This window comes from Anopheles merus, chromosome 2R (genome assembly GCF_017562075.2).
Source record: "Anopheles merus strain MAF chromosome 2R, AmerM5.1, whole genome shotgun sequence".
NCBI lineage: Eukaryota > Metazoa > Arthropoda > Insecta > Diptera > Culicidae > Anopheles > Anopheles merus.
Genome location: NC_054082.1, coordinates 27,963,081 through 28,243,001, shown reverse-complemented (window position 1 = coordinate 28,243,001; position 279,921 = coordinate 27,963,081). Strand labels below are relative to the sequence as shown.

General features: G+C 46.5%; 27 protein-coding genes and 1 long non-coding RNA gene across 63 annotated transcripts; 13 read left to right on the top strand and 15 right to left on the bottom strand.

Annotated features, from left to right (window-relative positions):
* Window positions 1-570: 570 nt before the first annotated feature.
* On the bottom strand, window positions 571-5,532 carry LOC121603504 (major facilitator superfamily domain-containing protein 6). The gene is made up of 10 exons (XM_041932321.1): window positions 4,586-5,532; window positions 4,250-4,513; window positions 3,947-4,183; window positions 3,740-3,875; window positions 3,327-3,662; window positions 3,094-3,255; window positions 2,662-3,028; window positions 2,513-2,596; window positions 2,247-2,455; window positions 571-2,170 (listed from the first exon to the last, which is right to left on the bottom strand). Exons 1-10 carry the CDS (start codon window positions 4,735-4,737, stop codon window positions 1,949-1,951), a joined length of 2,169 nt encoding a protein of 722 aa, XP_041788255.1. The 5' UTR covers window positions 4,738-5,532; the 3' UTR covers window positions 571-1,948.
* A 410-nt stretch (window positions 5,533-5,942) lies between these two features.
* LOC121603505 (monocarboxylate transporter 3) lies at window positions 5,943-15,593 on the bottom strand. 3 transcript variants are annotated; one of them, XM_041932323.1, is made up of 6 exons: window positions 15,358-15,590; window positions 14,148-14,416; window positions 8,390-9,995; window positions 8,144-8,323; window positions 7,940-8,065; window positions 5,943-7,853 (listed from the first exon to the last, which is right to left on the bottom strand). In XM_041932323.1, the coding sequence occupies exons 3-6, from the start codon at window positions 9,993-9,995 to the stop codon at window positions 7,702-7,704; spliced, it is 2,064 nt and encodes a 687-aa protein (XP_041788257.1). In that variant the 5' UTR covers window positions 14,148-14,416; window positions 15,358-15,590; the 3' UTR covers window positions 5,943-7,701. The 3 variants fall into 3 exon arrangements, with proteins under 3 accessions (XP_041788257.1, XP_041788256.1, XP_041788258.1); XM_041932322.1 differs by having other exon boundaries at window positions 15,389-15,590; XM_041932324.1 differs by lacking the exon at window positions 14,148-14,416 and having other exon boundaries at window positions 15,389-15,593.
* A 9,922-nt stretch (window positions 15,594-25,515) lies between these two features.
* On the bottom strand, window positions 25,516-59,576 carry LOC121602163 (monocarboxylate transporter 14-like). Of its 15 annotated transcripts, none has more exons than XM_041930924.1 (10): window positions 59,255-59,576; window positions 57,235-58,014; window positions 33,825-33,949; window positions 32,773-33,743; window positions 32,485-32,687; window positions 30,130-30,361; window positions 29,847-30,025; window positions 29,539-29,761; window positions 29,205-29,436; window positions 25,516-29,123 (listed from the first exon to the last, which is right to left on the bottom strand). In XM_041930924.1, the coding sequence occupies exons 2-10, from the start codon at window positions 57,352-57,354 to the stop codon at window positions 28,856-28,858; spliced, it is 2,553 nt and encodes an 850-aa protein (XP_041786858.1). In that variant the 5' UTR covers window positions 57,355-58,014; window positions 59,255-59,576; the 3' UTR covers window positions 25,516-28,855. The 15 variants fall into 15 exon arrangements, with proteins under 15 accessions (XP_041786858.1, XP_041786862.1, XP_041786872.1 ...); XM_041930928.1 differs by lacking the exon at window positions 59,255-59,576 and adding an exon at window positions 59,004-59,076; XM_041930938.1 differs by lacking the exon at window positions 59,255-59,576 and adding an exon at window positions 58,922-58,988.
* A 2,256-nt stretch (window positions 59,577-61,832) lies between these two features.
* Window positions 61,833-88,126, bottom strand: LOC121587692 (signal peptide peptidase-like 3). 7 transcript variants are annotated; one of them, XM_041904717.1, is made up of 7 exons: window positions 88,021-88,126; window positions 85,110-85,778; window positions 63,147-63,860; window positions 62,953-63,075; window positions 62,220-62,868; window positions 62,014-62,134; window positions 61,833-61,924 (listed from the first exon to the last, which is right to left on the bottom strand). In XM_041904717.1, exons 3-7 carry the CDS (start codon window positions 63,502-63,504, stop codon window positions 61,856-61,858), a joined length of 1,320 nt encoding a protein of 439 aa, XP_041760651.1. In that variant the 5' UTR covers window positions 63,505-63,860; window positions 85,110-85,778; window positions 88,021-88,126; the 3' UTR covers window positions 61,833-61,855. The 7 variants fall into 7 exon arrangements, with proteins under 7 accessions (XP_041760651.1, XP_041760654.1, XP_041760652.1 ...); XM_041904720.1 differs by having other exon boundaries at window positions 87,950-88,046; XM_041904718.1 differs by lacking the exon at window positions 88,021-88,126 and adding an exon at window positions 86,916-87,194.
* Window positions 64,660-66,900, top strand: LOC121587693 (solute carrier family 25 member 44). The gene is made up of 2 exons (XM_041904725.1): window positions 64,660-64,977; window positions 65,309-66,900. Exon 2 carries the CDS (start codon window positions 65,782-65,784, stop codon window positions 66,745-66,747), a length of 966 nt encoding a protein of 321 aa, XP_041760659.1. The 5' UTR covers window positions 64,660-64,977; window positions 65,309-65,781; the 3' UTR covers window positions 66,748-66,900.
* Window positions 80,772-82,162, top strand: LOC121587694 (fatty acid hydroxylase domain-containing protein 2-like). The gene is made up of 4 exons (XM_041904726.1): window positions 80,772-80,987; window positions 81,180-81,355; window positions 81,415-81,872; window positions 81,951-82,162. Exons 1-4 carry the CDS (start codon window positions 80,921-80,923, stop codon window positions 82,108-82,110), a joined length of 861 nt encoding a protein of 286 aa, XP_041760660.1. The 5' UTR covers window positions 80,772-80,920; the 3' UTR covers window positions 82,111-82,162.
* Window positions 88,127-92,686: 4,560 nt separating the features above from the next.
* LOC121589774 lies at window positions 92,687-139,470 on the bottom strand. Of its 2 annotated transcripts, none has more exons than XM_041908897.1 (5): window positions 139,014-139,470; window positions 107,188-107,443; window positions 96,770-97,279; window positions 95,429-96,707; window positions 92,687-95,150 (listed from the first exon to the last, which is right to left on the bottom strand). In XM_041908897.1, the coding sequence occupies exons 2-5, from the start codon at window positions 107,245-107,247 to the stop codon at window positions 95,128-95,130; spliced, it is 1,872 nt and encodes a 623-aa protein (XP_041764831.1). In that variant the 5' UTR covers window positions 107,248-107,443; window positions 139,014-139,470; the 3' UTR covers window positions 92,687-95,127. The 2 variants fall into 2 exon arrangements, with proteins under 2 accessions (XP_041764831.1, XP_041764830.1); XM_041908896.1 differs by lacking the exon at window positions 139,014-139,470 and adding an exon at window positions 110,061-110,396.
* On the top strand, window positions 134,539-135,889 carry LOC121589775. Of its 2 annotated transcripts, none has more exons than XR_006004342.1 (3): window positions 134,539-134,935; window positions 135,191-135,403; window positions 135,517-135,889. It is a non-coding gene; the product is annotated as an uncharacterized LOC121589775 (long non-coding RNA). The 2 variants fall into 2 exon arrangements; XR_006004343.1 differs by having other exon boundaries at window positions 135,191-135,407.
* Window positions 139,471-162,489: 23,019 nt separating the features above from the next.
* LOC121589591 (adrenodoxin-like protein 2, mitochondrial) lies at window positions 162,490-164,838 on the bottom strand. The gene is made up of 2 exons (XM_041908650.1): window positions 164,330-164,838; window positions 162,490-163,590 (listed from the first exon to the last, which is right to left on the bottom strand). Exons 1-2 carry the CDS (start codon window positions 164,527-164,529, stop codon window positions 163,254-163,256), a joined length of 537 nt encoding a protein of 178 aa, XP_041764584.1. The 5' UTR covers window positions 164,530-164,838; the 3' UTR covers window positions 162,490-163,253.
* Window positions 164,839-165,137: 299 nt separating this feature from the next.
* Window positions 165,138-167,883, top strand: LOC121587967 (nibrin). Its single transcript, XM_041905380.1, has 3 exons — window positions 165,138-165,263; window positions 165,331-167,564; window positions 167,639-167,883. Exons 1-3 carry the CDS (start codon window positions 165,236-165,238, stop codon window positions 167,714-167,716), a joined length of 2,340 nt encoding a protein of 779 aa, XP_041761314.1. The 5' UTR covers window positions 165,138-165,235; the 3' UTR covers window positions 167,717-167,883.
* Window positions 167,882-169,314, bottom strand: LOC121587971. The gene is made up of 2 exons (XM_041905383.1): window positions 169,119-169,314; window positions 167,882-169,045 (listed from the first exon to the last, which is right to left on the bottom strand). The coding sequence occupies exons 1-2, from the start codon at window positions 169,195-169,197 to the stop codon at window positions 167,946-167,948; spliced, it is 1,179 nt and encodes a 392-aa protein (XP_041761317.1). The 5' UTR covers window positions 169,198-169,314; the 3' UTR covers window positions 167,882-167,945.
* Window positions 169,315-169,414: 100 nt separating this feature from the next.
* LOC121587970 (26S proteasome regulatory subunit 4) lies at window positions 169,415-170,918 on the top strand. The gene has a single exon (XM_041905382.1). It carries the CDS (start codon window positions 169,506-169,508, stop codon window positions 170,820-170,822), a length of 1,317 nt encoding a protein of 438 aa, XP_041761316.1. The 5' UTR covers window positions 169,415-169,505; the 3' UTR covers window positions 170,823-170,918.
* A 283-nt stretch (window positions 170,919-171,201) lies between these two features.
* LOC121587968 (26S proteasome regulatory subunit 4) lies at window positions 171,202-172,676 on the bottom strand. Its single transcript, XM_041905381.1, has one exon. The coding sequence runs from the start codon at window positions 172,577-172,579 to the stop codon at window positions 171,263-171,265; it is 1,317 nt and encodes a 438-aa protein (XP_041761315.1). The 5' UTR covers window positions 172,580-172,676; the 3' UTR covers window positions 171,202-171,262.
* A 1,518-nt stretch (window positions 172,677-174,194) lies between these two features.
* Window positions 174,195-174,929, top strand: LOC121588410 (probable 28S ribosomal protein S6, mitochondrial). The gene is made up of 2 exons (XM_041906287.1): window positions 174,195-174,330; window positions 174,411-174,929. Exons 1-2 carry the CDS (start codon window positions 174,286-174,288, stop codon window positions 174,816-174,818), a joined length of 453 nt encoding a protein of 150 aa, XP_041762221.1. The 5' UTR covers window positions 174,195-174,285; the 3' UTR covers window positions 174,819-174,929.
* A 66-nt stretch (window positions 174,930-174,995) lies between these two features.
* Window positions 174,996-179,927, bottom strand: LOC121588409 (myb-binding protein 1A). Its single transcript, XM_041906286.1, has 2 exons — window positions 179,492-179,927; window positions 174,996-179,421 (listed from the first exon to the last, which is right to left on the bottom strand). Exons 1-2 carry the CDS (start codon window positions 179,684-179,686, stop codon window positions 175,450-175,452), a joined length of 4,167 nt encoding a protein of 1,388 aa, XP_041762220.1. The 5' UTR covers window positions 179,687-179,927; the 3' UTR covers window positions 174,996-175,449.
* Window positions 179,928-180,806: 879 nt separating this feature from the next.
* On the top strand, window positions 180,807-185,995 carry LOC121588905 (eukaryotic translation initiation factor 4H-like). 2 transcript variants are annotated; one of them, XM_041907350.1, is made up of 4 exons: window positions 180,807-180,911; window positions 181,898-182,194; window positions 182,539-182,723; window positions 183,451-185,995. In XM_041907350.1, exons 1-4 carry the CDS (start codon window positions 180,880-180,882, stop codon window positions 183,972-183,974), a joined length of 1,038 nt encoding a protein of 345 aa, XP_041763284.1. In that variant the 5' UTR covers window positions 180,807-180,879; the 3' UTR covers window positions 183,975-185,995. The 2 variants fall into 2 exon arrangements, with proteins under 2 accessions (XP_041763284.1, XP_041763283.1); XM_041907349.1 differs by having other exon boundaries at window positions 182,539-182,804.
* Window positions 185,996-187,512: 1,517 nt separating this feature from the next.
* Window positions 187,513-188,784, bottom strand: LOC121589140. The gene is made up of 2 exons (XM_041907811.1): window positions 188,719-188,784; window positions 187,513-188,655 (listed from the first exon to the last, which is right to left on the bottom strand). Exon 2 carries the CDS (start codon window positions 188,607-188,609, stop codon window positions 187,845-187,847), a length of 765 nt encoding a protein of 254 aa, XP_041763745.1. The 5' UTR covers window positions 188,610-188,655; window positions 188,719-188,784; the 3' UTR covers window positions 187,513-187,844.
* Window positions 188,765-191,000, bottom strand: LOC121589139. The gene is made up of 3 exons (XM_041907810.1): window positions 190,002-191,000; window positions 189,835-189,918; window positions 188,765-189,684 (listed from the first exon to the last, which is right to left on the bottom strand). The coding sequence occupies exons 1-3, from the start codon at window positions 190,385-190,387 to the stop codon at window positions 188,880-188,882; spliced, it is 1,275 nt and encodes a 424-aa protein (XP_041763744.1). The 5' UTR covers window positions 190,388-191,000; the 3' UTR covers window positions 188,765-188,879.
* A 1,262-nt stretch (window positions 191,001-192,262) lies between these two features.
* LOC121603703 (ATP-binding cassette subfamily C member 4) lies at window positions 192,263-202,472 on the top strand. 8 transcript variants are annotated; one of them, XM_041932827.1, is made up of 10 exons: window positions 192,263-192,358; window positions 194,749-195,322; window positions 197,248-197,379; window positions 197,472-197,764; window positions 198,025-198,416; window positions 198,482-199,939; window positions 200,019-200,661; window positions 200,725-200,955; window positions 201,020-201,713; window positions 201,783-202,472. In XM_041932827.1, exons 2-10 carry the CDS (start codon window positions 195,138-195,140, stop codon window positions 202,105-202,107), a joined length of 4,353 nt encoding a protein of 1,450 aa, XP_041788761.1. In that variant the 5' UTR covers window positions 192,263-192,358; window positions 194,749-195,137; the 3' UTR covers window positions 202,108-202,472. The 8 variants fall into 8 exon arrangements, with proteins under 8 accessions (XP_041788761.1, XP_041788763.1, XP_041788759.1 ...); XM_041932829.1 differs by having other exon boundaries at window positions 192,287-192,416; XM_041932825.1 differs by having other exon boundaries at window positions 192,287-192,477.
* Window positions 202,473-202,673: 201 nt separating this feature from the next.
* Window positions 202,674-206,501, top strand: LOC121603704 (GPI ethanolamine phosphate transferase 1). The gene is made up of 14 exons (XM_041932832.1): window positions 202,674-202,945; window positions 203,009-203,175; window positions 203,244-203,604; window positions 203,675-203,908; window positions 203,971-204,118; window positions 204,184-204,375; window positions 204,441-204,669; window positions 204,742-204,893; window positions 204,959-205,161; window positions 205,229-205,422; window positions 205,486-205,676; window positions 205,749-205,829; window positions 205,900-206,091; window positions 206,204-206,501. The coding sequence occupies exons 1-14, from the start codon at window positions 202,815-202,817 to the stop codon at window positions 206,489-206,491; spliced, it is 2,763 nt and encodes a 920-aa protein (XP_041788766.1). The 5' UTR covers window positions 202,674-202,814; the 3' UTR covers window positions 206,492-206,501.
* An 11-nt stretch (window positions 206,502-206,512) lies between these two features.
* LOC121603705 (zinc finger protein 569-like) lies at window positions 206,513-208,354 on the bottom strand. Of its 2 annotated transcripts, XM_041932835.1 has the most exons (4): window positions 208,080-208,354; window positions 207,707-208,018; window positions 207,261-207,649; window positions 206,513-207,188 (listed from the first exon to the last, which is right to left on the bottom strand). In XM_041932835.1, the coding sequence occupies exons 1-4, from the start codon at window positions 208,215-208,217 to the stop codon at window positions 206,513-206,515; spliced, it is 1,515 nt and encodes a 504-aa protein (XP_041788769.1). In that variant the 5' UTR covers window positions 208,218-208,354. The 2 variants fall into 2 exon arrangements, with proteins under 2 accessions (XP_041788769.1, XP_041788768.1); XM_041932834.1 differs by having other exon boundaries at window positions 207,261-208,018.
* A 228-nt stretch (window positions 208,355-208,582) lies between these two features.
* Window positions 208,583-209,573, top strand: LOC121589345. Its single transcript, XM_041908177.1, has 3 exons — window positions 208,583-208,901; window positions 208,979-209,321; window positions 209,398-209,573. Exons 1-3 carry the CDS (start codon window positions 208,709-208,711, stop codon window positions 209,507-209,509), a joined length of 648 nt encoding a protein of 215 aa, XP_041764111.1. The 5' UTR covers window positions 208,583-208,708; the 3' UTR covers window positions 209,510-209,573.
* Window positions 209,506-224,338, bottom strand: LOC121589344 (dynein heavy chain 6, axonemal). Of its 2 annotated transcripts, XM_041908176.1 has the most exons (16): window positions 224,230-224,338; window positions 223,864-224,132; window positions 223,483-223,788; window positions 222,058-222,228; window positions 221,536-221,987; window positions 221,011-221,452; window positions 220,304-220,938; window positions 218,383-220,228; window positions 217,045-218,321; window positions 216,386-216,983; window positions 213,934-216,297; window positions 213,730-213,871; window positions 212,916-213,652; window positions 212,566-212,832; window positions 210,016-212,491; window positions 209,506-209,945 (listed from the first exon to the last, which is right to left on the bottom strand). In XM_041908176.1, exons 1-16 carry the CDS (start codon window positions 224,230-224,232, stop codon window positions 209,598-209,600), a joined length of 12,333 nt encoding a protein of 4,110 aa, XP_041764110.1. In that variant the 5' UTR covers window positions 224,233-224,338; the 3' UTR covers window positions 209,506-209,597. The 2 variants fall into 2 exon arrangements, with proteins under 2 accessions (XP_041764110.1, XP_041764109.1); XM_041908175.1 differs by lacking the exons at window positions 223,483-223,788; window positions 223,864-224,132; window positions 224,230-224,338 and adding an exon at window positions 222,300-222,416.
* Window positions 224,339-224,656: 318 nt separating this feature from the next.
* LOC121590922 (chromatin assembly factor 1 p55 subunit) lies at window positions 224,657-226,853 on the top strand. The gene is made up of 2 exons (XM_041911110.1): window positions 224,657-225,168; window positions 225,290-226,853. Exons 1-2 carry the CDS (start codon window positions 225,147-225,149, stop codon window positions 226,555-226,557), a joined length of 1,290 nt encoding a protein of 429 aa, XP_041767044.1. The 5' UTR covers window positions 224,657-225,146; the 3' UTR covers window positions 226,558-226,853.
* A 289-nt stretch (window positions 226,854-227,142) lies between these two features.
* LOC121590923 (SAP domain-containing ribonucleoprotein) lies at window positions 227,143-228,741 on the bottom strand. The gene is made up of 3 exons (XM_041911111.1): window positions 228,517-228,741; window positions 228,308-228,401; window positions 227,143-228,221 (listed from the first exon to the last, which is right to left on the bottom strand). The coding sequence occupies exons 1-3, from the start codon at window positions 228,544-228,546 to the stop codon at window positions 227,344-227,346; spliced, it is 1,002 nt and encodes a 333-aa protein (XP_041767045.1). The 5' UTR covers window positions 228,547-228,741; the 3' UTR covers window positions 227,143-227,343.
* Window positions 228,742-229,013: 272 nt separating this feature from the next.
* LOC121590921 (poly [ADP-ribose] polymerase) lies at window positions 229,014-233,274 on the top strand. The gene is made up of 4 exons (XM_041911109.1): window positions 229,014-229,444; window positions 229,516-229,861; window positions 229,931-231,028; window positions 231,095-233,274. The coding sequence occupies exons 1-4, from the start codon at window positions 229,186-229,188 to the stop codon at window positions 232,392-232,394; spliced, it is 3,003 nt and encodes a 1,000-aa protein (XP_041767043.1). The 5' UTR covers window positions 229,014-229,185; the 3' UTR covers window positions 232,395-233,274.
* Window positions 233,275-233,298: 24 nt separating this feature from the next.
* LOC121590924 (NADH-quinone oxidoreductase subunit B-like) lies at window positions 233,299-234,177 on the bottom strand. Its single transcript, XM_041911112.1, has one exon. It carries the CDS (start codon window positions 233,946-233,948, stop codon window positions 233,316-233,318), a length of 633 nt encoding a protein of 210 aa, XP_041767046.1. The 5' UTR covers window positions 233,949-234,177; the 3' UTR covers window positions 233,299-233,315.
* A 293-nt stretch (window positions 234,178-234,470) lies between these two features.
* Window positions 234,471-239,622, top strand: LOC121590920. Of its 2 annotated transcripts, none has more exons than XM_041911108.1 (7): window positions 234,471-235,035; window positions 235,194-235,400; window positions 235,472-235,698; window positions 235,916-236,030; window positions 236,861-239,125; window positions 239,205-239,334; window positions 239,422-239,622. In XM_041911108.1, the coding sequence occupies exons 1-7, from the start codon at window positions 234,881-234,883 to the stop codon at window positions 239,446-239,448; spliced, it is 3,126 nt and encodes a 1,041-aa protein (XP_041767042.1). In that variant the 5' UTR covers window positions 234,471-234,880; the 3' UTR covers window positions 239,449-239,622. The 2 variants fall into 2 exon arrangements, with proteins under 2 accessions (XP_041767042.1, XP_041767041.1); XM_041911107.1 differs by having other exon boundaries at window positions 234,472-235,035; window positions 235,907-236,030.
* Window positions 239,623-279,921: the final 40,299 nt, after the last annotated feature.

Below are 279,921 nucleotides of genomic sequence, written 5' to 3'. Positions count from 1 at the left end.
AAAACAAAACCATCCATAGTGCCATCCCGTCCGGCGTAAGTTAATATGCTGCTGGTTTAAATATACTTCTCTCAATAAAAATACCATCCACGTGTAAGGTTTTTGGAAACTGATATGCGCACTGATGTCTCGCTAGAGATAATAAAGCTTTTGCGTGTGTTGTTTACGTTCGTCGTAAAAATTGCCACTTTGATACCATCTTGTTGTTTTATACTACATATATCAGATTGTTCCTGTGCCTTATCCTGTTTCTCGTCTGTACCGTTTGCAGAGGGCTGGGGTAGAATTTGCTTTGCAAACTTATGAGCTACTCGCCAAAATTAAAAGTCCCTAAACCGAGTACACAGTTAAGCTTCCGCGAGGGTATGCAAATGAGATTCGAACATTCGTTGTGCCATGGTATGGTTTTGGTAGTATTTCGTAATTTTTGTTTTCGATTCTTTTGGATTCGTTTCATGTTGTAGTTAAGGTGTGTGCATATCTATTTTTTTCGTTTGAAAAAAAAGAAGAAAATTATCTGCTAAAGAACTGCTCCAAACTGGTGTATCGAGTCTGTAGATTATTTGATACTATGTGTCCTCATTGCTCCTGTTGATCGTTTAATGACTGTTATTTTTTCCCACTCCATTCGTACACTTACGTCTCTCACCCATTACAGAGATGCAACGGACAGCTTAGTCAGTACACTTACACAAAAAACACACCAACAGACGTGACGGGAAACGTGATTCCCCTGTGAGGGAGACAGAGAGCGCAATACAACCACATCTAATAGTTAAGTTTGTAGCACATTTCCTGCTATCGTTACTATTCCGACATGTGAACTCTAGAATTTGATTTGTTCCTAAACTCAGGAACACACTAGACTACACTAGACTAGACCTTGTTCAACAGTTGTTTCAGGGTGTTCGAGGGCTTCCCTAGAGATTTTAACACGTGATTTTACCTGTCATTTGCTGCCATGAGTAACGCGTTACTTAACACGTTTTCCACCGGTAGATGTCGCTTCACTCACTCACATCAATGCTAGGATACTACGTATGTCCCGCTTACTTAAGGTATAATTAAACAGACTCACCATGTCCACCTGCACGAACTCCTCAACCAGAGATGTGCGGTGAAAGATAGATTGATAGATAGATAGTATTAATAGCATTCCTAAAGTTTGCTCCAATTTGCTATTTGAATACAATCGAATGTTGCTTTTTGAGGGGGGAGGAGGCGATGCTGCACGTAGAAAGCAACAGATCAACAGCAGTAGCTCGGATGTACTAATAAATTGAGTGCTATAGCACTACAAGAATTGCCCGCTACGTAGTGGCGGGAAAACGATCCAGGAAAATGGAAAGCTTGCGGTAGGATGTCTTTTCTTTTCGCTTATCGGGTGGGATCTTAAACAGAGTGTTACTTGTAACGGGTACAGTGACATTAACTGATTCTTTTGCATTTGCTGACGTATAAGAATAGGTTACTAACAACCACAGTCCCGAGACAATGGTTGTGTAGCTTATCATGTCACTCATCCACTTACACCGTGCACACGTCTTACCATCATAGCACATCAAAGTAATAGTTTAGTTGTAGTTAGTAGCTAGCCGCCGTCGTCGTCCTTGTCGCCGTCGGCGGTTTTTGGGCCGGAATGGCTGAATGGCGCTTCGCTTGAGCACATGTACATGGGTTCCGAGACTCTGGATCGCTCAATATCTTAAGAGAGAGATAGGGAGAGACCGATAGGGGAATACACATTCGCTTCACATTCGCAGAGTGTTGCTGTTGTAGACATCCATTTGTGTTTTTTTAATCATCACCCTCAAGTACTTGTATCTACTACCGGATTCAGTCGTTCGAACGTTCTGTCGCGTTTTACGGTGTAGTAATTCAATCATATCGACCACATCAGCCACGCAGCCGGTGTGCGGTCTCTGTCGTGTGTAAAGCGTTACACTTTTTAGTACTGATTTCCACCGTACACATTACCCTGTGGAGCACCGAACGGATTCTTGGGGGCACCGCCGGGCACATCCAGTGCACCACCAGTCGTCTGATAGGTGCCATAGCCATTGTCAACGTTCTGCTGACCAATCTCGTTGAGCCGCGTGCTCGAGAGGGCCCGCGGTATGGGATTGCTCGGGACACCGTGCGGAGCCAGATGAGCCGTCTCTTCTGCCACCTTTAGTTTAAGGAGGGAAAGGTAACAGTGAGTTAAATCACACCATTTACTATCGAACTACGGTGTGCTATCTAACCTGATGAGGATCCTCCGTGGTAGGAATTTCCGAGATGAAACCTTCATCCTTGCGGTAGAAGTTGATGAACACAAAGGCGGCCAGTACGAGAATGCAGATCACACCGTAACCACGGAAGGTGGCCGTTGTGCCGAAGTAGGTGACAAACATACCGCCAATAACGGCACCGCAGCCTCTACCCAGCCCATGATGCAGTCCCTGCAGTACTCCTGAAACGATGCACGGTTAGTGTCCTGCCCGCTTCCCGTACACTGCCACCGACTTACCTTGTGCCGAAGATCGTAGGTGTTGTGGGGTGTTGTGCGCGATGTAGGAACAGCAGGCAGCCCATACGGCAGCATGAGTGATGCCTTAAATATCAAAGAAGTTTCATCGTTATCTCTTTTAGTAAAAAATACTGTACAGTTCTACATACCTTGCATAAACTCGAATGGCAGCACCCACCACGGGTTCTTCAGGTAGGAGATGTACAGGAAGCGAAGAATGTTACCGACCAGCCCAAGGCACAGCACCTTCACGTGTCCGATCTGGGTGATCAGTCGGAAGCTGAAAAAGTAGGCAAAGATTTCCGAGATGTGGTTGATGACAGACGCAACGCCGAACAGCGTCGGTGAGCCACCGTAGTCCTGCAGATGCCAGAACAGGAACGTAAAGATGAGCCCGATGCCGAAGCCCATGAACCACGCCACGAACAGGAACGAGGCACACTTGAGATTCTTGAACTGTTTCAGCACCGTGACCCATTCCGGCATTTCGCGTGTAGTTTGGGCGAACATTTTCGTCTGGCAATGAGAGAAGAGGGAAGTCGTTAGACAAGGAGTTTGCTCTACAGACGACCACGACATACCTGCGCTCCAAGTGCTGCTGGTGGCGGCGCAGCACTGGCCATCCCTGTACCGGTGGCTGCCAGTGAAGGCAACTGCAATTGCTGTGCCAACTGTGCCTGCATTTGCTCTTCGTGTGTTAACTCTTGGGGTACCTTCTCCACCTGGACGGGTTCCTGTGGTTCCTGGAAAATGAAGGAAAGCAATGGGATGAGTAATGCTCCCACAGGCACTTGCACCACCTGCATCGACGTACCGAGTAGTCATACTTGAACTGGATCTGTGTAGCGGAAATCAGTGCCGCACCCATCAGCACGGAGAACGTCGCGAAGCAGATGGTGTAGTTCTTTTCCTGCTTTTCCGGCCCACAAGGATGGTCGGGGAAGGCGGTCGAGTGATCTAGCGCAATGCCGACGAAAAACATCGCCAAACCCCAGCCGAGCGAACCGAACATTCGCTGATGCCCGTACCGGTCGGCGTCTTCGCCGAGGATCGTGATGACAGCCGAATCTGCCAGCGTGATTGCCGGTGCGCTAAAGAACTCACCAATGATGACGAGCAGCAGCAGCAGAAAGAAGGCTTTTTGAATGTCCTGAAAGAAGGAAAGGCGTTAAGTAATGGCCAGCTAGTTTGCTGTTCACTATCTGCTGATGGCAGATCTTGGCGTACCGCTGTACGATAAACGATCGAGGAAAACAATGGCGAGACCCAATCGCGGTGCAGCTTCTCGTTGAAGTTGTTCGCGTAGCTTACGTCGAGTGGTGATACACCGGCCGCTGCCACGGGACGTGCCGCACGTTCCACCCTAAAGATATGAAAAGGATATAGTGTAAGGGGCTACGTTCCACATGGCAGACGTCACTGGTTGAAACGCACCTGGTAAAGGAACTGCCACTATCGGTCGCATACTTGCCGAAGCTCAGCTCCTCCAGCATGCTCTCGTCGATGGAGCGCTTCAGGATGCGCGGAACCTGCGGCGTGCGGAGCTCGAAATCGGTGGCATTCTTGCGCTCGATACAGCTCGTGGCCGGTGGTTGAATGAAGCCGAGGGGCAGCGTAAAGATGATCCACGCGGCAAGCGAGGCCAGCAGCAACATTTTGCCCTTTTTACAGCTGCAGAAAGAGGGAACTTTTCAGTCGCAAACATGCTCCTCTCCTCGCTGTGCACCGTGTGCTTACCGATCCGCGTAACTGCCCCAGAACGGTGCCGACAGGAACTCGACGAACGGACGCGTACCGATCAGCAGCCCACACTGACCCGGGTTCATGCCCATCTGCTTGAAGTACACTCCCATCAGCGGAAACAGTGAGCCAAACGCGGAGTAGAAGAAGAAGTAGAACGTCTTCACGGGCAGCAGCTCCTGGTCGACGGAACCGAACAGCATCTCCAGTATGTCCGACTTGCCCCGGATCTTGTGTGTCGATTCCTTCGCCTGCGGGTAGCTATAGTAACGAGAAATACGGGATGCACCTGCTTAGATCGTTGTACTACGAAAGGACTTAGGGCAGACGTACAGTGTTGGGTCCACCTCGCCCATGGCCTCCGGGTCAACCATCGGCCGGGCGACACCCTGCGTACGCATCGGGATCTCTTGCTGGGGCTGCTGCTCCTCGTACCCATTACCACCGCCATACCCTCCACCGTAGTCGTTCGAAAAGGGTTGCATGGTTGCGTTTTGTCACTCGCTGAGGGCAATCAATAATTTATTCCACGTTGGAAATCAACCTTGGATCACCACCAAATTCAGCACGAACCGTTTCACGGGATTTGGTTGTTTTTGTTTGTTCGCTTCGTGAGAGAGAGAGAGGGGGCACACTGGCTCCTGCTGCTGTGCCCACAACGGATTAAAGCCCACACCTACCGGACCGAACTTTCCACAAGGGCATCGATTTCTTTTCCCGTTCCGAACCGTTCATTCATTTACATGAATGACATAACGTAAGTGAAAACTGACACCGAGTTTCGTCCGTCCGACCTGAGACCTGGTTCAAGTGGGGTTTTACTTTGCTGTGCTACCCCTCTCGCTAGAGCTAGTTTTGCTATAAGCAGGACCGCGTAGGGAACGGTGAAGTATCCAGCTTTGCACTTTCGATCCTGATGAATGGCCTCGTAAAAGCTGGTTTTGGCGAGAGCACACACTACCAGTAAGATTACTCACACATACACACACAGACTCACACGTACACGCTATACCCGATATGCAATCGAGAATACGGGAAATCTTACACTATGCTTCAAAGGATATGCTCCTTTTTTGAAGTGAAAAACAACCACTGAAAAGATCAGACGCACGCACGAGCCCTTAAAATCCAGCCCACAATACGGCGGAGGCACGCCAATTTTTCCGCAACGCTCACGACAGCAACCACCACGACGACGAAGGCGACGGGACCACAGCTCTATGGTTGGCGAGAGATGCCAGAGATAATCGATATCTTGCAAGAAAACAGTACGAGCAAAGCTTGCTCTGTACCGAGGACCAAAGAGACGGTGGCTCCGTTACGCGGCGAGCCTGCGCACAATGGTGCGGGTCCGTGCTGTGCGTGAAATTCCGTCACACGCGGAAGCTTTTGGGCTTACGCGCTCGTGTGTGTGTGTGTGTGTGTGTGTGTGTGAGTGACAAACGTCTGCTAGGATGGGGGTTTGTATCGACCGTTACATTCTGTGGAGCGTTAATCGACGAACAGAAAGTAGATTTTGAAACTCCCGATGTCCCATTAATATGGTGCAATCCGAACGAAATGGTTACGGTCGTGGAGGAAATCGTGTTGATAACGGGATCGTGGTTGCGTCATTTGTTTCGTTGGTTCATTTCGTCACAGGGTTCTTTCATGTCGTAGACGAAAAAGGCTTACACAGAAGGCAGGAACGTAAAATGTACAAATTCCAGACAATTCTTATTTATTTCAATCTTAACGGTACGCGTTGTCTTGCTTAAAAGCTACAGCTATGTGTGTGGTGGTTGGATGTAAGAATGGATGTTACTGATGTTGGCTTTAATAATCTTCCTAGGCTTGGTGGGACGGGAAGAGCTAACAGTCGTCCCCACTGCACGCCGTACAGGAGGAGGCGACTGTACCTTAGAGAAATGGAAAACGTAAGAACGGTGCAGATGTGTTTTGTTGTGGGGCTGCGGATCGCACACGATCGTACCCCACCCCGTCCGTCCGTGTGATGTCTGCGGATTATATCAACAACATATTATAAAGATAGCTCATATGTATATGCTGATATCACAGATAATTTATTCACGTATTGGGGTTCTATTGACTTCCAACTTGCTGTTGGGGGATTGGCTTGGCTTTGCTGTACACGTGTGTACGCACACACACACACACACACACACACACACACACATACACACACCCTGGCTTTCACGGTCGGAAGACGGAGAAGGGCAGACACTTTATTGCACAGGGAATTCCGAAACACAAGAAGGAGGTGTGAAGAAGTCCGTTAATGAGGAGTGTAAAATTACAAATCTAAATAATAATTAATGGGTTCCGTATTCTCGAGACGGCGTCTGCAGTGAATCAGCATCTCGGCATCGGGGCTTGACAGTGCTTTTCAGTGTATGGCAAAGGTAGGAACTACGGCTGCTATTTGTCTAACGTTTTCTTTTTGCTCTATTGTAGTGTGACACCGTGTGGTTCCCTTTATGTTTGTGTGTGTGTGTACTATAGCATTTTTAGGATCGGTTGCTGGAGCCAATTTGTTTGTGTTTGTTCCTATTGTATGTGTGTTTAGCAAATGGTTTTAGTGAACTTTTTAACACCCTTTCGCTCTCTCTGTCTCTCTCTCTCTCTCTGTATTTGCGGTCACACTTAATGCTGACCGTTGGTCAGTCTCTGTAAACATATAAAATTGTGGAACAGCATTTAATTACTATAACAAAAAGCGTTACATCCATAAAGGCCTGTGTGTATGTGTGAATTTTGCAATGGAAAATGGCTTATGATTTGACTTAACCATAAAAAATAGCCTTAAATATGCAAACAAAAACGAATTGCATCGTTGTGTTCGTAGCTGTTAATGTTATCATGTTTAAAACCCTTAAAAAATGACAAGTAAATGGGGATGAATGTTGGTACACGAAACTCGTTAACTAAAGCTATTAATATCGTTAAGCTTATTTGCTTGGAAGCACGTACAGTATTGCAAATTTAGTTCCTGCTTATTCCACTAGCTGGCGTTTGATGATGTGTTCTAGCGTAAGCTTTAAGCTCCAGTGCGGAAACGATCCTTTCCATCGTTCGCAGCATCGCTTTAGAACCGCACCGGGTGTAAGCAAATGATCATCGGCAACTTCCGGGCCTAGATTTAGCAATATGCTATTGGATGAGCAAATCATTCAAACACTACCTTACTACTACTACTACTACTAGCTTACTTAATTCAGTTGCTTCCGACCCGGGGTGGCCATGATTGTTGACTGTGTCAACAGTAAGAGCCGTATGTGAGAGCCTATCAATGATAAATAGCACCGAATCGCGTTCCTTGCAGAGCCCTACCATCGGCGTGTACGGATGGCGATATATTGCTTCCTCGATATCGTTCATTAAACCAACACCGGCTCCTTCATTAAAACCCTCCGGCTCGGAAGTGTTCACTGCCCAGTTGCCAGCAGTGTTTACACCTTCTGTGAGTCTTTTTTAGCAGCGCGTTGCTTTTCCCATCGATTGACAAAGGCTAGCGGGTAGCAGAGAACGGCCGAGAGCGTAATAAGTGCACCGGAAATGTAGAACGACGCGTCATAGGTACCGGTCAGCTCGGTAAAGTATCCTGCAAGAGGGAGTATAGAGAGCATCGTGTTTAGTGGCCGGGACGTATCATAGGAACCGTGTATGTACTGAAGGGCCAATACTAACCAGCGATCGGTGCACCAAGGAAAGCGGCGATACCCTGGAACAGACACAGTATACCGAAGGCGTTGGTCAGTTTTTCCAGTCCCATCAGGTCGACGACCAAAATTGAACGGAGTGCCGAGAAGCATGCTGCAAGATAGCAAGTGTAGTGTAGGTAATGTTAGTTCGTTAGTTGAGGGAGTTCAATGCTGGGATATCAATACGTACCGATGGCAAGTCCGAAAATGGCTGCATACGTAAACTGATAAACCTCGGTAATATACATGCCACTCATCATGGTGGCTATTCCTCCAAGCGTGATCGCTACGTTGTTCAGGTGCAGTGCGTTAATGTTCTTGAACGACGTCAACACTCCACAAACCACCCTAGCAATGGTGTTGGAAATGCCTGTACAATGGAAGCGGGTCATTAATGTCTGGAAAGGTTGGTAACAGGAAGGCATCCAATACTCACCAATAGCCGATACAATGAACGTCGACACTTCATCCGCCATACCACCGGCCACCGCCCGTTGCTTGACGTACAGGAACGGCACGAAGAAGCCCATCATCGTGAGGAACCCGCTGAACGCTAGCATCATGAATGAGATGGACTTCAGCAGCGACATGCCCAGCATAGTGACAAGCGTGCGGCGGACTGCCTCTGGGCACACCATGCACTGTTCCGTCTCTGTCTCCTCCACGTCGGCCTGGGTAGGCAACCGGGTGACGGACATGTGGTAACCGAGCGATGTCTGCGACTTGTATTGGGGAATGCGTGCCAGCGATCCGGTGAAGAAGATATCATCACGATACATTGGACGTGCGCCATCGTTCAGGGTGCGTCTAGATCCATGTCTTGAGCTGGCCGGCTCGTTGGGCCGTCTGCCCGACACGGTGTGCCGGCGACCGGCCGCCGTCGTAATGGTGACAGACTGTTGCTCTGGCGCGGCCAGCAGCGTGCCATTCTCCGTCTCCTCCTCGTCCGCCTCACCGACCGGATTGAGCTCGTGGTGTGCCGTCGGGTAGCCGTGCGCATGGATCGTATCGTCCGGAGTCATCTGTCCGGCGAGCCGCTTCTGGATCTTTTCCAACTTCTTCGTAGTGCTCTGAAGGTTGTGGCTCACCAGCTGTCCCGAGGTGTGCGACGGACGACGATCGAGGTTGTGCCCACTGCCCTGGCGGAAGATCTCCGCCGCCGTCGGGTACTGGTAGTTCGGGTTCGCTCCCATCCACGTGTTGTGCGAGCTGTTCGGCATCGAGTACGCGTACCGGCCCTCGGGCAGCGGGCGCGTGTAGACGACCGGCAGGCCCTCGCCCAGCAGAATGCCCTTGTCGGCCGGTGTGTCTGCCGCCTTGGTGGCCGTCACCTCGGTCGGTTGAATCGGGCGGAAGATGGCACCGCAAGCAATGCACAGCAGTATGATGGCGGCCTGTGCTACCAGCGCACTGCGCCAGCCGAGCGACTCGATCAGCATCGCGTTGACGGGCGAGAAGATGAACGTACCGACGCCCGAACCGCACAGCGCAATGCCCGTCGCCACGGCACGCCACTTCTCGAAGTAGTACCCGACGGTAATGACCGACGGGACGTAGATGAAGCAAAAGCCCACCCCGCCAATGAAACCGAACGTCACGTACAGGAACACGATGCTCGTCGCGTACTGGGAAACGAAGAAGCCGACGGCGGCCACCACCGCACCGATGATGGTGACGATCCGGAATCCCCAACGGTTAGCAAGCGCACTGACGAACGGTCCAGTCAGCAGGTAGAACCCGCTCAGCAGCGAGCTAACCAGTGCTACTTCCGCCTCGCTTACGCCAAACTCGTCGCGGATTGGGCCCAGGAAGCTGCCGACGTTCATCACAATACCGTCGACGATCACGTTGCAGAAGAAGGATGCAACCATCACCAGCCAGCCCCAGCCACCGTCCGGCGGTACGATCAGCGTCGTGGTGGGTGGATCCTCCTTTGCTTTCTCCGTGTCGCCGTTACCGTTACCGTTGGCGAGCAGCTTGCCCGTGGCGCCATTCTCCGCCTCCGGTTTGGTCGTCAGCTCGATCGAGTTCTGGGGCGGCATCTGTAGAGAGGGAAGAAAGTGGGGCACAATTAGTAGGGAATAGTAGTTAATTAGCATGTTTCACCGTTTGTTTCACTTAAATCTTGTATAAAACGATGAAACTGCGTAAAAATAATGTTTAGTACAATTTTAGTACAAGTCAGTGTTTCTCAACCAAAATACCATTTATAGTTAGTCGAATGTGACAGAATCGCCGTATGACATCTTGTTATGCTTTTCAATCAGTTTTGTAATGATTTCACTCCCTCCTAAAGATCTACCCCCTTATCTCGCCAGATGTCTTTGATGAATCATATCAGATCAGTTCCAAAATTTAGAACCCAAACGTCACGTGTGCAAAACCCCAACCAACCATCGAACATCGACTTCCTCGAAATTTGGTTGCTCGTTCATGACTAATCGAAACCTGCTGGCACCGGTGTGGTGGGTTTGTCCGCCCTATTGCGTTCCAGTCCTCTTAAATCACCCCGCAAAACTCGTGATCGTTCGGCTAGCCCACACAATTCCGGTACGCCATAAATTCGACCGTTTCACGTGACGGTGTTATTTCGCGTGAGACAAACAACATTGATTGGTATCTGAAGATGGGGTTGCTTTTACGTAGTCCGTACGATATAACCCATACACGAACCGTGCAAGCGCGCAGAGTATCGAAGTACCGGGAAAGGCTGGAACGTAACCAACCAACCAGGCCATCGACTGCTCGTGTGCATATGTTTGTGTTCAATCGCTCAAATTCGGCAACGTTTCGGCAAACACGTTTTTGGTCATCCCCTTTCCCCATTCCACCAGCACCAAACCGTAGAAGGTGGTACACAGCATGGCTGTACATACATTTTTTTTTTATCTTATCGTCCAATGCGGCGCTGCTCTAGCCAAAGAAACGTACATGCTACATGCGGTAGCCATGTCTGGAGAAGGCGCGAGGATGGGATGAAAGGTAGAAGTTCCTTAATATATATAATTTTAAAGATAAAAAACCTCGAACCCCACCTGGCCGGTGTTCGGCGAAGGGGTTGCAGCAGTGAACTTTATTTGCCCCGGTGTGTAGCAGCGCGGTCGTGGCGCGCTAGCAGTGGCGGTTTTGCGCCGTTAAATGGCGTCACACGGAAGTCGTGCGTAACCGATATGCCAAGCGGCTACCGGTATCGTTTTGTCCTCTGTTTCGGTGGAAGACGCCACCAATGAGTAACCATCTAAGACGAAGCAGTTGGATCTTGAGATGATCTTCCACGTGACTGTTGGGCGATCATCAAACATTCTGCTAATGAATGCCATTTAGGAGCCGCTGAGCGAAGAATGGAAATGGTGAATTTTGAAATGCGCGAATATTGGTTGGTATTGGATGGTCGAGGTGGATGAATATGCAAATCCAGCCGCAACCAGACTGTTCAGTTTTTTTTTTTTGATCAACCGAGTCGACAGTTGCATTGCAGGTCACCCGCTGCGACCATGAAGATCTTGTTGCTCTTGAGGCAGCGACCGTAGCAAAATTTCTAAAGAAATAAGGTCGAAGCTGCAACTTTCAACCACTGAAAAGCAATTCGTCATCGTACCAAAAAGTATATACAACTTTTTACACTGTCGGTGTACGCTTTTGAAGGTAGCAAACAATGAAATGAAAGAGTTACAAGAGTTGCAGCACTTAAACAAAAAATGGCGCTCGGCTGACTCCGTAGCCGGACATTCGGGTTTGCCAAATATGGTTAACACATGTTCAGTTTTTGGTCCACGCCTTTTCCCTTAAAAAAGCAGACAAACACGTACATGCCGGTCTGCCGTTCGGCAGACACTGTGTGGGTGCGATCGTTGAGGCCAGCAAAGCTGAAACTGTGGAAGAAACGAACTGTGCAGGTTCGACGTTCTGGGTCGATAGATTCGCGCGTAGCAAAGATTTTGGTTGCCGCTCGAGAAGAACACGATCGTATGGTGCACACCCACGAGAAGCTTACCGGTCGAAAAAGCACCAAACAAGCACCAGTAAACACCGCCCGAAGGGAGCATGAACAGTTTGGGGAGCGTACCGTTTTCACCGTACCATTAGCAGCACAGTTTGATACGATTTTTTAACGAACCTTCCGGTCGCTTTTAATTCGACACGATCACTAACGATCAACCGTGGGCAGCCAAGTATGGCAGCGTGCCAGGGTGGTGGCAATGTGGGTAACGAGGCTTGTTTTGGCTGGCGTTGGTGAAGTGGAACCGAGCGAGATGGAGAAGAACGAGAAAGCACAGTGCCACAGTGTTTGCCACTAGCCAAGCCCTTTTCCCAAAAATGCTGCAAACATGGTATGCACGTAGAGCGCCGAAGTAAAGCAGCGTTCGATCGACGCTGGATGACGATCGTTCCGGACCCAACCAACACCATCCAGCAAACGGTTACCGAACGATTGTGCGAATTACACACGTTTGGAGCAGTGGAGGACTTGTTCGACCACTTTTCCACCACGCCGCGCAACAAACCTCTTCAGACGGTTGTTATTTCGTGCGGCATAGACGGGCGTCTCAAAGTCAAGGTCATACCTTTGGAGGCCATGCACGGGCGCCGTGTGTACAACATAAGAAAGCTTTGCAGCAGGTGGAATGTGGTTGTACTACACCGTACATAGTAGCGATGGAGCTCAGCTAGGCGCAGTGTAGGTCATCGGCACTCCGCACTCCGGCCGACTGCACGAGGAATTAGACGAGAAGGATAAGATCGGCACAACGATTGTGCCGAGTTTAGCAACGGACCGGTTCAGAAGGTTGCTAGTCCGACGAAGTTATTAATGAGGAACGCTTAACCAGTGGACGCATCCCAGCGGTTGCTGGCGTGCTGAAAAGTGGAGCGTGGAGCGACGAACTCCGATGGGAGACCTGTTTCGGGTTAAAGTAGGGAAGTGGCAAACCCACCCCACGAGGGTCGACATTTTCTAATCCATTCAGTCATGGCCTATGCGAAGGATTGCAGGTGAGCTTTCTGGAATGTGTCAGACATTCCCGTGCGTAGATTAATCATCAAAGTACAAATATCAATATCCAAGCGTTAGCGTTGTTGTACTAAATGTAGCAAAATTTCGATCGCGCTCATGATTACTGCAGCCAAAAAGAAGGGGGAATGCGGAATACGCGTGCAGGGCCAAACACATCATTATCTGGGACCGTTTTTTAAAACATCATTTCATGCCGCTAATCCGTAGCGCTTATCTTCCCAATATATATATCGATGCCGAGACGGAAAACGTGCCTGGTAGCACTGCTGCTCGCACTGGCCCGTGGCCTCCTGACCCCTGGTGAGATACGGGCAGCACAGATATAATCGTCAGCACCGCCAGTGAAGGGAAAGTGAACTTCACGGTCTAGGTCTCGCGTGTGCCGGAGGTAGGCGCCAGCCACTCGGTGTCCCAGAAGGCCAACCGAAGGTGTAGTGTGTGCTACACGCGAGGGAACTATTATTCAAGACCGTTTCGCCAATTGTGGCGCGGGTGGCGATTTTCCGCCGCTTCTACCTCTCATCGATCAAGAAAGAGAAGCATCGTGGGAGCCGGAGGAGTTCGTACAGCGGTCATCCCGATTGTAAAAAGCTCGTCTATGATTTCAACCCATTTAGCTGGCACGAGCTGGGTAAGGCAGCGTGCAGTTCGCATGCGCAAAGATTTAACTAGAATATGACAAAACCCGTTCAAAGGCGTTCAAAAATGTCTTAGACGGTTTCCAAGTACACGGCACTTTGTACAGCTGCTTACGCTCTACAAATTTTGAGCGTTTTGCGTCATCCAATGTGGCTTCGTTGTTCTTTTCTCTCTTTGCTTTTGTGGCAAGCAAGAACGCGAGCTCAAACAGAACCAGATGACACTTTTTGGATGATAAAGAGCGCTCAAGTTGGGTTATGCTACCACCAATCTACCGCTCACAATGCGCCCCATTGTACACAGTGACTAGTGACTGTTTGATTCACAATTTTGAGTTTTTTTACATTAAAACTCTGCACTCTCTTTCATGGTTGTTCAAAGGTCCATGTCTCGACACAGCACAATGCGAATTCAGCACGAGATCGATCGAACGCACGTGGTTCGACAAATCGTGCACTATGCGCGCGCCGTTGGTCCAACTTGTAAAATCTACAACCCCCCTTCTTGGTCGAACAACAACATATGGCATCCCGAAACTTACCACGCTGCTGTATCAGCGGAATCCAGCTCCAGGTCGTCGCGCAGTTCGTACGCGAAGAGCGTGTGGGGCGCGTACGCGCGTTTTTGTTTTTTGGTATCGTTTCTTTTCGTCGTATTGATCGGACTCGCCGAAGTCGTCGAACTTTCTGGAGGTTGAACTTTCGCTTTAAAAAAAATCGACACTGTCACCAGAAACCGAAAAGGTGATTGCGTAGGCTTTCCGATCAATCGACGCGGCACTGTAATTAGCGCGGATTGGTGGTCAGATCACTGTGGGATAGGAAAATACGTACAACGTTGAAATACATTGAAGTGCTGAAGATCGTTCAAGATGTTTTTTTTAGAACAAAACTAAAGAAACAATCCCTAAAAAATAGTCACTAACGATCGTTGTCTGAACTATCAACATTGCTGGTTGGCTCGTTAGCGCCAGCAAGTTGTTGTTCAAGGGGAAGTTGATGTACTGTAAACCTCCTCAAAACACGTTCTGAGCCGTCGTTTCTTTGCTCAATTTTGTTTTCGATATGTTTACGCTGCACGAATCGTGGTGACGATTTATGTGCTCTGTACTATACTGATGACACCAACACTAATACCATTTCAAATTATTTTTTCAACTCAAATTAATTTTATACACGCGGGCAAATGGTATAAATTGAACTTTTTTTTAACAAACTAAGAAAGAACGGTAAACTAAATATTAAATAAACTAAAACGCACTGCACTGGTGTTCTCCCTTTCTTTTGACAAAAAAAGATTGATTTGTCTAACTGATAAGCCCTCGGCCACAAACCGGAAGACCACGAAACGCGCCGTTCAAGTACGATAAGTTGAAAGTAAATTTGTTCTTTAAATTTTAAATTTATACACAACCAAAACCAGACATTTGAGAAAGAGAGAGAGAGAGAGGGAGAGAGAGAGAGAGAGAGAGAGAGAGAGAGAGAGAGCCCGCCCAAAACCACTTCCACTTCATCACATCAAACCGCGCCCCGAACGTTCGGAATTTTAATGTTCGTTCACTCTCTTTGCCCCAAAATAAAAGGGGCTCACACGATCACGCACACGAGGCACAGAATACAGTTTTAAATGTTGCCACAGGGGCTCGCGTGGTGGATGAAACTCATTCACAACAACTCTCGCTTTGATGTTCATTGGCACACTACTTAATGGTTTATTTTTGTATAAAATTTTGGAAAAACAATAACACGCACAGAAACAAGAGCACTATAAACATATTATTACCGCAGGGTGACTGTGAAACCGTGATCACGATCGCGACGTGCCGACGACCCAAAACTACCGAAAGCTCTGAAACAGTTGCGTGACGCGCGCGCGCGTGGCAAAAGCGGCGTTAGACGATGTGTGTTGCCTCGCTGGCGGCCAAAACCGAAGTGTGGACTCGGCGTGATCGGCCAGTTCTAAACTGCCACAGATTAACTGAATTCCACGGACATTCGTTCGGGCAGCGAGAGCATACGTACGCACACACATGCACGCCAGCGCAGAAGTCGTTGTTGATTGGGTGCCGTTGCGGTTGAGCATATCCATCCACCACCGTGCGGTTTGATAGTAAGCGTGTTGCCCCGATGGGGAGGCTTCTTGCGAATGTGCGATATGTATGTTTAATTAATGTGCAATTTTACATGCTGTTTTCGTTTTCGTTTCGACGGATTTACTTCTTTTTCTTCTTCGTCTTCTTCTTCTGTGGTTTAGCGATGATTACGATCCGTGTTTATTTGAGAGTCGGTTTTTTTTTCTTCTGTTGTTGCTGATCCTTTTTGTTGTGCATCTTTGGAACGGTTGGAGGAAGGGAGGACATTGAAAAGTAACATTGTATTGAATTTATAAAATATTGGTTCGCTCGTTAAAGATTCGTTCGAAACTCTTAAACGTATCGTTACAGGGTTTCCCGCTTCATTGGAAACAGTTGGTAAATTTTATCGAGCAGCTCTTCTTTTTTTCTTCTTCTTTGCCACAACAACCGTTGTCGGTCATGGCCTGCCTGACTGTACCACTAATTGGATTGATTTTTAGTGACAGTTACTATAGGCAAATTATGACTCTGGATAGTCGACGTCTTAAAATGAGAAATTAACCCTATGAATATGGGAGTTGCAAACATCGGTTTGAACGAACATAGGAGGTTACTCCCTTTCTCGCCAAAATAGAAAAAGAAACTGTCACATACAAAAATACCTACAATAGGATTACAACCCCTGTAATATATATGAAGGACTTGTTATTAAACATAATTTCTTTTGGCTTATTTACTAACGAGTGTAAAAAATTAATAACAATTGCATAGCCATAAATTAATCATCATAAAACCGACTAATCTACCCTTCTTTCCCCACACGCACAATTATTCCCCAACCCCCAATAAACTCCCGAAATTATGTACCATCAACATATAAACCATTTAAGTAAAGGTGCAAATTGTGGGTTGCAAAACTGTTTACATCGTGGGCAGTAGTGGCACGTCTTTTTGGTGCCAAATTTTAGAGGCAGGCACCCAAGAACGCTGGTCCGAACGTGCCACACGGCGGGCAACGGCGTCTCCGCTTGCAGCACGGACCCGGCGACCTTAGAGAAATGCGAACCGGTCGCGGAGCCGTTTGTAAACTGCAACCCAAGTAAACAAGAAGCGGGCAAACAGAGGAAAGCGGGGTGGAAAATAAATGAACGAATAGGACGCGTTTCGATGGCAAAAGTGAGGAACAGATTGGTAGAACGGCAAAAGATCGCACGGATGTGTGCGAAACGACAGCGTGTGTGTGTGTGTGTGTGCGAATGGCAAGCAAAGTAAAGCGAGAATGTTACAAGACCTGTTGTCAATATGCCCATGCTTCGACTTCCTCCATAGGGAATGCCGGAGGATGTTTGTAAGAAGATGCGTGCTTTGAATGGAATAAATTGAGCGCCACAGTTCCTGGAAAAAGGGAAAAGGGCACAGAGCTTGTGGTGGTGGTGGTGAAATAGAACGATGAAAAGAAAACTGCAAAAGAATGCAAACGAAAAGCGAAACGAACGTAGGAGAGACGACCACAACAACAACAAAAAATAACAAGTAACTCAAGAAGATATAAGCGATAACAAAAAGCTTTAGCGAAAACGCATTCCCGCACCAACACGGATGATCATATCACAGAGAAGAGATGAGCGGAGAGAAATCGGCACGAACAAAATGATACATCCATAGGTTCGGTTGCGGTTGCGACTCTTTCGTTCTTTGCACTGTTGAGCGACTAACCAACTTGTTGCGTTCATTCAATATTCTTGTTGCGTAAGGCTCCGCGCATTCGATTGTTGCGTGTTTTGTATTTCATGTTTCACACATTATAAACGCATTTTTTGCATAATGTTTTATCTCTTTTCTTCTAGATTAATTATAGTAAATTCGTTTCGTTTTCATTTCTTTTGCTACGTTCTATTCTTTTCTTTCTATTGATTTTTTAACTGTGTTATCTTCTTATCTATTAGTATGTTTTCTTGTTTCTTTTGTTCTCTTCTATAAATGTTTAACAAATGTTATGTTTTTTTGTATTACCAAAATGTTTTACTTTTTTTGTTTGCTGATGCTGATTGATCATTCTTTTACCCGATAAGCATGACTAAAATTTGTCAAAAAAGCAAATTAAAATGAAAATGTCTGTAAAGAAAGTTAAATATGTGTATGAAATTCTCCAATATCAACAAAACCTGTGACGAAAACCCCTGCACAACTTGTCGGAATGTGTCATCGTTTTTTGCTTCTTTTTAATAGCTTAAAAGAACACATTTATCCTTCCGGAAAGCGTGGCGAACAAAGCAAAACCAAAACCCTCTCATATAATCTTGCCCAGCAGGAGATCTCCGGGGCGCCTAGATCCGTCATTCATACGTATCTTGTGCAAATTGTGTTGTATTTTTCGCCCTCTTTGCTCTTGCACGCTTGTCTTGTGCTCTTGCCTGTTCCCGAAAAAAGGCATGATCCCTTTTTTTTTTTTGTTACGACGATGCTAGATCCGCCACCCCGAATACAATACCCGGAATCGGAACTCATCTATTTTGGGCAAGTGTTCCCTTTTTAGGTTTATTTTTTCATTCTCCGCTTCTTTCTCACTCACCACCATTGCTTTGTGCTAGCGTTCTTATGGAGAAGTACTCGGATACATTCCGATACGGCAGGATCGTCCGATCGTCCGCTGGCGGTGGTAAACGAAGTCTTAAACAAAAAATGATCCCATCTCCTCGCAGACCCTTCCGTAGCGTTTGCAGTTGTTTTTTTGTTTTGTTTTTTTTTTTGTTACATGTTGCTTTTTTGTGCCATTTCATTGCTGTCCTTTGCGTCGGCTTTGCGTTCCGCCACATGTGCCCTGTTTGCCGCACACGGTTTCCTGCAAACCACTGTCGTCGATCAGTGCGGAGGTGCAGGATGTACGCCGAAAACCGGTCAAAGTGCGAGAAGATTCTGCCAGACCAGAGAGACAGAACGACAGAGAGAGTGAGAGAGATATAGAGAGATAGAGAGAGAGAGAGAGAGAGAGAGAGACGAAGAGAACGGATGGACGGTGCAAGTGCAACTGCAGCGCTGCAGACGGTTTGTTTTCCGCGTGGTCTCCGCGTGCGGCTGTCGACGCAGCAATGCTATTTTCGTTTGCATCGTTGGAAGCTGCGAAGGGGAATGCGTTTGTGATGCATTTGATGTTTGCACTATATTTAGAAAAATGTGCCTCGGGGAAGAATCTTATGCGCACGAAAAAGGGAAAGTAAAAGTGCAGTGCGTGTTACCGTGGGCGCCGAATCCGTGGGTTGATTTGATAAGCGCCTCAACGGGTTTGGTAGTATAATTATAGAAGATTTCACCAATGCGTATGGTACTTTGTTAAACACTCATTAAACAGCCTTTAAAAGGGCAACCTACAACTCAATCTAAACATAAAGTTTGACTCCTCTGCTGACGGTGGTGGCACCAACCTGGTACCTGGTAGTTAGCAGTCAGGGTTGATGCTGGAGCTGAAATGAGCGTATGTTTATGGGGTGTTTGTAAGTACCTATTGATACGCCCAAAAAAGGACTTTGAACAGCATTACTTTTACCACCTGAGATGGGTTTTTGTATTGCAAACCGATGTCATTAAATTCCTGCCATTAATCCTCTTTTGTACATATGTTCTCTGTAAACTAATTGACCATGAAAGTGCTCTCAGCTTTTAGTTGGACAGTTTTGGAAGGCTTCAAGCTACCTGCTTGTTTAACTGCACAATTAATCAATAAACCTGCAGCATACGGGACACTCGACAACTCAAACCCTGAGCCTATTAAACCTGAACTAAAGCTCTCGATTGGGTATTTTTAAATGGTGCTAGTTTTTCACTTCCCTTTAGTCTTAATCCCAAACCTTGACCACAAAGCACAATTCGTCACATTGCTACATTGCATACGTTAATATATTGCTACACGCATGTGGCAAGCATGGTCGAAACCGACGGCAGCGGAAGCACACATTCCTTCCACAATTAACCGGAAGCTGTGAGACACGCCGCGGAGCCATTTTTGTGCGAATGCAAATGGTAAAACAAATGTAGCCAAGTCGTCGTTACCACCGGTCGCGTCTAGCATGGAAAGAGGGGTGATGGTGTTGTTGGTGTTTTTTGTGCTGATTTGCGCGTACTAATTTGACAACCAAACATACGTGTCGTACATGTGTAACCGCGCGGTAGCACGGTGCGACGGCGTTGGGCTTCGCTTGCACCGCCATGTGCAAACGATAAAGAAATGTGGCTGAGAGTGTTGTTGTACTAAAGTCTGACACCATGCGTAGTTCTAAAAAGATAATTGTATTGCGTATTATCGTGTGAACAATCCGCTGGGGAGTGCCGCTTTGGACCATTGAGGTAGTACAAAACTCAATTAATTCTGATTGTAATTTCATTAAAAATACTCCTGATAAAGGTTATTGTATTGTAAAATATACTATCTGATCGATCGCGTGCTCCATGAGCGTCATGCTAAGAGCTACAGCACGAAATCTAGTCAAATAATTATTTGGCAAAAACAACATCGCAGTAATTCCATAATTCATACGTTGAAAAAGGAATTACTATTGCATCATACAGGGCTTCCCCACGATTTATTGGTCAGTTCCCATTATTTTTTGGTGCGTTCCCACGATTTTTTATCGTATCCCATAGATTTTTGGTTCGATCCCATAATTTATTGGTATTTTCCGATTGCATAGAAATACAATTGGACCAAAAAAAATTTGGGAAACGACCAAAAATATGGGAACCTGCCAATTATTGATGGTAACCAACCAATAAATCGTGGGCAACCCTGTAAAGTTTGAAAGACATCACATGCTTTAATCGAGATAACAAAACTGTGCTAAACACATTAATTTCAGAGATTTTATACATGTATTCCTGACATGATATTTGTCCAACGTTTTTCTGTTACTTTGGTCAAAGATTCATTAATTGAGTTAGAAGCATTTCTGCTCTGACTAATAAGTATAATATTATTGAATAAATATAGCGATTTTTATATTCTATAGTATTATAGGATCGCATGATCGTATATTGCACTCGAAGTATTATTTTGTTTTGTCTTACTCTTAATTTATAATTCCTCACAGCATGCCCGTCTTGGGTCATTGAAATAGATCGAGCATCCTGTTGCGTAGAACCGACTGCCCTACTATGGGTTTACCAATTAATCGCAGATCGTTCTCATCACTAGCTAAGACTGGCCTTGGCCGACTACATCGTTATAGCTCAGTCTTCGCTCGTAACAAAGGAATGGGAGGAAAAACGAAGAAAATGATTCCGCACTACTAACAGACGTAGTACTGAAAGCTTTTTTATACAATCGCACACCCTGCCAATGGCGTGTGACAACGTGTCGCGCCAGTTAAACTGCAACTAATTAGCGGACGAGATTGCGGGACACAAAGATCTTGATCTCCACATCATTGCCAACCGTCTATGTCAAGTTCATAAAAGCAGCCTGCTGATAGCACGGACGGGCCCGTACGTCACTAGCGCCGTCCTGTGGCCGTCCTGTATCTCCTGCACCACCTGTGTTATGATTTATGGGCAGGGAAAGCAAACAAAAATGAAAGTAAAATACCTAGCGACCGGCCAAGGAAATACACCCCGCTTGTAAACTCCATCGTCCGCTCAGGGGGAGGTCTCACCATCATCAACATCAGCTCAGTTGCACAAACAAACGGAACGGACAACGCTGCCAGTGCGCGGTTACTGTGGCGCACACGCTAGATCATCCACCCATTGCATTGTCAAACGGACAAAACGGACCACACTACTCCTTTGGGGCGATAACGGGCACCTTGCCTAACGCCGTCCGATTCGGAACTATCTGCCCATTATCACTAACCGGGGCGATCTTTCCGCATCGACGAATCGGGTCAGCTGACCAGCACCACCAGCCTTTCTTATGCGTTCTGTGCTGGCATCCTGGCGGCATTATCTCCCCTCCGGCGAGATGCCGCAATGTGCACGATCGTTCTAATGAATTCGGTCGAAGCTTCCCGTTCGAATCGGACCGTGGCGGAAGTGAACCGGTGAAGACCGAGTGAGTCCAAAAATGAAGCGCTGAGGCGCTTAAACGTTGGATGGAATCATTCCGCGCGGTCTAATAACGAGTGGACACGAGTAGGTTAGCCGTCTCTGCCAGCAATCTTATCACCAGTCCGGGGATGCTCGGTGATGGAAGGAAATCATAAATAAACAACACCGATCGGCACCATACAAACACAGGCACGGGATGATCATGGTACGGTGTATTAGAACGGACAGATAAGAAGCCGCACGAACGGCAAAATATGTTTACCACGCTGATCGTACGTCGATTACTAATCTGTGGCGATGTCAGCTCAAAGCACACGGACAGAGCGAGATGATTCTGTTGGGTGGAATTGAGACTTCCTTGAAGAAACTTGTAATTTGTGGGAGGCTTGTTCGTGTTACAATCGCTTTGGTTCGGATTTGCGGCTCTGTGTTATATTCGGTCTCTGATTTCACTTATCAAGCACTGCTAAATTGCTTGGAGTGGTCTTCGTTTGCCAATTGATTATGCGAGCATTGTTATTTAGTCTGCCAATATGAGCTATCTTCTGGCAAACAGTCTAGATTTACTATCTGCAAGTTTTTTTTTGCCAAATTAAGCTAGCTTTTCCTGTTGCCTTTTGCTCAAACAAACACAAACATGCAAATATGCACTAAAATTGATTTGTGATTCTTTGATTCTACAGAAAATTTAACTGGAGGTTTATTTCAATAGTATAAATGGCAATTGTTTTGATTTTTGTAGTATGTACTAAAACAAGACCCTTTTTCAACATTTCTCATTAGCTGATAATACTTGTTCTAAAAACTAAAATATTATAAATGTAAAGTAGAAATGAAGATATTTAAAAATTACACTGCTTCTAAACGATCCACAAAATCTTCAGCGAAGAATTTTGGTGACACTTTTCATCTGTGAAACCGTTTAAATTTTAGCACAAAAGTATGGCTAACTTCAATAGTTTCATCGCAAATCGCGAGCCCTAAGCATCTGTGAAAAACTCACAAATCCGCGACAATCACGGTTGCCCCTAATTTTGGCCTAAAACTACATTACTTTAGAATAAAGAGCTCCCAGAACATTTTTCACGGTACAAAATTTGGTCGTCTAGAAGTAGTTTTACGATAAAAAAGTTTAAAAAAAGTGGTTTTAAACATAAGTTAAACCATTTTCTAGTCCTCGAGTGAAGATCGCAAAACTTTCAGTTTAATCTACGATTTTCTTTGGAAGAGTATATAAAATATATCTAGTTGTTGTTAGTACAAATTATTTGAATATTCTACCTTGAGTATTTGGAAACCTTGTAATAAATAAATAGCTGAAAACAAAAAGCAGTTTAACACATAAACGTCTAAACAAAAAAAAATAGTACGAATAAAGTTGTCCCTGCACTTCTAATTGTACTGGAATGTACTAAATATTATGATTAATTTCATTTGGTCAGATTCTGTTTTGTAGTACTAACTGACTTTTTATTATTCGAAACCTGAATCGATTTGCAATCAAGTGCAAAGAAAAAAGACCTGCTGGAATATGCTCCTATAAATGATTTAACACAATTGAACTGCATTGACTTATTGACATGTCATGATCACGCTCAACGATACTCTCTACGATCACTTTACTTCTTCTAATTAACCTGCACGTTCGTTACACGCCCAACGCGGCCCGAAAAAGCAAAAGTCGTGCCCGGTCGTAGGCTAGCTCAACGTCATCGCTTAAATTTGGTGAAGGTGTGCCAAAATGTGTACGTCCTCGTCAAGATAATGCGCCTCAGTTTGCAACAGTTATTAGCGGTTATCCTCGTTTGCTTGCACGCAGCGTGCACCTCCAATCAATGGGGCGCAGCAGATCGGCACCACCATCATCGATCAGGTTGGGAACGAGCGCGGCGGAAAAGGCTGAACCAATTCGCCAATTCGCCCCAATCCACCACCGGTCATTAGGTTTGCGATGTTCGTTCCGGCCCATTCCAAAAACCTGTGCAAGGTTGGTGGTATTTTTTTATAGCAAAAGTAAATCAATAGTAAAACAATCTCTACCTCCAGAGCGTGTGTGTGTGGCTGTGTGTAGTGAACTCCCAAAGCCTGAATTGGCCCGGTTGGTGTTACGTAACGCCGCCATGACAGTGTCCGTTCATGACCGGCCATGACTTGGGACCGGTACGCGAAAAGCGGTTTATTTTTTGCAAACCGTTTTGATCTACGAGTGTGGTGAAGCAGTTCCGTCGTGTAATGGAAGGCGAAGAGGAAGGCGATAGTTTTTTTTTGTTGTTGTTGCCTGTTCACTTTTATCTCCTGTTTTGAAGCAACTTCATCTCACGCGAAGGAAACGCTCGCTAAGATAGGGAGGTAGGGCGATGTGTTGAGGGCTGGCAGGGTTCAGCAGGAGTCAGATTTTAAAGGATTTTTTTGTTGGTTGGTTTCGTTTCTGCTTTCAACAAACAACTTACCTAGGTCGTAAGAAGGGTTGGTTTAGCCGCCTGTGATGGAGCCATAAAAATTCGACGCAATAAATTTCGACACGTTCACTTTGCGCTTCTCAGTCCGTTACGTTTTTGTGGTTGTTACGGTTGTGTTCGTGTTGTTATTTGTCTGCTTTGCCATCGCTGGTGTGGCTTTCGGCCAGCCGTAGCTACACTAGAGAACGTTTGAGTTGTTCCTTTTTTGCTCCCCCCGGCCGATTCAATCCTGGAAAGTCCGTACGTCACCTACGCTACCTGAGGCCGATGCGTTCGATGCGCGACCTGCAAATGTGCGATCGTCATCATCTCCGGCCACAGTTTCGTGGCCGGCTTCGATCTGCTTGGTGCTGCACTTTCACGCTCAGCTAGAGCAGCGAGCCGTTCCAGCGGCAACAAGTTGGCCATGAGTGGAGTGGAGTGGATTCAAGGGAAAAGAAAAATAGCAAATAGCAAAAACAACGCATGTGCGCATAATCGAATCGAAGTGTTGGGAGGAAAAGGTCAAAGCCCTCCAGTTCCCGGGCTACAGTAAATAAAAAAATGCATCAACAAAGTTCGGAAACTGTCGACGCCGGGGACATTTTGCACAACGGTTCGTTTCAATTCTGTTCCCAGCGAGAACTAGGTTAATTCTACCGTACGGCTCGCCGGCGGGTGGCAAAACATGATCATAAAACACTTTGCACGTCCGAAGCAGAACGCAAAATACCTCGAACCTGCACCAACTGCCAACAGCTTGTACACTAGTGATGGGTAAAATGGGGTAGTCTGCGGGAATCGAAACGATTCGAGACTTTCTTTTCAATTGGAGTCAGTGTCGGAGTCCCTGTGGGTGGTATAATCGTGTAGGAGGGGGTTATGGGGGTTGAGTTTAAGAAAATCCATGCTCGTACCCATGTCTCACGACACCGCTCCGGATTACCACCCATCACTAACGCACACAACAATAAAATATCTTGTGTGGCGCATTATCTTATCGCGAAAGGTTAAAAGATCCTGTCGTGCCTTAAATACAGCCACGATCAGCTGTGTGTTGTGGGGTGTGTAAACATTGCACCCAAAAGTGCTCGCGCCCTATTTACTGACCTTCCGAGCAGGTCTATCGCCGGGGCAAACGAACGAAATGATCACAGCAATCATTTTACTCAAACATCACAGGTTTTCATTTCTTCAACCGTTCTTCAAACTTTCCGTTAACCCTTGTGATGAAATTCAACAGACAAGAGTTTATAATAATGTTGCGGTTTTTATTGTATACTATCAGTGTTTATTTGTTATTATTTAAATTTTCTTTTCTTTCACATCGTTTAACACAACACACCAAACACGAGCGATTATTTTGACCGCTTGGCATTTGCATTTATAATCAACTTTATTTCAAATAACATTGTTTGTCTGTTCTCCTGCGTTCGTCATGGCATACCATAACACCTGGCAGACACAGTAATGTGTCCTCCTTCCTTTATATCCTTTTAGTTAACACTGTTTTGTTTGTTTTGTTGTGTTACTTCCCCGCCCCCATACTTCTACTGGCTTCCCCGGTAAAGCCTCGGCGAGGAAAATAGGCTTGTAATTTACTATCGAACGACAGAGAATAAGTCGACTGATCTCATGCTTCAGGCTGTTCGGTATGTTCGGTTTGAGCATCAATCTTTTGCGACGGCGAGAAAATGGAAAAGTCTTTTTGCTTATTTTTGAAACAATTTGATAAAACATACAAAACCGAATCGAAACAGTATGCTTACTGTCGCTGCTACCACACGCCAAGCGGGTAAAAGTGATCTGGGGAGTAGGATCACTTTAACGTTACATACTTATCAATTGTAAAAAATGGCTAGAGAAAACCCATTACTAGGGCGTACAAAAATGACATCCTCACTGTTTGGTGTAAACACCCCTTCCAAAATGATGTGTGAGCATTTTACCAACCATGTTATTACTCTGATATGTTTCAAGTTTTGAAGTGTTAACGATTTTTGTTTGAAACGTTGAAAACCATTTAATCGTGGGAATTGTTACAAGATTTAAAGATGAATCGAAGCCCTCAATACCACAGTTTGAACGATTTGCAGTGAAGATTATGTTAAAATATGTAACTCTAGCTTAAACAGTGGCACACCCACACTGTTGTTTCGTTATTTTCAACAGGAGAAAGCTCCCAATAAAAGAAGATATTGACGCACATATGATCGCACGTTTCATTCAGTGCTAGCGTGCCCGCGAAAGAGTTTTTTCCTTAACCATAGGTCTTAGTTCTAGTGGTGATAAGTAAAAAAAAGAAATAGTCAAAAAAGTTTAAAACGCTCCCGCTGATTTGATTTCCACGATCACGATCACTCAAAAGATTGCTGCTCAAACCCCATTTAACCATCGGGATCTTTCCTTCGGCTCTAAGCGCACCACAATAAACAAAACATATCCCTTCCTCATTCTAGCCGTGCCACGCTGGTTAGCGTTCGGGGGGTTTTCCCTTTGTGTTTGTGTATATATAGAATGCAACTGCTCGATTTGTTGGTGAAGCAAAAGCTCGTTTTTTTATGTATCGGCCGGCGGTTACGTGTGATGGAGTGTTGCAGTACATAATAGTATAGTGTGTGTGTGTGTGTGTGTGTATGTTTGAGAGAGAGAGAAAGAGAGAAAAGAAACCGGCTTTATTGAGGAAAGGATGCATGCCTTCCTTTTTGTTAGCAGCTAAGCAACCATTGGTTCTACTAGATGTGTATATCAGCCTACAACAACTGGTTCGGTTGGCCCACTCTTTCCATTTTCACCACTAGTGCGTACATTCACCTTCGATTTGTAAGTCTCCTTGTTATTGATTCCTAGAGTACACAATGCGTATGTATAGTTTGTTTGCTCTTTTGTTTTTTTTTCCTCTCCTTCTTTCGTCTAATATATGCTAGCGTGCTAGCCTTCTTCCCCCTTTTCCCTTCTCCCTGCAGCCTTGTGTAAGCTAATATGGCCACCGTATCGTACGCAACAACAGGCAGGACTCAGCATTGCGCCCTGTTACGACTAGACTTAAACGTAAAACACCCGGGCGGCACACCACCACTGAGCGCGAGATGCTACGATTCTTTCCACCATTTCCGTTCATCCCTATGTATGTACAACTCATAAGAAGCTAATACTCTTTCGTATATGTGTGAGGGTTGTTTTTTTTGTATGCTTTTTGTTTTATTACACATTTTGCAACGCTACACCTCATTAGGACTTTGTTAGGAGTTGTGGCTGGCTGGCTGGCGTTTCCATTTTACTTGCATTTTCCTCATCCTAGTACAATCTCTTAGTTTACTCTCCATCTTTTTCCCTTTCCATTGTGCCTGTGCCCACACTCCTGTCATCTACAACATATCTCTTTCTCTCTCTGCATGTTTGTATGGTGTATGATGTATGGTGAGCTTCATTAGTAAATAGAGGTTGGCTGGCGTTCGTCTTCCTTAAACTTCCCCTAAGCGTACACTACCTACCGGCGTACCTGCTGCTAACGGTTTTAGCGGGCTTTCCACTAACTGGGAAAAGCAAAGTGTGGTAGTGGATTTGTTCAACATCGGCTTGCGTGTGTGGGTGTGTATATATGAGCTATTACCATTTATCTACGCTTCTTCAAGCGTACGTACAAACGCCTAAGTACTGAGTACCGGATGGTTTGTTTACAGCATTAAGCAAAATGGCTTGGATATGACTTTGAAATCTTAAAAGAACAGATCCTAACTGAGAACTAAGTACGACGATCGCGCAAACACTCACACGCACGCACTGATCGTAGTGGCTTGCGCGCGTAACAAAAACAACCATGCTGTCTACCGAATGTTTAACTAATAAAGTGAAGAGTGGGGTGGGGTAAGTTTGTAGGGGGAGGGAGGGAAGGGAATAATAAAACAAACGTTTAAACAACGGGAAAATAAAATAGTCATACGGCCGTCCTACTGGCGTCATACCACTAACACATGTGGCTCTTTGTCGCGTTTTTTCCTCTTTTGTTTTTGTTACACCTATATATGCTTTGCACACGACGCACACATTCTAACACATTCATTCGCTTCTTTCGTTCTCTACTTACTATGACACTAAAGGTTTCATCTTTGTTTTTTGTATGTTTTCTTTTTCTTGCTTTGTTCTCGATTATGTTCCTATCATACCTAGTATTTCACGTTTCTCTCTCTCTCTCTCGCTTTTTCTTGTCGTGTTTTTACACCATGCTTTTCTTTGCACTGCAAATTCCGTTCTGTTGCGTTCTAACTCTGCCTTCTTTTTTTTTTTGTTTTTTTGCTTCACACTTCCACGTTGCGATAAAAACTCGTTTTGTTTCAATTAAAAATAACATAATCAAAACAAATCTTTCCACGATACGATATAACTAGATAAGCCTAACACACTAGCTAGTTGAAACATTGGAGCTGATAACGGTTACACTCTTCGCCTAAAACACTCGCTCTTTCCCGTCCCACCGTCATCTGCACGACGCTCGATGCCCACGGTTGCTTTTGGTGTAAGCAGGTGAAGCAACTGGCTGAGGGTGAGTCAGCGTACCGACTACCGACGAATGGTAAATATGATCCTTATCGGGGATACTATCGTCGCCCAACCACTGGCAGTCTTCATCGCGCGCTCTGTTTGTTCCAACCTGCAACATTCGCCCCTTTCGCTGTGTCCTTTGCCGGAAACCGGTCCAGGTTACAGAACGGACTCCATCTGGCTCACTTCCTTGTCCGTGTCCTTTGCGCTACCGTTCGACTGCGGCTGCTTGCGATCGTCATTGATGGTGGTCGTGGAGGTGATATTCGACGTGACGGGCTGCTCCGTGGACGGGCTGGGGGCGGTTTGAATGATCTTTGGTACCATCGTGATCGGTTGATCATCGTCCGCCAAATCTTCGGACGGTTCCTCGTCGATCGGCGTCAGCACCTCGACGTGCACGGGTGCTTCCGAAGGCTTGCGGAATCTAAAACATTCCGAAAAAAAAAAAACGGGGTCAATTAATGTGATGCTCTTGCTCCTTCTGCTACACTATCGCTGCACTTACCTCTTCATGGCGGGTGCCGCAAAGCTGGTTATGGCCGACAGGGCAAACAGACCGCCGGCAACGAAGAACGGTATGGAGTAGGACTGGGTGGCATCGTACAGGGCTCCGGCCAGCGGTGAGCCGACGATCGTGGCGGCACCACGGAACAGAATCAGCAAACCGAACGCATTCGTAAGCTTGTCCAGCCCGAGCAGATCGACCAGAATAATTGACGTCAGTGAAATGTAGCCAGCTGAAGCGAGATAAACAAACACAAGGGTCAATGCAAGTGCGCTTTTTTTTTGCATTGCTGGGGCCCATCGTCGAGCAAAAACCGCTCCACGACGATACCTACCGATAGCAATGCCGAACGCGATCGCCATCGCCACGTACGCGGCGTAAGTGTGGCAGAAAGGCGTCAGTGCGACCGCTACGGTGGAGATGACTAGACAGATGTTGTTCAGAAACAGGGCGTCCACTTGCGGGAAGTCAGCAACGTAACCGCACACGATACGGCCCACCGTGTTCGTAATACCAATGATCGAGATAAGGAAGGAGGCAGAGTTTTGTTCAATTCCCTAAACACAGAAAGAGAGAGAGAGAGAGGGTAGGCTGTTAGTTTGCTGAAGATCATTGCAACCGATCCGCGAAGAACCAGCTTACATCCAGAACAGCCGCATCGACCAGGTACACGAAGGGGACGTACAGACCGGCCATGCCGAAGATGTTCGATACGCCAATCATCATAAAGACGGGATCGCGCAGCAAGCTCACATCCATCATGGCACCGATCGCATTCTTGAACGATTCCGGCAGCGCCAGGCACGGGCAAAGATCGTACTCTGTACCGCGTGATGGGTTGTGGGTTGTCGGAAAGCAGAGAGAAGTTAAGTTAGACATGTAACACCGCACCCATCCACTCACGCACTGCAATTGTACAACTTACGCTCTTCCCGCCCCTTCTCCACATCGTCCCGCACATCGTTCCGGTGCTCCTTCTCGAACTTGGTCAGCGAAACGACGGAATTGCGATAGTTCGTTAGCGACTTTTGCGACTGGAACTCTTTCAGGTTCGTGACGGAGCCGGAGTAGAAGATGTCCTTACGTGACAGCGGACGCACCATTACTGGCCGGTCCGCCTTCAGTGAGGCTTTTGAGGTAAACATGCTGCCATCATCCTGTATGTGTGTGCAATCGGATGTGTGAGCAATGTGTGAGTGGTGGCAAAAAGGATCGTTAGAATATTTCACTTTAAACGTAATGATATGTGAAGGGGAAATGTGTACGAAATGTGTGTGTGTGTGTAGATGCAAGGCAGGAGCAGGACTAAGGCGATAATCGAAAAATGAGCAACTGCTAACTAGTGAAGCTTCTAATGTAGCAAAGCTACAACCAACAACTATTGCAAAAAGATAAATGTGCCAAAAAAATTAAGCCAATAAGCTACTTGCTTGCCAAAACGATGCAAATTTTGTGTGTACTACCCGAATAATTTACCGACAAGTTACTAAAAAAATGAGCTAAAAGCAACAAATAACAGCGATCTCATACAAAGTGTTCCAGGAGTTCTCATGGCTGCGGGACTCTTTCTTATTGACTCTTTTCTAAGTAAAATGAACTTATTGCAATGGGAATTGGAGTCTATAGCACCCTTCTTGGACAAATCCAATAGGAATTTCCAAGGAGTCTGGTCAAAAGTGGTGCAATAGAGTTCAATTTCCAACATACAGGGTTTGGAAACATATAAAAGTATAGTTTAATCACTTAGGGGAATGTTGCAAATCGGTAAGGTAATGTTGCAAGCATGCTATGGAAGTTTGCAATCATGCGTTGCAGTCGACTAGGGATCTTTTGCAAGCATACTGTGGAGCTGTCATCAGACTGTGGGTGCCGCTGTAAAAAGCTTCGAATTGATATCGATGATGTTTTCTTCAAAACATCATTTGAAGTTGTTTTCGTGTGGCATTCCGATGTACATATGATAAACTAAATAAATCCTGCTGCGGAGCCACCTTTATACATGATAAAGTAGTAAAATTAACGAAATTATTTCTGATGTATTTACAGCGGCACCCACAGTCTGATGAAAGCTCCATAGCTCCATATGCTTGCAAAATTCCCCTAGTCGATTGCAGTCGGGAATCCCTATATGATTGCAAACTTCTACAGCATGCGTGCAACATTCCCATAAAGATTTGAAATAATTCCCCGTAAGTGATTGAACTATTCCTTTATATGGTTCGAAACCCTGTGCGAAGCTCACTTCCCATAAGAAAGAGTCTAGGAAGTGTCCCTCAACTATGAGAACCCATGGAAACCCTGTAAATGAATGGAAGTCCCATCGAAATGCTCTACGCTATGGACCGGCTATTCCCTCTGCGCAATGCGTGCAAAATGATGTGCAGTTCAGGTAATGCAATGCGAGGAAATGAATGACGATAGCTCTTCCCACGTGGTCAAGTTAATGTGAGCTCTGATAATAGCGCTGAATGCCTTTTTTTTGTTTTCTCTACTTGCTACACCTTTGGTCCGCAAATCGCTCTGTATACGTTTGGGTTTTGTTTTTAACATCCAGAGCCCCAGACAGCGCCGCTAGCTAGCCAAACACAGAGTGAGAACCATTTCACACACGTACGCGAGAAAGCTTAGGCGGCATCCTTTCTAGCAGCCCTGTTAGTCTTTTGGTTGCCGTCCAAGAGCGGTTCTAAATTTACCGTCGTCCATTCTCCAAGGAGCATACACAGAACGGGTTATTAGCGAGTGGTGTTAAAAAAAACTTAATACACCCTACCGTCTTTTTTCCATGCTATCGTTAATTTTAGGCAATTACTTCACACACACGCGCACGCGCCGCCAATTTGCACATACATTGTAGAGCAACGGTTGGTTTTTAGTGGGAGGACGGGTTACGGGTTTTGGTTGTTTGCAAGAAATATCGCTACTGGGTGTTAATGGGGTGGGGTATTAATATGGGAAAATAGAAATAGATCGCCTAATAGGAAACAGATTAAAAGTGTTACAGCTCTCTATATACATAATACATAGTAGGATAAGGGTTTTAGAAGAGATAGTCCACACCGTGTTAAGTAGATTAAAACCAAAAACTAAAACCGCGCCGTGTACGGCAGCATCATACCGAACCTAGTTTACACAACTGCTAACCAGTAAGAAATAGAGAGAAAGGGCACACAAAACCAAATGGAGAACTTATAGGGGTTCCGGACCCCAATCGTGGTGTTTTTTTGTAGTTGGGAAAGAGTAAAGAGCAAAAAAGAAACGGACAGAAAAATTGGCTACTAACGAATTCTTCAGCGTTATTATTTTTGCTGCCATTGACTGAGCCGCGCGAGAGTCTGAGATGCATGGATTTACGTACGTCACCGTTGCTACCAACATCGCCCCGCGAGCTAGCCTTGATGGCGGCGAGCGACGGTTTGAACCGCTCCCCGGTCGAGTGTTTGCGGACGCGATCGAACGTCGGTACGGAACCATTCTTCGGCATGCCTACACAAAAACAAATAAACCAAAAAAACGAAAATTCATCCCATTAGTGTTTCTTGCTGTCCGGGCGGCGAAAGGAAGGACTCACCCGACTGATGGCTGGTAAAGGCAGGCTGTGAGGCGTTGCGGGGCATATTGTCCGCCCCGTAGTCGGCGGCATCGGACTCCGAGTTGGTGTTGCGCTTCTTGTTCAGCGGTTTCTTCATCTCGATCTGGCTCGACTCGGACGACGAGCCGCTGCTACCGTTCTGCTCCTGCGCCTTAAACTCGGAAATGGTGGGCAGGGTCGCCACCGGATGCATGCCGCCCTGCTGGGCGGCCAGCTGGTCCAGCGCCAGGCTCGAGTGTACGCCCGGGTCCGCGTTCAGCGGCGCCTTCAGTCTTTTCTCCATCGTGCCGTCCGGCAGCTGAACCATAAAGTACGACCCACCGATCGAGCCGCGCTCCATCTGCAGCCGCTTTTCCTCGTACATGCGCTGCATCAGCGGTTTCACCTTGTCCTCCTTCGGGTAGGTGAGCGGCCGCATCATCGCCCCAAACACGGCACAGTTCAGTATCAGCCCGGCCAGGATGAGGTTGGAGTTTTTCCAGTCAAAGTTTTCCAGCAGCATGTTTGCGAGCGGTGCGAACGCGAACGTGCCGAACCCGGACCCGCACACGGCGATGCCGGTCGCGAGCGAGCGCTTCGTTTCGAAGTAGTACCCGACGGCCACGACCGCGGGCAGATAGATCAGCCCGAACCCGATGCCACCCATCACGCCGTACGTGAGCATCAGCATCGTCACGGAGGTGCTGAGCGTGCTGAGCGCAAACGCCGCGCAGGAGATGATGCTGCCCGCGATACACACCGCCCGGCAGCCGTACTTGTTGGCCAGCGCGGACACAACCGGACCGGCGCTCAGGTACATACCGCTGAGCAAGCTGCCCACCCAGGCCACCGTACCCTTGCCCTCGCCGAAGTACACCACGAACTCGTTCAGGAACACGCCGAACGTGTACGCGATGCCGTCCACGATCATGTTGCACATAAACGAGGCGAATACGATCACCCAGCCGTATCTGGAAAAGGAAGCAATTTCGAGCGATTAGCGGGAGGATTTTCGGTCGAAGTTTAAAGCAATCGCGAACTGCGACACTTACCCGCCGTCCGGTGGGGGCGGCATGTCGTGGTACTCGCACCCTCCATCGTCATCGTCCGGCGATGTATATTCCTGTGTGTCGGCCGTCAATCGTGCCGCCTCCTCGCACGCAATTTCACTGTCCGTCTGGAATGGGGGGAAGATGGAAAAATGTGGTTAGCACACACCGTATTGGACGACACAAAAACGGCTCATTATGTTAATGCATTTTCGATTGCCCACCCAACCATACGACCCATATTTCGACAGCGCAAACTTAAGTTTTGGGAGAGGTAGAGAGGCTATTACTGTTTGCTCTAACTCCCGATGATTAAAAAAAAACTACATTCAACAGAAAAAGACACCCAAAAAACGTATCGATCGAAATAGCGTATCGAGTAACGTTTGTTTTAAAAATCCATCCATCATCCAACACTGACACAAGGCGGCGGCGGGAGGATCCAAAGCTCACACCAACCGCGTGCCTAGTAACGCAAGAACCTCGAACAACACAGCAGGCGCTTTTCTTTCGCTATTAATCAACCACTTGCCGCCGCCATCCAAATCGATGACAAAATAGCATCGCTTCCACCTCCCCACAACTGCAATGAAATTCTTTCGTTCTGATGCGAGTTGAGTTACTTCGGCAAGGAACACGAGGCCGTAAACAATCGCTCGAAGTCGGTCCAAGCTTTGTCGGTCCTCTCCTCTTCGCGTTGGTAGATTTAGAAGCCACACAAATTAGAGAAGTGGTATACATGTTAACTTGTGCGTTCCATATTTCGGTCGACCGGAGGGCAATCTCCAGGCGGAGGGTGAACCCAGTACGACCCCCCCCCCCTCCGCTTTCGTGCATCATCGTTCTGGGCCGACGTGACCGACATGCTGCTGGTGAACCGTTCCGTTGCGTTGCGTAACTGGATGGCGCGCATTTTATCGTGTTGCATCGTTAGCGCGTTAAACGGTTTCGTCACCAGGCACAGTTTAATTAAGGGAATAATATTGTTTACGGACGCGAAATGTGCAGCGCTCTGAGATGGCGCGTTCGTTTAGCACGATTCGGATTCGGAGTAGCTGGTGTGGCGCCTTTTGTGGCGCTTTTAAATGGAAGTTAAATGCTATATTGGGACAACTATTATTTACCACTTAAGAGGAGATTATATGATTTCAATTTGTACCCATATTATACAGGCCATTTCTCCCATCCGAGAGGTCAAGGAGACATCAAAACTTCGTTGGAGGATGTGGTTTGTTCAGCACAATCCACCCCAAACCGTACGGATGTAGACTGAAACTACCCAATTGGGTATTGTTTAACAGCCTCTTACTTCTAAAGCAAGACAAACACATCAGATTGAAACTTAGTTCTATCTAGATAGCGTAGTTTGGGAGTCTTAATGCAGTAGCTTACGAGAAAGTACAAGAAAAAGGAAGTCGCATCTTGAACATGGAGACAAAAAGCAACACGCCAAGTAATGAATTAATGCTCAAATATGATGGCTATTGTTATAAAAAAGCATCTATTGACTGGTCGTGGCTTTGAAAAAAAGCAAAAACTTTTTTTTTACTCAGCTGATGATACTAATGTGATAAGAAAAGCTCTTTTCGCCAAAGCGTAATGCTATGCTTGCAACGGAGATTGCAGGATTTCTTTAGTTGGTTTAAAATTGTTTCCTCCATCCCTTACAATCTATTATCTATCTATTTTCCATCCAATGATATATAATTCGCAGTACAATGGATATTGTTGAAATGTATTTGAGAAGTATGAAACCCTTGCTTATGACAAGGGTCTTTGATCTTCTCAGAATGCGGGTCTCAGAACGTGGGATCAGTGATTTAAGATTACATTATTGAACATCATTTTTACATTTTTTTTTTATCAGTGAATGTAGAAATCATGGATTGAATAGAAAGCACAAAACTAGAAATGTAAAATTTTTACATCAATTTTCTAATATTGAAATATAAAACCCTTCTGAAAAGTTTTTTTATATAAATTTTGAGACTCCTTGCCTGGCACCCCTGACTTGGCTCGAAGTTTTCGGAGATTTTTTAAACACGTCATGGCTAATTTCCATGCTACACTCACATTGTTTATGCCATTTGATAGACAATTTGGCTAAGCGTCTAAGTTTTAAAACTGAGTTAAGTTTTAAAACTGACAGATTATCATACTTTGCCTGCCATATTTTAGCCTAAATGTACAAAAGCACCATCATTCGATATCAAACAGTTGAAGGTACATCTATGATTATGTGGACGAATGTTATTATTATTATTATAATTATTTATATTAAGACTTAAAGTCAATAGGAATTCGTGATAAATGTTGCCATCAATTTAGTGACCCACCGTATTACATTGCGCACCAAAAGCTTCCCAACAACTGTCACCGATTTCGAATTTCGTCACTATCTCATCATCTTTTTCGATCAAATGATTTTCCACCCATGACAACGCCGCACTGATGTGTGAGACAAGAGCTATAACAAACTCTCATCTCTCGTTTGGTTCTGCAAACCTATCCATTTCAAAAACCTAAGCCATATTAGTCTATTTTCCTATTACCTTTCCAGCTCCGCCGTCCCAAACCGATAAGCGCCTACCGTAAACAACACCTGCATAAAATAACCATCCCGTATAGCACAGGTTCCCAATTCCCATTCCTTTTTTTTATCCTTTCCCTACATTCTAGATGAGGATCCATTGAAGCGTAATGTCAATTTGTCAATCGCTTCACAGAGAGAGAAAAAATCAATGCCTCAGGATAAAAAGCTGACCCGGGAGCGGGCACGAAACGGAAACAAACCACCCCGTTGCCACATTGTCTACCGTGTGTGTGCGCCGGTGGAAGTCAAGGCCGTACACTACCAGACAACGAACAAGGGAGGGAGGGCAGGAGGGGGAGGACAGTAGACCCTTCCGCTGTGTACCGCACAGCCATTGACGACCGTTTGCAGGAAGCCGGCACGCGACACTCACTGTCCCTGCGGGTGACGGACAGACGACAGGGTATGACGCGCGCGGGCGGTTTTGTGTGTGCTCGTTCTTTCTTTCTTTCACTCCCGTACGACGGCACAACTTTATTTTTAGACACAAAAAACCCATCCTCGAAACCAGAAAGACTGGCGACTGCAATAACACAGTAACACAGTACAACGGGGGAGGAGTTGGGCTGTCCTAGGGATAAGGAAGCTCGGGTGGAGAAAGACGTCAGTTGAAAGAAACGAACCCCTGTCGTTACTAGCAAATGCGGGGTGGTTTGTGCACTGGCAAATATTGCTACCATTCCACCACACTACCTTTGGTCACACTTTCCGCAGCCTCTTGCCCACCACTTCGCTTGCCAAAAACAGTCAACAGGTGGGTTTTTTGGGGACAGAGGATGAGAACGCTGGGTTCCCACAGTACAGATATCTGAAGTATTGAGACACACTCAAACAGCTATAGAAACGACAATCGCAGTAGGACGGAAATATGCCCACCACACTTCAATGGCACGTCTAGTGCAGACGGCCAGGCCAGGGAGGTGTAGCTCTGGTGGAGCACGCGAAGGTAGATGAAGGTGATCGACCACTAACAAGCAGTCGTCGCAGTCTGCACTCTACCAGCTTTCGAGTGTATCGCCAGTGACAAATCGTTCCGTTTTTATGTGACAGATCGATAGCAATATCTGCACATTCAAAATAGACGCAACTCTATCCGGGGGTTATTGGTTTGAAGGAGTAAATGACGATCCTCCGTTACTATTAGACTATTGCATTGGCTTGCGCACTTGCACTGGGGTACACGTATGGTTGCGTTTTGTACATTCAACTCAAACCAGACGCTTGGCTGGAAACATAAAGCGCGATTTATCGCTATTACAGTATCATTCGCTACAGCTCCACAGCCAAAGCGAGTTGGCAAACGACTGTAAACAGCTATAGCCAACAGCTACCCACCATTCGCTTTGTTAGGGGGATGGAGTTTCGCTCCAAAAAGACTCGCTGTCGCTAGGAGGGAAATAAACTGTGGATGTCTCTTCCGGCGTATAGCAAGCATGCCATAGGCGCTTTTTTATACTACTTTTACTAGACCTCTTTCTTCCTAAGAGACTAAGAACGAACGACGAAACAACAAGAACGCCCCACAACCGCTAGGAAAGAGCAGTTGCACAAATAACAGCAAACGCGCATGCAGTTGTTAGTGCCGGTTGTGCCGGTTGTGACGGTTGTGTCGTAGGGTACTGAGTGACGCCCTTTCTTCGCAAGACTTCGCAACAACAAAAGGAGGTCAGCTGATAGCTGGGCGGTGCGTTCTGTTTGGTGAGTCATCGGGACGGCCACATTCGCCGTCTACTAAATGGTTGAATGATTAAACTTACATGCCAGCGCTGCATGCATGGAGTCATCTGCGACACAAACACACCGGCGGCCGTATTTTAATTATTCAATCTTGTAATTCCACATCAAAATATAAACCGAGAAGAAGGGCCTCTGGGGTCGTGCAACAATGTTGCAGCCATCGCGGGACAATATTCCCCCGTGGTACCCCTCGGGAAGCAGCAATCTCCATCACCAATGACACCCAAGCAGCAGCGGCCCGCACAAACATCGTGTTTTTTTCTAGTTTCCCAACTGTCCACTAGAATGCGCACGTCCGAAGGGATTTACCACTACCGGACATGCGACGTTCTCTCTCTCTCTCTCCCCTGCCACACGTCACTCATCATGGTGATCGTGATGAAAAATGGAACGTAATCAAACGTCAGATCATATCGTGGCTGAGGGGTTCGGTACATTATTGTTCACTGGGGAGGAAAATATTGAAAACTCCCGGGCACAAAATAAATTGTCATTCCGCCTGGGCACGCATTGCTACAGGTATTCCTCGGTCAGTGCTGTGTGTGTGTGTGTGTGTGTGTGTGTGTGTGATCCCCTTTGGTGAGGGTAAGGGCATATGTCACGTGTTAGCAATTATTATCGTTCGCAAGAGTGCGGCAGCGCACCACTCGTCCGTTAGATTCCTCCCGCCAGTGGTCAATCATAAGGATGGCTCGAGAGTTAAGCTTCAATGACACTCATCAGGGGGAATGGAATTCCCGAGACACACTCCAAAATACATCCCTTCCTTCTACCCCTCTTGGCAACACACAGATACCCCGCTCCCTTCACGATCAGTGCCCCATTACGGTAACAGATTATCGTGGGAGCAAGGGGGGTTAGTAGTAAAGGAGTGAACGACACACGCAACACGGTCCACCACTGCGATAAGATACTCAAGCAGCGAGATGAATGGTCGAATAATGTCCGATCCATTTTACTCCACCATTGCTGTCATGGCAGGTATTGGTTAGCCGGGGCGACCCAGCAACCCGCCAGCAGTTTGAAGGGTAGTACTCATGTACTCCGGCTATTATTGCCATTATCGAGTTATCATTATCAATCCCTGTGCATTACAAAGCAATGAGGGAGAAGGGGGATCGATGCGATCTGAAGTGCTCCTATTATTACGTATCTCTGCTTGTCAAGCCCCACGCGGTCATCCATCTAAGCGAAGGGCAGCCCAGGGCACTCCAGCGACACACGGTAGATTTATTGGCCATTGCATTGTATTGAATTGGGACGTATTTATTGGGGGCCTGGGGGTATTGTTATGATGAACGAAACCTTCATCACCAGCCATCACTGTAGCCCACGTTGTTACTAGCGATGTTGCATTCTTGAGAGGTTCCAACAAGTGCGTTTCTGAACTCCTGAATGGACTACATTTGAACATACACACAAACACACATACACACGCATCTTCGACCGACTTATAGAACATCTCTAAATTGCTGAGATATTGTCGATTATTCCAACAAAACAACATCCCCACATTGTCACTCCACTGATCTTACATAATCGAAAAGCGAATGCGGTTCTACTGGGTCCAGACGACCCGTTCGTCACTCCGCCTGGACAACACATACCCGTGGTTTTCCAATTTCAGTTTGGATGCATCAAAACAGCTCAATTAATGCCAATTAAAGAATGTACGATTGACGATCACTTTCGCCCAGCAACTGGTACGATTCGTTCCCCCCCCCCCCCAGAGATCGTGGTGACTACATGGTTTTGGTACTGGTCGGATTGTCAGCTCACCGTGGTTTTGCTCGCTTTACTGGTCATGGTTGGCACTGGACACACTGTTGCACGCTGCTACACGAACTTATAATCCAAGGTATGTGAAGACGAAACGGAACTCTAGCACCACTATTTCAATTTCACACCTTATTGAACCTCACGCATCACTAAGAGCAACCTCGAATGCCCAGAATCGCTTGATCTATATTTCCCAAAACCCCAATCCACACCACACTGATCACACATGCGAAAGTGAACTTGGAAGTCACCCACACTGCCCGGCCGAACGCACAGTATGCGGATGCGTTCGCAGGGCGGTTACACCGTATTACTAGCAGAGCAGAGACCGGGAGACACCAAACCCGACTCCTCGCGTATTGTTGTACAGTACGGTGTATCGGTACGCAACTAACACCGAGCGCGGAATGACGCGATTTGGGTGCGGGAAATTGTTTAAAAGCCAATTAAACGAACGGCTGGCCCTCTATCTCGGTGGAGAAGTGTGCAGCAGATCGTGTGTCTCTATCCCTCTATCTCGACGCACGTCAGTGTTGGTGGCTGAACCGGGTGCTCGAACCGATACCACCAACACCCCCAACGGCGGAGCACATAGGCGAGCATCATGCATATAGCGACGGTCGGCCAATGCACACGACCACCAATGTGTGGCCGCCGGCAGGGGTAGACTCATTCGGTGTGGAGATATCGTACCAGACGGCGGATTGCCAACGACCTCCGACCGACTACCAGGCGCTCTGTCTAACGTATCTTCACACTGTCGGGCATCCAAGTAGCCAAGGAGTGTTTATTGTCCAGCGTATATTGAGAAACATCACATTGCGAGTCATCAAAACAGAGTGTGGTTGGGTTGTCTATCACGATCTTGCTGTTTTCCACTGCCTGCTGTTTGCGTTGGACGCGTGGACCCGTTACAATCTTTGTATGAACAGTGATATTGGAATCAGGCATGCAAGTATGACGACTTGAAGCGTTGACCATCGAGGGCTTTAGGAAGCGTGCTGGTACTGAGTGACTTGGTGATTCTTTTGCTTTGTCCTCTAACATTGAAACTCCATTAGATGGATTCGCAAACAGGGTACGTTACGCCACCAAGCTGTCCTTAAAATAAGATTCATTGCTCATTTTAAATGCTTATCGATTCATCCCATGTTCCCCACACTTTCCGGACCGGACATCCGGAACCATTCGATCCTTTACACACGCACACAGACCCATAAACATCTTATTGGTGTTTGTTTTCAATCCCGTCATCTCCCGACTGGCGCCATCAAAGTATCCCTTCGGACGGCGAAACTCGGTCCACTGAGTCCGCCGTAGACGAAACATAAAAAAAAACTGTCCTGCTTCCACCACGGACGAGTTGGGATGATGATATGGACGGTTCAACATTACCAAGGTTGCTGTAGCAACATGCACATGCACACCCATGCGACGGTCAGCGGATGCAACGAACGAATTCCGACTCCGATCGTCGTCCCCGTCGAGAGGCGTGACATTGGCGCACCAACGCAATTTACCGCGCTGCGCTGTTGGAACGGTTTGTTAAAGCAGAGTTGAAACGGCAAAACTGGCGGTCCGAAAATCCAGGTCAATGTTAGCAACGTTGCCCCCTACGCAGGCACACTCTCCTCCAGACGGTTTGGTTGGTACCGACGCCGTTTGCAGTAGGGAGACAGCCAGACTCGATTGCACCGAACGTCAGGGAAGTGGGGGAGAGAAAAAAAGAAAGGATCCTACGTATGATGGTAATGTAAGAACAAAATACAGCAAAAGTTATATTTCCCAGTGCACTGGAAGCTCTTTTCACAACCTTCCACAGTGCATTCTTAGCAGACATTATTCATACTGATAAATATGCAACACGGTGCGTACATTATACTGTAACAACAGTCGATGATGATGATGAGGAGGAGGAGGATGGCCGAATGGTTGCAATCAATTAATGATACAATTTATGACGGCTCACGTGGCTCAGCTATTTTACCGACAGGAGGAAGAGAAGAAGAAACACCTACCCGGCGGGCCTTTTTACTGGCCATGTTGCACTACTGTCTTGCAGCTGCAGCTGGTAAACTCCGTGGGGGTTGGGAAGGAGGATAGGAACCGTTGCAATGCTTCCACAGCGATGGGAACTGTTCTCAACAACCTTCGGCAGGTGAAGAGTGAACGTTTTTATGCAAGCTTTTCACACCTCGTACTACAGTGTGCACGGTTGCTCCGATCATTCGGTTATGGACGGAAAGAACAGGACCAGAACTTAACGGAATCACTACAGGCACACGCACGCACACGCACACTGACTTAATGGATGTACAAATCGCGCAATAATGGAAATGTAACGCTTTTAAGAACACTTTAGTTTTAATTTTAGAGCCTTTTTTATGCACTTTTTTTTACATCACGCAAGCTCCAACATACTTTGGGAAAGTGCTTCTTGGAAGATTCTCGTTAAGTACACCTTTTACTTGGATACTGACACGATCGCCCGAACTCTACTGCAAGATAGGTATAATGAACACCATACACATTTGAATATTGAACCGTGCTTTCCTTAATCACTCGCCAAATCAAATGCAGCCTTTATCCCTTTTTCGGAAGCTAGCTAAGGACTGCCCATCGGATGCACGATCGTCGTGCAACGGAACGCTAAATAAGTACCACAAGGCTCATCTGCATACTACGTTGCTCGATTTGCAACACTGGAGCTGCCTTTCTTGTCGAATCTACAAAAGGAAGCGTTTGCGAGGCAGTTTTCCTTCCCTTGAAATCAAACTCCCCACCCCTTAAATTTTGACCCCCAACTCGCGGGAGATTAATCCGGGCGCAAACGCTGGTTCCTCCTGTTGGGCCTTTCACGGCAAATCACGATTACATCACGATTGTCGTCATCAGCTGGCTGGCTGTGTCTTGGTGTTCAAGTTAGCAGTTTCCAGTAACGGGGCGTATCGGGGTACGCACATTTTGGACAGCGCCTTTACAAGCCGCTTAATGACACAATGATTCGCTTCTATCTTATCATCTTCGACCCTCCTTTCCCGCGGGCAAACCCCATGGCCGCTGCACTGATAAACGGAACAGCGTGGTTCCAGCCAGGGAGGTTCTTACAAGTTCCATGTTACCAATTGCGGTAGTAACACACTTAAAGAGCGGGTTTATTTGGTTGCTTTCCCCTTCAGCACACCCTACACTCCACACCTGGTTGCACATACGCACTCCGATCGCTGTAGGAGATTAATCTACGATTCCAATCCATTCAACTGTCGCGCACCGTTGAATGATGATGAGCCTCTCTTCCCGCGGTTGGGGAAGTTGTACACAAACCACTCGAGGAGCAGAGAATTGGAATTCAGTGCCCGTGTCAGGTGACCAGTGAGACATCTTCAACACCACACCACACGAACGGGCAGCATGTCTCCATAATGAGCATCCTTTAGACGAGAAAAAGCCTTCGGAAGATACTGAGTATGAAGAGTTTCATATCCATGACACGAAGTTATCAAGAACAAGGTCAAGGTTTGCTTTGATTGCTCCAAAATATCTAACCCTCCCTCCCCAACTAAACTTCAGCAAAAATCGTACTTTTGTTCTTGGATGCCCGATTCGGATGCCAAACACCATCGGAAAGCACAACCGCACTCGACGATCGCGGAATACTGTTTACTATTTCGCTGCTCCGACTCGGCGATCACGCAAAGGCACGATCGCGTGCCCGCGTTGTGTGTTTGGTTGTTTGCTGTTTTTGCGCCCATTCATGAAAGCAACACAAACATGACCCTGTCCCTTCCGCTGCTCCACCGTTCGACAACACACACACACATACACACACACTCACTCGACACGCGGAAGGTTCACGAATGCCGTGTGGCGTCCCCATACCTAAACAGCCCCAGTGAGTTTTGTCCCCCGTTTGCTGCTGCCTCGCGCATATTTATTAGCATTGGTGCGCAGCACAAAAAAAAAACTCCCCTGGGCAAGTGAGTGGTGGGGCGACCGGTTTTGGCGCCATAACCTTCGACAGAGGCACAACACCACCACCGCCCCCAAAACGGGTTACAGCTCTCGGCCGATCGGTTCAAACGATCGTGCACATGGTGCATTTGTGTGTCACGGTATCATCGGTGGAAGGTACGGTGGAAATTCTTGCGACGCCGTGAGAGATGCTGCTGGTGGCCAGCGATCGATACTCAATGCCAATGCAACGGGCGAACGGGTGTTTTATGAAGCAAACGCCCTCAACAACGCCGGCCAAGGACGAGTGGTGTGCAGTAGGACACGGCCTGGAGAGCGTGTTGGCGTCTTGAACTCGAGAGCGAGAGAAAAGGAGAAACTGTCCCCCGTTGCATACCAGCAATTCCTTTCAACAGGCAGCAACTATTTCTCGATTTTGTTGCAAACCATGTGCCGTGCCACTCCACACAAATACCAAATCCCGATAACCGTGTGTCTAATTAGCGCGCGTTAGTCTGTAATAAAACAAACCTATTCGTGGAACACTCATTAATGCTTGGGACGATCGCAACCGATTCGATCGTGTGTACCACCGAACCCTCCAGTTCCAATCGACACACGGCACACAGATACAAACACGCTAATGCCAAAGGTATGTAATTTACCCCGCTGTTGCCGGCTGTTGATTTATGATGCCCAGGCGCGACAAACACTTCAAAGGGCCTTCCCCCTGCTCGGAACGGATTGGTGAAAGATAATCACGTTGCGATTGCGAGACCTTCAGCGGCAGCCCGCCGCATTGGGCTGATCGTCCTCTTTTGGCCTTGCTAGCTAAAACCGCACCAGCCCGCCCGCAGCATCCACACCAGCTGATTCTCTAACACACAAAAGCCAGCTAAACGATTGCCACCGATAGAATCGGAAGCAGCCGGGCACAAACAACAGCAGGCAGGCAGGCAGACCGTGCTGCTATCCAACTGTCACGTACTTTATCTGTCAAACAAGCGGCCGAAGTAAATAAATGGAACCGCAGACTACTATCGTCTGCGTTTGGCGCGCTGTTGACAAACGCCACACAAACACCAACATCACTCTGGCCCTTATCACTGCGGCGCTATTGTTCGCGCGTTAGATACTAACACCGTGGGCGAACAGTTTCGTTGTTCTTCTGCACACACCAACACACACTCACACACCCACACTTTGCAATCGATTACTTATCGATAAGGGGGCGGTAGCGGGTGATGGGGTTTCCACTTAGGTTTAAATGAGGCCTCAGGGCCTAGAAAGTGAAAACAAGGAACGAGAGCGCGTGCATCATTAGCATCAAACGCCACACACAAAGAACCGATCAGTCGATTCGTCGTAGGCCGCCACAGCACACCGACCGAAATAGGCTTGGGCAATTCGGTTCGTTTCCATGAACGTGAACGTACCAGTTCTTTCATTTAGATGAACTGAACGTGAATCGCAATTCATTCGTTCATTTCAATTGAAGAAAATAAGGTAAATTGTTTCATTTTGCAAGAAGAACATTATAAGTGTATTGCATCTTGAAAATTATTAGAGAGACCAGGAATATCGTTATTACGATTGGTAGGAAGTTCTTTACATTAACGTTCTGGTATTACGGTTCACGTTCATATTTGTATGGCGGGAATGAACGTCCTAGCGTACTAGGACGTTCTTTATTTCGACGGATAGTTCGTTCTTTTCGTGAATGTCCTGGTCATACGATTCACGTTCATATTTGTATGGAGGGAATGAACGACTTGGACGTTCTTTATTTCGACGGATAGGTCATTCTTTTCGTGAACGTCTTGGTATTACGGTTCACGTTCATATTTGTATGGGGGAAATGAACGACCTGACGTACTATAACGTTCGTTATTTCGGCGGGTAGGACGTTATTTTGATGACCAACTCAGTACATTATGATTTATAAAGAATCGATGAACGTTGATTAGATGAACGTAGGTCGTTCGTTCTTTAGGATGAATTGAATGAATCGTACAGTTCTGGTACTTGAGACACAACTCTAGACCGAAACGAGGTCAGTTAGCTCTCCGATGACTAACTCTCACACACACCCATACAAACAGATTCGGATCGATGCGACTCGATAAATGCATATTGAGCGCACAAGGTTAATACGGTTAATATACACAATGGGCGGGATGGGGTAAGCGTGTATCGATCGGACACACAGTGCCGCGCACAACAGCGCGGCATAGCGTCATACGGCCGAATACTAATGAGGGTTGTGGAGGAAAAAAACGCAATCATCCACAGACAAAGACGACACAATTGCGCCCAATTTTACGACTGCCACTACCACCACCACTACCACCAACGGCGAGAGCGACCCTCCGTTGCAGTGCCATCACAGAATCACAGCCGAAATCTCTTTTCGAGAGATCGAGCGACGTAATTTGGGCACAATCAGGGCGCGTTCTTAGTAGCGTGACGAAGACGGGTCACTACTACACCTGATTCTCGGCACACTAACATACACATAGCATCCACGATCACTGCGCGTAATTAGGCCACCCCGGTCTAACACGCCCGCGCCATCCAACGTCGGTGGCGCAGGAGATACACACCTTGACCATGCTTGTTTTGATGCCGTTTGCGCTTCTATCGCTGGTGTGCGGCGAGTACTACCACCACCACCACCACCACAGAGCCTGAGAAGCACCACTCAGAAACAGCTGTTTGCTATGGTGGTGTGAGCGACCGACCGACCGCACACCATCACAGTAGGCCGAAATGTTTCTGTGTGTGCAAACGCTGCTCCTCGCTTGGCACGTTTGTTTTGGCTTGATTTGTTTGTTTGATGACCCCCGCTAGCTGGCTGCTGCTGCTGCTGCTGCTGAGTTCTCGAGAGCCCTGATGTTTTCTTGTGTGCCGTCCCGTGTCTCTCGCATCCGGGGCAATAGAGCGACGATATATTGTGCGCACAAAGCCATTTACTGCGCGGCGTATAAATAATTCAAATTAAAGATTCATTCTTTTGGGGAGTGTAAAAAACAAAGAATGAAATTACAAGATCCTGTTTGTTTTTGTTCTTCTTCAGAATGATCAAGCAATTTTTGTACCGAAAATAAAGGGCTCCACCCTCCCCAGCGGAGGGATCTTTCGTGAGCGAATCACTCAAATCGCGCAAGCGACCGGCGCAGTAGCGAGCAGTGTCGATGCTGTCGATGATCGCGGTGGCCACAACACACATCGCACAAAACATCGCACCCTGAGCGTGTATATATAGTTAAGTCGATCGCCGACGATGGCACGCAACACACAAGGGCGGCTGCCGATCCCTTCGCGCGTGTCCCATGCCGTGCGCGCATACCTTCTACAAAACACGGGGAGGGAGAGTTTTTTTCGCTCCGCGTCCCATAGGTCGTGATAACCCGTGCACCGTCGTGTCATGCTCTTGTTTGATTTTGCCCTGCCTTCTCCACCGGAAAGGATTCTTTTTTTATCCGCTTTTTTATTAACGCGGCGCTGGTGGCGGTGGGGGTTTAGGGGTTACGCGCTCTTGTTTGAGGGTCGGGATGGGCCGCCGACCGTGATTCACTGGTCGGTCGTGCGCGCGCTCAGAACAAAATTTTGTGATTTCTCACACACTCACACATACAGACACGGTGATAGACTTTAGGGGTGAAAATCTCTCTGAGGAATTCACACAGTGTAATGGACCACCTACGTGGAGGATGGTGATCGTTTCGCTTAGTGAGAGAGAGCTTCCCAAGCATTTGTCTGGTTCACCATCTCTTCCCCTAGACAGCATAAAGAGTAACAACGCTGTAACAACGGGTGGACAGACATGACTCAAGCATAAAAAACCGCCGACTGCATTGCTGCGCGTAGCATTGCAACGAAGAATTCTACCTCACATTGTGACACACGGACGGTGGCTTCGTTACGGAACCGGACGGCAGTCGGACGGATTAAAACCACCCCCAACGACCCTCCCTCGCGTCGTAATTTGGAGCAAATTACGGTGCCACTCAGCAGCAAGTCGGACCGATACAGACACTGGAGCAAGGCGATCGATTTGAAGACCGTTTCGTACCGGACAGAGAGAGAGAGAGAGAGAGCTACAACTGGTCTGCTGGTGCTGCTGCGCAAAGCAAAAACACCTTCCGGATAGAAAATTGTCGAGGGCAGGAATAAAATGAACAGATGTCGACTCGCACGCTCTCCCACTCCCAGCTCCTCGCTCTTTCTATTAACCATATACGACCGGTCCCTAGTGCAGCATACCGTTAATGCACCTGACTAGCCAGAACAAAGTCCATTACAACAAGCACAAGCAGCACAAGCAGCACCGTCCTTTCTTCGGTGCTAACAGAACAACAGAACACGCGCGCGCATTTCTATGTCTTGACCGCACTGCTACCAACCGAGAGAAGCACAACACACACACACACACGCTGGCCCCCGGCTATGGTGGTTCACCTGAGGGCAGAAACGACTGTCCGACCGTTTTGGTTGGTCCCGAATAAAACCGCGCAAGGGAGATCCTTCGACACACGACGATCGGTGTGAACGGTGGGCGAAAAACTGATTTAGCGGAAAATGCGAACCACCAGCTCTACGCCACGGTACCGCGGATTCGGTCACGATCGGGGTTCGCTCGCGAACTACCACCACCACCGTCCCTTGGCGAGCGCGAGGTTAGAGGGTGCCGTCCACTACGGACAGGGTAGTAGTATGGGTGTTGCTATACGGTTGTGTGCCGCTGGGTGCCAGCTACGCGACAGCGGTAGTGGCCGTCTACTACTACTACTACTACTGCCGGTTTTAGGGTTACAGAAGACACACACACTAACAACAGTGGAGTAGGGCGACGAGAGCGTATGGTACCGCACTACAATATCTTCTTTTTCTTGTTTGTTCGTGCTCGGTCCTTTTCACACTTCACGCGCAGCAACCCCCTACTAGGAGGGTCGGGAGGGGGTTTTTAATGCGGCTTGTCGGGTCGGTCTTGGGTATAAATAACAAAACATCACACCCGCATACAAAACGCAAACATTCGGCGAGAGCGAGAGAGAACAACTGAGCAGCAACGCAATTCAACCCCTACCCTGCGCCTCTACTAGGGAAAGGTGATAATGCGAACGCACTCATACGCTTCGAGAGGGGGGGGGGGGGGTTGGGGTTGGGGAGGTAAGACGATGCGAAGGTTTTGTGAGTGGTCGCGCAGAACGCATTGCAACAGTGCGCGCCTTTAGGTCTCTCTCGCTCTAATTGTCTCTCCCTTCGATCTCAGTGGGGGAGTTGCTCTCCTTTTTGGCTCTCCACCCCCAAGCGCACTCTCTCTCTCTCTCTCTCTCTCTCTCTAGTTGATCATGACGTCGTAAACGTCGGATGTGTGGAGATCCGTGACAGATTTAGTACACCATGGATTGAAAAGTTAGTGGAATGATGAAGAAAGTGAATGTGGAAACTAAGTACCATCGGAAAGGGAAACGAACCATGTTAAGTTTTGTAGGAGCTTTCCAATTGTATCACAATACCACATAGCCACTCGCATCATGTTGTGATTTTTTCGAATAAAAGTAAACATGTTTTTTCCAATCATTATTTCTTTCATTGAAGGGAAAGAAATGACATGGTTCCTTCTCATGAAAGAAGAAATCAGAATATTTTATTTTTGTAATTGACATACAAATTCCCAAGTTTTCAGAAAAGAAATATAAACCATCAAACTAATTTACATTCATATTCTAACCGGGATAATTACTGTACACACCTTATAAATATTTACTATAAGATGTAATGATTTTTAGATAAGTTAGGAAAAGGAAAAAAGGGCAGCCATTACAATCATCATCATCATGTACGGCGATCTCAACCACCCAAATAGTCAGCTCGAACTCCATAGCTGATTTGAGGCTGTTTAAAGAAAAATCGTTCCGATGTCGAACTTTGTGGGTGATTAGCACTATGTGTAGGGTTCATAATAGAACTTTAAGGCTCGTTAAGAACGTGTACCGAACATGGTGGAACTTCATAGCTTTTTAATGTATGACATCGATACAAGGTGGCTCTTGTCAAAGTGTCAAAGACTGACGCCGTCAATCATCTCATTGTTGCTGCATAAGTTAGATTCGTTAATTGAAGATAGAATATTGAGTGAAGTGATTGTGATTGTACAGTAAATTGTGTGAAATTTTGTGTAATTCATCAATACAAAGGATTTCAAAATATACACATGTGCTTAAACGAAACAAATCTTGTTGTTTATTTCATCGATGACGCTTGCTTGAAAATAAAACACGAAGAAAAATAATCCCTGGCACCGTGGCATAAGGAGGCTGCTTAAGCTCTATTTGAAAGACCCACCTGGAACTTTGACGCTCTTTATCTGCTCCAAATGGCGAATTCAAGCAGCGATCTTTAGCATGCCAAAATTAGCAGCTTAAGCAAGTTTGGCTATTTGGGCACTGTCGTGCAGCTTATTAAGCTTATTAAGCCACCGAGACAAAGACATTGTGGACGTATTTTGTATTTTTAAAGTAAAAAAAAAGATAAAAGACGATTTTAAAAGGCTTGTGCTAAATCAATCTTGAGGATAAGCTCTTTGAGACATCTTAAAGGCGAGACTTTAATGGAATTAGCTCGAAATTTCGAGCGAAAATCAGAGGGAAGTTTCTAGGGAATATCCCAAATAGCCAGAATTGCTTAAGCAGCTCATTTTGGCACGCTAAAGATCGCTGCTCTAATTCGCCTTTTGCAGTAGATAAACAGCATCAAAGTTCTATGTGGGTCTTTCAAACAGCGCCTAAGCAGCTTCCTTATGCCACGATTCCAGGGATTATTTTTCTGTGTGTTTTATTTTCAAGCAAGCGTCATCGATGAAATAAACAACAAGATTTGTTTCGTTTAAACACATATGTATATTTTTAAAACTTTTGTATTGATGAATTACACAAAATTTTACACAATTTACTGATAATTCACAATCACTTCACTCAATATTCCTTCTTTAATTAACTTATCTAACTTGTACAGCAGCAATGAGATGATTGACGGCGTCTCTCTTTGACACTTTGACAAGATCCACCTTGTACCGATGTCATGCATTAAAAAGCTATAAAGTTCCACCAAGTTCGGTACACACTCTTAACAAGCCTTAAGGTTCTATCATGAACCCTACACATAGTGCTAATCAGCCGCAAAGTTCCAAAGAGTACCATGTGCCTGTTAAAAAGCTCCATAGTTCCGCAAAGTACCGTCTATCTCTTAATCAGCCACAAGGTACGACATCGGAACGATTTTTCGTTAAACAGCCCTAAATCAGCTATAAAGTACAAGCTGGCTATTTGGGATGCCACCTAGGAAGTGAAGGCAACAAGATGGCTAAGAAGCATCTTCTCTACACGACGAAATAAACGACTGGTATACGAAGGGTTGAGACTTTGTGTGGTTTTGAACACACCAGCAACATACCAAGAGCGTAAAGCCGGTTGTAGCGCCGGATAAGTAGATAAGTGAGACAGCTGTGTGAGGAACCTTGTTTGAAGTAAAAATGTAACAAATCCTCGAATACCTCGATACGTCGATTTTTTTTTCTCCAGCTTTATCTAGGTAGCTTATCAAGCAATGGATTTGGCCGATTGCGCTAACGATGACGACGCGCCCGTGTGACGCGTTCGAACCAGTGACGCGATGATCATTTGCCACTTAATACCAGTAGCGACATTGCGAGGCAGTCCGCCGGCCGTTTGTAACGCCTATAGTAACGCTTTGGTAACGTAAAACAAATCGCAACGATTTAGTCAAAACAAATGAAACCACTACCGATTTGATCGTGTACCGCATCAAAGTGATAAACTTGAATAAACAAATGCTTATATGATCATCAGCAGGCACCGGGATTTGATAAAAATAGACAATTTCAATTGAAATTACTTCGCAGGATCTTAGCTTACATCGTTATCCGAGGCATACGTGTTAAGTTCACAACGATAATCCACTTTTTTTATATTGACATAACATACATCCAGAGTACGCCATTTGCCTCGCACGATGGTAAAATATAAATCAATAAAAATTGCCAACGACCAACGTAACCGGGCTCTTAGTGAGTCCCATTCCAAACCGACGTAGGTTGGTCTGATGACAAAACAGAAACGTCACTGACAGCTAATGATATCAATAAACATCAGAAGAAAAGATGGACAGGCCAATGAAAATGAAGGCATGTTAGAAAATTCGCACATTCTGTTTGAAAATAAATGCGCTCAGTTACGGTGCTACTTTGTCCATTACGGAGCGGAGAGAGAGGAGTGATGAAACGTCTGAATAAAATGCTAACTACGCCATGCCCATGGCTGCAGATGTGATATTAGAAACAATAGATTAGAGACAGCTATAGTTAAGCTGCCTACTGTTCCCATGGAAATCTTTCCACCGTCAGCGGCTGCAAGGAAACGTTCCAATATAAGGCGTCGCCGAACCGAAGCTGCCCCGAAGGAACAAACGCGGCTGTGTCTTCGGACGGGCGCTCCACTCGTAGCAACAACGAAACAAGTTGATGCAACCATTTAGCACGCTAAATGGATTTTCGCTTCCTTTTATTCGTTTACCGATCGTCCCAGCTCGACAATCCAACCAGCGACCTGGCTCGAGGCAGTAACCGATCCCGATGGGCTATTAATTTGCACACTAAACAGCCACACGCTGGCGAGTTTCGGAGGCTTGATAGGGGAGGGAAAGGAGAAAAAGGATCGGTCTCCTCCCACAGGGCAGTTCGTTTCGTCAGTCGCGAATAAACAGGGCAAGAGCTTTATTGCTGCGGGCGGGAAATGGGGTATGATATGGTGCTAAACGCACCTCAAATGTTCATCAAGCAACATCCAATTCGTATGTAATCGTGATATGGGAAACGGACTGTCTTTTTTTTTTTGGCGCACAACAAAAAGGAAGTACAAATTGTAAATGTAAATTAACAGTTTAGCTATCCCCAGGTAATGAGCCAAACGCAATCAAAGATTCAGCATAAGGTGGTAACACGGGTGAAACTGGCTCAACAAAAGTGCTGCTGCTGCTGCTGCTGACGTACTGGACGTGTTCGTGCTGGAGGCTCGTTACGAAAGGATAAGGAAGATAAAGCACACGCCACTCCCACACCACCACTACCCCGTCATCACCACCGTCGCCGGCACAAAACGATGCAAATAGATAATTAGTTGAAAAAATAGAAACTTATCACGCTTGGCGCGTCATGATCGCCGCATCACAAATACGGTAAAAAGAGCCTTCTTGCTTGCCACCCAGTGGACACGTGGCGACACGTATTGGTTCTGGGAACTGTTTGATTGGGCCCGGGTCGTAGCAATAGTTACAATTTTTCAAAGCTACAGCCAGCCTCTGCAACAGTGGCACACATTAAAGCCACACAGTAGCGTGTTGTTGTTGTTGTTGTTGATTAGCTGGAGTGACCAGGGCCACACAGTCACACAGGCCACGTTTGTTTGGATGTGTAATTTAAGATGAACTTTTTGATAAAAATATTTGCCTTTTGCATTCTCACTGGATCGATACTGGTCACTCGTTTATAGGCAGATGGCCCCGAATCGGTATGTACCATTTGCGCGAGAGCATGTGTATTATTTGTGGACTTTGGTTTTGCATGTACAACCATTGAAATAGATAAAATGATACCTTTGCTAAGGCAAATTTTGCATACATTATAAATCCACTAGCAATCGTTTCAAAACGACTTTCAGGTGTTCTCTTTCCGCAAGGTAGATACTTATATTTGTTTTCCAATTAGAATTGTAATATGGAACGCAAAATAATTGGTAATCTCTTACTACTTGCTCCTCCTCAACTCATTTTGAAAGCAAATAAGATATTCAGATACCTCGGATGTTTGTACAATCGTACAACCTTTATCACACGCCACACTGCGTTTGTCAGATGTCTGACTAGCCCACAAGGACGAAAGAAAGGCGTCCAGCGACTACATCTGATTCTCGTTTAGCTGGAAATGGTTTGTTTTTAATAATTTAAGCTCGCTCGTAAAAATAAGTTAGTCAGCATGATGATGAAGCCGGACCCGACCCGATCCCGGCGAGCTGTCGTTTCCCTTGTCCAGAAGCTTTGAAGGCTATTAAATTTCCGCCCAGCCATGCCAAAGCCGCCATTGCAGGCAGGCAGACAGGCAATGACAAAGAGTCATAATGCCTTGACAAAGAGATGATTCGTTGAAAGCGGCAGTAGTAGTTGGTGTGCCGGTATGTGTATGCGATGCGACTACAGGCTGTTGTCTAGTCCTTTGTGTCCAGCGTACAGTGAAGGTCCAACATATTACCTCTTTGGTGAAATGTCTCAAAATAGTATAGGTCGTAAGTTTACCATTCCCGCTGCGTGCTCTTAATTATGACTTCAAGGGTGGCCCAACAGTTCAATACTCATTTAGACAGCCTCGGTGGTAAGAGCTGTAACATTTCCGTTGCGTAGTTGAAACATAGAAATCCTTAAGATGAAGTAAGTTGCATAATTGTTACACCAAGAAAAAGGATAGTCAATGTTGAGTTACTCTCTTTGTTTGATGTCACAACTAAGAGCGAATTGAGTGAAAAAATCGTATTGCAAAATATCTATAAGGAAATAAGTAAAACCTCTTCTTCTTTGATAACATGCAACGTGATAGACTTATATATGGACCTGGCTAGTTTATTTCAAATGGATGGCTTTCTTTAACTTCTAGTAGGGAATAACAATAATAATTACCAAGAATTCATGCTTTAACTAGGAGACTGACTTGTTGATGTTGGGACGTAAAGCTTCAAAGTATCAACGGATAGATAGACAAAACTAAAAAAGCACCAACTTTGAGCATTGATGGAGCTATCGTATTACTAAAAAAACACAACGCATTCCCTATTAGGCAGCCAGAAGTATTGAATTACTCTAAAGCTTATGTTTTTGTTTATTCCAGAAAAATAGTCCAATTATGTTCAAGGTAATCTTAATTAAAAATTCCATTTCTAACATGGAAAACATTTCATTCGTTGCTGTAACAATGAAATTTGAGATTGAGGTTAAATTAGGACGCAATTTCAACCACAACTCTGCCGCTACATACACTGGTTGAGATTTTGTGCACCATTATACAGGGCTTTTCGTATCAGTTTCGAATGTAAACATTGTTATTCACCGCGTGCAAGATGTTAATACACTTCAATTAGATATTTCTTTTCCATCATCAAATTTCCTTCATTAATTTCTTCAATATGATTTTCAACACGCCTCATGCTGGATTGAGTTTATTGAGTACATTTCAATACATGCTGGATTGAGTTTGACATTTATTTGTTGTGTTGAAAATCATGTGTAAAAATTGAAATTTCATTATCAAGTAAATATACCATTTGACAGTTGTTGAAAATCATCTTGAAGGCAGTGAATGATTATGTGCATAGATTTTGTTCCCAAGTTACGCGTTTTTTTTTGCGTTCCTGGGCAATCCGCGTAACTCGAATCGCGGTTTAAAGCCAAAATACAATTGATTACTCGGTATTTGAAATTCAATTTAATATTTTGATACACTTTACCCTTTATACGATTCGTTCTGATATTTTTTGGGTTTTAAATGAATAGAATTTATTGACAAAAAATGCAATTTATACCGGAATTGTCAATTACTGAACCAAATTGTACTTTTGGTACTTTTTGGTTTGACATTAGATGTGTCAAATTCAGAAAACCGCGTATCTCCGAATCCGCGTAAGTCGAGAACCGCGGTTCTCGGGAACAGACTGTATTCGAAAGTGTCTTCGAAACCCCTGTATTTGTGATGTGTTGAAAATCATGTGTAAAAATTGAAAATTAATATTGAATCAAATACACCGTTTGACAGCTGTTGAAAAACATCTTGGATGCGGTGAATAATTATGTACATATTCGAAGGTGATTTGAAAAACCGTGTAAATTAACATGATAAACAAACAAGCAAATAGCTTGATGAAAATAGATGACAAAAACATTACAAACAGGTGGCCATTTAAAATAACATGAATAACAAAACATATGAACCCAATGCTACATAAACTGCCAGCGTATATTGGCTCTATATATTGTTTCAATTCTTGTTGATATTATGTGCCATAAAACTCTCACCGAAATTAAATGCCGTACATCACTGTACATTAGTTCTCGCTAACAAACAGTTAACTGGACTGCTCCTCTCACCCCACTACCATCCCCCCGAAAGATAACACCCAGTGCGCACACGTGTTGCAACACCCCCTCTTGCCCTAGGATAGCCACCCCGTCACTCTATTCGCATAAACGGTGGGAAGCGGCGCTTTTTTAGGAACATAAAATCCACAGCTACATTGTACAAACCGAGAGAAAAAAGCACAGACGGAAGCGAAGAAAGCGAAGAAATGCTCCGCCAGCCAAAGCGAGCAGTAATGTAGTAGCGTCATCATCATCAGCTTCATTTAATATCTCACTCGATCATGGCGACAGCACACTGTTGCACGTGCGAGCGAGCCAGCGGAGAACCGCGTCCACGCGCGGCGGTGCTTGGGTGCTTGGGTGTTGGGTTCGTACTAGTGTTCACACCGCGTTACGGATGGGAGAAGAGAATGAATGGATGGAAATGAAAACTGCAAGCGTGATAGCGCAGCAGACCAGTTCCGGGAAAGACGGCAGCGATTCGTATGCTTATTATAATGGGAGAGCCGTAGACAGGCAATCGTGAGAAGGGCTGATGTTTGGAAAGGAAAACAAAAACAACAAAACACAGCCACACATACGCTCACATTCCACCACATTTGCATTCCGAAATCGTCCACGCGTCGGTTAACTTACTTCCCACCCTTCCCATCGCACACACTCCATATCCCTGTGTGAAACTGATATGTTGAGTAAGTCCCCTCTCCCCCCCTCCCCTTCCGTCCACCGCCAACTTCGCCCCATCGAAACTGTTGGCGCGTGGACCCTTTCCGCCAGTGCTTGCTACGCTTTTCGCAGGACATTCGACGCACATTCTTCTTTCTGCGCCGTTCTCTAATGCAAACTATAAACACCCTGACTCACACACACACAGAGCAGGCGATGGCGCATTTGTGAAGCGAAAATGCAAACAACAACAAGCCCCCGCTGACTCTTGCTGCGTACGTCCATACAGACACAACTGGGGTGGGGAAAGAAGGGAGGGGGGGGGGTGAACAAAACCGAGACAACGAAACTGCGCGACGCAACACGGCGAAGCGAATGCGCAAAGAGAGAACGCTAAACGCCTTTAACATTTATGAATGAATGAATGAAGCGAGGCCAAAGGATTTCGTCCCCGCCATGGCCTCCCTGCCCTGCTCCCCTACTTACCACTAGGAAGCGATCCGAGCGCATCGGGATGATGCCTCCATCGTCGTCCTCCTCCTCCTCGCCGCCGCCGGCCTGGCCGCCACCCTGTTCCGCATCCTCCTGGCTCGCAGCTTGACCCATTTTTCTTCCTACTCTCTCTCTCTCTCTCTCTCTCGCTCCCTCTCTCTCTCTCACACACACACTCACACTCGCACGAATGAAGCACTATCCCTCCCCGTTTCCCGCTCTGGAAAGACCGCTATGGATGGATGGGAGAACCGATGGGAGGCGGTCGGATGGATTGGATTGATTGGCGCTGGGTAGCGGAAACGAGGCCAACCTTCCACCGAACCCTCGCGCTTGGCCCTTTCTTGTTTTAGGCTGTAGGGTGCTTTTTCTACCACCACCTCGGCACGGCACTGCCACCGAAGGACATGGCTTGCCCGATACACACTCACTCTCACACGCACACACACACACTCTTCCAGCAAGGATGCACAACAACGACTTCTGCTCTGTTTGACACTTTGTATTATTGCGTAAATTACGCCACCTCTGCGTGCCACCGCCAAAACTAAAGGGGTTTTGGAGGAGCCACACACACACACACACACCACGCACAGCACACACTTTCAGAGCAACACAACGACACAACTGCTCGGTCAGCGACTGCTACGATATGGCACTGCACTTTCCCGTTATGCGCTCGTTATGCTACTACAGCCCCCACCCCGCACGTGGGCAGCCCGACGACGATGGTGAAAGAAACGGCGGCGACGACGACAGCAGTAGGGAGCTGAACTGTAAACCGGGAGAGCAGAAACGAAAAGATGGAACACAAAAAGAACGCAACATAATTACAATCTTTTTACTGGAGGGAAATGCTGGGTTTTTTTTTCGGAGGTTTCCGAGGTGTTCCTGTTGGGGGTTGAAGCAGAACCTGCACCGCGGCGCGCTGGGGTGTGTTTTCCGTGAAACAAACCCCCGGGGCCTGCGAGTGTGCACAGAGCACTGGTACAGTCGCACACACTCGTGCTAGTAGCACTGGCACCGAGCACTGAACAAGAAACGGGATAACGCGCACACACACGCTCGTGTCCTGCGATCCTGGAACGAGGGAGCAGCTTCTGGAGTTCGGGCGCACACCCAGACATGCACACTCATCCAATCAGACACCCTTCGAAAAGGACTCAAAAGTGCACACACACACACACACCTGCAATGGGGATATCCAAAACACGGCTCACAATCAATTAACCTCTCTCGCTCTCACTCTCGCTCGCTCTCTTCGCGAGTGGTACGGTAGTCTGGCGTGTGAATCCTGTTTATCGCAGCCAACTGTGATTTTTGCATTCAAGCCGCCGCCGCGTACCAACCGTACGATGTTCTTCCGGTGCGCCTTTTTACCACTGTGTGCCCAGCTGTGTGTGTGTGTGTGTGTGTGTGTGTGTGTGTGTGTGTGTGTGTGTGTGTGTGTGTGTGTGTGTGTGTGTTCACACAAATTTTTTTGAAAAAGGCGTTCGGTGGTGCGACCTCCGGCCACTGTCCCGGCCACCCAACTCAAGTCAATCGATTATCCTTCACGCTCGCGTGTATCCTTTTTCACACTGGCCGTTACCGTACAACGGTAGCGCAATACAGGAAGCAGCAGCACACACACACACAGACACACACACTTTTATGAACTGATTTGCACGGCTCAACGTACGCAACTACACCGCACACGGGTCGACTGCAACTGCTGCAATACCGCATGGTGGTGGCTGCACCTGAAGGGCAATAAAACAAACCCCTTGGACGACGTCCCCTTGCTTCCACCCTGCCTTTGCCGGAACCCCCGGAGCCCTCTTCTGGGACCTTCTGCTGGAAACCGAAAACCGACACACGATATAATCGAGTAGCACGATGAGCACGATATTTTGCTGCTGGTGCGCCCGTACTACACGCGGCAATGGGCTCGTTCAGTTGTGTTACTGTTTCTTCTTTTTCCTCTTCTTTTTCTCCAGCTCTTTGCGCTCTCCTGTGCGTTATCATCTGGTACCTGGGTTACAGGCCGCCGCGTTGCGATTTCCGTTCCCTTTCGATTTTGGGGGCCGTTCCCCACTTTATTGCGCCCGGCCGCCACTGCCCGATGATACGGCTCTCTGATATCGTGCCGTCGCTCGAACGGCGGGGGAAAGGGAAAGGGGTCGACCCCTCCAGAAAAAAACCCGCGACCCAAGTGTGCGCGCAGGTTGCACCAAAATTTATGAGCGTGGTACGACGGCCCGATTAAAGGATTAACACGACGGCTGGCAAGACACGGCCGCACACACACACGGTCCGAACGGTCGAAAACGTAGCGCCACCACTCGTGCCATTTTTGCCAAAAATTATTGTGGGCTCCGCTCCACAAACATAAACAAGAGAGCGCCGCTGGAGCGCGTGCAGGGAGCGAACGAGAAGGTGAGAGAAACCGTTGTTTCTGTTTCTTTCCCTCGCTGTTGCAATAATTATGGCAACAGGGCGCGGGTTGTGGGTACCTTGGGTTTGGAACTAAATCTACAGCTTGCATGTATGCACCTTGGGCGAATGTCAACGCGCGCGCTCGGTAGGGTTTCGTGCAGTTTGCTCACTTGTTCGAGCAGTGCGCGTGCAGCGCGTGCAGCGAGGTGTAAGTGGATTTTTGTGCTCTTTTGAACAGATTCGTTTGCATCATTTTAGTTGTGTTTCTTTCCATTTTTGCAACCACTTTTACACAATTGTGATGAGTGTAGTTGTATTTGTCATCATGAGTGAACAATAGCTTTCACTTCCCTAGCATTTCTCTTCAGAAGATTCTTTTCTGGAAAAATTAAAAGTTATATTTCTTTTTCACTATTATTAACAGTACTTTTGATTATAGAAAAAAAACGTATGTAAAGTATACATTCGAGACGGGGCAGAGATTTATATGAAATTATATGAAAAATAAAATAAAACAAAAAGGTAAAGAAAGAATTATCACATTATGTATATCGAAGTGTTCAGGTTCCGTGCAAACTCACGTGTGCTCAGCAGCACACGGTGAAAGCAGTTTCAACGGGTACAACATTTATCGGCTAAAAAGGTGTACGATGATCATGATCTGGATGAACGAAACGCTGAATCTGTTTGTAACGAATTGCCTTACCGGATGCCTTTGTTTAGCCTTCTCTGTCTCTCTCTCGCTCTCGTTCTCTTTACAATTCACTCACGAAAATAATAGTTGTCAATATGAGTCAACCCGGAACGGAACCGCAGTTAAAAGGTGATCTATGCTATATATGGTTTTTCCTTTTAGTATTCCCATTTTGTCTTACAGGCCAAAGATGAACCAGCATATGCAAATGTAAGCAGTGCTGGTGCGGTGCGTCGCATAGGTACGTTCAGTTTTTACATGATAGTTTTAACATTTGTTTTTTTTTGTATGAGAGCAATTGTATATCCTTTGCTAACCCGGGTATAATGTGATACATCTATACCAATTCGCACCTACTCAAGAATTCAGAGATGAGAGAAAAAATTTAAACATAATTAATATTGTAGTTGCATTACGCCAACCAGTACTACGCTGTAACGGTCCATAAAGTTATCCATCCGATTCGCTAACAATGCTAAGGTACGAAAAAAATGCGTTTTGCTTTAAATTTAAAATATTTACGGCCATACCATGTTCCTCCGGGAAGAGAAAAGAGAGACGGAAAGAGTGATAGAGAGAAAGCGAGAGATAGCGAGAGACAAAAGCTGCGCGATTTGAAAAAACACACAAATGTCTAACGCGCGCAAAAACAAAAGAACGCACCTTTGTCCGGTATAGCAGGTAGTAGGCGACAGGCAAGTCAACGGAAGCGTGCACTGCACGCTGCAACGTGACTCACCAGGCGTATATGAATCGTTCGTTGGTGTAATATGCATAGGAAAGTGGGTTGTGTACAGAGACGATGCAAAATGAGATGTAATCCTATAATAACCTAACTCGTACGTCCGCGCGCCCGAGGGTACACCTGTACCGACGACACTCTGTCTCTGCTCGTTTTGATTAGCGAACGTTTTGCGTTTTCTGCCACCGGCACACGGTTCTGAAAACATACACACACATACAAACACACAAACGGCTCTACTAATTCCCTAACGCCTAATCACATTCAAATATTGTTAAACTACCTTAAATGATTCATTCGTGCCATGTCGTCGTCCGCCCCTGTCGCTTGCATTCGATCCCTTCCCGTCACGTTAAACCTAACCACAATCTAAACCTACACTGCCGCTACCGTGCCCGGAAGGTATTTCCCGTGCTGGTCGAGTGCTTTCCAGGAAAGGGGGGTGTGTACTAGAAAAAGGGATCTTTGTTCAAGAGTTTTGTTCAATCTCGGCACATCCACACTGCCCACTTATTGACTTCCCCCTCCGGCCCGGTACCGTCAGTTGGGCGGTACCAGCATGAGATACGCTATGTACGGTTGCATATAATTGCAGTAGTAGTTATAGTAGTAATGCTTTTCCTAGTACACTACTACGATCGATCGTTCGCCCCGTGTACGTGTGTTTGTGTTAGTTAGTTGCACTTAATACTATTTTGCGTACAGAGTTGTGTGTTGCTGTATTGTATTCGCTTCCATGGAGAGCATGTGATCAGTGTGGTTTATACCTCTAGCTGCTTCGAAGCTTGTTGGATGATGAACGGTTCACTCCACATGCGTCGCAGATCACCCTGACGAAATGGGGAATAAAAATTTGAAAAAAAGAGAAAGGGATTAGCAAATCGATGACGCCCGCGGTAACGCGCCAGTCCAGATTTACCTTCAGATATGCCATCGTAAGCAGAGGTAGCAGTGTAAACGGTACGAGATACAGCAGCGCAGGCTGTGCCGCTTTGAATACTTCAGAACTGACAGTCGCGGTTAACAATCCAAGGAAGTAACTGTGGCGATGAAAAGAAGACCAATCATTAGAACGTAACGACCTGCGTGATTGATTACAAGCCCCACCCGGCCACCCGCACTCACCCTAATAAGGAACAATGAAAATAAGTAAGCTTCGAGCCAACTCCTTTCGGTGGTGGGACGCCGGCCTCTGCTGTCTGGGTGGACTGGGACTTTTTGTAAGCGTCGTAGCGCAGCACAAAGCACAGCAGCAGCCCCGGCATCACGATATCGCCCAGACCGAGCATCGAAAAGTGGCCGCTGTTGTGGATGCTCGGAAACACCAGCTTGCCGGGCAGGTTCAGCTTGGGCGGTTCCTTCACGATGCCGCCCAGGTTCAGCTTGCGCGCCACAATGCCGACCGGATTGTCGGCCGGCCGGGTCGCCACCTTGACCATCACGTTCGTGCTGAAGATGTACGAGGAAAAGAACACCCAAAACACGTCGTAGATGAGCAGCCCGGTCAGCAGTAGCGTCGACACCTTCAGGCTCGGCAGTCGCACAAATGCGATGAACGCGACGCACAGCCCCATGCCCATGGCGTCCATCAGCAGCCAGTGCCCGGTCAGCACCCAAATGCACACGATCGATACGGCGAGCGAAAAGCTAAACAGCTCCGCCGCCGTGAAGCGTCCACACACGCCGAACGATATCCGATTGCCGTCCGTGCACGGCCGGATAATGTACTGGCACATCGGGAGCAGCAGAAAGGCTAGGGCTACGGTGGCGATTACTGTGGCGATTGGAGGAGAGAAAAGAGAGCGTTAGAAGGGTAACTATACGGGTCCGGATATGGACGGGTTTGCTCCATACATACTTGCTGTGCAGACCGCAAACAGCATCTGCATTGAGTCGAAGAAGAAAAACATCACTAGCAGCGAGATCGATGCACCGAGAGGTAAGCACAGCGCGTGCATCGTGTCCAATGTGGCAAATTTGTCTGCAAACAAAAGGAAAACAGTTCATCAGGCGCCTGAAAGGGGGTGTCCACAACTCGTTCTGTTCTCTTACTCTGTTCCTGCTGGACCGGTTCACCGGTCAGTAGGTTGTTCATGCTTTCGCTCTGTCGTTTCTTTTCCTTTTCCCTCTGTTCCTGCTCCATGTTCAGGCTCCGGAAGCTGCCGTACACGATCAGCAGCATCGAGATGAGACAGGTCGAGACGCGGGACGAGTCCATGATCGTGCCGTACGCCCACTGGTATTCGTTACCGTCACCACCACCACCAGCACCACCAGCGCCACCGCCGTGTCCGAGAAGGTTGTCGTCCACCACTAGCTGTCCTGCTGCGGCAGCTGCTGCCGCTGCCGCTGCTGCTGCTGCTGCTGCTGCTGCTCCTTCCTGTTGGCCGTTGCCAAATCCTTCCGACATGGCGGTACGGCCGAGCCAGGTAAAGGAGCTGGTGATACGCGGCGGGGCGTCGTCCGTGTGTGCGTTCGCTTTTGAGGCAGCTGTCCAACTATTACCGACTTACCGACACACAAACACACACACACACGAAAATGAAACGAAAAAGCTGATTGTCGCACCGCACCCACACGCCCACCCCGTTCTGCTCGCTATGCTCGCCTTCCGGTGCTCGTCCCGGAGCCGGAGCAAAGTACCGGACAACGAGGAATTATAATGACAGCGTCATCGTGGGGCCCATTGGTGGTGGTTTCGGTGGACCTTTCGCTAACCTGATGGCAGATGTTTGACCGGCGCACCTTCTAATTCGGGGCTCTTATCTGTACCGAAAGGGTGAGGCAGGTAAAAGAAAGAAAAAAAAGATAAGTGAAGGCATAAATATATGCATGTTTGCATACAGGAATGGTACCACCAGCGGGAAGTTATGTCTGTCGTACCGAAACCCAGCTAAACCAAGTGGATGATCACAACATTGCCCTCAAATGTACACAAACACACACGGTACAGCCGATTGACTATATCGAACGCCTTTTATCATTATGCAAACAATATCAGCGTAAATAGAAGGGTGACCATCGGCACACTTCAGTGAGGAAAGCTTTTTTCCTCACACAAACAATCCAGCTGATGGATGAGAAAACATCAATTCTGCGCTGTCAACAAATGGTTACGAACATTGGTGCAATGTGTTGAAAGGTTGAGTTTAGATATTTAGATTTATTTGTTAAAATTGTGAAAAATCCAAGAATAAGAATACAAAGTACAACTAACAAAAAGTTGTAAAAATATAAGTATCTAAGAATTATGCAAATGCATCGAATTTTTCATAGTTTCTTCAAGGTTGCAATTGATTTTAAATTCAATGGAACAGTTTTTCATATACTTAAAACAAATTAATATTTTTTAAACAATCATAAAAAAGCGACAACCAGCATTGAAAAAACGGATGGAAAACAAATTATGCACTCGACCACAGTGCATTCAAAACATTTTTGCATAGCAATTGCTACAAAAATTATGGCAACCACATTGCCATAAAATTTTGACAGCTTCGCTCAGCGTGTAAGAGAGATGGCGCGGTATACCACCTGTTTTCTCTTTCTCTCGCGATGTCAGCTGTCACATTGATTGTTTTTTTCCTGCATCATTTGCAACACACAGAGTCACGAGAAGTTTTCTCCCTCGCCTCGAATGTAATTTCGAGAAAAAGACGGACTTTTTGGTGCAAATATCAGCAATACACTCCTTCGTCTACGCACAATGGATAACGTCAACCGGCGGTGGCACCACAAATCGACGGAACAGGCGACTTTCTAGCCGCTAAAACCGTGTGCCGTGTTGGTCCGATTGGTGGCTGGGCAGATAGCTTTCGATAGGACCGTCCCATGCCATGAAGGACACTGGAGAACGGGGAAGGCGTTGCAGTGCAATACGAAGGTGAGTGGGTTTTGGGATGTGACTTCCGGAAGGCACTTGTGGTCGAGCGTGCTGTGGAAATGCACTTTTGACCAGCGTAGTGAAGCGAGAGGGACTACGTGTGTGTGTGTGTGCTATCGGTTGCGACCGTGAGAAGGAGTGAAAGAGCAGCTACCGTATCGAAAGAACACCATCGCTACACAACATTACATAAACAGTGGCTAAGAGACGTTCCCATTGTGATGATGATGTTGATGATGATGACGGTGGTGATAGTGTGCCTGATAATATAACACGAAAAAGGGAAAACGCTCCTGATTGCACTAACTGACGTTCGCTTTCTTTCCGGCAGGATTATTGGCTCCGGTAGTAGTGGTCGACTAAAGCAACGGTGAACCACAAACGCACAACGAACCAAGGAAGGAAAGCTGCTAACACAACCAGTTGACCTGTGCTGACCCTAGGCACGGCCACACTGCCATACATCATCAAGGTCACAGCCACATCCGGCAGCAGGTTGCTTTTAGGTTCGTGATGAAGTACATGCAACATATTTCGCCAACTGTTCAGCAGCTTCTGGTCTGACGTCACTCTCGCCAAAAGGAATTTACATCATATATATCAGTGCAAACATCAGCACGCACAAAAACACATACACAGTGGCTGCCAAACCGGCGATTATCAGCAAGATAAGTCACTGAAGGCACCGTCGTGCCATCAGCTGTTGATAGCGTGCGCATTTGGTTATTTAACAACCAAAGGTAAAGAAGGTAGTTCCGCATAGAAAAAAAAAAACAAACACACTGTTACCCGCTAGTGAAAAAGATGGCAGACCCTGCAACGAACGGCAAGTTTCTGCGCACCATCGAGTGGGACATGATGGACAAGCGTAAATTTTTCCCACTCTCGATGCTGAGCTCGTTTTCAGTGCGCTGTGCGCTGTATCCGCTGACCGTGATCAAAACGCAGCTCCAGGTACAGTTCCGGAACGACATCTACAAGGGCATGATCGATGCCGGCGTTAAAATCTACCGCGCCGAGGGCGTGCCCGGCCTGTACCGGGGATTCTGGATCTCCTCGGTGCAAATCGTGAGCGGAGTGTTTTACATCAGTACGTACGAAGGGGTCCGGCACGTGCTCGGTCAGTACGGGGCAAACCAGCGGGTAAAATCGCTTGCCGCGGGCGGGTGCGCTTCCCTCGTCGGCCAAACCATCATCGTACCGTTCGATGTGATTTCGCAGCACGCGATGGTGCTCGGGATGGGTGCGCACGGTGGCAAACATGGGGCAGTGAACCCGCTCGGTATCAACTTCGACAAAGGCAGCAGCCGATTACGCATTACGCACGACATTGCGCGTGAAATTTTGCGCCGTGACGGTGTGCGTGGTTTCTACCGGGGGTACACCGCCAGCCTGATGGCGTACGTACCGAATTCGGCCATGTGGTGGGCGTTCTATCATCTGTACCAGGACGAGCTGTTAAAGATCGTACCGCCGTGGGTGTCGCACCTGTTCGTGCAGTGTGTGGCCGGTAGCTTTGGTGGGTTCACCACCACGATCATAACGAATCCGCTAGATATTGTACGGGCCCGGTTGCAGGTGCAGCGGCTCGATTCGATGAGTGTCGCGTTCCGGGAGCTGTGGCACGAGGAACACTTTCACATGTTCTTTAAGGGGCTGACGGCGCGGTTAGTGCAATCGGCCGCCTTCTCCTTCAGCATCATTCTCGGGTACGAAACGATCAAACGCGTGTCGGTGAACGAGCAGTACCGTCACATGATCAAATGGTAACGGTCGACGGTCATGCTTTGAGGTGAAATGTTTCTTTTTGTGTACAGGCAAGCAGGTGCGATCGTTGGTAGCGTGTATCATCGTCGTCATAATGTTCATTCGTTTTGTAGATTCGTTTACACCAGCGTGTATATCTCATCATGGAATGTAGAAGCTAAGGAAAACCAATGTTAAAATGCTAGAACGTGTTCCACAGTATCCGTTGAACAATAATAAGGAGAATAGAGAAAGTGGATAAAAAACATAGCAAATAAGCAGGTTACATTAACAACAAAAACACAGTTTATAACAATTCGATTGATGTGCAATAAGTAGGTATCGCAGCGAGTAAAAGGCACACAATGCACGTGCGAAACTTTAAGCTGCACTCAACAAAAAAAAGTTGCACATATGCATAACCAGAACGAACGATCAGACAATATCTATTGCATCTAGAACCAGTGCTCCGCACACACGCGGGAGAGCAAGTAGCAGATGGTGCAACTTTTTGTAAATCGCTTGTAAACCAACCCGTTCGGGTGCGCATAGACCATTATTTAAGTTGGACTTAGAAGAAATTATGTACATTGTTTTTACCTCGTAGGTTGCTCTCGCAAAAAAGCAAACACGACCGGTGGGGCCGATCGACTTCTTGATCACTTTGCCAACTTACACTTACAGTATCACATTTACTTTTATTCCCACACACCCGAAAACACGGAGCACGTTTTGTGTTGTCACCTAAACAGAGTTTAGTAACACTTCTGGGAGAAACAGAGAGAAGGAGAGCGAATGAAGAATAGAGAGGGTTGTCTTTATTTATATTGTCATTTGTAAAACAAAACAAAAGCTGACAATAGCAACACAGCACGATATTGAGAGATATACCGAGTGTCTGTAGCGGGTAAAATTAAACCAAAAACTATATACAGAAAACAGCTTTAATAAAGCATAACCAGTTTAAACTGTTACCAAAAAAAACTGGGTTGCAAATGGAGGTCGTGTCTGTTTTACATCCGAAGATATTTGATTAGTGTTTCTATTTGTAAACGGCAAAAAAGGGGAAGCTTTAATGTCTTTTAAAACAGCTGTTGAAACATGGTGTCAGCAACGGGTGGACGAGGCATATTCAAACTGGATGCTGGATAAGAGAATTCGTTTGTATACACAGTTGCTCATCCTAACGAGTCGGTCGGCTAGAGCCATTGAACACTTGCGTACAAAAGCGTCGCGATTTGTTGTAGCTATTTATGTTAAACTGCTGCTTGCGATGCATTTCTCCCACGATCCAGCAGCAGGATGGCGGTGCTGTTTAATTAAACAATGAAAAGCTGAGAAGAAGCTGAAAGAAGCAGCCTCTTGAAACAAAAGCGTGGAAACAACGGGTAAAGTGTGCCACCGGTGTCTAGGGCGCGTTGCGTTCGTGCCTACCGAATTGTTGGTGCAATCAATGGCGAAAGAGCTGTACAAACAATCTAAAAGAGATGTGCATTCTTCCCTCCCTTCGCCCATTCTCGGGAGAGTACCGCAAGCCCCCCTCCCCCCCGCCCTTCCCCCAGGTGCCCATTGTAATGCACGCCCGCCGTCCTCCACAGTGGTGTGGTAAGATTCTTAACCCAATATTTGAACGTTCTGCGCGGCCCTTCGCGCGATCGTGATGAAAACATTTGGACATGGATTGCGCTGCGCCCCGCTTTAGCATTTAATTGTCTGCTGCACCAACGTGAGGAAACCAACGGGAATAGCGAAGGCACTCGGAACTACAGATACTGGGGCGGATACTGCTGCTGCTGCTGGTGCTGCTGTTGATACTGCGCCCCTTGCTTAGTAGTATGAAGATACCATGGCGCGATCCCTCTTAGCCGAGGGATGGAATACCAGCAGTGTCGGTTGCATGCTCGTATCAAAATCATAAATGGGAGCACCCGGTACCTGCAACATAAAACATGGGGCGGCGAGAAAAATCATGACACTCACAATGCAATAAAGCCAAACCCGGCAGCAGGAACAACAACAACAACAAAAGCAACCAAATAGAAAGGCAAGAACGGCGGGGCTACACAACTACCCCATTGGATGAAAAACAGTAGATTAGCCGTAAATGGATCAACCCCGGAGCCTGGAGCCCGGCTTGCGATTGGAGACAAACTGAATTCTCACGATGATGATTTTCCTTCCTTGCCCCTGCCCGTGCGATCATCACGAAACGATCTTGGGTTTCTTGCGCTTCTTTGCAGCAATTTGGTTTGGGTTTGGGTCACGGGGCCACGCAGGGCGAATTGAATCTGGTGCGCGGGTACAACAGGGTGGAACAGGGGAACAATAAAAACTAGGTGTATATGTTTTTTTTTTTTTTTGCTTTGCCAGAAAGCTTGTCCCCAAAACAAGATCATACCATTGAAATGAAAGGGTCTACAGATAATGGGTCGCGGCTTATTCTCAGGAGGTGTGGAAATTGGATACAGGGGAAGAGTTTTCTCTCCACTTTTTAGGGAGACGAAGCTACAGCTTTCATAGGACAACGAGCTTTGCAAACTGATAAGATCATACTATCTCTTACTGAAAAGATCGAAAGGATTGACATTGTGATAGCTTTTTTGTGATTTATGATATGATTTTAATGATGATTTAGAAATTGTTTAGATCAACGTTTCAATGATAATGAAAGACGTGACCATCTAGCCTTTAATCGTATCGACAAATCGTAATAAAGTTATTACTAAATAAACCTTATTGTTATATTTTAATATCATTCCTGCCGGGAGACCCAAAACGACGAACCCCAGGGCTGAAAACCTAGCCGAAGCAACAAATTAGTAGATAATTTGACGATAATTCCTTGTAGTCTTGGGAACGTACACTTGCTTAATTAATTAAGATATCCTATAAAGTTATCCATAAATACAAACATAATTAAAAAAGTCCCTTATCATGTATTCCCATAGATTGGTCTCCTTTTTGTTGTATAACTACACACGAATATCATACCATCGGAAGATACCATTTTAAAACCAATAAAGCGCGAGAAAACCAACGCCACTGCACAGCGTTTCAGCCATACATTAATGCTGTGGTATATCACTTTTGCCACAATGCCGTTCGTACATTGGAACTAAAAGATTAACAAAAACCAAATCGTACAATTGCCAGGGGGGTTGGTGCAACCCCGTACTGGCAAATCGCTTGCGGGGCTCGTCTGTGCAAACTCATTCATCACCATTAAAGCAAATGTCTAGTGGCGTCACCTTTAAAGGCTGGAGCTTCCGAGAGACCGGGCGGGCCAGTTAGCGCTCCCAATGCACCCCCCTCCGCGCCTATGGCACCCAAGAGAGGTTATAGGTTGTGTGCAGAAGTTAAAAGGTTAGGAAAGATGTGGCTGCCACCAAAACTCACTGGACGTGCGCCCCCAGTTGTGTGTTTGTGTGCCGGCTAGCTCTGGCTGGCTGGCTCTGGCTGGCTGCCTGTTGCAACAATTACGCTCTCGCGTGCGACCCTGTTATAAAAAACAAACACAATTGTGGCTTCATTTTCGCCGCCATCGTGCCAGTTTCTTTCTTGCGCGCTCTTTGTCTCTCTATCGCGGACTCTTTTTTTTTTTGATTAGCTGGAAATCTATGCCACCTGACTACTATTGCTACCACTTTTCCGCCCGCCCGTTCGCCGGCGTGGTTTGAAACAATGGAGTCACATTCATAAATACATGTGTCCTGTCCTGGGCAAGCGCACGGATTGCATTCGTCAGTATCAACAACCGGCGCCATGGTTGTGCAGCATATAGCTGGGGCCGCCGACGTCGTCATCCTACTCAGCCACCCACAATCGGGCGAGAAATAAAATGGCCAACACAAACGCGCCCAGCACCAGGAGGAGCAATGAAACAATAGGCCAATGCCGCTCGCTGCCTGCACAAGCGAGCGTAGAAGAGGTATGGAAATGTTATGAAAGATTTGAAGTGCTTTGCTGCTTTGTTGGCTGGAAACACACAAAGCAATTGGCCAACGGGGGAAGAGGGAGCACAGTGTGTCTTTCTCCTTCCCATTCCCCAAACTTAAGGGTTCACGATCGTGCAATCTTCACAATTCGCTCACAACAGCAATCTAGAGAGAAAGAGAGAGAGAGAGGCACACTTACACTGCAAACGTACAAAAGGAAAGAAACACTAAAAAACAGCCGCCCTGGGGATGCCCGCGGATGAGGAAATAGTAATTCCCCACCGCTCATCGATCATCGGGCGAGAAGGAAAAGCGCGAAATGGCGACCCGACAGAGTATGACATAGTTTTTTGCTTAGTTTTCATGTTCCCCCCCCCCTCCCCCCCGTTCTTTCCGCTCACCACCTTCGCAGCAACTTCCGCCTCTTCCTTCCCGCGCGCCGGTCGGTATACACACCGGGGTGAAGGAAAAAGTTCCACCGGCCAGTGCTCGATGATGGCGGGGTGTATGGGAGAGCGAAGGAAAATTGCTCGCCAACGTGGAATGAGGAAAATGGAACGGTAGAGCGAAAACTCGCTCCACAGACGCGGGGTCTTGGGGCGGCTGGAGTGTGGCAGTGGAAATTGTCTGCGATTGCATTCGTTTCTATTGCTTCACATACCGACGACTCAGCGCCTGTGCACGACGGGACTGAGGGGGGGGGGAGATTAGAGTAGACATTATTAGCACACGCCTTTTGCAGCAATACGCCGTCGATGTTGAGGCCGTTCCTGCACGGAGCGGAATAAATGGTATAATAAATATTGATTGATTTTCTACCCTTCCTCGTGGGCGGCGATAATTTACGGTAAGTAATAAGTTGTACAAACTAGTGATGGATAAAGTTGGCATAAATCCGGAGTCGACTCCGAATCGACTCCGATAAATTCGGAATCGACTCCGGAAGGTAGGTCCGCCCTGCATCATCGGGAGTCGTTCGAAGTCTTCCGGAGTCGTTTGGAGTCGTTCGGAGTCTTCCGGAGTCGTTTGGAGTCGTTCGGAGTCTTTCGAAGTCGTTCGGCGTCGTCCGGAGTCGTCTGGATTCATCCGGAATCGGCTATAGACGAAGTCATCCGGAGTCGTCTGGAGTCGGCCGATGTCGGCCTTCGAAACAAAGGCCTGTATAAGAAGTGCAGGCGCGATAAGTGAAAGACAAAAAACACAACGAAAGGAAATGTCTGATCACAAGCACAAAGGCTGTTGACTCCGACCAACTCCGATTCCCGTCGACTCTGAACGACTCCGAATGACTCCGACTCCGAACGACTCCGACAACTCCGGACGACTCCGGACGACTCCGAACGACTCCGGAAGACTCCGGACGACTCCGACTCCAAACGACTCCGAACGACTCCGGTCGACTCCGAACGACTCCGGACGACTCCGGACGACTCTGAACGACTCCGGAAGGCTCCGAACGACTCCGGGCAACACTGACTTCGGGCGGATCTAGTGATTCCATTTTGCCGAAGTCGGAATCGGACTAACAATAGTTGGAGTCGGATCGGAGTCGTGGGTGCGCTCCAGAGCGCACATCACTAGTACAAACCATCGGAAAACTTGCCATTCCATTGCTAGGAAAGAGCTTTTTCCCCTTCTGCAAGGGTTGTTAAAATGACGCGTAAATAGACCGACAAATGCCAGCGAGCGATCAAGTTTACACTTCACGGTAAGCAAATCAGTAGAAAAATTTAAATTGAAATGCAAACAATTAGTTGCATTTCAGTTGTTGCGTTTTTTTCTTCTCTCTTCTGCGTGTTATGCACTCACAGGCCCACAAATTATGTCACACTTCTTCTTGTTATGCTGGTCGGCTAGGAGGCCTGTCTGGCGGGTGCGCTAACTTTTACGCTTCGCCAAGCGCGGTTCTACGGTTTCCGTTTGATTGTGCGATTGTTTTAAGCGCATGTTTGTGCGGGCAACGGTGTCCCCCGTTCGCGGTGCGACAAACCAACCCCACCGGCAGTGGAACAATAATTGTTACAGCGAGGCGAAGAAACCGAGTAGAAAATTTAATTTCACACTTGTGAGCATCAATTGAGCCGGTCTCATGGTACAGTCGTCAACTCGTACGACTTAACAACATGCCCGTCATGGGTTCAAGCCCCAAATAGACCGTGCCGCCATACGTAGGACTGACTATCCTGCTATGGGGGGAAATCAATAAGTCACTGAAAGCCAACCCCACAAGTGGGTTGGCAGGCCTTGACCGGCATCGGTTGTTGAGCCAAAGAAGAAGAAGAAGAAGAAGAGCATCAATTATAGCAGGAGGTTTAGAATTTAAGGTTTATTGACTTTACCACACGATGACGGTGGAAGCATCTCAACCCGGTGCCTATTATCGTACTGATTTGCGTTGTTGCTATTGTGATTCTTAATTGATCGCAAAATTGCAAGATGATTTTCTAAATTCAGAGTGATTGTTGTTTAAACTCATACCCACAGATATCGGGGATGTATATATTCCTTCCGTGTACTTGCTTCAGTGGCGGAGGGAACACAATTAACGCGTCCACAATTAACCAATTTTTAATGAACAACAATCCCAAAAACTCAATCACCTTCTTGAGTGCGCTCGTCGCTGCTGTGTCTGTTAATTGTGGTTTCCTCCTTTGGGTAAACGGGCAAGCCGCTATTACCCGTACCGCTGCTCTTCTTCGTTCGGTCTGGTTTTGAACGCGAGCCGCCACCAGACAGCCAGATATGCTGGCGGTGGTACACTTCCTGATGGTAGCCTGATGCAACGTAATACTACACACGCTACCAGTATGATGCACCACCGCACACACACACACACACGCGCGTTAAATGGCGTCCCAAAAAAGGGGCCAAACTAATGTTTCCTGGTGAGAGGGGCTTGCTTCCTGTCGATTGCTCGCTTATGTCATCAACACGCCGCCATGGAACGCCGCCGTTAGTGGTGGTAGAAATTGTGTTGAATGTTTCTGTTTTTGGTAGCGGCTTTTTAAAACCATTTCTCCAAATTTACCCTCTTGATGTACCTTAAACTGCAAAATACTTTCACAGCGAAACATTCAATGTAACTGGCTCATGTGGGGAGCGAACAGGATTTTTTCTCGCTTGTGACTGTACTTTATGTTTCATAAAAAAAAAACCCCTTCAAAAGCGTGAGATTCAAAATTACCTGGCGCAACCTTCAACACGCAGCCGAAAACGTCCGCAAACACACACACGCACTGGCTATTCAATTTGTTTAATGTGAAATTTAGATCCATATTCAGATTTCCGTCGCGGTCGGTAGCGCTTCCTGATGATTAAATTAGCCATTTCTATTCGCGTCACTTCCCACTACAAACACAGCCGCTAACAAAAGCCATCGCCATCATGTCCAACCTGGTGGGAAGCTTTATTCAATCAAGCTGCGCTTTAGCAGAGGTTATGTTTCGATGACCTAGAACCAATGGAAACAGTACGGGATCGCTGGTTTGTTCTTGTTTTGTTCTATACTATTATTTTCAATTTGTCAAACAACTTGTTTTGCCTCGAAATAAGAAGCAAACAATTAATTTCACCATTATTCTAATGTACCACCAGCATGCTCTCGCTATTATTAATACATGTGAACATCGCACTATGTGGCCAGCTGCCCGTCAGATACAATAAACATCCCCCCCCCCCCCCCCCCCAATCAACCCCAATGGAGGAAGTGAAAGAGCTTTAACGCTGGTCAGAAGTGCAAGCACCGGGCAAATGCTCATGTGAACTTTTTTCATTTCCCCACCGTTGTGCTGAGCGCTCTACAATTACTTAATCCCCCCTTCCCTGCCGTCATACCCACATCCTCCGATTTCTTTTCCCCTCCTACGAACCCTCGCCCTGCTCGTGGCCACCGCTAACCAGTTCGAAATGAAAACGGAACCGGGTTTTACTGCCCGACCGGGTTCGAGAGCGCGAGTATGGCCGCGTGCACTCGGTACGCCGGCAGCATACGCAGCATACAGTGCCCCGACGACGACGACGACGACGACGAACATGACTACTTTCTCTTTCAACTGCACTCTCACCACTTTGTGTGGTCAGTTTGCGCAGAAATGGGGTTTTACTGGCACCGGCACGGGGTTTACTTTCTGGGGCGAAAGCACTACCGAGCGCTGATGATCGTGTTTGTTTCGCATTTGACCCCGCGCGCGCGCAAACTCTGCGTCTGTGGTAACATTAACATATGCAAAGTGATCTGATTTAAGCGTCATTAGTGTGCTGTCCGAACAAAAAAAGAAACACTGTACAGCGAGGGGTTTCACTGTGGTTCGTTCCACATAAAGCATAACCGCTGGATAGCATCGTCCCTCGACGAATGTGTTATATTGCGAGCTTATTAAATCAATGTTTTGAAATACAATTATCTTAATTGCATGGACTTAAAGGTGCCTAAAACGCACATGTTTTACGGACTATTTAGCAGATTTCATACAGACCGATTATTAAAAAACAGTCGTTTTTTTTTAAATTTTCTGAGGTATATGAAAATACTTTTTTTTAACATAAAAATAAAATATGATACAATAGTATTTAAAAAAACGGGTCAAAAATATAGGCAATGTATATAAAATCCAAGTAAAATGTATGATTTTCTGAGCAAAGACAGCGATTTGTGTTTCTAAAGTTCATTTAAAACTATTTTCTACGAGTTTTTTTTTATGTTTACGTTATGAACATTCTATGCCAGCCAATACTGTCTTAAGGAGTTTGAATAGACCAACATTTTCCTCTACAAACAATTTGCTTCATTTCCGCGTATTCAACATGCGCTTCGTACTGTGAGGTGATCTCCACATACTATTGCAAACTGACTCTGCACCAACAAACTTAATTATTTCATTTTTCATCACACGTTTCCAATGCATTCAAAGCCCTAATTGGCAAATCCTAAACCAAGACATTTGTATTTTCGCACCAAACCATCACATGCATACAGATCAGCAGCCAGCAACCAGCAGGCCTTACAACATCCATAACACAACGCACAGTAACGTATTACTCAATAAGGATCTTAAATTCCTTCAAACTTTGCATTCATCTGAGCGTGCGAGTACGGGGAGTTCCACCACTTCGCTCGCATTCAACGCACAGCAAACGTTTGCGCGGGAACCGTTTAGCAGGCATGTGAGTGAGTGCGGTAGGAGGAAAAAACGTGATACGGTTTCCCCGTTCGCGGCGACGCTACCGATTACGTCGTCGTGCATGAGCTGCGGCGATGCCCTTCTCCTTGGAGGTGTGTTACTGGTGATCGAATTTCACCACCATCGCAGGATCACCGGCAAGGCGAGATACAGAGAGAGAGAGAGAGACAGAGCGGACTGAGGGCCGCGAGTGAATTTCCGTACAACTACTGAACGGCCCACGACACAGCGAAGTCGGCAGCGAAGCCGGAAAGGACCACCACCACCATCACACCCGGCGAAAGAAGGCGGTGCAAGAAGACGAAGAAGACAAAGGGTAGCCGATCCGCCAAACACACTCCACAGCACCCCCTCTGCCCACCCCTTCTGCCGCGCCCTTTTGCCGCTGGTAGCAATTTGACTCCGACGTTACAACAAAAAAAAAGAAGCTTTCCAATCCGTTGATGGGATTGTGTTTTGCTTTTTGCAGTGGAGAGACACATTCATGGCAGAAAAGAGCAATAGAAGGACGTGTGTTTACGTGCTGCCTGTTGGTTGGTTGGCGCTGGCAGACGGAAATGATGGTCTAAATATTTGGAGCATAGGTTGCATAATGGTACGCTCCAGCTGGTCATGGAAGTTGGGGCTGGCCGCACAAAAGCCTTGCGAAGCCGTGGCGCACTTTCATGGCTTGGAATTTAAGCGTGGTAGAAATTATGATTAATTTTGCAATAGTAAAATAGTGTCCCGTAGGCTGTTGTACATCGTCTAATTTTCTTAACAGTGTTCTTAACAAACAAACAGTTAATGTTGAAAAACTATGTTCAGCATTGGCTTGTTCCCATCACTTTTCATCTTACAACATCTTCTCTATGTCACTCCTGCATTAGTGACATTTCCCTCAGCTTAAACTACCTAAATGGCTTCCCTGCAATGGATTCCAATACTCTGGCGACCACTACTACCATCGCGAAAGAGGAAAGCCATGGCACAGGCCAAACTTATGGCCATTAGAAACTAGAAAAAAAACATCGCCACCTTCGTCGATTCCCACCGTTTCAACATCGTGTATCCCACACCATCCTAACGCGTGCAACAACCCGCTGGCTGGCCTCGCTTATCCCACCCCATTCTAGCCCCGGGTTTCCACTCTGCAAAGCACTGGAAAAGCCACCGGACTCGCACTGGCCAGCAATTTGACAGTGATTGATTGTGGAACGACAGAGAGCAGATTTGGCAGTTTCGTTTCGGCGACAAACTGGCCACACTCAAAACGCGACCGAACGAAAACGATTTGGGCTGAAAATGCAAATCGAAACTACGTTACTACACACACACACGCCACAGCAAGTGTGAGTGTGTCGTTGTTTTTTTCTCTTTTTGGGGTGTAAGTTACACTGGTTCACTTTCGCTGGTCGTTGTTTTTGGAGGGGGTAGGTGGATTTTGTTTGTTTTTGACGAACAATTAATGCTGCAGGGAAGGAAGGAACGCACACAAAACAGCTCCACCGAGGTATGGGAAATTAAAGCCAACCTATCCCGCTAATGGTCCCGCCTGCGTGCCTGCCTGCCTGCCTGGTATGAAATGTGAAACCAAAAAGGGGTAGAGAAAAGGGGAAGGCAACAAAAAAAAAACCACGGCGTTTGGAGACGGGAGGCATCGGGGGTCATGACATGTGGCCGTCGTTTGATGGCCTGATTGATATAATGCTGGCGCGCTGTGTGATGGCTAACCCACGCCTTGGGGAATGTTTACAATTACCATCATTAACATTAATTCTTCCACCGTTTTTGTGCTGAACTCGCGGTGGAGTTTGTTTTTTTTTTTGTTTTTGTTCCATCACGAATCAATCGATTTTTCCCGTTCCGTTTCGACGGACGAAGGGGAATCAATTTATGACACCGAACACCTCACGAAGACAACGAACAAATTGATAGTTAGTTTCATCGCCAGCGATCAAATGATAGGGAAAGTAAACTCTATCAAACAACGTAAAGCTCAATGCTGTTTTTTTTAAATATCGATTGGTTCTGGAAATAAACGGTTGATTAGAACAGCAATTAACGTTAGTGGTAAATAATTTTCAAAAATAATAGACAAACAATTTTTTTTATTTTACGTCACTAGATGCACTAGATGGACAAATCTTTCGTGGATTCGCAAACGGCAAATGTATTATCTTACACTTTGTCGAAATCCGTTGACATCCGTCATCTTCTTGGCCTTCACTTACCAAAAGCAGATGACTCTGGGTAGTCATGGAAAACATAGGACGATAAATACTTAATATAAATAAGAAGGATAAATAATTTAAATAAGAAGAAGAGGACGACGTTCTTGGCTTTCAATGGCCAGCAAGGCCCTAAAAAATCAATTTTGAATTCAGTTCATTCAGAGAATTCAGTTGGTTTTTACAATTAACATATAGGGTAAATGTACCAATAGTGGTGCAATTTGTGGTGGTACAGATGTATTTTAATGGATTTAAAGTGTCAGGAAGGACAATTTCTGAATATTTTAACACCTAACAGGTGGAATATGTTTTATCTTCGCAATCACAACCATTTTAACCATGAAACACATAAATTTTACGAAAAAAATACATATTTATGTGACTGCTTCGTTGTACCTATAATGGTGATATGGTTCCTATAGTCGTCGTATTGTGTTCATATAGTGGTGGTAAACAAAGATGCCTTAAAAACAGTGTATAATATCAATATAACTTAGTTTTGAAGCTGTTTTCGTGTGAATAGCAAGGATTACTGCGATAATAATGATATCTTTCGTAATTTGATCGTAAAAAATGTATGAATTTGGTTGATGACAATATTGACTAAAGTACTGAATAACACCTGTCGTCAACTCAAACCCAGAAGAGATTGCTTGATTTGAAGTGGATTTTTCACTCAGCCAAATAAGCGAATTTTAGCCTTTGTTTGGTAAATTACTTACAGAAAACTCATTTTTATTGCTTATTGTAATGAAAACAGTACGACATATAAAAAATGTCGTCGAAAAAAATCTAAAATTACCTGTTTTTATTGATTTTAGAACTAGGACCACTATAGGAACATGTCTGTTTGGTGTACCTATAATGGCACTATCGTAAAAAACAATTAAAAATACGTAAATATGGTCAAAAGCCAATGAATTAGAATAAAACAATATCATTTGATAATAATTATGTTAAAAAACTAATAACTGCGTTGTTATGTGGTCATTTAGAACGTTAACAAAAATATGAGTATCGTTATGAAATCCTAAGGATTTTGGAAAAATGTTGATACCTTTTATAAAATAATGGATTTTTCGGTCACTAAGAAACGGAATGACCCCATTTCATTTTTAAATCCTTTGTAAAAGGCTAGAGAACATTTCACACTATCGTAGATAACTTAACTACTGTTAATTTATCGTATGAGACGCATTTTAGTGAAATACCACCACTATTGGTACTAGCACCACTATAGGTACGTTTACCCTATACAATAACGTTTGCATTAAAAAATGTACTTTTTTCGCTTGGCTACAGACTAAACTTCTTTCCATGAACATCATTTGAAAAGTACTTGTTTAAGCTCACATGCAAGCAATTCTACGACTTTGAAAACTTCCTGTCGTGAGTTATCTATAATTTTCATCTTTTCGGACGAAAACATGCGTGAAGGCATGTTTTAGGGTCTACCTTGGATTTTAATGAATTCCTCTAAGGTATTCACATCAAAATAGTTGAAGTAGAGCTTCTGCATCATGTTTGCCAAGAAATTTTCGTTGGAACACAGCTAGGTGATGTTGGACCAGTTCGCGGACTAGGGTGTCATATCAAAATTCCCGAAATACGCCTAAAATGGTCACATTGAGTTTTCGCGTCATTGCTTGCCGCTGCGAAGCCAGTGGACGCAATTTCTGCTTCCTGATATGTTTGTTAATGTTCCCCAGGTACTAATTCACTGTTTGGCCGGTTGCATAGACCTCCCGGCCAAGCTAACGCAACAATGTAGCCACATGTCTCTCGGTCTTCATTTTCAGCTTCCTTTGGAACCTCTCAAGTCGGTCAGGGTCGTCGGCCATTCGGAATCGGGCTTTCTTTCGATGCTCTGACTGTTGTCTAATAGTGCCAAGATGATGTAGATACCGGAACAGGCTTATACGACGTCCACAAACTGCCGCACGGAGTCCGTGTTGGACGCTACAGGGTGTCGTTCTTTGTTCGCGCACGCTTCTAAACGAAGTGGCTTCACTTTTTTGGCAACTACGAGTTAAAGTTCGACTGATAGAGGTGTCAAATTTTGTCTACTGTCTAAGGGGTACTATACAAAAATATCATAAGAATGATTATAAAATGTTGCCTAGCCTTAAATATATGTTTAAAAAAAATTAAACAATTCAGCTAATGTTTGCCATCTAAACAATTTACATCTAATATACAAATTTAACCATCCGAACGCCGTCTGAACGAATGTTCTACATTCCGGGATAGCTTGAGCTGAACTGATTGCGGGCATAATACAATCCACAATAGAATAACATCACAACTTTCATCTAACTTGACCTACATATACTACCAACAAAAATGGCTCTATTTATGTACTCGAGTTTTTGTTACTCTCCTAAACCACTGTGTTCGCTGTCGCTAATCAGAATTTCATCACAAGCGCACGCGTCGCCTTAAAAACCTCAACTCTCAATTCCGTTTCGATGTTTTCCTTCGGCATTTACGAACCAATCTAATTCCATTGCCACCTCAATGCCCCTTTCACCTGATGCCGTCGTATCGTCACTTCCTTCCACTCACTCGGTGCACACGCGTTGTAGGGGGGCAAAGGTTTCTTATCTTATCATGGTCAAGCCAGTACCAAACAAGGATTAACGCGAGTTCGATTGTAACACAGCAAAGAAAAATGTGTAAAAAAGTGCGCACTCTAAACAACGACAAACGCTAAAGCGTCCATCACTTAATCGACGGCGTGCGGGACGTACGGTTGTGGACGTCTGTACACATTCGGAAAGTTAGTAAACATTCAGTGAAGGACGCGGAAGGTGTGCTCGACATTCCCTCTCTCTGTTTTGCTGCTGCTTGCAGTCGGCCAGCATTGAACATGGAGGTGAACGTTACTAACCCTGGCTATCTACAGCAACGGTGGGATGCATTCCTGGATGTGGTCGGTAAGGAAGAGTGTGCAGCATCTTCGTGCAAATCCGTTCTGCTACACGATGTGACAGACCGATGGTGATCGATTTGTTTGCAAGTGATTGTTGTCGCTGTTTCCCCACCGTACACTAATCAACGAACTTTCTGCTCTTTTCTCTCGCATCTCGCACACCAATCAATTGAATGATGCAAATTAACGACCCTAGGCGATGATCCGGAACGGTTGTACGTGTGGGGCCTGTCCTTGTACACACACACCCTTTACTGGGTGCTCGGATCGTTCTTCGTCTTTATGGACGTGTTCCAGTGGCCGCCGGCGCTCAGGAAGTTCAAAAACCAACCCGGACTTAACGAACCACTCAAGTGGTCCGACCTGCGAAAGGTATGCGTAACACCACGGGGAGACAGTGCTACACACACTAACCCAATCAATTCTTCCAGATCGTTCGCACCGTACTGATCAACCAGCTGTTGATCAGCGTTCCGATAACGTTCTTCGGGTTCCGGGCCCTGCTGGCCAGCGGTGTCGTAGTGAACGTGCGTACCCTCCCGTCACTGTACGAGGTGCTGCGTGATCTGCTCATCAGTGCCGCCGGCTGGGAGCTCGGGTTCTACTACAGCCACCGGCTGCTTCACTCGAAGCATCTGTACAAGCTGATCCACAAGCAGCACCACGAGTTTACCGCCCCGGTGGCCTGGGCCGCCATCTACGCGCATCCGATCGAGCACATCTTCAGCAATCTGCTGCCACCGCTGATCGGCATTCAGCTGATGCGCAGCCACGTACTGACGTCGGCGCTCTGGCTAACGTTTGTCATCCAGGACACGATCACCGGACATTCGGGGTACCACGTGCCGTTTCTGAGCAGCAACGAAGCGCACGACTACCACCACATGAAGTAAGTGCAGGCTGCATAGAACAGAGGGTATTATCGAATCATACGATCGTACATAATTCTGCCGCCTTTCTTCGACAGATTCAACCAATGCTACGGTGTGTTCGGTTGGCTCGACTGGCTGCACGGTTCCGATGCTCAGTTCCGGGCATCGCGATACTACAAGCGGCACCAGATGCTGCTCGGCACCAAATCGGCCCGGGAGCTGATACCGGATGACAAGAAACAGCACAAAAAGTGAAGTTTGTAGAGTATTTTGTATAATAAAACGAGGAGGCTGTATCAAAAGATGATTCCAATGGTGTTTGCTTCATCGTTCATTTTCTTAGAGTGGTCTTTGCTGACGCTTGGTATTAGGACTTGGAAGTTAAGTGTTCCTTATAGGCTTCTTACGAACACTTAACTTGGGAATCAATTGATGTTGGATGGAGTTAAAAGCTTATCTATGGCCTTCTATATCCTAAGTCGAAATGCTTGGACTTCGCATTAGTATTCCTCTGTTATTTCCTTAAATCTTGAGGCTTGATCGTTAGTACTTCTTTGCGATTTTGATGCATCGATCTTCTATTGGAAATGTATTTGGAAATTGTCTTTGGACGAAACCTATCATGGTACTTAAAATAAATTTATCTTTAAATAGTTTCTTGGTTTTAGTACATTAAATCAAATAAAAATCTGGTAAAACACACTACTGCACATGCAACGGTCTATCTTTATCCTAACAGAAACAGTGTGTCATTGTCTTAATCATTTCACTGTCTTATCATATCGTTGCCAGGTCGATAAGAATCATTCCACTTATAGCACAAATTCTGCTGGTTCATCGTCTTCAAAGGCTTTAAAAATAAACCCCACACGGCAGTAACATAACATTCAAAACAAATACCATACCACCACAATCCACTTAAATAACACTTGATTCAACGTTAACCGTGGAATTCAATAAGCAATCGGTTACGTGTCGAGTCCGAGCCTAGTAATGGAAATACAATATTTACAAAAACCACGCGCTGCCCTTTTCCATGCAAAGTAGGAAAGTAGGGGATGATAAAAATCCAAAAACCTTCAGTTGCACTCAGCAAACCGTATTGCCACCACACGAGCAACCACAACATTCAGCAAACTGCACGCACGAAACAATTGGCACGATGCAACGCAGCATAACCGTGCAATCGATAGGGTTGATCTGATTACCATACACCCGCATGGTTCCGCTAGCAAAGCGCCACCGGAATGAAGATGTAAATAAAGGAAAGCAACTGATAGCGAAGCAAATCTCGATCCACGATCGAAGTCACGCCAAATTTGTTCCATAAATTCACGCAACGAACTACATTGAACCGGGAAGTGTTTTCGTGCTGTTCTCTTTTTCCCCCTCCGATTCTTCCCAGCCCTAAGGGTAGTGGCGATTGAGCCCCGACGATACCATTTTCCATGCAGCCGGCCACTTTATCCGATGAAGAATGCCGCCTCGAATGAGTGTATGCAAATGGTTCGCCAACATCCGGTCCCCCGGCCTTTTTTCTTCGGGCGAGTGCGTGGTCGTACGTAATTCCAGCTTTAATGCACACACACACACTCATTATCGGTTATGTAGCCGGCACGGGACGGGAGAGGCAAGCGAGCGAAAGAAAGGTCGATCCTCGCTCGATCCTCGTCAAGGTGTATGTGTACTTTTCTTTTCCATCAGAAATTGATCTACATTTTAGTACACAGCCATTTCACCACGAGCGTACGTAGTACGTGCCAGGATGGCCGTATGCCTGGTGCGATGGCAACTTTCCAAATCCGTTCCGACCGCGCCGCGTATCGTTAAACGTTTTAGCTTCAAAGCGTAGGGACGACGCAAGAGTAGCTTCATTAAAACGTGCAGAAAAGTGAATTTGCAATGCAAACAAGTCGCAGGAAAGAGATGCAAAAATGCACGCTGGAGGGAGAATGCAACGCTACCTCCTCGCCCAATCTCTACTCAGGTATCTAGTGCCGGTTGAGCAAAGTGTGCGGCAAAGGCAAATGAGCGTGGCGGGCACAGCGAGACAGGGTACACTATTTCCCTGCTGTACACTTTCGATCACATTTCCCATCAATTCGCACCTAATTTAAGGGAACTTGCCAAGCTACAGTAGTCAGGGAGCTTTACGAAAGCGCTGGTGAATCTTTGATTGGGCGTAACGTAATGGCCCCCAGGATTGTTGAATCGATCCAAGCGATGGCCATATTTACATGCCGTTTTTTTCATCTCCAACGACCAGTTTGATGATGCGAGCAGCTAAATCGCATTCAATTTTGCTCGATGATTGAAATTTAGCACTTGCACTGCAAAAACGTGTGCGCAAAGTGGTTAAATGTGTGTGTAAATGTGTAAAGTGGCATTTTGTCTGCACAGGCGTCAATAGACGCATTATGATGATAATTAATCTGCGAGCATGATTAAGTTGTATTAAATTATCATTTCAAGCGCAGGAAAGCTCCTGCGAAGATGATTAGTTTTTCCCTAATAGGTGAAAAGTGAGGTCATTGTACATGTTTCGAAAGGGTTTCAGGTAAGGGTTTTTCAGAGCTCAATTAAACCGGCTTCATGTTCCCCATGAACCTGGCAAGAGGTTTAAAAGACCTTCTTGTGCTTTCATCTTCCATGCATGAATATGGACATAAACTGAAGATCATATAATTTAATTCACTTGAACCTTTTTTACGTATTATTAAAAACAGCAATTTAAACAAAATATAATTAAAATGAAGTGAAAATGGTGTGCGAATTTGATTGTAAACTGCTACTACCGGAACTACTACATTAAATTCGTTTTTAGACCGATCTGTGTTCTATCGTTCTGTTCTAAACTATTAACGATAACGACCCATTGAAGAAATTCTTGATTTGAAAATTACATGATTGACTTTTTCATTACTTTTGTTGGCATTGATAAAAAAAATGGGAAATAGGATTTACAAACTAAACACCAACACAATACTATAATAGTTTCCAGTACCAGGTTTTATCGTGTGTTTATTTCAGTGTTAATTCAAAGATCTTTTAAATTTGATAAGTTAGCATATGTATAAGACCTTAACAGCATCACGCAAGAGCATAATGTTAGTTTGTTGCACCATCGAAATGACCTTGGAAAATTAGCAAAAGGAGAAAATAAACATCCTTGCAAGTTTCGCCCCAAATACATCCTAAGCGAACCAAGCTGATTCGAACTAAATCGAGCATTAGCATAAACATTTAACGCTTACCATCCAAACCGCTAAACTGGTTCCAGCCCGATCCACTAGCGCCTGGGCTGTCCGGTGAATGTCGTCCACTTCGGATCGCCGCCGTTGTCGACGTCGAGGTCAAGCACAAGATTCAACGCGTACAATCATTTGATCATCGGCGAACGTAGCTGCAGCAACCCCACCAACAACGTCCGACAAGATCCTCGGGCCCGATGGATTATCGGCACCCACACAGCCACGCGCAAACGATGCGTTTGAAGCGATGTATTTGAAGCTTTATTTAAATTTTTGCATCCAGCACCAACAGCGGGGGACCGGCGGAGAAGGATGTTCCAGTGTTCCAACGAGCGCAAGAGCGTACGAGCTGGGCCCACTACAACCGATTCCGCAACGTGAATTGGGAACAGCCTGGCGGGACGGCTTCTCTTTCCACCCCCGCCGCTTCGATCAGGAAGACTGGTGCTGGATTTTGGTTTGGCGCAAAAGGTCAAACACGACGCAGCGCTACTGCGCTCAGCTCAAAACAAACGCACACGTACGCACACACCGAACACGGCTTGCTTCTATTGGGCAATCGCGCACGCTTTCTCACGCTCACGCACACACTCGCTCACGCACGACACAACACGACACAGGGAGAGAGCGGATGAATGGACGCCGTCTGCTGTCAATAGCGCGCTGACACAGCTGATTGGGTAATAATTGAAGCAAAATTAAATTTCTTCTACCATTAGAAACCTTTCCCCGTTCTTCCCACATGCACCTCTTTCGGGAAGGGTTTTGTGACGAACGTTTTGTAGTTATTAATGGAAGCTCTTGGGACAAGCGAAGGAATCCCTCCAATGTGTACCGTATGTTTGTTTATTCATAATGCTGATGGCGATGAATGAACGGTGGAAACGTTCATTTTCGTGCTGGGCAAAAGGATGGGAAAAGGGGTTAGAAACACGCGGCGAGAGCAGGAAGGTTTGCCGACAGCAAACAGTAAACAAACAATGGTGTCACATTTATGGAGAATGATTTCCCTCTAGCCAGTTGAAAAGAGAACACAGCCCCATGATGTTTGACGTCCCTTCCCCTGTCGGTGGAGGGATGGAGGGAGTGAGTGTATGTGAAAAAAGAAAAGCCAAATCTGTTCAGGTGACAACCGTGCTGTTGCACCGCGCTCGACAGTCTTCGTTCCCCATAGAACTCCTCCTGCTTTCTATTTTCGGGGAGGAATCGTACAAGGTGTGAAAATGCTGTACATCGAAGCAGCCAGGTTACCGCTGTAACCCAGTTACCATGCCAGTTCACTGTCGCTGTACAGCGACGCGTACAGCCCTTGTCCCTCGGTACAGCCGCGTGAGGCGATGGATTACGTTCGCTTCTCGTGCGCCCTGCTCACTGACGCCCAGGTGAGCCAGCACAGCACAACACGGCACCGAGCTGCCTTTCACTTGTCTGCTAACTGAGCGGTGCTCACTGCTGTTCACTCTTTTCCACCCATCTGGCTGTGTTTGTTTTCCCTTTGGAAGGCATCATAATTTCCCCCATGCAGCTTCAGGCCGACCAGAATCACAACCCACGCGCGAACGAAAAAGAGCAGGAACACTTTTTGTTTACACTGTGTACAGCAGCACTGCACAAGGACATCGGTTGAATGGGGTTATTACTTCTTCCCAGGAGCACATACACCGTCCCGGTCGGTCACAAACGTTTCATGAAACTGTATGCAAATTGAACTGAATCCCACGCAATTTTCCATCGTTTTTTTTCACTTTTCTTATTTTTGCATTTACGAAAATATTAATCGCACGCGTACGCAAACGAAAAATAAACTACCGGAAACTGAATTTTACAGGGGGTTTTCTTCACGCTTCTTGTTCCGCTCCGCTCCGGCTCGAAAGGAAAATCGCACAACTCGCTGGCCACTGGCACGGACGGACTGGGCGACACAACACAACGGCAGCCACACAACGACTACCATCACCACCACCACCGACGAGAAGTTGGTTGTATGGTGAGCGTTGCGGGTGCTTCCCCCTTACGCGTTCCGTTTCTGGGCCAGAGCATAGCTTTCATTCAGGGTCCACCACTACTTGCCACACGGCGCATTCGCTTTTCGCCCCTCTATCCCCCCCCCCATCCACCATTCGCCTACTGACAATGGTTGTGCTTGTTTCGAGACCTCTCCTATACACATCCACACAGAAAATACACACACACACAGCATACACAACTAGACGTGCAACGCACACTTCTATGCGCAAGCATACACACGCACACATACATACACGTATTTACAGGGGGTATCTTTTCCACCCCACCAGCAGGCTGAGGTGTGAAAACTCTACCCTCGAGATGCACGAGCTGCATTTTGGAGCAAATGTTGCTTTACAGTCCACGGCATCGGGGATTGTTTTTACACGCTCAATGTGCCCTTTTCCCATAAGTGCGTTACTTCAATGTAGCGATGGAGAAGAATGTATGCTTCCACCAAAATGTGTGGAGAACGGTCCCGTTTCTCTTTTCCTTTGCTGTTTTCATTTTTTTTCCCACAGCTGTCAATTGCTATATTCGCACGAAGTTTGGTATCCAACAACGCGTTTAGGTCGATGATTTGTTTTAATTTTACTGCTCGGAAGTACATTCAGCTCAACCAATCTGCTTTGCTTTCTCGTTGATCAAGTTCTCATTGCTCCAGCACCGTTGCCCTCTGGCATGGGCATTAACTATGTCACTTTTCCCAAGATCCAGCACCAACAGCTCCTGGCACAAACCTGCCCTTGGTGTGGATAACAACAGAAAAAAACCTGCCACCATATCTGTACGAAGCCTTTTCCTTTCCGGCTTTATCCCGTCCGTTCTACACTTACTTCGTCACAACACAACAACCGAAAATGGGTAACAATTGTGTAAAATAAACCAATCGAAGAACTTGACCCACCGTAATTCATCCGCAACAGCGTGCGTCCGGAACGATATTCCTAGGCTAATTCTTCACAACCGAACGCAAAGCCTGCGAGTGTTTGTTTATGGTTCGTCTGACTTTTGGTGAAGTGGCCTCTCCACCTGCGCAGCTTTCGTCACGCGAGAACTGTGCCGAGAACATTGTTCACGATCTGTTTTTGCTTGACTTACCATCTGTTTTGGTTGAAATTTCCATTTTTCTTCATTTTATATTTCACTTAAAATATTCGACGCAAATGTTGTGCAGGCAAAAAACATTTTGTTTTTATTAGGAATTAGGAATAGCGAACAGCGAGAAAACGCTTTATGAGAAATCTGACAGTTTGCAGGGTTCGCTCTGCCGTGCGATTGCAGTGCTGCTCAACCGGTTGCTATTTCTATTGCTGAATCTTGTAAATGGTCTGCTTTAAAAAAAATATATTTTTTTTAAATGATTTACGAACTATTTACTATTTCATTGGATTTTTTTAAATGTCAACAATATTTAATAAAAGACGGTGCGTGGAAATATTTAAAATCTATTTTATAATCATCCTGTCATGCTTTCCATGTCGTGTCGCTTATGTAGTACAGGTTGGCTCCGAGTTCTCAGAATTTTGCGTATGTCGAATCACGCTATTTCGAGCTAAACTACAGATACTTTTCATGTAATTTAACATGTAATGGGATGTTCCAGATATACCGGAATCAGCTATGGAACATCATGCTGCGGTACTACATTCCTGAAAAGTTGATCCGGCTGTTAGAGACCACAATGAATGGGGTGCAATGCAACGTGAGACTATCGAATCTTTCAAATCACATAGGGGTCTGAGGCAAGCTCTGAGGTACAATAAGCGCAGTAGCGAAGGTGTGTGAGACGTACACCCGATTCAAACGCGAAGCAGCAAGAATTGGATAAAGCCAGAGGCGCATTGTGCAGGGGCATCGTGCATACTATGGGTGTTGCGGCAGCAACGGGTAGGTTTGAGGCGATTATTAAATTGCAACGGCTGAGTTGATGAATTTTAAATTGCAACGAAATGTTTCATTTGCAACGGCTAAGTTTGGGTAGAAATTCGAAGCTATTGTAACTTATCGTATGAGAACGAGATCGTCTGGTCTAAATAAACATACATCTTGGGAATGGCCCGTTTCTTGAGTTCATCGATAAGCATAAGCCACTCGACCAACGCGTAGGGTAATAAAAATATTTTAGATCTGGTGCACCCCGTAGGAGGACAGAAATGCATGAAGAACGACCGGAGAAAAAATGCATGAAGAACGAAAACATGCATATGTGCATGTATATTTCAGTTATCGACCCAAACGAAGACGTAATAAAATTTCAAGTGTTTTTAGGATCAATCTAGAATGCGTGGAATTGAAGTATAAACAAAACACCATCAGAAATGTTAGTATATGTTGTGTCCGCACAAATGAGACATAGTAGACGGTGGTGTACGGCACAAACAGAATATGGTTTTATTCCTATCTTTGGTATGGTAATAAATAAACACGTATATAAATAGAAACGCACACACACACACGCAATGCGGGGAGAGGACGACTGGTCCTGCTCGCGCCGCGATCCTCACTGAGGACGTCACAGGATGACAGCCCTGCTGTCAACAGTGAGCCCTCAGGATGAGGCAGCGGTCTGTCCACAACAGTATATAAGAACCAATTTTGTCAAATAAACGTTAGATCTAATTTAGAAACTGAACGGAAAACGTCTCGATTTTCTTTGAACGTCTTGGCCTTTCCTAGGTTTTTCTTTAGGTCTCATCCGGGTCCCTCTGCCCCCATCCGAAAAGTTATTGAATGAATTGTGCCACTTTCGAAGCATAGGTTCCCACGAACCGCGAACACTAGCCGAAGGTTTAATGTACAATTTATTTTGGTAACTCCTTTCGGGCAGAAACCCATCTTTATATAAATTTGTTTTCGGTTGGATCTCAGGACACTGAAGGCCTTTCCTTCGCGTGGCCTGGCCCGAGTTCCGCCGTCAACAATGGGCTTTACCGACTGCTGAGATTCAGAAGACTTGAAGACCGCACTAAATGGGAGATTTATCGCTCATTGATTCGCCTGAAGGTCGACCATGGAGCCTTAGATCATTCGAGCGGAAGATGCAAACGTTGTTGGCGTGTTTGAGCGGTGCATCCTCCGAGTTAACCTTGGCGGTGTGTTCGAGCATGGAGCTCGAATGGCCCTGCCAGCCTTCACCTCCGTTTTGGTGCTCGATTCGTCGTGCAGCTCAGCCGTACCTGCACGACGAATCGAGCACCCTAGCGGAGGTGAAGGCTGGTAGGACACGATGACTGGGGCATGTTATGAGGATGCCGGACACATGCCCCACCAAGAAGGTGTTCGACAGCGATCCCCAGTGCGGCATAAGGCGCACGGGAGCACAGCGAACTCGATGGCTGGATCAGGTGAAGCGAGATCTATCGGAGATCTGGTCTGGACTGAGCATCCTCGAGAAAAAATGTTGACCGAGCCATGTCACGACGACGTGCTCCATCGTGAGCAGGCCAACAAGAGAGAGAGAGAGAGATAGAGAGACAGAGAGAGAGAGAGAGAGAGAGAGAGAGAGAGAAAGAGAGAGAAGGAGAGAGAGGGTGGTCTCAGCCACTAAATTAATTATTCGATGTAATTCTGACTAAAGATTATAATTTAGAAAATTTTTGAATGATTTTTTAAATTTAATTAAAAGGGAAATTATTTGCATTTGACAATTGATTTTAGAATTTAGAAAACCGTGTATCTCCGCATCTGCGCGTAAGAGGTACCGCGTATCTCGGGGATTACCTGTATACGGCATTTGCTAGAGCACTGCATAAGCCATCTGTACGAAGAACGAAATATAGTTTCGCTACTTCCATATAGATGGCGCCATTATGAAGGCCGTGGACAGTGCTTGGCAAACGTGTTTTTCAAATCGATTCATATGATTAAAATTAAATACATGGTAAGAATGCTACGATAGCTATAAACAAAGTTAAATTCAATATCTATACACTCCTGTTGTAACGTGTATTTTGTTTTACTTTCTGGTCGTGTTGAAGAGACCTTCAAAATCAACAAAACCACAACTAGAAAACCAACAAAAAGACGAACAATAACTAACCAGCAATAAACCAAGAAACGTTATGTATTTTAACCACATTTTTATTGGAAAAGATTATTTTGAATGACTACATCTACAAGATGATCTTCTTCATGTCGGGTTTTACATGGTTCCTAAACATAAGTAATGCACTACCGGATAGTCGACTGCAACGGGAGGTTGGTCCGGTTGGGATTCGAACGTCTCCAGGATTTATTACGTATGTTCTCCTTCTTTTCTTTTTGGTGTAACAATGGACACGGTCGTACCTATACAGGCTTTCAGGATTTAATTAAAACCACGCATTCAGATAATCAGTTCTCAGGATCCTCTGATCCATGAAGGCCTCAGACGTTGTTAAGTCGTGCGAGTTGACGACTGTATCACGCGCCCGTCTTTATTATTGCGTATGTAATATTTTGGAAGCTGAGTTGCGCTCAAGGATGCTGGCTGCCAACCGGTCATTCTACAGGCTGAGAAAGGAGTTCACCTCAAAGAACCTGTCGCGGCGGACGAAGTTGGGACTATATAGCATATACGTATAGTCCCGGTACTCACATACGCCTCTGAGACATGGACACTGTCCAAATCTGACGAAACCCTCTTAGCCGCGTTCGAGAGGAAGATGTTCAGAAGGATACTTGGCCCAGTATGTGTAAAAGGAAATTGGAGGAACCTATATAACGACGAGCTATACAAGGTGTACCACCACCGACAAACCGACGTGACACTGGCGTTACAAAAGTGTCCCACACGAAAGTACTGTCATTTACCAGTGAGGCGATTGCTTCTGTCAAAGTAAACTCTGTTCACTGCTGCTTCGATGTAAATAACTTTTCTAAATACAAATTGCGAAGGAAGTGTGAGGCAAGATTTTGTGAGAATTATTGGACAAAACACCCAGGAAAATCATTTTATAAGTTTCCAAATCAATGCAAAAGATGTGAGAAGTACATAAAACAATACGCATTGGAATTTGCGAAGAAAAACAAAAAGGGGATTTAGCAGTTTCTTCTCTGTGTCAGTGTAGTAAGCGAATCATTATAGAGATGGCGCTAGTGTTTAACGTATTTTCATTTGAAATAAGGAGACAACATTTGAAGCTCATTTTGTTCGAAGTGTCAAGTCGGTTTGTCGGTGGTACCACGACCTCACTGTCATGCAGCGTATCCAGCTCGCATAGGCTCCGGTGGGCAGGCGATGTTGTACGCATGGAAACGGACGATCCAGCCCATAAAGTCTTTTTAGGCCGTCCATAAGGATAGAGGAGGCATGGCAGGCCCAAACTGAGGTGGCGTGGAAGTGTCCGCCATTAAGGCCGGGATAACGGACTGGCAGACGAAGGCGCGAGACCGTGAGCGGTTTCGGACACTCCTGAGGCAGGCCAAGACCGCAAAGCGGTTGTAGCGCCGAATAAGTAAGTAAGTAAGTAATATTTTGAAATCTTTTGTGATATTAGGCAAGGCAGCGTGCAATATTACAGAGCATAGTTCAATACTAGAGTAGTTAAGCTATTATACAACAAACAAGAACGATACACAATAGTCTTTCATTACTAATCACTTTATTTTCTTCAACTATCTTTCTGTTCAATAAATATTTACAATAATATCCACGTCGCTGATATTTGCAAGGAAGTAGTACCCGCAACTACGCACTGCTCGATCAACGGATTTCACGAGTTTTACAATACACACAACAACACACCCTGTTAACTGCCTGTTTCCACTAGAGTTTTGGCGAGCTAGAAATGGAAATTGAACAATAAACCAAAACAAAAATGATACACATTCCTAAAAAGAAAACAATCCAGAACACAAGTCAACCCTAACCATTACTGCAGTTCGTGCTTCGTCCTATTGCAAATTTTCAAACTTTTTTGCTTTTGTCTGTTTTTTTTTTTCATCTCCTTTGCACAAAACTTTTCTCGCCCTCGCGTTACGCGTTCGTGGCCTTTTTCTATGCTTCCTCAGCTCGCACCACACACCACACCTTTGCGCTTTTACACCTTATCTTTTACGGCCCCTTTGCATGGGGAGCAAAACACAAAAAAAAACACAAAAAATACTGTTATCAAGCACAATCACCAAAAACTATTCGTACAGTACTGGACCGGAGAGAGGGGGAGTGGATATAGTGACTCCGCAAACGGGCGGTCGATCCATTTTTCGTACTCCTTTTCACTCCAACAGGAATGCTTACATCCTAACCCTATTTCAATTCTACGTATCGAACGTTCGTGTTGCAGTTTGACGTTGCGACGGCGTGCCGCCTTGCTTTGCGGCATCCGTTTCCTTTTTGCGTTTGCGCACGGTTTAGCGCCAAGCGGAAGCTTCAAGTCATGTCGCGTATTTAAACTCTTGAACCGGTGCACCGAACGTCTCCGTTAAGACTAGGGGCGACATCCAGCCAACGGTCAAATTTTAAAAGCTAAACACACTCTAAACCGCCTGCTTTCTTTCCATATATATTTATATATGTACGGGTAAAATGATGAGGGGGGGAAACAGTGAAGAATGGTACAGAAAAAGGTGCACCAAGCAAAAGCCAAAACACAAAATATCCAAATAACATAACATAATCAACCGTTTTTGTGCGTGCGTGAAAAACAGCGATGAAAAACAGAAAAGCGTCGCTCACGCAGTAGTACACCTCGTAGTTTGCTTGTGTTTGAGGAGGTGTGTGTGTGTGTGTAGTTGTGTGGGTGAAAACAGACCAACGAAAAAAGGAACGTGGTGACTAAGAAAAATAGACAGAAAATTAGGGAGATTAAATAAATACTCTTTTGAAGCAAAGATACACGTCCTTCATAAGCTCGAATGTCCGTGTCCGTGAGGATGTCCTCCCACGCCGCGAGAAGGCTAAGAGGACGACCAAATGGAGACGACATTCTCCCCAATGAATAAGCTGATGGGTGATGGTGATAATTACTATAATAAGTGCCTTTACAAACTAACCAGCACATCGTCGAAGAACGAGAGAGAGGGCGAGAGAGAGAGAAAGGGCAAAAGTCGGCCCAAACCCTTCTTCCTAGGGATGCCTTCACCTATTGCCCATGGTCTGTTCATCTGTCCAAGCTTTGTGTCACTGTGAGATGAGCAAAAGATTTCTCTTCGCTAATGCCCTTGCCCTTGCGGCAGAACTCACTGTCACACACAGCGCAAGCAAAAAGCGCCTCCGAACAGGAAGCGCTGGAGATGAGGGAAGTGGATCGGTTTGGATCGGTTGGGATGAAGATGTACAGGATGATAGTATCGAGTTGCGAGTTTGGAACGGGGTGGTGGAGCAAATAAATTAAATGTTGGTGGTATGGTAATACACAATCGTTTGGTATCGTACAATAAGCGCAAGAGAAGCAGCTTGAAAGGACTGCCTGAGGGAGAGGGGCATGATAGAGGGAACTCGTTCGCGATCATATTAACCGATTCGATAATAATAATAATATAATAATAATAATCGTAATAAATTAAGAGGCAATCGTGTTAATGGTGGCGCGGGCACGGACCGGAAAGGGGACGATGAAATGAGGTTGTTAGACGGTTGCTAGGCTACACGGTTGGAGGAAGAAGGGAGAGTGATTGGATTTTAGCGCATCTTCGCGAACTGTTGGAGCAGCCACGATCGTCACCCGGTTGCGGTGCGATTACTGCGAAGAGTGGTAGTAGATTTCAATTCGTACGATTTCACAACGGTCCCTCGTCCTTGTCTTTCGAACTGCAGTATCGACCTCCCCAGAAGCTTCCTTTCCTTTCCCTGCACTAGACCGCACTGTCGTGACGCGCGAACGAGCAACTGCTCTCTAGGATGAGATGGTGCTCAGGTAACAGGAGTGTTCAAGCTGCAGAGTGAGCCCGGTGCCGAAAGATGTTTTCAGATGAAGGATGAAGATGCTCCGGCGAAGGTGCAGAACGGAGGGAGCAACTTTCCCGAGCTTCATGCGGGGTCAAGGGTCGCTCGGGACACGAGGACCGACCCACGGACGGGGTTCGTCGCTTAGTGTCCGGAGAAGGGATTGCCTGTGAGGGTTCAGAATGAGTGCGCAAGTGCGGTGCGTGGAGTGCGTCATGGATCCCAGGGTGATGTGTGATGTCCCACAACATGATTGAAGAGTGCAATCCGAAATCCAGGTCCACACGAACCGGGTGGCGTTTGCGTGCGATGAAAGAGAGAAAAGAAAAGATAGATAAGATGAGCTGTTCCAAAAAGAGAAAAGGAAGTCGAGACATCTCGCTGCCTGCGCCTTAGGTCCACAGCTCCGACAGTACAAAGTGCGGTCGGCGGCTGGCGGACGTACCTTTCCGGTCGAAGTGTCGCACGCGCACGAACAGGAAGGCCGCTACCAGGGACGCCACGGCGAGCACGAGCAGTAGCATCACCAGTCCGCCGACGAAGCTCGGCACCGACATGCAGATCGTTTCCGGGTCGACGGTTCGCTGCGACTGGATCACGACCGTCTCGTTGCCGGACGCGTTGTTAAGCGCAAAGTTGACGTCTCCCGGTGCCACCACCTGGATGATGCGCTCGGTGTTGACGTCCGTCATCTCCTGGGCGTCGCGCTTGTAGATGCGCGGCCGGATCACCACCGACATCGTGTCCCGTCGTCGGCGCACACCGCGCAGATCGTCCAGTCCCTCCACCGAGCGGGGCCGTCCGCCCAGGCTCACCAGATTGCCGCTGTTCTCGCCCGACAGCCCGTCGTCCTTCTTCTGCTGCTTGGTCACGGTGACGTACGACGTCTGGCCTGGTGGCGGCGGTGGCGGCATGTTGATGTGGTCGTGGATGTCGTTGGACGACGGGTTCGCGGACTGTGGCTGCGATTCGATGCGATCGTTAGCGTTCACTGGGCCGTCCGATTTGTTCTCGGCCGAGTTGGCGGACGTTTGGGCTTGCGGGGCCGGCACCACACTGTCCTGGTTCTCCGAGTACGCGCCGGACGCGTCGGACGGGTGGCGTGGGTCCGGGTAGGCCGCTGGCGGTACACCGTACTCGGACAGGTGCGGCGGTCCGTACTCGCCGCTCAGCGGGCCCGGTGCACCGTACTCGCCCGAGATGCCGTTACCGGTCAGCGCTGGCAGTCCGTAGTCGCCGCCGGCACACTTCGGCTCGGGGCAGTTGTACCGGCACACCTGGATCACGCACTGGAAGTGCACGTTCATCGAGTCGGGGAACTTGAACGCCTGGAAGTAGGCGAACGAAACGACCGACGCGGACGGGCCGAAGTTCTTGATCTTCTGGAACTTGCTCATAATCTTCGGCCGCACCACACAGCCGTGCTGGTCGACCAGCTGGATCGGGGCGCGCTTGCCGTCGTGGGCCACGCAGTTGCGCACCAGCATGTCGAACTTGTTCTCGTCGTCCTTGATCGCCAGCACCATCGTCATCGTTTGGCCGATCTTCACGATGCCCGACACCTCGGACGCCCACGGGCCCTTGCCGACCTGGATCTGCATCCAGCACTGGAGGTTGTCGCCCAGGAAGTTGGCCGTGACGGCGTGCAGCATATCGACCTGGAACGGCCGGAAGGTGACCGCCTTCTCGTAGAAGTCGTACCACGTGCAGCGGAGTTTGCGGGCCTGAAAGTGACATTGTCGTTAGCGCCACGGCCCATCAACGCTGCGCGTCCACCAATACATACCTGATCCCAAACCTCCTGCACGTACGGATCGTACTGGATGATGATCGTGTTCTCGACGTAGCTGCCGGACGGTGTCGGACCGCCGAAGCTTGCCGCATTGTGGTTGGCCGAGCTGGACATACCGCAGCTGTTCAGGAAGATCTCGAAGGTGGCGCTCAGGTGGCCGGTTCCCGGCTTCAGATGCACGCAGTGCGGATCGCTGTAGAAGCCCTTGGAGAAGATCATGCCGTAGAACGGCCGGTCGAACTCGATGTTGACGCGCATGTGCGTCTTTTCGCACTGCACCTGCAGATGCTTGATCTGCGGGCTGTCGTTCGAGGCGGACAGTGGCCACGGGTCGTCTCCGCCGCCGCCACCGCCGCCGCCCCCGATCAGGCCGCCGCTACCTCCGCCGCCACTCAGCAAACCAGGCGTACCGTATACTGGTGAGGGTGCAGGCGGACCGTAGACGGCTCTGTGTTCCAGCGGCAGCGCTGCCGAATCGACCAACGGTGCATCACAGTGGACATTCTGTGAAAAGAAATCAAGAGCGAAGTTATTAGTAACGTAACGAATTAGTACTTTGCCAGTCGTGTGTGTCTGTGTGTGTGTGTCTGTTTGTGTCTTACAATCTCTACGGTGTTTCGTTCATTTTCGTTCAATTGTCTTCGTCCCAATGCAACAAACGCGAGCGCAGAGCGCGCGTACTTTCTATTTTCCCTTTGCAATTTCCATTTCTATGCGCGAATTAATGCTTGGATTCAATTTATTCCCGTCCGCCTGTCCGTGCAATGTGCGCCGTAGCATTGCGGGGATGCGAAGTTGCAACAGGGCGATGGAAATGGTGCGCACTGTGCTGCGCTTTCATTTGCCAACCGGCCCGTGAGAGCCGCAACATCGCTTTCCCAAATGTGTGATGCGTAGTTGTGTATATATATGTGTGTGTGTGTTTTTTTTTGCCGCTTCTCGTCAAAACTCCACCAACCGGGGAAAGATGCATGCTTTTTTCCTGCCTCCTTTCTTGTGCCCTCGTCAACTGGACCGGTACCGTACGTCGTACCGAACCGCCCGCCTTAACGATACCGAACACCATTACGGTCCAGCGATCATACCCGGTGTCCAACTGCAGCCGGAGAAGCAGGCCGCTAATAAAACACCGGCCACATTTTCTTTACGAGTCGATGAGTCGTCACCGAGCGAGGAAGCGGATGGGGGAGGAAAAAAAGGTAACACAGCACAGCAGTAATTAAATGAAACCGGTACAGATTTTCCTTGCGCTTTCTTGTTTAGGCGGCAGCCGTATGGCCGACCGCAGGCTGTGTGGAAGTGCGCGAACGGCCTTCTGGATGTGTGTGGTAAGCCTATGCGTACGTTGTGAGCATTCCAGCGGTGATGTTGGTCTGCTGCAGTACCGTACGGTCGGTCCACACGTGGTTGATGCGCTTTCTCTTCATCGTATCTTAGACGGTACGGCTGAAGATTTTAGGCTCACGAACATCATTGCAAAACTGTTGCCGTACGTGTTCCGAAATCTACTGTTTGGGTAGTGTCGTGAGACATTCAAACATTCGTATAGATTTTTTTTTATTGTTTAGCAAACAATATTTATCTATATTAAAACTTATTCTTACACTCAATTGCAATTCTTAAAAGTCAAAATAAAACATTAAAAAGGTACCAAAACACTTTCTTAGTACATTAGTGTTTGTCTCTATCAAAATCTTCATGACGATCGCAGCACCATCTAGTGGATTCTTTAGTAAAGCAAATCGATATTTCTCCAGATTCATACATCCACTAACCGTAAGATGCGCTCCGATTCCGCTCCTCTCAGCCGCACAGTGCAACGTTTGCGTCTGTTGCGCCAAACAATCCGCCAAAGACTCTCGCCACATAATTGGGTCACTCCAGCAGATAAACAAGCTACTGTTCCTCAAAACCGTTCGGTACTACCCATACGCCCATAGAGCGGGAAAAAACAGTCTCCACCCCATTGCTCCTACTTGCTTTTGCTTTAATTCGATTTTGACGAACAGTTTCGCTGCCCGGCGGCAGATCCACCTCGGGTTTAAAGATGCGTGACTGATAACCCAATTACAGATGGGGCCGGCGTGAAGAAAGTTGACTATCCTGCTATTCAACAGCAACACACAAAAAAGCATCTAATACCACGTGAGCCCAACGATTTTGCTGGGAAGTTAACACTTGAGCGGTCGGTCGGGCAGGAAAAAACAATCTCTCCGCCCACCGAACATGCTTAATGCACACTCACGAACACGGAGGCGTTTGGGAAGAGGCGCTTCGGTCCATTATTATATGTGCCGATTGATTTAATGCCGTTTTGTTTGGCTGATTTCGGAGCGAGGCACATTAAAGCGACGAAGATCGTTCATTTGAAGGGTTCTTTGAGGTAGCTTCCTGGTAGAGATGGTAAATCTTACTCACAGCCGTTCTTCTGACAGTAGTAGAAGATCGTGCATCGACAACATGGGCTCGGCTGAGCTGCGTGCGTGTTTGTGAGCAGTGCATCAAAACATCCGGTGAACCACCGACTGTGGCCGGCTTTCTACTTCCACAGGAAAGGGCAAATTACGATGCAAACATTATCATACACTAGATCATCAGTGTGTGCAAGTCACGGGAGTCTTCCACCCTCCCCTGATTGCTGCGCTTTACCGAAGCTTTTGCAAAAATTTAGTACAAAAACAGGCAGCAGAGATTTGAGCGCTACTTACAAGCGTAGCCTGAGCGCTAAAACCTTAACCTACAGCCAGATTCCTTTTCCACCAAGGCCTTTAGCGAACCTTTTCTTTCTCGATAGTTAATTCCACTCAGCAACGCATTATTCAAATCGCTTTCTCCGTCTTTTATCCAACCGTAAAACCGTATCTCTATATCATCCCTTCAATGTAGCCAATGTTGCTCCGCACTCGGCGATGCGTTTGCATCGACCAGCCTGGCTACGGTTTTACGTAAAAACAACCTACCCACCCCCCTACCCGTGAAAATGCACTCCAAGTGCACCAACGGTGCACCAACGGACAGGTATGGTCATAATTGCGGGCACAAGCTCGACAGGCTGTGCCCTAGAAAACGCTAGTATCGTCGTCGTCGTCGTCGTTACACTTTCTTCTTCGATTTGCTTCCCCATCGCCCCACCGTTCGACGTGTGCCGGGCGAACTGAATCGAATCGATGCCAAACCGATGCCACACGCACGGCGGTGCAGCGAACCGCCTGGTGGTGGCTCAGGGTAATGTCCCTGAGGGGGAAGGCAGTGTCGCCGGTGTCCGGAATTCCGGAGCGCTTCAAAGTGACAGATAGCTAAATCCCTCCGTGGACGTGGCTTTTGATTGGATTGGAATCATACCACGCGAGTGTGTGTGAGTGTGTTTAAGAGAGAGAGAGAGAAAGACAGAGAAAATGGGTGCTAAGAAAAGTAGCCGACACCTTCAGCGAGAGTGAGTGTAGACAATTCCGAACCTGTCGGGCAAGAGCAGCAAAACGAGTCTACACACATCAGTATCACTTTAGGCAGGTTTGGCTTTGCGCAGAAGCAAGTTGCATTTGCGGTACGATTTGTGTTGTTTTGCAAAAAAAAGAAGTTATACTTTTTTGGAATCCGTTTTGTGTCCTCTCTGTGGATACTTTCCTTCAGTCAATTAGCTGATTGAATCGGAAATAATTAGGGATGCCGTTGCCGTTATTTTTTTCTTCTTTTCCTCCAACCCGCTTGCTTGTAGGGGTGAAAAGTGAGTGAAATGGTTGGTTACGCTCACTAAGTAAACAGCCATACCGGCAAGTGATCATTAACCTGTCGACTAATCGATCAGTGATCGAGCGAACGAGTTGTCAATGGATGCGCCCGAGTGTGCTTGAGCCTGTCAATGGTGCGATGTGTTTGCATTAATTATCGATCAACCGATCGATAATCTGTTTCCGAGTTGGATTTACATACTTATTGGCCTACATAAGCAGGAGGAGGAGAAAGAGAGCATGTGGAGACTGTGCTGGAACTGGTACTGTGATTCAATTACGATGACCAGGAAGTTACATTGTAGAAGAGCCGAGAGAGCAGGAAACATTGAGAAAATGTTATTTATCTTCCAATTCTATGTATTTGGAGTGGTTCAATTGAGTACTCAGTACTTCGAATTTGAAGTTTAACGGCTTTTTCTTTGTACTGAAAGTACTTTTCAAAGATATTTCCAAATAAATTAGAAGTGCGTGACCTACATACACGCCTTTACATTGGCGTTTAACTGTAACAAAAGTATAATATTTGGTGACAGTTGTTTTCAAATGAACAAAAAAAAGCTTCGCACCATCCCACATTAAGCTAGCATGATTGATGACGAGCCCATAGGTTGTCACATTCCTGTACTTCCTCTTTCAGTGTTACCTTTTACACACCCAGTTCGTCCTAGAAAGGCAAAGGAGAGAGAGAAAAAAGATCGCCTCAATCGTGCAAACGATAGGCAGTGGACTGGCATCTACCCCCCATCTACCCTAATGACAGTGTAAATGACTGAACGATCCTGTTTTCACTGCCAACCCTCATCACATAGATAGCATGATTGAAAGAAAAAGTGATCCATCCATTTCTCCTTCACCGCGGTCAACAGGCGGCGGCGCCCACCGCAGTGAAACCCGCGGCCTGGTTGGAATAATTAATTTCTTGTCCTTCCCAACTGCCAACGGGGTGGCCCGAACATGGCTTCCCTGGGGTGAGGGTGTGCATGTGTGTCGTCGTGCATGTTTCTGCCGAAACCTCCAAGCATATGGCGAAGATCGTTTCGATAGGAACTGGGTCATTGTATCCAAAATAGCGAAATTCGTTAAAGGGTTGTGCGAAGAACGATCGAAAACGGTGATGTAGACGCTTAAGCGGATGGGTGGACCTTTGAAAGCTGCCACACCATGACACCGGACTATCGAGCACTATCAAGCGCTTTTCTGGGTACGGCCGGCATGATCCAAAAACCGGCCCGCTGATCAAAAATCGATTCCGGACGCTAATTGCTGGTGAATGATTTAATAGTAGTTTATTGCAGATTACTCTTGGGGGGAGTGTTTCCAAAACCAAATCAACACCCATGATTAGGGCTTGTTATGGGTGCGGGGTGGTGATTTGACATCATTTTAATCAGCCCCAGACCGGATGGCGGAAGTTGAAGACACAGTACATCACAATGGACTGGACGAATACATCAAAAGGGGGGGAAATAGTTTCACGCATTCAATTTGCCCACGAAAGAATGAAAAGAAAGCCCACAAAATTAGCATTCAGCATCAAAATTGCTACAATCGATCATCGATAGGAGTTATTGGAAAATAAAACCCAACCGTTCGTCCTGTTCAGGCTTGCTAGCCATCGAAAGTAAACATCAATCAGGTGCCCATAAATGGTCTATTCAGTAAAACATTGTACACAACACCCTTCGCTAATGACTTTCCAGGCCAATGCCAAAATAAAGGATTATCATAAATCAAAGATCGTCCGCTTGATTTGTCGATTTGGTTTGACGCGAGAGAAATGGCCGCAGCGAAAGGCAAAGAATGACAGCTTGCTCAACCGCAATCCTTCCCGACAGGTGTTTGGCGCGCAACCACACGCCACCTCCTTCCATACATATGTGTATGTGTGTTTGCCAGCATACAGCCACTAACCGTGGCGAGATCTTGTTTGCCGAATGAAACTGCGGTTCTAATCCCGCCGTATGGACACTCCCTATACGAGTGTGGTGTGGCAGCACACTCATGCAGACCGGCCGATTGCCGATTTCGACACGAGCGACAGCCGTGGCCCGTGCCGTGAAGTGGAAAGCAAAGTGAAAGTTTTGTGTGAGTGTCGCAGTACACAAACTCTCGCTGTGCCGGGGCAAAGTTTCTCCCTGGCGCGTACGGCTTTGCGGACACACATTCGCGCGTCCGATGATCGAAATGCCGCCAAAGCGACGAACCCTCCCTGATGAGCAACACGATTCACAAATCATCACAAGCGGCTGGAAAGACGAAAGACGTTTCTCCGTCGTGCACGCTGTGGCGCTAGAGAGTCTGCCCGTTTTGTTCACCCGTCTAACAGGGCCTATGTATGTTGTGAAGCTGGTGAGCAAAGGTAAATAAATTCACCAAACCCGGCGCTCGTCTACCGTTGGCGCTTTTCACCTGGCGCTTTGCACCGGGCATGCCCAAGGGGAACTCCGAATGAATGCAATTTTCAAATTTTCTCCTACGGAAGGAAGTAAAACAACAGCTCACACGATCGTGTGTTGCATCTTTGCTTTTCCCCTTCGGTGTTGTGGCGTGGAAAGCAATTGTTTGTGGAGCGGAACTGCTGCGATGCGATCGGTTAACAGCCGATTTCTAATGCGTTACTGTTACCGCTACCTGTAGTGGTGTGTGTTGATGTTTGGCAGCTTCATATATGTATATGCGTGTCTATTAAAGACTGTAAAAGTATAAGCATTTGAGTCTTTTTTTACTGATTCCTTACACCACTCACACTTGATATACATCAAGCCTTGAAACAAACCATAAGCAAATGTGGTCCTTGAACAGGGATACCAAAAAGCGTCATCTGAAACACTAGCCAAACTTCGAAACCCGATAAAGGCAGCAGATGGTCAAACGGAAATTAAATTAGGTCATGCTGATGTAATCGTATATCATTTATAACGGGTTCAGTCGGGTGCATCGGGGCGTATTGAGTAAGTTGCACTGGGTCGAAGCCCACCAGCATGTCTTCAATGGGCAGGGGGCAGGAGGGAGAAACACGACAACGACAGGGAAGCCAGACAGTGTTCGTGGCCGTTCTGTTGAGAGCCAGTACACTTTCACTGCAAAGGCAAGAGTTGAAGAACTTGCGAAACGGGCGACCCGTTTTCCCTTTCAACGAACGCACTTACGAGTAAAAAAAAAGGGCTTAAAAAGATGGTTTGCTGTTCTAGACTTGAGTATCGCCATATAAGCTTTCTTTGGGGTTTTGGGTAAAACAATTTATGGAGCACAAGCTCTTTGTAAAATCTGGGTACGATTTATAGCATCAAAACACAGGACCTCGAAGCCGTTGCTCGTTTAGTGCGTGCTACCTTCGATCCCGATTATTTATTGGCACTTTCGAAACTGGTATCATTGTTTCCGCCTGGATTTATATTCCATAAAAAGCTAAGGCTTATTTATCGAATGTTGTGACCATATTAAGGATATTTTATTGCTTCAATGTTTCGAAAGTTTAAAGCACGATACAAAAATGTAAAAGGAGAAATAATCATACCCGTCGTTTCGGTGCGCATGATCAATACTTTTTTCACTTCTTTAAAAGAAAAATCGATGATTTACTTAATCAAGATTGATTAAATGTGATTTATGGCAGAATTGTATCGAATTATCGTAAATTAATGCCAAAGTGAATGCAAAAAATGCTAAAAACAAAGCTTGCCTGTGCTAATCTTGCACTAATTATCTCATTTTCTTTTGATCTATTCCTATTTCGCTCCCTCGTATAAATCAGTAAAAAAACTGGTAAACCAAATACCGATAGAATTTGCAAACAAGCGATAAAGCAAAGCGAACACGAACCATCGATCCACTTGTCGTGGTATGCTTTTTGGTTTCATCATGGAGAGAATGCACGAACAGTTGGGTGAGATTTCCCATAAACCGCTATTTAGCGGTGAAACAAATAATCGACCTCAAGGTAACGAGCAGAACCGGGTAACCGAATACCGACACGCCAAGAAGAAGAATAGAAAATAGGGAAAAGCCTAAACTCTTTCTCCCATGCTCGGACGCAGCTAAGCTGGTGGGATGTGTTTTGGCGCTCTGTGTGGTTGTTGCGTGAGATAACATAAAACATAATGGAGGACTGTAAACGTAGAATAGGGAACATAACAAGATCCCAGCATAATGCAGCATATAAAATTGCAACTGCTAATCTGCTTCCCGTAATCTAATCGACCACCGTTCGGCACTGTGCGAGAGGGTAAATAATGAAAACATTCAAAAGTGCACAGGCAGCTAAGAGTGAGACTTCCCGATTGAATGTAATTCAATTAAAAGCAAGTGAAGAAAGTGGCACACAAAACTAAGCAGCGAAAATAATGCAATTGTAGAAGGGAAACCCCACTTTTCTTCTATTTTCGCTCATTCACAGCACACGTTCAAACTTCAGTTCATCCCGTCGGCAGGGTCGGCTGGGCCGATTTTCTCCCATTTACTGGCGACGATTTAAAGTCCATTTTGAAGAGTTTTCTTTGAGCACATCTGCTGTTGTGGCTGTCGTAGTGAGAGTTTTCCCTTAGATAAGTTGTACTTTTTCGCACGTGCATATCCGCCCGATGGCTGAAAGGTGAAAGTGACACAAAATAATGCACAGTGCAGTTTTATATTTTAATGAGTCTGTCGATTGTCTGTGCACATTGCCGGGTGCGTGCAGGGTGTGTGCAGTGTTGCCGATCGCTCGGAATGCAGCGATCATTCGGCACCTTCCATTGTTATTACGGCGCGATGGGAACGTGGTGAAGGAAAACAGCCCCCCCAGTATGAACGATCGATGTCACACGTAGCGGCAATCTGCATGGAAAACCAAACCGCATAGTGCCGGCGCGATGGATCGTGCACTGGAAAGCGTTTCAGGTGAAGGTGAAAGTTGGCATGCTGCGGGGTTTGGGATTTCCCCGGCCAGGCAGGAGCAGAAGACCTTGGCGAACGAGCGTTTCCCACCAAAGAGGAGGTTAACCGTTCTTCGCTCGGCGCTCATTATAGTTCTTTGTTTTGTCACCGATTTACCACCGATCTGGTGCTGTTGATGAGTTTATGAATTGTTGGAGCTTTTAAGGGGAGGAACGCGCTTTTTATGGCCCTGTTGAGGGCTTGAGCAATAAAATGGTACTGACTTTCGCGCGCTAGGTAAGGCGGTAAAGTGTACCAATAACGTGCACCGGATTTCGGTAAAGTTGTATTTGCTTCAAAAGCTCACGGCAGGTAGTAAAACATCGGTGTCGAGTGTTTCGTCAGCTAGGCGATTTTCTAACTAGCTTTATGAGTGCTGTAACATTTATGAAAGTCTCATTAAAATATCGGAGAGATAGATCGTCGTGAGGATCGTTTCTACAACTCACATTTGTTTCAATTGATGTTTCTACCATAATGTATCTTTTGTTATATAAAACATAAAATCAATTAGTTCGTTAAAAAACCACTTCATATTCTAGCTGTAAAGTGTTTTCAATTTGTTCGCCATGCATAGAGCAAATACCATCACAAACATACCCCGTAATTACAATACCGCCCAGTCGTTACTCTACTTCTATTTTTTGACTTTGTTACGCGGCTTGATTGCATCGATATGATACGACAGAGTGCGGCACAGAGCCTCGTCCAATCGATAACGATCACATAAGACACATTATGACCTCACGCAATCTTTGGCTAGCTTATCAACCTCATCCGACAGACATTACGAATATATGGTGTATTTTTCTTCGAAACATGAGCGCAAGTGCCGAATTATGTTAGTGTAACACTCTTCGCGTACCAACGGCTAATTGTTACTAGGAAACGTACGTACGCGCGTTACGTGATGGTTCCAGCAATCGAACAGAAAGGATCTGCGCACGCAACGCAATGATAGCAACGCTACTGAACGGAATTACCTAAATTTACATCTCACTCTGAATGTGGCACTTTGTTTACGCCTTGCTTTATGATTTGTATGCGCCGCACTTCCTGCTGCGCATAATTGTGAGGATTCCAGAAAAAAAGAAGCCCAACATTTCCCAACACACGAACCTACGCTTCTTAAGCGGTTTTAATAAACCTTTTAGATAACCCTTCCTGCTTCTTCTTCTCCACTCTTCTTCACTCTTCTTCACTCTTCTTCAATGTAGTAAATCTGTGTAAAACTGGGCCATCTCTACAGAAAGAGAGAATGCAGAGAGATAGGAGAAGCAGAGGGATAAAAAAGGCCTCCCGCCTCTCATTGAGTTCGTTCCGCACATTAATGTGCAGCGGCGCAGTTTGAAGCAAGGCCTTGATTGCAGCTAAATGCTAAATCGCCGAAAGGGCAACAGGTAGCACCTTCCAGGCTGTTAAACCAAGGTACAAGGAGCAAAGGAAAAAAAACGAAATGTGCTGGAAATAAAAATCGAATTATAAATAACGATTGCCCAGCCACGGCTACCACGGACGCAAGCGAGCGAACCACCATAACTGTTGATCGTTCGCCTTTTATCCGGGTGGAAAGCTGCCATGTGTTGTTTTTCGTTTTCATTCCAATCGGCCGGACTCGTTTTCCATCCAGCGTTTTTGCTTTGGCTTGGCACGATGGGAAAGAAGCCAATCGAGAAGGAAATACATTACCAGAAGTACTGTGTTGTGCTCAAACCTTATGATTGCCTGAAGGACATTTCCTCGTTTCGATCCCACAGCCCGACTTACCTCGAGTACTGTGAATAGTAGCACGAACGTCGCGACCAAGGATCGCATTCGGTTTCCCATCGTTTTTTCGTTCGCTTTTTCGTGTCGCAGAGTTTTTCGTGCGCGCAGTTCGTTGCTGCGTGGTTTGTTTTGTTGCAAGGGCCGCTTCGTTTGCGGACGTCCTGTTTCGTTCGGTTACTTTTTCGTTCACAATGTTTGCTCCTCTATATCGCACTACAACGGTCTATGGCAGCAGTTGGTACAGTTTATCCGTTATCTGGGAAAGGAAAGAAGAAAAGTGAGAAAATTAGGAGCGTTAGTCACTGGTTATGATATGGATATGAAACATGGAAGCGATTCTATCACACGCCGTTAAGCTTGATCCAACAAAACAGCTGAAAATGCTTTTAATCTTATCCGTATCCAAACTATTAAGCTAAGCTCGGTTAAGCTTTCGCCGTGTCAAACAATCCTTTTTTTCTGAATGTGACAACATCATATCTTAAACGCGCTGAAAGACACACTCAGCTAGCAGAATCGTGTCCCGTAGCTTACGTATCGCAAATCAAGCATTGCCAACGCAAGGGCGCTTAAGCCGGCCTACTTAGCCCATCGTTTTCCGTATGTGCGTCATGATGGTCACGTACAAAAAACTGATCCCCTTTCCAAAGCCACGCAACCTTCGCGCTTCTCCTCTTCTCAGGGTGTTTCGTGAAGGCACGGCATCAGACGCTCCGCTACCGAACGGTAAATCTCCGGTGCGTTACTTGCCACCGTGTGGCACGAGCTTTGAACCCGTGCAACGGAAACGGCGAACACGGTTTGACAGCGACAAATTACGTAATGGGCTCAGACCATCACACAAATTCGCCAAAATGTTACGATGCACACGCCGAAGCCGAAACTACGAAACGACCCAGCTGCTGCTTTTGGGCAACCGGGGAATTTACTGCGTTGGAATTAGCCCCAGTTGGAACGGGCAACCCAGAGCCCCGAATATTTATTGCACACTTTTTTACCAGTTGCTCTTTAGCGGGTTTCTCCGCTTCTGTTTATGCTACCATTTATGCTACTTTGCAGCAGCTCATTGCACGGTTCTCGGCGAGATTTGGCACGGATAAGAACGGAGAACCAAGCCTTCCTTTTATTCCTTCTACCAAATCATGACCGAGTGGTGTAAAACGAGTGCGGACAAGCTAATTGAGCTGTTTGTAGTCTAATTGTGGTGTGCGTGTTTTTTCTTCTTTTCATTCGTATTCCACACAGTGAGCGATTTCAACAAGAGCGAGATTTTAAACCTCTTTCAACACAAGTATTGGTAAAGGAAGTCGCACTCGATGCTGTATTTTAAAATCGCTACGCTGTAAGTCGGAGGCAACGCTTAGCGCTGCTAACCACTGAGCAAAGATAATCGTCCCCGCAGTGTCTACTTTCTCCTTCACGATCGGGACATTGGCAGTCCTGCTCCACTGCTGGGGGAAAAGGTCACTCTGCCGGGATGGCGCTCAAAACGTGTGCATGTGTGTGTGCTTTCGTTTGTGTGTCCCAGGCAGATCCGGTTCCGCTGCACTGCACCTACTGCAAACCAGTTGCCATTCATTCACTTTCACACACACACACACACGGTCACGCGGTCACGATCGAACCTTTCTTTCGACATTACGTTTGAATCCTCAATAATGCGATCGTTTCGGGGTCCGAAGTTTTTCACCACCTCACCATTTTTCACACATCACACAAATCCATCATATTTCTTAGTCGAGAGAAGGGGGCCTTTAACATTGTATGTTCTACGTTTTACAGGTGTTTTGGTCGAAGGGAGAGGATGTTGGTCGTTACACGTTTGCTACCAAACGGAGGACTGATGATTGATCGGTATGAAATTTCGAAAAAAAACCCTGCACACACATCCGGAAACGGCACTTTCACGTGGTTGGCTGACGTTTGGTAGCGGACAGGCATGGAAGATTGGTTTCTCGGGCCAGTTATTCCCCATAGTTCACAGCATTTGACCTATGTGCCGTACTGTTAAGAAAGCAAAGATCACTCAACAAAGTACAAGCGTTCGGCGCAATATGACCGAGGATTTTAATTTCATTAAATTTCGAAAAGGCAGCATGGTAATATTTCACTTTCACTACTGCTTTGTTCGATATTTGAAGTTTAAAGTAGCAGAGAACTAAAACCACAAGTCACAGGGTATGCTTTAGCTTAACATTTTTGTTTGTTGAGATATCTCGTCCTTAACCATCAGCGTCAATAAAACCCTCCAAAATATTCATTCTAAATATTCACTACACAGATACACATGTACACATAAACACACAAGCACACAATTTGCTAAATAGGATATCATCAACCATTTTTGAACCAATTCCAATGCATCTGCGCACTATAATATCCGCTCTTACACTGCGCGTTTTCGAACCGTTTTTTGCCCGTCCATTTTCACGCGAGTGCAGGCTACAGGTGTACTACATCCGCAACCGGCTACTCGCAACCGTTTTGGCTCGGGGCTTCGCGAACTAGCTGTTGTTTGCCGTTTCTTGCCCGCGGTCCGAATAAAAAAATATGTAATAAAATTCCGAAAACGCAGCGCTCGACGCCCCGTGCTGCAACTGTTGCGGAAAAACGGTGTGAGTTATATCTGGGTCACTGGGAGAATGTAGTGTATTTTCACTACCTCACCCACATGCGTTCACGATCGATCGTGATTTCTTACGGTGCTTTAAACGGCTGCCAACCGGGGCCCCGCATTAGTGCGAGCGTCTTAAACGGGATTAACGTCAACGGATCGAGCCTAACAATCGCTTCATCGCTTAACTCAACCTTCAAGGCGGGGAGGGACTGTATGCCACAGTTGCGGGGCCCTCTTCCCGGGATCTTCAACTTACACTTTAACATGTAAAAGCACAGGCTCGCTGGTTTGGTGTGGAAATTCGCAACCACTGCGTTGATGCGCTGCTACACGGCACACACTAACCTCGGGCACAATCGTACACAAACACCTCCAATGCCCCTGCCCCACACGCACCGGTACACAAAAATCCACACGCACAAAACCCGTACGACCTGTCCACCAAGCGGTAGCACTAAACTAGCACTCCAAACTCAGCAACTGGACCCGATCTCTGTTTCCCTGGATGGACGCCGACGTGATTCCGGACGTCGGTCTCGCGGACTGTGGTACCACCCGTGCTGTTGCTCCGTTTGCGACCGTCGCGTTTCGAAAGTAGCTCTCAACTGAACGCTGGCCGACCGGTGTGCACCGTGCCGAGCGCTTTGCCGCATGCGCTGAGTGCCCGTTACGCCGGCCCGCCCGGAGCTCCCACTTGCTTGCTTTCCAATTTTCCTTCCCTCTGTCTCGCTCTCGTTCGTCGTCGTCGAGACGAGACTTTCTTTTCTCTCCCCCCTTGACTGCTAGTACTACACCCGCCCGTTCCACCGAGCGACGCACGCAGCAAAGCTGTCTGTGGAAAGCTGTGTGCTCGCCGTGCGGCCTTCACTCATCCGTTTTGCGTGCAGCTTCTTTCTCTGCTGGTTGGTGGTAGTGGTGGTGGTGGAGAGCAAAAAAGTACCAACGGGAAGAGAGAAAGGTGCGGCAATATCCCCGTCGCTCCCGCTTTATCTTGCAGCGCTAAACTGGGAGGGGAAGGTTCGCAAGCGATGCTGCTGAGGGTGAGCCGCTGTGTGCGGCACCGGGCAGTGTGGGCAACTTTCTCGAAACTCGATCGAGCAGGCTAAGAAGCAGGTGGGGGTTGAGAAGTAACGTTCGCGAGGGGGATCGGGGGGATCGCCCCCAGCACACTCAAACCCTGCCGGGTGATCTCACTTTCATTTTCGTTGCGTGAGTGACCGTGTTGGTGGTGCTCTTTTCTTTTCCTTTTTGCACCATTGGTGCTCCGCCGCAAAGTAACTCCCGTCCCGACAAGGGAGGGGGAGATCGAGGGGATGGTATCGAATTCCAGAAAACTCCCCAAAAGCCACCACCTCCACCTTCAGCAAAATGGTCGGGGGAAGGTTGTCGCTCTTTTTTTTATATATACAGTTTTCTTTTATTAACTGACGAGACTCTCAAATCAACGTGGCGATGATGATGATGATGATGATCGTGATGCTGTTTGCGCACTGATAAATCATTCAAACGAGAAAGTTTTGCGTTCGGTCGGTGCTACGGCCGATGCTGCGCCCAGGGTGTTTGGCCTAGGAATTTCAAACGGTTTCGCAAATAGATTTGCAGTGAATTGTGTATTCCGCACGAAGGAACAACGCATGGGCGGAAGAAATTGAGAGCATTTTGTCAACGACAACCTTCAATCAGGATGTACCAACGTGTGAGCATCCGGGATCAGGGATCAACACCAAGCAGACTGGGGCTTTTTGACGTAGTAAGACTTTCTTTTTCTTACCTTCACTGTCGCAATCGGGTTCGTCGCTTCTGTCCTTGAACGACATGTTTAACTTGCCGTCACTTTTGTGTCCCATATACTCTTTTTTTGTGTTTTCTTTTGCACACGCTCCCCTCTTCAGGTCAATCGACAGGCGTAGGCCGGTATGGCTTGCATAATTTCACCACGCCTGCACCCGGATACCGTCTAGTGAGCCGGATGTGGGTTATTTGGCGCCTGGATGCATGTTTTACGACCTGCACGTCACTTGTTTGCCTGTTGTTCGACTGTGCAAAGCTCGGCCAACCATGGACTGTTTGGATGTAGCGTGCGTTCATTGAACAAAGTTTTACCACAATGATCACAACCGGGGCAAAGAAGATCGTGGCGCCGTGGCGTTTGCTTTTAATTTCTTCCCTTCCCTCTTGCACTATTTCTCTCCCTCTATCTTCCTTGTGGCTGTTCGGCACTCTCTTTGGGGGCGCCCTGGTTACACGCTTTGGAAAAATCCCTTCACGTGATCGATTACAAGACCGACCACGACCTACTTCCCTTTTCCGCAAAAATGCCGTCGATCGCTCGCCAAGGATGGGACTAGCGGGGCAGTGGCGAAGCTTTGCGTCACTTCCATTACGTGATTACCGGGGGCGGGCGAGCGGTTGGGGATCGATGTGAAGATCCGTTTTGGCTTCCGGTGACTCATCGAAACGTCCTGCTCGTTTGGGAGTGAAATTGCTCAATAGATGTAATGGAATTATGATGGTTCGCCGTGCATGATTTCATCGCCGGGCACTTCACGCTCTCGAAGTTTCGGAACGGCACGGACCAACCACCGAGCGAGCGCTAGCCATTATTCGGAGAAAGCTTGCACGGTGGATGGTTGTAACATTTTGCTCGCGCGTACCGAAAAGGTTAGTGAAATAAATTACTAACGCAGGTAGATGCACAGTTTTAGTGATGATTAGACACTTTTTGTTTTCTTCTCTCGTGCTCCTTGTGACGGCTTTCCCTCGACCGTTGGGGCTGAGCTGTGTTGAACTGGGCTCGAAACAGATCGCACCATTTCCAGCAAACCCCCGTAACCCATATCATATGATGGATAACCCTTTTGTCCCTTTGATCCTTTGCTTTCGCGACCCCGTGTGCATCACTTTCCCTTGCGGGTCCCGGTGCGCATTGTTTTTATCGTCGATTTCGTCTGCTGATGATGGCCCGTGCAATCGAGACACCGGTCAACCGGCACTTGCACCTTTTCGGTAAAGGCACCGAAGCACACACCGCAAACATCAACAAGACCACCGGCCTGCGAATGTGGGTCACAGGCGGGCGGCCTGCTGCGAGATAAAAGAACCGATCCGAACCCGACTGAGGGGAGGGGATCCGGGGATCGGGGTAATTATTTCAGCGCCGATCATTACGTATCGTACGCGGTGCGGCGCCCCATTCGTCGCTTGCTGCCCGGGTTCGATCTTCCGCAGTATGGGTTTGGATCCGGGCAGTGTTCCGGAGCGGTTTTTTTTTTTTTTTTTTTGGTTGCTGTTATTGCGGCGGAGTGCGTAATTATTGTTGTTTCGTGCACCTTATCAACGGTGTGGTTATTAAATGGTGGAAACAAAATTTTTACCACAACAAAAAACTGTGTATTCGAAGATGAGAGCTCGCTTCGACTGGGGTGGAAGGAAGTGACAAGGTGGACAATAATTGGATCTGGTGCTTTGGATGGCATTTTTTCTTCTCTCTTTTCTGGTTTGTCGCTGTCGCGATCGGGGTGGATTCAGAGATGTGTAATTTTCCAATTACAAATTGAAACAAAGTGAGAAACGTAAAGATGGTTTTGTTTTATTTTTTTATGAAAATGAATAAATATACCAGGATTGGTTTCGTATTTGATACTTGCACATATGTTGCACTACCAAAATTCATATGTTTCATACAGCAAAGCAGAACAATTACAAGTGATTGATTTTCACGACTTTAAATTCCATCACGTCTTTCATTCAGGTTGTGAGCGCGAACTGGATACTTTGCTCAGACTGCAATGATTGTAAACAAATAAAAAATGACCACACCAAGCCGGAAAAAAGCCCATGCCCTTTTAAATTTTAAAACAGCATAAACGAAAAAACCAAGCTGACCACAACGCAACAAAGCACAACGCCCTGGTCGGCACCCCAACAACAACTCGTGGTTATTTGTCAGCATTAATTTAACCCGATAGCAGCCCCGCGAACGACGGAAGTGAAGGCAGCCAAAAATTAAACCTGTCATTTAATTATCGACGTTTAGCGGCGATGTTGATGCCGATGGTTCCCTTTTTTTGCTGCTGCTGCTGTCTCTCGTCTGTCCTGGAGACGCTCTGGGCGCGTATGAGCCGCAAAAATGGACCACACCACCAACCTTGAAACGGGACAAGCCCACAGTGCAACCGGGCGAGTTGCTTCTGATCGAGCGAGATCGAGATCGCTTCTCTGGCAGGGGTTTGTCTGCTAATGATGATTGTTCATAATGCAACCGCAAGCCCCAACTCATGCACCAGAGCGCATTCCAAAACGCTGGGAGGGATCCGTTTGTTTGCGTATGTTTGCCCCGTGCTTCACCGTTGCGTTGGGTGCATTGGGGGACGACTCGTATGCGAGAGCTCTTTCCTTGCCAGCCGTTTCGGTTTCTGCGATACTTTCCCCGGTGATTCTTTCTGTCAAAATCACCAAACTCGGCACGAAATGGTCGAATTTGGGGGGGGGGGGGACGAAAAAGTGAAACTGGCTTGTTTTTATTTTCCCATTTGCAGTGCGAAAGTATTTACGGATTTCTTGTATCATAAAATTGTACCATATTGCAAGCACCAGTTTGCGATACGGCACAGTGTCGAGATCGGAAGAGATCAAGCGCATTCTGAGCGCGGGTTTCCGCTGTACGCCACAGTACAATATGTGCGGATGTTGTGCGTTGTGAGCCAGAAATATTGCTGGAACCACCAATCACTGTTTTTATTGAGCCACGAACTGCGCTCAGCGAACACGATTTCGAAAGGAAATTGTTTAACGAAATGTTTACGGCAGGACGGCATCAATATTTACTTTCTTTGTCGAAAAGGTGCGATGTGATAATGCGAATATAATAATAGCCTTTATTCCCCGTTGCTATTAGAGCACACAGAACCGGGAATCGTTTATAAAAAGAAGTAACAATCACCGTAAAAGAAAACCACGTCACCAACAACAACACCTTTGGAGGAAATGTTACATTCAACCATCCTGGCGATGATCAGTCGGCTTTACTCGGTAGCATAAACAAAGCAAAGGGGGGAAAAGACATAAAACCGATGCATGTCACAGATGGGTCGTTCAATAAATAAGCTTTATTTTGTGCTGTCAGGGTTTGCATCGCAGAAGAAAGCGGTGCTCGACTTTCCTTCGCTTTGGTGGAACTACACTTTATACAGCGAATGGTACCGAAAAAAAAACAGCAATGATACCATAACAAACGTGTTTGTTTGCAGGTAAAAGGCAGGCTGTACTAAATTTCAGTTCCGCCTTCGAAATGTCGATCGTCCATTTAAGTATCGTATTAACGCTCCAATACGGAAGGTAAAAAAGATTGTTTTTTTTTAGCGAAATTATATTTTCAATCAAGCTTAACGCAATCGGAACGGTTCACACTGAATATATAGAAAACACATAAACAACTTAGCAGGTATAAAACCACTTAACGTTAAATTTTTGGTCTCCCATTTCTTCATTGTTGCATAAAGGAGCATCATCTAATGATTCCAGCAAATTGAACAAATTTCTCACGTATCTGACAAATCTCTCATGTCATATCCATATACACCAACGATCGGACCCTTCATCAGCAGTGCGCCGTAGCAGGTGGGCCCAGTATGCACCCGTGGAGATAAAACCACCCGCAAGGAATCGATCAACACACCATTAACCGTCGCTTCCTCCATCGAGAATCGATCGACCCCAGGCACACGTTCCTTCAAACACACACACACACACACACACACACACACACACACACACACGCAACCGATACCGGTAGGGTTTCGGAACCCTTTTCTCGAGTGATTGATTTATTGTGCTCACCCACGGTTACGGTATGTGCAAGCGCATCCCAATGCACGCTGGCGCATGACGATGCGCATCGAGTTTCCGTCCCACCGCACCGGGTGTAAGGAAGCTGAACATCGCCGAACAAGAAAGACTGACGAGTTTGATTTCTTTTTACTCTTCACCGCCCAACTGGTTGCTTTGATGTGGTGAGCCAAAACGGGGCGTTGCCGTGCCGAAAAGGATACAAACAACTTCAATGCGCGGTGTATGTCAAACAAGCGACGAACCCTCCTTGCCTTGTTACTCTCTGCACAGAAATCCGATTCTTCTTCGCTGCTTCCCGCGTGCTTTTTCACTCATTTCCTTTTGTTTTGATATTTTTTTCTCTACTTAGTGGCCGTCATCAATGAGTTCAGCTGATCAGCGAAGAATGGAATTTAAATCAATTTATGCACGTTCCCGCGTGCTTCCTTTTAGTGGCATGAAAATCGATACTCTGTTCTCAGCGATGCCATCCGATTAGATCGGGCGCGTTTACAATCTCTTGTCCCTTTTTCGTCTACCCGAGATCGGGAGCCACAGGTAAGTAATTAAAAATGTATTAAAAGGATTGATTTTCGTTCCCGCATTAACCAACGCGGCGGCCATCCTGCGGCAGGGCATTTAATGTGTATGGTAGAAAAATAAAGTACAGGAACATTGCGGGCATGCTGTTAAAAGAAAACGTTTCGTTTACGCTCAATTTCACGCTTCATCAAATGAGTAGACGCATTGCCCTTGCGCAACTGTCCTGATGATTAGAATAAAAATATATAAAGGATCCGCTTTGTATGCAGCACGGTCGATCAATACCGATGCTGATTGGGGGTATTTGTGTTCGCTCTCTGTGTACCACCCAAGTAGGACACTACACAGTGTTGAGGTTATTCAGAAGCATGGCAGTACACATTTGCTCAACCTGCATCCTGCAAGGACGATGATGCGTAGAATATTTCTTCCACCCCGCTTACGCTAATGTGTTTGGGGCGGCATCAATCAAGTTTCCTTTTCGGCCGACCAAGCACTGAAACTAATGAAGGTTAGCCGACGCACCGAGCAGTGGAGTGCGTTTCTTTCGCTCGCTACATTACTGCACCGAACAAATGACAAATAGAAGCAGTCAAATTTAAAATTAAAAAAAACAAAGCTTCCCCAAAAAAGGGCAACTCGTTAAAACGAGCATTAGTGTTTTGTGATGGTCCAACAAAATTTGAAGCAAGGAAAATGATTACATGTAGCTTCATCGTACGCTCCATCATACCCATGAAATCGGTCTGAGTGGCTCAAGTAAAGTTGAAGCAAAACAAAAAGAGGTAAAACATATAAAAAGTGAAATGCTGGCCGTCGATTCAAACGCCGGACGGGCTAACGTGAAAGGCATTTAAAGTGTGTCTTTATCCATAGTTCACCGCTGACGGTACCAACAGAAAAAGAGAGGATCTTTATTCTAACGCTTTTTGCCATACATGAAGTGGGAACCGTATGGTTTGGTCGTTTTTTTTTTTATTTTTTAATGGAACGACCTTTAATGCACTTTCTTGCGCAAACGTCACGGTGACGACTCCGCGGGAATCTTTTGCATGCCCAGTTTCAAAGACAACCGAAGCTCATCGTCAACACCAAACGCAGTGAAAGAAAAATAACAAAACACACATCAAAACCTGTTCCGAAAACTTGACCCACTGATAATGGGATGCCTGGGATGGCTTGGTAAGGGGTTATCTTTTACACTCTCTTTTTCTCCCTGGCCTGGGCCACCATATTTGCGTTTCGTTAATTTCGTTTGTGTTTGCGAGCCATTCGCTTCGATGCTTGTGTGATGGTGAGTGGGTACGATAAAACATAGAGAAAGAGCGAGAAAAAAAGTTTAATGTACATATGACACCCATTCAGGCCGTGCGCAGATCGCGTAGATCGCATACCCGCGATCTTGATGACGGCACAGCCGAGACGGTGCAAAGGAAGGGGACACACCGACCGCTCAACAGTTGGGTGAAATTGTAAACAACCATCAGTGGGTAAGCGTGATGAAGGGTGCGGACGTGGTCGTCGCACATCGTCTTAAGCCGAAACCGTTAGCGTCGGTACGAACGGGGGCCAGCGCTCACCCACCAGTACGAGACGTTTCGAATCGAGATTTGTTTGTGATTTGTCTTTCTTTCTTCCGCATGAAAGTGTGCTGCTGGGTACGAGGTGGCGTCAACGGAAGCATGACCAGGAAATTGATGCTTTATAGCGAGCTTAAGCGGGCAAATTTACAATCGCCACCACGTTACAAGGCGAATAAACGCGGCCATACTGTACGATGTGCATGGAGGAACACATAATGCAACAACTCTGCACAGAGTTTAAAATGAGATCATCTACAAACAATTAGAAAATATATTTTCAAACATCGTTCGAGAAAAGTAATGTTGCTCGTGCACTGTCTGCACCTTCACCTTCAACGAAATATACTTAAAATAAATGAAAAAGCTACATACCACGATTTGTGGATAATCAGCCACTATCAAGCATGCACAGCAATGTTCCTGCTTCCCGGCATTCCTCCAAATGAGGATGAAAAATTACCCCACCAACAAGCCATCTCCATTTAGCACTGAGCGAGAAAAAACAACACTTTTGCTATCGTACCACAAACATAGCATCATAACCCAGAAACATCGTTCTCAGCCAATGACACACCATCCGAAACCATCACTCTTTGCTCTTGAAGGTGATAAATTACGGTGCCGTGCTGAACCACCAAATGAATAGAAAACTATGTTTTCCTAAAACATGCCACATCACGCATTTCGCTCGAGCTGAAGTGCTTTCATTCCACTTGTCCGGGCGAACAATTGTGCTGCACCCACAAACCATCACCGAAAGTGTCCATCGCTTCCCCAATCCCCGGGGGCATTTAGAATGAAAGCCACTTGCTTTCCGGCCAGAATGTTGCTGCTTTGCAGCGAATCGTCATCCCACTTTAAAGCTCACAGGCAACCACTCGCACAAGGTGTTGTAATGGCCCTTGGGCTGGCGGCTAATGCGCGAGACATTTATCACGCCCGTGCGTACCGTGTCACGCTTTCGTCGGTGGAAGTTAAAAGATGGGTGCCGTTTAAAATCGGGCCATGGTCACTGTGCTTTGACCGCAGGGAGGGCGAGATAGTGCAGAGAGAGAGAGTGCCAGTTGTGCTGAGGTATGATCCCGATTTGATGGAGTGGCGCGTTTGGGACTGCTCTCGTGCCCTGTTGATTGACAAAGCAACAAGTGCTCTTCTGTTCCTAGCTGCCTTCTGTGAGCGGTTCCATTCGCCCTTTGATACCGGCTGCATGTTAATTAAATTCATCTTTTCACGTTGGAACATAGCATTCCAAGAAAGGCGTAATCCATTTGTGGTCCATCCATTCGGTAGAAAATGTTCTGCACCTTTAATCTCCCTTGCCGCCAGTCATCCAGGCGCATAAAAAGGGGATCAATGCACCCGATCGACAATTTATTTATCGACATTCCCGACGTACGCGCTCGATTGTGAGCGTGGTCAACGACCCACTTGGCCTGCGTAGCACCAGTTTCTCGCTGCTGTCGCTTGTGCCTGCCAACTGCAGGCACAAAACCTGCTTGCATTCCGCTGGGTGCGTGTGGTTGCATTTCCGTGTCCGTGCACAAACCTTGGCACTGCAAATCCAGCATCCAATCGATTCCGCTTCCGCTGCAGCATTTCTTGGCCCCCTTGGTGCTCTCCCACTGGATGTTCCCAATCACCTAACGCGATCGGAGAAACGAAAGTCAGGGCACACGGTGCCCGTTAACCACCACTACGGTGAAAAACTTTCAGTTTTTATTGACCTTTTACTGCATTCGGGCGTACCGAGCAATCGAGTGCCGATGATAACACGCCTGCAAATATCGAACTGCGATAAATGGCAATGGGAAACGCGCGTAAAATGAGTCCGTCCAAATGAGAAAAAACAATCACACACACACACGCATAATAACTGAAAATGAGCAAACGGTTTAAGCATGGTGAACTGCAGGAAAAGTGAATGATAGCCACAACCTGCTTCAGAAAAAAAGTATTTCAGTTTTTTAAAACACTGTTCGCACGATTAGTGCCAAAACAAAATCGCAAAGGTTAGCGTTTGCGATCGTGATTGCAAACGCGGGATTTGCCGCGCACACGGTTTCGCACGATCAACTTTGCGCTGATGAGCTTCGTTACAATCTAGCAAGCCAAACGCAGCCATTAATCCATTAGAAAGTGTGCGATTTAGATTTTTGTTTTAAAAGGCTTAGTTAAGCATGGTTTGGAGCATTGCAGCTCTGGCATTCGGTAAGGGTGGTCGGAAAATGTGCTCATCATTTCCACCATACACATTTCCTGCACAACAAGAGAGTGAGGAAAAATATGCTAATAGTGGTTCGCTCTTTGGGGTCAAAAGCGTTAATGAACGGCGAAGTGTTTTGTTCATTTAGCATTTGCTAAGCAGCTTCATCAACCCGATTGCGGTGCTGCCAAATCAAGGTACATCAAAAGAAATACATGATGTGTATGCAAAAGAAAGTAGGCAACAAACCTGATGAATTTAAATTTTAAAACAGTTTTTAATATATCACAATCCAGAGGAAGGTAAATGCTTCAAAAACTACCGCAATTAAGACAGCTAGTGTGAATCAGGCGCTCTTGTCTGCAGTTGAGTAGGCCATACCTGAAACGAAAAAGAATTCGAATATAAGCATCTTGTAGCGCAAGTCGGTGTGATATCGTCCCCGAGTCATTATCGTCCCTTTAAACTGTATACGTTTCTTTGATTGTACCATCAAATACCAACAACTCGTCTAGCACCATCGATGATTTTTAGAATCTTAGAAAAGATTTCTTAGAATGCTCTTTCAGTAGCTCTTAACACATCTCACGCCGTCCGTAACGCACCAAACTCGTCATGAGGATCTGCTTTTCATAGCATTGCGTACATTCTAATCTTGCCTTTGAGATTACAATGCTGCATCAACCATGTCACCAACTTTAAAATTCCGGGACGAAACTTAGAATCGATTTTCTCAACCACCATTGACCACAGAACCTTTCCAAAGGAAAGAATATCAGTCAAAGCAAAGCAGAATGAATGGTAGGCGAACAAACGCGTCCTGCGTCTCACTGCGTCAATCAATTATTTATAATTTTGTTTGCCCAAACAGAAAAGCTGGAGAAGTTGCAACTCGATGTTTTCTTCCCCGAATGATGCGTTCCAACCACTTTCCGGGTTGTTTTGTGCCTCTTCTTAGGTGTCTTAGCTTCCAACCAATCGATGCAATGATTGACATTTCCGAAGCGACATCCGGACTGATGCATTTTTTTTTGTCTATTTCCTCCGTTGAGTGCATTGCAAAGAGGATTGATAATTGAGAGAAGCATAGGAAGGATGATTACAGAGCGGTAAAAATAGCTAGCCCATCCGAATTGACTCAAATTGTTACTTTTTTGTGTCTTTAAACAAGTGTAAATTAAAATAAATTCTTTTTCTACCATTTATTTCTTCGCAAACAATCTATTTTTGTTTCACGGCCTTTATACAATTTTCTTACAGTCATTTCGTTCGTTTTTTAGCTTTATAATAGCTTTAGATCATAATTCCATTTTCCATCTAAAGATACTTCACCAATCAAAGTGATACGCTCGTTATGTTTAATAAATCAATAATTTGTCACAGCTGGTAGAAATCCTGTTAAAAATTAAATTCGTCTGCTCTCTTTTTTTCCACTGCTACGTCAACGGGCGACTTGTTAAAACACATCTTTTACCATGTTTTATTCATGTCACGCGTCTTTCAGCCATGGGATGATGAATCAATTCATTAGTTTTGTTCGAGATCATAAAAACAAGTCTTAAGCATCCAACTCCCCCAAAGAAAGTTACCGCCTTTCAACCGATGTCATTGACGTCCGATTCAGTTGTCTGTTGCTTATGAGAGAAACTGCGAAACTTGTGCCACGGCCTTCGCACCCATTAACGAAGATCGCTCAAACGGAAGCAGCTTTCGATGGTACTGTTATTTTTTCCTCCCTGCTTAGTGTGCTTTGTTTATGGGGAGAGGAAAAAAAAACTACTCAACAAAAACTACTACATAAACTAAACGCACAAAAACACACACACGCAGCACTTGCACCCATATGAAGCCCATGGTCGAACCACTCCACTACCGGTAACCACCGGGTGTGTAAATCTCTTTCTCTTTATACCAACAAACGATCATCCAACTCATCCAATTCACGCAACATATCGGCGCGCATCCAAATTAGGCTTTTCTTTTTCGGCACCACACAATTGCACATGGGGAGGGCAAAAGAAAACAGACGGCTGGCTGGCAGCCCGCGTACCAAACTGCCTGAAGCCACGTGGATTTTCACTTTCATTTTGCGCACGAGACTGGCGCGACGGGGCGTGTTCGATGCTGCGATGATTAGAAGACGCGGAGAGTAGAAGATGAAAGTTAATGTGCCTTGTTTGGGAAAGGCAGGTAGCGGAGACTGTGCGTTTTTTTTTCTCTCGACTACTCTACGGTTACAGTTTGAGTATGAGTTTTTATTTTGTGCTGCTTTTTGTTCCAACTCTCGTTTGCTTTTTAGTTAGCCATTATTTTTGGAAGCGTTCCGCGCCTTTGCAACCATTGAAATCGTTCGTTCATTGACTCCGTCATCGATTGGAGTCGTTTCGTATTTCTTTTTTTTTTTAGTTTACTTTTCTTTTCAATGCATCAACACTGATGCTGGGCTTTTGTTTTGGGGAAATTTTTGTTGCATTTTCATTGCACGTCATTATCAGTGAAACGCGTTTTCGTTGGTTTAAAAGGAAAGGATGATAACCGATTAGATGGAAATGGATGCTACACTTGGGGTACAATCGGTACGTTGATAATTTGGTTTTTTTTCAACGGTTTTTGTAATTGTCTGCCATTTTGCTTTCGACCAAAAGCTCCCTTCCTCTAGAAATAGTTTGAAACAAACGAGCCCCCTATGCCTAACATGATTCATTATAAGTAACCAAGAATAGAAGTATTTATGCGGCAAGGCGTGTACCAGCAGCATACTTCAAACAGCATGCGACAGCACGAAAAGACTCCCCGGAAGGATTTGCCCTCCGAAACAGCGTTCCATTTTCGAGCAGTTCATTAGTGGTACGGTTTGTGTCGTGAACGGCACGGTGAACAGTAGGACAAACCGGAAAACGGAAACACACCGTTCGGTGTAGGTTGATTGATTGATCCTAGATGCGAAACGTCGGGATAAGGAACATCGAGAACAGAGTCTCTCCACCGTCCCAAAAAGTGATAGTAGTAACTCCAGCGGCCTCGGTGGCGTCTAGAGAGTGAAACTTTTCCCACTTTTGTCCCGCGTAGGTCCCACAGCACGAACGGGTTTGCCCAGATGCATTCCATCTTGCCACGAGACCGCTCGACGACCGCGCATTTCTTGGCGTGGTCCACCTCCTCGTTAAGCCGCTGCGTTAAACGCTGGCATTTAAAGGAAAAACATGATCTCAAGGTGATACACAACCCCGGCGCACGCTAATGCCGACTAATTCGGTTAATTTTTATCCCCATCTTGCTGCTCCCTCGGGGAGGTAGAGAATGGCGCTGTTGGGTTTACGTTGCTTTCTTCACTCACACTTTTGTTTCACATTTCACGGAACCTCAAATCTCGTGGGACGATTTCCGTAGCGCCATTCGTGAGCGAAACTGGAGCAGGACTCAGTGGGAGCGGCGAGCCTGCTGTGAAAATTGGAACTTTCTAAACCGACTCCACTCAGCCACCCACCGATCGGGACGTGACGAAAGCGATGCTTATTCCAAATGAACTTACTTAAATATATGTACATTGATTTCATTTCCAGGGCCTTTAGCGATAATCTATAGTAAAAATTTTGCAATCAAAAAAAGGCGCAAGCTGCATAATAAATACCAAATTTATTTATTTGCGTAAGAGGGTAAGCTGCCATGCTACACGGTCACGCCATTCATAACTGTTTGGCGCAAAATCTGATCCTGCTATGGTCTGGCGCACGTGATGCAACCGCAACGCAGTGCTGCGTATTACACAAATTTGAAACGCGCGCCCTGTGACCCGAAAAATCCACCTGACAGTTACATCCATTTGCGCAACTCTAACCACTATCGCGTGAAACAATAGCGAAAGCAAATAAGACGACACAAAACACGATGAATCAAACACAAATACGGATGCGCTACGCTGACAACAAACAATGTGTGTTTGTCACCGCGGCACCACACGCGATCGCAACGGGTGGCGGCTCCACGCGCGTGCGCAGTGGACGATCTATTTGGTTCGCTTCTGTACGATCGAATTTTGGATTGCATAAATTTTATGGAAACTCTGCACCACCACCAGCTAGGTTCGACACCTTTTGGTGTGATAAATGGGACCACGTTAGTGAGCCCGACACTGCAACACTGCGGGTGACAACCATGGGCCATTCACCTTTTGTTCAACGCGGGTTGTTGAGTAGTTTACCACCCGGTACGCTTCCTGTCCCGCACAATTTGTGACTATCTTTGCGTAAGGGAGAGGGTAATCGGTGCTTGCAGCGTGTGACGATATTTAGCGAAAGTGGTTCATCGCTGGGTGGCGACACCAAATTCACTTTCATTCTGCAATAAAGTCATTCTGATAGTGGCGGACAAGTTAGTGTTATCTTTAAGTACTTTGAAATTTCTAGTATATTATTTTAGGAGGTTTTACGTCCATAAATTGAACGGTAAAGCAATTTACCATAAAAATGGTGTACAGGTTAGAGAAAGACAATTTAGAACAACTTGTTTTATATACTGTTTATGCACATACGCAACACCTTCTGCTTCGCGTTCTTTTTCGTGTAAAAACAGTAATGATGATTTGTTTTCTCCTTGTTTTTGATACACAATGGAACAAGAAAACAATTAACAAGCCTCAAACCTTTTACGGTGACAGCAGAAAAGGGCAATAGAAATGCAATTCCTTTGCCCTTTTATCACACGCAGCAATTCATCAAACAATTGTCAATGGTCGCATTGGTAATGGTACAGCAATAACAACAACAGAAGAGTTAATCCGTATCCATAGAAATGATTAATCATCATGCCGGCTTTGGAAATCGATGTTTCTTTCTCTTTGAATCAGTTTTTTTATGTTATGTATTACCACCGCTGGTTGGTGGGTTAGTAGCAGCGGGGCAGAGAAAAATGCTACCCATTTCACCTGATCTACGCCGCGCGTATTGGTGCGGAAGACGCGGAAAGCGATCACGGTGAAGGTGCAAGGTGGATGATAAGGTAAGCGGGGCAAGGTTTCGTCCACGTTCCACCACTCGGAACTAGGAAGCTTCCTACCTATCTGGTTCACCTAGTTTCTTCGCATGAACGATCCGGTAGCATGCGAGTCAAACACACACACAGTCGGTCGTTCCATGGGCTGTGTCCATTCCTACCACTGAGCCATTCGAACCGTGGATATTGATAGGATAAAACTGTGTTTTTTCCTCTCTTTGCACTTTACGGCTGTCATAGTGGGTTAGTTTTTCCTAGTGCAACACGCTAATAGGACCGGGCTAGTTGATATGAAGCATGTCCATTCGCAGCCGTATCTCGTTATCACGCCTTCTGGGCGAGTTTCAAGGTTTCTACTCATCCACCAAAGGGTGTGGAAAGATGTGGTTGAAAGTATAAAAAAATACTCTTTTCCAATAAGATTGAGGCTTTTCCCAAGGGATCAATAGTGTCGAAAGGAGATTGTTTAATCTTTGATCTTTTGAAAAACAAAATACATTCGTTACGTTACGTACAATTTGCAAACAAGAGGCGTAAACCGTGTCAGAATTAATCAATCAAAAGACAGCAATGCTTAACAAGCGATGAACCTTTGTTTAATTGGAAGTTAAAAGTGTGTGTTTTTGTTTTTGGTTGGCAACCTTGCTCAAACCTCTCTAAACTCTCACTTTATTTCAACTCGCCACTTAGGCGCAAGCTTTACCATTTTCTACGTAGTAGCATTTTTCCACCGTTTTGTCACAGCACAGATGGTCCCCCCGTTCACGTTCGCTCGTTTTCAATTGGTAATTGGGTGGCCGCACTGCTCGCCGTGCTAATTAAATTAGGTCCCGTGAAAAGTTTCACATATATTATTGATGCGCTCCAAAAGCCGGCCAGAAACGCCAGCCACCGGTGGCAAACAGCGATCGGTGATCTGTGGCAAAAGGTGGCGCCCAGCCACTCGTGGTCGCTGTTGTGCTGCGAGAAAGTTGGGAGAAGAAAGCGTCGATAAACCGGGTGCGCAATTAGTGCGCGGCGTGTTCGTTCGCTCGTTTGAGCGATTTACGATAGGGGGCGCTCTCTTGCCACACACACACACACACACACACACACACACACACACACACACACACACACACACACACACACACACACACACACACACACACACACACACACACACACACACACACACACACACACACACACACACACACACACACACACACACACACACACACGAACGCGATGCGTGCGGAAACGATCCAGCGGAAAAGTGACGGAAATGGGATGGGAAAGGTTTCGGTTTTGGTGATTGAATTTCAATGCCATGTGCTATGCTCCATCAACGCTAGTAATGATGAGGCTGGCACGATGGCTATCGGTGTGAGAGCCGTGCTGTGAACGAAAAGCTACCACGCTGCCACCTTCCCCCCGATGCCGCTGATTAGGCGAGTGCAGTGCAGAAAAATATCAATAACACATGTGGCGGGGTAGAAATGTTGACCCGTACGCCCGTTTAAAGTGCAGCTCAAAGAGGGTGCGTGATGTCGATCGGTACGATCAGTCATTACCAACTCGAAGTGTACAATAACGGGGATGACTTGACGGGGAAGAAAAGAAGAAAAAAAAATCGATAGTCCCGCTGACGCCATGACAAGTGTATCCAGCCCTCTGAAATGAGAGATTCCTCAACCCACTCGATCGAGGAGAAAGAAATCGCTTTTTGACACATTGGATTATGTTTGCCCATTAGAGGACGGACGCCCGGCGTGCGCCCAAATGCATTCACCCGACCTTCGACATCATCATCATCGTTTGAAGCTGGCCAACAGACGCCAGCGCTCGAGATAGTTGGCTCGAACGATCAATTTTCAGCGTTCAGCTAGTAACAGCAACAAAAATCTGCTGTCCACCAAACACGCTTCGCGCTCACTTTCTTTCCGCCACGAGCTGCCACAAACCCATTACGGCTAAGTACCCACGGTCCACGGGGAGCACCAGGGTGGACGCCAGCCAGCCCGCTTGGCTTCAAGTTGACTCGTGACTCGGCAAAACTACCCACAGTGAAGCAACGGCCCCGTGTCCCTGTTCTGTCACTTCTAACACGAAAGCTACAACAAACAGCTGCTGCACCTCGGTGTTTTGGTACGTTGTTTTTTTTTTTTGCTCGGTGAGTTGAGTACCGTGCTCTCTCGCTCATTCCAATGAATGGCATTTGGTCTCGTGCCTGCTTAGTCCTCTCGCTCTGGGATGATGGACCCGGCTATAGGGACCCGCTGGCACACTAACGTGTACCTTCCCGGTGGGGACCTGTTTGCCCGAACCAACAGCACAGCGAATGGCAATGCGCAAAAGAGAAAACGCTTTTCCAGTCGGACGGTTCAATGAACCGAGAAAGAGAACGTGACTTCAATTCCGGGAGTAAACTATGCGCTATCTGGAAGTGCTGGAATCCGGACGGCTTGTGAGCGATGCAGACAGGACGTGGTACAATTTGTTGGCGAGGTTTTATCATCTATTGATAATTGGAGAATGTCTTTGGTTTTTAAAGAATTACTACAATGTAGCACCCATCTTACGTGCATTCTAAACGGTATTATCGATCAGTGTAAGAAGGCTGAATGAAGGTCGTTTGACAAGCGGATGCTTTTGAATCTGAAACTAGATCTATGTAAGCTTATTGCTCCATTTTGCTATTCGGGTAGCATAAACTAAAAAACAGTCTTCACACTTTTTCACAGTTCAAGTTGATCAAGGTTTGATCTTTACACCAAAAATCTCAATCTCATTTTTCCTGAGTTACTAGTTGAACGAAGATCTCTCTTTTCATCGAACAAAAGCCTTTTAAAAACTATCGATAAAAGCAATATATCAAGTGTGCTCCATTGGAACCAGTATTAGAACCGACCCCTACCTACCCAATCATCTAAGCTGACAAAACAAAACGTCCCCTTTGTTCGTGGTCATGGACGCACTCTAACAGCTGAAAGCAAGCCGACGTTTATCAATCCCCACACATGTCATCCCAAGATCAATGCTCTTCTTGCCCATTCCCTGCTCTATTCCAACTGGCTGGCATCAGAATGGCCTTCCCAAAAAGTGAGAGTTAATAAAATAATTGCCAGATTAAGCGAGTGTGAAACTGATACGCGGCATTCTAATGAAGATATTCGTTCCGATGCGTGCCCGGTCGTGATTTGCTTTTCTGATTCCTCTTTATGGCTCCCTGTCACATTCCAGTCGGGTGTACGGAAGGGCACCGAAGCGTTCGTTTACGTTAAACATCCAACTACCGAATGCGAGAGAATGATATCAGGCAACAGATAGGACAACAATGGACGGCTTCAAAAACGGTTCAAACCCTTCCAAAAGCATCTGGCTTCGCTGCATAGAATCGGAATTTGTTTCTCTTGTTCTTCAAAATGGTCAATAATTTGTTGCATACTGTTTTAATCTTCTTTCCTAATCCGTTTTAAGCAATGCTACTAAAATGAATAAATTGCGTTTAGTTGTACAATCTATTGTGGAATTTCATTTCATTTCAAATCTTATCGCTCATCAACCGGTCAATGCTCCAGCATTAGCGACCCGTCGTAGGATGATAGCTCGTTCTCCGTCGCGGATGTGACTGACCTTTCTTAACATAAAAAACCAAACCCTTCCGTACACTCACTGCCCTAGTTAATCCTCGTACTTTCATCACCTCGACCCAAACGAAGGTGAAAAATTAACCAAATCGAATGAGAAATGAGAAGCAATTTCGAGGTACGATTGCTTTATTGCATTGGCCTTCAGATGAACTCTCTTTGACGATCACAAATCGCCGTTGTTTGCAGTTCGAGAGATGGAGTAAACTAAGCACAATAACTCCTAAACCCCCTTGCTATGTTTCAAGGGTTTCTTTTTTACTCTTTCTGTTCTATCGCACCATCCCCTGTGCAACGCAACGATAGAAATAGTTTGGAGAGCACCGTCAGATGAACAAATTGGTAAATAGGATAGTAAGTTACTCGGTAATGCGCTTTAATCACATACTTCACCTTGAACCTGAGAGATTAACGTCCATGGAATGGGATTTGGTATCTCGAGACTGTTCTCCGGCTCGGGGAAAGCTGAGCGAAGAAGCGTTGTAATTATGCGCGAGTTTATTAGTTTCTCCAAGCGGCACTGTTAATGATAGACTTCAATCGTTCATTGTACCGCTGAGAAATGCGCTGAGCTTCAACATTATATCGTGTTCTAGTAGAATGCGATGTGTAGTTTTGTTTAAAGTTAAAAAATGATTTAAAATGATCATCGATGTGTTAAAATGTTAAATGACAATGCACAATAATATTGCATTCAATTAATTTCTATAAAGACAACTGCCGCCAACAAATGACGGGTTAAGAAATAATTTCATACATCCTCTATCATTAATTTGTTCTGATATCAGTGCCCATTAATTTATCATTAATTCCACACCCTGCAGAAGCTCTGACCCTGGCAGGGAACCTGCCTAATTTAATCCCAGTGCGATAGGAAACGTTCTACCGTATCTTGAGAAAACAATAAATTTCTTCTGCCGGGAAAAGTAAACAACTTTCGATTTCTACACCCATCTGTCTCTCACCATGAGACTAGATGCTTTTAGTGACCGCTGGCATATCATGGTGCTGCTCCCTGTTGCTTCCCACTGGACAGGTGAAGTGATGCTGTTCTAACTCTAATTTGTTGCGTTTTACCCCTCGGTTCCTTTCCATTGCATCTGGTGGGCCAAATCAAACGACCTCTCTCTCTCTCTCGATTGATTGATTTACGATTGTGTTCCGTTTTCGATCTCTGAGTTGAAGGGCCTACGGAATGCAATCAAAAGTGGATCCCACCCTCCGTGCATTTAATCGAGCTCACCGCTCTTCTGGCTCTGATTTTATTCTGATTGATCAGTTGCTAGCGTGCATTTCAGCAACAGAGTGGCAAGAAGATAAGATTTCAAACAAATTCTTCCAACGTTATCTATTCCATCTAGTTAAGGATGACGTTTGACTTCGGTCCTGGTTTATCAATTTGAGCTATTACAGTGAAGAACAAAATCTCCTGCTACGATTCGATTCCACCCGTTTGAGATTTATGACTCCTCCAAAGAAGCTCCCACCAATTACCTCTACCAGAATGTGCACTCCCGTTTGTGGTCCAGCAGTTTTGTTGTACCACGGGCTCACCACTGCAATCCCACCGTCTTCTTCAGTTTATTACCTAGAACGAGTAAAAAGAAAATACCAATCAGAATCATGTACAAGGCAGGGAAAGTAGGCAGTTACGCTTTCGCTTTCATTCGAGTAGTTCAGCGAAAGAGGGGGCAGCAAATGATCGGAATCGAGTTTTGGGTTTTTACGATCCACAGTACGGCATTGTTTTTTATGGCTCTACCCCAATAGTCAAATACTATGCTAAACGTAAGCTGAAAACATGCTTGCTGGGACTTTTTGGATGTGCAATAAAACCATTCAATACTTGAATTTTCATGGCACGATTTTATTGGTTTTGATATGGAATCAAACATAACAAGCATTCGCTGCCGTTAAGATGATTTCTACTGAGAGATGCTCATGTGACGTTGCTATTTACAACTATATTATGCAGAGACTAGTTTCGATCGGTTTGGTTAGTGTGAATAATCGAAATAGCTGTCAACTTTCGATTTCATTGAATTTATTTCTGTTTTGTAGTGTCTTCTTTTCCCTCGCTTCTATGCCTCCCGATGGTATTTAGTCATCCATTAGTCTTGCCAATCAAATTGTTGTAAATTGATGAGTAATGTTCACATGCAATCGAACGGTTGCGGTCGACGGAAACACCCATCAGTGAAATGCAAGAAAAATTTACACATATTCCTTCCCTGGACCTTAACACTTTACCTTAGGTGAAGAATTCGAACGGTCACACTAGGCGGGAAGGAAGTGGTAAGCAAAGGAAATCACGTTCTCCATTCTCAAGCGATTTAAATTCACATCACTTTAGCGGAGCACTTGTACCAAGGGTGTCAAGTACAGGGAGTGAACTTTCACTGCCAAACGGAGCAGGTGACCAGGAACACGAACGCTCCTACGCTTTCAAATCGATCGTCCAATGCAAGCAAACTGGATCATCTCACCGCACTCGATTGAGTGGAAAATTATATCAATAACCCCGGTGAGGATCACGCAGTCATCACTCCACTCTAATGGTCGCCCGTCACGCGCTCCCTCATGGGGGGAACGTTCGGCACATTCGCTGTCACACGGATGAGGCTGCGCATTTTCCGAAACGCGAAACGCTTTCTCCGCACGTGTCACGACCAGCGTTCGATTAGGCGCCTACAACACCGTCCCGCTATGTTTCTGCTTCTTTTTTTCTTCTACGAGTGGTGTGACAATTTGTTTCGTCACCTGATTTAAGTATCCATCGAAAAAGTGGCACGAAATGCACAAGCAAAAGTGACATCACAATGGGTTTCTTTATAGCCGAATGGAACCGGGAGATAGAAACACGCACAACAAAGCGGCTCTCTTTTAACCGCGAAATCCAAAGACATCGATGAAAAGGACAACCTGATCATTGTACAAAATCGAACATTCGAAAGATTTCAATGCTAGCGACGAACCTTGCCATGCCGCAGTCATGTATACCCCAAAAAATGATCGCACATGGCTCTAATAACTGGTTTCGATTTGAACGAAAGTAAAAATTGCTAAACACTGAGATCATTGCCGCGCGTTGGCAGCTTTCGATCCTTAATGGCTGATGTGGCTGGTGCGTCTCGCTGAGCAGCAGGATTATTTACAGCATTTTGTGAAAGCTATGATAATTGTTATTCGAAAACAAAGTTTCATTTCAAGTCGTTAGCAAAATTGACCATTTGTAGTCGGTAAGAAGCTTGGTAGATTATCATATGAAAAGAGCTGGTGTAATTTGTCCGCTGAAAGTGAATTTTCGATCGATTTTGTTGAGATGAAGCACGATCATTACAAATATTTTTTGCTTTTTTTTACTTTCTCCAATATGTTCGATTCACTAGCATTCAATTTCATATGTTGAAGCAAGTAATCAACACCAACGTGTGATCCAGTATCGTTGGAATGATAAATACTCGGACAGTAGCAAAACCATGAACCAAATTATGTTTGTGTGTTTCCCCCATAGACGAACAAAAGGCGGCGCAAAACAATCGATTGATTAATTTGTTCTTTTGAACCGTGCGTCCCGGCAGATTGTTGCCCGGTTGCTTCGGAAGGTATTGAAAATGGAGCAATTTGTAAACGTGCTACCGGTACGCCGGATGGGAAATGAGCAATTACAGCCAATCGGCTATGAATTGAATTGTAACGAAGATTAATGTTTGTACCACCCAAGAGAATAGTAAAGAAAATGAATCTGTGTTTGGCCCGTTTAGCCGTAGCACATTCTTATAGTCTTAAAAAAATCATATTTTATTTCAAATAGCATTATGCCTGTTTTATTTGATAGAAACTAACACATGAAGCTATGAAAAAGAAAAACAAAACCTTATCCATACTATCTGTTTATGATTACTACACCGCACAGACAAATCACAAACTGCTAAATCACTCTGCTGCAATATGTTATCAGCAACCCTCCAAACCATCGGTGCCAAGCATCAAAAGTAATGGACTTCACGGAAAACCCATCCAAAAACGGTACCCGCACACAATTCAGGGCGCTTTCTCACTATCATCAGTGATCGCGCTGTTTCGGCTCTGGTTGCACCGCGGATCGCGTCTGCTATTAGCCAGTTAGTCGATTGAATTGCCGATTCAACGAATGTGTGCGTTAGTTCCACCACGTGCACACGCTCAAGTGCAGTTATATAAAGCTTCACGAGAGAATAGGACCGGCGGTCCGGCCACTAATCTGCAGGGTTTGCTGTGGCAAACCATTACTGGTGGGTTAATTAAGTTTAATAAATAGAGGGTAGAGCATCATCGAAAAAAAAAACAAAAAAGCAAAAGCCATTAGAGTGAACGGCTTAAGGCACTGCCCGCAGACGATAAACGTTACGGAGCAGAGTGTCGGATGATACTACTGACCCGGTTTACCATTCGTGCAGATTGTAATACAACATCCCAAAATTAAACAATTGATTTTAAAAATAGTTGCTTATCCGTCAACTGTGGCATGTTTTGACATCAAATGGCCATTTATTTGGATGCATGAATCAGATGAAACAATAATTTCATTAAATGTTTTGTTCTATTATTTGTTATTTTTTGTGTGTTACTAAAGCGCAAACCAGAATCTTTTTTTTTTCATTCAATTTAAAGAATTACATTACATTTGAAAAACTCCACCTAATTTGCAATGTTCTTCAAAAAACGATTCACCCGAAAAAAAATCTTATAATACACCTCAAAAGTCTGTTTCAACTACACGATTTGCTGTACTAAGTCTAACCGAATAAGTGAGTTTATTATCCACTCCCCTGACCACAAACCTTCAATTATTCACTTTGAGCATATGATTTTTCCCCTACGTTCCGCGAGCCCTCACTCTACGCTGTCGGCTCTACGATCCCGAACAATGATTTCTTTTTGTGTGCCTCGTTCACTTTTAAACCACCCCCATACGACACGATCTGCTCTGGTTGCAAAAAAGTGCAATACAGTACAATCGTACACTCGGGCTGTCTGCTTCATCCCCGCACGGGGTACGGTCGTGCGGGGTAAAGTGAAAGTTATTTTGCATTCCCCTCAATGCTCCACATTGCCCGCCCAGCACACAGCTTCCCGTCGGTCTACGGTCGACTTCGTTTAGCATCGTTCCTGCTACCCTCTCCCTCTCTCTCTCGCTACAATAACGGAACAAAACGCCCGGTGCCGGTTATTAGTAGGCGGAGGAAAAAGAAAACTCTCCGAACCGGAACTTGCCAGTTAAGGCAACAGAAACAGAATCAAAAACACCAGCACATGGATGTTTATTAAAGGAACACGAATCATGCTTAAGCGATCGATGGCGTCACTCGGCCCGATGGAAGTGTTGCTACTTCCTCACGCGGTATTTTGTGACTAAGTTGCAACTGGAGTCGACGTGCGGAAACATCAACCTTCAGCAACAACAATAACAATATCGTGGGTGCTAAGTATTACACTTTCTCCCGTACGGAAGCCCATACACAGATGTTCCGGTAGTACTACTCATGTAGCACGATGAATGTCAAACGTTCGACCGGTGTTTTCAGAGAATTATTAGCCGACCAAGCAAGCAAATATGACCGTTTCTTTTTGACGCTTTTCAAGGGCCAATCGTTGCTCACGATCGCCATCAACGTCTAGCCCCAGCATCGACCTTTCCGGTGGATATGTTGCAATTTTATTACAGCCTGTTCCTCGGCTTTTCTTGTTCGCTTCAAACCACAAACCATTCCTGCTGGTGCCTGGTAGCGAGTACACCGTGTACCAGAAAGCGAAAGTACCATAAAAATACACCCCACAACCGAACCGGATGCATGCCATGGGTGATGGATCTCAGCAGTTGCCAGAACACGAAACGAATCTCAAAACCGTGCGGTGGAAACCCGAGTAGGCCGTGTGAGGTCGGTTTGCTCTCGCCCCTCCTTTCTTTTGCTTTGCTTCTTTCGTTGGGGTTCGTTGCTTAACTGCTAGAATACAGTTTCACTTTCCACAGGGCCGGGGAGCCGTGTTTGGCTGTGGCTGAGTTTGTCGGTGGCTGTGTAGGTGTGCAACTGGTAGTACTTTTCTTTGCCGTTTTATTTTTGCGTTTCGTCTCGTTTACGGGGTCCCGGATTTCCCTTCTTTGCTGTTTCATCGTTCCTCCAGACCGACGTAATATTTGGTTGCGTTTTCTTTCTCGCTTGTTGGTTTTCTGACGTCTAGCAAAGGGTTTCTGCTTTGCTGCAGAAGAACAGTAGTGGTGAGAACTACCAGTGGTTGTAAAGCATGGAACGAGTAGCCTTGAAGGTAAGGGAAAAGTGAAAGCTTCGCACCACAAACGATTGACATGGTAAGAACATAAAGATAACGTTGGTACAGAAATAGCTTCGGCGAGGCAAATGTTGGCTGTGATACCAAAGTTTTAAAACTGCAGTATCTATCTCAAATAGTGTTAAATCGTACATCAGTCCTATCATTGCTAGCCCTAACGCAAAAGGCCCTCATCGTTGATTGCCACTCAAAGCATGGGGTAGTTTCGTGTCTTATTTTGCTTTCTTTTTTCTCACCACCTGACCGTAACACTGCCATTCATTTGGAAACGAAGCGGAAGATAAGAATTTATTAGAGTGCATCAGCCTTCCGGGCACTGTTAGCACGTCAGCGTACGGGAAAGTCAAGGCACGTCAGCGTTCAGCCCTTCGGGGTCTATAAGTATCGAACAATTTTCCAACCAACGGTAAGAATTGATTGAAACAATCGAATCAAACCATGCCACCGTGAACCGAATCCCGACCACGATCGCGTTTCCTATTAACACGTAGGTGTGGAAATTAACCCCTCTGTTGTACTGTTGGTCAACGTTGAGTTTTCTTTTTTTGGCGGCTACATTTTTAACCCATTTCCTTCATTCTCGGTCTCGAATATCGAAAGGTCACGAGAAAGGTTTCGTTCCGACGCGAAGGGAATTGTAACATGGAAAGATAAAGGGACGAATCAACACCAATATGGCTGAATGGTGTTTTGTTAGTAATGCCAGAAATGGAAGTGAATGAACATTGAACTCACAACCAACAAACGAACCACAAAATCGCTAACCATTTGGATGAGCAAAAGAACAAAAAACCAGTTTTACCAAAAAGTTTCAAGGAAGAGTGGAAAATACCATCGCAACAACTCAATTACTGTGTGTACTCTGCCAGAAGTAAACAAAGCTATAAGTTTTAATTGCAAATACGTAAAATATTGAGATGGTTATAAACATTGGCAAAGATATTTAATAAAAATAAAAAAGGGGCTGCAAACTCATTATTACAAACGATAAAAAATGTAGCTTCTTGCACCTGTAGGCCTTCGATTCATTAAATTTTACGAGCTGGAAACCATGCGCTGGTTTGGAAGCGAACAGTAAAAAGATGAAATAAATGATGTACAAGAAATTGTGCACAGTGTGGAGAGTGTTTATCAAGGTCAGTTTGTGCGTAATGAAAACGTTTTAACCATTTCTTTTATTGGCTGTGTGGAATAAAATGAAACTGTTATCTACCTATAGTTTGTACCACACCCCTAAAGTCAATTTAAATTGAACACATTTTATGAAATAGTTTGGTGAGGTATGAAATTGAGTTTGATCTTTCACTTCTTCAACCCTTTACAACAAGGAAATCATTATGAATGAAATTTTATCCCTAACAATACTTGGGCATTGGAGAAAACAGTGTCATATTCATCATCCATCATGGGCCGTTGGCCGAGTGTTGTCAAGGTACCCTTGTTGAAAATGTTAAACAGAGAAGAGAAAAAAAAATCAACCTCAATGCCGTAAACGATCATGATTCATTAGCATAGATTTTATTTCCCTCCTACCCCCACAAATAATCTATTTTTTGTGTTGTTTTTCTTCCCCTCAAATGAACCAGCAAGCTCCATTTGAAAATGCTCCTGTTTTCGTAAATCAAATACACTGCAAAAGACTTCAATGCCGTTGATCGACTTTCAAGTGACGAACCTGCGGGCGGAAGATAAATGAACTTCAACCGGTGTTTCCCTGTTTCTGATCCGTTATATTTTCCCTCACTATGGTATTCAGTCACGATGTGATAGGATAGGGTTTCCAAATGAAATTGACACTGCTTAATCGTTTGACCAGGCTAAGAGCCACCTAAATCTATGTATCCAGGAACCTTCAAAGATTATAAAAACTAGGCCAAAGGTGAAGGTTTTTGTTGATCATATTGGTTCCGCATTGTATGCAGTTCTTGTTTTCGTTTCTCTTGTAAATGCATGACAATGCTGCCATACCACCTAGTTGTAGGATTTCTGTAAGCGAAACCCTATTTGGTTTTTAGACATCGCATACCACTATTCCAAACCGTTTGAAAACCCATTCAAAACACTATTAATCATCGGAACTGGTTGTACTCGTTACCATCGAATAAATTTGTACAAACATTTCCTTCAGCTGTAGTATGAGGACCGCCAGTATTGTGTTAATTGAATGAAGTCCCTTTTCTTTCTTAATCATACGCTTCGTATTAAATATATCGCAACAGACGGCACGACATCACCAGGAACAGAAAATTATGATTGCAAAAGAAACTATATATCAAAACCAAGGCAAGTAAACATAGCGTCTTTTTAATGGATTTAATTAGCACCCCTTTGCTGCCTTATTGGGTAAATTATTTATTTCACTTTCTTTTTACTTGTCTTTTTTTTGCAATTTCATCCGCTATCACTCATTTGTCATTAAAATCAGAACCACTATCAGCTGATTGGTGCGCATGTGTTTCTCACTGAGCCACCCATTACATGCGATAAGCCGGCAATGCGCAAGACATCGCGCAAAAGAAAAATATGAAAACCAACCAACCGTCTTGTTCACTTAATTAAACGCTTTCCTCGCCCAGCTTATCGAAAGTGACACGGAACCGCAACACGTCCCAAACCCGGAATCATAAACTGCGCTAAATTATGTTATTGTAATTTTGGCCTACTTCGATGCGGTTGGAGGCTTTGCAAAAATTGCAACGCAAATTGCAATGACAAACGCATGCACACGGGCTGTTGCACATTGTTGCAAGTGCGTTGTTTTTTTTTTTCGTTCAACCAGCTTTCTGGGTTTTTTTTTTTATTTGCTTTGCTATCTACCTCCTCGATCGTCGTTTAAACGAGACGCAGCGTCCGGTTCGTATGTTGCGGTTGGAATGGCAGGTAATTGGAGAAGAAAGGGGTTGCAAAATGAGTGTGGAAAATTTTACGTACTTTCTTCTCGCTTTGGCTACGAGCACCAACCAGCCGTGGGGTTCGTCTCTTCAACCACAAACAAAAGACACTACCTGCCAGATGGCAAAGAATGCGGCAGCGTTGGTGTAGCTCCGAGCAAAGAGAAACAGAAAGTGAATCTAGATCGTTGGCTCGTTTGCACCAAAGTACCGATCGCAAAGCAAGCTCTCAAACACTGCCACGATGCATCATCAAGTGCCGAGGGGCAGGGGAGGAGAGGCGACTTAACGGCGTAGACAATACCCAGCTGAAGGGTGAGGATGCGGTTGTAATTTAATCCAATCTCTCTCGCTCCCTGCTGAAAGAACCGCTGGGAACGGAGCGAAGACAGGCAAACGGGATTAAAACTCCCGCTCGGGTGACGTGTGGCATCGACTTTTCTCACCCAAGCGTCGGGCAACGGAGGGAAGAAGAAAAGGTTCCGCGCACGCTCTCTTGTTCCGTCAAAATCCTTCGAAACAAAAGTCAATCATCGTCGGCCGGTGCGTAATGAGTGGGAGCAAAACAAAGCCGCCCAATTCGCCGTACTGGTGCATTTCCCAATCCCGTCACCACCGGTGGCAGTGCGTGATCTGCATCCGACACGAGCGTTATTAGTTTGGATAGCTTTATTTCGGGGGGGAGAAAGGGGGCGCGTATGCAGAACAACTCGGCAGTGAAAGTAGCGCCATGCGACGGTGCTGTGTTAAAATCGTGCTCCAGTACTGTTGCACCTTGTTCCCAGCGGTGGAAATGCGAAACGGTGATTCAACGAAATGGGTAGGTTTCCTTTCGATCGCTTTGCATCGCCGTAGCCCACAGCCCACATAATTGGAGCACCTTGATAGCACGCATAAACGCAACACCAACACAATCACGCACACACTAGCACATGTAAAGCAATTGCACTTTTTAATGTAGGCATTAATTTCCGGCTGTATCAGGGTGGAGTGGGATCGCTGGCCCGTCAGATTAAAATCACACGAACTGATCAGACAGTTTCATTTTCGCTCGATCCTCCAATCACGTGGCTTTCGATCGATCCGATAATCAGATTAACTTTTTTGCGTTTTGGATTTTAATTGTGAGGCAAGCTTTTTTGTTTGTTTTAAAACTAGACTAGACGCCAGCTCAACTTCCTATACCTCCAGGCAGTCTTCCCTTACCTGTTGTTAGCTGCCAACAGGCTTGCAAGCTGCCGGATATTGATTCACGTTTGCAGATTTGCCTCCGATCACCCAATCACGCACACACACACACACACACACACACACGAGCGCACTGCTCAGCTCACTCAGCGGAAAAGTGTATTCTTACGAATTCGAACACTAATAATACGCGATCGCTTTCACTTTCGGGTTTCAGATCAGTTTGAACCCCTTTTTGCATTCGCACTGCAGGGTCACTTCTTCACTTCGGTTCACCAATGTCGAAACCAACCTCGAACGAATAGCACCAGTTTCTTTTATTTTGTGATCAATCTTTCTCCACTGCTTATCACACTATCACACCGTCTTCGCATCCACTAGCTCAACGCATCAGCGTGCTGCATTCAGAATGAAGAAATAACAAAAGCAGTTCGCTCCTATCCAGCGGGAGCCGTACGGTGTACACTCGCATAGACGCTCGGTATGGCAATAACGCCGGCAAACGGTCTGCCCGGCGATTTTATATGACGTGAAAGTTGTGGCCCTGCGCCACCGCGACTCACCTCTAAGCGAGCGCCCTCTAGCGGCAATGCAGGCGAAAGAGAGAAGCACACTACGCAGGGGATAGTCGATTGCGCACGCTCGGGGTTTTTTTTTTTCTTCTTGGTTTTGGTTCGGTGGTGCGTGTCGTGCTGCAACTACAGTCTATTGCTGTTGCTGGTGGTGGTGCTGCTGCTTCTTCTTTCATAGAGTGTGCGTCACTCACTCAACTGACACACTGAACCGACGCTCCCGCTCTGCACACTTCGCCAAAGATAGCGGGTTGAACGACGGCTGCTTTCGCTTTCATGCCATGCGCGTTTGTGCTCACGTTTGTTGTTGTCTTGTGTCCACCAATCACCTCCCCCCCCCCCCTCGGAATGACGTCAGAGGCCTGGCGTCGGGGGTGTATACCGGGTCAATCTGCTGCCCACCAGTGGTCGGTGAATCAACTGACCAACACCGTTCACGTCCTTGAGTGTTGGGGCCTGCCCAGCCTGAAGGATTTCCGTTTTCCAGCCAGCGCTAATACGCGTCAGTGGACCAAATGCAGATGTAGTTTCTTAATTTCACTCGGCCGTATCACAGCCACGCAATGCCTATGGAAGGGGAATAATTGAAGGCGGATTCGCACAGCACGTCAGCACAAATCCGGGTTATGTAACGCGGCTGTACCGTGGGGCATGTTTGTGCATTCCATGCCGGTAGTGAGTCGATGACTAAGCGGGAACAACGGTATCCTGAAAGCACAACACGGCTGCTTTCGCAACACGCCGCTGTGAGTAATTTCGATGTGCGATCAAATAGATTATTTGACTGCTGGTACTGTGTCACGTTCACGCTTAAAGACATTTGTTTTAAACATCAAATCCTATCCCATTAATGCAAATCTTCGTAATTATCTGCTCAAAACTGAAAGCATGGAGGAACACTATGTTTTATATTTTACAATCTGTCCTCAATTTCTGTGTTTTGAAAAAAACATTAATTAGTCACTGGACGGGACAACATTCGGAGCGATTGTGATAAATATGTAACGTTTTGTGATATGCTCGCCGTTACGCCCTGTTACGCCCCCCCCCCCCCCAGGCACGGGCGGGAAATGTACACTCGACCCACTGGAACGTGAGGTGACATATCGTTATATCACACACCATTATCAGACGGTAGCACAATCGCTTCACCCAGATCATTGGACCAGAAGTTTCGCAAAGCGAAAGACATCACCAACTAGGAAAACACCGTGAAAATGGCTGCTAAATGGCCTAATGTTGCAATGCAATATGGCTTTGCACATCGTTTTGAAAGCTGATTTTATTAATAACTTGTAGACGGTGGGTGCTTTAACAATATTAAGGATTGGGAAATGAGCGTTTGATTGTGGAAATTTAAAAGCTGTTTTCCTTATCTACCTTGCAGGGGTTTTCAGCAGCTCTTATAGTTGTGGGACACTTGATTGATTCTTTATTACGAATTCTTACGGAAAATGAAATTCATATGATTGGAATTGGATTCTACAGCACCCTTTTGGGAGAAATTCAATTCGAATTTCTAAGGAGCCTGTCCAAAAAAGGTGTCATCGAGTCCAATTCCCAACATATAAAGTTCACTGCCCACAAGAAAGTGCCAAGGAAGTGTCCCACAACTATGAGAGCTACTGAAAACCCCTCCATTTGTTGAGATGGCTATCTAAAATTTGTTGCATTGAAAATCTGAAGAATTGTTTCTTTGTAGTTTAAATTTTTATGTATTATCGTTAAAATAATTGCTGAACAGTTGTGAAATACTGTACATTACTACTTAATATATCAGTAACAGAAAATTAACATAAATTTCATTCAATTTACTAAACAAACCATGAGCATTTATTCAATATTGTACAAATGTCTCGTGTGAAAAGTTTCATTTTCCACCAACTTTTTTTCACTTTCTCACTCTACTATACGCTTCATTCTTCAAACAGACCGCAAAATGAAAGTGATGACCCAATTCTGGTTCATGTCAGAGCGACGCTTGCGACGGTGCGGGAACCAGGCAGCTACCGTCGGGCCGTTCGATCGTACGGAAAGCTGCAGTGAACAAAAAAAAACAACAACAACGGTGAGCCCCCCCACACAGGTGGCTGGTGGCAGAATTCATTTGCATATTTGTTTACGTTCGACCGGCCTTCGGCCTCCCGTTGGCTTTTGCATATCAGTGGCGGTATTTAATTTTCCTTTGTTTTTGCTGCCTTTTTCGCTGCCGATTCAAGCTTCGCTGCGGCGCGGAAGATGCAAACGTGTGAGCCGAAACGGAAACGGGACCGTCCAATTACATGGTTTTCTGCCATTTGCTTTCCATGCTTGCGTATCCTTGCGGTGAGCTGATTGAACATCGCTTTTGGCAGTGACAGCACTCGGGAAGGACGTTCTGGGCAATTGCTGATAGGGGAAGGAGGGGACAGCTTTTCCGTTCAATAAACCGCTGCAGGCTAACGCAGGGAGAGCGAGAGCGTTGAAGAAGATTTTTCGATGGCGATCAGAGGTGAAGATAGTCCACATGATCGATGGACGTTTAAAAGAGGTTGTTTGTATTTTTGTTGCTGAAAATTGTGGCGATTTAAAAATCATGTAAAATAAGGTTGTTGTTTTTTTCCTTTTACATCATCACGTGTGGTCTCTTTTGTTATTATTTATTTCTTCATTTAAATATACCTTCCCTCCCTTTTTGTGTTTTATGGATTATCCTATGCGTGGATTTAAAACATCACATCTTAGCAGATAGAGCAACACCAAAATCGAAAGGTTCAATCAACTGCTGGGATGTGACATTTTTCATGCACTCTAACTACATTTCAAACACACAAGATGAAAACATAATCTGACAGAGAAAACGCCACTGCTATCGTTTGGGCTTATGGGCTTGTGCAGTGCCATCTTCTCACCGCGCCTCCAGCCCCCTCAATAACGCACTTGGACATGCTCACTGCATCCGCACAACGATACGGCCCGGTTCCATATCGCTCCATAAGTGCAAGTACATTGGCATACTACAGCCAATTCCGGCTGCATCCGTTGGTCGATGGCCGATAGGGAACGTTAATGAACCGGTTGCTCGTTTTCCGATACATTGGACGACATGTCAAGATTGCTATTATTACTATTATTATTATTATTGCCCGTCAACAAAAATGCATACATGCGATGGGAAGAAAACAGGGAAAAAAGGAAGCAATGGCGCTTTTCAAGCGTTTCATAAAATGCGGAGGAAAGTTTCATTTTTGGTGCTTGGAGTAGGTTTGCGATTTTTTACCCGCTTTGAGGAGATAATAGATTTCCTATTTGCTACAGACCTTCAGCTCAATGGGAAGCAGTTGTATGGATCGATAACAAGGAATGCTTAAAAAACCGGGACTTTGAATGAAAATATGCCGGTTTAATAAATGATGTGAAGAGCTGATTATCACATAAATGGGTAATTATACAGAGCCTTTACTGGTTCAAAGATTCTGTATTTGTTTTGCACTAATTATTGTACGATAACACATATTCTATACATACACATTTAAATGGCTGTACAGCAAAAAAGAAAACCAGTAATAATTAATATTACTCCTTACTTAAAACACACCTTGTCCCGTTTTATCGATCCTGGTAAACATCGCAATAAAGAACGATTAACGGTTGAAGGCGCCACACTCGTCGCGACAATCTTCAATGGTCGTAAAATTTCTTCCCCAAACCGATCAGTTCGATCCTCACCAGTGGCAACGGAGCTTTATGTTTCGGACAAAATCTCCACTACATTTCGAACCGCTCGAGAAGCTCGAAATGATCGCCAAGCTGCTGCACGGTTGCATTCAAACCAGATAAAAACCCGCTGCCGGCAGCCGGCAGTGGAAGCTGTATCAATAAAACCACCGACGCGAAAACGGAGAAAGTGTCTCAAACGGTTATTATTTTTCAAAACCCTCCCCTCTCCCCATTTTGCCTACCCAGCGATGCGGTTAACTGGAATGAGGCACGGAGGAAAACACAAAAATTGCACCAAGTGGTTTGTTAGTGATGCACCAGTTCATGCTCCTCGAGACGCTCGGACAGACGCTCGGTGCAAGGCGGGCAACGTCCAGCTCCAGGAAGAACTGCCGCTGCTCCACAAGGCACCACTGCAACTACTGCAGCAGCATTGCGGGGGGGGGAAAGTACACGAGCCGACGGACAGGGGGCTCAACATATAACGCATCTGAAACTAATGCACTGCGGCTGGCGGTTGTGGGGCCAATTCGTTGCGGCTGCAGAATCACAGCCGAGCGCTAAAACCGTTCGCACGAAAGCGAAACGGAAATGGCAGGCGGACAGGCGGACAGGCCGGACCGCCGGGCACAAGGGATGCACATGCAACAGCCAGCGTCCAGCGTCCAGCGATCGCTGGCACAGTTCATTGGCACAGTTTTGTCTTTTTGGTTTACTACTTTTCTTTCGCGCTGCTTCACTTCACCTTCATGCTTCGCCCAAGGCTTTTTATTCGTTCATTCAATTCCATGCCGCGGGTGCATGCCGCTTAAAGCAAATAGAACGGGAGGAATGGTAGGGGCACCGACGACGCAAACCAGTGCACCAGCCCGACCATGTCAATGACCACGAAACGTGTCGCAAATGGTAAAATGCCATCGGACGTGTGAATGTAACAGACAAGTTCGGCAACGAGCTCGTGTTTTCCTTTCCGGCACGCAACCCACCGATAGGCCGATAGGGAACGGAGATAACAAATCGATCAAAATAATGCTCAGCGGTAGGAGAGCGAAGAGAGAGTGGGGGATGCATCTAATGCACTTTAGCTGTCGGACGTGTCCACGTGTCTTGAGTTCATCTTAATTCGCACCACTCCAGGAATAAATCAAATGTTGGCCGGCTCCAAACTTACACACCGTCGGTTCGTCGCTTATACCGGCGCGGAGATTTATAGATTCATTTTTGCACCCGTTCCGTTTCTCTTTACGTGCAGCCCAGCGAGCGAAGATAAAGCGCGTACGTCATCATTTAACTGCGCGTGATAAAGATCATTGCGCTGGGATTTTGCGAAAGATGAATGGATGGCCAAAAGGTGAATGCATTGCGCATGGGAATATACAAGCCAAAGACATTGCGATGGACGCTTGTGATAAATGTTGTCTAGCCGTAGCGGGTGAGGTTGATTTACAACCATGACCATTAGGTTCCTTGGCGCTCATTGCCGGTGTGACGCTGTGCAAAGAGTGTGTGTGTGTGCCGTTAGCGGAGATTCTAATCGTTCCACGCAAGCAACACAGATTTGCTCGGTACTTGATGCCCATCCTGTGTTTGGTGACCACGTGCGGCATATATTTTAGTTCAACTTCAGCTTTGATTGGTTGTTACAGTCCCAATCTCTTTCACATTGAACCGGAAATGAAAAAAAATATTAAACCACTTTCACACCGATTTTAAACCAATGTGACGCCATCGGCTGACGCGCCGTGTGTCGTTTGGCGACATTTGTCAGCTGAACATTATGAATAACCTCAATATCGTTTTACATCCGCAGCGCTCCAAAACACAACAAACGGATCCACCCGTTGACTGTGACTCCATTGTGAGTCATTTTATTTCTATTTCACAAAAATGTCTGAGCTGTGACGCCGCTGCGCTGTCAGGTGACGAAAATTGTATTAAAATTTCACTTTTCAAACCTACCTACCAGCCGCCGAGCTGCTTTGCTTGCTTGCTTGCTGCGAACCAGCTCCTGGCCCTGGCTCCTGTGTGCATTCGTTTTTCGCTTATTATCGCTGCGCCCGTCGTAGCATCGCCAAGCAGTTTCCAATTTTCCATTTCGGCCAAACTCGTGCTCCATCGCCAAAAACAAACCGCAGTGGCAGTGCCGGAGAAAACTGGCCGTCAAAATCGGAGGCCCAAAAAATTGAATTTGAATTTTTCCCCGTTTCCGAAAGTGCATGAAAGAAAGTGAAATTTGTTTCACGCCGCAACACTGCCCGATCCGAACCGGGCGGCTGCTTATCTCCGGCCGACTCCGCCAAAAGGGAAGGAAAAATCTTTCTCGTTGAATCGCTTCCTCGCTTCACACCACACGAATCGTTTCCGTGGCAGTGGCAGTAAGTAATTTCTTCTCCTTGTCACTCTCTTTCTCTAGCTGACCGCCCAGTCCGGGTGTGTTGGCTCATTTTCACTAACAAAAACACCCCCGAGGCGGCTTTCATTCTTCGGACCGGCGGTTACGTGGTTCAGACCGTTGTCGTACGCCCTTGCCGTGCTGAAGGACGCCCGGTAGTTGGGCGGCTGGAATAGAAATGCTGGCAGTGTAGTAAAATAGCAGCAAACAACAGGCACACGGAAATTGATCGAAATTCAATTATCGAAGGTTGTTCGGCAGTAGAAAGGTGTGGTTTTTCATTGGGAAACCAAATTCGTTATACTAACCAGAGATGTACTAGGAGTATTCATCTGTTTTTCTTTTGCCCAAGCTAGTTTGTAGAGAAAGCATACGGAACCCGGAAGTTTTTTTTACAATTTTACTAATTTTCTGTGTTGAGATGTCGTACGGAATAAAGTTACGTAAATAAATTGAATTGTTTTTATAGCTGACTAGCGTATTGATGAAATAATACACGCAGGGAAATGAGCTCACGTGGTACTAAAACTATCATATACCTTTCCGCTATTGTAGTGGATTTTTTTAGTATATAATAACAATTATTACAATTTTAAAAGAGATTAGAATATGATGATCACCGAAGTTAAACCATTGCGAAAAAGAAAATTGTAGAAGGAAAGGAGGCATCTGAGCATTTTAATAAATCAGGACAACATTAAAAACATGATTGATTCTCTTGCATTAAACTACGACCATTTGCTTTCCTTTCTTGAACCAAAGGCAAGCCTTCTAGACCTTCTGCCGTGCTAACCTTAGCAAATGCAATTATCGTAAAAATGCATGTGAAAACAAACCTGTTGTTTCCACCCCTGCTGCACCGATCGTTAGAGACGGACGTTTACGATCCACAACACAAAACTCCATCCATTCGAATGATAAGACACTCCAACCCCATGCTGCCGGCAATTGAAAAAAAGACGATATACTAGAAATAGTAGCATGAGCAGCAACATACAAACTACACACGCTCGTAAATCAAAGATACGTCGTTAAAAATGTTGAACGACCATTAGTCAAGTTTTTTTTTTCGCTCAAAGCAAGTACAGCCGGTCCCGCGGTCGCATCATTCAACCCACTACACCTGCCGGCAACAACAACCACAACACCGTTCTGCTATCGGTTGACTCCACTGCCGAGCGCAACCTCTGGGCCGCTTTTTGCAAGTGCACGACGGCTTCAAACGATGGCATAAAAGGTAAACTCTTCCTATTCACATCCGAGTGGGCACACCGAGAGTGAGGAGAAAAGGGCAACAACCCCCATCATTAAGTGGTGTTGATAACACACCGTTTTACTACCGTCCGGGCTGCCGCACGGGAAGATGTTGCACGCTGTTGCAAAGTGTTGATAGCAAACGCGCTCGGCAACGGGTGTTTTCTTTTTCCGCGAACGGCACACACACACCCGCGAGCTGTTTGAGGATGTTGAGGTTTTCGGTTTTCCGCACCGGTTGTACGCCGTCCATGGAACGTCCATGTGTGCGGGAATGTGATCGAGCGTACCCCGGTGGCTTGAAAGCTGGGCCATGGCGGGGCGTGGAAAACGATGTAGAAATGAAATTTGGTTTTAAACGTTATTGACAACTTATTTATTTATGATCCAATTTAATGGTGAGCCACTGCACGACTCGGTAAATCATGGTTTCAAAATTTCCACTGTTTCCAAAACATTTGCTTTTCAACACCTGCAAGACGGTGAAACTGATGATGCAGCAACAACAACAAAAACTACAACCGAAAGTATCCGAAGATGACGTTGCGTGTATGACACGAGGAAATATCCTCCTCTTAAACGTGATCATTTCGAGCCGTCTCTCGCGAACATATTTTATGCTCGCGTGCCTACATACGACGAGGTGACCCTTTCAGCGCGTACGAGCTGCGTTACTGCGGTTACTGGGTTTGTCGTGCAATGGGATTGAAAGTGATAGCCTAGCCTCAGCCCTCCGCTGAGACCCTGCTTCGCCAGCCCGAACCGGTGCCGGTGGAAAGTGAAACATCAATGATAAGCTGCCCAACGGCACTTGTCGAATCGTACCCGGGCCACGTTGTCGCGTTATCAGGTGCCTTATAATGGTGGTGGGCTTACGCAGCTTTCTAGCAGTGTGCGTGCGCGTCTGTGTGCGGCACGTCGTACGCATGCCTCAGGTGGTGGTAAACATTGACACATCATCGGCCCTGCTTGTTGAGTAGCGCGGCATCGCTTTCCTGTGCTCTCTAATTAACTCTCTCGAGCGACTGCAACGAAATCAGGCGACGAACCCGGGCCGACTCCAGCGAACCGCGCCGCAATTGTGATCAAACCCGCCCGATCATACCCTCACACACTACCTGCTTTCCATCTCCCTCATCAATCCCAGTTGCCAGTTGCCCTTTATTTCTTTCTTTTCGCACACGCGTGCTTCAACCCCATCTCGCCTGATAAGGTGTCTCGATTGAGTCAGATAAATTAATCGCACTATCGCAGGGGATGCGGTACCAGCACGCAGACAAGGCAGCTGGAAAATTTGGTCCCCTCGCTTCAACCCTCACTTGCCCGGTTTTACCCGATGGCAGTGGAAAGCCAGCAGTAGGTAAAAAAAAAACAAAATCGAACGACCACCCCAACGCCAGACACCGTACCGGGTGCCCCATTTCTAATTACTCAACCAAAAATGGTAAAATGGAGATCGTACTTTCCCCCAAAATAAAAATGAAATGAATAGAGAAGGAGAGCGAGGGAGTGGTGGAAACAGAGGCACGTAAAAATCACATCCAAAATGCAACCGATCGTAGCTAATGGACGGGGTGAGAAGGGGTGGACACGTTCACACCAAACCAGAGGCTGTTGATTGCTGCACATACATACACACACACACATACACACGCACGCACACACACTCTTTTTATCTCGGCATCTCTAACAAGCAACATCTGTGGACGACTTGATACGACTTATCACCCGGTAGAGTAGGTGACCCACAACGAAGCCACGTCTCCATGGAAGGAAAGCAACACGATCACGATCAAGCCGGTGCGGTGATCATGCAAGAAAATACCAGTCCAGTCGTACAAACGAAAGTGAGCGTTAAGCGCAGCAGAGCAGCTCGTGTAAGAAGAATTTATTTCACAGCATCTGTTCGCGTGTAGTCAGGTATTTCTGGAATGCAACTATTTTAACTTTTTTTTAAATTAACAGAAGCAAAATTTTAGATTTCTTTCGAAATTTGATTGGTTTAAATTTGTCGTTTTCGTGTAACCTTTACATATTATCGGGATGAAATACAGTCTTTTCCCGAATCACGCGGTTCTCGACTTACGCGGATTCGAAGGTACACGGTTTTCTAAATTTGACAAATCAGTTGTCAAAAAATTAAGTTTTATAGTCAATTATGCGACTTTAAAAATGCTAAAATGCTGATAATCTATTATAAACGGGTCCTTTCTGTTTTAAGTTGGTAGGCTGAAATTTCAGCCTGTCAGCTGTTTGCATTGTATAGCAGTTTTCGAGCAGCTATCTAAGTGGGTATAATATACAGGTGAGCTTATCCTAAGGTGTATGAATTTAGAAGGCTGATTTTTATCGCTTCTGCTTCTGAATGAAGATTTTAGGAGTATTTTGTGTATTCGTTAAGCCTCCAAAAAGTTTTTTTGAAAAAAAAATTACTGAGTAATCTAATGTTTTTTAGCTGAAAAACGTGAAAATCGACATACGCGGATATTCGAGCTACGCGGATTATTCGAGCTACGCGGAACGCATAAACCGCGGATATCGGGAACCGACTGTATACGAGACAATCACGTGGAGTGACCAACTAAATTTACAATGTAAATGTGTAATATCTTACAGGGTTTTACAAGTCAAAATCGAATGTCAACAAAACAATTTCAGAAGCTCAGTTGCAGTTTAGCTGTCAAAAGTTGTTGTTTCACCGCATCGATGCTATTTTCAATAGCGCAATTTGATTTTTAAATCACTCAAGTTGGTTTTTTAGAGGCCTTTCGCATCGTTTTGCAAATTAAATCACGTATTTTGAGATTATTTATATACAAATCATTTATTTAGTGCGTTTATAGCGTTATATTTATGAAATATTACGTATTTATTGTAAAAAATAATATTTTCTGTGCAAAAAGCTACGAGCACTTGCGTATGTAAACATGTACAATGTTTATGTAGCTTTTTGCACAGAAAATCGCAATTTTTACCATAAATACGTAATATTTCATAAATATAATGCTTAAACGCATAACAGCACTGATCTCAATCATATAATCTCAAAATACGTGTTTGAATTTGCAAAACGATGCGAAAGGCCTCTTAAAAAATACAACTTGAGCGATTTAAAAATCAAATTGCGCTTGTGAAAAATAGCATCGGTGCGGTGAAACAACAACTTTTGACAGCTAAACTGAATCTTGTGCTTCTGAAATTGTTTTGCTGACATTCGATTCTGACTTGTAAAACCCTGTATTACTTGTCCTGAGCAAAATGTTTGGCAATTTGTTTTTGACTTCAACATAAAAATTATTGTATATAGCATAATATTCTACCTGTATTATGCCCATAAAACAGTAACATGTGCTTTTTACATTCAATTTTCGGCTCTCCAAGCTTCCCATTCGGTTCTCTCACAATTAATAGTAATGATTTGATAAAATAATTCACCCTTAACCTATCTTAAACCGACGCACAGGTCGGTTTTATTTCCCAGCCTCAAAACGCACCCCGCACGCAGCGATTGTTCTGCTCCTTCCCCACCCAGTGAAAGAAACTCACTTTCATCTCACTTCCCAATCCCGGGGCGATACTGTGGCAATTTCGGCGTGCCTGGCATTGTAGTCCCCCCCTCGGGGGGCCGCACACGATAACGATCTCGTGTGCTTAGGGACATTCATGCATGCAGCATGCATGCGTACGGGCACGCATGCCAAGGCGGTACCTTGTCACCCGTTTTCCACCTCTCACCGCTAGCACCCATTCCCGCTGGGAGTTCCCGGAGACCGGGGCGTTTAGGGCTGCACTGAGATTCCGCCCCTGAGGCGGCCGAATGAGTTTGCGGTACTGTTGGGCGTTGCTGGGAAGTGAGTCTACTAGTCGCTAACGAGGAGTGAAACTGAAAGCGAACAAACGTTTGCTGCCGTTGCCGGAGGCTGCAGATCAACCGATCCTTCTGCCCATGTAAACTTGACCACTCGACCCTATCCATTCCCGGCTGCCCGAGTTTCGGTACGGATGTTTTAAGTCAGTTCATTTGTTTTGTCCACTCGCTTGGCGATGGAAATCGGAAGCGGTTGAAAGCAAGCGGGTCAATGGAATGTGCATTTATTGAACTTCCCCTGAGCAAATAGCTCAGGTGGGCGATCCGCTTTTACCGTTCCGAAAGGCCCGGCACTCCAATCATAATCCCGCTGGTGGTAGCCCTAGCCCTACCGTCCTTTCGACAAACAACACCTCGACAAATTCGTACGCTCGTAAATGATTAATGCTTCTCCGTTGCATCGGTGTACGATCGTGGTAGGAGCAAAGAAAAGAAAACCACCGCGTGTTACATATTCCATCTTCTTGCTCGCCCGGATCGCCGTGACCGTTTCTAAATTGCTCGATTGCACATCGCCCTGCCTCCGGTTCGCTTTTGAGGTCAGACCTGGCTAGACCTAAGTCATCGGTACCGAAATATACCGTGTGGGGGGTGAAAACACGAAACAAGATTGATGACGTTTGCATCTGCAGTTACCGCGCTGTGCAATAAGACATCGAACACTGAGTTCCGGGTGGGTCACGTCCCGCTGTCTGGCATTGCTATCTGGGGTTGCAGCTTGGGGCTGTCTACCGCTGGAGTAATTCGGTACAACGTGCAAACAAATACCACAGACAGACAAGTGAAACAACGTAAGTGCTGTTTTCATCAGCTTATTTGCAGTAATTTGTATTATGCGCTAATAACGGCGATCTCTGTGTGTGTGGATTTGGTGCGAAGTGTAATCGATCGCGATTCAATGAGAGTCATTACATTTAAGAAGGATTGCCGTAGTTTTGTAGCTTATGCAGTCATTGATGTCTTTTTGCATTCGATATTTCAACTGCAATGCAATTGTGCCGTGAATAAAACAAGCGTAGAAACACAGTTTTCACTACATTGTGTAAATCCTTCTTGTGAGACAGTACCGAAGATGTCATTTGAACTACATACGGCAGCTCTTATAAAGTGAAAGATCATATTGTATTCATCCCCACGACGATCCACGACATACGTACGCCTATAAACCCAATTATGGCGCTGAGATACGAACTCAGCCGTCGCTCTCACAAGCGCCCGGTTGAGAGTTGTCGTTCCTCAATCAAATCAATTCGCCCCGCAGTACTGGATGTGAAGCTTTTCACACACACACACATCGTTTCAAGTGAGAAAGTTTGGGGGTATGCTACCAAAATGCACTTTATTTATAAACCGCCTCGCAAACCTGCAGCCCCACCAGAAACCGTACAGAAAGAAAATACCACATAAACTGTGCATCACACGTCACAGGCACAACTGTCTCCCAGCACATGCAGATGCAGCCGGATAAGCGGCTGCGGTGGAATAGAGGAAATGGAACGGATTGTTTGAATTCACACGGTTAGCGTTTGGGATTAACGCCTTCTCGCTTTTTGCATGATTTTCTCTCACCCAACCGATTTGATGTTACATTTAACATTAAATCGTTTTCGAAAGTGTTTCTGTGATGCCGGCTGGGGAAATGGCTGTTCTATTTTTAGGCCCCATTTAAGGGTTACTTATTTGGTGAGGAGTATCATACAACAGCCATTCTGTGCTAGCTGCACTACTATATGGTACCATTTTCATTTGTATTGTTTTTCCGGCTTTATTAAATACGACGTTCATCAATTAAACATTGCTACACTTATTAACTCATAAAATCATCAGCTAATGTACTTGAAATATGCCATCGATGCATATTTTTTGGCAATTATGCATAGCATTACAATTACTCATGCTAATCTTGCCATAAGACTATGATAATTATCGTCATGAATTCCACCCAAGCTAATTATTGCTAACAACTGTGCAGATTCTTTCATTCTCCCACAACTGCAGCCAGCGTATCGAATGCACTTTCGCTACTTTCGTATGCATCTTAAGCAATACTGATCGAACCAACGTAAAATGAGACCATGGACACATGTGCTCAAACACTGGCCAAACCCCATCCAACACACATTGTCTTCATTCGTTGGTTTGTGCGTGTATTTTTTTTTTTCATCTTCTTTCAATTTACTTTGACTGTCCGTGCGGCAATGCATGCCCTACTTGCGGCCCCAGTGCATTGCGATGCATTTTGCCCACTACGTACGTCCTGCAAGGTTTCTTTATTTTTAAAACAAACATACTCCGGTTGCTTAATACTTCCACCTCCTGCGATCTAGTTTAATTCCGCCTCCTAAATTCTGTCCATCTAATGGCTCTATTACAACAAAAATGGCACCAATCAGCAGCGCAGCTGTTGATTCCGGATACGTGCGGCATCCGGCTATGATCCAGGCACGGTATCTAGGCGAGCCTGAATGGATCGCGAGCAAACATAAACCATCGCACACTTGCCTGCCCAAAGGGGGTACTGTGTTAATCAAACAATCGATTAGCCAGCGCGCGTTAGCATTCACCGGGCAGCAGGCTCACTTCAGCGAGGCACCAATTGCTAACCGAACCGTGGTACGGCGACACGATAGATCTTGCCCGGCTAGCCTACCAAGCGGCATCTCTCGCATGCAGTTATGCTGGCCTCCTCCGGCTCCTCCGGTGCATGGTGCGCTTCGTGCATGTATAAACAGCCAACATTCGCATGCACAGCGAGCAGGCACGGTTTCTCATGTGGGGCGTTGGCTGGCGTTTTTATGCTACCAGCTTGGGCGATGTTGCAGGTGCTGATCAAGGTCAGTATGCTGACGCTTTCCTGGCTGGCTCTTCCACTCAGACACGCACACTGTTCGCGCTGTTAAACGGTGTCGTCTTGAGCCAGCACGCCAACACGATCGTTTGTGTTGGTAATGGTGGTGGTGTTGGGGTTGTACTCACAGAGCAAATGGATCGTACTGTTTGTGGAAACAATTTTGAAGCTAACGAGTGATATCGGTTGTGTGTACTTTGTCCGTGTTTGTGGTTTTGCTCAAATAATTGTACATAATTGAGTAAAAGTGGCAAACATAGAGGACACAGTGAGCCATTGAAACAGGCGAAAAAATAAATATGTTTACACGCTAAAGGCGACGAAAAAAGATTTACGGAAAAATACATTCAAGAGCTTTATTTATTCTTTTTGTTACTATTACTATTACTTTAACAAAACTGACATGAACCGTAACCTTGTGATTTTTCTCCAGGAAGATTGTAATGTATACACACTTACGACCATGCAATCGGTAGACTCTATACGACGAAATATACAGCCAGAAGGGTACGTGAACAAAAGATTATATAATAATCGCAACGACATTAATGTATCATCTTGATCACATCGGTCTTGGAAGATTCTGGGGATTATTCAGCCTCGCTCCAACGCTAATCAATTCTATCATATGATCCGCATGTCGGCTAATGCTATTTCGGATTACTTTGACTTTGGTGTTTCAATCCAGTGCTTTAAAAAGGATCCGGTGTATGCCGGTAGATCGCAAGCCTTCTGCCTCAGCCTCTGCCTTCTGCAAGCCTTCTGTATGTCTTCTCAATTAGTCCAATTGGTCCGTTTAAGATTAAATTAATAATTATTAATAATGGCAATAGTAATTTCTAAACTGCTTCCTATAATCATATCTTCTACTTTGGTTTGATAAAAGCACAGTACATAATAATGGAATGTTGGCAAACTACTAACGAACGACGTTTCTCTTTTAATCAATTTTAAAATAACAAAAGATCTAAAACAACGCTTAACGTACATAAGCTATCCCTATAAAGGAGTAATTATATCAGGTTAAAAATAGGTAGAGATAAAGGTACAATTAGACAGCAGGTTAACGTTTAATGATCAATCAGTTCAGAAACGTTTTACTCATTTAGTTCTTCGGCATCTTCGTTTTTGTGGTGAGATGCCAGACTATCATTCAAGATGCCTTTACCTTTACAAACCTTTACCGACGCGTAAAATAAAACTTAATAAGCGGTTCACTTTGGAATTGAAGAGCTCGTAATTTATTTATTTATTTATTTATTATTCATATTGTCTAACGGATACAGTTTGATCCAGAAGAACACTCCCAACCCGTACTCCAACAGCTCACAAAGCTTAACCTAACTAACCCTTATCTGACCTAGTAATTGACCCAATTTTAAAACAATATACACTGAGGATAAAGTCAAAATGTTGGTAGTTTTTGTTGAAGCTCCTACACATTTGTCTGTAATGAGTTCGTAATCTGCGTAACGTGATCTAGAACGCGGTAAGCGAAATAATTAACCAGTTCGAATAATTCTTTCTGGTGCATTGATGTTCAAGTTCACTAGTAAAGATAGAGCATCAATCTCACTTCATAAATTGTTGCCACAAATGAAGATTGTGCTTCTTCACGTCTTTTCTCTAATGTAGAAAGTCCTAGTTAACCTTGCCAGTGTGATGCAATGAATCGTTTAGAAATAAGTTGTGTAGGTCTATAGTGTTTCGATGACTTTTGTTATTAAATAAATGAATGAATAAATAAAATCAAGCCACACTTGAGTGATCTTTCCTCAGCTCCAGTGTTCTATAAAGGTGTTTCCCCTCGCCTCAACCGGAATCTTGTGATATGCATATACTTTTGAAGATAAAGTCTATTTCAATTTGTCCTCAGCATTCGACACGATTGGATAGGATAATCCTATGTACATGGACTATGCATTATCATAGCCAAAGTACAATCACCACCCTGCTACAAAACACTGGTAATCGAATCGAGGCTAATATGTTTCAAATATCTTCCTGTGTATTCATTTTATGGCAACCCGCTTGTACCATCAACCATCACGTTACAGCAAAGCCAAATCGCATGTTCAGTGCGCAGGCGCAGCACGCTCACCGTAATCCGTAATCATTTTCTGTTATTACCACCCATGCAATTGCACGAAGCCACGAAGCTGGTGCGTATTATCAGCCGGCAAAGCAAACAAACAAGAGCATATAATCAGCCAAAATTTGTTAATCGATATCTCGTTACCTCGTACTGGGCAATTACACCTCCTAACCGTACACCGTATGTATGAAGGATGGCTTATGGTACGTGCCCCAACAGCAAACTCAATCCTAATCATTTGATGTAAAACCAAACAGCACACACAATACCAACCAATTTGGCCCGAAGACGATCGTGCGCGGTTATGCGATTTGAATGTGAAATCTCTTTCGCTCCCATCCCTCGCTCTTTAATCTAAGACTGCCCCTGATATGATGCTCCGAACACAAATAGGCAGCGGGTTGCTTCCTGCTTGCATTTACTGCTTGCCCGTTTCATAGCGCACGTAACAGCTCGCATTCACCACCACCACCAAGACACGGGGGAGTGGTAAGAGTTTGCTGTAATAGAAATGCATTTTGCACTGCAAACGTATACGAAGCGGTAAGCCAGTAGTTCGTCCACGGGCCCATCCTGTTGGCAATATAAATCCAAACACAATGGTCGCTTTGTATGCAGTGGCGGATTTAACGGTGCGCGGACTGAGCGGCCGCGGGGGGCCCCGTCAATTTAAGGGCCCCGTGGATGGTAATTCCAGCATATAGAACAGTGTGTACAGTAGTCTCAATATGCACCCCCCCCCCCCCGCTCGACGCCAACCGGGGGGCCTCTTCTCCTTTTAACGCTTAGGGCCCCCAACACCCTAAATCCGCCACTGTTTGTATGGACAGATAAAACGTTACCACGTTTAACGGTTGCCTCCGTTTCGGTTGGGAATTGTCATCGCAGGCTACGGGCGTGCAAAGCCGAGCTACGAGGCATCCTACCGTCAAACGTTTTCCTATTACAAAGACAAGCATAGAGATGCCACCGAACGTTACAGTCCTTTTTTGTTGCTGGTCAAATCTTGAACAAACTACTGAGCATATCTGCTGTTTGTAAACGGTATGGAAGGAGAACGAGATCGCTTTATGCAACCGATAATGGGACATGTAAAACTAAAACAAAAGCAGCATACATAATGGAAACAGCAAACAGACAATAAAGTCTGTTTACCTAACCCGCAAAGCACATAGATTGATGCGATAGTGGTATAACCCAACATCCAAGACACTATTCAAAGGTAGAAAAAAAGCTTCACGATGACAATTTCAACAACCACCACTGGCATACAACACTTCCGCAAAGCGGTTGCTTTCCGTTTGTGTTGATGATCAGTTCCCTAACACTTCCTCGTTATGTACTGCACTGCCAACCAGTGAAAGTACATGCCGCCTGAATAGAAAGAGCCTCCGAGTGATCTTCTGTCTAGATGTACGCACACCGCGACCACACAAATAAGTCAAATTCCTTTCGAAGGGTAGCGAAGGGTGCCGCAAGGGTTTACTTTCGTGAAGCGAAGGTGTGAGATTGTGGCAGCTGGCTCTGGACGGATTGGAACAATTGGAACGCATTTCTATGGGTGCATTTCCAGCCGGTCGGGTTGGAATGAGACGTCTCACAAAATGTTGACAACGATCGTTCAGTAAGATATGTAAAGTGAAACAAATACTTTAAATTCATTAAGCATTAGTATTTCCCGTTGGCATGGAGACCGCTTTGGGCAAAAGAAAGTCCATTACTTAAACAGGTAAATTGAATTACTTCTTACGTTTTGTGCGTGACAATTAAGTGATAAATAATAAATGATCATGCCTATAACAACTCTTTACATCATCTCGTTGCATTGTTCAATTATGAATGAATCTAAAGAGCTTCCTCCAACATTTTCTTACCGCTTTTTAGCACTACCACGATCAACCCAATAGGAGGCTTGCAACGCTATAAAACAATCAAACCCCCTTTATAGTCACTACATCATCAGCCCTTCTCCGGAAGGTTACAGGATTTACCTTCCATTTGAATTACGTCCCAGCTCGATTGGATTCTCTTGTTTGCCTCACCGTGGCCCGCTTCCGTACTCCGTTCATAAAAAAATACCCTTCCTAATGAAATAATCAAATCGAAATCGATCATCGCCTCCGAAACACCACCGATCCATGTGCACGCACATCCGGATGTAAGTTTAACGTACGATTTCACTTTAGTTTGCTGACCTAACGCTCCATCCCCGCATTGAGATCGGGTAAATGGTGTTATTGAGCAGAAGGAAAAACACACACACAGACAAACACAAAAACTCCCACTTATTTGCTTGCTGTTACTCTGTCCAACACATGATGATGATGGACGTAACATACTTTGCTGGATGCTTCGAAGCTGGTCAAACGTCGATTCCAAATTCGGTTACACGCACAGCCGCGGCAAAACGGGGCGGAAGAGCATTTGTCACGAGGTGACCACTGCGACGAGCGGTATGGCGAAGAATGGTCACACGATAGAACTGCCTTCACTCTTCCTTTCGTTTGGTTGACAAACAGTTTTGCTTTCACGCAAAGCGTTCCCGCTGCATTAGCGCTGATGTCATTGCGGATGATCACCGCCATCATCGGTATGATCACCAGAAGTGATGCGGTGATCCGGCAGGGCCGGATGGAAAAGAGGTCACTTTCGAGGCATACGACACCGCATGCTAAATTCGTCCCCATATTCAAATAAGGCGAGACGAGAACAGCAATTGCGAAAGAAATTATCGATACCAAAGTTGGGCTGGGTTTGCGTGTGTGTTTGCGTTTGGGCGTGGTGGTCTTTGGGTATTAACAATTTCACCTCAATCAACCGGTATTTATGGGTCAGAGGCTCAGTAGCTTATTTTAAGAGAATTTCACAAAATTTTTATTCGATTTCATTAACGTCAAAAAAGATGAATCACTAAGGTAAAGGAAGCAAAATGGCTCAGCGACATCTGGTGGCAATTTCATTTACTGTTTGCACCGTATAAGTAGATCTTAGTAAGATCATTGACAATTTATAAAAAGAACCTTCTATCATTTTCACGAATAAGTCATTTAATAAAATATTTACTTCAGCTAACGATTATAATGCCTGTCAGCATCAGCTTATCCTACTCTTCTACTTATCTTACCATTTTCCTGCAATAAGCGTGACCTTCGACTATAGTCATTGGGGGAAAAAGTGAAAGAATTCTAATTAAATTAAATTATCCGTTAACCATCCACACCCTTTCCGTGTGCTTCTCCTGTCAGCAAAATTATTCTCCTTATTCTGCTGGCATAAGGGAGTAAGCAACCCTCACACGTCGTGTGTCCGCTCCATTCACGACCTGATCATACTAGCCGCTGGGCCGCGGTACATAAGACGGGCACGGTATAGTTTTGCCTTGTTATCAGTGATCATAAAATTAAATCGCTTTGTTTTCACTATTCGTTTTACCCTTTTCCTTTGTCCATTTTCGTGCACTATCGACCGAAAGCGATCATGCTGCTGCATGATGCAAAATTGTGAAAAACACCCAGCATTTTCCCCGTCCCACCGTTCCGCCAAACTCTTTAGCTGTATCCAAATTAAGCATGGTTCATGATGGTAAGCATTCGGTGCTTTTTTTTTGTTTCTGTTTCGTTCATGTTAAACTTGTCCCAATTATCTTCCGCGTTTTGTCGACCGGTGACTTGGGTGATCGACTGGCTACGAACCTCGAAGTTTCGGTGGTCGCGACGAAACACCAATAAAACAATGATGCTAAATATAATAATAATGCGGCTCCAGCTTTAGCTGAACAATGCCGCTCGCTGAACCAGTGGGACAGGTGGTGACAGACATTGTGGCTGGTGCGGAGGTTCAACTAAATGACCTTTCTCTCACCGTAAACGACACGATGGTGCATCAGCGCCGTCAGTCGACCAGATCTTGCCGGGTGATTTGTATGTTTATTACATTTTTTCTGTCCACTTTCTTCGGAAAACTTGCTAATAAAGCAACAATGAACCTCATAATGAGCACCATGTGATGAAAGTGAAGCTAGTGTAACTTACTGGATGAAAACTTAAAGTCATGCCCAAAGCGCAACACTGTTTCGTGCGCATAAACTCTATATAAACCTAAACACTGTGTAAACATGTAAAACAAAGGTCAATAAACGTTCATCTTAAGTACCCGCTGCCTACACAACCTGTTCTCCCCATTCCTCCTCTAGAGGTGTCAAAAATCGGCGATACGGGAATGGCTTTCTCGCCGCGGCTTCATGCACCATACCACGCTTGCCAGAGGCTGGAAGAAGCTGGACTACGGCCTTGACCACCAGTTTTCTGAAAGCTGGCCAACCCCCCGACACAACTCGACCGAAAGTTGTCACTTGTGAGGTGTGCAACCTTTTCCATTACCGCCCAACTGAAGGATTTGGCCCACTTTCTTGCTCAAATCCGGTCGGCGAATGTGCCCCAGCATCTTATTTTAGGAGTTTGTGCTGAGGGAAAAAAAGAAGGAGTGATCATCATCGATCAATGCAATGACTTTTGCGATGCAAAGTACTTCACTATAAGTTTCTTTTGATAAAATGAACTGCGACTGAGACTTGAACATACCACATCCCCGGCGTAGAGAGTAACTGGACGTACTAGCTCGTTGAAAACACGTACCTCCATTCCCTACTGACACGCAACAGTGTCGCTCGCCACTTCCAACCAGCTTTTTCGCCCTCGGACATGCCTGTTCCTGAATGATTAGTGAAGATCGGGTTCGATTTTGTCATTCAACCGCATGTTCCGCAACATTGCCGTACCACCAGCTCAACGTGCGCATGCCATTGACCTTACATGGTCCGTCTGTATCCTTCCCTTTGCGTAAAGCTAACTGTTTGCCTCCACATCTTCGGTTCCTCCGGTGGCCCAAACTGACCATTAATACCTTTTACTAGCCTCTTGATGCCACCACTCCTAACTTCTTCGTACGCCTCGCCTCGGTAAAGGTATGTCGCCTAATCTCGTTCAAAACGGCTCGAAAAGAGATTCCGTGTGCTTTGGCCGGGGTACCACCATTTTGATAGTGTGTTTGATTGCTTTACTGCTTAAACACACGCGAAATAGGACACGATAGCAACCTGCCCACCTCATGTGAACACGTTCACCAAAGTGTGTGTATGTCTACCCTGTTTCTAATATTCCGCGCCCGGGCACACACTCTCTTCCTCCGAAACCCTCCTCTATCCACGATACGTTTGAACCTCAGACAGGCGATCGAAAGTTGAACCACGGCCACCAGACATTAGGGAAGCAAACGAACGAAACGATCAGCATTTGGTCGTATTTGGTGCCGCAGGACATGAAACTTAAATTTACGCACATCGGTTTTAAGGCTAAATATTTGTATGTTTCATTTCCCCTTCTTTCACCGCTTTCGTTCCCGAGCCTGCCCGAGCAAACAGATCGGCATGGCAGCGATCAGATCGGCCCCCGGGGCTGCACGGTGCTACTTTTATATTTTGTTTTTCTCGTTTCCGTTTTGAGTTAATGCTTCATTTAGAGAGATTATAAGGAAGTGGCTGAACGGTATGGCATTTTCGCTGGCGAAAGTGAAAGGAAGCATGCCGTTTGGGAGCACGGCGCACACGAATCTGATGCATTTGCAGCAACGGTAAACGGTTCCTTATGGTGTTTGTCCGGTTTTTCATAAGTTTTGCTTCAAAATTTGTGGGTGTTTAATTTTTGTCTAAAAACAAAAAAAGAACCTTTTCTTATCGAAATATATACACCCGAAGCAACCCGTGTGGTAGTGCAAGTGCGCATAAATTGTTCCCCTGCATGTTTATTCCATTCTGTCTAATTTACATGCATTGCCACATTGGCGATGCATTCTCTCCCGCCAACCGATACGAGTGCAAAGACCACTGATAATGGTCTCGGAAAAGCGTGCTGGAAATCTCCGGTGGACAGTGAGGGAAAGTGTGACCGTAACGAACGGTGGCCGAATTATAAACGCCCATTAGCCATTATCGCACCTTTGCGCCATTATAAAATAGAAAGATGGACAGATGAACGATAAGGTTAATCTGGTGCCGTTTTCTTCTACCCCTCTGCACCGGCACTGCAGACGACGACCCTGCACTAGAAGATTTATTCCACAATGCAACGACAATATCTTGCACATTGCATACTTTCTTGCACTGGACGTGCATTATACTACACACACTCACACTGCTGCCATAGGAAGATACATCCGATCTGTCCCAGAGGCGCCACAATTCGCAGGCCGTCCCCCATCGGCATACAATGGGTGTCAGGTCGCTGGAAGTGAAAAGAAATCCATTCGTTATGGTAATACGCGATCGCTCTTTGGTGCGCGGGTTAGGGGTAGTGGGTACACAAAACGCTTTTCCCTAACAGCTTTTTTTTGTTGCTGAGGTTGCGAAAGGGAAGTTCGTTTGAGAATGCTTCGCCTATCTTAAACGTGTCTGTAGCTGGTAAAATAGCAATTAGCAGTGCAAGATAAATATTTAAATAGCAAAAGCATTGTTTCCTTTGGCTGGAAAAGAAACGTATACACGGAATGATTTAATTAAAAGACTAACACCTTTTAACGGTACCATTTCCAGAGCAATGGAAAATAAGCTTCAATAATGATTGATAGTTCGCTTGCTGAAATGTGTTAATAAATGAAAAAGTTTGATAAAAAGCTACTTTAACATGAACAAATATTTACATAATTATGGTTTTAGTCGGTTATAAAATTAGGGCAAGATGTGACACACTGAATTCAAAGCAACTACGCTGTATTTTAGATATTGCAGTTTGTAAAACGCGTTTTGCAGTTTTATTTTGTTCTACCCATGTCGAATCTATTCTATTTAACATTTGTCCCTGTTGAAAAATAACACGTGCTTGTCGCTTCCCAACCACACCTTATGTACAGCACAATTTGATCTATTGTTTGTCACTTATCCATATTGGAACAGTGGCAACATACATTATGCATCCTGAAACACGGATCGAAACTTGGCAGCTTTATAGCTGCTTTACACAAGATGCCCCTTTCCTCAACAGAATCGGATTGCTCATCTCTCGTCTTTCTGTCGATCTTTCTGTTCTGTTAACTGGCCTTGAAACACCGACGGAATCAATATTTAACAAATACTGCATCTAAAAGTAACGTTGGATTGTAGATCAACCAAGGCAGCGACACAAATCATTCCTGAATAAAACATGCTCTTCTCGCGCCTAGCTCAAGCACCTCGAACGAATCGTTCTTTTTATCGCTTACAGCCTCGATTAAATCGGTATGGTTAATTTTATACAACTATATCCTCCTAGCCCTAGAACCGGCGAAATTGTTACGTGTTTGCTGAACGTATTTACAACAAGGAAGGGACACAAATACAAAAACAAAAACAAAACGATAGGCAATAACATCAGCGATATGTTGTAGCGACGCTGTTGCACTTGTTGCTTACATCGAAAAGCTACCGCGGAGGAGCGCGCTTCGGAGTTTGTTCACTGGCGAAGACTACTCGGAATGCGCACCGGAGCAGGAGCAACGCTCTTAGCTGCGAGCATCGTTGATAGTGGCGGGTACACGCACCTCGAGCCCCTCCAGGTCCTTCGACAGTGTGATTTGGCAGCCGAGTCGGGAGGTGTCGGTTAGCTCGTACGCTAGGTCCAGCATGTCCAGCTCCTCGTCGCTTGGTTTTTCCGGCAGACGATCGTAGTCCGCTTTCGAGAAGATCAGATGGCAAGTGGAGCACGTTAGCGTTCCTTCGCAAGCGCCGAATCCTTCAAAATCGATATTGTTGTTAACGATGACGTCCAACAGTGAGTCTCCGATCTTGCCCTTCGCCTTCACCCGTTCTCCATTCGCGCGCACGAACGTTACTTCCACCCTAAAAAGAAAAATGAGCGCATTATTAGATATACTTAAAAAATGAGTTGAAATCTTAGTTGCATCGTGGGCGAAATGTGGCAAGCATTATCAAATCGTGTTTGAATGTTATGGTTTATGCAACACAAAACCAAACCAGGAAATGTTTCTAATACACATGACGCACCATGACATTCAATTAGACAATGCCTCGCATATCAATATAACCGTTTTTTACTCTATTCAAACCTTATCTCGTAGGAAATGCAAACAGATAATGCAACCGAGCAAAAATAGCATCAGATAACATTCTTGCTGCATCATGCCGTAATTTTTTCTGAGATTCTTCTGCCGACGACTTATCAAATATAAATTTAAAGTACGATTTTTTCCAAACTTACAAAAATAAACCCAATTGAACTTGATTAGATGTGATGAATTGCGATAATTTGAACAAATTGGTAAATTGACCGTGGTTGTCCAGCAAACAGTGAACCGCCTTCAGGGTTCGGCAAACCTTCACATTCCTCCCAAATATCATGCAAACTTTCACTTTTGTTGGTTGGAAAGCCTTTCCGCTGTGGTTGAAGACGGCAAACCAAGCTTAGGAAGTAACGTTGTTCGCGGGCGGTGCTGAAACCTCCCACCAACTATGCTTGCTGATTACAGCTTCAACGACGGCGACAAAACGCACACATACACAACCACACCTTTTCTAACATCAGCAATTTTCTAACTGCGGATCTAATCAGCACACTTACTCTTCGCTTTGCAACTTTGGCTGCGAGGTGGACAGCGATCTTGCACTGCTAATGCCATGCGTCGTGTGTGCCGTCCGTCTGGTGCTGGTGAACGCGGAAACGCTGGTGGCAGATTGCAGCGACCGCATGCCACTGGTGGCCAGCTCCGTCCGGGCAAGCTGCTGACAGAGGAACCGTGACGTAACCGCCAGTCGGAACATGATGATATTTCACCGTCGTCGTTCGAATCGGCTATGACTTGAATGGGAGGTGCGAGCAGAGGTAGTTTCGTTCCGCGTTGTTGTTGTCGTCGATCGTCCTTTCTGATAAGGTTTTCTTGAGTAGCTGGCAAGATTCTCTGCAGCACACGGGTAACACTGGAACACTAGCGGCTTCGGGAAAGGGTTATGCTTTACGCTAGCATAATCAGCTGGCCGGAAATTGGTAAAATGTTCACGAATATTTCGCACTGCTGCCTTCCAGCTTTTTACTCCTTTCGCCACCTCATGAAAAACACTTACCTTTGACAGTTGTGAATTGCTCAACAGCAGATGCAGGGCTCGTGTCATCGAGCCCATCGGGAAGGAACACAAAGGTGTTGCTTTTTAATCATTATCGCAGTTTATTTGTATTTTGAGAAACTCCATGCTTATAAAAAAATTTTTTAATAAACCTCACTCCAAATTGCTTTATTCATTTTTATTTATGATATTTGTTATAGAAACTTATTCCACAACAAAGAGGCCAAGACCCCTGTGAATCGATTTTGAGCAACTTCACAGAACTGTCATTTTAAAGCGCAAAAAAAAAACAATATTCAATTGTTTTCATTTTTTTTCACACTACAGATAGCTTCAACCACGGCGAGGTGGTTTTCTTGTGCATCGTCTGTATGTAATGCAGTGTTTTCCCTGTTAGAAAGTGAAAATGTGGTTCCTCACAAATAATAAAACACGTAGGTACTTGTACCCGCGCGTGATCAAACGTAAATTTATTGATCGATCGCTTGGTTTTCGTTCCAGAGCACGTATACTATCTTGTATCACACACCCCCTGCCATACGGTGGGCCGAACCGGTACGGATCTCATTATAACTGGCGACGATTCAATCAGCCGCAATCATGCCTCGCTACAGCCCCACAAGGACGTCCTGAAGCTCACCGACATAGGATCCCGGTATGGATCGTACGTTAACGACAACATTAACAAAACAGTCCCCATCTCCAAGGAGCATCCGACCGAGCTGAAGGCTGGCGATGTGATACGCTTTGGCCGCTGTGGCAGTGTCTGGACGGTCGGCAAAGCTAGCTTTCGGTGTCTCACATCCACGCTCGTCATGGACGATCAGCTGAAAACGGTGCTAGAGAAGATAGGCGCCGAGTTGCTGCCCCTGTACACTCCTGGTCTGACGCATCTCATCATGCCGACCATCACCGTCACCACCAAATTCCTGCAGTGCATGGTCGGTCAGGTGCCGATCGTAAAGCCGGATTACTTCCACGCAATCGAGCGCGATTGCATCGGTAAAGGGAAAGCACTGCCGGCGGTGAAAGAATTCGTTCCCTCCTGCACGGAAACCTACATCCGAAACGAAGAGCTGATCTTTCACCCTAACCCTGCCCGGAGCACACTTTTCCGTGGAAAGGAGTTTATCTTTCTCAACACCGCACAGTACAATCAGTTTGAGCACATTGTCAAGCTGGCCGGTGGTGTGTGCGTGAGTGCGCAGCGGGAAAAAATAGCCAAATCACGCTTTCTCAAACCGAACGTGGTAACGGTGAAGCTGAAATCATCCGGCTCATCCCAATCGCAGTCCCAGTCGTTTGACACGCTGTCCCAGTACATTGCGTCACGGGGACGCCGCATGGTGCCGGATCTGGAAATTGGGCTAGCGATCATGTTCTGCTCGACGGAAAAGTACTGCAATCCGGAGTACAGCTTCGCGTTCAACGTCGAGGAGTGCTACAGTTCGGCGCAGGGCGGAGAAACGCTTGCCAACAGCACGGAGCAGCAAACGGAAAGCACAGAGGGAAAGAGTGCGAGCGGGCCCGAAATAAACACCATCCCGGAAACGGAACCGCTAACTGAACAGAAGCCAAGAGTAGCTACAGCAACCAAACCGCCCCCCGTGGGTAAAGCAGTTAACGGTTCTACACGTTCTATCGCGTCCTTTCTCGTTCCGGCGCCTGTGCCGATCGCTGCCGCTCCCGAAGAACGACGCAAATCGAAACGAATGCAGGAGGCAGAGAAAAGCAAGCAGCAAACGAATGACGACGATGAGCACAGCAGCAATCCGCCCAAGCGTCTCCGACGTACTGGTTCTCCAGTGGAAAGCGTGAGCTACTCGCCGCCTGTGGATTCGAAACTTACAGAATCGGAACGAAATGAGATACATGTGCCCGAAACGCAACCGACACCCGACTCCGCGATGTCGCAAGCTCTGCAATCACGTGGCTTCCTGGCGGTTAACCGACATTCCATGGAGTCGGATTCGCGGGCGGCCGGTAAGGAGTCGGCCAAAACTCGCCGTGCCACCAACCTTCACCAGAAGCTGGACGATGAGGATATGTTTAACTTCGATGAGATTGCTCCACGAAAGAAACCGCGCATGGACAAGGCAAATGAAAAGCCGACCACCATCACGAACACAGCGGAGGTAAGGCAGACGGTAGCGGTTGGAGGTAGTCGTAGTCGACGGAACGCTCCGGCAACAGATCAAGAGGATCTGTTTTGCTTCGAAGAAACTCCCACCACCCAGCAGCGACGTGCTGCTGCTGCTGCTAACCAACGCAAGGCGAATGATACTCTCAACAACAGTAATAATAGCCATTCGAAAACCAACCCATCGTCGGCCACATCCGATGCGTCCACAACCCGCGCGCTGGCCGGGGCACAGAATCGAAGCAAGGGAAGCAACGATACGACGATGGATGGGTACAAGGAATTTATAAAACCAGTACAACCATCCGCGATGGGCTGGCTGTCGTCGACGATGTGCGGCTTAAAGCTGACCGGTGGCAGCGGTGAGGACCATTCGCTCGACAAGATCAACATAAAATCGGAACCGCTGGACGAAACCGACGATCCGTACGGTGTGCAGCGAGATTGCAAAAAGTGGATCAAAAGCATGGAGAATGCGTTTCCGGTGCGTGAGGTAAGCATGAAGCTGGTGGCCCACCGTCCAATCGATGTCAGCGGCCAGGAGGTGTCGTGCGTTACGGCCGATGGAGGCAAGAATTTTAAAGCATTCGTGAAGGTAAGGATTGATCGGGGTACAGTGTGGTGCTTTAAAGCTAACGTGTGTAATGCCTTGTTGTCTTTAACTTTCAGAAACGCAACTATCCGGTACAGCAGCTCGTTCTCGGAACGAAATCTGTTTGCGTGCGGGACGACAACCAGTGTGCATGAAATGTGCGAATGTTAATCCCTACTTTTACATTTCATTCCCAACGTTATAGCCCTATTTAAGCAGTATGCCCTTTTCTTCATCCATTTAATTAACAGTAACGACACTAAAATACGCAAAAAAATACAAATTAATACAATGAAAAGAAATGAAATGAGTAGACCAAATGAATTTAGACCAACAGACGGATGCTGGAAGTTTCTGCTTTATTGAAAGCGATACACGATTCACTCACGTGCCCTCTGTAACCAGCTGTAGAAACTGTTCCTTGAAGAACTTTACAAACTCCACAGATGAAAGTCGGTTGAATTCCTTCATCAAGCGTACATTGAAATCACCAAACTGCTGCTCCGAAAGCCCTTTTGTCAGCGCTTTCGCCGGGCTGTCGGTGCGATTGGTTCGCTCTTGCTTCAGGAACTGCTGCACGTGAAACTTGGAGCGTATGTGTTCGAGCCGTTTGGCATCGAATTGCGTCGGAAGTGCATTCCGTCCCTTCCTCTCCACCACCTCACCGGTATCGGAGCGCAGACTCTGCAGTAGCAACGCTTTCGGTACGGAACTGAACGATGGCGCTTCCTCCACACTCTTGTTGGCTTGCTCGGTTTCCTGTTTCCGCGATAGCAACTGTTCTTCCCCATCCGTCGTGCTGTGCTGAAGCAGGGTGAAAAGGTCTGCATCCCCTTCCGATCCCAGCCAATTGCTAGATGTTGCACCGTTTGCGTCGCCGCATTGCAAAATGTCACGCTCATACTCTTCGCCAAGCCATGCCGCCAAACTAACCGGCAGCTGGTAATGCTCCGGCAACCAGCTCATCTTGGTATCGGGAAGAATCTCCAGGGCCGGATACAGCTCCTCGTAGAACTGTACCGTCCTTCTGCATACCGAGCGGGAGAACAGCCACAGCTCGCCCATCAACCCGAGAAACATCACGTACGTAGGGTACAGATGCATGTTCACTATTTGCTTCACGTGGAATCGTGCGGCTTCCTTTGTAAGGTAGACGACACGCATCAGCAGCTTGCACAATCCTTGCATTCTTACCAGCAGATACTCCAGGTTGGATCGTACCGGCAAGTTCACGGTCTGCGGGATGTATTCCGACTCGGGCAGGAAGCTGTGCAAATCCATAATAACCTGCACCAGGTCCATGTTTTTGATGCGGATCAGCGTCTGGTTCACACGTCGCATAATTTGAAAGCCGTGCATATTACGCAAACGGTACTTGAAGCGATTGACGAAGCGCGTCTCGTATGCGGCAGCCTTTTCAAACGTGTTCAGCGTGGAGTAGTAGTTGAGCATGCTGGTACTCGTTTTGGTTAGAGCGGAAATTTCTGCAAAGGTGGAAAGGAATGATCGAAGGTCGTCACTGGTTGCTTGCCAGATCACGAGCTAGCAGCTACTTACGACTCTTGATGTTTTTCGATTTACACGGGGCATTCAAAACTACCGGCGGATCCAGGTTTCTTTGATTCCACAGAGCCATTTTTCTTGGGAGAAACGCTACAGATACAAACGTGAAAATATTGTAGCGCCGGTTTGTACGCACACACGCCGCCCTTTTGCTCCGATGTGCCAAATGTAAACAAAACACATGTGCACAGATCGGCGTATTTCAACCACTCTTGACGAAAACCTCAACGAATGTCAGACCGAAACTCAACGAAACTCGCGGTTGACAGACCGTACGTCAACATCAAATTGTCTGGTCATTGCGTTCATTGTTGTTGTCCGGAAAAGCAGAAACGGTAAAAACACAGAGCGTCTTGCAGAAGATTCCTTTATCGCTACGAAATGGGACAAAACCAGTCAGCGGGTAGCGGCGGGGACAAAGATAAGGATAAGGATAAGAAGAAAAAGTACGAGCCACCGATCCCGACGCGGGTTGGCAAAAAGAAGCGCAAGGCAAAGGGACCCGATGCGGCCCTCAAGCTGCCCCAGGTCACCCCACACACGCGCTGCCGGCTGAAGCTGCTCAAGCTGGAGCGCATCAAGGACTATCTGCTGATGGAGGAGGAGTTCATCCGCAACCAGGAAAGACTGAAGCCGCAGGAGGAAAAGATCGAGGAAGAGCGCTCCAAGGTGGACGACCTGCGGGGGTCGCCCATGTCGGTCGGCACGCTGGAGGAGATCATCGACGATAACCACGCAATCGTGTCGACGTCGGTGGGCAGCGAGCACTACGTCAGCATCCTGTCGTTCGTCGACAAGGACCAGCTGGAACCGGGCTGCTCGGTGCTGCTGAACCACAAGGTGCACGCGGTGGTCGGAGTGCTGGGCGACGATACCGACCCGATGGTGACAGTGATGAAGCTGGAGAAAGCGCCGCAGGAAACGTACGCCGACATCGGCGGACTGGACACGCAGATCCAGGAGATCAAGGAATCGGTCGAGCTGCCCCTCACGCACCCCGAGTACTACGAGGAGATGGGCATCAAACCGCCGAAGGGTGTGATCCTGTACGGACCGCCGGGCACGGGCAAAACGCTGCTCGCGAAGGCGGTGGCCAACCAGACGTCCGCCACCTTCCTGCGAGTCGTCGGGTCGGAGCTGATTCAGAAGTATCTCGGCGACGGTCCCAAGCTGGTGCGCGAGCTATTCCGTGTGGCCGAGGAGCACGCCCCGTCGATCGTGTTCATCGACGAAATCGATGCCGTCGGAACGAAGCGGTACGATTCCAACTCGGGCGGTGAGCGCGAAATTCAGCGCACCATGCTGGAGCTGCTCAACCAGCTGGACGGGTTTGATTCGCGCGGCGATGTGAAAGTAATCATGGCCACGAATCGTATTGAAACGCTCGACCCGGCACTGATCCGTCCGGGGCGTATTGATCGAAAGATTGAGTTCCCGCTGCCGGACGAAAAGACCAAGCGACGTATCTTCAACATCCACACTGCCCGTATGACGCTGGCCGAGGATGTGAATCTGTCGGAGTTGATCATGGCGAAGGACGATCTGTCGGGCGCGGACATCAAGGCAATCTGTACGGAGGCGGGCTTGATGGCGCTACGGGAGCGTCGAATGAAGGTGACCAACGAGGACTTCAAGAAGTCCAAGGAGAGTGTGCTCTACCGGAAAAAAGAGGGAACGCCCGAGGGTTTGTACATGTAAACCGAACACACGTGCGACCTCTTCCAAGCGTCAGCTGTATTTGCTTAGGTATTCTAATAAATTGTGAAACATTGAAATAAATCCAATTCTCAACCATGTCTTTCGTCCAATTCGGGATATGTTTGTGTTAATTTGTAGATCATTATTTTATTATTTCATGGATTAACTCGCTTTGAAAAAAGCATATTCCCGTTGAACAAAGCTATGAAGTCCATCCATGCATCGTAGTGAGCCACGTTGCCCTACACAGATGAATGAAGCACGAGGGAATATGGCAGGGCATCATCACCACCATTTAAGAATATTTATTCAATAAATGAATTGATCGTTTTTATGAATAGATCGATCGATCGTGAACTGCAAAAATAAAATGCAAAACCGAAACACCAACATTTTCTCACAAACGGTATTGATTTATTTATGGGTTGTGATCGCGGATTTTACATATAAAGTCCCTCGGGCGTTCCCTCCTTTTTCCGGTAGAGCACACTCTCCTTGGACTTCTTGAAGTCCTCGTTGGTCACCTTCATTCGGCGCTCCCGCAGCGCCATCAAGCCCGCCTCCGTGCAGATGGCCTTGATGTCTGCGCCCGACAGATCGTCCTTCGCCATGATCAACTCCGACAGATTCACATCCTCGGCCAGCGTCATACGGGCAGTGTGGATGTTGAAGATACGTCGCTTGGTCTTTTCGTCCGGCAGCGGGAACTCAATCTTTCGATCAATACGCCCCGGACGGATCAGTGCCGGGTCGAGCGTTTCAATACGATTCGTGGCCATGATTACTTTTACATCGCCGCGCGAATCAAACCCGTCCAGCTGGTTGAGCAGCTCCAGCATGGTGCGCTGAATTTCGCGCTCACCGCCCGAGTTGGAATCGTACCGCTTCGTTCCGACGGCATCGATTTCGTCGATGAACACGATCGACGGGGCGTGCTCCTCGGCCACACGGAATAGCTCGCGCACCAGCTTGGGACCGTCGCCGAGATACTTCTGAATCAGCTCCGACCCGACGACTCGCAGGAAGGTGGCGGACGTCTGGTTGGCCACCGCCTTCGCGAGCAGCGTTTTGCCCGTGCCCGGCGGTCCGTACAGGATCACACCCTTCGGCGGTTTGATGCCCATCTCCTCGTAGTACTCGGGGTGCGTGAGGGGCAGCTCGACCGATTCCTTGATCTCCTGGATCTGCGTGTCCAGTCCGCCGATGTCGGCGTACGTTTCCTGCGGCGCTTTCTCCAGCTTCATCACTGTCACCATCGGGTCGGTATCGTCGCCCAGCACTCCGACCACCGCGTGCACCTTGTGGTTCAGCAGCACCGAGCAGCCCGGTTCCAGCTGGTCCTTGTCGACGAACGACAGGATGCTGACGTAGTGCTCGCTGCCCACCGACGTCGACACGATTGCGTGGTTATCGTCGATGATCTCCTCCAGCGTGCCGACCGACATGGGCGACCCCCGCAGGTCGTCCACCTTGGAGCGCTCTTCCTCGATCTTTTCCTCCTGCGGCTTCAGTCTTTCCTGGTTGCGGATGAACTCCTCCTCCATCAGCAGATAGTCCTTGATGCGCTCCAGCTTGAGCAGCTTCAGCCGGCAGCGCGTGTGTGGGGTGACCTGGGGCAGCTTGAGGGCCGCATCGGGTCCCTTTGCCTTGCGCTTCTTTTTGCCAACCCGCGTCGGGATCGGTGGCTCGTACTTTTTCTTCTTATCCTTATCCTTATCTTTGTCCCCGCCGCTACCCGCTGACTGGTTTTGTCCCATTTCGCAAAGCTCTTTTCACTGCTGTAGTTGGCAAACAATTAAATCGTAGCGAACAAGGAACTACAAAACAGAGACGAGCGTGACAAGTCAAAAACGACGTTTGACGTTTCGAGCGAGGGTTTCCCGCAGGGCAAGGCGAGGGTTTTTGACGTTCGAAAATAGCTGCATCTCGCTCATTTTCTCAAGCCGTCCTTTACTCGCTCACAGTGCTCGTTTCGAGGTGAGCTTTTGTGCCCCCCTCTCCCACTTAAGTACAGGCCCACACCCACGGCGGTGTTGTGAATTAGAAATGCATAATTTTATTGATAATTTCCATTGAAATTGACTACAGTTTCATGCAAATGTTATTAAAATTAATGAGTAAGGAATGCCGTAGGAATGCTGCACAACGCAGTTTAAAGTGGCCGCACGCCTGCAGCGGTCATAATACGAAATATCATAAAATAATATTGCCACCGGAAATGCAAAGCTTACAGCTTTTTAATTATTTGAGTTCAACCTACACCTACACTTGTTTGATATAGCTTCGTAACCATCAAACGGCAAGGCACGCGAATGGCGTCGACACAACTGGGAAGAAATAAATACATTAAAAAGTGAAAAGTTCAATACCGGCTTTCCCCATTCAACAGATTCCCTCAGCGTCAAGATCACCCGCAAATGAAGATGTACAGTTCAAAAAGTCACCACCGAATCAGCTGATTCAATAGCGAAACATGTCCCAAGTGCCACAAATCCACTAAACGACCACTAAACGGCTTCTAAACGACTCAAGTTCTCTACCTAAACGGAATATAGAAAGACTTCGTTTAGCAGACGGCAAACGACTCATTCATTCTAAAAATAGCAAAAAAGCTGGTGGCGCTCTCTGTTGGTGGGATACCCCAACCAGTTGAGCTTCATCGCTTGGAGGAGAGCTTTCTCATTTCCTCTGTACTGTTGTATGGTTTCGCATTGAAGTTATGCATCGCTAGAACTAGAACGGCGATACAATTGTTTAATTACTAAACTCCAATGGAAACCACCAGTACTGAAGCAAGTGAGAATTGAGTTATGGTCGTTGGTGTTGATACCCACGTATCTGACCACACGACCATTCACATAGATTTTTGCTCAGAAAGTTATAAGGCTATATAGGTCATGATAAGATGAAACTTGTCGAAACACATTGCAAGAACAGGATAGCAATATAATGATGAGTTGTAATACGCCATCTATTGATCAAACCAATGAAGCTGTGGAGCTTTCATTTTTTTATATGGATATTAAATTTTCCAGTCGTTTAAGCTTAATCTGTGGCGCTTGGGGTATGAGCAAGTGAGGATGAAGGCCATTAATGAGGAGGGGGGGGGGGAGGCAGTGGAGTATATTTTTTAGACATTTAATTTTGTCCACTAACATAATCGCACACCAGCGCGAGTTTTTTGGCGGCCATCTTGTACCTTCATAAAACCTCTCTCGAAAAGTAAAAAACCGTCACAACTACTTACAAAAAGCGTCGCCAGCGAAGGGAACTCAAATTCGCACGGATTTGAAGCGTTGACGAGCTCGCGAAAACAAAATCCACCAGCATAGTGAGATGTTTTTCTCACCATCGTCTCACTGCTGTCAAACTCACATGGCGGTGTTGTTTTGATTAAGCAGGATTAAATAACACCCGGCACGGCATCCTGATCAATCCTTCGATTAGCTCCGAATTCTCCGCGATGCCTACGTACGAGCTGTCCGTCATTCTGCGGCAAATGTCCCGGGTAAGATACACATCGTGAAAGTGGTACACATAACGAAGCCAACAGTTAACCACACACATCAACGCCTCTCCCTCCAACAGCCCGATATGGTCGCCACGCTGAAACGGACCGCAACTGCTATCTTCGACAAAGGCGGCATCATACGAAAGCTGGATAATTTGGGCACCAAGCCACTGCCATTCAAAACCAGCGCCCACGGTCTAGTGCATCGGACGGGGTCGTACTTTGTGTTCAAATTCGACACACCACCGGCCGCCATCGACGATCTGGACGAGGAGTATGGGCGCGATGTGGACATCATACGCAAGCGAATCTATCGGGCGGACGTTTCACAACAGGAAGAGATCACCTGCACGCTGCACGAGGAGCTGCTGCCGCCCGCGTACCGCAAGGACGTGCAGAAGATGATCGCGACGGCCGAGCGCAACAAGACTAAGAAAGTGTTCCAGTACAATACCGGGCTGGATTACTATCCTTTCCAGAAGTGAGCGGGACAAATCGAAGCGGAGGATAATAGGAAGGAATTGTAAACCCCAATCGTGTTGTGGTTTGATTTTCTAAAGTAGAACTTTAGCAATATAATTTAACGGTTAAACATAGGATCAACGGAGAAGCTTGATGTCTGGAGCTGTTTGCTAGGAAAGAAATTGAAAAACGAAAAGGCCTTTAATACTTCGCATCATTTCAAGGGGTATTTTAAATTTATTCACTTTTTAATGTCCTAAAATTTACACACTATAATGTTTAGGTGCCGGCTCACACCTTAAATGAAATAAGTGGGGACTTCGCCTCACACTCTGCTACCTATCTAGCTGGGTTCGATCGTTCGTTATCGAGTTTTTCCTTTCTGTAGGTCAATATTATGTCTCACTGTATGTTTATTCGCCCTCAGATATGAAAAACAGAAATTAGAAACGTTTGCATGGGTACTAAAAGCCCAAGCAATACCACAACAGTTCGGATGCCTTCCCACAAAACAGGAGAAAGCGTTCCAAATTATTGAAGAGCGATATTTAATGATTTTCACATTAAAAATGCTTAACTTAAACACGTTGCGCCTCACGCTAAAACTCCCGCGTGTGCATGCACACACTAACATCTGTGTGTGTAGTGAACGTTTTACTCTATCTGTATAGCCCTCGCAAACGAAAATTCTTCCATGCCTTCGGAAGCGGCCTGCAACAAGGCCTCCTTTCGCCGTCGCTTTTCCATCTTAGACGATACGCCGTCTTCGCTGGCCGCACCATTCTGCAATATCTTGTCGTTCTTGCGCTTCCGGTTGGTTGGCTCTTCAGTGACTTCCATCCTTTCCTCGCCGTTCTCATCATTGTGCTGCTCCTCTTCTTGCGCGTTTCCATTGGCAGCACTATGGCCGTTTGTCGCCTTGCCCTTCTTTTGCTTGCGCTTCGCCTTACCCCCACGTTCGTCAGTTTCCTCTTCAGCTGCACTACTATCGTCGTTTGCACTGTGGCCGTTCAGCAGGTGTGGAGCATCCTCTTCCTCCTTCTCCTCTTCCTCGTCCTCCTCACCGTTCGTTGTTTTCTGTTTTTTGCCCTTACCCTTTTTAGACACGTTGGTGCCGCCACCAGCACCGTTTGTGGTAAGCTTTTCGTCGTTTGTCGCTTCCACCGCATTCAGCCCGTTCTCCTTCAGCAACGGCAGTCCATCGTTGCTGATCGGCTTCAGATGCCAACGGTTACAGAACTGCCGATAGGTGGCCATCGTTTGCGCGTTAAGGGCGAATAGGCGCATCGACTGTATCTGGGTGCCGATTGTTTCCCAATTTAGCAGAGACTGTTGCTGATTTTTGGCCACTTTCTTGCCGTTGCTACCGGCAACGGATGGGGCTGCTGCTAGATGCGATGGAAGATGATGCACTTCGCTGAGCACCAGCAGCAGCTCGTACAGTTCATTCTGTCCGATGGTGCGATCGCCAGCGACAACTGCAGCCTCCAGTTGCGCCACGTACGGTGCGATCCCGTCGGAACAGATCGTCCGCAGCTCACCGGCCGCGCGGGCCTGATCCGCGTTCAGCAGTCGGCGATTCCGCAACAGCTCTCGCAGCAACTGCAGTGTCTGTATTCGGCGAATCGCACGTACCGTGCCTACCTGCAGCCCACCGTGCACCAGCTTACCGGTCAGGTGCCACACGCCGCTCCACTGCATCTGGAACAGGCTCTGAAACGCGCTGAACGCCAGCGACGGGTTGCGGTTTGTGATGAACTCTTCCAGCAGCTCGCCGAACATTCTGTCCACCGCGTTGGGACCACTGGCACCACCGGCTGCCGCCTCCTTGCCCAACACCTGGCTGCAGATGACGATGAACTGGCACGCCTTCAGCAGGTACTCGTTGCGCTCCGGGAAGGCGGCACCCTTAGCGACCTTCTCGATCAAATCGCGCAGTATCTGTTCCAGCTGCTCCGGCCGCACGTCCTCCGCGTCCCGTTTGAACTTCTTGATGCGGTTCAGCGTGGTGAAGATCTGTCGGTAGCGCGTCAGAATCGACTCGTACTTGGACTCCTCGCGCAAGGCCACCGGCAGCATTTCGAAGATGTACAGCATCAGCTCGAGGCAGAGCAGCATGTCCGGTTCGTGCTTGAGGTACGCATCGACCAGGTCGAGCACGCGCATCCGGAAGTGCGTCAGCACGATGTCCATCTGCTTTTCCGCCTTCGTCGGTCCCTTTCGCTTGCGTGCGGATTGCTTCTTGCGGAACGCCCGGAACGCTGCCGTTAGCGCTTGATCCAGCCGACGTCCCTGCTCCTCGTCCATTTCGTCCAGATCTACCGATTCGGTGTCGGTTTCCGGATTCGCTCCACCCAGTGCCGTCTGTATCGCTGCCCGCATGGTGTCCGTAATGTTGTCTTCCTCCTCCTCGTCTCCCATTATGTCCTCGTCGTCGTCCTCATCGTCTTCCTCGTCATCCTCCTCATTGCCATCCCCGTTTGCTGCGTGCTTCTTTACGCTTTCCTCCTCATCTTCCTCTTCTTCGTCTTCTTCCTCGCCACTGTCCGAGGAACCATTCTCATCGTCCTCCACCTCTTCCGCCTCGCTTTCATCCTCATCACCCGGTACCGTCAGTGGGTTCGATTTGTCCTTCAGGTTGATCACCGACAGAATTTGATTGAGCGCCGGAAGCGTTATCTCGCTCGACAGATGCGGAAACAGGTGCGCAATCACGTTGCGCAGCAGGTGCGAATTTTGCGAAAGCAGATTCAGGAACAGATCCACCACTACCTCGATCCACTCGGGTTCGGCCGGTTCCAGCTCGATCGTCAACTCGCTGGCCCTCTTCTTCTTACTGCCAGCGTTGGCATCCCCATTGCTACCCTGGCGCCGCTGCTTGGCCTTCTCCTCGATGCGCTTCATCACGCACTCGAGCTCCTCGATGGAGCTGCACGCTACTTCCGGATCGCTAAACAGATGCAGCCCCATGTGCATCAGCAGTATGTGAAACACCGTGTCGCATTGCGTTTCCGCTGCGTCGCCTATGGATGGGCGTTTTTTGCTTTTTTGCTTCTTGCCGACCGGCGACGATTCGCTCGTCACCGTAGCAAACATCTTATTCCAGCAGGACATCTGCTCGTCGGTCAGCGCGCTGCGCAGACACTTCGTCCCGTGCGCACGCATCACCTCGTCCACGTGGCGTACGATCGAGAGCAGGAAGGCGCGCTCGACCGACAGCTTCGGATGGCGGTGTTGAAGCGAGCTGAAGAACAGTCCGCGCATCGTCTTCGCCAGCTCGGCTGAGAGTGCTTTGTCCTGCTTGGAAGCCTTCAGCACACTTACCCCGTCCGCGGAGTAAAACACGCCGAGCGTGAGCAAAAACTTTACCACCTCCTGGTGCCACCCCTCCGCCTGTCCTTTGTCATCCGATTGTGTGGTCAGCTGACGGAGGGAGAGCAACCGCTGCAGCATGTAGGCAGCGTACGACCGCTCCCCGTTCGTGCCCGTCCCCGCCTCATCCAGTATGGTCGCCTTCAGTTCACTCCCCACGGTGCGTAAGCTTTCCGCCGACAGTGTGGTGAGCAGATTGTGCAGCAGCTTGCAATTCGCGTACTTCTCGATCAGAACACTCCCCGGGGCATGCATCAGACGGCGCAGCGTTTCCAGCCGAGCGCTTTCGTCCTGCATCTTGGGATAGGTTTGCAGCAGTGCGGCGCACACTTCCTGGTACAGGTTGCGCACGTCCTCGCTGTATTTGTTTCGATTTTTCAGATTGTTGACGAGAAACTTTACAAACGCTGGCTGCAACACTTCCGGCACGAGGGTGCCATCTTCCAGCAGGTTGAAAACCGATACCACCAACCGTAGCACGATGATGTCGCGGTGCTTCGGCTTGGAGCTTCGGTTCTCCTGCTCCAACACGGGCACGATAGCGTCACGCCAGAACGGCACCAGCGTATTTTGCTTGTTCAGCTCCCGCAGCAGACACTCGTAGAACGGGTGATTGATCCCCATCGTGCTGCCAATGCCGAACAGCAGCTGCGCCAGGAAGGGAAAGTTATGCTCGTGCAGCAGCTTCGGGGCACTGAAGTTGCGCTCGAAGTACTTTTGATTGATCAGCTTCTTGTGCGGCCCGGTGGACAGCTGCAGCAGAAAGAACGCCGAATCGATGGTGTGCTTTTCCTTCGGCACGTTCAGCACCGGCTCGAACACGGGCCAGAACACTTTGGAAAACTTGGACGCCTCGAGCCGGTTGGCCAGCTCGTTCAGAAACGTGTACACCAGCGGTACGAGCATTTTGTACATGTCCTTCTTCAGCGTTTTCAGCACCGTTTGCAGCTCCAGCTCGGACGCATCGTCGATCAGGCCCGACTTTATAATGGCACCGCAAACGAGAATCTTTCCGATGCGCAGCTCGAGTGGAGTTTTATGCTTTTCTTCCTCCCCTTCCCCAAGCTCGGACTCGGTGAGTTCCGATTTAACCAACGTAAACAGTTCCGTCACCGACGGGCATTCATCCTCCCTGCCGCGCAATCGTTCCAGCAGCCCTACGAGCGCGGTGAAGAAACCGATGCGCGAGTCGTTTTGCATCGAACCTACGCCGCGGACCAAGCGCTTCAGTGCGTATGCAGTTTCGGCCGTTTTCTGCGAAAGAGAACAAAAGGTTTCAATTGGTTTGCATTTCGCCAGAAAACACACGCAGCTCATAACCTACAGGAACAACGGATTCTTCCTCGGCATCGTCGGTACCGTTGTGAGGCTTGTTTTTCTGGCCGTTGCACAGAAACTCGATCAACCCGCAGGCGCCTTTCACCCGCGCCTCATCGTCGTCACTGACGAAATGCTTAAAGTAGCCGAATACCGTTTTGTCCATCAGCATGCCAGCCTTGCGGCCGGATTGCTCCTTCATCGTGGCACCTTGCGGGATGCACCAGCAACACGATCGAGATTATTAGCACACTTCTGCAACGGAACGATCCTGCAGCGAACTAACAAACTAAACAACGTGCACAAACGATGGCAAACGAATAATTACACAATATTTTAGCGAGTACGACACCACACACACCGGGCATACGACGATGGCAATAGATAGAAACCATGTGCTTGAGTCGCGTTTTTTTATATAGCACAACTGTCAGGAGAACCACATTTCGTAGAAAAATAATCAAAATTCGGAACACTCTCCGGCAAACAGCACAACGTGCTGTCAACGTGCAGATGGAGGTAATTTTTCTTCGAATAGCACCGTGGGCTGGGATATTTTGCCCCGCGCAAACACAGGGTGGTGATTTCTTTTTGTTAACCTTTTCAATAGCAACTAAATTTTGCATTGCAAAGATACAAAATATGTAGTTATTTACTATGATTAAAAGTATACAAGATTTAAGCACATTATGTAATAATGATGAAATCTTCTGATCAAAATTAAGTTGCTAATTTTATTTAAAAAAAAAACATTAAAAGATGTTTTCATTCAATACGGACGTATTCAAAGGCTTTTGCTACGTCGAATTCGATAGCGTCCTTGATAGCGACCTATCAATGATGAATCGTTTGATATAAAATATTTCTCTAAACATATTACGGAAGATTTTTCTTCTTCCTCTTCTTTGGTGCAACAACCGTTGTCGGTCAGGGTCTACCTTAACACAACTTGTGGACTTGGCTTTCAGTGACTTATTGATAATCCACAGAAGGATAGTCAAGTCCTACGTAAGGGGGCAAGGTCCATTCGGGTGTTGAACCCGTGACGGGAAGGTTACATAGCTATAAATTTATCAATTGATAGTATGTAGTGGTTGATGACATACTGTAGACTAAATTAAATACATCTTAATCTACTTTTTGTGTGGGTATGATTCTGATTTATGAACCTGGACCCTAATGAAATGGAGCTGGGTGTGCTCCAAATAGTAAACATTGATGTATAGATTTAGCCTGATACATAACGGTTAAAACCATTTTTTAAAAGCGTTTAACCACTGTTCGACCACCGTGCGATGGGACCGGTTTGACAAACGTCAACTGACAGCGAAAAGAAAAGGAAAAGGATTTTCTAGACTCGCGACACCACGCGCCTGCCTTAATCGCAAATATAATATGGCAGGCAGAGGTACACACGATAATAATAGGTAAATGAAACGAGCTCAATTTCATGGTAAATCTGCGTCGATATCTGTGCAACGTGTTGCAAACGGTGGCGAAAGAAGGTGATCACACATTGCACCAGTAGTGATGCTCGGCCGCTGGCCGCGGTCAGCGTGGCAAGTGAAGGCAATCGGGAACACCGACCGACCGAACGACCGCTTTCTTGGTGCAGCACAAACTCGTGGTGGATGATGTCTACCTGAGCTTGACGGGTTGAGCCAGTGGGGCGAGTGTATGTGGAAACGGTTTGGGGTGGTGTGTATTGCTGACGAACATCCAAACGCCGGATGAGCAGAGGTACAGCTGGAAACGATGGTACCGTTCGAAACACGGATGTCACTAATTTAAGCCGCTCAGGAAAAAGGCCACCATGCCGCGAAAACCAATCCCAACGTGGAAAGTAATGTTTTGTTTGTGTGCTTTTGGGGCAGAGCAACTACTACAATGCATGCGCACATGCTGATGCAAACGCACAAACCTGAGCGCTGGGACGCGCCTCGTGAGAATGCTGAGAACCGACCGCCCTTGCCCTGAAATCGAATATTAAACCTGGATGTGAAATATAAAGCTGCCGGTTTCGTAATATGTGCCGGTGAAGAAAACGCATGGAAAGCCGGAGACTTCCAAAAGGCTGCAAATTCCTCGCCACCATCAGGAAGTGGTCGGCGGCAGTGGCAGCGGTTGTGCTGCTAAAAACAAAATATATTACCGACTATAAATAGCCACCGTCACGGTCATTATGCCGGGTAGCCGCTGCACCTACAGTAGCCAAATTAAAAGAGGCAAACAATCAGCTTTTCCCGGATTCCTGTTATTTCAGATTAAAATAGGGCAATTGTTCAACAGCCCCAGCCGCGGTTCCCTTACATATCTTGCTTTCTTTGATGGAATTTGTGCAACATGCGCGCGAAGTGCTACGAATTTAATACTAATGTTCCCGTCTTTTCTTTTCCCCCCCTCCTTCGCACAGATATGGAGATCGGGCCCGTAAACCGCTCCCGACGGAACCACCGTACCTTGCGTACGTCGGCAACCTTCCCAACGGGGTCGTGCAGGGCGACATTAACGCCATCTTCAAAGAGTACGCGGTGAAGAGCGTGCGTCTAGTGAAGGACAAGGAAACGGACGTATTCAAAGGCTTTTGCTACGTCGAATTCGATACTCTCGAGGATTTGGAGAAGGTGCTCCAGCTAGATGGCATGATAGTGCTGAACGATCGACCGGAACCGCTGCGGATTGATGTGGCCGAGCAAAAGAAGAACGACCGGTACGTATACAAAACCATTGTGGCGCCAATCGAAAGGCAGAAAGGACCACCATCCCTGAATCCCTCAGCCGTTACGTCATAGTGTCGAATGTTCGCACGCAGATTGAAGCGATTGGACATATATGCTATCGATATCGCTTTAATCTTGGTTTAATCTTTTGATAGCACACAATGGCTGCCACATGTGCATTATCGCTTTAGGCTACGTGCGTGGTCGATTCTGTACAACTATACAACACTGCTTTCACCAATGTCTACTATGCTTAATACGCTTTTTTATAGCATGTTTCTTGAGATGGTTACTGATGGTGTTTCCCTTTTCTTCTCTTTTCTTAAACCTAAAGTGGAGGTTTTAACAGGCGCGGTGGTCAACAGAATCGTGGCGGACCCGGTGGACCAGGCAATGGTGGTGGCGGCGGCGGCGGTGGCGGTTTCAACCGTGGCGGACCTAACCAGATGAATAATCGGCCGATCGGCAGTGGTGGTGGTGGTGGCGTCGGCGGCAGCGGCGGCGGCGGCGGAAGTGGTGGTATGGATAGAAATTATAGTAACGATTACTCCCGAAACGATTACGATAGAAACCGCGGTGGACGTCCAAATAACTATAATGGTAAAGACCGATCGTCCCAGCGGTGTGCCGATCGCATCACATAATTCTTGCTGTTGTACATCTTATTGTAGACATTGCGCGAGCCTGCCTTCTGCATGATTATTATTATTATTGCTACTGTAGCTTTCGTGTAGTATAGTCGCCCTATCGATTGGCTGGGAGATTGGAATGGAAAACTAATCCTCAAGTGTCGTTGTTTAACATTTGAGCGCTTTTCTTTCTTTTCATACTTAGTTTGTTAGTATAATATGCAATTTTGATGCGTTAGTGCGTACTAGGACAGTAGGTTCTTAAACGACGGCCATCCATTAAGGGGGGTTCCAAGGAGTTTTAGCTGCACGTTGTGCGATTACATTTTTATAATTTTTCTTTGCTATAATTTCAGTACATTACATTCTTTTTGTTTAAATTTTAGCCCATTTCAAACCTATCGTTCGCGAGCACGCTGCTTTGATTGTTTGTCGTGTCGCTGTACCCTTGTGTAGCACCACAAAAGGAATGTCAATTTCGTATCTTCGTTGCACTGTTGATTTCTATATTTAATCCGTTTCTTCATTGATGCTTCATCGAAAAATCCTTTCGCCTGCTTTCCTCGCTTATTATAAAACTTTTCTTTCTTCTTCCCTTTTTCGCCCAACCGCCACAGACCGGGCACCGAACCGAGGGAGGTACGGAAACTTTGGCGACGAGCGGGATGGTGGTGGTCGCGACGAATGGAGCCGCGATAACGATCGCGATGGAGGCCGGGATGGGCGTGGCGGTGCTGGCGGTGGTCGCTACAACGATCGCGACAACTACGGTCGCGACGATGGCAATAGGTACGGCAATTATGGTCGTAATAATCAATACCGAGACAACGAGCGAAGAAAAGACGGTGCGCCGTCCAACTACCCGCCACCCTCCAACCCCAATCTCAACATGGAGGAACGGCCCCGGCTGAAGCTGGCCCCGCGCTCGACGAACGCGCCGCTGAACGCGCTGGCAGAAACGAAGCAATCGGCCGCCATCTTCGGCAACGCGCGGCCACGCGAGGAGAAGCTCGGCGGTCCGGAAACTGGGCGGAAGCACGCGAACAGCGTCGGCAGCGAGGGCAGCAGTGCGGACGGTGGTGGCAGCGGCGGCGGCGGTGGCAACAGTGCATCCTCCAGCGCAACGGGGGCCGATAATTAAGAAGAGAAGGGAAAGACGTATGCAACACAGCTACAGCTATCGAGAGCGAGACGGTGAAGAAACACAATGCGCACTATCGGAAATGGATGAGAGTTACGCTGATCACAGTTGGCTGATGCAAGTTACGATTTACGAGCGGCGATCGAGCGGCTCCCATTTGGTTAAAAAGTGTTCCGTATTGCCAGTATGTCGTTCCGGTGGTAAAAAATAATGCACATTTCGGTAGAGCTTTTGGCAAAGTGGTGGTGCACACCACCACCATCCCTTTCCTCCTGCCCAGTAAGTCTGAGTTGTTGTGGTCCCTGTTCGGTGGGGAAAGGTAGATCCTTTTATCTTTGTGTTTGTGTGTGTGCGTGCGTGCTTTAGTTTTTCCTCCCAGTTCGTTCTTTCTTGTAAGCAAATCAAACAAACAAACAAATCAACATTGACGCAAACACACAACTAACCAAGGGATGCGTTTTTTTTTCTTCTTCATTCAGTGGCTTTTTCGTTGTTACAACAGGTCTCCCCTCTCCATGTACACTTCCCTATTTTGTTGTGTATGTATAAAATGTACCCCTTTAAAAACAATACAGTATGCAATCGTTGCGTTTTTTTTAATGCTTTACTGTCTCTTTCTCTCACTTTCCCCCATCGTACAGTGTAAGTTTCCCTTTCTACGGTAATGGAGGCAAGTGTGGCATTATAATCAGGGATGATAATAGCGTAGGGCCGGTGTTGAAATTTTAGCTATGTTCAATTGTCCGTTCCAATCTATTTGCTACAGTTACTCGGTATCCGGCGAGACCGGGACGTGTACCCTTTTTACTACAATAATCACTCATACAAAGACAAACGAACGGTGTGCTGCGCCCCGATCGTGCGTCGATTATTACTACGCGATCGATCCTAAAATGTCGAAGCTGCAAACAATAAGTAATCTGCGTATAATTTTCACAAATAAAAGAGAGATCAAGAGACACAAACATGTGTTGGCAGATTGATTGCGGAATTACTTACGTACCGGAATGATGCGGAACAGCTGGCGCTGGCGAGAAGCAGGGCTTGTGTACATGTGCGAGCGACAATAGTATCGCTGCTGGCAAAGAAAGACGAAACGAAATGTGTGGAAATGAGTGGAATCGATCGATCCATACACACTCAAACCTGTCGAAATAAGTAGCAGTACATCCGTTTTTATGTCATCAGTTCTCTTCCTCCAGTTAATCCCCCAACCTGCCCTGTACTTTGGGCATTTAAGGCGAAAAAATGAAAATGTGTTCGTCCTTGAAGAAAAACACGGACATGAAAACAATAGGGCGACGTAAGATTGCACAGCTCATTATTTTCCCTGCGGTAAAGCACACACGGCAAAACAAGACAAAAACAACTAAACGAACAAACAAAATTTTACAACCACCATCTAGGGGCCGCGTACAAAAACAGAAAAAAAATGAGATGAAAGGAGTGAGATGATGAAATGCGACTCAAAAACCTGCAGAGCGACGATAAACCGCTAATCTTTAAACACAATAATTTATATCCAACTTGTTTTGTAAGCTTTTTTCTACGATTTAATACTTGCTGCAAATCCAATGATAACGGAAACGCTGGATACAAATTACAAATAATACTTGATAATAACAATTATATACATTTATTATGGTACACTAGTGATGTGAAGGAGGAGGGGGAGAGGAGGGGTAGTGTGTGGGTGGTAACTAGAGTTACAGAGGGCCGCCGGCCCCACCCGGTCGGTTTTTTTTTCTCTCTGCTCGGCGGGCGGGCGTCAAACACAGGTATTTAACAGTAAAGCAGTAGCGCCACGGACAAACAGTAGCTGCAGTAACATTTGCAAATACAGCCCCCTTAATGCTTAGGGAAAATGAATAAAACAAAAAAAAAGCAACCATATAACACACACTTGCACACTCATTTGATGTTTTGGAAATTGTTTGGCAAATTACTACCGAGAAGCACAGGTTCTCGAGAGAGAGAGAGAGAGAGAGAGAGAGAGAGAGAGAGAGAGAGTGAGAGAGAGAGAGAGAGAGAGAGAGAGAGAGAGAGAGAGAGAGAGAGAGAGAGAGAGAGAGAGAGAGAGAGAGAGAGAGAGAGAGAGAGAGAGAGAGAGAGAGAGAGAGAGAGAGAGAGAGAGAGAGAGAGAGAGAGAGGAAGCAAACTAATCCAAACCACTCGCACTAAAAATCATCCAAACGACGCCATACGAGATGAACATATACGAGCAGCATAAGCTCCTGGGAATGATGTTAAATCTAACGGGCGCGTGGGGCAGCGCAATGGTTGATTTGCGTGCGCCAAAAGGAAAGCTTAACCAAACCACACAAAACAAATAATGAATGATGATGCTAATACTAATGAATGAATGGTGGAATGAATGAAAAGCAATCTAATGCGCTAATTTAATATCGTTTCGAGCGATGAAACGAACGATTTACACGAATCTGGGTAGAAGCCAGATCACTCTCCTTGCTAAATCAGGATCAAAATCGTAACCTACAGACAAACACACACACACACACACAACATGTGAAGCAAACGAATCCTCTCTGCATTCTCGTTGAGCAAGCAATCTTGATGAAAATGTGCGAACTTTCTTTTACAAAAGAAAGTTTTTTTATTTTCCAACCGGTTCCTAACTTTCAATATGTGTTAGGCAGGCAGGCGCAAGCGTAACATTATACATGCTTATGGGTTTTTTGTTTCTTCATCAGGTCTCTCGATTTAAGGGTTGTTTTGTTTGTTTGGTTTTTTTTGGGTGTAGTTCAGCATAATACCGTACCGTCCCCCTACTATCCGTGGGGAAGGTGCGGAGCTGTGTTGAAGTGACTGGAATGTAATATCGTATAATAATGTAACGTTTATTTGTTCTGCAGAAAAGAAAATAAAACAAATCCTACTAAAAATCTATAATCCAACTATGTTGACCCGACCGTGTGATGAAAATGGGAGAAAAAAAAACGGCGCGAAAGAACGGGATTTGAGAAAATAAAACGCAACCCGTAATTGAATCGAATGGACTTCCCAAACTGTTCCCAGCACACAGCAAAACAGGCAACCTTGTGCTAAAATTGCTACACTTTCTATTGCTCTATTGAACGGTAAATGGTTACTTATAGTTTTTTTTTTAATTCTTAAACACAGTTAGTTAACATTTCTCCATAGCGCAGAAGTTTTGCTCCAGGCATCCGGGATAAGTGATTTAAACGAAGGATCAAGCATCCACAATTACTATAGGCTTAGTAAAGTTTGTTTCTTTCACTCTCTTTCTCTATAATGGAACATTTAAACTTGCAAAAGACAGGCAAGTAAAGCTATAAAACGGAAGACTTATTTTCAATTGACATATTGCATAAGAAAATATAAAACGATGATTAAAAAAACTGAAGAAAAAAGTCATAAAACTAAAGCATAAATAGAAGCGTAAGAAAGCTTCAGAAAACTGTGAAGCGCCGTTAATAAAAAAAAGGGGGGAAAAGGAGTAATTTTGAAGATTCTGCATAGATGGAGAGTTGTAAAAAGGAGAAGAAAAGAAAGTAAATATGACTAATGACGAAGGGGTTGCGTTGGTACAAGTAGAACACAAAGGAGAAGCTAAAGAAGATAAAACAAAACAAAAACAAGAAACCGTAAGACTAAGCAACTAAAACTCCCAAATACGCAAAGCTCACTGATAGCGGATGCCGATGATAAACACCCATTTGCTAAACTACTGCAACCGGGCAGTCACCCGATCAGAAAACCCAAACTACTGTGAACAGTTCACGCAAAACATCAATAAAGTAAATTAGAAATAATCGAAGAAATAAAACTACCACCAGATTGAGTCGCAGCTGTTGTGCGCGTGTTCACGCACCACAGCGGGCACTTGCTTCATAAATAGCCACGATCGTACGCGTGGCGCAGCACGTCCACCAGCCGGCGCCTGCCGTACTGCGTCCCGATGCTTCGGACCGTCAGTATTTGATCGAGCGGTACCGGTTCCGTACCCTCCAGGCGGTCCAGATCCGGCACATCCGACTCGTCCAGCTGGGCCAGCGGAATCGACTCGACCGCAATCCCGCACCCGAACCGGCCGAACTGTCGCAGCTCGCCCGCAAGCACGCTGGCGGGAAACGTCGCCTGCGGATCCGTGCCGAGCTCGGCCAACAGTTCGGCGAACGCGTGATAGTACGCGCTCAGCAACTGATCGTAGTGTGTGTCCCGTAGCGCCTGATCGGTACAGCAGTACACAAACAGGACGAGATCGAGCACGGGCGAGGCGCACCGCACCATCTGGAAGTCGATCATGCGCACCTGGTCCGGGCGGAAGAGGAAGTTGGGCAGCCAACAGTCGCCGTGCGTGATGACCGCGTACCGGTTGCGGGTGTTTGCTAGCTCCACCATCATGCCGTAGATCGGGCTGTTCAGGAATGCCTGGGCGTCGCGCCTAAAGTTCGCCGTGTATCGGTCGGGACTTTGCGTGCACTCGATCTCCAGCGCTTCCTTGCAGATGGTCACGATCCGCTGCATGAACGGGCCGTGCCACGGTTCTAGCGCCGCACTGTAGTACGTTTCCTCGAGCTGGCTGACGATACGCTCGAATGCCTGGGGGTCCTGCTGTTTCATCGCGAACGAGAGGGCGTGAAAGCGTGCCATCGAGCAGATACAGCGCAGACAGTCGGCTAGTTCGACACCTTTGTCTCTGAGATAGGTTGAAGGAGAAAGAAAATCAGTCATTTGGATACAATTTTTCTGAGTAAGAGACCTAAAACCTAGCCAGAAAGCACCGAATTACACCAACACTGAATGGCTAACGTTCTATCAACACTTGCGCAACAAGTGATTGACGTTTTATTAACTTGAAATTCTTCATTCCTTCTCCATGGCAACCAGCGACTACCGCCATCATCATCGCCGCCGCCTGCTCTAATTCAAATAGCCCATATCGGTCGCATGGCGGAACATATCCGCCAATCGCCGCCGCCCGGCCTGGCTGGCAATCGGGCGCAGGATCCAGAGCTGCTCGATCGGGACCGCCTGCTCGCCCGTGATCTTGTCCAGATCGGGCACCTCCGATTCGTCCAGCAGCGAGAACGGTATCGACTCGATGCCCATACCGCACCCGAACCGGGCGTACTGGCGCATCTCCTTCTCCAGCTCGGCGCGCGGGAAGACCGTGTCCGGATCGGAGCCGAGATCGCGCAGCATCTCCGCCAGCCCGCCGTGGTACGCGCCGAGCAGATCCTGATAGTGCGCGTCGCGCAACGCCTGGCTGGTGCAGGAGTACACGAAGAACGCAATGTCGAGCGCGGGCGAGCAGTAGCGGGCGAGCTGAAAGTCGATCATGCGCATCGCCGGCGTGCTGTCGTGGAACAGAAAGTTCGGCATCCAGCAATCGCCGTGGTTGATGACCGAGTTCTGGTTGCGCGTGTGCGTCAGGTACACCATGTGGTCGTACAGGTCGCAGTCGAAAAACTTCTCCATCGTGCGCTCCAGCTCGGTGCCGGGATATTCGCGCGCCATCGCGTCGCGCGCAATATCGATCTGCACCTGCAGGAAGTTGTTGTACCACGACTTGAGCCGGGCACTGTAGTACGTTTCCTCCACGTGCTGCTGGGCGATCTCGTGAAAGCGGTCCGGTTCCTGTTCCTTCATCGCTAGCGACAGGGCATGGAAGCGGCCGAGCGAGCGCATGCAACGCTTGCACTCCTCCAGTCCGACACCTTCGGCTCTACGGCAGGGTGGAACGGGAGAAAAGGTCGAAATAATTAGACCAACAAAAAGTAAACGTAATGGAAAAGGAATGCTGTGTGGGGTGTAAGCGTGCTTTACGGAAACATCACTACTAACAGTTCCCTCAAACAGTTTAACGCAATCATACCTCGAAGCCGTCTTGTACCCGTACTGACCAAGGTCTTCCATTGCGACGAAATCGTTCACCCCGTCCGTGTACGCCACGTAGCATCTGTAATGGTTGAAGTAAGAAAGAAAACGCCCATTAGCCTCACCATCAGCCCACCGCTGGCCCGCCGTGTCCGGTGCACCTACGGGTTAATGTCCTTGAACGGGTTGGCCGGTTTGCGCGCGTCCTGAAAGCGGTACAGCTCCTTCAGCACCACGTTGTAAAAGTTGGCCTCGTTGCGGAAAAAGTCCGCCGACCGGAACGTGTTCCGGCGGCCCACATTTTTCGGGATCGTTTTCACGACCACATTCACCACCAGCGGTTCGTCCCGGCCCGGTTCGGCCGGCTCCCCGGTCAGCTGGATGCGGTACAGCTCGCTCAGGTACGCGTCACCCTTGGTGAAGTTGGTTTCCGGTATCTTCCAGCCCGTGCAGCGCTTCCCGCCCGCACACCGCACTATCTCGTCCAGCGTTTCCTCCGTGAACTTTGGCGAAATGTCGCTCAGCTTCAGTGCCACCCGCTGCGTGTCCATCGTGGGTGCGTGGGGGGTTAGTGAAGGAAAGGAAACCGTTCCGTTGATTCGCACCAAATTCGCACTGACCACTGACAAAGCTGGTTGCTTCGGGCGCGTTGTGGCGTAAACTGAACGTGATCACAAACTGTTATCGTGACAGTGACTGGGCGGATTTGGGGTCGCACAATTGATCAATTAAAGACACAGATATTTCTATGCTTGTGGGACTTCGTTGAAGGATGATGGGGTTGCCCCGTTTGGCTTAACTGATGCTCGCTTCCAGCCGCTGACGATGACCGATAGAGGGTTTGGGGGGGATGGCTTTGATTTGCGGTCAAAATGCGGGCCACATCAGCAACAAACGCCGGTCGGTTTTATGTCGTCAATCTATCTGTGGAGCGCACACACACGCTACGAGATGGTACCAAGAGCACCATCAAAGATAACGGACGTACACCCTCGGTGGTGGGGATGATGAATGAGAACAGCGGGGACAGCCAAAGATAGCAATTTGGTGTAGGATATTGGGAAAAAAAAACCTACACAAACGTAAATTACTTTACCCACACACTGATATTGTGTGGCTAATTTTTGCCGGCCGTTTTTTTATTATAACTCTGCATTAGATGTGTGTATGGGTTGGTGTGCGTAAAGAAATCATTAAAATGTTTGACAGTGTGAGTGAGCGTGCGCGCGTCAGCACACCCCCGTTGTTTATGTTTATGCTTCACGTGCAGGGGAAGGAGGGTAGATGGGGCTGCCGGCACTGTGTAGGGGTTGCTTCGGTTGCTTCGGTTGCTTCGGTTGCTTCGATGTATTTGTGTTACGCGCGTGGAAGCATGTTTCGGGCGCTAATTTTGAAGCACCCTGTGTTCCCCCGTTGGAATTGAGATGGAGTGAAGTGTGTAAGACGATTTAAGACTTAAATGGGACGTAAAAATAACATCGAATCGCCTCATGTGGATGAACTTTTAAAAACATATATTAATTTCTTGATTGTGACATTTAAAAAAGGGTGTACCGGCACTGCAACCCCGGTAGCATGGTTCCTCCCTCCGCCTTTCGACTGGGCGTAGTAAACACGGCTTTAGTGATGGGAGCTTCAGATTGGATTCGTGATTCCACTCCGACTCCGACATTCTTAATCCGGATCCAACTCCAAAATAAACATGGCTTCGAATCCGAATGCTCCGAACGAATACAGGTTCAATTGGCACCGGCTAAATCCGGATTACTCCGATCGAATCCAAATGGCTCGTATTGAATCCGTTTTGCTATCGTGCTTCATTCGTAAAGCAAAATACTTACACTACAAAAGCAAGCTTGCAAGAAACCTTAGCTTGTAGCTAAAATTGCTCTCTTCATAAGCAAAAATTCGATCGTCTATCTGCGTACCGACAAAAACCGTACGCTGGGTTTTCTTTGGGTTTCCGGTTGTTTCCAGATTTTTGATAAAGTTGATTTGGTAAATTTCGTGATTTATTGTTTACTTTCCTTTCATGGTTGGATTCGTTGAACGATTTACTAAGACTTTACCGCACATGTTTCACCCATTCCACACAATTATTTGGCATTATCCTAACATTTTTCAAGCAAATGAGCAAATCAATTTTTCTTAAATTTAAATTTTCAGCAACGTTCAATACATTGTTAGATAATTCAAATAAATTAATTCAATTCAAATAATTTCTGGAAGCTAACAATAAATCGTGAGTCCTGAGTCCAAACCCCACTGCACACTCCGGAGTTGATCCGGATTCGAATCCGAAAGCAGCTGGATTCGGATCAATCCAATTCTGGCTTTAGGCCCATTTTGCTCATCACTACACGGTTTCATCCCTTCCCACGACAGTAGCGGCATGTAGGCATCTTTTTCTTCTTCTTCTTCTCCTTTTGCCGGCCATTGGGGGTTGATGTTGTTGTTCTAGCGAGCAACCTCACAGAGGTTTCGGTTCGTTCTCCGTAACTGGACGGCTTTGCGCGTTGCTGGTGCGTGGTTCTGTTACGCTTCGCTTAGCGTTGCAACGGTGGTGTCGCGTTTGGGAGTGTTTGTGTTTATAATTTTTTTTTTTTTAACGCAAAACTGTTACCGCCGTGGCCAGTGTGAAGTGTGATAAAATTAGTTTATAGTTTTTTTTTCTTGGGTGCAGGTTGGTTTTAAAAATAGCTCCGATAAGATATCGATCTAATCGATGGAGTGGCACGATCGTATAACCGGCACGCATTCGCAACCTGTTGCAGAGTGGTGAAAACTGTGGTAGAACAATTAACAACACACACACACACACAGGACCGAAGAAAAAGGGGGTGAAAGAGACAGGGAGTGAAAACAGTGGCCATATTCTGCTTGTAAGATCGACCGAACCGAGGCTACAAACAGCATAATACGGCGCAAACCTTGCGCAAGCGGAAAACAAAAGAAAAACGGGACACGTTTTCTTCTTTTTTTTTGGCTCACCCAATCCCCGTAGCATGATTTATGCTCACAGGAAGAGCTTACCCACACGCGACAGAAACCGAACGTGAGTGGCATATTTTTGGAATGTGTCTGGTGCCCTCCCTGTTTTTTTTTTTTTTTTTTTTGCTGTCGGTATAGCGTGTTACATGCACGCCAGCCGGCCCCGAGCTTCAATCCCGTCGTACGGATTTTCTTGTGGTGATTGTGTGTGTTTTTTGTTGTTGGTATTTTCAAAACCTGCGTGCGTTCTCGCGTTGCGTAAGCGAGTGAAAGAACTTTTATGATTTCTTTTGCTGCAGCACTGCACACCCGATGGCGCACTTTGGCACGTGCTTAAGCGATCAGGTTAATGAGCTATTCGCGTTCAAGTTACCCAAAGGGGATGGGCGTGTTTCGGGAAGGGGATAATCAAAGAGAAATAATTAAACTATTCCATAAATATACTAAATAAATATTCTTGTTTATAGTTGAGCAAGTCGCTTCGCTCAGAATTCGTGATTTGTTCATGCGCGTTTACGCATCAACGCGGCAGTGCGAGTAGGCCTTGGAGCGTTATGTTTGCGCGCCTGTTGCGCCTGTATGTCAAGCGTACTGACCCTAAAGCGCACGTGTTGGGTATGGTCGTTCGTTATCACCATGATGCTGTTTGGAATCAAAAATCCTAAAAAAGGGGGGAACAAGAAAAAATATTTTTTTTTCTTGCTGTCACCAATGACAACATTCAGCTGAGGCCATATCGCTTCCAGAACGATTCGTTGGAAGGGAGCACCATTATTTAAAAAAAGAGGACACACAACAAGAACGGTTCCAGATTACGGATCACCCAGTTCATTTGTGCTTATTGGTGTGTTTCTTTGTGAATTATCAAACTCCAACGGCGGGAGCAGCAGGGAGAGATAGTGACCGCGCCCGTACCTCGGGGAAGATGTTGATGTGCATCCACTCACCCGTGGTGGAGACACGATTCGCATGCACACAAGCTGTAAAAGCTTGATGCGTTGATGGTTTCCCGACCGGTTGCAACACTGCAGGCAACACACACACACACACAGACAGGGGCAGGTCACGGTGTTGATTGCTTTATCACGGCAGAAGGCAGAGGTGAGAAGCCGGATGGGCTGATGGGTAATGGGGGATGGCAATTTATTTATTTTTTAAATGCATGCAGGTTTTTATGTACTGGAAAATGAGTTATTTTTCCTATCAAGTCATGTAAAGATCAGATCTTACGCAGTTTAGTTGCTTTGGCGTTATCAAAAAAACAAAACCGCCACCGCGTAGAGTTCACCAGACTGGCTAATCCCATCGCCAAACAGTGTCGTTTGTGTCCGCTCCATTCCGCGTTGATATGGTGCGGCATTTAGTCATCATCTGGAGTCTGTGGGCTCTTATCAGCATCGGAGTGATTCTACGACCAACCGCAGCAGCAGCAACCGTGCCGCTACAGGGGTTGAGGAATGCGCACTAGTCTTTAGTATGGTCTTCGACTGCTCACGGAGTCAGTCACCGGTTGGGCAGAGCACCGCGAAACATCAAGGTGGTGTTGGATAGGCCATCAAAAGGAAGAATCACTTGACATTTTTAATTGACCTCCCTTCAGCCCCGTTCCAGTTGATCGCTTTGTGAAATTTGTAATGTGTCAGAGATGCAATAATTGAGCAAGGACAAGGTGTGCTTGGTGGTGTGATCGGCTGGGTGATACAGTTTTTGCACGGCGGCGATAAGAAGCGTTGAATCACCGGATGCGTGCGTTTGTGTGTGTGTGTGTGTGTGCGTGTCTGTTTCCTCCAAACTTCCGATAGGAAGTAATTTTACGATCAATACGTAACTTCGTTTACGACCTTTACCTCATATGTGAAGTGAAGCCCCCCCCCCTCCCCCCGCTTCTTCTAACTGTCTTGCCTTATGCACTGTTTTGCAGGTTGCGAATTTATCAGTTCCGGCCCGTTCCTTCCGCTCTACCGGAACCACCACCACCCACTGTGCCTTGACAATTTTGTAGTGATACTGGGTGCGTTCGATTGCGGAGCCTAATTGTCCGATCGGAACCGTTCCCACATGTGCACGGTGTTACGGTGCTGCTGCTGCCTAGTGTGAACCCAGTGTGCGATGCAATTGTGTGGCCGATCGATCGGTACGGTCGGCAGTGGGTAGAGAGCGTAGTGCTTAGTGGATGTGCCTTACGACATTGCTGGTGTGTCTGGTGCACCAGTGCTGCAGCGGTACCGGCGGTGCCCGCCATCGCAATCCGGAGCAAGTGATCGAGCTAGTGGTGCACCGGTTTCCACGCGTCCACGGACCGCAGCGACGATGGACAGCTCCACGAAGCCGGTAAAGAAGAACCCGCGCAAGGGAGCGTTCTGTCTGTCGCAGCTGTTCTTCGGCTGGCTGCTGCCGCTGTTCTATCGCGGATCGCGCCGCGGTCTCGGTAAGGACGATCTTACCAAATGCCTGAAGGCGGACCGGTCGGAGGATTTGGGCGACGAGCTGGAAGAGTAAGTACGAGCTGTGCGAACCAGTGACGCGTTTTGTGGTCAAGGCGAATCTTTGTGTGTGTCTTGCTGCCTGTGGCGTAGGGTTGAATTTCGTTTAGATGCGTATCGATTGAGCTAGTGACCTACTGGTGAGATGATCGAAGAGCAGGCGGGTGTGCGCTTTATTTGTTCGTTGATACCGTTCTCGTCACGTTTTTGATTGTCTTGGTTGTCTTGCAAGATGGACATTTCCTGTGGGTTGTGTTTGTTTCAATGATCGCAAGATCTTGATTATGAAATAATTCATGTTCTAAAGCCTCTTTATGATCATTGGTGTGCTAGTTTCTTCGAAGCTAGACAAACCGTAGAGATTCTACGATCATTACATATTTGTTATAAAGTCTAGACTGTACACATTCGTCTGTACACCTGAAAGCACGCTGTTGTCTGAACCTGAGCCACAAATACCATGCAATAAAGAAGTAGACCTTATAGTATTCAGAACAATCCGGATTCCTTCGAACCAGTCCAAACCCTTCTGTTGCTCCCATTTGCCTTCTGTAGACCCCATTTTATGGGCGCGTTTATCAGCGTGAAACATCTCCCGACCGATGCTCTATCTTCTCTCACCGAGCTCTCGTAAGTTTTATCTACGAAAATTTATGTCATCAGACTTCACCGTTGGCCTTCAGACGTCAGGGCCCGTGCAGCGCGATAAGCCCGCTAGTTGGTAGTGGATGTTCGTGTTCTAACAGTAATATATACCATTTTCATTGTCACACCAGAACTAACCTGGGCCAATAGTGGTGGAACTGTGGGTCGAACGAGAAAAAGCGCTCCATAACCAAACAAACCGACCTAACCTTGAGCTCTGTTGGTGTGACAAGCATTTTTTGAAGTGTGCTTACTTCACCGGAGAGTGTGCTTGTTGTGAGCAGAGTGTACATTAGGCTCTGTTTAGCGTCGGTAGCATCGTTTCTACCTACCGCAGAACTCGTTTGCAGAAACGAATAAAACTAATAGGACCAGTATTCGGGTCCCCGGGCAGCAACCTGTCCCAATCGGCAACCACAAAATGTGTTAAAATATTGCTTCTTTTTTGTTGTGCACACACCTATTCCACCAAGAACCTGTTTTAAATGAGCGTTTGTGTTCTACGGCGATCGATGGTCCGACGATCAGCGATCCCGAACATTCAACAGCACGTGGAGGTGAATATCTCGATTATCTAAGACTGTGAGGCTGTAGAATAGGATCCACAACGATGCTTTTGGAGGTAAAGTTCCTATCGGAATGGTTCATCTAACGTGTCATTAATTTAAAACTAGTTGGTGCAAAAACAACTCTCCGACGTTGTAGAATTTCGGCTATCGAAGGATCGTTTCAAACAAGATTTTTGGCTCGCCCAATCTTCAGCGCACGATCAAAACCTTGACACCGAACATTCCATTCACTAGACAATCAATCAACAATCTCTCTCGCCCTTGATGACACATAGTTACTGATTGGAGCAATCATTCGGCAACAAACGTGGAGATCGATGAATATGAATCAAGTCAGCGTTTTGCTAGCCGGTCAGTTTGCGCAATAGAAGCAACAGAACGTATGACATGGGGGTTTATGATATGTCTTCCCGGCTCCATTTATTACGGCAATGTGTGGTGCATTATCGCACAAGGAAACCGCTGCACCGCTCATTCTGTGATGCGATTGCACTACATCAAACACGACCCGCAATGATTATCGTCAACCGATTGCGTTTGGTGGCATTCTGATGCATCGGTTTGTTATGCGGAACTCGTAATTCAATTCCAGCCTGTTATCGGTGCTTTGAAACCACTCCTGTCCGGTTATGATTGTGTTTCGTACTCTGTCCGCCACAGTTATGATTATCGCATGCTTTTGTTTTAACATTTTCTTTTTTCTTGTCACTTTCCACTCGCCAGGCAATGGGAAAAGGAAGTGTCCCAGGCACGAATCGCAAGCCGCGAGCCGAAGCTACGCAATGCCCTCTTCCGGACGTTCTACAAGCAGAGCCTGTTTGATGGATTTCTTATTTTTCTGTTCGTGCTGATAAAGTATGTACTAACTATGCGATCAATCGTTCGATTTGTAACAACACTTTCTACCAGTGACTGATCGTACCCGCTACTCCTTGACACTCCTTTAGAACCATTCTGCCCGTGGTGCTGGCGCAGCTGCTGGTGCAGTTCCAGGAACCCACCAACTCCACGCACGTTGCGGTGGTTAACATTAACAATGACGTGTTCAGCACGGTACCACCGATGGCGATGCCACTGATGATGCTGCCGGACACTACGCAATCGCATCTGGAAAATCTCGTCTTCGACGAGACGGCCATGATCAATAAGCGACGCCGGAAGCGACGGATCCGAATCGAGGACGATAAACCGGCCCCGGGAAACAGCATCGGAGGAAGCAAGTCGAACGTCGCTCAGGAAGGTATGCATCCGTTATGTAATTAAATAGTTCCACAAACACACACCCTCGATCGAGTATGATCATCCAACGGCAACTGCTCTCGTTAGCTCCCGATGTGAGCAATTCTTCACTTTCTTGCCTGCCTGCGTACTCTCTTATCAAATGTTGTGTCGTCTTATCAAACCGGCTGACAGAGCGTCGCGACCCGTTGACCATTAATTAATGATCGGTTTCGGTTTAACTTCGCTTTTTGTGCAAATTCCTCACTACTCCCGTCACAGCTGAAGGCATGGAGACAACTATACTGCCGGACCTTGGCGAACAGTTTGGAGCGGACGATCCATCGGCCACTGCGAACAGCACCGTCGTGGACGATCTCTCCGACTTTCTGCACCACGCGTGGAACGATGCGTTCTGGCTTTCGGGCCTGCTGGTGCTGCTGACCCTGCTCGGATGCTTCTGCTGTCACCATTCCGATCTGCGCGAGCGTCTAGTCGGTGCCAGGATGCGCATTGCCTGCTGCTCGCTCATCTACCGCAAGACGCTGCGCATGTCGCGCAAGGCGGCCGGTCAAACGCCCGCCGGCTACATGATCAATCTGCTGTCGAACGATGTGAGCCGGCTGGATTATGGGTTTATCTACGTCCACTACGTCTGGGTGTTGCCGTTTCAGGTGAGTCGGGCGCCACAGTTCGGGCACGGTGAACGATGCTAAAGGGCCGTTTTCTTGCGTTACAGGCATGCTTTACCTGCTACCTCATCTGGCGCCGTGTCCAGTGGGCAGCAATTGTCGGCGTGGTCGGGCTGCTCGTTAAAACGATCCCCGTCCAGACCGGGTTGAGCCGGCTGAGCTCGATCATTCGTATGCGCGTCGCGAAAAAGACGGACCAGCGCGTCGGCATCATGAACGAGCTGATACAGGGCATCCAGGTGATCAAGATGTACGCCTGGGAGAAACCGTTCCACAAGGTCGTGTCGTTGGCGCGCAAGAAGGAGGTGCGCCAGATCCGCTGGGCATCGTACATCCGGGGCATCTACCTGAGCACGATGGTGTTTACCGAACGGTCGACTCTGTTTCTCGCGATCGCGTGCTGCGTGATCGAGGGACGCGCCATCACCGCGGACATTGTCTTCCCGATGGCCCAGTTCTTCAACATCCTTCAGCTAACGGCGGCCATCTTCTATCCGCTGGCCGTTTCGCTCGGTGCCGAAGCGCTCGTATCGATCGACCGCATCCAGGAGTTCCTGGCGCTGCAGGAGCACGACGCAACGCCACCATCGGCGTCGGCCACCGGCGGGCTGAAGCGCAATCTGAACGATCTGCATCTGATGACCGAGCACGACAACAAACCGGCAATCGAGCTGCAGAACGTGACGGCCAGCTGGGAGGAGACGACGGACAAAACGCTCAAAGACATCAGCGTCAAGATCGAGCCGGGTCGGTTGCTGGCCGTTATTGGGCCGGTCGGTGCTGGCAAGAGCTCGCTGCTGCAGATGCTGCTCGGTGAGCTGCCGATACAGAACGGCACGGCCACGATCAACGGGGACGTGTCGTACGGCTCGCAAGAGCCGTGGCTGTTTACTGGCACGGTGCGGAACAACATTCTGTTCGGTTTGCCGTACGATCGGCACCGGTATCAGGCGGTGGTGCGTCACTGTGCCCTCACGACCGACTTCCAGCAGCTGCCGGATGGGGATAAAACGGTGGTGGGTGAACGGGGCACTTCCCTGTCCGGGGGTCAGCGTGCTCGCGTCAGTTTGGCACGGGCGGTGTACAACAACGCGTCCATCTACTTGCTGGACGATCCGCTCAGCGCGGTCGATGCACACGTCGGCAAGCATCTGTTCGATGAGGTGATCGGTCCGCGCGGCTATCTGGCACAGAAGCAGAAGGCTACGCGGGTGCTAGTGACGCACCAGGTACACTTCCTGAAGGAAGCCGACTGGATCGTGATCATCGAGGGAGGGAAAATCGTGACCCAGGGCACGTACACGGAGCTGGCGAACGGAAAGGTCGACTTTGGCAAGCTGCTCAAGTCCGGCGAGCCGGAGAAGGGCGGGGCAGACGTTAGTGTACTGGCGGCGGACATTCCGGAGGATGAGATTCCCTTCATTGATGGCGTTACGCTCGATGGGTATAAGCTGCTGAAGGGAAGTACCGTTTCGTTGCGTGGCGTTACACCCAGCTCCTGTGCGGTAAGTCGGAAGCAGAGCAAAACAGAGTCGTCGCCTTTTGGGTGGCAGTGTCTTTAAAAAATGTGCATTTTATTTTTAGTCAAGTGTGGCCGACAACCTTGGCCGCCAGGTAGCGGAGGACCAGGCAGAGGGTACCATTTCGTGGCGCATTTGGGCAACGTACTTCCTCTCCGGTGGCAACGTGCTGATGCTACTGTTCACCTTCCTGATGCTGCTGTTCTCGCAGGCGATCGTCAGCGGATCGGACTACTTCGTCACGTACTGGACGCGGCAGGAAGAGCTGCGGCTGGTGAACGAACGGGCCGTTACCACCACGACGGTCGATTTCCTCTACACGTACGGCGTGATCATCATCGGCGTGGTCGTGTTCACCATCTTCCGGGGGTATCTGTTTTTCAACATCTGCATGAAAGCGTCCCGCAATCTGCACGACCGCATGTTCGCCCGCATGCTGACCGCACCGATGCGCTTCTTCGACACGAACCCGTCCGGGCGGATCTTGAACCGCTTCTCGAAGGATATGGGCGCGATCGACGAGCTGCTGCCGAAGGCGATGATCGAAGCCATCCAGATACTGCTGGTGATGACGGGTATACTGACGATGATTACGATCGTGAACCCGCTGCTGCTGCTGCCACTGCTGGGAGCCGTTTTGCTGTACGCGATCGCACTCAAGCTGTATCTGCGCCCGATTCAAGACATGAAGCGGTTGGAAGGCATCAGTAAGTGGAGTTACTAATTAGTTATAGTGGCACAGACACTAATTTCCCTGTACTTTATAACAGCCCGTAGTCCCGTGTTCTCCCACCTGTCCGCAACACTCTCCGGGCTGTCGACCATCCGTGCGAGCGGTGTTCAGGAGAAGATTCGCGAAGAGTTCGACGATCTGCAGAACGTTCACACGGCCGTGTGGCAGCTGACGATGTCCAGCAATGCCGCTCTCGGGCTGTGGCTTGACTGCATCAGTACGGCGTTCGTGGCCTGTGTGACGTTCAGCTTCATTGTGCTGCATCAAGGTACGTACCGGGACGGTCATCCCAGCACATGGTACTCTAAACCCATTCCTCCTAACCGTTGCAGATACCTACAGTGCAAACGTCGGGTTAGCCATCTCGCAGGCACTCATCCTCACCGGTATGGTACAGTACGGTATCCGACAAACGACGGAATCGATCCAGCAGATGACGGCCGTCGAGCGTGTCGTACAGTACACGGAAATTGCTTCGGAGACGGATCCACCCAAGGTGCCGCCGGGCGACTGGCCCTGGAAGGGACAGATTCAGTTCCACAACATGTCACTCTGCTACGAGCAGGATGCACCGCCGGTGCTCAAGAACCTCGAGCTTGTGATCGAACCCACGTGGAAGGTGGGAATCGTCGGTCGAACCGGGGCCGGCAAATCGTCCCTCATCGGGGCCCTCTTCCGGTTGGCACGCATCGAAGGGCGCATCATGATTGACGGCATCGATACGGGTGTGATTTCGCTGGAAGCGTTACGCTCGAAGATATCGATCATCCCGCAGGATCCGGTACTGTTCAGCGCCACCATACGCTACAATCTGGATCCGTTCAGCCTGTACGACGACGACATGCTGTGGCGTGCGATCGGCGAGGTCGAGCTGCGGTCCGCCATCAGTGGGTTGGACTTTATGGTGACGGAAGGTGGCACCAACTTCAGTGTCGGCCAGCGACAACTAATCTGTCTCGCGCGAGCAATTCTGCGCAATAACAAAATACTGGTGCTTGACGAGGCGACGGCCAACGTGGATCCGCAGTAAGTGTGAACCCATCGAGCACTTGTGAAATGGGCCTAACGCATATTTTTGTTTTCTTTTTTACCCAGGACTGATGCACTGATACAGAAAACAATCCGGGAGAAGTTCAAGCACTGTACGGTGCTGACGGTTGCGCATCGCCTGCACACGGTAATGGATTCCGATCGCATACTGGTGATGGATGCCGGTGAAGCGAGGGAGTTTGACACTCCGCACATACTGCTCCAGCAGGAGGGTGGCATCCTGAAGGATATGGTCGAAGCAACGGGACCGTCCGAGTCGGAATCTCTCAAGCGCATCGCCGCGGAAACGTACGCGCAGATGGACCCGAATCGGCACCTCATGAACGGGATGCCGAACCCGTGGCGGTTTGGCAAGGAAGCGCCACAGTGAGCCACCGTAAAGTCGGACAAATAGCGACGGTGAAGGGAAGCAACTGGTACTGCCTCTTAGCTTAGTTAGAAGAGTTAGAATCGGAACAGAACATCACGCGCCTCGAGCCATTCAACAGTGAGCGCATATTGAAATGCGTTTATTTGAAATATGGAATGCTTTTGCATCGCGTTTGAGTTTAACTGATGTAGTTGATAGCGTTTATTGCTCTTACTATCTTACTATTTACCAGTGTATGCTGTACTTTAACAATGGAACGACGAACGACCTACAAAACTAAATGTACTTTAACTGTTAAGCGTCACGAAGGGCGTTGTTGAAAATGGCCAAATGTTTACAACGAAATAAAACACAATTATTTTTAACATTTTTTGTTGATTTCTTCACGATTCTGGAGTTTTTTTCATGAAATTGTTTAAACTAGTTCAAAAAATTTTTAAAAGCAATTTTAATGGCTTTAAAACAAGAAACCTCGCTCGTCACGTGGCCAAAGCCGTTACATTTCAAAAAAATAAACATCGAAGCATTCTATGTTTTTCACCTGCCGCAATTTGACAGTTATGGTAGCGGAATTGTTTTGAGCGGCGATTTGTTTGTTTTCATTTTATCAGTTCGAACGGGGCAAGCAGTGTAATGCATTTCCTCTACCTCCACTCGTAGCTGCCAGTGTCCTCTTTCTTCAGTATTGATAAGCAAACGCAGAAAACATGAAACTACTCTTGCTGCCAGTGGTGATTCATGTTCTGTTCCTTCTGTCCATTTTCTACATCCACTTTCAATCGCCCATACTGAAGGGGCTACCGGATGGTGCGGAGCACGATCATCCACCAGCGGATAGGTAAGGTGTTCCGGCTTGTTTGTGGCGAAACAGTTTCAACTAATGCAAGCGACTTCAATTCAGACTGGTGCTATTCGTGGGTGATGGTTTGAGAGCGGAATCGTTTTTACGGCACGATCTGAACCGTACCAACTTTTTGCGGAACACACTTCTCCGGGAGGGCGTGTTTGGAATATCGAACACACGAGTACCGACTGAATCACGCCCCGGCCATGCCGCATTACTGGCAGGTAAGGGAAAAATGCACCCTCTCACTCGTACACTCTTGATGTGAACGCTTGCTTTTAATTCCCCACAGGCGTCTATGAAGACCCAAGCGCAGTGTTTCGAGGATGGAAAGAGAACCCGGTCGAGTTCGATTCTGTGCTGAATCGGTCGAGCGTAAGCTACTGCTGGGGCAGTCCGGATATAGTGCACATGTTTTCGCGCGGTGCCACCCCCGGAAGGGTTCGCGTGGCTGCGTACGATAGCAACGATGAAAGTTTCGCACAATCGGCCAATACCTCGCTGCTAGACATATGGGTGTTTGACCGGGTACGAGAGTTTCTGGCTGGAGAGCAACAAACGAAGGGTGGAGTTTTATCGCAGAAGAAAGTTGTACTCTTTCTACATTTACTCGGACTGGATACAGCTGGCCACGTTCACAAGCCACACTCAGAGTGAGAAAAGCACGCGCAATATACATCGATTATGGTGTTGTAAGAGTTCATTGTGCACCTTTTGCCATAGATTATTTACAGAAAATCTTATTACCGTCGACAAAGGCATTGAATCCATCGTGAGGCTGATAGAGCGCGCGACCAAGAATGATGGTCGGACTGCGTACATCTTCACATCTGACCACGGTATGACCGATCAAGGGTCGCACGGTGCAGGGCATCCGCACGAAACGGAAACACCATTTCTGGCTTGGGGTGCAGGTTTTAAGCATTGGGAGGAGGCGATCCCGGCGTCTGAGTATAGGTGAACATACAGAGCGTTTGGCTCATTTCATCACTTATATTAATATATTTCCCCTCGTTTAGCAATGCGTTAGAGTTGGACGGGAAGAGCATCCCTGTACATCACCTTAACCAAGCAGATGCAGCACCACTGATGGCGGCAGTGCTTGGCATTGCGGTACCAAAGAATAGTTTAGGAAAGCTTCCACGTTCATTGCTGAACGTATCCGAGGTAAGCATTGTTTCGAGTCTCGAGAGTCTCGAAAAATTGTATATTTCTATCATAATCTTTACTAGGAATACGCAGCATGGGCAATGCGTAATAATGCGGAACAGCTACTATCCCAATACCATCACTGGCAGCGGGAATCCGAGGGCAAAATGCTGCAATGGTTGGTGAGCACAAAGCAGACCAGTTTGAAGGTGTTGATCGAAGCGCTGCAGTCGGAGATTGCCGATGCAAATTTCCGGAAAGATTACACCGAAGTGGTGCGTGTCTAAGGATAACTTTAGGAGTTCGCAAAAATATCCAAATATCTCGTCTATACTTGCAGCAATCTCTAACAAAAATGCTCATCGATACGGCGTTAAATGCTATCGAATATTTTCAAACCTACTACAAACCGCATCTGTACATCGCGCTCACACTGACCATGTTAGGTTGGTTGCTGTTGCTTGCCAAGGAAACGTGTACACCGACTAACACCCGAATATTTGCCCTCAATCGAGCGGTAGCATTAACGGCAGTGGTCGTTGCGCTAACTGTTATGATTTTTAATATAGGTAGGTACATTAATTAAATATCTTATTGAGCTAAAAGGATGAATAACTTACCTTTTTGGTTTCTTGTTGTAGCACAAAACACTCCGACCGTTGTTGTGTTATACTTTGTGCTTCCCGTCGTACTTTGGGGCTACATCGGAGCCCACTGGCGCCAGTACGCACCGCTGCTGCAGGGGAAAGCAGCGATGTACTCGGCTGGTTTTATTATCGCCGCAGAAGCATTGGTAAGGTTCCTGTTTTCCTTTCTATTCCAATTGCTTCTTAATCAGCTCTAATTGCTTCTGCACAGGTATGGGCGTTTATAGATCGTAGATTGTTAGCACCGTTGCTGTGGGTGCATTGTTTGCTCGTGGTAAAACCACTCCTTTATAGGAAGCCATCGGATGCAAACAATCGCTCGATGGTACGGCATTGGATAGCGTTCAATCTGCTTCTGTCCGGATTTTTCTTACTCCCAACCATTGGACGAGACAGCTCTAATGTGTATCTGCTGTGAGTAGCATCGGTCCAAAGCTACGTGCGATCGTTTCCATGAATATTCTATTCCCCTTGTGTGCAGGTGCATATCGATCATCGCATGGACGGCTGTTAATACGATGATTGTACATCGTTCGAAGCATACTTCCTTGTTCAAGAGTATTGCTGTGCTGATGCAACTACTCCAAGCAGCGAATTTGCTCTACCTGATTTTTCTCATCCAAGCATCAGCAATTGTACCGCAATGGAGCAGATCGCTGTGTTGGGTGTTTTCAGGTAATGCTTCGAAATGCTTTTATTCCTCTACCCTCAATCATGCATACACTGCTTATCTTAAAGGACTAGGTTTGTTGGCTCCCTATTCGACGAGTACCTCCGTGTCGGATCGTATGCTGGCATTGTTCAGCGGTCTGAGCGGCCCTTACATGATGCTGTCGCTCTCCTACGAGCCCTTGTTCCTGCTGTGTTTCTGCTATACGCTCTATCTTTGGCTTAATGTGGAGAACTGTATGCGAAACAAAAGAATTGCGGTAAACGATAATGAAGCACGTGTTAAAAGTCTTCCATTAATTATATTTTCGCCTTCCGTGATTCCTTTTCAGCTTGATAGTTTCCACTTTGCCTCATCGTCTCAGACAGAAGGAAGCATCGATTTTAAAAATACACGCCTTACGTTTGGATTCGTACGTATTCGGATTGGGGAAAAAGCTTCTATTGAACAATTTTACTCATATCTCTCTTCTATATTTACAGATGCTATTTCTGCTTGTATCCTTTTTTGGGACGGGCAATTTGGCCACCGTAAGCTCGTTTGATCCCAACTGGGTCCGATGCTTCGTCACGACGTTTTCACCCTTCACCATGATGGCATTGATTGTGTTCAAATTATTAGTACCAGTTCTGCTGCTTATCTGCGTTTTGAAAGCCATGGTCATCATCAGCTCGGTAAGACAATTGACAAGTTGAAGGATAAATAAGTTACGGATAAATACAAGATAAAAAACACTTTTCTTTCTTCATCCCTCTCGGTTGATTCTAAACACACACACACACACAGGTACCCAAGACGAAAATGTTCACACTCACACTGATGGTGTGCGATTGGATGTGTATGAACTTTTTCTTCCTCGTGAAAAACAAAGGCTCGTGGATGGAAATTGGCTCCTCCATATCACACTTCGTCATCCTGGAGTGTACCACGATCGTGGTAATTATGATGTACGAACTGGCCCGCTTCGTAACGGACGTAACGCTCACTACGAGCACTCATCGGACGCGACCAGCGCAAGCATATGTGATCTCCTCACAGTGCCTTCCATACACCAATAAAGAAAGGGTTGAGTAGCAGCGGCAAACCTTAGCTGTGTTACGTGTAGTCCGTGTCCAGCTCATCTGCACCTTTCAGCAAATGTTTCTGATGGCTTCTGCGATGCGTTCCCAGCGCGCTACTCTTGGTGAAGCTTTTCCCGCAAAGGTTGCAAACGTACGGTCGGTCGCCACTGTGAATGCGCCGGTGTGCTGTTAGATCGCATTGCTGTGTAAACTTTCGGCCACACACTTCACACACGTACGGTTTCTCGCCCGTGTGCGTTCGCATGTGCAGCTGGAGTAGAAAGACGCGCCCGAAAGCACGGTTGCATACCGTGCAGACGTGGGATTTCTCGTTCGTGTGCTGCAACATGTGCACCTTCAGGTTGCTACCCTCGGTAAAGCGTTTGTCGCACACGGAACAAGCGTACGGCTTCATACCGGAGTGGCGACGTTCGTGCAGATCCATGGCTGATGCAGTTTTGAACCGCTTATCACAGAACCGACAGCCGAACGGGCGTTCGCCGGTGTGCGTGCGCAGATGTATCGTCAGAGCGGATTGCGAGATCCACCGTTTACTGCAGTACGAGCAGACGAGGGATTTTTTTTGCTGTGGCGCCACACCGGACCCAGGGTCCGTCGTCACTGCAGGCGTTTGTTTGCTAGTTTCACCTTCTGCGGGATGTTTGGCATCCCGTAAACACAATTTCTCGTGGGATTTTAGTACATCTTCACTGTTAAAGTAAAAGAGATCAAGATTATCGAACGGTTTCCGAAAGGATGTAAAGTTTACCGTTAAAACATACCTTTTAAACATTTCTAAACATTTTTCACATGCTAAAATATTGTGCAATTGCAAGTGACGCGCGTAATGCTTCAAAGTAACAAAACTGGCACCACAATGATCGCAACTGTACTTAAAATCGAACGTCCTCGTACTGGCACCACTATCACTTTGCAGCGCATCCACACCATCGTCCCTATTTGCCTGGTCCATTATATGGTACAGTTCCTCGTCCCCCTGTTTGAAAGATTCATCATCTAATATGTCATCATACAGTCCATCGGAAAGCGCGATTGTGTCGTCGGTAATGATCGTATCGATCGCGCTCATCGTTTCATGCTCATAATCCAGCTGCACTTGTACCGTCTCTTCCATAGACTGCTCCACAGGAACGGTTGCTTGATGTTGCAGCTGTAACAACGTATCACCGGTTATTTGTGAACTACCAGTTTTTTGCGTCACAAATACTTTCGGTGGTTCGTCGTCGTAGTGTTCAGAACTGTCGATGGATTGCTGTTCCGCCAAGGTGATTTCTTCATACAAAGCTGCTCGGCCTTCGGATTCCTCGACCACGTAAGATACATCATCCTCCGAGTACGTGTCGGAAAGTATGTCATCTCTTACCACCAGCGCGTCCGCATCTTCCTGTGCATCACTTGTGATAAGATTCATCAGCAGATCGTTGGTTTTGCGGCAGCGCAACACAAAACGCTCAGCTATGGCCAGATCGTTCAGACAGTTGCCACAGATGTGCTTGGAAAAGGCGTCACGTTCTTGTATCTGCAAAAATAAACCAAGTGCAGTGTTGAAAACACGAACAAAGACACATGTTAATTCTTACCTCTATTGCTCCATTTCGACTGATTAGGTCGCTGATTTTCATTTCAAATTCATCCAAAATGTCGAACACATAAACCATATCCTTGTCTTCCAGCAGGCAGCAGCGACAGGCGGCAGGTAGTATCACTTCTCCTTCCATGCTTTACTATCCCTTCTAGTTAAATAATATTAGCAAAGCAAGACGGATTTGCCCACTTGCGCAGATTAATGAATTTAGTTTAAAAAAGGCCACATTCTGGCGCGGCGTCGACACGGCGTTTGTTTATGCTTTGATGCGGTTTGTGATGTGGTTGTTGTGACAGCATGCACAAAATGACAGATTGCTCAGAGAAACGGGATGCTTTCACGCACAACCGTATCAAGCAATCGATAAAGAGTAATAAATATATGGTTTAGCTCTGTGCAATAAATCAATAACTTTGAATTATTTTTAACTTCGTTTTGTCATACGAAAATATATTTAAAAAAATAGATTTTAATGTAATATTGTTGTGTCAAAAGACGCCCACAATAGGGGCTTGTTTCACGCAGCACCCAACGGAAGCCCCGTTCAAAACCAAAACAAACGTTTCCGAAAACGCGCGTCAAAAGGTGCGTGAGCTGCCTGCCTGCAAATAAATTCTGGACAAAATGGAAGATTCTCGTTACCTACCGAATCAAAGCGAACTGAACGCGGCGCAAGATGACGAGCTACGCCAGGAACTGCTGAAGTACTACCGAAGTTCGCTTATCATTGGCTTGCTCAAGCAATCCGACGCTCCCATATCAATAGAGAGCCGGGCGCTACTGTCCGTGTACAAACACGAAGGTGAACTGCCTTTGGGTAAGTACATCCTGATACTTCCTTTGCACGATTGGCACGAATCTGTGGACTACAACCAATCGTTCTCCGTTGCGCAGGACTGGATCACATACGCAACGTGGACATAAGCTACCATGAACGGATGGCGATCGGCAAGTACATCGAAAGCAAGATCACCGAGCAAGTGCGACCGTTTGTGGAGAAAGCAAAACGGTACTGCGGTGGCAATCTAGAGGAGCTGTCCGCTTCCCAATTTCAGGAGCAGTACCGCAATCTGCAGCTCGATCGTGAACGTCAAGAATTGACGGAAAAGCTAGCACAGCTTAAAGCACGCAAATTGCATCTAATGAAAGCGTGTGCTGAAATTCGTACCGGCCCGTTCCAGCGAAACAACGTCGAACTGAAGCATGCCGAGGCGCGTTCTATGCAAACGAAAACTGAGTAAGTACCAACTACCAACAATGTGTGGTATAAGAGGCTCAGTTAGCTTAACGATCAATATGATCATTCGTTGCAGATTGCTGCAAAAACTAGTCGCAAACGAAATACTCAACTGCACGCCGCATGCGGTCAAAGCGGTTAACGAGGTGACGGCCAATATCAACACTCTGCTAGGAAATGGTGAATGAACTCTAAACTCTACATAGCATTTATTATAGTAAAACGATTAAAATTTGATAGTTCCGTTACAAGCATAAACTATAGCTTCTACTGTGATTAATCCGTAATCAATGTAACGAGTGCAGTTCCCCGTAGAATCCAGTAATCGGACGGAAGCTGCGAGTCGAGCAGAACTGAAAGAACGAAGTTGGTTGATTGGCCGGTCGTTGATAGAACACCCGCCCGCACGCTCGTCTTGTACAGTGGGGCTTCGTATCGACGCCCAACGGTCAGATCCGTGCACGGTTTTAACCAAACGACGGGCAAATGAGCAATAAGCTCCCTGTGTCGGGCATCACACAGTCCTCCCTCGTTGTGATCCCAACGGCCTGCTTCGATGAACAGACCGTGGATGAAAACACCATCACTGGGAGGATTGAGGTTGTGAAACAGTTGCACGGGATCCTAAAACGGAAAAAGACGTTTAGGCGTTGATAACAGTAGTCCAACAGCTTGCCACGGTGATGTACATTACCTTTTTCGAACGCTCCTCGTAAATGGTCGACTGATGTAGCGTTACGTTCATGATTTCGAAATCGAACCGCAACGTATCGATCGGTATGTTATGCTTGCGGGCGTACGTCTGCAATGTGCCGGTGAGGAACGATTGTGGGAAAAACAGACCACACACCCACGAAGAAATGGGCAACCCTTTGACGCACCAATTTTTTACGTACTCGATCCGATGCTGCAGATCGGTCACCCAGCTGGCCAGCGTCTTTGTCGAGAGGTATCCCTTCGAGTGCCACGCCTGCGGTACTTGATTGTTGCCAAATGCACGGTAGATCGTTTCTAAACTTTCGGACATTACCACAAACCCTTGAATCGCTTTCTCCAGATCGCGCAGGCTGCCATGCAGTATCGACAGCAGCCTGTCGAACCGATCCACCTCCTGTATCAGCACGGTCGTGAGGGAAGGGATGCGATTTTTAGCATCCCGTTGCAGCAAGCTTGGATGCAGCTCGTCGTACTCGATGGAAGATGCTACGGCTTTGCGTATCGAATCAATTTTCTCCAAACACATCTTGTCCATGGCGGCCATCGCTTCCTCTCCGAGCGAATCGCCACCGGACTGGCTTTCGAGCAGCGTGTTCAGAAAGAAGTACGTTTCGTTTCGGTTGAAAATGATGTTTGCGTTCTCGTGCATCCCGAATATGTCCGGTGGATCGTGTATGGACAGCTGCCCGGCGTACTCCAAAAACCCACCGATCTTGCGTGCCTCATCGCCGGTCGGGCAATGGTACAATCCGCTCGCACTGTAGCTGTACGCGTCGGTCAGTATCATCGGCGATGAGAAGCGCTTCAATATCGCTCGCAAACAACGCTGATCCCAAACGTCCGTTACGCGGCCCCCGTAAGTGATCTCACCGTTGATGTATTCTAGCGCATCCCACGGTATCGGTGCTCTCAGCTCCCGATCGCAATAGATGTCCAACGTGCGGAGGGCACACTCGCGATCACTTTCGCTAAACTCGTACGTAATGTTCCAACCCAGCGGGCCAAATTTGCGCCGCTCCAGGATAACGCCGTGGAACATGCACAGACCGAAGACGAGCGCACGCCACTGCGCGCCGAGCACGTGGAATTCGAACCAGCTGCGATCCAGCTCGGTTAGCGAGCGCACGAGATTTGAACGCAAACCCTTCGGCGGTTCGTTCGTTACCTTTACCGAATTCTGCAGCACGCTGATCGGGAACGTACGCACCGGCATGGATGAGAGGAACAGCCGGAAGTTGGTGTCGACCGTTTGCAAACCCATTGCGATGCGATTGACGATTTTTTCCATCGCTTCCATCCAGGACGTTGCCAGATGGCAATTCTGCAGAAAAACCCAATGACCGCTCCGAGTTCCGGCCTCTATTAAAGCCTCCGCTGCCGGGCCCTGTCCCTGGCCGAGCGAAATAGAGTGCAGTCGCTCGACGCAGTCCCGTTCCTGGGCGAATTTGATCAACGCCGTCATTGGGTCGGATCCTGCCGACAGTACGAACACCAGCGGTATGGACGGCGATATGTCCGCGTACAGCGAGGCAAGGCTAGTATTTTTCGGTGGCTCAGTGTACCGCTTGCCGAGCGCGTGACGAATGAACTCCGTTACGGCGATGACCAAAAATTCATCCTTCAGTGCCGCCACCAGCATTAGCTTCTCTGAAACCGACAGCCTAGCATTCCAGTCGATCGCTGCCGGTTCGGGCACGGGCGCAAGGCAAAGGTCCTCACGGAAATCCTCAATCGCGATGATCAGCGATCGGTGCAGATGGTTCGTCAGGTCGGCAAACTGGACCGGATCGTGCACCTCGAGAAAGCAGCAAGCTATCCACTGATTATCGCTCAGGAAGGATGGTTTCCGCTCGAGGGAAAACTTTCGCTGCGAGGGCCCACGTACGATGAAGCTAAACTCTTCGTCGGAAAACTCCTGTGCCTCCTTGCAGATGGCAAACGCAACCAAAAACCCACATATAAGCTTGTGCTTCTCGAACAGCCCACGACAGATGTTGGAAAACACGGTAAAGGTAATGTCCTCCAGCAGTGTTGCGAGCCGTTCGGGCAGTTCCATCCGTGCGTGCGGCTGTTCCACCACCGAACAGTACACCTGGGTGAAATAGCGCAGGCTGAACTGGTACATCGGGTCAATCTCGGACAGGGAGGCCACCACGAAGTACAGAATAGCGCCGCGCGCCGCCAGCACGCGATACTTTTCGCGCGTGGCAGCAATGTTCAGCTCGGTGCGCTCGGTTTCAATGAGCCGGTCCGCGATGATGGTGGATATTTCCTTGGATTCGTTCAGCGACTCCACCAGCTCCTCGTCGTCGAGAATGTTGCCCTGGGAGCTGTACAGAACTTTCAGTATCTTGTCTTCCAGCAGTAGCAGCTGCTGCTTATCTGCATTAATGGTAGTGATGAGATCGTTGCGCTGCTTTTCCATCTCCGGTAGCTCAATCTTGATGATCTCACTAAATTAGGGCGAGTTGGAACGAACATAAGATGTATGAGCGCAATGGGCGTTCACACGCGTTTATCTACTTACGCCAATAGCTGATCCTCGAGACCACTCCGCGAGACAAGGAAGTTGACCAAACTAACTTGAATGCATATTTCGGGCAGAAAGTGCGGATTCGGAAGCTTTGTGGTCATGTACAGTCGAAAATTGCTATCATAATCTACGTCCACGTCACCTAACTTGATCATGAGTCGACCATTTTGCAGAAACACCTGCTTCATAAGGATCGTACCGAGGACAGGATCTAACGTCTCCTGCACATCTTCGATCAACATTGGAAATCCTTGTCGTATGCTGTTTGTTCGTGTGTGGGATAAAGGGATGTACAAGCGATTAAAGACCATTCGACCGGGTCGCTTTCATCAACCAATTCTTACCATACTTCCAAAATGCGCATCATATTTCCATCGGTCAGTTTAATAATGCGCAGCTCGTTCCGTGACTCCATGCTACGTATCCAGCGGTTCGCTTGTTCCTGCGGATCGATCATGAGCGGCCAGCGACCACCCTCTGTTGCGATGATTCCATTCTCCACCGATATTTCATCGCGCGGCAATCCGTACATGTTCCACTGGCGTATCTGATAGGAGTCCCCCAGAATCTGCACCAAACTAAAGGTGGGACTGCTTGGAATGTTTAACCGTTTGCACTCCGACACCCAGATTTCGGACAGCGTACGGCGATAGTCGATTGGAAATGCACCCAAATAGGCAACGTATGCAGACGCCACCAGGACGTCCCCGGGCACCGCAAAATGTTCCGCCGTTAACTGCTTCACTGTCTCGCGCCAGCGTACTTCCTCGTCTGCCAGGGCAGATGTTAGTCGTCCGGCACGATTTAAACGGGCACTGGTAAGATCATTGTGATCCTGCAATAGCTTCATTTCGCGCTTTTTCTCTTCCAGGTTTGCCATAAGCATCGTTATTTTCGCTTCGATTTCGGCCAGCTCGCTCTGCTTCGACTTGAGCAGCTGCATCACTTCTCCCAGCTCTTGTTCGGCCGCTTTTTGTCGCTTGATCTTTGGCTCCACTACTTTGTAGATCTTGGCGTACTTTTCTATGGCAATCACCCAGAGGCACATCGATTTAGCGACTTTGGAGACTTTCTCAATAGTCTGCAAGAATTCGGAAAATGAGAGTAATTTATAAATTTAAGCGAGTGTTTGCACGTCGTGATTCCATTCTCACTTACCGCCGGCTGGAAATCTTTGTGATCGACGTACGATTTAATTTTCTTTATAATGGCCTCTGGTATGTGTTCCTTGTCGTAATCTTCCAGTTTTTTCAAAAAGTTTACATCCGACATCACCACCTTAGCCGTGTTCCAATCGGGCCTGAAAAGAGAGGGCAATTTGTGACGATACAAGCAAACCGATATATCCGATTAATCTCTTACTTTGCTCCGAGGAGTATGCACACCGCTTCCATTACGAACTGTACCAGCTTTGGAGGTTTCTGGAAGACGCGCAGCTCGTTGATGTCATTTTTGTTGAGCGATTTCAGCGCGTCCTGGGCCGCCTGCAGTGTGGGCAGTACGATTTCCAGATCCTTCGCCGCCTCATCGGCAATTTCCTGCGTTTCGGCCGCCTTAATCTTTGCCTCGGCCTCATCCTTGGCCACACTTTTCTTTACACTCTCCGCCATTGCATTGTCCTTATCCAGCTTGGCCAACAGCTCTTTCATGTTTTTCGACTTTTCCTCCAATATCGGGACGAATTTCTTCAGCTCCTCTCCCATTTCGGCCACTACTTGGTTGGTTTCCAGAATTTTGCTCAACCCGTTGGCAATGCGATCCTTCTTCTGTATGATAGAGTCGATCCGCTTCTGCACCAGCACCCGGTACTGATTCAGCAGCTGCAGATAGCTGCTCGGCGTGGTGTAGTAGTGGCGACGCATCTCGCGATAGAATCGCTCCGATATGCTCTCCACACTTTCGTGTATCATGACGCAGATTTGGGCCAAATGTTTGCACTGCACCTCGTTGTCGGAGACATCCTTTAGCGATCCGATCGCGACGCTGCGCAGTGCCTCCGCCGGCCACTTCACGAACCAGTCGATCGTGCAGCAGTTCACCAGCGAAGGAAACATTCGACAGCGCCCGCGGAACGTATCGCCCACTGGGCTCATGCACATGATGACGTGAAGGTTGGCCCGGACGCGCTTGATGAAGAACTCAAATATGCCATCGCGCGTTTGATTCGGATGGCCACTCTCAATGCACGGCTGCCGGGTGTTTAGAATGATCTTCTCATACTCATCGCCCTCGAACAGATTCGGTACCTCGCCCGAGTTTAGAATGTTGTTTATGTCTTCCATGAACGCTTCGTGCACGATTTGCGTGTCGGTGATCAGGAACACGGTCGGTTTGTTGAGCACTCCCGCAATCCAATAGATCCGGCGAAGATCTTCATGGAAGCAGCTGTGATCGTAGCCCCGCCGCAGTGCAATCTGATGACACTGGTAGCCATTGATGTGGGCAGCCAGCTTTGCCAGGCTCTGCTTCCCCATTCCGGATACACCCACCAGCAGCCCATTGCCACGCTCCGAGCGCAACAACCGTGCCAACCGGACGATATGTTCGACGGCGTCTGCGAAGAAAACCAGATTCATCTCCGTTCCCACAGTGCCATTGTAGTCCTCCAAATAGTCCAGCAAAATCGATTTCAATTTCTTCATCTCCTTAATCTCCTCGTACACGCGATCCTCCGGCGCCTGGCCGAACACCATAAAGTCCCCGAACATGATCGTCTCCTCCGGCTGCACGATCGTCGTTTCGAAAAACTTTTCACAACAGTCCTGCAGCAGCTGCTTGAAGTACGTCTTATCCTCCTCGTTGATCAACCGATCGTAGAAGATGCGCAGCGATTCGTGATAAAACAGACGCATCAGCTGCATGGGATTGATGTACGCCGATGAGTCCGCCTGCAGCACGCCCTGCACACACTTGGACAAATCGCGCAGATTAAAAACGTAGTGTGATTTCTTCGGCGTGGGCAACAACTCGGCCGAGATGCGCTCGTACACGGCGACGGCCGTCTCAACGATCGGTTCAGCTAGGGGACGTATCGCCATGTTGAACTCGCTCAAGAAACCGGCCAAAATTGCCTTGAAGATCGTCTTCAGCGTATCGCTGTTCGGCGAGGGCAGAGAAAACAGGGCAAAATGACGGATGAAACGTGCCGTCAGCACGTTGCGCCCACCGCCGGGCGGTGCACAGGCAGCCCCAAGCGTCACGTCGACAATGTCCTTCCAGTACATCTTTTCCCGATCGTACACTCCGCGGAAGTCGGCAAACTGGCGCAGCAGCTCGATCGGCGGCTGGCTTCCGTAACGGTCCAGCTTGGGCATGTTAACGTCGTCGATGAACACCACGATTCGCTTGTTAATGGGCGCCCCAAGTAAGGTCTTTTTGCGCCGCTCGAGACGTGACTCGATGATCTCCTGCGTGCGTGCGCTTTCACTTTGTGCGGAAAAGTTTACAAAGATCGGTATCACGTCACGCTGCATCAGGCGGTTAAGAATTTCTCGCGCAAGGACCGACTTGCCCACACCGGTGTCGCCGGTAAACAGTACCGGGTATTGATGCTGCAGCAGCATCTCGGCCACGAACCCATACTTGGTGGTATCGAGCGTGGGCACTAGCAGATCGAAATAGGGCACCGAAGGGTTGTAGACAAACTTCGGGTGTATCGCATTCCAACTTTCCCAGGTGCGCGTTTTCGTGTTGATTCGAAAATCCCAGAGCGTATCCTTGGGTAATCTTTTGGAGATTTGTTTTGCACAAAAAGAGGTTTACACTAAAATTAACTTTTTGTCCAAAAAAAAAAAAAAAAGGCGTCAATACTTACAGTCCTAATTCTTCCTCGTTCTGCAGCGTCCGATAGTACTGCTCAAACTGAGCTTTCGACTCGTCCAGCAAGTTACCGCCAAACGACCAGAGCATGCTCCAGGTAAACATTTTGAAAATGTAATGCTTCGCTTCGCCCCGCTCCATCAGGTGCAATCCCTGGGTTTCCTGCAGCAGCAGAAAGAGCAGCTTGGTCATCATCGTCAGCTTGCTGATGTTGACCTGATGAATGTTCCACTTGCAGTTGCGGTGCAAATATTTCGTAACTGTTTCGTAGTGCCGCTCGTACAGTGAGAGTATGTGCGATTTTAAGTCACCATCGAGGTGTAGATGTTGGACCGTGTTCAACCACGATTTCACGATCGAGGACCATCCGAGGTGTACTGGATCCATGTACACCATGCCGCAGCGGGAGACGGTGGCCGGAGAAGCTTGCGCCAGGTCCTGCACCTCGAACACCATGTGCACCCAGCTCGTCAGCTTGATGCGTTCCGAGTTGGCCAAACAGAGCATTTTGTTATCATCCAGTACCGTGTTCAAATTTTCAATCCATACCGCATCCACGGGACCGTCACAAACAACCCATTGGTGAATTTCGTCTGGGAAGGAAGCATTTGATAAGAAATGGTAGCAAAGGGACAAAACGATCAAAGAACAAACCTGTCACAATCACTGCCGATCTGATGGCCATACCGAGCAGCCCGTCGCGCCATTCCATTGTCGCCAGATTCACAAACCCGTACAGCTCATCCATCGAGATAGCTTTGGGATTAAGCGTTTGTATGCGCACTGGGCGGTACAGTGGCCCCGGGGCGTTTTCGGCGTGCAGCTTCTCGAACGCATTCGCCAGTATGTGCAATACGGTCGTTTTGCCACTGCCCGTAGGCCCTACCAGCATGACGCCCCAGCGCACTACCATCGTTTCGTAGAGCTGAAGCGTCTTCAGCACCAACTCCGGCACGGGCTGCAGGTTCTGATCGATCATGCACTGCTCGATGGCTTGCTGCAGCTCGCCGCGCTCTGGCTCGGGCAAATCCACGCCCGGGAAAAGATCGCTTAAAATTCCGTTAAAGAGCACCGCATCATTGGCCAAAAATTTGGGCAAGTTTGAGTCACGCAACGCCGAAATCAGCGTGACGTCTTCGGCTTGATCGGGCGAGGCGCGCTTCAGTGCACCCGCCATGACGAGCACGCTCTTGACCGCGCGCATACCGAAATCGTAGTGATCCTGCTGGCTCAGCTGCTCGCTGCATAGTTTGTACATCTGGACCATCTTTTTGGCCAGTATCTTCGACCCTTCGAAACCCTCCGAGTACAGTATAACCTCGGCGATGAGCGCATAGTCCGGGACCATCATGGAAATTGGCCGAAACAGTGCTTTCAGATTGTCCGGCAGCTCCGTTCTTCCGGCGTACCCGGGATTCATCGTGATGAAGGCGGCACAGGAAGGCTTTAGCCGGATTTCGCGCCCCTCGAAAAGAAAGCGTTTCATTTTGGCCGCCTTGGCGTTGCGTATCGTAATGAGCTGCTGAGCTATGACCGAAAGCACCTCGATATCGATGCGGTTGAACTCGTCGAAGCAGCACCAGGCGCCCGACTGGGCAAGCCCGGTAAAGAATCGTCCCATCATCTTGTAATCCAACCCGTCGGAGCAGTTGAACACCACGCACTGGATAGCGAGCGCTTTGGCTAAATCTTTGGTCGTTTCCGTTTTGCCCGTACCGGCCGGACCGGCCGGAGCGCCACCGAGATCCATCTGCAGTGCGCCCATTAGGCAGAGGTAGCAGCGATCGGTGAGCGGAGTTATTACCAGCACTCCGCCGGCACCGAGATACTCGTAGAAGTAGGGCAGATTGGCGGATGCCATTTTCGTTTCTATCACCTCCGTTTCCGGCATCCAGTAGTAGCGTAACATTTTCAACCATTCGAAATCGGTTCTGAAAAAAGGGAAATGTTTAGATACACGCAGACCAAGCAAAATAATTCAAAGATACTTACGACTTTTGCACTCGCTTTGCCACCATGCCCGCGATCATATCACGCGCGTGCACATCGATGGTGATCAGTGCGCACAGCACCTTCCGGACAAGTTTGGAAATTTTGGTCCGTGCAATCGCAGCCAGAACAGTTAAGTTTTTCGTCAGCTTATCGTGGAACTCCTCCATGCCTTTGTCCACATTGCCGCCCGCTTCCAGGATGGCATGGACGTCCGCTGCCCACTGCTGCTGGGAGATGGTCAGTACGACCTGATTCGGTTGCTCCTGCATCCAGTACGAGCGATCCTTCAGCCCGTACACACGATAACCGTGGCGCATGTAACGCTTTACCGCCAGGAACATCGCTTCTTCCACCTTCGAAAGCCAGTCCTCGACCGCACCGCGAGCCTTCAGCCCGACACCGAACGTAAGCCGCTCACCCTCCGGCGAGATCATCGCTATAATGTCGTTGGTCATAACCGATTCGCCCGTTTCGGTTTTCTTCTTGCCAAACTCGATCTTTGCAATCGCATCGAAGCACTTGGACAGGTGCGGCTGTACCGCGTACGGGTTTTTCGTTTGGGCTAATATTTCCAGCAGCTCGTCATTGGACAGGAAGTAGAACCGCGGGAACGCCATACGCTTCACCTCCAGGTACGCCTCCAGACAGCGGGTAACCTTTTCCAGCAGCACGTTGTTGATTTGCAGCTGCTCCAGCACTCCGTCGGCCGTCATCGCTGCCAGGGCAAGGGGCGCCTTTTGCGTGCGGCGCATCAGATCCTTCCACGCTTTGTCGACTTGCAGGAACATTTGCGTTTCGTGCGGCAGCTGGCGTTGAATGTCGGGCGCGGAAAATATTGCCTCCAGATAGATCCACGACTGCTGGCACTGCGTCCACTCGTCGAGTGTGCGGGAAAAAAGGTCCAGCTGAGAGACCCAATCGTCCACCTTGGGTTTGATGGGGCCGACGTGCCGGGAGGCGGCCACCGTAGTAACGTTAATGCTGGACTCATCCAGCACGGTCTGTATTTCGTCGACCCCTGCTAGCACGAACACGTCCCGATGGTCGCGATGACTGATCACGGTCAGCTCCAGCTCCTTCCAGGCGTTTTCCACCTTGTTGAGCAGCGTTTCCAGTCCCGCCTCGGCACTGGCCATGTTGGACACTTCCATCAGTTCGGCCGCTATGTCCTCCTCGAATGCGTTCGCGTCCTCGAAGGTGTGGAGGTAAATTTCCGTCTCCTCCGCGAGATGCCGGTTCAGTATCTGTTCGATCTTGATCCAGTGCCGTGTCTTGAGTGCGGGATTGCGCAAAAACCCAAGCACCGGTATCTTGTCTTTGAACTCTTCCGCCTCAGCCTTCAGTTTGGGGATGATGTCATTCTTCGGCAGGTTCTTGTCGAGCATGGCACAGTTTTTCAGGATTTTCGTATTCAACGCTTCCACCTCATCCATGCTGAGCTCGTTGAAGTGTATTTCGTTCCATATCTCCACCGACTCTTTCCACTGCTGCACACTGTCCCAGAGGATCTGACGCAGCTTAACCTCATTGATAACCTGATCGAGCTTTTCAAACCGTGTCACTTCGAGGCGAAATTCTTTCTGATATTTCTTATACTCCTGTGCCTTCCGTTGGCACATCGTTAACCGTTCGGACAGGTCAATCAAACAGTCGCGGACGAGCGCTGGGTCGGAGCCAAGATCGAGTAGCCATTCTTTTAGGACCTCCTCGTGGATATCTTCAACTTCGGAGAATATTTTCGTGATATCCGCTTGCAGGCATAGGTCAAACTTGTTGATCAAATCCTGCTTTTGTGCTCGTTTAGTTTCCAGAGTTACGCTGATTTCGTTAAGAAACTCTTCCATGTCTGGAACGATATACAGCCGTTAAAGGTTAATAGTTTTAAACGAATACTTGACAGACACATTCAGACTAGGCTTACCCAAATATTTATCCTTGTCCTCGTCGCGGAAGGTAACATGATATTTTTTCATAATTTTTAACGCCTCGTACGCATAGTTGAGCTCCTTCTGCAAACTTGCGACATGCTCGTGGCAAACCTCCATATGATTAAAGTAGTAGATGTAGTGATTAGTTTCCTCCGGCACAATCAGCAGCTTCGTCTGCAGCTCTTCGCCCTTCTGCTCGACGTAGTTGATCTTCTCCATTGCCAACCGGGGTATGGTTTCGTCCAGCACCGCCAGCAGCTGCTGGCAGATGGGTGTGATCTCCTCACGAAACGCAACCTGCTTCACCTGCAGCAGCCCCAGTGGATGCGACTCCTGTATCTGTTCCAGGTCTGCCATCTGGTTGGTGAACCGTTCGCAGTACATTCGCAACACCTCTAGATTAGTTTCTCCTCTGATCACATCGTGATCGACGGCTAGATTCTCCTGGTACGATAAGCGGATCCGATCGAACTGTTTCACGTAGTCGTCGACACTGTTGTACGCTACGATAATGCCGTCGAAGATGGTTTTCATATCGTACGTAAGCTGCGTATCGTTGTAAATGATGAAGTCCAGACTGGGAGGGTTGCCGCACAGGCGGTCCTCCTTTCTTCCCATTATGGTTGGCCTGGAAATTTGAAGAAAACAACAAATAGAGAGAGACTGTCTTCAAACTTCCGCTCTAAGCTGAGCAACTCACTCCGTATAGACATCGAAAAAGGCATCACTTTGAAAGCGATCAATCTTGTAAACCGTACGCATCACCAGATTGCTCAAGTCTTCCAGCATTCGTGTGGTCACTTCGCGCGATGGATCCAGATCGATGTGTGTCGGTTTCAGCACCAGCTCCACGTTCATGAATGGCGGCTTCGAAGTGTGCCCGTCCGTTGCGCATTCTTCCATAAAAACCGAGAAAACGTTGGCCAAATTTTTGAACGACTCGCGTAGAATTTGATGCAGCAGCGTTATCATTTTCTGATCGGCACACGCTAGAAAACGGGCCAACAGTGCGCACAGCTTGCGCTTATTAGCACGCTCGGTGAAGCTCATCATGTCCTTAAGCTTCTTTTTGTTGGTCACATTAATCGCTTCGTCTTGGGGTGAAAACCCACGATCGATTAGCGTGTTGCAGCATGCATCATCTGAAAACAAATGTAGAATTTCGGGTAATGTATGCAATTTGCGCAACTCCCTCGTACGCAATACTCCCCGGCCCGTCGCTTACATAGAACGTTACGCATCTTTTCACGCAACTGCTGAAGCAGATCGCGCACCTGCTCGAAGGTGGTCATCTGCGTCTCGATGAAGTAAGGCAGATGCCAGTTTTCCGACACGGAAACGTCGAAAAACCGAAACCCTACCAGCTGCACGTACTCATCTTGCATCGTCAGCAACGCTCTAGCCAGCCGCGGAAGGACGACGAATGCACTGGCAGCAATCTTTTGGCGCGCATTCTCATACTTGTACCACTGTATGTTGCGCAGCCAGATGCGGAACGCTTTCGCGAGGCGATAGTGTTTGAAAAAGCCCAGCTCCGTAAGTCGCCGGTACTTGCGATAGTCGGCCAGCCACGCATCGAGCGCGGTAAAATGATTTTCCGAATCGCTCCAGTATGTTACGCCGTGCCGGCTCACGGTAAAGTACTCATGTTTGTCAGCCTTGCTAAATGGAACCTCCCTGAGGACCGCGTAAAATGGGGGCAAAAGTTAGGATAGATTCTTAACAAAATTAGTAGACAAAAACTTACAGAAAACTATACGGAGTGAAATGTTCGCTGTTTTTGGAATAAGCATACGTTAGGAATACGAAGCTGTTGTCCTTCAAGCACTTGATCCTGTCCTGGATCAGCACCTCCAAATCAATCAATACGGGTTTGTTGAGCTGCCGGGTACGGGCCGCAATCCGTTTTCTCCGTTCACTGTGCAGGCATTGAGAAACGGGACATTTGCATGTGATCGACAAAAATAATAGGTTCTCCTTAATACTTACTCACTCAACGCGAATGTAAAGGCGGCTTTTGGTTTCGTTAGAGCCGACTTTAATTTCTTCTGTCCTGCCGGTTTGCTCATTTCGGTTGAAATACGTCTTTCAGACTGGCTGAGATGCTTCATGCATACTCACTGAAAATGTTTAAATGTCGTACATAGCTTCCATGGCAACGGTACCACTTCCCCTGTACGAATGTACATAGCAATGGCGTCTTGGTTACCATGCACGTTGTTACGCCGAGTGGCATTCAACCACCTGTTAAAACGCTTTCAGATGTATAAAATGACAAAATACAGTTTATTTCAGAGACGATCACACAAACACAAACATTTCGATGAAGCATATTAAAATTACAAATCAATTCGGACGGAATGAGCTCTTCACACACCACGTGTTACAGATATTTAATTTAAAAACTTAAAAACGTACTCCAACTCAAGCGTAGTATCCTCCTCCAGATCGGTACAGTGTACGGCGTTCATTACTTTATTCTTTCCGAATAGGGCACGCAACGTTTGCGGTCGGGTGAGTTTCGCTGCCTCCTGGAAAAGGAAAGGATTTTTTTTTGTAATTAACTGATGCATAAATCGGTTGAATGATTCGCCACTTACCGGGCAAACCGGACCACAAAAGTCTCTAAAACTTTGGTAGGTGCTGCGGTTATCGTCAAACTTGTTCGTGATTTCTAACGCCATACAATCGCCACTGATCATCTGCATTACCATGGACTACATGAAAGAAATGCAAAAAAGGGCGTTAAAACTATTATTTCTTCATCTCGTTCGAATGAAACCATTCCACCAAGTACCTCGTATTCGGGCACAACTCCTTTGTATACTTCCAGAAACTCCTCGCAATTGGGACGCTCGAACCGAAGCATCTTAATTGCGGTGACGGTGAACTTTTTGCGCAAAATTTCCGTAATAATTTCGCCCGCTTTGCCTTCGCGCACGGCATGCGGTTTGATAATGCACAGTGTGCTGTTGGTGTAAAGGGCCGAAGAACGCAGTACGAGCTTAATATCGTTGTTTAGAAATACGAAACGAGCTTCCTGCAATTGATAAAAGAAAACGTTAACAATTATTTTGCATCGGAAATAACATGTTTCCCCGCTGGTGTCAAACGAGTTCGTACATTTGCCGCATCGTCTGCTGAACGTGAGCAGTAAACATCGGACCCGTACAGTCCCCGGAAGCTGTTCGGAGCGCACTGCTTTGCCTCGGCAATGGATTCCGGTCCGCATAGCTCCCGGTACTGGTTGTACGCATTGTTGCCTATAATCTCCAGCGCGACAAACGATTGGCTTGGCATACAGTCCATCAGGTAGTTCAAGCTCGAGGCCTCCGAGCGCACGGTTTTCAGCATGGAGGAATAGTTTTCGTCTATCTTCAGCATCGCCAGCCGACGTACGCCCAATCCTGCCTTGTGTATCTTCGTCAGTATTTCGCCGATATGTAGCAATGCTTCCGCTTTTATCAACCCAAACGAACTGCCGAATGGAGGAAATATTAGCTAAATGTTGCATACCGATATAACGTAAGATTTTAGCGCCACGATAACTCACAGCTGTTCGTCGGACTTCTTGTTCCTCGTTTTCGCATCTCCATAGTCAAGAATGTTGATCTGTTTGCCAAAAATAAGCAGCTTGGCACCGATGAAGAAGTCATTCTCGTTTAGCTCTTCGATTTTGGTACGCCTCAGGAAGGTTTTCCTTGTTTTCAGGTCGACCAGCTCAACTGAATTATCGCTAGGAAAGAAGCTAACCACCAGCTGCCGGTTCAGGTCCGCCTCTTTCTGGTACCATTCTCCCAAATAGACGTAGCTGTTTGTATTCTAAACGCAAATAGAAAAGAACATCAGCCGCAAACAATGTAACACTCAAAGAGGCTTTTAGAAAAAGAAATAGTTGAAGAAATCGTTCAATAATTACCATTATTAGTTAAGTATAAATCGCTAAACTTTCCGGCAGGAGCGAACCGTTCATTCCCTTGCGATTGCAACCGTTTCTGTTTGTTTGTTTACTTCGTTTCCTCGGTCCGTTTTGTTGCCAACGGTAACCAAATTTCGTAACGCTTCGTAACGCAAAAGAAATGTGTGCGCCAAATGATTGCGTGCAATTCGTATACAGTTTGGTGCATTGATATAAATGTTATTAATTTTCAATTAAATAAATTCAATTTCTAATTGTTCAACTAAAGATATGTGAGATAATAAAAAAATATTCACATCGAACTAAAAAAGTCCAACCGTGTAAATGGTACATCATCCTCATCAACAGAGCGTTACTATCAAGGTGTAGATAGTATGGCGAGAATTTGACGGCTGACATTTGGGACAGAACCGTACCTCTTCCATCTCAATCTTGGTTCTAACAAAAGTGCGGCATTTTGTGCGCCACTGTGCTGCTTTCGTTGGTGAACAGAAATCGTAATTCTCCTTCCGCGGCTCGTGTCTACGTATTCGGTATCCAAAAACACATTGCACAAAGTGTCCCTAACCGCCTGCAATAGCTTTAAACTGCACGGCTTTGTCATTGGCGCGTGCCACTTGAGAGAGTTGCCGGCTAGGCCGCAAAAAGAAATTGCAATCGGCATTTTGGCTCCGTGAACTGCCGTGAACGCCGCTTTGACAAACGTACGCACACATACATACAGAGAGACGCGCGCGCACGTAGCGTCGGAAAAGAGAAGCAGGAACGATTTGGCACAAAACCGGCCGGATTCGCACGGCAGGCAGCAACCCTTTCCTTTCCAATTGCAAGCCTAACGGAATTTGGCGGGAGTGTGTGGTGCTGCGGACAGACCATTTGGACCTTTCCCGACCGCTTTTAATCAGAAGAAAAGCAAAATGGGTGATCGAGCTGATGGTGGTAAGTGGCAGCTGCCGTGGGCAAAATGTGTAGCCCCCATTGTTGGTAGATCCTTAGTAGACGGGGTAAATTGGTACAACTTCACTTTCCCTTTTCCTTTCTCATTCCCCCCTCACACCAGCGGAAGCATTCGACGATGCGGTGGAGGAGCGCGTTATTAATGAGGAGTACAAAATCTGGAAGAAAAACACGCCCTTCCTGTACGATTTGGTCATGACACACGCGCTCGAGTGGCCCTCACTAACTGCTCAGTGGTTGCCGGATGTGACGAAACCGGAGGGGAAGGATTACTCGGTGCATCGGCTCATCCTCGGCACGCACACATCGGACGAGCAGAACCATCTGCTGATTGCGAGCGTGCAGCTGCCGAACGAGGACGCCCAGTTCGATACGGGCCACTACGACAACGAGAAGGGCGAGTTTGGCGGGTTCGGGTCGGTGTCGGGCAAGATCGAGATCGAGATCAAGATCAACCACGAGGGCGAGGTTAATCGGGCCCGCTACATGCCACAGAACCCGTGCGTAATCGCAACTAAAACGCCGTCGAGTGATGTGCTCGTGTTCGACTACACGAAGCATCCGAGCAAGCCGGAACCGAGCGGTGAGTGCCATCCGGATCTGCGGCTGCGGGGCCACCAGAAGGAAGGCTACGGGCTGTCGTGGAACCCGAACCTGAACGGCTATCTGCTATCGGCCAGCGACGACCATACGATCTGCCTGTGGGACATCAATGCGACGCCGAAGGAGCACCGGTTGATCGACGCGAAGAACATCTTCACCGGCCACACGGCCGTGGTCGAGGATGTTGCCTGGCATCTGCTGCACGAGTCGCTGTTCGGATCGGTGGCGGACGATCAGAAGCTGATGATATGGGACACGCGGTGCAACAACACCTCGAAACCTTCGCACACGGTCGATGCGCACACGGCCGAGGTGAACTGTCTCAGCTTCAACCCGTACTCGGAGTTCATTCTGGCGACGGGTTCGGCCGACAAAACGGTGGCGCTGTGGGATCTGCGCAATCTGAAGCTGAAGCTCCACTCGTTCGAATCGCACCGGGACGAAATTTTCCAGGTACAGTGGTCGCCGCACAACGAAACGATTCTCGCGTCGTCCGGCACCGATCGGCGATTGCACGTGTGGGATCTGTCGAAGATCGGCGAGGAGCAGAGCGCGGAGGACGCGGAGGATGGTCCGCCGGAGCTGCTGTTCATTCACGGCGGTCACACGGCCAAGATATCCGACTTCTCGTGGAACCCGAACGAACCGTGGGTCATCTGTTCCGTGTCGGAGGACAACATTATGCAGGTGTGGCAGATGGCGGAAAACATGTACAACGACGAGGATCCGGAAGTGCCGGCGAGTGAGATCGAGAGTGGTGCCCCGTAAGCATGCACCACCGGCAGCCGTTCCTGTGTCCTGTGAACCATTCGAAGCATTATCCCCGGCGGTAGAGTTGCTGGGCGAATCACACAAACACAAACACACACACACATACACACTTCACTTTGCGTTCGCTGGAGAATTATGTTATTTTTCAGTCTTTTTTTAATTAACTTGTGCACACGACCGTCAGCGATGGAAACTGTAGCAGCAATTCTCTGCTCTGTGCACTGCTGCGCAGGGATGTGCGGATTACTGTACCAGCAAATATTTTAAATAAAACGTTCATTTTACGGACAAAACCTAGAATCTAAACGATCCTTCATTGGGCACAATTTCCAGATGTAAGCATTATGATTATGTTCAATAAAAAGCAGATTATTCCTAAAGTACGGTTGAACGGGCGAGAGAAAGGGAAATGTTTGAGAAAAAACTAACAATTCGCTTTTTAAACTACAGGTAAACAGATAGACAGATACGTCTTCGGATTGGTTTGCCCTCCTAATTGGTAGACAGGTGTGTTTGTTATCGTATATACGTGATTTAGTATGTTTATTTTAAGTTGATTTGCAAAATAAAAACACATTATCGTCCAATTGCCGCCAATGATCGCTACATCATTGAGTTGTCTTATTCTACACTCAGCTCACTTACGTGCCCCCTCTCTTCGTACACACGAGATGGCGCTCTTCGTCGCTCTCAGGAGACCGGAGTAGCAAGGATACAGCCATGAAGAGCAGCATGAACGTACCAAAAACGGGTAAAAGGAAACCTACATTTGTCCGTCCGCAATTAAGCGGCTGATTTGAACCGCTCCAACCTGAGTCGCGCTTTTTCCGCGTAATCTACCGAGCCGGTGGCAACCTTCCCGGCACCGTTGGCCGTTGCCGATGGGGCCGGACTGCTGCTAGCCGTCAAGCCGAAGCGAGCTTGCCGCTTGGCCAGCTTTTCCTCCTGCTCGAGTTTGCTCATTTCGGATGAGACGGAGCCACCGAAACGCTCGGCACGCTTTTTCAGCGCTTCCAGCGAAGCCGGCGTACTGTTGCCGGCGGATGTGATGCTGCTAGCGCTGGTCAAACCAAATCTTGCGGCACGCGCCTGCATTTTATCCGTTGCCGCGGTGCCGGAGCTAGCGGCAGGAGTATCGGTTGCGGTAGAGCTGCTGCCACTGCTAGTGCTGGTAGTGGTCGGTGTGCCCGGTTGTGCCGAACCGAACTTTTTGGCCCTCATCTCCAACCGCTCAAGTGCGGTCAGCTGACCGAGCTTGACGACTTTCTTTTCCGGCTCGCCATCGCTGCCACTGTTGCTGGCACCGGCCGATTGGGCCGAAGAGAACGGCTGTCGCTGTGCTTTCGGAGCCTCGCTGCCGACGGTCGTTTCCGGCGCAAGTGTGGGCTTGGTAATGGAAATGTTTCGCTTCAGGGATATCTTACGCGCGGCTGGAGCGCTTGACTTTTCTTCCGCCGTTCCGGTCGGTTCGTCTTCCGGTTTTCGCGGCTCATCCGGCGAAATCGATTTACGCGTTTCGCTCGGCGTCGGCGAGTTCAGTATGTGGTCTTCCTCCACCACCGGATCGGTGAGGTCTTTGTCCTCGTCCAGCAGATCGTCGTTCAGGTCGTCGTCCAGCAGGTCCTCCGAGTTGGCCGTATCTTCCAGCACATCGCCACCGACTGTAATCGTGAAAGGCATCGGGTAAAGGGTGCAGGTAGAAAAGATGTTGCTGGTGTGTGCTGCGTGTGCGTGTGTCATGACTTACCCAGCAGTGCTGTTTGTAATCGATCCACTAGCTCGTTCTTGTTGCCCATCACGCTTAAACCACGCGCCTTTAGCTCTTTTTTCAGATCGGCAACCTACAAAATGAGGAAAACAACGTGGGAAAGAATGTGTGTTACCGGGACGGTCCGTGTACCTCAGTGCGCTTGGCTATCATGGCTCTCCCGACCATGGCGGCGTCCCTTTAGTTACCTTCATCTTTGACACATCGCTTTCGCTCATCGTGATTGAGTTTTGCTGCTACTGCTTAGCCGAGAAGAAGGATCGTTGACCGGGAGCACCGCGTTGGCTGTGTATGCGTCTATTGTTACAATAGTTTGTTTAGTTAAATAGGAATATTCTTTTTTTTTGCACGAAGAGAAATCTCTACGCTACGGCTTGATTGTTGTTTACAGTTGACATTTTTGACAACCCATTTCACATGTTCGAAACTCAAGGTGAGTATAAATAGAGGTGCGGAAATCGAACATGTTTCGAATGGATGAAAAAAGGATAGATTTTCTGCCATTAAAGAGAAATTACGAGAGTGTAATATTTATTTGTCCTCTACTCGTGAAATCGTCTCTTGTTTTTTTTTGTTACAGTGAACTAATACACCAAACAGAACATTCCGCAAACCGTCGAGCGAATGCGGTGTTTACATGCGCATTCAAACAAACGAAGCCTGACAATTTCCCGCCACAACAACAACTGTCAAAGCTAGCGGCGACCGCAACAGTTCGTGTTCCGGGAAAAGTCTTGTAAATTCAGGCACCGTACATGTTGTGAGGGTCTGTTTTCTGCGTGTTTGTTCGTCGTCGCTTGTTCGTTTCAATATTCACGGTACGCTCCAACTGTTCTATCGATAGTCGAGAGCAAGCAATGGACGCAGAACAGCTACCGTTTCTGGCGGAGTACTCCAAGAGCAATCGGGCAATGTGCCGATTTTGTCAGCGAGCGATCGCCAAGGATGTGCTCCGGCTGGCGGCGATGGTCCAGTCGCCGATGCACGATGGCAAGGTGGCCCAATGGTACCACGAGGATTGCTTCTTCAAGAAGCAGCGCCCCGCGACCGAGGGAGATGTAGCGAACATCGAGGCACTGCGCTACGAAGATCAGAAGAAAATACGCGATGCAATCGGTAAGTCCCGGGCCGGGAGAGTGACGATACCCTAGTAACTGATGTTTGTTACCATTTTCTTCTCTGTATAGCTGTGTTTGCCAAAGGGGTTGTTCCGGTCGCAGGCAAGGGTAAGGGCAAGAAACGCACGGCAGTCGAAGCCCAATCGTTGAAGGATTACGGAGTCGAGTACGCTCCGTCGGGCCGGGCCATGTGTCGGGGATGCGAGATCAAGATCCTGAAGGACGAGATGCGCATTAAGAAGGTGGCGTACGACACGGAGGTGGGCATGAAGTACGGCGGACAACCGTTGTGGCACCATGCGGAGTGTTTTGCAAAGCTCCGTTCCGAGCTGGGCTACTTCGAGAAGGCTGAGTCGTTGCCTGGCTACCGCTCGATGAAGCCGGAGGATCAGAAAATTCTCAGGGGCTTGTTGCCGTAAGTGTCACCGTGGGCGTTGGCATTTTTTAAATGGGTTTTAAAACAATTATACCGTGCTATTTGCAGTGCCATCAAAGCGGAGGATGTACCGGCCAAGAAGGTGAAGGAAGAGGTGAAAGACGAGGTGGATAAAGCGGCAGAAGCAACAGAGGAAAAGAGGATCGCGGAACAGCAGAAGGCTTACTACGCGATACGCGACAAGCTCAAGTCACTGGGGGTTAAGAAATCGGAATTGATCGAAATCCTGTCGCTGAACAAACAGGACATACCGGAAGGCAACGATCCGGTGCTGGACCGTGTGTGCGATACGCTTATGTTCGGCGCGCTGGAACGCTGCCCGAAATGTGGCGGCCAGTACGCGTTCCAGAAGTCGGCCTACGTGTGCCAGGGCGATTTGTCCGCGTGGGTGAAATGCATGAACACGGAGAAGGCACCGCCGCGCAAGAAAACCAAAATTCCGCAAGAGCTGAAGTCGGTTTACTCGTTCCTCAAACGGTACAAGTCGGTCGTTAGCGATCGTGTCGTTCGGTACGTGCCGCCCAGTGTGAATACCGTGATGAAGGGCGTAAAGAAGGAGGAAGAGCTACCGTCCGAGCCGAAGATTAAGCGCGAGAAGCCCCCGCTGTACGACATGGAGTTCGTTATATTGGGCAAAACGGCCACGCCCAAGGATCAGCTGAAGCTGAAAATTCAAAAGCTGGGCGGTAAGGTGGTCACGAAGATCGCTAGCCATACGGCGGCCATCATTTCCACGCCCGAGGAGGTGGAGCGATTGGGCAGCCGCATGGCGGAGGCCAAGGAGCTGCAGATACAGGTAGTGCCGGAAGACTTCCTGGAGGATGTGGTGGGCGGTGGTGCCATATCGTTCATCACTAGCCGCTCGATCTGTGACTGGGGCTCGGATCCGCTCAAGCGCATCCCGACGGAGGAAGAGAGCAAATCGCGCACGAAGAAAAGCATCTACGAAAAGTACGTACCGGCGAAGATGAAGCTGCAGGTGAAGAGCGGTCTGGTCGTTGATCCCGATTCGGGGCTCGCGGACAAGGCGCACGTGTACAAGTACCATGATGTCATCTATAACTGCGTGCTGAACAAGGTTGACATTCAGAAGGACAAAAATTCGTTTTACAAAATGCAGGTGCTGCAAGGAGACACGAAGAAAAAGTAAGTATCAAACGGGTCGATCCATGCAATACAATAGATAACGATTTTTCTATTCCCTTTCGACAGATACTGGCTGTTCCGTGCGTGGGGTCGTATCGGTACCACGATCGGGGGTAACAAGGTGGAGAACTTTAACTCGGCCGACAGTGCGATGTCGGCGTTCGAGGAATTGTTTCTGGAGAAGACCGGCAACGACTGGGTACGGCACGATTCCGTCTATAGCAAGATGCCCGGTGCGTTCTACCCGATCGAGATCGACTATAGCGAGACGAAGACCAAGCGTCTGGCGGAGAACAGCGGCATCAAGTCGAAGCTGGCCCCAGCCGTGCAGGATCTCGTGCGCATGCTGTTCGATGTGGACGCGATGAACCGGGTAATGATGGAGTTCGAGCTGGACATGGAGAAGATGCCGCTCGGCAAGCTGTCGAAGCGTCAGCTGCAGTCGGCAATGAAGGTGCTGTCGGAAATTTCCACCCTCATCGGCAGCGGCGGCTCCAACGCCGAGTTCATAGCCGCCTCGAACCGATTCTACTCGTACATTCCGCACAACTTTGGCGTGTCGTCCGTCAAGGTGCTCGATACGATCGAGCAGGTAAAGGAGAAGCAAACGATGCTCGAAAGCTTGATGGAGATTGAGTTCGCCTACTCGCTGCTGAACGATGGCGACGAATCGGCCCAGGATGGCAAGAATCCGCTCGACGCACACTACGAGCAGCTGAAGACGTCCATCGAGCCGATGGCGCGCGATTCGGAAGAGTTCGCACTGCTCGAGCAGTACGTGCGCAATACGCACGCGGAAACGCACCGGACGTACGAGCTGGAGGTGGCGGAAATATTCCGCATCAAGCGCAAGGGCGAGGATCGCCGTTACCAGCCGTTCAAGAAGCTGCACAACCGCAAGCTGCTTTGGCACGGTTCGCGGCTGACCAACTTTGCGGGCATTCTGACGAACGGGTTGAAGATTGCACCGCCGGAAGCGCCGGTTACGGGTTACATGTTCGGCAAGGGTATCTACTTTGCCGACATGGTGTCGAAGTCGGCCAACTACTGCTGCACCAATGTGGCCGATTCGACCGGGCTGTTGCTGCTGTGCGAGGTAGCGCTCGGTGACATGCAGGAGTATACGCAGGCACACTACGTAACGAAGCTGTCAACCGGTAAGCACAGCGTGAAGGGTATCGGGCGCACTCAGCCGGATCCGAGCGGTTCCCATGTGCGGCCGGATGGGGTCGAGATACCGATGGGTAAGGGCGTTTCGAACGAAAAGCTGAAAAGCTCGCTGCTGTACAATGAGTTCATCGTGTACGACGTGGGACAGGTAAACTGTCAGTATCTGTTCAAGATGAACTTCAAGTACAAGTACTAAAGCCGGTTCGATAAGCATCGGATTGGTTTTGGAGTTGGTTTTAATTGGTTAAGTTTTGCTTTGTTTGATTTGCGTTACAAAACGACATCAGAATTATTTGTGTTTTCTTCTCTGTATTCTATACCGCCATACATTACATTTGATATGTTATCTGGTTCCATACATATACCTAATACATAGAATGCCAAATCGGTCAGGCCAAAATATGAATGAATCGAGTAAAGAAAGCACTTAATTAAACGTAATATTAATCATTCGTTTATTGAATTTTTAACAATACGTTCGAAGGCTTACACATGCAGTGATTTGAAAGATATACGACACATATAATATTACCTACTATAAATGTAAGCGAATACTCATACACGTTACCACAGAATTCGAAACTGCTGGAATACAGTAAGGAATAGGATTAGTCAGAAAAAACAAATGTGTCACAAGGAATTGCTTTTCAGATTAGAAATGCTTTTTTTTGAGTCGCTCGATGGTTAAAGATCAATGCATAAAACTTTACAACTCTTGGAAGCACCTTCATGTTTAAATTAAAACAGTTTCATAAGGAGGAATACCAATTTTTATCTACTATTTTCACCTACTAATATCAGTTATCGTAATTCCATTGCATTTGTTCGAAATGTGCGTACCGACCTTGAAGTTCAGGTGCAAATATACTTTAACGAATGACACACAAAGAAGGAAGCATGTGCACGGCACGGTTGGAGTTTATCTAAACATTCTATATTTAGCTTCCCCAAACATTGCCTCATCATGTCCGGGAGGGTTGGTGTTCTTTTGTGAGTATCTTTTTGAACTTTGAATCATGGACCCATACTTTCCCGAGTACCGAAATGTTAATATCAGTTAACTCTAACACTTACATTAAAAAAAAAACATTTCTACTTAACGAGAAACAACGCATAACTACTTACGATACCACATTTGTACCGTTTTCATGCGTTTAACTTTCTTCTGCAATTGCAGCACTCCGTATATTAGTGCCTCTGCCGTCGGTGGACACCCTGGAACGTAGATATCGACCGGTATGATCCGATCACAGCCACGCACCACCGAGTACGAATAGTGATAGTAGCCGCCACCGTTGGCGCAACTGCCCATCGAAATTACCCACCTTGGTTCGGGCATTTGGTCGTAAATTTTACGTAGCGCCGGTGCCATCTTGTTCGTCAGCGTGCCAGCCACAATGATGAAATCCGTCTGCCGGGGGGAGGCACGGAACAGTACGCCAAACCGATCGATATCATAACGTGGAGCGGCCGCTTGCATCATCTCCATGGCACAGCACGCCAGGCCGAACATTGTCGGCCACATTGATCCTTTGCGGCCCCAGTTTAGCAAATCATCCAAACGGGCCACAGTCCATTCGGCGGTGTTCGATTGCTTCGCTCCGAACGGTGAATATGGTAACGGGTCTGGTGGTTGGCCGCCGCTCACAACCGGAAGGGTTGCTTTGAGACGAATGATGGCCGCATACGCCGGGGATCGGTGCGCCGTAAAAACGTTGGCTCTTGCGAACGCAGCACGGATGGGCAGCATGGTCGTGCAACTTGGAATTGCTCGGCTGTACTAGTGATGAGAATAGGTGCGGCCAGGGTGATGTTGTGTACACATATCGTTCGCAGGGGTAATTATCGTGAGTGAGTCATTTAATAATCTCGCATGTAACGCATCGTAACTCCGATAAATCGCGATTAGATTGGGAAAGTCATAAATTGGAACAGTCAAACAAGTTGGTATTCTCATACTTTTCAGAACAATAAGCGTTATGAGCCTAATATTTGCTTTTTGTCGACATGTGTGAAGATCCAAACGATCGTAATTGTTTTTAAAATTTATTTTTTGGCCCAAAAAGTGCGCGGTTGTGTTGCGTGAAATAAGCCTCAAAATTTGATCCTACAGGTAACGCCACTATGTGTTATTTATTCATAAAATAATTTGCTTTTGAGTTTTTCTTCACAAAGTGATGCGAAGAGCTTATGTTTTACTAATTTATGAGGTATTTAGAGAAATTAATTATTTTTGTTCCGCAAATGCATTTCGCTGCGACGATGCTGTTCGTGTGGGTGAAAGTAGCTTCTTTGTGCTATATCCCGTCATGACGTTGCTGCTGCTGCTGTCAACGCTCTTGGCAATGGCAGAAGAAAACATTTGGACAATGGTGGTCCGAAAGTGGTAAAATTTTATCGATTTTCAAGGTGTACGCAAGAAGGTTGCAGCAGATTGGCCGAGACGCATTAGTGCACCGTGCACCGTCTGCCAGCCGTCCGCCAGGATCAACGTGTCCGGCGCCGTGCGTGCTAAAGCGATTAGCCACCAGCCGGATCGGCGGTACACAAACGGTCTAGCTGGGAGGGTGGGGCTGGTTGTTCGTTCCTGCTCTGCCCGCTCCGCTCCCGGTCCACACTCAACACACACACACACCCTCGTCTGTTGCTGGGTGCGTTGCTGTGGGCGTGTGTTGTGTCGGTATGCCTCGTATCAACTTCAGCCGTACTGAGCGATTCGCTCAGATGTCGAAGCAGGAGCAACTGATCGCACAGAAACGACAGCAAATACTCGAGAAGCAGCGCACGCTCGAGCTGGCGAAACAGATCGCGGCCGAAGCGACCAAGGATACGACAAGGTAATTGTTACACATCCTGCCCTTTTCTTTCCCGACGACCCCCAAACCACCGCCCCACCCACTTCCCGGTCATCTGCCGGCGGGACAACAACGCCAGTTTTGTGTTGTTGTCTTATGTAATGTTTTTGTGTACTCTCCGTTCGCTCGGGACCGATCAGCGCCACGGAGACGGCGGAAGCGTCCGAAGCGACGTCCGGAAAGGTGCTGCTACCGTTCAGCAACGACGGCTCATTCCTCGAACGGTTCAAACAGCTGAGCGAGAAGATTGTGAAACAGACCGAGGACCAGGTGAAGCCCATCGTCTCGGAACCGGACGCTGCGGCTGCTGTCGAGCCGACCCCGACAGCGGTGGGTGTGTCTGCCAGGTACGTCTTCCTGCCATCTGTGTGTGTTTGTGACTGTGTACCATACCATAACAATGATGTTCCCCTTTTAGCACCAGTAGCGAGCAGATGTTCAAATTTGACGTACCACCGCCATCGCTTTTACCGACGCTACCTCCACCACCGCCTCCACCGCCACCGCAGCTTCCGACCATGGCGGACGATGTGCATTTCGAGCCGTTCTACGATCTGCCCCCGGTGGTGATCGACAGTAGCAGCGCCGCGGATGACAGTGCCGCCCGTCCCGGCGGTGGCGAGGTAGAACTACCGCACGGCCAAGGTTGGTACCGTTTCCGATGAACCAACCGGCCGCACGCGTCGGACGATGCCGCCGACACGGACACGATGGAAATGGCGTGTCCCCGTTCCTCACACGGAACGGGCACCGTGTTTTCCATCGGTACGTGGTGCTGGGCAGGAGCGCGTCCGTGCGCCGGTTGCCGGAAGTTGCCGGTCTGTTTGCTCTTTTAGTTATAATTTTTGTATAGTATTTTCAGAACATGATAAATTACCAACCACTGTTGAAGAATTAATTCAATTGGTTGCCGATATCGGTGATGTTTATGAAGATAAATTATGTTCACGTAAAAATGATTTGCATCCGTCGCTTTGGTAAATGTTTTACTTTTTAACTACACTTTATACTACTTACTATATTTCCACACCGTTATACCCTTTGCTACATGTATGTTTCGTGGGAGCGCCGTGGGCCGGTAGAGCGATTCGTAGTTAAGGGGCGTCTAGGAGGTGTAGGCAACAAAGGGGAACTGTTCCAGTACAGCGATAGTGTTCAATGTTCGATAAGCTACCCGTAGGAAGTTGTTAATTATGAAGAAGATAGAAAATGTGTCGAAATTTGTGAAGATTTATGCAGAGCTTCCCATTCATACTTGTTCAGGAATGTAGGTGAAGCGTATATTTGCACATAATATGCTGCTCAATTAGCTCAATTCTCTACAACTAGCATAGTGGACATGGTTAACCAGTACGAGGGCAGCGTAGCAACATAGGTTCCGGTTTCTTGCAAGCATGGAAATGATTTACCGATTAACGTAGATGTACACCGTTGTTAGTCCGAAGTTATCCGTCCAAAAAGGCGGCACACCGGTTCACCCCTTTTTAGGTTAATCCTTACGATCCATAACGATCCAGGGGTCCAGGTTGGGATGCGTGCTGTACACAAAAATCTGACAATATTTCACGTGCGATTTTTGTTTCGTTTTTCTTTTCTTTTTCCTTCTCTCTCTCTCTTTCTCTCTCTCTGGTTCTCTCTCTATATGTTTCTATCCCACGAATCCTTCTGTTTCCTTTTTCATGTGTATTTCCATTCATTTCCCCAACTTCCCGACCTGCCCGGTTTCTGGTGCTTGCTCCCCTCCCCGACGCTACCATCGGCCCGTTTCTGCCGTGGCTTGTTTGTGTTTTTATTTGCTCTCCTGTAGGTTCGTGTTCGATAAGCAGTCGGAGGCGTATCGTGGCTTTCGCCGGATGATCAACGCGCGTCGGGCGACGCGTGCGGAACACGGTACCGGCGGCCCGGCAGTGGCCAGCAGGAGAATGAACGATCCAACCGAACCGACCGGCGGCGGCGACGATGGCGAAGATGACGAGGATGATGATGATGCCAAATATGATCCGGCCGACGTGCTGGACGATTCGATCATCGACGAGGGCCAGGAGCAGCAGCAGCAGCACCCGCACACCGGCAGGCAGCGTGGCCCGGAAGGTTCGAAGGCCGGCACCGGCGCCGCGGGCGAGATCCCCATTCACATGATGCCGAACTTTTACGGCGACGAGCGGCACTTTTACGACGACAAGTCGACGACGGAAACAGACTCGGACACGGAGTACGTGCGGGAGGCCCGCGAGCGCAACCTGAAGAATCTCAAGCGCAAAACGTTCGACGCGGGCAATCGGCGCGAGGACGGCAGCTCGACCGACTCGGACGACGATTACCATGGCGGGCTGGGCGATAGTGCGAACGAGTCGCTGAACGACAAGAACGGTGGCAGCTCCGGTGCGGGCGGTAGTGCGACGGGTGGCAGCGGGGGTGGCGGCGCTGGCGGTGGTGGTGCCCGTGCCCATCGACAGAAGTACCGCAAAAAGTCGCGCTGGGGTGAGAACACCGACGGCACGGGTACGGCTGGCAGCCAGGAAGGAGGTGGCGCCGGGGCAGGAACGGAACAGCAGCAGCAGCAGCAGCAGAAACCGCCACAGCAACAGCTGCAGCAAGGACCGTGGGCCTTAACGGCGGGACAAATGAGCGTTCCGCCACCACCACCGCCTCCACCACTGCCAGCTGCTGGTACTGCTGTTGCTGCTGCGACGCCGCCCGTGATCGATCGGAACAATCCCGGGCTGTTGCAGTACGTGTTTCACCACTACGGCACGGTGGCGGACGTATCGCCGGAATGCTGGAGCAAGGCGGAAGAGCACTACCGCCTGCAGCTGCTGTACGACGATCTGACGGCGAAGATACAGCAGCACGATCGGTTTCTGCGCAACGCCACCGACGGGCAGCGGGTGGATTCGGACGAGGAGCGCCGCCTGAACACGGTCAAGCTGGAGGCGATCATGTGCTGGATCAGCGAGATCACGCGCCTGTACGAGCGCGTCCGTCCGAGCCATCTGAGCGACTTTCTGATGCGCGACGATTACGAGCGTTTCGTGGAGCGGTTCCGCCGGACGTCCGATCGGCAGCCGAACTTTGAGGATTACAAAGAGTTCCGGCTGCGCGAGGCCAACGGTACGCTGGCCGAGGCCGGGTCCGGCCCGTCCCGGCCGGACGGTGGCTCCGGTCGGCCCGAGTACAGCTCGACCGATTCGGACTTTGCGTCGTACAACGATCAGAACCAATCGGGAACGGCGGCCACCGGTCAGCAGCAGCAGGGTGGTGGTGGCGCAAACGGTGGCAAAACGGAAACACGCAGCGCGGAACACTCGTCCACAGTGGGTGGAAAACGGGCCGCCGAAGGCTCGGTCGAACAGCAGCAGCAACAGCAGCTGGCCGCAAAGCGGCGCAAAAGTCGCTGGGGAGGTCAGGTGGAGTGTGGCGCCGGACTGCAGTTCGTGGCCGGCGTCGCCCAAGCACCTCCGCCCCCCGGGCAGAACTTCCACACACAGCCACCACCACCGCTGCTGCCAGTGCATCCGCCGGGGCCACCGCCCGCCCTTCCATCGACCAAGCTGTCCACCGTGAGCCGCACCGATCCGGCCCTGTTGGCGTACGCGCGACAAAACTTTGGCAGCATCAACCTGTCGGAGGAGGACTGGAAGAAGGCGGAAGACCACTACAAGATCAATCTGCTCTTTCAGGACATGCTGCGCAAGCGGCAGGAAATAGACCGGCTGGCCAACAGTGGCCGGTTCAAGTACGAGTACGATTCGGACGAGGACACGACGGGCGGTACCTGGGAGCACAAGCTGCGCATGCAGGAGATGGAAGCGACCCAGAAGTGGGCGAACGAGCTGACGCGCCAGTCGGAGGGCAAGCACCACATCGGGGACTTTCTGCCGCCCGAGGAGCTGCGCAAGTTTATGGAGAAGTACGAGGCGCAGAAGCACAACCGCCAGCCGAACCTGAGCGACTACAAGGACTACAAGCTGCGCGAGGACAACGTGGGCTTCCAGATGCTGCAGAAGCTCGGCTGGAAGCAGGGCCAGGGGCTGGGCGCGGACGGAAGCGGCATCGTCGATCCGATCAATAAGTATGTAGCGGTGCGGTGCTGTCGGCACCGTTGCCCGGTGAGACATTAACGCAACGGTTTTGTTTTGTCTTCCGCACAGGGCCGCACAGCGCGACAATAATCAGGGCCTGGGCATCATCACGCCGGACAACCCGGAGGTGAACGATAACGAGTACGATGCGTACCGGAAGCGCATGATGCTGGCGTACCGTTTCCGGCCGAACCCGTTGGTATGTGGTTGAAGTCCGAGTTAGTTTAATGTATAGGGAAGTACAACTTAAGCACTAAAATGACGCTCTATTTCTTACACCTTTCAGAACAACCCGCGCCGAGCGTACTACTAGTTTGCGCGTGAAGCATTTACCAACCAATTCGCGTTTGCATCTGCACTGCGTCCTATATCGATTCCGCTTCGGTAGGGATATACTTCGCGGCACTCAAATTTATTATTCAACTAAATGAAAGCATATTTGCAGTGGGAGAGAGAGAGAGAGAGAGAGAGAGAGAGAGAGAGAGAGTAAAAAACAAATCGCAAACCAAATTGTCGAAACCGTGTCGCTCGGTTGGGGGAAGGGGGGTAGCGTTGGCGGGTATAGAGAGGCCAACAACACAAAGCACGGCGTCATAGCCACGGGCGGCACATTAGGGACTGATATGCGCTTAGTTGTTGTTTAGCAATATTTTCGTTAGTTGTGTACGTACACGCGTATTTTCGCAGCTCTCCTTTCTGTCCCCTTTGTTGTCGTGCCTACATTATAATATGCGTGTAATCGTGTACGCGGACGATGCGTAGTGCTCATGCAGTAGGAGACAAAGGACGAAGCACCACTCCAACGGATCGTCCCGCTGTGCATGCTTGGACGTCTCGCGATCGCTTTAGTAGACGGTCTTGAAGCGCCCGCCTGTCGGGAACTCCGCGAAGAAGGGTGACCAAGAAGGGATGGGGAAAGCGGAAAAGAAAATAGAACAAAGGTAACGTTTATTTATATTGTGCTGCGCTTTTGTTGTAGCGCGCCCTCGCTGCGTAGAGGAACGCAAAGTGCATTGTGTGAAGGAGGAGAAGCAGGAGAAGGAGGTAAAAAGGCAACTGCAACAAAAACTCTTCGGTTGCATTCTCTTGAAATGTACTCGTCGCGTTTGAATTGGCCGGTGAAATCGTTTCTTACTGTATACTGCGTTCTGTAGCTAATGTGAATTAAAATGTCATGATGCTTATCCTGTAAGTGAATATACAAATTGTAATAAATAAAAGACACATTATGGTTGTCTGCAAAAAAAACGAAATCAAACATTCTCTCAGGCGCGTGCAATGTGTGCATACTGCACATTATATGTTCAAAACACCTCTTTTAACCAATCTATTGCTATTTGCCATGTGACTACAAACAGAACTTAGCTTGTAGTCACATGCAGAAGCAGCTTTAATTTCCCTTTTAAATGCTTTGTAGCCTCCTATCCCGAACCGGTGAAGGACAGCATCACACTAGTCAGCTGGTGGAGCAAGTTTGGACTTTAATTTTTAACTCATCATTCAGAAACAACCGAACACTGAAGGTGGTGGTTTGGGTACTCCCATTCATCCTCCTAGGAGTTCCTACCTCCTTCGCATTCATACGTTCGGGTAAACCCCGGCTCAAAAGCTGTGACAGTATCGTCCCCATGGCTGCATTCCTGTGCAGCAGCATCAGCAGCAGCAAGGCTGCAGACGAACAGCGACGAACAATGATGTGAATAAATTATGGCAAAGTTTAGCTTTAGCTAGAGCGACTGTTTTGACAGACAACCCGAGCCAGCTGGGTACGACCCTGAGCCGCTCCGCACCCACAGCCATACTAGGTCTCTTGGGGTCGCGCGCCACCGAACAACTAGCACCGTTGCTTCATTCGGGGGCTATTTTTTGAGTGAAGCATCTACAAAAAAATGGGTTGACTATTCAAAAAAAAAAAAAAAACTCTTTAAAACAAAAGGACAAACAGCAGGTTCAAATACACGCGCTGGAAGTCTGGAAGATCGGGAACTTTTGTCCCATCTATATTTCCCTCAAGCGTTGGGGTGAATGTAGGGAAGGAATAAAGTTGTTTCAGTGTTCCTTCCTGCCGTCCTGTCACGGGAGAAAGGTAATGGTGGTGATGACTTAATGAAATAAAAAAAGGCCAGCTTATAGGGTTTGAACCAGTTTTTGTATGTGTTTGTATGTCTGTTTTTTTTTTGTTTGCTTTGTTCGGAGCTCCTCCAGCAAAAAGGGGAATTTAAATTATCTTCCTCGTTGCATTTATTGCACGTGGTTTTGCGTATTGCGCACCATCCATCCATCGCGGCAGGAAAACGCACGTGGTAGGCTGTGGAAGCAGGAACATGTTAGTGTGTATTGTGTGTATGCGTTTAACACAGTTTCATTATATTGCAGGGTGAATTCCGGAGAATGCACATGATGCTACTAGATGTATACGCACTCAGGAATGCGTGGGTTTTTTTTTTAATAATACAAACCAGAAATGCAATAAAATGCATCCGAAAAAGTGTATGGCAATGTGTAGGTTTTCTATTTTAATGTGTTTTTTCCCGATCTTTTTTTTGTGTCTCAGTTATTATTGCAAGCCTTCGCAATTCGTTTCTGTGAATCGTTGAGCTATTATCTGAAGCATTTAAATTGCACACTGTTCGATTCTGGCTCGCTTCTGGTGTAAAGAGCGCAGAGCTTTGGTAAGCGAGCATAACGAACTTGTAAAAATATTTATCATCTCCATTCGGTGGCGCTTTGTTTAACGGCCAGTTACTTTTTTGTTGCATCGTGGACCACAGTTTCAACGGCACATCAGCGACATTTCCTTTTTGTTGGTAAAAAATGTTCCCGCGTATTAATTGTAGCTCCATTTGTAGCTGTAGCGAGTGTGTACACATCTGGCAGAATTTTAGAAGGTATAAACATTTATCGTGCCCCTGTAATGGGTGCTGGGGACGATTCTAATGGGGTCGATAACAATAGCTCCCCATCCCCCGGCAACAGCCCGGAACGCAGCATTTTGGGACTGATGGGGTTCAAAATTGAATAACACGATGCGTAAAAGGGACGCGAATGCGCGTGCGAATGAATCACAACCGATTTACTGTGCACCGTGGCTTTCCCGGGATACGCACAGAGACTGTCGAATGTTAAAACCGTTGGTTGAGGGGGGAGGGGGGGGGGGGGGGGGGGGGGGGAGGGAGAAAATAAAACGGACCGTTACGTTTCGAAAGCAACAAAAAGGGATTAGGAGCTACAACAGAGTGCTACGCTGTAGGTAATCGTAAATGTTTCAAGAATGTTCGAGGAAAGGGTATAAAAAAGCCTGTTCGAAGCTCGAACGATGGTTGTGAAATTAATTAGAAAGACAGTCGCGAAGATACCCAACTTTGTATCTTTGTATCAACTTTGTAAGAATATTCAAAATTCACATGCTTCAAATCTTCTATTGAATTGGATCACATTAGACCATAAATATACTTTTTTGAAATTGATTACTCCTTCAATACTATGTTTTGTTTGCTTTTTTATTGTTTTGAAATATTTATTTCTTAAGCAATACGGCCTTTTTGGACCGTTACTCCTGAATAAAAAAAAAATCATTTCTGAAATTTGTTTAATCAATCAAGTTAATTTGAATTTAAAATGAAATAAACGATTTATCATACTATTTAGGCGTTTCGCAAGGATAAATAATCATTATTTATGGTGCAATACTGCTTAAAATTGCAGTATAACTGTATACTTACATACTTTCAGGCGCTTAGTAAATTGTACAAGTTTTGCATACTTTCAGGCGTGGTATACTTCAATTTCATTTCATCGCTGTTGAGGGAAAATTTACAATTACATTCCAATAGGAAATAAAGATAACATTATGTGGGAACGGTTTACAAACGAACTAAAACAAATGCAATAAAATAGTTTACTTTTATTGAGTAGCCAACTTTTCATCCATTATTAGAGGCTGATATTAGTTTATTGCATACATGAAGGGGCGTAGTTGTTTTCATTCAACACTCGCTTCCCGCATTTCATCAAACACTTGTTGCGATACATGTTTCTGTTTTTAGAAATTCATCGCTGTGGATGGAGCCCAGGGATAATAATAAAAAAAAAACGCCTAAATTTATACAATCCTCGAACGAAAGTGTTCTTATTACGGTTTCACTGCTTTCCAACTACAATTATCTCAAACATTATGAGATGCTTTGGCAGAAGTTTTACATTGTACTTGCTATAATCTTCAACAAAATTACATCCACTGTTCATGGGCTCACTTTAAAACAATAACAACCCCCAAATCCACTTCCACTTCCTCCATCCATTGCGCAGCAGCAGCAGCAGCAGCAATAGCAGTAGTAACACAATTTCCTAATCTCCTAATTGCCATCTAGCGTATTTACTATTGTCTCGAAAAGTTGTAAACTTCCGCTTTCATAATCTGCCAAGACTTCCGAGCAAGCTTCGAGAGCACGTCACACTTCCGCTTTTAAAGACCTTCTTACGAAACACACCAGCCCCCCCATCCCCCCCCCAGCACCTTACGCCCGTTGTCCATTGTTGGTGCAATTTTCCGGCCTGTTTGTCCAGTCTGTTCGCAAGGTGGAGGAGGAGGAGCGGATGGATGGGTCCCGGAACGGTAGTATCCCAGCATTGGACAGCATCATAATCTCATTGCCCGGTATCCCGTGGGGAGCTGAGCAGAAGCCGTTGTCATGTTGAAAGTTAGTCGACGACAACAAGTCGAAGCGCACGAAGAAAGCTCTGCGCACAGAAGTTTAACGCAAGGAAACGGTGACATTGTATGCTTTCTCCTAGCCGATGTTGTTTGTGCCCAAGAGTCGTGTACAACAGGTAGGACGGCATGAAAAACAGCATTGTTGCTATCTAATAGGATTGTTTGTGCCAATGTGTAATGGCGCAAAGTTTCACATCATTTACTTGACCGGGCCTTCCCCGTGCGTCCATAGATCCATGCGTAGCGGCTGTGTCTGAAACGTCTTCCATGCTTGCCAGTGGTAAGGTTTTGTTGCTTGTTAGCCTTCCCGGAACAACCCAATCAAACAATCGCACTGAGCGTGGGTTTATGTTAAGTTTAAAAACAAACACATCCCCCGCACAGCGGGCGGTAATGTACGCACAGAAGGGCAAACCGCGCAAAAGGTTAATCGCAGCAAGTAAGAGGAAACAGTTGGAACCGAAAAATCAAATTCATAAATTATAATTAGTAAAAGCGACCGAGTAGGACCGAGCGGGGAAAGAGACTTATTGTCCCGAAGCAACGGAAACCGTGCCCATTCGGACCACAGCCAGTCCGGAGTGGTTCGCCTTTTTCCGGTGCGAGATGGTGGACGGTGTGTGTGTTCGCTTTCGGCGAAGGTTTATATTCATTAGCGCACTTCCCATCATCATCATCATCATCATCATCATCATCTTCGCCATCAGCATAATCGGACCTGCGGTCGTTAGGTGACGGACGGACAGGGTACCAAAACCATAGTCAGCCGAGTCGCCGCTTAGTTTGTCCATATCAGCTGTGCCGTGCTAAATTTAACTCGAACCGGACAATTGTGCGTCCTGGGGGTCGAGAACGCATCCTTGGAAGATGCTCTAGTAGAACCGATGTTTTTTTCTTCCACCATTTGTTCGGTGTTGCTTTTTTCCCCCCGTTGCTATGGACACGGACTAGAACGGGTTGCACAAACTGTCGCTAACCCGCAGCAACCGCACCGGAGAACGGGAAAAAACCCACCGAGACCTCTGCACCAAGGGGAAAAACCTTTGCCAAAGTGTTCGCCAACTTTCGGTGGCCGGTTTTTGCACGGGTTGTGCGACGTAAATTATAATAACAACCAGTTTTCTAGCTCTTGTCTTTTGCCGCCGCCCTACTGCTCCAACTCCACCAACCACACCGCACCCTTCGCGTGCTGGGTAAGGTTGGATGGAGCAAAGTTTTGCCGGCCGGAGCTACACCACCGGAGAACGAACCGAAGTTTCGACCGAGGGACGACGAGGTTTAGTTTTTAATGAGTCTATTAAACAAACCCACCAAGAATTCTCGGCACTGGAGGCACACCCCGACCATGGCCACAGTGAGCTATGTGTGTATGCTGCTGGTCTAGGCTTCGCACAAATCCGTTCCTCTTGCATCCCCAAACCGGCGACTACCATGACGGTCGGACGATGAGTTTTGTGGTTTTTGTTTAATGTAAAATTATGGAACGACGCGTCGGAACAGTTATTGGCTGTTTGTGCTAGCGCTGGTAAAATGTTCGTAATTATTGTAAACTTTGCACTGCGGGCCAGCGGTTTTCCCTCTTTTCCATTTCCATTCGATCGCGGTAGGCCGGGCAGCACCGGTCCCCCATTGCTTTGGATGGGCTTGCTTGCAGCCGGCTTGCTGCTTCCCACCAAAAAGGTAAATATCAGTAGGCTGAGATTGCTGGCGGCCGTGGGGAAAGCGTTTGAGAGGGTAAACATAGCATTTTTTATTCGCTTATTTATTATCGCGCAGTTAATGTTATTGGGCATAACTTCCATTTACTGTAGTGTAGTTCGCGTAGTTGGTTAATATTTCCGGTCGTTTGTGTGTGTGTGTGTGTGTGTTTTTTTTTATTTGGCCACAGTAGATTGCGATAAAGCAGACAGGAAATGAGGAGCACTGTCCGAAAAATATTAAAAGCTCCGAAATAAACTGCATTTCTAATGCGACACGGATAGCAGAATTGCAGAAATAACTGTGTGCCGCAGAATGGTATGCCAAATATTATGTCACACGCGGGAAAGCAAAAAAAAAGGGAAATAAAAACAACAATACACACCGCGTCGTCGCCACGCGGTACACACCATCAAAGCACATCGCTCAAACTGAAAGTGGAGGTTAAGTGGGATGGCATATGCATATTTTCGGTAGCCACCCCATCACCCATCATTTTCATTGGTATGGCACTACGTAAGCTCTTACCCTACCTTTTCAGGCAAAACTCTAGTGCATTTTATGCAATCCTTAGCTCGTGGCAGCGCATTAAACTGGGGTAAAAACGGTTTTACAGTGCTGAATATAGTTGTAACATATGATGCAGCGGGTTAAAATTTTAAATGTAACATTTCCGATATAATATTCATTTATTTGTTGTTTCTATTTGCTATTATAAATTGCCGGTTATAAATACAGCAACGCTATAGAAAGATCCAAACTAATAGATAATATTAAGAGAAACATAGCAAATAACGATTAACGCCGTAAGATAGGCAATCTGTTTCACAAAATCAGCTTTTGTAACAAAATTACTCTAGGTCAGTCCCAAGATGTATTTATTGAGGAGATGAATTATTAGAGCGTTTATCGGGCGCCATTTATGTCAAATCGTATACAATTTTCTATACCCCCCCCCCCCCTCCAGCCCTTCGCGATTTTAATACCAGAGCCCCCAGTATTGTTATGTCAAGTTGTGAAATGTCAATTTGCTCTAAAGCACTTCACCTCCTAATATCCATATACCTTGGGTCGGTCCGTCCAGTGTATTTTGACAAATCTTCATCTGACAGCTAGGGAGTTCAACGATACTTAGCAATTCATACAAAGTCCTTAGCAACCATAAATCTCTATCTGCCTATTTCCTCAGAAATCTCCATCCATCATGGCTACCTAAATCAGAGCTAAGAACTCAGTTGTAGTCTATCAAGCCACTTTGTTTTGTAACTAAATTGATAAATATCTCTTGTAGTAAAACGAGAAGAAAATTGAGAAATATTTTTAAAGTTTAAAATACAGTCAGAATTCAAGAGTTGAACGTTTTTGAGTGGGCATACTTTTAGTTGAACGCTCGACAGTTGGCTGACAGTGCAATTTAAAAGCATGCGTTTGTATGAGAAAAGCGGTATTTGAAAAAATCACAAAAATCTTATGGCCCGAGAACAATTTCAGTTTTTTTTTGTATGCAAAAATGTGCCAACTAAAAATCACACATTCAAAAGTTGGTAGCGAATCGGAGTTCAACCAATGAGCTCAGACTGTATTATAATTATATTAATTCAATCCCATATATTCAGAACATAATATCTGTACAATCTATCTATCTGTAAAAAAAATTGTTATAAAATATTTTATCTTTTGTGCATTTTTATGTCGGGCCATTTAAGCTGTTTAGTAATGAAGGGGATAATTTTAAAACTGTATTTAATGCATCTATCTAAAGTATTATCACCATTTTTTTAACTAGTACAATTTACAGTCCAGTCATAATGTTTTTAGTGATTGTTTTATAGATCATTAACTGATGCAAATAATGCATCCAACACTGTGCTATTGGAACGTAGTGCCGCTGTAGAGTGAAACATTTCACCAAAGCTTTACTAATTTACCCCTACTCTCTCTCTTTCTCTCTCTCTCTCTCTCTCTCTCTCTTTCCCTCTCTTTTTCACTCTTTCTCTGTTTATATAAGTATCTCCCTTTCACACACCAAGGTTCGATGGTAAACGTGATGGAATAATTGATTATGTTTAACAATGCATTGCACATGGCCCGTGTACACACTTGTTTCTTACCGACTGGACGGGCTTGGGACGGGATGGAAACGGTGGGGGTCCGGGGTTTGTTTAGTGTGCACTGCGACCGAAGGGATTATCCTCTAAGTGGAAATTGAGGGCATTCCAGTAGTATTCGCCGAAAGGGAAGCAGATGGGCCGCAGGGGTACGCTCGGTTGGGTGCGCAGCTCGGGTAGCCGTGTGCCGTTGATGTTTAGTCATTTTGTTGATGAGGATTAGCTTAGCTGTTGGGTTGGCTGATTATTTATCATACTGTGCGTGAAAATAACAGGCAAGCAGGCAGGCACCGCATTAATCCATGCATGCGGTATTCAGTGCAATATTTTCTTTGGCTCGAGTGGCATAACATGCGCCTAAACATTATGCAATTCAGGGCTGCAGTGGGTTTTAGCTTCTTTCTTCTTTTTTCTGTTTAATTTGCTCTGTTGTTATTTTAGTTATCCCTATGCTGTACTTTTTATCGATGGATAAGTGGACAGGTGTTAGTTTAAACAACTGTCTAGTTGTTTAGAGCACTTTAGCAGGAAAAGAAATTGATGATTAAATGATATGAAGTATCAACAAAACATGCTCTTTTGTTGTAGTTTAGTTCGGTGTGCAGAGTCACTGTAGCGTAAATAAGCTGTTGTTTTAGTAAAAATAAAATAAAGTATAAAATACATCAATGATTTAGCTAGATAATTAAAAAACGTGTTTCATCCGTTGAAAACTTGCAACTTTGATAACACACAGTCAAACAAAAACTATCGACGAACTTTTCTGTTCAATATCGGTTTATGGACAGTGCCACGGTGCGTTAAGTATGATAGCAAAAATGTCCACATTGGGCAAGCGCAAAGTGCTGTTTAATTTAAAAAAGAGTGTTCCGCCATTTGGTAACTTATTGACTGCTTCGCCTAGCGTTTTGCCTCATGCCAAATGGTAGATAATGATAATACGATAATTACCATTGTTGTACCTTTTCCAAGCCATCCTCGTGGTACAGTCGTCAACTCGTACGACTTAACAACATGCCCGTCATGGGTTCAAGCTTCAAATGGACCGTGCCACCATACGTAGAACTGACTATCCTGCTATGGGGAGAAATTAATTAGTCACTGAAAGCCAAGCCCACTAGAGGTACAGGCAGGCCTTGACCGACAACGGTTGTTGAACTAAAAGAAGAAGAAGAAGAAGAAGTAACTTTTCAGCAACATAGTATATAGTTGAGTGATTTATAGTAATAAAAGTTTAAATAAATTTGATTTTTTACACTAGTTATATAACTAAAAGAGCAAATGCAATGTTCAATGATATTCAATTAGTAATCTGTTGGAACTTTTAAAATATTATAATTTTCGGAAATAATCATGATTGGGAAGCAATTTATTTTATCAACTAAATGTAATCTAAAAGTACCGCTTTTACCCTAAATGTCTGGGCAAAAAGCGTATTATTTTACTTGTGCATATATTCGAGCTACGGGGATGTATGAAAAAAACGCATTATTCACGTAATTCGGAAGGATTCCATAAAACCCGCGAAGAACGTACCACTTTAAGATAGTAAGTTCTCGTTCGTGTGGTTTTCCAATAGATTCGTTCTATAATATCCGAAATATGTTGATGATAAAACCAGCACTATCACGTGCGCAGAAATAGCTTTTTACTTCAGTTAGACAGAAAGGGAAAGGATGATTTACAATCTGTCTACATTCTAATCACACCGCTCATTACGCGCATTCCCTGGCAGCGTTTTTGCTGTGTGCCAGATTGGATTAGATTGTTCCGGCTTTGTGGTGGTGGGCGTCGTTCCAGAACGGATACACTGTCAGCACAAAAACACCAAAAATCGCGCCACCCCGCGTTTAATTATTCGGAAGATGACTTCAGCCAAGCGGCAAGAAGGTAGGTCGGCTCGGCACGAATACGAATCCGGTCGCGTAGTCGTTTAGTCACCAAACACACAGACACACACACACACACATACATACAAACACCCATACACATTCACCGATGGGGAAGTTGTGTGTGGTTGGGGTGCACCATCCCGAAACGGAGCCATAATATCGCAAATTTGACATCGTGACCCGCAGTGCAAAGTGATTTGCATTTCGAGTCGAGCGCTTGAGCGCCACCGAGACCGGAAATGGGTGGCGACCGTAAAGCGGAACCGTCCACCACTTTCTTCATTTGGGGCCGCGTTAGAAAGTTCGTCCGCGGGATTACGGGGTCAAGTTATTGGTGCTTAGTTTGTGTGGCGGGGAGGGCGAATTCGATGCTTCCAGCACGGGGTCGCCGCACGCCGTTTCGTACACAAATTGGCACAGGCCCTCTTCACCCCTACCATCACCAACAAAAGACTGTCCAAAGAAGTTGAATTCATTCGCGTGTGCGGTGTGGGGTTTGGCGGAGCTGGTGGAAGACAGCAAAACTGCGGGACACGCAAAACCCGTACACAAAACGCTGAACAAATGCAACATGGTCGTGCGGCCCCCCCGTCAGGATGGGGGTAGAAGTTTTGTCCCCATTTTAAGAAGCGGACACTATACAGCAAGAAACGCTGCACGGACCACGGGAAGCCAGAAGTTAGAAGTTGTTAATCTAACACGCTACGCCGGGCATGAAATCATTCTCCGCAACAACGCAAGGTTACATCTAGTGGGAAAATTGGTACGAAATTTATTATCACTGCTAAGTGGAAAGGAGTGGTTGAGGGGTGGAAGAGGTTGTATGCCTTCGAGCGATGCTGCGGGCCTTCTTCGTCGGTTTATTGTTTCGAGGTAGGTGATTCTATTGCGGCAGCATCGCAGTGACTACCCACGAGCGCACCACTAAGCGAACGTTGTACGAGGGAAGGGATTGCACAGCTGTATTGGTTAGGATAGTGTGCTTTTGGAATGATACATAGTAAAGTTTCAAAACATTAAAACCCCATTTTTTCTGTACATCGCTCGCAGTTAATGAAATAACATGAAAACAGTTAATGGTGACATGGTTTTTAAATATAAATTTTGAAACATATGATTTTATTATTACTATAAATTACGAAAAAAAGTTTTTATTATTCCTAATTTATGATTAATAATTTCGAGTGTGATGAACATTTAGTTTTTTTTTATTTAAATTTATTATTATTCAATTATTCTTTAGCATGGGGACGGTCTGGTGGTACAGTCGTCAACTCGTACGACGTAACAACATGCCCGTCTTGGGTTCAAGTCCCGAATAGACCGTGCCCCCATACGTAGGACTGACTATCCTGCTATGGTAATAAAAAGTCACTGAAAGACAAGCTCACTTCACTAAGTGGGTACAGGCAGGCCTTGACCGACAGCGGTTGTTGTGCCAAACAAGAAGAAGAAGATTCTTTAGCATGAGCCTGGTAAAGTAAAATACATATCCTGATTGCAATGTACCATGAACTCATTAAAAGCTTATTGGGTTCTTTATTTTAGAACAGGGCTGGTCCTTTGATACAGCCGTAGGAGTTAACAATATTCCCGTCATGGGTTCAATCCCCGTATATATCGTGTTTCCCTATACGTAGGGACTGAGTACCTTGTTATGGAAAATCAATAAATCAATAATAAGAGATTGCTATGCTCATCAGCAGTGAAACCCGACTTAATACCGTCTAAAAACTCTAAAACGTCAAAACTGTGCATTAAATACATTGTAGTGATGGGCAAAATGGGTCTGCAGCCGGATTTGGATTGATCCGAATCCGACTGCATTCGGATTTGAGTTCAGAACAACTCCGGAGTTAGTGGGAGGGAGTGCTCTTTGGGATGGGATAATGTTCAGCCATTTTTTTAAGTGGTTGGGTCAATTTGACCATCTTAGCAAATTATTCTAAATAATTAATTCATAACTACACTTCATAACCCAATTTACATTCCTTTATCTGCACTGCACAGTGCCTCTATACTCTATATATTCAAGCTATAAGTTTCCAGTGAAGTTTCTTATTTGCCTTTCAGATACTCACGATTTATTGTTAGCTTCCAGAAATAATTTGAATTCAAATTATTTTTGAACTATTTATCAAGGCATAGAACTTTACTCTAAATTGTTTGATTTTTTTTTGTTTGAAAAATATTTAGTTGATGCTAACTAATTGTGAAAAGGGGTAAAACATATGCGGGAAACTGTTAGTAAATCGTTGAAAGAATTCAAACGTGTTAGGGAAGCAAACCATAAAACATAACATAAAACATCAAAATAGAAATCTGGAAACAACCAAAAAACGATGGAAACCCCAGGATGCGATTTTTTACCGGTACGCACATAGACGATCGATTATGAGAACAGGAGAAAAATGTTTGTAAAACTGTGTTGACACATTGCACAACGATAACAGAAAGTAACTAGCAAAAAGTTCTCGAAAAAAATTCGACATCATTTTATTAGTGTAAATTCTTTTCAAACATACCAACAAGATCGTCACTGAGCTTGATCATCTGTGATTTTTTTTTGCTCAACTCAGCAACGAACTATCTATGACATGATGGTATACTTCTAGCAGTAAAGTCAGTCCAACGTATTTCTCACAGTCGATACAGGGCTTAAACCCATGACGAACATGTGGTTATTTAAGTCGTGTAATTACCACGGGAATGGCCTTTCTCTTTAGTCTACCTGTATATTCAGATACATCATGTAGCGTAATACGGGATTTGAACCAATGACGAGCATGTTGTTAGATCGTACAGTTGAACAAAACCATCAGCAATACGCTCTGTTCTGCACTAAACAAACAAAACAAAATAAAAAATAAAAAGCTTACTAATCTCATTACAAGTCACTTTATAAAGGCAGAAACAATGCATCAGTATTCCACCAACAGTATGGACTTTTTCAATTACCAATCACCAATCTAAATTCTACAAATGCATTAAATTGTTCGACAAAACAGCTGTACATCGTTGCGCGGAGAATAGTTCATCGAAAAGCATTTCACTTTACGCAAAGCGCTACGCTCAAGTGATTAGCGCACAATCGCGTTCCTGGTGAAAATTGAATCAAGCTGCCAATAGTGGGCTTATAGTAGGTGAAACTTTTTGCAGCTAGCAGTTTTTTCCAATAAACCTGCCAATACAATGTTAAAACATGCAGCATAGTTGGAGTGGTAAAACATGCCACCGAAAACATGCGTTTGTGCACTTTCACTCGTTCGCTCGTGTCAAACAACTCAGCGGTGGGTATAACAGCGACGATGATGGCGATATGTTCGGTTTTGTTTTTGCTCGCTCCAGGATTGCAAAATGTCCCGATACGGAATTTCAGAATTCTATTGCAAAGCGTAGCGTTTTAGCAGAAAAAAACCAAGCATCATAATAAATCCGTAAATGTGAAAGTGGAAGCGGCCATTTCCATTTGGCTTTGAATATTTATGCCACTTTTTGCTGCTGCTGCTGCTGTTGTTGTTGTTGTTGTTGTTGTTGTGTGAAACCAGTCAGTACATATTTTGGCTGTTCAAGCGAGTTTAAATTCCAACATTCTCCACGTACGCGGCATAATCACGGGTTGGCGAATCGGCACAGGCACAGAAAATATAGCTACTAAAGAATTAACCAGCTAATAACGTTTATGGTATGAGCTTATCGTAGTGTCTACAGACTACGCTGCACAACGGGATAGCATACCGTGGGGGTTGTGCTGTGTGGACATAGGTTCTGTTCTGTGTGTACCGTGGTGTACGGTCACCAGGTACAAGTTTTTGAAGTTTTTCTCCCTTTCCCCCCTGCAGAACTGATACTGTCCCGGGTTTCTGCTACATTGTACGCTTGGGTTTAGCTTTTTCTTGGACATAAAAATTGATGCGGTTAATTTGTATTGAAAGGATTGAAAGGTGTAGGAATGTACTGAGTGAAAATTTCATAGTAAAATTTTACAATTGTAGTTGTACGATTCGCAATTCATTGAAAGTTTTCCGGAACATTCAAAATGCTTATGAAGCAAATGAATTTATGGGAATGAATTTGAAGTTAATTAATTATTTATTTATTTATTTATTTATTTATTTATTTATTTATTTGTCCATTCATTCATTCATTCATTCATTCAATCATTCATTCTTTATTTGTATTTATTTATTTAACACAAATTTATTTACATGATTTATTTATATAATGGTCTTCCTTTAAAGTTATTGACACCTAATTTGTGTATCCAATCAGTAACAAATTGAAAGGAGTAAATATTTATACTTTATGTAACACTTCAATGAATTCCCCTAGACGAATATGGTTCTCACTGCTTATTTTTGCCCTTTATCAAATGCTTTCAGAAGAACGAACAATAGTAGATAGTAGGAGAGACCAAACGAATGTAAGCCAACTTGCTACAATGCAGTACAATTCTACTTGTAAAATGTATTACAGAAAAGCGTTCAAAAAGATTAAAATGGTACAGTTTCCTTCTGAGTCACTGAGGTTACTGGATTCCGAAGACATTAGCGTTACTCAAGAATGCGAGAAAAGTTGATAATTGTGTTTTTTAGCGATTATATTATTGAGTAATTTTGATTGAGGTTTGTGGTTTTAGCAACTACACTAGTTTTAATATTCATCCTGCATAAGTCTAAATCCGCGTTAAATGTTAAGAGATAGTATACATTTAGGCGCACTACATATTATTATTTATTTACATATAAAGAACAATCCTTCCTATACAGGGTGTATAAACTCTAGAGATCGCGCTTTCATTTTTTAGTACTTACAAGATTGTAGCAGGACATATTTGTTGTTTATTTAATTTTGTTTCAGTTTTACTCGTGCGTTTGTTGTTTATTTAAATCATGCCACTCCCTTGCTAGGAAGTGTACTTCTTGTTTCATTGTAAAAATCCTAATCGTTTAACGTTTGGTTTCTGTATGTACATATCGATTTGAAGAACAATAGTTAACCCTTTGCAGAACCTTTCAAACTGCTGTGCAAAACTAAATGTATTAGGCACAAATTGTTATACCAAACCAAGAAGCTTCCTGCATCTTCTTGGGTCGTAAGGGCTGGGAATGTTGAACAGCTACACAAATTGTTATACCAAACCAAGAAGCTTCCTGCATCTTCTTGGGTCGAAAGGGCTGGGAATATTGAACAGCCTTGAAGCTTTCCTGAATTAAAATTCCCTTTTTCTGCGGAACAAAAGCTGCAGGAAAGAGATGCTCTAATGATACTAAAGATCATGCGAAGGTTTCCCATTCTAATCACTTTCCAATTCACTACACTATTGCATCGCACGTGTTCGTTATCCCCGTGCTGTGAATGAACAGCGTCGCGCTTCCCATTAGCCCGTGGAGCGTCGCTCGCCTATGCACACGCGGTTACAGTGTGCTTTGTTTTTGCTCATCCTATTGCAGAACTACACCACCATGTGTGTGTGTGTGTGTGTTGCGCATAAAAACTACCGAAGCACGGAGGCATTTGGCGGAGGGATGCTGCGTCCTTGCAGCAGTATCCTACACCATGCAGCCGAATGTTGTGGTGCATTGTGGTTCGCCACAGTGGAACGTGTTCAATCGCACTACAGTAGCGGGTCGATGGATAAACAAGTGTGTGTCGCTTTTGTTTGCCCCTCCAGGGATGGGGTTTGTCTATCGAATGAATGGAAGCAATGAACAAAAAAGTGGTTGTAAAACCCATGCACCGTGTGTGTGTACGGAAGGGAAAGATATAATGAGCCGTGCACCGGGTTAGTCGCTCGGGAAATCAGTGTGCATGGTACGGTGGGATGGTGTGGGTTTGCGATTTTTGTGGCGCTAGCAGTAGTTTTCTTGTTCACTCGTTGCTGTTTGTTCCTGTGTGTGTGTGTGTGAATGTGTAGGAGCTGTTCATTTTTTAGCTGTATAGGTCGCGTTCGTTTCGTCGCAAGGACACGGCACGGAGATCTTTCTCGTCATTCTTTTCAAACCGCAGCGGCACGATTGGGCTGACTTGGCAAGGAGCAGCAAGGTTCGTTACGATGGTAATTTTCTAATGAGGATGATCTTTAGTGTCAACGTACAACTGAAGCAAGGAACATTGAAAAATAATTGAAAATAAACCGAGTACTTTTGTTGACAGGGAACTTTGTTGTGGATAGTTTGTTGCCTTGAGCCTGAATTTCCAACTATGAACACTATGACACTATGAACTGTGCCATTAATTATTAAGATTAATTTGGTTATTTAATCTTTATGAAACTACTTTCAATTATATATTGTGCGTTATCAAACAACATTTGTTTTGACTATTGTAGCAGTTGTCTTGGAATATTCGTCCACACTTTTCGACAAACAAATCAACTGTTTCTACAAAGAATATTTCAATCGTTAACTCTAAATGAAACTGAACTTAAATTTAAAAATCTCCTCAATACTCCCATCGCTCCATCTCGCCCAAGAAGTCGGCTACAGATTCAACACTCATTAAATTTAACATCCACATTTGCCAACACTAATGTTTGCACAACGCTAATGTTGCAAATTGAAAAATGACGCTGATGGTCGCGCCGCGCAACGGCAAACTCGCGCTCCCTTTTGCGCTACCGTCCCGTATCGGAAGAAGCCCATAATGTACCCATCGCGGCACGGGATGGCCGCACCGGAGCATCGGCGCAAAAGACATTAACTATCTTTCGACCGCAGCACCACCACCTGATCCGGGGCCCAGAGCCCAGGGAATGGATTAGAAAGCTGGAGCCGTGGTCCGCGTTTTACGCCTATCCCCTTTCGTACCGAGCCATATTTTCCATTATCCGTTCCATTCGAGCTCGGATCCAATCTTTCGATCATCTTTCCCATCGGGTTGTGCAGCTTACCGTTCCATCATTTGCCATTAGTGCTAATGGGTCGGCCCCGGTAGGCCGCCCGGTCGGGCAAAACCGTTATCGGGCGGCCTCTTTTCTCAGAGCGCCTACTGTCTCCTGTACCGGACCTGCCCATCGATGGTCCGAGGGTGCGATGCGGCACAACGGGCTGGTGTAACGATTGGAAGGTTTTTGCGTAACGCACGCCAGATGTGTCGCACTTACCGGTTGACCGCAAAGGGGAGTGTATGCCCGACCGCGCGGGCGGGCGGGTGAGTGCGCACGGAAGGGCGCATATTTTCCGGCACGAAACAAATTGGGACCACTTACGGTCATCCTTCCGCTCGGGGTTCGGCCGGTTTTCGGGGCGCCGAATGGTCGCTTCGGTAGTCGCTTAATATTCATGAAAAATTACGCCCACCGCGGAACGGTGTGTGGCGGATTAATAATGAACGGCACGGTATCTGACAGGCCCTGCTGCGTGCCCTGACAAAACCCGCGGTTTATACAAAGATGAAAGCTTGCGTAGGCGAATAATTTTACAGTGTCCTACAAAATGCCGTGTTAAAAAAAGAGGTCAGGGTCTAAAATCCTCGGTTGGGGATGTTTTTTTTTTCAGTTTAGCAAAATTTGACAAGAGAAAGAAAAAAAAGGTGTAAAAAATACAGCTTTTAAGGTAAATTTTAGGCATGAGCATTTTTATTGCCCTGCTGAAATGCCGGACCCATATCGGAGCGAAACAATGAAACGAAAAAAGGGTTCCATCCAAGCAATGGACTCGGCTGTCGGGCGGTTGTCATGCCGGAACCGGCATGGAGCGGCACCCATAATCCTATTCGGTATGACGTTCGATTTAGCTTTTGCTTTCACGTCTCTGTGCATGCCTTCGTTCGATGAATTTATAATTTGCTCCATGGTTCCGCTGGGATGATTGTTGCTTCTTTTATTTTTCGAGGGGGAATTGGTACGGTATCTCACAATTTTACACATTGGTCACTAATGAGGGTACGCTCTCATTTGGTGAATGAATGTTTGGTGAAGGACAAACACAACAGTGGAAATAACGAGTTAAAAGAAAGTTTGACGTGCTCGTGGAAGTGTGTAGGACGTAAAAGTTGTTGGTTGTAAAAAAAACTAAAAGCTTTTATGTAAAGTACACGGTGGTAAAGAATGAATATGCGAAAGCGTGACCACGAAATGTTGATATTGTTCTGAGCTTAATGTAATTCAAAGTACGCTAAGTGGTGGAATGTTTTGTAAAGCGGGCACTTTTTGGGCAAAAGCATTGCAGCTTCTCCATATACATAACGATTATTATGCTTCGGCTCCTGTACCATGACAAAATGCTGAGCAATTTGTTGATTTAGCAAAAAAGCTTTTCAAAATGCAAAAACGAGCTTTTTTCGTGCGCTCATATTGTAAAGTGACGTTAGGCAACTTTTTCCTAGCCTGTATAAACCATGGAATAAATAAAAATGAAAAATAGTTCGATACAATCTGAAGTTTGGCTTAAAGAGTAAAGAAACAGCTGCAATTGCGAAGGAGATCGATTTTATGGAACTATTTAAATGGAAAGTCTTTGAATGGAAGTTGAGTTTTTTTTAAAAGTTTTTTAATTAGTTGAGTGAATACTGAGCATAGAAATGTATAGTCTTATAGTAAGTGAGTAAGTCGATAGGACTACACAATACTGGAAGTGATCAGATTAGGTATAAAATTTCACATTCCATTACATCGTAATACACAACAAAAATAACTTTACACAATAAGCGACTAGGCGTCTCCATGAAACGATCATTCCCTTTCGAAAGTAAAGCTCATCCCATACCGATAGCTGGTTCATTATTTTAGCTGTATCATAATCTGCTTCTCTTCTAAATTTCTTTCTTCAAAGAAATGCATTGCAATGCAGAAGGCTCCCCACGAACCATGCATTCTGTCATTTCACGTTAAACGAGATGGTGCAGCTCCCAGCATCGTCCCAGCACGTTTGCAAGTGCAAGGCTGCCCGGCAACCGGGGACCAGTAACCTGGTTCACAGAACGAAGCCATACAAAAACACTGAAGCGATCGTCGAATCATGTTTAAGCCTCCGGACTTTGTCATCGTCCGGAAAGGAAGGGGGGGTCAGGGGAGGAGCTTCCCTCGTTTGCTGGATCTTCACGGGCAACCATTCGCATACCCGTTACCACACAATTAGAAAGTTTGAAAAGTCATTATCGGAAGCTTAATGGGGTTTTGTGCAAAGACGGCACCATGTCGCATGCTCGTTGAGGGTCCAGTCTTGGGTTTGCCGCCGGATGCGGAATCGCTAATGAATGTCAACAGTGGAAAGGGAATGTGTATGTGTGTGTGTGGGTTGAGTGAGATAGTGTGCAAAACCAGCAACCAGCAAAGCCCCGTTACGATCGTAAACAACAAGTCCCAGGGTTTGTGTTGGATCAACTTTCTGGTAGGATTTTGATGCCCACGGGCATCTGTGCGGAGCCAAGTGGGACGACCGTGGCCATCGGTCTTTGCCCAGACGTCCCCGTGCCCAGGGTAGTTGACGTTTCCCGACCCTTGAATGTCATTATCCGTGCGGCTAACTCATCGGTCGCCCTGCAGCATGCCGTGGGACACAGGCACACGTTGACACAGCGCCAGCACCACGTCCAGATGGAGCACTTACTGCACACACTGGTACTGGTGTTCTGCCCAGTTTCGAAGGACAACTTTGAATCTGAAACGGATTTGACCGATGGACGGATGGACGAAACCAGCGCCGGACTGTCGAAACTTCGTAATACTGCTGCCCTGAAGCGTAAACAAGTTGAAGAAAGAGTCCACACATACCCGTATACACTTACACACAAACCCTCACTACAGCTATTCGGTTCGGGAGCCGATTAGTTGCCCATGCAAAAAACAGGAAGAATGCTCACTTGGAGAGACATTTTCGTAGTGATCTGAAAAACAAACCCACGGGATAGTTGCGGAAGAGACGCAAACACGGGGCCGGAGAGAGCGTAGTGAAATGGGCTAATTCCATCAGCCCAACTTCGGCATTCATGTTGCTGGCCGGGTGCCGGAAATGGAACGTGCTCAATTTACGGCCATTTTTAGGAACACATGCAGGCACAATGGTGAAGCTGATTCATGAGGTTCCGTCGCGTACCTTCTTGGGAGTGCAGGAGTGCTCTCAGTGGTTGACGAATCGACCCTAGCTGTATCGGAATATCATTCCATAGAAGGAACATAGTTGTTGGTAAAGGGTACAGAGCTAATGGTGGGTTTCACTGATGGGAGTTAGTTTTCACAGGTTGCTTCATAAGTTCTTAATTTTTTTCAAATGAGACTTCTTCCTGACGGTATGAGACTCTGTCACCAAGGTGTGATATTGGTATTAGAAACTTATTTTATCATTGTAAGAGTTTACTAATCTTTGGTCTTTGGTACTGTAGAAGGGTGGAAGCTCATGGTTTTAGATCGTTTAAATATATTTTTATAATTAAAACATAGATTTGATATGGCAAATACACCAATGCAAACTTTGAGCATAATAGAGGAGGAACATAAGGATATTTATATGGTTATTTAACGTTAGAGTAATAGGATTTTAACGGAGATTTGATTCAGTTTTTTGTTCAATTTTGAAAATACCCAATTTAATTTAGATTTTCACTAGCGCTTCTGGCGGCGGCTGGAAGAAGCTTTTTTTGCTCATCGAGGGAATGGTCGTGCCGGATCTCAAAATTAAGTAGTTTTTTATCGTTTTTTGCCATGAAAATGGATACAATGCGTGCAAAACATGTGTATCTACCTTATACAAAACTTTTCTTGCCCGATTTAAGTGAAAACTATGGAAAAATAACGTATTTTCTGGAGCAGCCCTAAATTGTTTGGCAAAATGCTTCGGTCAGCCGCCGCCAGAAGCGCTAGTGAAAATCAAAATGACACCAGTGAGTACGATCAATGTAGCCCGGCCTTAAGGAGGCTAGATTCCTGATTGTGGTCGTTCGTTAGTGATGAATTACTGAAAAAACTACTCCATGCCGCGTACATGAGAAGGAAATGTACAGTTACACTAGGTTTTGGGCAGAAAATGCACAATTGGCCCCAAAAAGTGCTTGGCTGTGTGGAATCGTTTGTGAACACTTTTTCATCTAAATGCAAAAAACAAGCTTTGGAAATGGTGGACCAAAATCAAGCTATGCTTCGACCCCTGTATTTTATAGACTTTAGAATATACTACTAAAAACATCTTTAAATATTCTACAAAAAAAAGCCTTTTCATAATAAAAGTATAGAGACTGTATAGTTAAAACTAAAGAAACTCCATATTATTTCTGATAGAGTGAATATTGTAATGTGGTTTGTGATTTTAAATACTTTCATTTCCATTATATCCACGTAACTACTTACCAGTTACAAAAAGGACGGAAATATTTGGCCAAAAAGTATAACCATACTTCTCCTGCAACCTAATACCCGATCGCAAAAAAATTCTTGCACGGAAATCAATTGTCGGAGCCGGCCAATTCGAGTATTTCTTTGTTACAAGCTCCCACAACATTCAATAACGAACAGTGCATCCTTCTATCAACCTGTAACACACTACCAGGTACACACATATGTATACGATCGTGTACACTTTACCGCACAGCGCCATCCAGAGCGTGTACCTTTTCGAAAGGCATTCGTCAATAATCACGAAATTGATTTAAGATTCTTCGGTAGCGATTACGTGTAGATGCTATGGTACGCAGTATTCATCCTGGCTACAGCCCTCCGCTCCGTGTAGGTACGTACGTAGTTTTTGTAGGATTACGATTTGGTAGCTGAAAAACACAGAACACACCCTCGAGCTGCATCTTATGCTGCAGCATTGTGGTTGTGTGTTTGCCATGGGATTAACTCACCCCCTTTCCCAACGATCAGCTGCAAAAAAAAACCTGTAAAAACTGGTTCGAAATCCATGCCACCAAGAGCACCGAAAACTGTGATAGTTTCCTTCGTCGTGCCGGTGAGCGGCTCGGATGAGATCGAGATTGTGGTTTTTGCAGTGTGTTGGGACGTGCATTCGGGCGAGGTTTGCGGATTTGTGAGGCGGCAAAGCAGCAAACCCGAAGGGACGCAGTTCGCTGATAAATAAATATCGTTCGTGCCTAAGGTTTCGATTGCCGGTATAATCGAATATGGATAATGTATGTTTTGCCGGCCCGGGGGCTACGGGTTCGTTGCAGGGAGCGACTGCGGTGAACGGTTGTTTTACAAGGGCGTACGGGAAGTGGTAAAGTGGAAGTGGGATTAGTGTGAAGGGTTTTTGGTGTATTGAAAACAGATTTTGAGTGTGATACTGTATAGTATAGGCTTTTGGTGGGCTCGAATCGATTATGAGGAAGGATCTCGTGAACGGTGGTGTCTGCAGTGACGATCTTCTTTTCAATTCGGAAATCAACTTGGTTAGTGAAATCTAGTGCATTATAACACTACAAACACATATACATCTTCCGAAGAAAACGAACAACAGGAGGGGGGATCACTACGGTCCACGTAACCTCTCCTGTGTCTCACCGATTTTGGGGATAATATATGGCACTCGAATGGTATCACGTACTCAATTTATTTTCTTTACTCTCTTGGAAATACTTCGCCGAGCACTTCAGGCTCCAAAGGGTGCTTCGATTGTTGAAGAGCTTTTGAGGCAAAAAAAGGAAGCCCACCATTTACCAGCCAATCCGGTTGCAGATGTGTGCACCAGGAAGCAAACCTTTATCGCTACGCAGACGAAATCTCATCCTTCCGCACCGACCGTACTGATGGAATGATTTGATCCGGAAGCGTGTGCTCTGTAAAAGCTGGCCATTTTTATTACAGAATGCAGGCTAATGTTTCCGCATCTAACAAAAGCTTATGGGTACACACTTGCTGCTGCACGAATCCGTACATTAAGGGTTGGCCACCCTGCTGATACACACTGGTGACCGGTGCGGTGTGGTCAGCCGATTCAACGCCGATTCGATTCCGGGGCCCGATTCAGCGCAAGATGCTATCGGTGTGTGCTGGGCTGACCTAAACAAAAGAAACCGAGGTCTTTTGATGCTGGTACGGAACGTACGGAGCTATTGGATCGTGGCATCCGTGGTACAGCCGGGCACATGTTGCAATGGGAATTCGATGCGATACGAGTGTGTCGATAAGACACGTCAGGCGAATGGGCACAGTATGAAGCGTGTAATGGTTCTCTGTTTGTCAGCAGTGAAAGAAATAGTGCTGCATGTGGGAGTCGGTACGGTTGTGTATTTTCTTTTGCGTCTTTACAGATGGATAACCTTTTTCTCTTTTGTTTCAATCACGGTTTCAATCACTGTGTTTGTTAAATGATATGACACAGTAATGATTTTTTCTCTAGCATCTTATACATTGTTTTTGTAAGTTTAAAGAAAGGCTGTTACAACTTTATATGCTCTTTAACATTAACTGACAGTATGCATTGTGTTTGTAATTTTTTGGTATTGGAGAACAATTATGAGGATACGGCTTAAGGCGATTTGAAGGTTCAATCGTTGATATACGCTCGATTTGAGTCTAAAATTCTCGATTTATGCGTTAAATAAATAACCACCATGTTAGTAATGGACAAACTCGAACTCTATTAAATAAAAAAGTAGCATTCATTTCACTAGAATTGCGTATCGCTTTTGATATATTGATTATTCAACGATTGAGTAAGGCAAGTAAAAATATCGAATAATTATCAAAAACACGATAAGAAACCATGTAATAAAGTTTAATGAAAGCAAACCTCTTTGATTTAAATTAGGCTGAATTTTTTTACGAAATGAGGCATTCGTATCATCATTAAGTATCATTAAGCTGGTTAGAAAAAAAAAACCCTTACAAAGATGAGTAATGATTTACATGGGAGTCTTACACGAGCCTTCGTTAGATGAACACACATCGTGCAAATAATAAAACAAAAGTTTTATTAGCTTCAATAAAAGTATTTATCCTGCCACGGCAATAATACCGATGCTGTTGGATGTAGTGTACTTGAAATGTTGAAGATTTCATCCTCCCAAACGCCCCCAAACCCCTAAAGATAGGGTTGCGCACGTGGGCCACCAAACCCACTGGGCCGCATCACCTGACCATCTTTATCTACCAACCAAGTTCCATCATGCTTTTACGGGGCGAATGTCAATTTGCATAAGTGCCGTGAACTCGGTCAGTCATTTTCTGAATGGTACAAAGTCGGACTAAATTCATGCAGGCCTCTACACGCCTGTACCGTAAAGTGGGAAGGAAACAAAACAGTCAGAATGAGACAGAAAAACGTAATAGAAAGAAGTACAGAGAGGCCCAAGCGGATCTCTGACGGTTTTCTGCGGACCGTAATAGCCGTGCTACGTAACTGTTCCAGTTTCTACCGTCGTCAAGGCCCTAGAAATCCGACCCAAAGTGTTGGAATTAAAAACACAAATTTTGTACTAATTGCTCCGAGAGTTGATTGTTTTTGGGCGCTGTTTTGGGTGATGTATTATTTGAATAATTTCCGGTACCGGGCTATTCTTTTGCTGGTCCCTTGGGGCCGTAGCACGAAAGCTCGGGAAAGGTTAAGCAGATGCAGGTACGAAATTTCATGGTAGCTTTTTATTGTGCCTGTCACTGCTTGGATTGGGGCTTAATTTGGTTCGAAGGATTTACCGTACCATTTGTCTGTGCATTACAACACCTGTTTTGATTTAAAGGAAGGCGTCCAAATGGAACGATTGAAGGATGGAGTGATGCGTAGGAACAACGGTGCAGGCGTTTTGTTAGCGGAATCTGTTATTTAATGGGCTGTTAGTATGGTGTAATCATTTGCCTAGAAGGTTGTAAATTCATGGATTGTAACAGTTTTCATTGTTAAATGCTATGATGAATAATATTAATTACATTGTTAAATTCTATTACAAAACTAGTTTTTCAATATTATTTTGTTATATCTTTACATAAGTTTTTAACAAATACTCTTTCTCTTTTTGTATCATAAAATAGCGTATATACGTCTGCATTAATTAAATTGTTTATATTATGCTTAGTAACATTATTATTTATGGATGCGTTAGACTATTTAACCTACTAACTAATGCCATTAGACACAATGAATATTGAATATGAATATTAAGTATACTAAGCTATTTAGAAGATTTAACTATTTATACACAAAACAGCTGGTCAAATTGCGCAGAGTTTGTTGAAAGTTCTAGTCATGGAGATTAAATTAGTGTTTGTTTAATGTACTATTTTAACCAATTCAGCATTTTAAGTTAGGATCGTAAAAACAGTCCGATACAATTTTGACAACTACTTAGTAGTAAAAAAGATGCGATTTGAGACCTCAGAACCATTCTTAACAGAAAGCAAACCTTTAACCCAAATAGCCAGCTCGTACTTTATAACTAATTTGGAGCTGTATAACGAAAAATCGTTTCGATGTCGTACTTTGTGGGTAATTAAGAGATAGACGGTACTTTGCGGAACTATGGAGCTTTTTAACAAACATTCGATACTCTTTGGAACCTTGTGGCTGGTTAGCCTGATGGTATGGTTCATGATGGAACTTGAAGGCTTGTTAAGAAGGTGTGCCGAACTTGGTGGAACTTCATAGCTTTTTAATGCAGGACATCGGTACGAGGTGGCTCTTGTCAAAGTGTCAATGGCGGGTTCATCAATCATCTCGTTGCTGCAGCACAAGTTAGATAAGTTAAATGAAGAAGGAATAGTGTGTGAAGTGATTGTGATTTTTTAGTAAACTATGTGAATCTCAAGAGCTTTTAGAGTTTTAAAATAAACCTGCACATAAAAAACACAGCTTGTGTTGTTTATTTCATTGATGATGCCTTACTTGAAAATAAAACGCAAAGAAAAATAATCCTTGGCATCGTTGCATAAAGAAGCTGCTAAAGCGCTATTTCATAGACCCACCTGGAACTTTGATGCTGTTAATCTATTGCAAAAGGCGAATTCAAACAGCGATCTTTAGCATACCAAAATTAGCTGCGTTATCAAATTTGGCTATTTAGGAACAGCCTTTTCAAAACGGTGATACATAAGGCCTATTGAATGCTAGGTTTTCTTGTAAGAAACGTGACAGATATTTGTAATATATAGTTTGAGCTCATTGGTGGAACTTCGATTTCCTGTCAACTATTGAATACGTGCTTTTAAGTTGGCACTATTTTTCCATACAAACATTTTCTGAAATTTTGCGCAACAGACCTTGAAATTTTTGTAATTTTGTTAAAAACTGTTTTTTTTTTCATATAAACGCATGCTTTTTAATTGAATTGTCAGCAAACTATCGAGCGTTCAACTTAAAAGCACGCCAACTAAAAAGCGTTCAACTATTGAATTCTCACTGTGATTAAAAGCTCAAGTACTCAAGTTCGCTTAAAATTAGCATTTAATGCTGTGAATTGAACACCTCAAGTAGTACCAGCAGTTTGTATTACCAGGCTATAGTCGATACAGCGTAGGTTCATTTGATAAGCAATTCACAGTGTTCGGTAGTATGTTCCTATCAGCCATGTAAGCACACTTCTAGAATAAGGTTCACAACCCTAACGCTTGTGTCTCGTAATTCAAGTAGTGTTGGTGAGAAGGCTGTAATCTGAGAATAATAATAGTAGAAAGTTTAAATGGCTATGCTTTAGAAGGGATTATTAAAGACAAAGAATGCAGTTTTTTTGTGAGTAGTGCATCACTAATTGCGTTCGTATATGAAAGATGGTAAATTTGTGAAAAAAAGATCCTAATGAATTATATTGCATATCTTCAGGCAGTTAGCGGGACCATCTAAGGATAAATATGGTTTTACGTAATTGCTACGAGACAGTTTTATGTGTTACTTCCATCACCACCAACGAATTATGCACCAGACGGGCGAAGTACAGTATTTTGATATTAATAAACGTTACAAGTAATTTGTAACGTTTATGCCATTTGAACAAATTATAGTAAATAAACAAATAGGCAAAAGTAAATAATATAACTGCATGTATTTAAGGACTACTTAAAGCTAGATGCTTTGCTGTATGCTGTAACACGTTTTCCATTCCCTATTGGAAAAGTTTAAAGCTGCTTCTCAAGTTAATTTTTCTGCATTTGTTTTCTTTTTATTTACAAGTACTATTGTTGTTCTTTTGTTCATATTTTCGCCTCACTCAGGCGTATGTCAAAAATTAAAAAAAAAATCAACCGCATACGAAAGATCCTGCCTGTCAGTAGCTTGATTTCCTACAATTTACTGCCAGATGTGATAACACACGAATGTTGCACTGTTTTTATGCCCATTTTTAGCGTTGTTGCCATTTGGTGCAAAAAACCAGCCTATTGTATGATTACCAACGCTGCTGCACTCTGCAGGTAGGGCAGTCTATTTACACACGTAAGTATTGCCAGTTTCGGTTCGTGGTTGAAGTTTTACTCTAGCTCAAACAGTGAAGTGGCATCGTGGCTTAACGGTGTTATTTACCGACGATTGCATCATGCGCTTCACTTCCGGGCTATCGGGTCGACCTGATGATGATGCTGTTGATTTGCAGCGAAACTAGTGGCTTTACTTATTATCATTCACTTACTGCCCTGCGGAAGGCTGCACGAGTGTATGTGTGTGTGGATCATGTGTGGGCTATGGCCACTGAAGTGAATGTGCTCATTCGCTGTGAGTGGATTTGCCACAAATGAAGTATTCATTATATGATTGCGCGGGTTTATTGATTTATGGTGTACAATTAGGGCTGTCTGATTACATTCACGATTCGTGCAGCACCATGAGGCCGCTCGATTTGGGGTGAAGCACAAACGGACAACGAACCGATCCGCGCGCCGTGATGTGGAACCATATTTACGAGGCACATTTACAGCTTAATGATGTTATCAGGATTTAATTTGACCGCCAATGTGCATTACAAAATATTTCACCACTCTATGGAGCGCGATCGGCTAACAAAATTACTAAAAGTGTAAGTGGTAATATAAATGCATTAAAAATAGACGCACAACTAAGGGAGCTTTGCTTTGCTTTTTGCTTCCGGTGTGTGGTTTTGTATGCTTTTATTTTACACAATACACGCACATGCAGCATTTCGTATTCACCGGGGATTGGCCGTTTACTTAGCTTCCCTTGTTTTAAGTTTTCCCCTCGCGGTTGTCAGATCGAAGGATGCTTTGCATTGTCTTTAGCGCTGCAGCGATTTTCGATGTACGATGTATTTTTCCATGTCATAAAATTCGGGCTTAGAATGTGACTCCTCTCAATGGAGCTTACATCGCGGTGAATGTGTTTACGTGTGTGCTGCTGGTACTGCTTTGTTGCTGCTTCCCGAAACTGGTCACGTTCGCGGTGTTTGTGGGAGCCGCTACAAATTAAGTGTCCACCTCGGTCGACGTTAATGGTTCCGCAGCGTGGTGAATGTGGGGCGGTAGTGCAGTGCACAGTAGCGGTACAGACTGTGTACAGACTGTCGAGTTCGTTAGGGAGAGCAGTTCGGTCCAGCGACTACCGGCGGAGTAGTCGGAATAGCAAATAAAACCAATCACATGCCACGGTATCCTGGTGAAACTACCTTCGGTTGGATGTGTGAGCGTAGCGTGAATCAAAAGAAAAACAAAAAATCGAGAACAGATTTTTCAATTCCTGGAATTGGTAAGAATTGCAGGTCAGAGGTAAATTGCAAATCGCTTTCGATAATCTTCTAACGCAATGGAAAAGCGAGATAATAGAACTTAGCTTATTAAAGCTTTTCTTTGAAGGCCTATCACATTTTAGGAATGTGAAATTTGCATACTATAATAATTCCGCATACATTTGCTTGAAATAATTCTATCGTTATTACAAAACCCACGTAAAACCATCGCATATCAAATAGGTAAAATCATAGTTAACATCAAATGGCCATGCTAACCGTCTGGAGCTAACCGTTTTTTAACTTGAATTGTCTTATTGGCTTAATATCACTGTTCAACATTAAATGTAGTCCAAAAACATAAACTCTCAACTTAAAATAATATTAAACACATGCAATGCATCACTGCTTCTGGTATGTGTATTCAAATTCCTAACAATTCCTGTTGATAGATGTGATAGTTGAAAGGCTCATCCTGTGATAAGGTCAAGCCAATCTCGGATTTATTTTCACAAAAAAGTGTTCCATCGTTCGCGACCGATTCACATCCACACATTTCGGTACGAGCAAAAAGCAATTAAAATTAAGCTACGCTCTAGTAGCACTCGATGGGTCAAGCGGGGGTTGAAACGAAAAGTGTTGGTCCCAAAACACGCTTCACACCCTTTTGGGCGACGCAAGGCTTTAAGGGACAGGATCATCGCAACGCTCCAAAGTCATAGGCAGGCGTGGACTGGCGCCAAAATAATAATATTCACCCAGGAATAATGGAGCCATGCCGCGGCTTGCATCGAACACCGGCGCTATCACTAATCCTTATGAATTCATTTGACCACCATACCCTACCCAACTATCGTCCTCGGTGCGCTGCTTATCGGCCGAACAGATGGCGACCGGGTTTTGTGTGTCGGGCGCCAGCACACAGTGATACCAAAATCAGGACACGGGCTGATTATCGTTAATCCATATTGTGATATTAAATAATAATTAGGAAATTGAAATTACTCGCCGCGGTTTACGCACACGCTCCTTCACCTCCGCGTGGTAGGAGAAGCGTTCCAGCGCGGGTAAACAAACGTCAACTGTACCAATAGGAGGGCAGTCGTGCCTTTTGGTCTGGCTTTTGCTATAGTTTCCAGGCGTCCCTTAAATCCAGGCCGGTGCACAAATGTCACTAAAAAAAAGCAAATAAACTCAGCACGAGAGCGAACGGGTCGCGTTCGGCACACGAGTCACGCTTGACATTTCAGCTCGTTATGCGTTAACGCATCGGTGGGTGTGCCTTCGCCCCCAGTCCGGTGTGGAGTGGTGGTGAAGTTTCGATGCACTTTCAGCATCACAGTGCCAGGCGTCAAACGATGGTCGACGAGCCCGAATTTCATCGTAATCCTTCTGACACGGAAAGCTTCGCTGGGGAACCAGGAAAGCTGGCTGATTGCTTTTCTCCCTTGCTGCCTTCCCTTCGCAGTCTGCCTGAGCCCTACGAACATAGCTTAGGCAATGGGATGTGCTGCTAAGTTTTGTTTGCAAGGGCGATAATCAGCCCACTGAGCAGAAATCTGCATTTAGATATTTTGAATGCCATTTTGGGATAACACAATCGAACGAAATCTAGCTGCTAGATAGGCTTATCATTTGCTCACTTTTTTGTATTATCTTTTTCTCTTAATTAGTTAGGGTTCGCGGTTTTTTTTACATGTGGTTGAAAATCTGTACATTACAGCCGGCTATTACTGCAAACCACTGCAGCTCATTTCGCCGAACACGGTCATATTATGCAGCCTCCCAATAGCCTGACTGCATTGTTGCACTTTTCACCGAATTGGATGCGGTTTGGCACAAAGTGCATTTCCGCTCAGCAGCGGCCTCAGGACATTCGGGACGGTACACGTTCGATTGTGCAATTGGCAGGCAAATGGCGTGCGAGGTGCATTAATGTTCATTTAAAACCCAAACGTCAACCGCAACCGTATCCCAAACAACGGTTCGGTTAATCAATAAAATAAAATGTTTCACCGTACAGTACGTAAGGGACGTGCAAGATGAAATGACGCCCGAAGGGGTAAGGGGGTAGTCAAAAGGTCAATAGGTTCATAAATGGGGACGGTAGAAATTTAATTTCATACGGAAGCGAAACGAAGGTAAGTGCCACTGAGCGCGCTGGCTACGAGGATGCCGCTCGTGCTACATACAAATGGGTAGTTTAATTATGCTAAATATTTATGCTCAGCTTAATGCTCCGTGGCTCGGAGCAGATTGGCCCAGCAGGTGGAAGTCACTCGCAGTTGCAGGTTGGCCCGACCCTCGGAAGGACAGGAAACAGCAAACACGTTTCGCCATGAACTCTCCCCTTCCCCATCATTGTAAGCAGCATCATCGGGGAACGGCATTGGAACATTTCCCATGACTGTCCGGTAGGAGGGGCCGGGCCCAGAATGTGGCCTTGATGCATTGTTAAACAGTCAAACAGTGAGTGATTTTTTTGGGGGAGTTTTTTTCTTTTTCGGCTCAGCCTGTTATGGTTATTATTGCTGTTTTCAATTTATTAACCGCATGTAGTGAATGATGATGTGGCGGCCCAAGGGTAGCAAGCACTTTTTTGCGCAAGATTGTGTCGTTCCATTAACGAATGGAGCAGTTTTTGATGCTTTTTTTGTTTTTGTCGACTGTTAACCATAAGCAAGGATGTTGATCGATTTAAAATTACCTTTTGGTGATTTATTTGCGAGAATTGATTTCATAAAGAGCGAATGGATATTTGCATGCACATTCTTTCTGTTTGCTTCCGCCATTCCTATGTGAATAATATAAAAATGGGAATGAAATGAGCTTTTTTAATTTTTATACTTCTCTTCGGAAAATACTGTTTCGTTTCGGAAGTTCCATACCGACGGTAAGTGTCCAAGCTCCCAGAGACAATAGAGATAAATACCCTCGACGTCACACGAATTTGGTAAGAGACACAAAGTACTGGATTTTTGAGCTCACCCTAAAACGCTGCCTAACCCTGACCGTCCTTTGCATAAAGCAAAACACCGGAAGATGACCCTAACAACCGGAAAACAGGGGATGGCTTTGTAAAATGTGTCCTCCCTAGGGGATTGGGGGCAGTCGCAAGATATGCTTTTCTGTTGGTTACTTTATTTAGGCTGTACGTAAATATTGAATTCAAGTCTATAAGTCAAAACTAAACAATGCAAATTGGTGATATTCTGGGCATGTTGTAAGCTTAACGTTGAATAATACCAAAGTTTGCTATAAAAACTATTACTTACATACTTATGAAAACTATTACGATTTTCAATTTGAGCATTGCCATTTTTCTGTGATTTTAACAAAGAAATACATCGTTTATTGAAATATTCTAAGGTCAGCTTCGTGAAGTATAAAATATATGCATAATTATGCATTCAAATTCATTCCAAATATTTTCGCTAAGGAATGTGACCCTCAACATCTCAACCATAGTTCAGCCGGTGCTTAGCACAAAACGCGAGCTTTAGCAAATGGTTGAGCTAAATATTTGTCGCTCATTTTAAAAAATCTGCATACAAATGCGAACATCGCCAGCACAATGCAATCGCACAGAACGCGAGACACCATAAGGGATGGTGTCCAATTAATCCGTGCTCGCATGTTCTCTCCCCATCCCATCTCTGCCCAATGTTTTCGGATAAATTATGACGAGCAATTTGTTATAAAACACACATTCTACACTCACCGTGCTGGCCATCTTTAGCAAGTTAAGCGCTTGGGGAGTGATAAAAATGGTCACCCTTACCCGCTCGCTCTCTCTCTCTCTCTCTCTCTCTCTCTCTCTCTCTCTCTCTCTCTGGACGGGATATGAGTGCTCCTCCACTTGGTTTGCAGGATATACTATTTGCATGTAAAAATCACAGATTAACACACTTCGGAGCCGTGTTCGATGGAGGGGGGTGATGGCCACCGAAGGGGTTTGGTTTAAGTTGGCAACCCGAGGTCGTTACATGTAACGAACCGACAAGCGGCAAGCTTTTCGTTGGCTGGAAGCAACTCCCGTTCTCGACCTCGGTGTACGCCAATGTCACGGTTTGTACGGTGTGATGTTCTCTAAACGGGTCCCGTGTTTCTATGTTCGCCCCCTTTCGCCCGTTCCCTACAAGGTTTAGTGGGAAAGTTTCCAGCGGAGTGGGTACAGCAACAAAAAAAAGGAACCCTGCAAAAACGAAAAGCAGAGAAATCAACCCCTCCGGGTGTGAATATCACCATAACTATGCAAATCGAGCTCATCCTCCCCATCGCTTTGATTGTTTGCGTTATCTTCACGATAGGGGAGGAGTTGCCCTGCCCTGCCGTGCCCTTTCCGTGGCAGGAGAGAACGGAACGCTGCGTGAGCACAAAACCAGGGCGAGACGAACCGGCCGCCAGTAGTTTGCGCTTGCCTTAGCGAACTACAAACGACTACAAGCTCTAATAGAGAGATTTACTACGGCGATTTACATAAAAAGTCATGATCGTTATCGTGCCCCCAGGGCTCCTCCGTGCAGCCTTTGACCTGATGTCATGCCGTGTACGGCTGTCAGCGACAGTTCCGGACAGTGCAGCCGTTTGCTTCTCTTTGCTTTCGGTTTGGTTCTGCTGACTGGTACCCTGCTGGTTGCTGAACGATTATACCTTGCGTGCATTTTTTGCGATGTTCCTGTACAAACGCCTTTCTTCAACACACGGTGGCTTTCTGTGCTTACAATCCTTGCTAGAGCGTGGTACTCGCGTTTGGGACTTGCGTTTACCCTCCTCATCGTGCTGGCTTTACCTTTCCTGGGGTTGATGAATCTGTTATCACACCAACTACCGAGCAACGTGCTCCGGATGGGGCATAAGGAAAGCCCCATTTTCTGAGTGGACATCCGGAAGCGTGCTAATTAAGGCAATCGCTCCAAGATTGTTCTACCGAGCGGAAAAGACATTCTGGTTGATTTCAGCGCGATGGTTGACTTTTTTTCGTCATCGTTTTTTGCGTCCATTTTTTAGCAGGACAGGGAGAGAGAGGGAGACAACCTCCGAGTGATATAGCAACAAAAAGGGTGGAAAATTAAATTACACCGATTCACACGGATTGGATTGCATTCTGCGCATCAGCGTCAAGGGGTGAAGTTGCCAGCTATCTGATCACTCAATCAAAGTGTCTGGCGTTGGTGTGGGCTGAGCGTTAATGATTTGCATAATTAATTTGTCCTCCTTTTAATCAAATGATTGGTGTAGAAATGTCAACAGCATGGATGTGCTAAGGTTGAGCATCATTTAACATTGTTGAGTTGGTGCCATTACAGTCGGTGGTGAGTTGGATTACAGGTTGCAGTCAATTGATGGGATGGCGTTTTGTTTTGGAAACCGGTTCAGATCGCTGCTAGTGACGGTTATGCTTTATTGTATTTTTTAATGCAAATATCATGTATTGGCGTTTGGTGGAGTCATATTTCAACGTCCCTTTCACCAATCGAAATTTAAACTGTTATGCCCCATAGTGTCTTGATAACTAATGGAACAGTTGTCTGAACATTCAACAGAAAAATCACAGAAATTATGGTATATAGAATAATATAGAAATTATGCTGCAAATTTACAACCGAGTATGGTATGTCGACTGGAACTGGAATTGTATGCTGCTTCCAGATCTGGGTTCAAGTATCGTTCCGATTCCAAAATCCTGTACGGTTTCATGTACTGTTGAGGGAAATAAATGAAATTGGGAGCTGTTTTTGGATCGGTATGATTTCTTGATCGGTTCCAGAACCAGTTTAAGTTCATGATGGGTTCCAGGAACCTCATGGGTTTCATGGCAGTTGCGGGTTCATTACAATATGCAAGACCGGAATGATGTCATGATAGGTTTCAGGGAAGGTATGGGTTGCTCGATCTGCTTGAAGGTAGATATGGGTTCATGATCGGTTCAAGGACCAGTATAGATTCATGATTGGTTCCAGGAACATGATCCAGACTTGGTTTGACCAGTATTCGTTGCTGGTCCGGTATGCATTCATGATCGGTTCCAGGACCGATATTGTTTCAACATTAGGATTCTGGGCCGGCCTTAGGTCATGTGCAGTTCTTGAACCAGATTATTCAATGTATTTGTTTCAGGAACAGTATGGGTTTGGTTTTGATTTTAGGTCTTTTAAGGGATCGTGATAAGTATCTCATTTTAATTGGATTTCTAGGCCATTAATTTCGGCATACTCTTAAGAGTAAAGGGGATTTTTGAAATTTATTTGCGCAGCCCTATAACTTGGCCAAATTGACTAGTTAATAATAAATTTGGGAGTTGGCAAACATTCCCATTGTTATTATCACTAACATGCTTATCAAATATTTAAAAAAGCACATACAAATAACTACAACAAATTACTTTTCTTCATAAAACAATAATAAATTAACTATGAACCAAACCTCAGCAAAGGTATTTCTTCTTCTTCTTTGGCTCAACAACCGTTGTCGGTCAAGGCCTGCCTGTACCACTAGTGGGCTTTGGCTTTCAGTGACTAATTGATTTCCCCCCATAGAAGGATAGTCAATCCTATGTATGGCGGCACGGTCTTTTTGGGGATCGAACCCATGACGGGCATGTTGTTAAGTCGTACGAGTTGACGACTGTACTACGAGACCGGCTAAAAGCAAAGGTATTTGACAGTATTGAAATGTTAGCGTCCTGAATAAAATCTTTTCTGTGGAATTATTGTTTCCTTTTTTAGTTAATTTTTCAGAATCCGTTTAAATAAATGTAAATAATTTTCTCTATTTGATAAATTATAAACCGTTTGTAATTTACGCAAAAAGGTATTTAAAAAAGGGTTATACCAACAGTTTAACTGCAAAAGACAGAGAATCCTTTTACCATGCATGAAAAATATACAGAACGAACAAAAGTGTCACAGATGATGTTGGGCCTTGTGTATATGCCATTTATCTTGTTAAAATTATTTTTACAACAAAATCAAATTATTTGCTAACATACGACACCATCACCATGTTTTGTTTGTTCAGGCTGCTTGACAAATAAGGTTTGAATGAAACGAAAGCAAAAAGCACAGAACAACATAACAAGAACAAATGCTTCACATTCTACGCTCCAAACTAATAACACAACAATTCCTCGTCTCGTTGTAGGTGTTTTCAATACAGCACGAAGTAGGAGCAGGAGCAGGAGCAGGCCCTATTCGGGCTACAATCCGTTCCGGGCGATGTAAAATCAAAAACTGTACTGAAGTGGCTGAAACGAAATGCAACGCCAAAATTCGAATGCTCAACAACAGCCAGTTAAGCAATATTCGGGGGGAAATATTTCATCCGTAAGCACTAGGCGCCGAGCGAGCGCCACCTAGACAGCGACATATCATACGTTATGTGTCTAGGAATAAAGCAAAATGTTTTTTAACATGCACAAACTCATACAGCCATACATGTGTAGGTGGATGCAAGCGTGTGAGCAAGCGGTAGCTTTAGCAGCTCGGCAGCTAACACCGTACTTTAGTACACTGTAAATACCAGTGTGAAATTGTTTACCGTGCCACACTCCGTTACGGTAACGGGATAACGGCCACGGACGGAACCGGGGTAGCTTTTTGGAGGACGAAGGAGCGGCAATTTCGCACCAGTACTTGCTGGCATAAATCGTCCGACGATTGCGGGCGTGGGGAATGAGGTAGGCATGTGCTGTTTGGTGTGGTGTGAAAAATGGCAAAACAGCTCCCATTGCACCACTCGCCTAGGACGGCTCGCTGCTTACCGCATCTCATTTTCCACACATTTTGTGCTTGGAAAATATGTCTTCACACTTTTGTTCATATCAAGGTACGCAAAACGGGATGATGGTACACGAAAGGTTTGTCAGAATTCAACACATTCTACAGTGGATTATCACACACCTGTTCTAGTCCTAGCTTCTTTGAAACGGGATGAGGGTGAGGATTATTTTACATAACAACGCTAAACAATAGACAGTTAAGGCGACAGATGAGTTGAAAGTAAGACAATACTATAAAAGATTTGTCAAGGTAACAATCATACTCGCTCCGCATTCTCCATTCTGGCATACATTCTCACGCTCTAACTCCATTCCATACATAGACGTAAGGAAATGCAAAGCTGAATTGAAAAATGAGCATCGTCGCCTTGCGCATATGGAACGAATGTGCGTAACGCAGCCAGAACTGCCTACATGAGGCTGCTGGTAAAACGTGACCCCTTTGGCTAGCACCCAATCTGCCCCTCCCCATGCTCAATGTCAATGGTTGTAATTATTTATGTGTTAATATTAGCATGGGCACGCGGGGGGCCGTTGTTTACGAAACGGATAATCATAATGAATTCTAACATGTGGCGATAAATCTCTAACAAGCCGGGACTTTCATCCGGTTCATAATTTTCATCAAACACAGCGGGTACGAGCCTCAATGCGCACGGCACTAGACTCGTAAATAACGTGCCGGGATTGTTGGATTGCATTCCAACGAGAGTGTTTTGTTGCTACAGCGGAGGGGCTTCCATGACCGTGTCGGAAAACGCCGGAAGCGAAGTGGATGATCCTTCAACTGGTGTCTTCCGTTGGCCAAGAGGCGCATGTTACGATGATTGGGGGAGGTGGGAGCAGGAAGTATGAGGACAATCGGAACGGATCTGATTGTAATGTGCCAGAACGGACGTCATGTTGATTGGTTGGTAAACATATTTTGTGCTGGATAATGTGTCAGCGAAGTAAGAACTACGATAGTTTGCAGCAATTATATACATTTAAAGCAAAACATTCATCAAGCGCATCTTCACTCGCGGCTTTCAAAACGCATCATAGCGCTATGTTTGCTACAGCTGTAATCATCCCAAATGTCTACGAGCACTTGAAGTGGATCCAACCAAGCTTATGACAGCATCCAAGCATCCTTCACTAACGAGCATCGTTAGACCTTGGATTCTCTTCCAGCTAGTAGCATCATGAACATGATCATCATCGCAGCAGCATCATCATCCAAGGCGCATCTATCACTGTAATCATCAAACGAAGCGTAGCGGCGTGCGACAAGTCCAGCAACTCTCCAATGAATCCGGTATTCGTAATCCGGTAATGCCTCGAGTGCCCTTCAGTCCCGCTCAGTACATCGAGAGTCAGACAGAGACTGCGCTGAGGGGAGGCACCACCGGTGAAGCAAACGGATGGAAACAATAGCAACTGCTTTGACAAAGTGTCCCGGGAACGGTGGTTCCACCCATCGGGTGCTGTTGGGGCTGTGCTGGTTCATGGGCATCATATTTTAACCACCAAAGTCCAACCGAAAGTCTCGTGCCACTGCTGCACGTGTCTCCTTCCTTCCGGTGGCCATATGTTGATGATGTTACTGAGTTCTTCTTCTTCTTCTTCGTACTAAAAAGTGGAAATTCTCAATCATCGTACGCAAGCCCGGCTGGTTGGTTGCTCACTGGTGGGTCCCGGCAATGAACCGGTCGGGACATTGGTCGGCTGTGGGTTTTAGTGAAATCTGTTCGCCCGTATTTGTTTCCGGTGGTACGAATTGGAGGGCCAGAAACATCTCGTTCGAATGCGAAATGCCGTTGGATACCGGATTGCTAGTCGTTCGGGGGAAATGACAAATGGTACCCACTTGGTAGTAGCGCGTCTACTCCCTAGACTCTCGTAGCGCAGTAGCTCTTTAGTGTTGCAAACGATCCTTTCACTCCACTTCCTCGCTGGGCGCATATGTTTGTGTGAATGTGTGCCGGCGGTTAGGGTGCGTGCAAGGGTCACCTAATTGAATGAATGGCTAAACGATATCGTTGCCTTCGCTGCTTGCTGAAAGGCTTGAAATGATTCTCTTCCGATCCCGGTCGGTTGCGCTTTCGTACCGGAACGCGGATAAGGACGCACGGTGTTTCCCGACTAAAGGACTTCCGTAGCCTGTAAGAGCCCCTTTTATGCAAAACATACTACGCATTACACGATCGAAGGATCAAGCAGGTCTGAGAAACGCTGTTCGATTTGTGGTAAGCTTCAGACCTTTTTGTAGACAAATGGAAATCGATAAATAATTCACCGTTGTGTCCCTATGCTGTAAAACTTTCAATAATAAAGCATTGAAAATCATTGTAGTGCTGCAGAAGGTCATGTAAAACTGTAAGTAACGCCGACGAATGGGCCAGCCCGGCCATATTGATAACTGTTAAAACATTCTGCTCACTGTTTGCGACGGTTGGTGGCATTTTTCCTCCATCTTGGGTGTAGGTGCTTGACTCCTTCTGCCTCTTGAAAGGGATTGCTGCTCGTTTCTAAACGGGAAAGCTTGCAAATGACTTCGTTCGTTTGTAATAATGAATCGTACCGTAAAATGTGTACGCATGGAACAATGAGCTGAGGATGGTAAGGAGTCTGTGTTTGTGTGTGTGTGTGTGTGTAAGGGAACAAGGGATGTACAGTGGTAAAGTGGCAATAAATAATTTTCTATTGTTACATTCATCGCCACGCTTAAGTAATGGGCATTCGTTGACTTGTAAGGGCCGCTATTAAGCAGATTACGGGATGGTTGTGCCGGAGTATGAATGGGAATGTGTTGAAAGCGAACATATGGTATGAGTAGGCATGAGAGAGCATATTTGTGAAGATTTGTGCTTAAGGTGGGGAAGCAATTGCATTTTCTGTAGCAATTTTTTTCAAAGTGTTACTTTAAAACGGGGGTTTTAAATTAAAATTAAAATATAGCTAGTGCTGACGGAATTGTACCAAAACGTTCAAAATCACTCTGTTGGCTGATGAAACAATACAAATGATATGACTTTGGTTATTAACTTAGTTATTAAAATATAATTTAAGTAAATTTTATTATGTTCTTTAAACTAGTTAGACCATTGTGGACGTGTCCACACCTTCTTTTCATCTCATATTGTGTTGGTAACTTGGTAATGTGTTGGCTTCTGCCGTTACGAATGGTCTAAGTATACAACGCGAGCTGTGTGTCCCTCCTCTGGCTTTTGTGGTAAATTTAAGCAGAAATAACAATAGATTTTTCAATAACATTGAGTTAAATGCTAAGCCTAGCATGAAACTGCGTAAAAGCTTATCGAAATTCTGACCGAAGTAGGAGATATTTGAGTGCACTCTTTTATTCGTAATGATATTATCGAACAGAAATAAATGCATTTTCACAGTAGGTTGGTACCATGATTATCACTTTGCCTCTTTAAATTTTCCCCCAAAATGTGGTATTACATTTTTGCAATTGCAAACTGGAGAAGCTTATACTAAAAACTGCACAACCGTAACCCGATGTCAGTATGATCAGCACCCGGAAGAACTGGTAAACTGCATGAAAAGCCGATAAAACATACACATCTAAAGCTATTTACATACGGTACCCTCGGGGTTTGTATTTTCGCCCCGCTGCTCGCTAGTTCCAACAGGGCGACAGGGCGCTTGCAACGCGGCGTCCCAAAAAATGCACTCTACACAGCACAAATTCAGACAAACATAAACACATGACAAAGTTCTTATCTGAGCAAACTTTTCCATTCACTTCTTTGCCCCTGTTTTTCTGGCGTACAAAGCTACCGTTGCTCGGTACAACGGAACGGGAAGGAATGGAAATTTGATTTGCACGACGGTCGACGGTCGGCGCCTGGTGGGTTTTGTGGAATCTTTATTTGCACGTGTGATTGAAATGCACGCGGTACGGTGCACACAAGTGGAACATAATTTTCCACTGATTTAGTGACTTGCGAGAATGGGACGCAGCCGGTAATGTTTCATGTATGAGTATGATTGATACGCAGGGTCCCGGTGCCGATGCATGTGCGATTATTTATTTTTCAGCTTTTGCACTTCC

Excerpts from the sequence above, each read along its gene's own strand:
- LOC121590921 (XM_041911109.1), top strand. The coding sequence starts at position 229,186 with ATGGACGCAGAACAGCTACCGTTTCTGGCGGAGTACTCCAAGAGCAAT. Across the intron at positions 229,862-229,930 it reads ATTCTCAGGGGCTTGTTGCC|TGCCATCAAAGCGGAGGATG; the intron begins GTAAGTGTCACC and ends TGCTATTTGCAG. Across the intron at positions 231,029-231,094 it reads CAAGGAGACACGAAGAAAAA|ATACTGGCTGTTCCGTGCGT; the intron begins GTAAGTATCAAA and ends CCCTTTCGACAG.
- LOC121589140 (XM_041907811.1), bottom strand. The coding sequence starts at position 188,609 with ATGGCACGCTTTCACGCCCTCTCGTTCGCGATGAAACAGCAGGACCCC.
- LOC121589774 (XM_041908897.1), bottom strand. The coding sequence starts at position 107,247 with ATGGGAAACCGAATGCGATCCTTGGTCGCGACGTTCGTGCTACTATTC. Across the intron at positions 97,280-107,187 it reads TACTATTCACAGTACTCGAG|AATGTCCACTGTGATGCACC; the intron begins GTAAGTCGGGCT and ends TTCTTTTCACAG. Across the intron at positions 96,708-96,769 it reads TGCAGGAGGTTTGGGATCAG|GCCCGCAAACTCCGCTGCAC; the intron begins GTATGTATTGGT and ends TGTCACTTTCAG.
- LOC121602163 (XM_041930924.1), bottom strand. The coding sequence starts at position 57,354 with ATGGGTCAAGCTGCGAGCCAGGAGGATGCGGAACAGGGTGGCGGCCAG. Across the intron at positions 30,362-32,484 it reads ATAATAACGCTGAAGAATTC|GATGATGGCAGCATGTTTAC; the intron begins GTTAGTAGCCAA and ends ACACACATACAG. Across the intron at positions 29,124-29,204 it reads GCGGCACCCGCCATGAAGAG|ATTCCGCAAGCCTTCGGAAG; the intron begins GTAAGTGCAGCG and ends GGAATGTTTTAG.
- LOC121587692 (XM_041904717.1), bottom strand. The coding sequence starts at position 63,504 with ATGTCGGAAGGATTTGGCAACGGCCAACAGGAAGGAGCAGCAGCAGCA. Across the intron at positions 62,135-62,219 it reads TTTCATTGTTCCTTATTAGG|TTACTTCCTTGGATTGTTAA; the intron begins GTGAGTGCGGGT and ends TCATCGCCACAG. Across the intron at positions 61,925-62,013 it reads TTACGATGGCATATCTGAAG|GGTGATCTGCGACGCATGTG; the intron begins GTAAATCTGGAC and ends CCATTTCGTCAG.
- LOC121588905 (XM_041907349.1), top strand. The coding sequence starts at position 180,880 with ATGGCAGGCAGAGGTACACACGATAATAATAG. Across the intron at positions 180,912-181,897 it reads GGTACACACGATAATAATAG|ATATGGAGATCGGGCCCGTA; the intron begins GTAAATGAAACG and ends TCCTTCGCACAG. Across the intron at positions 182,805-183,450 it reads ACGTCCAAATAACTATAATG|ACCGGGCACCGAACCGAGGG; the intron begins GTAAAGACCGAT and ends CAACCGCCACAG.
- LOC121587971 (XM_041905383.1), bottom strand. The coding sequence starts at position 169,197 with ATGGCTCTGTGGAATCAAAGAAACCTGGATCCGCCGGTAGTTTTGAAT. Across the intron at positions 169,046-169,118 it reads ATCGAAAAACATCAAGAGTC|AAATTTCCGCTCTAACCAAA; the intron begins GTAAGTAGCTGC and ends CCACCTTTGCAG.
- LOC121603704 (XM_041932832.1), top strand. The coding sequence starts at position 202,815 with ATGAAACTACTCTTGCTGCCAGTGGTGATTCATGTTCTGTTCCTTCTG. Across the intron at positions 204,119-204,183 it reads CATTGCTGAACGTATCCGAG|GAATACGCAGCATGGGCAAT; the intron begins GTAAGCATTGTT and ends AATCTTTACTAG. Across the intron at positions 205,423-205,485 it reads GCTGTGTTGGGTGTTTTCAG|GACTAGGTTTGTTGGCTCCC; the intron begins GTAATGCTTCGA and ends CTTATCTTAAAG.
- LOC121603504 (XM_041932321.1), bottom strand. The coding sequence starts at position 4,737 with ATGCAACCCTTTTCGAACGACTACGGTGGAGGGTATGGCGGTGGTAAT. Across the intron at positions 3,663-3,739 it reads CGATCGTTTATCGTACAGCG|GACATTCAAAAAGCCTTCTT; the intron begins GTACGCCAAGAT and ends TCCTTCTTTCAG. Across the intron at positions 2,597-2,661 it reads GCCATTCGAGTTTATGCAAG|GCATCACTCATGCTGCCGTA; the intron begins GTATGTAGAACT and ends TTGATATTTAAG.
- LOC121603505 (XM_041932324.1), bottom strand. The coding sequence starts at position 9,995 with ATGCCGCCCCAGAACTCGATCGAGCTGACGACCAAACCGGAGGCGGAG. Across the intron at positions 8,324-8,389 it reads GTTCATTGTATCGGCTATTG|GCATTTCCAACACCATTGCT; the intron begins GTGAGTATTGGA and ends TCCATTGTACAG. Across the intron at positions 8,066-8,143 it reads CATTTTCGGACTTGCCATCG|CATGCTTCTCGGCACTCCGT; the intron begins GTACGTATTGAT and ends GCTATCTTGCAG.
- LOC121603705 (XM_041932834.1), bottom strand. The coding sequence starts at position 208,217 with ATGGAAGGAGAAGTGATACTACCTGCCGCCTGTCGCTGCTGCCTGCTG. Across the intron at positions 208,019-208,079 it reads GTCGAAATGGAGCAATAGAG|ATACAAGAACGTGACGCCTT; the intron begins GTAAGAATTAAC and ends TTATTTTTGCAG. Across the intron at positions 207,189-207,260 it reads TGTTTAGAAATGTTTAAAAG|TGAAGATGTACTAAAATCCC; the intron begins GTATGTTTTAAC and ends TTACTTTAACAG.
- LOC121590924 (XM_041911112.1), bottom strand. The coding sequence starts at position 233,948 with ATGCTGCCCATCCGTGCTGCGTTCGCAAGAGCCAACGTTTTTACGGCG.
- LOC121590920 (XM_041911107.1), top strand. The coding sequence starts at position 234,881 with ATGCCTCGTATCAACTTCAGCCGTACTGAGCGATTCGCTCAGATGTCG. Across the intron at positions 235,036-235,193 it reads GCGACCAAGGATACGACAAG|CGCCACGGAGACGGCGGAAG; the intron begins GTAATTGTTACA and ends GGGACCGATCAG. Across the intron at positions 239,335-239,421 it reads GTTTCCGGCCGAACCCGTTG|AACAACCCGCGCCGAGCGTA; the intron begins GTATGTGGTTGA and ends TACACCTTTCAG.
- LOC121587694 (XM_041904726.1), top strand. The coding sequence starts at position 80,921 with ATGGAGGTGAACGTTACTAACCCTGGCTATCTACAGCAACGGTGGGAT. Across the intron at positions 80,988-81,179 it reads TGCATTCCTGGATGTGGTCG|GCGATGATCCGGAACGGTTG; the intron begins GTAAGGAAGAGT and ends TAACGACCCTAG. Across the intron at positions 81,873-81,950 it reads CACGACTACCACCACATGAA|ATTCAACCAATGCTACGGTG; the intron begins GTAAGTGCAGGC and ends TTTCTTCGACAG.
- LOC121589139 (XM_041907810.1), bottom strand. The coding sequence starts at position 190,387 with ATGGACACGCAGCGGGTGGCACTGAAGCTGAGCGACATTTCGCCAAAG. Across the intron at positions 189,919-190,001 it reads CCGTTCAAGGACATTAACCC|ATGCTACGTGGCGTACACGG; the intron begins GTAGGTGCACCG and ends CAACCATTACAG. Across the intron at positions 189,685-189,834 it reads GGGTACAAGACGGCTTCGAG|AGCCGAAGGTGTCGGACTGG; the intron begins GTATGATTGCGT and ends ACCCTGCCGTAG.
- LOC121590922 (XM_041911110.1), top strand. The coding sequence starts at position 225,147 with ATGGGTGATCGAGCTGATGGTG. Across the intron at positions 225,169-225,289 it reads GGGTGATCGAGCTGATGGTG|CGGAAGCATTCGACGATGCG; the intron begins GTAAGTGGCAGC and ends CCCTCACACCAG.
- LOC121588410 (XM_041906287.1), top strand. The coding sequence starts at position 174,286 with ATGCCTACGTACGAGCTGTCCGTCATTCTGCGGCAAATGTCCCGG. Across the intron at positions 174,331-174,410 it reads TTCTGCGGCAAATGTCCCGG|CCCGATATGGTCGCCACGCT; the intron begins GTAAGATACACA and ends TCCCTCCAACAG.
- LOC121588409 (XM_041906286.1), bottom strand. The coding sequence starts at position 179,686 with ATGAAGGAGCAATCCGGCCGCAAGGCTGGCATGCTGATGGACAAAACG. Across the intron at positions 179,422-179,491 it reads AGGAAGAATCCGTTGTTCCT|AAAACGGCCGAAACTGCATA; the intron begins GTAGGTTATGAG and ends TCTCTTTCGCAG.
- LOC121589344 (XM_041908176.1), bottom strand. Across the intron at positions 213,653-213,729 it reads ACAAAGATTTCCAGCCGGCG|ACTATTGAGAAAGTCTCCAA; the intron begins GTAAGTGAGAAT and ends GAATTCTTGCAG. Across the intron at positions 212,492-212,565 it reads CTCGAGGATCAGCTATTGGC|TGAGATCATCAAGATTGAGC; the intron begins GTAAGTAGATAA and ends GCCCTAATTTAG.
- LOC121589345 (XM_041908177.1), top strand. The coding sequence starts at position 208,709 with ATGGAAGATTCTCGTTACCTACCGAATCAAAGCGAACTGAACGCGGCG. Across the intron at positions 208,902-208,978 it reads CGAAGGTGAACTGCCTTTGG|GACTGGATCACATACGCAAC; the intron begins GTAAGTACATCC and ends TCCGTTGCGCAG. Across the intron at positions 209,322-209,397 it reads TCTATGCAAACGAAAACTGA|ATTGCTGCAAAAACTAGTCG; the intron begins GTAAGTACCAAC and ends CATTCGTTGCAG.
- LOC121587967 (XM_041905380.1), top strand. The coding sequence starts at position 165,236 with ATGTGGTTCCTCACAAATAATAAAACAC. Across the intron at positions 165,264-165,330 it reads CCTCACAAATAATAAAACAC|AGCACGTATACTATCTTGTA; the intron begins GTAGGTACTTGT and ends TTTTCGTTCCAG. Across the intron at positions 167,565-167,638 it reads ATTTTAAAGCATTCGTGAAG|AAACGCAACTATCCGGTACA; the intron begins GTAAGGATTGAT and ends TTTAACTTTCAG.
- LOC121603703 (XM_041932827.1), top strand. The coding sequence starts at position 195,138 with ATGGACAGCTCCACGAAGCCGGTAAAGAAGAACCCGCGCAAGGGAGCG. Across the intron at positions 197,380-197,471 it reads TTTCTGTTCGTGCTGATAAA|AACCATTCTGCCCGTGGTGC; the intron begins GTATGTACTAAC and ends ACACTCCTTTAG. Across the intron at positions 197,765-198,024 it reads GTCGAACGTCGCTCAGGAAG|CTGAAGGCATGGAGACAACT; the intron begins GTATGCATCCGT and ends CTCCCGTCACAG.
- LOC121587970 (XM_041905382.1), top strand. The coding sequence starts at position 169,506 with ATGGGACAAAACCAGTCAGCGGGTAGCGGCGGGGACAAAGATAAGGAT.
- LOC121587968 (XM_041905381.1), bottom strand. The coding sequence starts at position 172,579 with ATGGGACAAAACCAGTCAGCGGGTAGCGGCGGGGACAAAGATAAGGAT.
- LOC121589591 (XM_041908650.1), bottom strand. The coding sequence starts at position 164,529 with ATGTTCCGACTGGCGGTTACGTCACGGTTCCTCTGTCAGCAGCTTGCC. Across the intron at positions 163,591-164,329 it reads CCAAAGTTGCAAAGCGAAGA|GGTGGAAGTAACGTTCGTGC; the intron begins GTAAGTGTGCTG and ends TTTTCTTTTTAG.
- LOC121587693 (XM_041904725.1), top strand. The coding sequence starts at position 65,782 with ATGGCAGACCCTGCAACGAACGGCAAGTTTCTGCGCACCATCGAGTGG.
- LOC121590923 (XM_041911111.1), bottom strand. The coding sequence starts at position 228,546 with ATGAGCGAAAGCGATGTGTCAAAGATGAAG. Across the intron at positions 228,402-228,516 it reads GCGATGTGTCAAAGATGAAG|GTTGCCGATCTGAAAAAAGA; the intron begins GTAACTAAAGGG and ends CTCATTTTGTAG. Across the intron at positions 228,222-228,307 it reads ATTACAAACAGCACTGCTGG|TCGGTGGCGATGTGCTGGAA; the intron begins GTAAGTCATGAC and ends TCACGATTACAG.